General features: G+C 31.5%; 10 protein-coding genes and 2 long non-coding RNA genes across 21 annotated transcripts; 4 read left to right on the top strand and 8 right to left on the bottom strand.

Annotated features, from left to right (window-relative positions):
• Positions 1-793: 793 nt before the first annotated feature.
• On the bottom strand, positions 794-7,604 carry CPR22 (cuticular protein 22). The gene is made up of 2 exons (XM_003701778.3): positions 7,448-7,604; positions 794-2,690 (listed from the first exon to the last, which is right to left on the bottom strand). The coding sequence occupies exons 1-2, from the start codon at positions 7,580-7,582 to the stop codon at positions 2,310-2,312; spliced, it is 516 nt and encodes a 171-aa protein (XP_003701826.3). The 5' UTR covers positions 7,583-7,604; the 3' UTR covers positions 794-2,309.
• Positions 7,605-28,199: 20,595 nt separating this feature from the next.
• CPR21 (cuticular protein 21) lies at positions 28,200-30,256 on the bottom strand. The gene is made up of 2 exons (XM_003701799.3): positions 29,928-30,256; positions 28,200-29,240 (listed from the first exon to the last, which is right to left on the bottom strand). The coding sequence occupies exons 1-2, from the start codon at positions 30,036-30,038 to the stop codon at positions 28,854-28,856; spliced, it is 498 nt and encodes a 165-aa protein (XP_003701847.2). The 5' UTR covers positions 30,039-30,256; the 3' UTR covers positions 28,200-28,853.
• An 11,836-nt stretch (positions 30,257-42,092) lies between these two features.
• On the top strand, positions 42,093-45,518 carry CPR18 (cuticular protein 18). Its single transcript, XM_012281898.2, has 2 exons — positions 42,093-42,620; positions 44,372-45,518. Exons 1-2 carry the CDS (start codon positions 42,609-42,611, stop codon positions 44,753-44,755), a joined length of 396 nt encoding a protein of 131 aa, XP_012137288.1. The 5' UTR covers positions 42,093-42,608; the 3' UTR covers positions 44,756-45,518.
• Positions 45,519-46,487: 969 nt separating this feature from the next.
• CPR17 (cuticular protein 17) lies at positions 46,488-53,597 on the bottom strand. The gene is made up of 2 exons (XM_012281902.2): positions 53,372-53,597; positions 46,488-48,789 (listed from the first exon to the last, which is right to left on the bottom strand). Exons 1-2 carry the CDS (start codon positions 53,381-53,383, stop codon positions 48,325-48,327), a joined length of 477 nt encoding a protein of 158 aa, XP_012137292.1. The 5' UTR covers positions 53,384-53,597; the 3' UTR covers positions 46,488-48,324.
• A 5,637-nt stretch (positions 53,598-59,234) lies between these two features.
• ine (solute carrier family 6 member inebriated) lies at positions 59,235-91,952 on the top strand. Of its 3 annotated transcripts, none has more exons than XM_012281900.2 (12): positions 59,235-59,508; positions 62,043-62,763; positions 72,413-72,603; positions 79,605-79,739; positions 80,933-81,158; positions 83,719-83,986; positions 85,514-85,742; positions 86,807-86,919; positions 87,600-87,740; positions 88,239-88,439; positions 89,104-89,280; positions 90,819-91,952. In XM_012281900.2, the coding sequence occupies exons 2-12, from the start codon at positions 62,054-62,056 to the stop codon at positions 90,987-90,989; spliced, it is 2,562 nt and encodes an 853-aa protein (XP_012137290.2). In that variant the 5' UTR covers positions 59,235-59,508; positions 62,043-62,053; the 3' UTR covers positions 90,990-91,952. The 3 variants fall into 3 exon arrangements, with proteins under 3 accessions (XP_012137290.2, XP_003701849.3, XP_076387568.1); XM_003701801.3 differs by lacking the exon at positions 59,235-59,508 and adding an exon at positions 59,722-60,099; XM_076531453.1 differs by lacking the exons at positions 59,235-59,508; positions 62,043-62,763 and adding an exon at positions 64,460-65,307.
• A 983-nt stretch (positions 91,953-92,935) lies between these two features.
• LOC100878701 (1-phosphatidylinositol 4,5-bisphosphate phosphodiesterase) lies at positions 92,936-109,089 on the top strand. Of its 2 annotated transcripts, XM_003701802.3 has the most exons (20): positions 92,937-93,191; positions 93,669-93,728; positions 93,798-93,938; positions 94,027-94,106; positions 95,219-95,354; positions 96,010-96,110; positions 96,401-96,567; positions 98,335-98,545; positions 100,056-100,314; positions 101,076-101,267; positions 102,550-102,712; positions 103,208-103,365; positions 103,741-103,944; positions 104,341-104,539; positions 105,070-105,240; positions 105,329-105,469; positions 106,242-106,416; positions 107,090-107,293; positions 108,050-108,296; positions 108,760-109,089. In XM_003701802.3, the coding sequence occupies exons 1-20, from the start codon at positions 93,021-93,023 to the stop codon at positions 108,826-108,828; spliced, it is 3,249 nt and encodes a 1,082-aa protein (XP_003701850.1). In that variant the 5' UTR covers positions 92,937-93,020; the 3' UTR covers positions 108,829-109,089. The 2 variants fall into 2 exon arrangements, with proteins under 2 accessions (XP_076387478.1, XP_003701850.1); XM_076531363.1 differs by having other exon boundaries at positions 92,936-93,191; positions 108,050-109,089.
• A 152-nt stretch (positions 109,090-109,241) lies between these two features.
• On the bottom strand, positions 109,242-114,288 carry AQP (aquaporin). Of its 2 annotated transcripts, XR_013038118.1 has the most exons (6): positions 113,447-114,288; positions 112,453-112,677; positions 111,396-111,670; positions 110,791-110,929; positions 110,320-110,711; positions 109,242-110,245 (listed from the first exon to the last, which is right to left on the bottom strand). XR_013038118.1 is itself a non-coding variant. In XM_076531367.1 (5 exons), exons 2-5 carry the CDS (start codon positions 112,631-112,633, stop codon positions 110,515-110,517), a joined length of 792 nt encoding a protein of 263 aa, XP_076387482.1. In that variant the 5' UTR covers positions 112,634-112,677; positions 113,447-114,288; the 3' UTR covers positions 109,242-110,514. The 2 variants fall into 2 exon arrangements, 1 of the variants encoding a protein (XP_076387482.1); XM_076531367.1 differs by having other exon boundaries at positions 109,242-110,711.
• A 147-nt stretch (positions 114,289-114,435) lies between these two features.
• LOC100878812 (uncharacterized) lies at positions 114,436-124,814 on the bottom strand. Its single transcript, XM_012281907.2, has 20 exons — positions 124,621-124,814; positions 122,175-122,561; positions 120,735-120,856; positions 120,495-120,661; positions 119,519-120,418; positions 119,275-119,435; positions 119,149-119,188; positions 118,530-118,697; positions 118,183-118,318; positions 117,280-117,486; positions 117,053-117,187; positions 116,800-116,976; positions 116,571-116,722; positions 116,452-116,495; positions 116,057-116,389; positions 115,714-115,981; positions 115,569-115,651; positions 115,263-115,482; positions 114,764-115,191; positions 114,436-114,692 (listed from the first exon to the last, which is right to left on the bottom strand). The coding sequence occupies exons 2-20, from the start codon at positions 122,414-122,416 to the stop codon at positions 114,563-114,565; spliced, it is 4,113 nt and encodes a 1,370-aa protein (XP_012137297.1). The 5' UTR covers positions 122,417-122,561; positions 124,621-124,814; the 3' UTR covers positions 114,436-114,562.
• Positions 124,815-125,325: 511 nt separating this feature from the next.
• Positions 125,326-128,445, bottom strand: Tif-IA (RNA polymerase I-specific transcription initiation factor RRN3 homolog Tif-IA). 3 transcript variants are annotated; one of them, XM_003701780.3, is made up of 8 exons: positions 128,335-128,445; positions 127,822-128,025; positions 127,140-127,359; positions 126,959-127,067; positions 126,733-126,885; positions 126,179-126,661; positions 125,921-126,099; positions 125,326-125,856 (listed from the first exon to the last, which is right to left on the bottom strand). In XM_003701780.3, exons 2-8 carry the CDS (start codon positions 128,023-128,025, stop codon positions 125,510-125,512), a joined length of 1,695 nt encoding a protein of 564 aa, XP_003701828.2. In that variant the 5' UTR covers positions 128,335-128,445; the 3' UTR covers positions 125,326-125,509. The 3 variants fall into 3 exon arrangements, with proteins under 3 accessions (XP_003701828.2, XP_012137298.2, XP_012137299.2); XM_012281908.2 differs by having other exon boundaries at positions 128,364-128,436; XM_012281909.2 differs by having other exon boundaries at positions 128,227-128,404.
• Positions 128,446-128,857: 412 nt separating this feature from the next.
• LOC100878920 (diacylglycerol lipase-beta) lies at positions 128,858-156,715 on the bottom strand. Of its 4 annotated transcripts, XM_003701803.3 has the most exons (14): positions 156,241-156,712; positions 147,802-147,900; positions 138,943-139,155; positions 135,983-136,299; positions 134,713-134,856; positions 133,039-133,207; positions 132,514-132,634; positions 131,726-131,869; positions 131,502-131,613; positions 130,781-130,873; positions 130,547-130,701; positions 129,751-129,900; positions 129,471-129,589; positions 128,858-129,364 (listed from the first exon to the last, which is right to left on the bottom strand). In XM_003701803.3, the coding sequence occupies exons 2-14, from the start codon at positions 147,894-147,896 to the stop codon at positions 129,193-129,195; spliced, it is 2,004 nt and encodes a 667-aa protein (XP_003701851.1). In that variant the 5' UTR covers positions 147,897-147,900; positions 156,241-156,712; the 3' UTR covers positions 128,858-129,192. The 4 variants fall into 4 exon arrangements, 3 of the variants coding, with proteins under 3 accessions (XP_003701851.1, XP_076387479.1, XP_012137301.1); XM_076531364.1 differs by lacking the exon at positions 147,802-147,900; XM_012281911.2 differs by lacking the exons at positions 147,802-147,900; positions 156,241-156,712 and adding an exon at positions 136,409-136,449 and having other exon boundaries at positions 138,943-139,079.
• On the top strand, positions 147,633-179,535 carry LOC143264396 (uncharacterized). The gene is made up of 3 exons (XR_013038119.1): positions 147,633-147,688; positions 162,930-163,134; positions 178,997-179,535. It is a non-coding gene; the product is annotated as an uncharacterized LOC143264396 (long non-coding RNA).
• Positions 179,536-230,789: 51,254 nt separating this feature from the next.
• Positions 230,790-232,232, bottom strand: LOC143264359 (uncharacterized). Its single transcript, XR_013038077.1, has 2 exons — positions 231,717-232,232; positions 230,790-231,021 (listed from the first exon to the last, which is right to left on the bottom strand). It is a non-coding gene; the product is annotated as an uncharacterized LOC143264359 (long non-coding RNA).
• Between the last annotated feature and the right edge of the window lie 12,093 nt (positions 232,233-244,325).

Raw genomic sequence — 244,325 nt, 5'->3', positions numbered from 1 at the left:
CAACTTTTACCTTACACAAACATTAAATATGACTATGGTTTATATGTTTTTCCATATCAGTGTTAATAATAAACATTTTGTTGTGCAACCTACATAATTATAATGTTAAAGTATCATATAAACAGCCGATAATAATGGATGAACATAATATTTTAAAAATAATGAACAGCATTATGTTAAACTTTACCCGGAAAAATTGACTTTAAAAAATGTTCAACTTTGGAGGCTCATATCTTCGAAATGGTAGTAATAAAATCATTAAAACTGTGAAAACAGTATGCACAGATTCCTTATAAACTAATTCCATTAAACGGATTTCAAGAATTGCGATTTTCATTTTTTGACTTTTGTCCACGTTTTCGCCGTTTTTCGTCACTGTGCGACAGTTCGATTAGTTTGTTTTCACGATTCAGCAGCAACCTGTCGATCAAACTAAAATTATTCTGCTTGTAATACTGTGAAATTCTGCTCGTAAATTAAAGCAAATAGAATTATGCAAGAATGACTCATTTATTAAAAATAAATTAGGTACCAAGGTGTATTTAAAAATAAAAGATGTTAAGTTATGTTTAAAAATAAATTAGGTATCGAGGTGTGTTCAAAAATAAAATAGTTACTAAGCATTTCAACATGTAACATGTATTATGAATAAAAAATGTGGCACCCCCATTTCGATTTTTAGGGTTAGTTTTTGATTGAGTTCCTAAAATTAAATTGTAAAATCGTTAATAATTATCAATAAAGAATAAAAGGACTCGTGAATGAGTTTTGTTAGAAAAATAAAATCAATCGGTCTCCTGGATTGCAACATTTATTCACCGTAACATATACACGGTAACGATTACTTACACAGTATAAAATATTTATATATTTATATATATATAATACGATATATCGATACAAACGTATACATATACAAATACACACCACCAATCAGAAGTATGCAATCACTATGTTCAAAGTTATATTTTATAATACAAATATTAAAGGGTGATTTTTATGAATACCGATTTAGCAGATTCATCTGCTCGTATAAAAAAAATTCCAAGATAACATATGGAAAATTCATAAAAAATCACTTCCGATATTCTAGTAATATTTTTCAAAATACAACGTATAGTTTCACGCTTTTGGCCGGTAGTGTACACTGCCGAGCACGCTAGTCTTCCCTAGGGAAAAATGCGATGTATCAAAAGGTCTTACAACTTGTCTCAATACTCGACAGTAATTGGATACTATGTCTGGATTAGGTCTGGGCTAAATTATTGAGTATTGAATTCAGTTAATATTCATAAAATTCCCTAGGTAAATGTGATATGAGAGATGGAAGACTCAATTCGCCTCAGTACTAAAAAATTACTAGGTATACCTAGCTTAGATCTAGATTAGGTTACAAGTAATGAGTATTTGATAATATAATCTTCCCTAGGGAAAATGTAATATGGGAGATGGTTTTGTCTGAAGACTCAGAAGTTACTAGGCATTACACCTGCAGGTCTGTGTTAAGTTAAGTATTCAATATCACTAGTAATTGTCCCTAGGGAAAAAACAATCTGAGAAGGGCCTCTTTTTTCAATTTTCAAATATTCCCAGATAATTACATTTGTGTTTGATTTAGTTTAGATTGCATGAGACAAATGTTAATAAATTCCCAATGAGAAAGGCAGTGTAAAAGATTGTCTCAATTCTACGAATTCAAAAATACTTGGATGTCGGAGAAAGTTACTATCTCTAAATTAGATTACCAAAATGTCTCGATTAAATGAGAGACCTTGTACTAATTCATTGCAAGTTTCATAACTGTTATCAGCCATTATTATAAATTACTATGTTCTTGAAACCCAGTAACAACTGTCTCACGGAACTAAATCTACATAATTATAATTCGTAATTAACTAGTAATTCCAAAAAAAATCAAGCAATTTTAATATTGGATTTGAGTATTGAAATTAATGTTATTAATAATAGGGCACCAAGTTAACCTAAATCCTCAAACTACAATGTGATCACTTCAATTTGCAAATTAGCTAATAGACATTAACGACAAGTCCCATCAAAATTTTCACCCAAATCCATCATAACCTGTCAAACCTAGAGTATCAGCGAGAAGGAGTATTTTTCCCCAGGGAATACCAGCGTGCCCGACACCGCACTATCCATGGAAGTATGCAATAAATATTTACAACAGATTGAACCAGAGCAGTTACACGTATCGTTGAAGTTGTAGAAGGGAGAGACGACGACACATCTTGATAGAACAAGGTTTCAAAGAGGCTCGCTGAGATCACTGACGACGGACGTCCTAACCTTTAGACCTGATTTTGGTCGTCTTTACTAGGATGCGCCGCTATCCACTCCAACGCTTTCTGGATGAGAGGCGGGATCTCGGGTGTGGTCGGTAAATGAGCACCCTGGGGTTGGAAACCGTCAGCGTTCGCCACGTACGTCAACGAGATCTGTTGACCATCGTCGCTGGGATAACTGAACGCACCCTGGGCGTTCATGGCTTCGTTCTCCGAGCCAGCGTTCTCCAAGTGTCCCTCTTCCTGGGCCTTGATCCCGTTTCCTGATTCGTAGCTCCATTTGTACGAACCGTCTGGGTTGGGTCCTTCTTGGCTTTGACTGACGATTGGGATCACGTCGTCTGCGGGCGCTGCTGATACGCAGCTCGCTAATGCGATCACGGCTACCTGTGGATTAAATGCAATGGATTATTGGACTCGAATGGGATAGTGGACTCGAATGGGATAATGGCTCAAGATTTTGAGACATTTAGTGGTGGATATTGGGACATTTAATATTGTAGTCATAATGGGTCAGTGGTTATATAGTAGTTTAACACTGTTAATGGTTTAGCATTGTGGACAATGGACAATATGTGCATTAGACAGTTGTGCAATAGTTCAATATTGTGGTTATACAACAGGCTGTTTTGTAATGGTATAGTATTGTGGGCATATAATGGATCAGTATGGTAGTTATATAATAGTTTAGTAGTGTGGTCAAACGTGGGTTATTATTGCAATCAAGATGCAGTCAATGGTACTGTATTGTCATATAATGGATCAGTAATAGTAGGTCAGTAGTGTGGTCGTACACTGGATAACTATTGCAGTTAAGTAATGGTTCAGTGCTATAGTCATATAGTAGATCAGTATGGTGGTTATAATAGTTCAGTAGTGTGGTCGCACATTGGATCACTATTGCAGTCAATTAATGGTTCAGTGTTATAGTCATATAGTACATCAGTATGGTGGTTATAATAGTTCAGTAGTGTGGTCGCACATTGGATCACTATTGCAGTCAATTAATGGTTCAGTGTTATAGTCATATAGTACATCAGTATGGTGGTTATAATAGTTCAGTAGTGTGGTCGTACACTAGATCACTATTGCAGTCAAGTAATGGTTCAGTGTTATAGTCATATAGTAGATCAGTATGGTGGTTATTATAGTTCAGTAGTGTGGTCGTACACTGGATAACTATTGCAGTTAAGTAATGGTTCAGTGCTATAGTCATATAGTAGATCAGTATGGTGGTTATGTAATAGGTCACTAATGTGGTCATACACTGGGTCACTACAGCAGTCAAACAATAGTTCAGTATTGTGGTCATATAGTGGATCAGTATGGTGGTTATACAATAGGTCAATAGTGTAGTCATACACTGTATCACTATAGCAGTCAAACAATAGTTCAGTATTGTGGTTATATAGTGGATCAGTATGGTGGTTATATAATAGGTCAATAGTGTAGTCATACACTGTGTTACTATTGCAGTCAAACAATAGTTCAGTATTGTGGTCATATAGTGGATCAGTATGGTGGTTATATAATAGGTCAATAGTGTAGTCATACCCTGGGTCACTATAGCAGTCAAACAATAGTTCAGTATTGTGGTCATATAGCGGATCAGTATGGTGGTTATATAATAGGTCAATAGTGTAGTCATACACTGTGTCACTATAGCAGTCAAACAAAAGTTCAGTATTGTGGTCATATAATGGATCAGTATGGTGGTTGTATAATAGGTCAATAGTGTAGTCATACACTGGGTCACTATAGCAGTCAAACAATAGTTCAGTATTGTGGTCATATAGTGGATCAGTATAGTGGTTATATAATAGGTCAATAGTGTAGTCATACCCTGGGTCACTATTGCAGTCAAACAATAGTTCAGTATTGTGGTCATATAGTGGATCAGTATGGTGGTTATATAATAGTTCAATAGTGTGGTCGTATACTGAGTCACTATTGTAATAATAGTTCAGATTTTGGGTCATATAATGTATTAGTCTTGTGATCATATAATTTTAAAAGATTTTGTAGTATTGTTAATGTTGCAGTCATATAATGGTTTAGAATTTTGCATTATATAACGAGTTGGTATTATAGTCAAGCAATGGGTCAGTACTATAGTGGTGTAACAGTTTAGTATTATGATTGTATGATAGTTCAGTATTGTGACCATATAATGATTCAATATTATGGTTGTAAATAGTTTAATATTGTAGTCATATAATGAGTCAATATCATGGTTACAAATAGTTCAGTCTTGTGGCCATATAAGAGGTTAGTATTGTAGTTATGTAATAAATTAAAATTATAATCACATAATATTGTATTAATAATATTGGCATATAATATTGTATCAATAACATGTTCACATAATATTGTGTCAATATTATAGTCATACATAATATTGTATAATAGCTCAAGATTTTGTGCCATATAACGGTCAAAGACTTCAGCTATATAATGCTTAATTGTGGTTATATGTACAATGTTTTAATGAGTTCTGAATACATGATTTCTTTTTTTAAGAACACAAAATGAAGTATCCTAAAAAGTCATTCTTTCTTCAAAAACACAAAATGGCGTCCACTAAACCATAAACAGTTCCTTCGCCACACTTTCCAGCAGGGTGAATGCGGTTTCTATTGTTTTGAAACGACATTTTTTGCTTAAATTTAATTAAATTCCCCCATAAATGTTCGATACATTTTAAAGTAATTCGCGGTTTACTTCTAAACAGAAGAAACGACTGAATGTTACATAAACGTTTAATCGATCACGAATATCCGATGCAAGTGGTTTCACTTGTTTGCTTAAATCTTTATGTCTCGTTATGTCTGAGCAGTAAACCAAACACACCGTACAATTTCCTGGTAAAAACATCAAGATGAATGTACCGTCGTTGACTCGTTCTCGCCTGTGTTTACTTCCTCGTTCGATATTTACGTTGTTGCGTTTAAACGTTTGTAAATTACCTCGAGTAATTACGTGACTGTGGGATAAGATTTAAATGCAGTGTCGGATTAATTGCTACTGAAATCGATTTTGTGATTCCACTATGGTGTAGTTTGAAAAGGAGCAGCGGTTACGAGGTCGCAGTAGTGTTACCGTTTTGGGTCAGACACGAATGGTGGAGTGACAGTTACTCGTATTTGATCAGACAAAATATTGCGATATCATATTTTGTATAATAAGTGGAAGTCTATAATTTTGTGACTGATTTGATACTTTTTGAATGTAATAGCATAATGTGGTACTTTCGTAATTAAGGTTCGTTTTTGGTTAAAAACGATTTTGTGTTTGGGAAAATGGAAATTGAAAAGTAATTGAAAGTATTGATAATTTTGAATGTACTGTAGTGGTGAATGTTAACAATGGTAATAATTGAAGTAGTGGAAGTTTAGTATAGTAATAATAGCTATTGAAATAGTAATAATTTAGTACAGTCGTCATTGAAATAGTAATGATTTAGAATAGTAATACAACAAATTTTTCAATAAGTTGAATCTTTTTTCTGTATATCAGCGTTCAAATATAGTTCAATGAGAATAGAAAACTATTAACAGTATCGGTAATTTTTAATGCAGTAGTATAGCAATGTAATAATGTAGTAATAATTAAAAAGTAGTATAGCAATGCAATAACATAGTAATAATTCTTCGAATAGCTGAATTTCATTTTTGGTTAAAACAATTTTGTGTCATTTGTGACTTATTAAATGAAAATCAAAAATTAACTATAAGCAATGATTTTTACTATATTTGATAATTTTGATTTGATCAATTAGATATTAGAATGATAAATATTGATAATACTGTAATTTTTAACACAGTCCTTATTATTATTTTATAAAGTTTTCAAGATATGGATGATAAATTCAAGATAAGAATGATAAACAATGATAATACAGTAATTTTTAACACAGTCCTTATTGTTATTTTTAAAGTTTTCAAGATACTACAATTTTATTAATATATTTACTGAGCAAATAACAACATTCGAATAATATTAATATTTATCGTTTAATTCAACCTATATTAATATTATTTATTTTAATTTAAATAATATTTTTTTAAATGATCTTTGAATTTAATAGAGTTATTGGTGATTAACATTTTTATATCATTCAGATTATATAACGTATGGAAAATTTAGATTATTCAAATGCAAAATTTATTTGTTATCTATTAGATATTTTCATAAAGAAAATTTTTAAACTATTCACAAATAAAGTGTTATTAATTATAAACTCAGAATTTCTTATTTTTTTACCTATCTTAATAGAAAGAACAATTGTGGGACTACCTGTGTTTAATTTTCAAAGAAATAAGACTCAATTTATTTAAATATCATTTTTCCTGCTCAAATAACAGTATGATCGAAACTTATTAACATGCAATATAGCAAAACACTTGAATCTTTTGTAGTAGTAATGTCATAACCCAAAGAGGGCTTAAACTAAACTTGTTATCAATTTCAAAAGTATAAAATAATATTCGAAAGTATAAGACGTTCAAAATAATATATAAAATTATAAGAATATAAAATATTATAATAGAACAAAAGTATGTTGGACAATAAGCAAATAATATAATCACCACTCTTGTTCTTTTAGCTCTACTTGCAAAAAATACTACAGGTTTCAACGAATTTATATTACAGCAGTCAATCAACAGTTAATGTCAAAAAATTCCCAAATCAAAATTATTAGTACAGAATAAAAATACGTTGGACATTAAATAATAATACCACTCGTGTCCCTTTTACCCTAACTATACTAACCCTAAAAATACTACAAATTTCAGCAAATTTATATTACAGCAATTAACCAGATAATGTCAAAAAATGTCCAAATCTGTAAAATCAACCAAACGAAACTAACCAAAATCAGCTCCAAAATCTGTCCGCATTCACCCTACTCACCTGATGGTTGCACCGATTCCAAACGGAGCCGTAATAAATTTCCGAACCCCGTGAAAGCCGAAAAGAAGAAAGAAGAATCACAATGAACGTATCACACTAATCCCCGGCCGTGAATCCACGCACAAGAAATCGCAAGTATACACTCGACGGATGATCCGTTCTAGCCGAAAATCGATCGTTGTTTACCCTCGTTTACTTCCTTTCGTGTTCTTTTTTTTAATTGTTCTTACCAGTGACGTGTACATGGTGCAACAGTAATCGCTGATGGGCAAGTGTTTATCAAGCCTCGGAGCGCTCGTCGTATATATACTCCCTGAAGGCAACGCGAACAGCCTCCGTCGTGTGTTCCTGAAGAGGACGCACATGGGACACGACACAACGAGCGACGAAGAGAATACAACACGACGAAAGAGGACACAGAGACACGGAGACCTTAAGAGGGGTTACATGGATCCTCGTTTAACGGCTACCGAGGCACGTGTGTGCGCGTACGTGTACGGAGAAACGTATGGGGACAACAACAACACGTTGTACATCACCCGGAGAGAGACTACCTTCTCGGGGATCAGCATGTCACATTACGTTAAATGTCATCGGGTCCCCGTTAAAGGATTCTTACTCAATTGTCATAATTTCTTTAACGAACTCGCAGTTCCGTTGTTATTTAGGGAACGATGACGAAGGTAGCGGAGGGTTGGTGTGATGAGGTTAATTGTGGAGCCGAATCTTGATTACGTGTTTCGTGATTTGGGACGGAGGAGTGAAGAATGTGTTTCTATTGTGAGTTGCAAACATTGGAAATTGGAATTCTGGAATTTTTAGGGTGGGAATTTTAGGGGAGGAATTTTTGGAAGTGATGAAGTGGGAATTTGGAAGTTTGGAATTTAGTAGTGTTGGGATTTAGGAATGTGTAGATTCTGGGATGGTAGAATTGATATTTTGGGACTTTGGAACTTTGGGGTTTAGGGAGTTTGGGGATTTGGGGATTTGGAGATTTGGGAATTTGGGAATTTGGGGATTTGGGAATTTGGGGATTTGGGGATTTGGAGATTTGGGAATTTGGGGATTTGGGAAATTGGGAATTTGGGAATTTGGGAATTTGAGAATTTGGACATTTGTGAATTTGGGAAATTGGGAATTTGGGAACTGGGGAATTTGGGAATTTGGGAAATTGGGAATTTGGGAATTCGGGAATTTGGGAATTTGGGAATTTGGAAATTTGGAAATTTGGGAATTTGGGGATTTGAGAATTTGGACATTCGGGAATTTAGGAAATTGGGAATATGAGAATTTGAGATTTTGGGAATTTGGGAATTTGGGAAATTGGGAAATTGGGAAATTGGGAAATTGGGAATATGGGAATTTGGGAAATTGGGAATATGGGAAATTGGGAAATTGGGAAATTGGGAAATTGGGAAATTGAGAAATTGGGAAATTGGGAATATGGGAATTTGGGAAATTGGGAAATTGGGAATTTGGGAAATTGGGAATATGGGAAATTGGGAATATGGGAAATTGGGAATATGGGAAATTGGGAATATGGGAAATTGGGAATATGGGAAATTGGGAATATGGAAATTTGGGAATTTAGGAATATGGGAATCTGAGATTTTTGGGAATTTGGGGATTTAGGAAATTGGGAATATGAGAATTTGAGATTTTGAGAATTTGGAAATTTTTTGGCTATAACAATAAGATTTACAAATTTCAGAATTTTTAACTTTTGGCAAAATATTACTATTTTCCAAAGTACAAGTTTGGACTTGTTTAAATTTGAAAAGTTTAACTGTAACACTTAAATCATTAATTTTTATTCGTTTTTCGTAAGATCATATATTAATCTTGTCATTGTTGTTTAAGGATTAATAATTTGTCGTTTATTATTACAGTTCTATAATTTTCATGATTGATAGTTTATATTATTAATTGCATTGATCATACACAAATATCATGTAATTATGCTTTGATAGATTGCATTTGTAGGTTACAGTTATTACCGAAATTATTGTTGAATTATTAATTCTTTTACGTTAAATGTTATATATTCATAATTTTGATGATCGATAACCTATACTATTTTATAGAAATATTACCACCTAACTGTGCATTAATAGGTTAAGTTAGGTTAGGTTAAAGAAGGCTAGATTTGAAATTGTCGTCGCCATTGCTGTCTGAGGATTAATACTTTTATATCAAGTGTCACATGTACATAATTTTGACAATCAATATTTTATATTATTTTTACTTATTATATATAAACGTTTTCAACTAATTATGCATTCATATGTTAAGTTAAGTTAGGTTAATCTAGGTTAGATTTAAAATTGACGTAGCCATTACTGTCTGAAGATTAATATTTCTATATCAAGTGTCACATGTACATAATTTTGACGATTATTATTTTATATTGTTTTAAACTAGGTTAAAATTAAAATGCACGTTCTTATTGGCATCTGAGAATTAATACCTTTATGTCAGGTGTTACTTACCCATAATATTGATGATTAATATTTTATACTATTTTTATTCATTGTGTTCAAACGTTTCCAACTAACTGTGCATTGATAGGTCAAGTTAGGTTAGGTTAAACTAGGTTAAAATTGAAATATTCGTTGCCATTGCTATCCAAGGATTATTATTTTTACGTCAAGTGTTACATGTACATAATTTTGACGATAAATATTTTATATTATTTTTATTCATTATATTGAAACGTTACCAACTAATTATGCATTGATATGTTAAGTTAGGTTAGGTTAATCTAGGTTAGATTTAAAATTGTCGTAGCCATTGCTGTCTCAGAATTAATATTTCTATATCAAGTGTCACATGTACATAATTTTTACGATTATTATTTTATATTATTTTAAACTAGGCTAAAATTAAAATGGACGTAGCCATTGCAGTCTGAAAATGCTCCTAAGTCAAGCGTTACATCCTCATAATTTTGACAATCAATATTTTATTATTTTTATTCATTACATTCAAACGTCATCACGTAATTGAGCGTCAATTAGTTTCGTAAATTTGTATCAAAATCGACACAGCCCCCGCCATCGAAAATTAATACTTCCATATCAAGCGTCACGCATCAATAACATTTATGCTCAATATTTTGTGCTATTGTTTTCATTCGTCCTATCAAAACATGATCGTTTAATTGCGCATTGCGAATGTTTACAACCAATTGATTCCTCAGAATTTATCGTTATTCGTCAAGAGATGAGGTAATCCACTAATTAACAAACATTTAAATTTTCCTCGCATCCGGTTAGTCTTATGAAGATGTTGGGACAACGATAAATATCGAAGAATCTCGAATTCCATGAATATTCTGAATAATTTCCCAAGGAGTTTTCTCGATCTATCAAGAGTAAACTTCTGTTTATAAACGTTTAGCTGCACGATAACTAACAGATTCTGTCAATTTACTTTGTAGTTAATTCTCCTTATAAGAATATCGTGCTGGGTGTAAGATACAATAATTGCGATAGGATTTTACATCAAACGATAGCAATTGTGTAAGTTGTTACTTAACGAGCTGTGTAGGTTCTCTTCTTACATTATTTGAACAGCGTTTTCAATAGTAACTGCCGAATACGTTCGTTATTTCGCTATTCTCGTTTTGGCGTTATTGCATGACTCACACTTATGCGATTTCTTCTGTTTTATTTCTGTATTGTTTCTGTGTTATTTCATTCCACTTTGCTCTCCTTATTTTTAGTTTCATTTTTATTTTCTCTTGCTTTATATTTTTCTCTTCTATATTTCATATTATTTTTATATTTTGCTTTGCTGTTCTTATTTTTCCTTATTTTCAATTGTCTTCTTTCAAGTTTCTATTATTTGTCCTACGTTCATGTTCTCTTATATTTTTTGTTACTTGCTTCATGTTCTTCATTTTGAGATTTCTTTAATAGTTTTTTAATTTTCCTGAAATTTTCCTGAAATTTTTTTTTAATTTTCCTGAAAAAATTTTTTAATTTACCTTAAATTTTCTTTTAATTTTCTTGAAATTTTCTCTTAATTTTCCTGAAATTTTCTCTTAATTTTCCTGAAATTTTCTTTTAATTTACCTGAAATTTTCTTCTAATTTTCCTGAAATTTTTCCACATTTTCTTTAATTAGTCTTACTTTCCCTTTAATTTTCTTACATTTCCCTTGTTTTTCTCTCCATTTTCCCTAACTTTTCCCCATTTTCTTTTGCATTTCTTTATTTTCCATTTCCTCATTCTACTTACAAAATCTCACATTCCTTACTTTTACTCGCAACAGAAAATAAATATTCCTTAAGTGCAATATTTTCAATTTTAATTTCCCATATTTTCCTCTTAATTTTCCATTATCTTATCCTGATTTCTTCTATTATTCCTATGTAATACTTTTCTTAATTTCATTCTTTCCAATCGAATATTATTTCCCAATTTTCTTGCCTCTTATTTTACTTTCAACATAAATGTATCTTAATTACAATATTTAAAGTACATCTCTTAATTTAATTTTCCCTTGTTCCTCCTTTTTCTCTATTTTCTCTTTTTCCCTTTTCCCCTACTGTTTTCTGTAATTCCTCCCCTTCGTCTAAAATTTCTTAATTTCGCTTTCCATATTTTACCTTCAACTTAAAGTAACGGTTGCAACATTTTTCAGTGTATCTAATCAGTGTTAAACACACTCGAAGCGTTTTACCTTGGGCTAACTATGGCCACGCATCTATTTAATCAATAAAATCCTATTGGAATGTTAAGGATTGTTTATCATTAACCACTTAATCGATTGCATATCAATTATAATATTTCTCTCCACGCTTAAAGAAATTTCTATTCGATTCCATCATATCCATTTGCAATTTATACTCGACATAACACGTCAACGATGAAAAATTATAATCCTGTTAAATATGTATTTTTCCACTCACTATATGACCGATACGCGATCTTCATCCTCGATTATGAAACAAAAAACGTCTTCGTACATGAATATGAAGTTAAATAATTTTTCTACTCGCTATATAGCCGTTACGTAATCTGTATCTTCGAATATGGAACAGAAAGCGTCTTCGTCCTTGAATGTGAAGTTAAATGATTTTTCCACTCACTATATGACCGATACGCGATCTTCATCCTCGATTATGAAACAAAAAACGTCTTTGTACATGAATATGAAGTTAAATAATTTTTCTACTCGCTATATAGCCGTTACGTAATCTGTATCTTCGAATATGGAACAGAAAGCGTCTTCGCCCTTGAATGTAAAGTTAAATCATTTTTCCTCTCGCTATATGACCGAAACATAATTTTCATCCTCGAATACAAAGTAGAAAACGTCTTCGTCTTTGAATGTGAAGTTAAATCATTTTTCCTCTCGCTATATGACCGAAACATAATCGTCATCCTCGAATACAAAGCATAAAACGTCTTCGTCCTTGAATGTGAAGTTAAATAATTTTTCCACTCGCTATATGACCGAAACACAATCGTCATCCTCGAATACAAAGCATAAAACGTCTTCGTCCTTGAATGTGAAGTTAAATCATTTTTCCACTCGCTATATAGCCGTTACGTAATCTTCATCGTCAAATATGAAATAGAAAACGCCTTCCTCCTTGAATGTGAAGTTAAATAATTTTTCCACTCGCTATATGACCGAAACACAATCGTCATCCTCGAATACAAAGCATAAAACGTCTTCGTCCGTGAATGTGAAGTTAAATCATTTTTCCACTCGCTATATAGCCGTTACGTAATCTTCATCGTCAAATACGAAATAGAAAACGCCTTCCTCCTTGAATGTGAAGTTAAATCATTTTTCCTCTCGCTATACGAAACACGATCTTCATCCTCGAATACAAAGCAGAAAACGTCTTCATCCTTGAATATGAAAAATGCGAAATTTTAATCCGTCAAATTTGAACCCCTGATCGCGTGATATGAAATGTGTGCGTTATCGTTTGACATAACTGGACGTGAGTAATTTTACTGTCGCAATCAGTATATTAATCATATTGCCACTTAAGAATAGAAAAAAGACCTTTCATTTTTCCTTATAGAACCTACTGGACTCGAACAACACGAACGATAAATCATTCGATCGGTTCACCCAAACAACGATGAGTTATACACCAGAAGAAGATACTCCTCTTCGTTTATGGAAAATCCGTGGAATAGGACAGGCTGCAATAAATTCTCTTTTCCTTAAGAATGTCAAGTTCTCTGTTTGAGGCGACAGTTGCGATTCTGCATGATTCACTAACGCACGTCATCGATATCTATGAACAATCTTCTTCATCCTAAGCTTCTGTGCAGATACACTTTTGAATCGCATTAACCTGTCACGTATGAATTTTTCATTTACCGGTTGTAAATGCGTTTGGTTTGTGTTGGTTGTTTGGTAACATGTAATGTGATTGATCATGGTAATAAATTGAATCAATTTTTTTGTTTGAGTATTTCTGATTGTTTATTTGCTTGATGGTACTTGTACCGATTTATTTATACATCAATTTAGATTTCTTGATGGTCATTTGTTATCTCGTACACATATTGATTTGTATGAGATCATAATCGTGCAAATATTTATAAATGTATATTTACTTCGAGACTTTTGTATTTAAAAAATACTTCATTTGTGTAATTTTGTTTGTTTTTATTTATTTGATATTATTTGTAATATGTGGGGCATTATTATGTTAATTCAGGAAAGTTAAACATTTAGGAATTTAGGAATTTAGGAATTTAGAAATTCAGGAATTCAGGAATTCAGGAATTCGGGAACTCGCGAATTCAAGAATTCAAGAATTCAAGAATTCAAGGATTCAGGTATTCAGGAATTCGGGAATTCGGGAATTCAGGAATTCAGGAATTCAGGAATTCAGGAATTCAGGAATTCAGGAATTCGGGAAATTAGGAATTCAGGTATTCAAGAATTCAGGAACTCAGGAACTCAGGGATTCAGGGATTCAGGGATTCAGGGATTCAGGGATTCAGGAATTCAGGAATCCATAAATCCATGAATCCATGAATCCAGAAATCCAGAAATCCAGAAATACAGAAATCCAGAAATCCAGAATCTTAGAAATCCAGAAATCCAGAAATCCAGAAATCCAGAAATCCAGAAATCCAGAAATCCAGAAATCCAGAAATCCAGAAATCCAGAAATCCAGAAATCCAGAATCTTAGAAATCCAGAAATCTAGAAATCCAGAAATCTAGAAATCCAGAAATCTAGAAATCCAGAAATCCAGAAATCTAGAAATCCAGAAATCTAGAAATCTAGAAATCTAGAAATCTAGAAATTTAGAAATCTAGAAATCCAGAAATTTAGAAATCCAAAAATGTAGAAACCCAGAAACTTAGAAATTCAGAAATCTAGAAATCCAAAAATCTGAAAATCCAGAAACTTAGAAATCCCGAAAATTTTTAATTTTGGAAACTTGAAAGTTTAGGATACTGAAATATAAGTTTCTCTCGTAATATTCAAATCTCAATATAGAAATCCGACAAACAATATTACTCTAAATATTAATACTAAAATACCCACACACAGACCATTAAATTGCTATAAGGTACAGATATTCTAAACGTATAAATCATAATAATTATACATCAAACATTAACAGCGCAATATTCAAATGAATAAATCACACAGTCCTCTAAAAATACGCAGAATGACATGCAATCATTGTCACAACTGGGTTTAATTTCACGCACGAAGACTAGAGAAGCAAATAATAAATACCGTAAATCATTGAATGGCCACGATTCCCTAATTGGCCCGTTAACATGCAAAACAAATAGTCACCGAGTTCACCAGATGTCGGATAACGGTGTGTCAAATATAGGGGAAAGTCTGTGACGATATGTTTGGATATTTAATTAGCTGGTTACATAATATGAGCAATGCATACAAAAAGCCCGGCTAATAAATATCACTCGTGAAAGTAAAGTACTAGGTAACATCTTTTCAATGCGTCCTGTTTTATCGAGCATTCTTCATGGGGGTAAACCGAACCGCCATTGTATATTCTTCTACGGTTTTATGTCTTGTTCCTTCGTACGAAGTTAATTGAAACTTTCTAACAAGCGGTTCGATCCAATAAATTTGATCGTTGCACTGTGTTGCAAATATATTACATAAAATAATTCGATGCGAAATTATTCTATCTCCTTGAAATGCAAATTGAATTGCAAGTTTTATTATAATTGGTTGGAGCTGATATGTGCAATTAAATTGTAATTAATTTATGTTGATATTTGTCATTAAATTACAATTAAGTTCAGTTGATATGTAATTCAGTTTTCATTAATTTCAGTCAGATTAGGTTAGGTTGGGATGTGAAATTCCTATATCTTGTTCAAACACATAATTTGCAAGTTTAATCATAATTTATTAGAATTGATATGTACAATTAAATTGTAATTAATTTATGTTGACATTTGTCATTAAATTACAATTAAGTTCAGTTGATATGTAATTCAGTTTTCGTTAATTTCAGTCAGATTAGGTTAGGTTGGAATGTGAAATTCTTATATCTTGTTCAAGCACATAATTTGCAAGTTTAATTATAATTTATTGAAGTTGATATGTACAATTGAATTGTAATTAATTTATATTGATATTTGTCATTGAATTACAATTAAGTTCAGTTGATATGTAATTCAGTTTTCATTAATTTCAGTCAGATTAGGTTAGGTTGGGATGTGAAATTCCTATACCTTGTTCATACACATAATTTGCAAGTTTAATCATAATTTATTGAAGTTGATATATACAATTGAATTGTAATTAATTTATATTGATATTTGTCATTAAATTACAATTAAGTTCAGTTGATATGTAATTCAGTTTTCATTAATTTCAGTCAGATTAGGTTAGGTTGGGATGTGAAATTCCTATACCTTGTTCAAGCATATAATTTTCAAGTTTAATCATAATTTATTAGAGTTGGTATGTACAATTAAATTATAATTTATTTAAGTTGATATTTACCATTAAATTCGAACTAATTTAAGTTAATAACTTCAATGAAATAATAATTAAATTAATAAGTACAATTGAAGGAATTATCAAATACATTTGTAATTTGTAATAATTTTTTCATCGCATCTAAATTAGTAACTAAACTTTTAATATACAATGTATTGATAATAGTTAATTAATCACATAAATTGTACTCCAAAACATTTGTTCTGATATTTGCACAAAATTTGTGTTATAATAGACAATTACTTTTTTAACATATTAATTACTACTTTATTAATATTCTTGATATTCAGAAAATATATTTAACATCCAAGAAATATAAAAAATATTTGCTATCCAAGAGACTGTAACATTAATTTAATTTTCAACGAATGCTGTAATTTTTACAAAAATATGAAATGTTTTCACTAAAGAGTTCCAATTAAATCGGTACATAAACAGAACCATCGATGCAAACTTCGGGAATTTTAGTCGTCCTAACGAAGCACAGATTCTTTTTTAATTGGTGATTAAACATATCCGGTGTCTCCCGTTATTTCACCGTGACAAATGCTGTTCCACTGTCAAAGTCATCGTTTTAAACGAACAGCCTTCCCGTGATCATTCGCTTTTTATTAAGTCCACGACGTAATAATAAATTCAATATTTCTTAACCGGCGTTGAACAGCATCATTTTCCATTAGTTACTGGCATATATTACACCGACGAACATTTTAGTCACATCTTTTTATGTGCCACACGCACCAACGAAATTACGCAAATATTTACTAAATGCAACGTTCAAATTTAAGAGACGAGGATACACCGAAAGGTTATACGTACATGCATGTAAACGTATAATACTTCACTGATGCAATAGTTCGAGCATTACTTGTCTTCAGAGGGAACAGCTAACACGTATAAAGTGATCAAATATAACTTGCGTCACTTTAACCACTCAAATTCACCGTTTTCTTTGTCACATTGAACATCGTTGATATCTTGCCTTTACAATTTCCTCGTGCAATGACGGAAGCCATTTTGTGACGGGTGACATCTTCGTTACGGGAGTTTTATGGAGTTTTATAGACTGGGACATTTTGAATCTATTTTTGTTACGATGTATTGAAATATAACTTGCGTCACTTTAATCACTCAAATTTAACGTTTTCTTTGTTACTTTGTACATCGTGGATGTCTTGCCTTTATAACTTCCTCGTGCAATGACGGAAGCCATTTTGTGGCGGGTGACATCTTCGTTACGGGAGTTTTATGAAGTTTTATAGACTGAGACATTTTAAATCTATTTTTGTTGCGGTGTATCGAAATCGTAATTACGAGATAGCTTGTAGAGGTCGTGTATGATTTCATTGCTCTATTGTGATTGTAACGTGACTCAGCAATACATTCTAAATATAACCTGTCCTGGGTCATGACAATAAAGGATGTTCGAAAATAACACTGTGTATAGCGGGATTCAAAATGGAATTACGTAAATGCGCCAAGTTTGGATGTTTCAGATTCGGATGTTTGATGATGGGATCTCATAATAGATTTATTTGGATTACAGTATTTCAACGTGGACATTTACAGATTCAAATAATCTAGTTTAGAATATTGTGAAGTGGACTCTTTATTAATTAGAATGTTTCGAAATGGAATTTTTGTAAACCAGCATATATCAAAATGGAACTATTGCAAATTAGAATATCTTAAAATGGAATTATTGCAAATTAGAATATTTTAAAATGAAATTATCCAATTTTAAATCTTGCAAATTGAAATATTACAGTAGTTTCAAGTAGAATTTTTCAAATTTAAATTTTGCAAATTGAAATATTACAAATTACAGTAGTTTCAAGTCGAATTTTTCAAATTTAAATTGTGCTAACTGAAATATTACAAATTACAGTAGTTTCAAGTAGAATTTTTCAAATTTAAATTTAGCAAATTGAAATATTACAAATTACAGTAGTTTCAAGTCGAATTTTTCAAATTTAAATTTTGCTAACTGAAATATTACAAATTACAGTAGTTTCAAGTAGAATTTCTCAAATTTAAATTTAGCAAATTGAAATATTACAAATTAGAATATTTTTGAATAAAATTTTCTTAAATTAAAACAATGAAAATTACATTATCTAAAAAAGAACCTACAATAGTCCAAATTAGAGTATTTTTGCAATATAATTTTCCCAAATTAAAATAAACTAAGTTACAATATTTGAAAATGTAAATTTTCTCAACATATTCAAAATTGGAATAATTTTGTTAAATTTTCTTTGAATTTTTTAAACTTTTCTCCATTATATTTTAAAATTTAATTTTACCGAATTAAAATATTTCAAAACAAGATTTTCCTAATTGAAATAATTAAAGATGGAAAATTAGCAAATTAAAATATTTCAAATTTGAACATTCCACTTTAAAAAATTGCAACACAAAATATTTCACAAAAAAATATTCCAAAGTAAAATATTTTCCAAAACTGAAATTAAGATATTACAGAAATAATATTTTACAACGAAAATGAATTAAATGCAAGAATTACCGTCGGGTTTTCGAAAGGAAGAGCATCGTGGAAATTTGAAATATCAGATGGCAAGGTGATGCGTTTCCAACGGCCTTATAAGTACGATACGCGACACGGTTGTTGCAATAGAGGTTTTATATTTACAGAAAGGTTACATCCTGAAGAATGCGTGCTTGAATGAAAGCCCCACGAATGCAGACCGATAGAATCGAACAAGGAGTGGGTAAGAAGACGAGTAAAGGAGGCAAGATGAATTAGAATGTGTGTGTGTGTTGGAGAATGTGTGAATCAGAGGGAGAACAAGAATAAAATGGCCGATTAAACAAGATATATCGAAAAATAAGAGAATTACAGTAAAAAAGAAGGAGATACATACTACGTCCATAAAATGAATTTTATTGCTAAATTTGAAAGAAAATAATTCGCTTTTTTTTAAACTCGCTGATCAAATATAGAATTCCTGTGTTTGCTGTTAACACTTTGATGATTGCACAGTTTATTTTTAATTCTTTTAACTGCAACAAAAAGAGGAAAAATCGTACAGTTGATTGAGTGATGTTTATTTTTCTGCTATTAGCTTTATTTTCCATTTTATTTCTTTGTTTGTATAAAAATGAAAGCATTTTATATTGTTTTAAAAATATTGTTTTATTTCAAGGAAACTTGTCTTGTTTGATTTATTTTATTTATAAATAAGGATATTTTTTTTATTTTATTATACTTTAAACTATGCTATTATTTATCTATTTCAAATTATTTATTAAATTTTATATAAGTTCAAGAAAAATTGAGATTTTGAATAATTACAGAGGTGAATGTTTAATTTTAATTTTTTTTATATTTGAAATTTTTTTTTCTTGCGTGTTTAAGGTCACATCAACCTTGTGGGTTATTAGTGACCACTATTGGGTTGTTATTCCTAATTTGCATTATAATTCTTAGTTTAAAATTTTGAGTTAAATCCCAAATATTAAAATTCTCTTATTAAATCGTTACAAATGTTTTAAATATTATCAAGCTTCCTTATAAAAAAATAATTTAATTCTAATTATTAAAATACTATTAGAAATATTATTGGAATTCTATTATACAAAATAACTTTGTAAAAATATTATTTAAAATATTATAAAGTTTATTAGAACTCTGTTATTAAAAAATATAATATTATCAAAATATTATCATTATTAAAATTTTGTCACAAAAAATATCATGCAAGCATTATGAAATTATCATTATCACATTTTTGTTACATTAATTTTGTTATTAAAATTTTTAATAAAAATTTATTATTAAAATTCTATTTTACAAAAATAATATTACTAATGTTATTAAAAACATCATTATCAAAATTCTGTTGTTAAAAAACAGCATTATCAAATTTTTATTATTAAAAAGCAATATCCTCGAACCATTATTAAAGTCGTGTCATGATAAATGATGTCTCATTAAACGCTGTTGAGAAAAAGTCTAAGAAAAACGAAAAAGATTTTCATGCAGCTATAAATATCCAATAATAATGAAATCCATCAAAATGTAACTAGTTTTTTTCTGAATTTCAAGCACCGTTAACCATCGAATAATCGTGCGTCCCTTCGACGATGATTACAACTATAATTCCAAGAGGCTCGCACGCGAGAGTAAATAATAATCGTTGGTGCTCTTTCCCAACGATACTTTTTTTTATAGAGTCTCATCTTCGAGTGCCGTGGATGAAAGTAAAATTGAATTTGGCGTGCATATTACGTCTTCTCTAGCCTGCGGGTAGGCGGTCTCTAAGAATGCCTGTGGTATACGCTTATATGTCAAGGTCGTCTTCTTACCCATAATTTCTTTGCCGGTTTACGATTTATTTGCAGTATGCTCGTTACCATCTTCGTCTCTATTCCTGTACGCAAAAATAACTCGACACGCAAATCCTACGGATCATAATCATAATTGCTATCAATCGACATATTAAAAGTTTTTCACGCATTAATATTGGATGACTATTCATTTTTTCTCTGTGTTGCGGTACCTTTTGACTTTCTATAAACAACCATTAGACCCTTATTAATAGTCTTTGAAGTATACAGTCACAAAAGCTGACCGCAAGAAACGTTTCCTTTTTAATGACTTTTGAAAAGATTCTTAAGTCGTTGCTAAATGAGGCATTTCGAAACGTCTAACGCAATTTCATGACATAAAAGTGTCGTAAAATTTTACTTATGGCGTATCAATTTAAAGCTTAAATTCTGCGTGGAACGTCTGTATAAATCAACCATTTATATTCGTCGCGCAAAATGAATGGTTGTCAGTTGCAGAAATCAATGTTTTTGTACGATATCAAATATTCGATTTTGGATGGTAAACAGTCTAACTGAATTTCATGAGATAAAAATGTCGTAAAATGGTGCTTATGCTACATCAAACTAAAGTATAAACTTCAAGAAAAATAGCTACTGACCACCGTTAATATTCTTCGTAGAAAATAAATAATTGTTAATTATAGAAGACAATGATTTTGTGTTATATCAAATATTCCATTTTTGAATGTAAAGGTTTAAAATAAAATTCATGACATAAAAGTATCACAAAATGGCGTTTATGTAACATCAATTTAAAGTGTAAACTACTAGAAAAATAGCTACTTGTGTCCACCGTTGATATTCTTCATAGAAAATAAATAATTGTTAATTATAGAAGACAATGATTTTGTGTTATATCAAATATTCCATTTTTGAATGTAAAAAGTTCAAGATAAAATTCATGACATAGAAGTATCACAAAATGGCGTTTATGTAACATCAATTTAAAGTGTAAACTACTAGAAAAATAGCTACTTGTGTCCACCGTTGATACTCTTCATAGAAAATAAATAATTGTTAATTATAGAAGACAATGATTTTGTGTTATATCAAATATTTCATTTTTGAATGTAAAGGTTTAAAATAAAATTCATGACATAAAAGTATCACAAAATGGCGCTTATGTTATATGGATTTAAAGTATAAACCTCAAGATAAATAGCTACTTGTGTCCACCCTTAATATACTTTGCAAAAAATAAATAATTGTTAATTACTGAATACAATGATTTCGTGTTATGTCAAATATTTCATTTTTGAACATAAACGTTTAAGATAAAATTCATGACATAAAAGTATCACAAAATGGCGCTTATGTTACATCAAATTAAAGTATAAACTTCAAGAAAAAAAGCTACTTGTGTCCACCATTAATATTCTTCGTACAAAATAAATAAATGTTAATTATAGAAGACAATGATTTTGTGTAATATCAAATATTCCATTTTTGAATACAAAAGGTTCAAACGAATTTTCATGACATAAAAGTATCACAAAATGGTACTTATGTCACATCAATTTAAAGCTTAAACCTTGACAAAAACAACCACATAAAAATTTCATAAGTATTCTCAACAAAGAATAAATAATTACCAGTTCCAATACGACTATATTAATAATAATTGTAAAAAATTTTTAAATTACAAATTTCATGACATAAAAGTACAAGAAAATTGCATTCACATTACGTCAATACAAAGCTTAAAGTACCACAAGAACGCCTGCATAAACGTTTCATCAATATTTTCAACGTGAAATTTTTAATTCATCAAAACTTCAGTGAAGTGTAAATGAAGTAATGTTTGAAGGATTAAAATGAGCGTGTACCGGTTAGTATGAGAAGATTAAACTAAAATTGACGGAACATTATCCGGTTTCAAGGCGCTGCAAGTAGCAAGTGTTTATTCAAAAGGCGTCTTGCTTTCAGATCTTCGCATTATTTGCTTTATTGCATAACATTACAATAGTTTTCTACACACCTTCGATTACGCAAGAGCGCGGTTGACGAGCACCACGTTACGACATAATATTTCAAACACGCGTGGACAAACAGAAGAGGAGAAAATGTCTTCCCCTTTTTTCCTCTCTATTTTTGTTTCCCGCCACTTTCATCGAAGCGTAATGACTTCGTAGAGAATCTCGTAAAATCCGTCGAGCTTCGTTTCATACATCTCGTCAAACTAGTAGACCTTTACAATTTACAACTCTATATCGCCAGGAGGAATTAAAGACGGTTAGAGGATACCCGTTGAATAAATCTTCGCGTGTTGCGATTAGCTACATTTGATAATCGCGGCAAAGATTTTTCCCGCGCGGCGAATGCTTAATCTCCGGGTACTTGATTAAATTATTTAATTAATGATGGATCTGACGCAAGCTGAAATAAATTGCATAGAGGCAATTTTAATATAGATAGCAATTTGAAACCCTTCGATCAAAATTGTTCGAAAGAATGCGATATTTGAAATAATTACGTAATTTTCTACAAGACAGGATTATCACCAAATTGTTAGATGCATCGAATAAGGAAGACGTTTGCATAAAGATACAGCAGAATCTCGCAACAGAAGTATCAAGAATTTACTTAGGATTCCGTCCGCGATCGACGATAATTCACCGTTCGATTTCGCCGATCGTCAGCCAGCATCGATCAAAGACAAGATATTCAGCTTGCCGTGGCTCGAAGTTCGCAGAAGTTATGATACCGAACGAGTATCACAGTGCAGATCTCGAGGAGCAAGTTAAACGCGAAGCAGTCTGGAGACCGGGAATATCCAATCTGCACGACGATCATCCCGGCATCTTCGTGGCTAGGGAATCCCCTCCGTAGTCAGGGGTCGCATCATTGCACAGACAGGATAATCCCAAAGGTCGAGCAACAACTTGGATAGTCGGATTGCGAAAGCCACAACTAGACCGGCAGATCTAATTGCTCGTATCGAGCAACTGGTTTCGATCCTGGTAACAACATAGTCACGGAGAAAGTCTCATCTTTCTCCGTTTGGTTGTTTGTATCCTTGCGATCTGACCGATGATTCGCTTCCTTGTCACGATACGCGCGAATTCCATTGACAAACAGAGGTTACAGCACCGATGATTTAAGACAACCGTGATTTAACAGGAGGATTTGCATCGGGGATCTGAACGGAGTGACGTAGGGGACTTGAGCTTTGAACTCGAGGACTTAAGTTCTTTTGTTGTTATCATTTTGTATATGTAATGTTGAAAACTGGGTATCTTATTTTTGTATAAGTGTGTGCTTATATTGGGTGTCGAAATAAAAATACTTCTTTTAGGAGAAATGCTGAAACTTGTATATCTCGTATATTTTTATAAATTTGTACTTGTGTTGAATGTGGAAATAAATATACTTCTCTTGAGAGAAATGTTGAAACTTGTCTTATGGGAGAAATTTTGAAAATTTTGTACCTTTTCTTTTTTATAAATAGGTGCTTATATTGGGTGTAAATAAATATACTTTTAAAGAAATGTAAATTGTGGATCTATTATTTTTTTATAAATAGGTACTTGTATTGGATGTCGAAATAAATATACTTCTTTTAGGAGAAATGTTGAAACTTGTGTATCTCTTATATTTTTATAAATTTGTACTTGTGTTGAATGTTGAAATAAATATACTTCTTTTGAGAGAAATGTTGAAAATTGTATCTTTACTTTTTTATAAATAGGTGCTTGTACAGGATGAAATGTACTTCTTATGGAAGAATTGTTGACAATTATATAATGTAGAAAAATATTAAAAATTGCATATTATAGGAAAATAATGAAAAATTGAAAGATTTTGAAGAATTTAAAAATTTGAGAAAATTGGAAATGAAAAAATAAAGAAAAATTGAATTATGGCACATTATTTGATAAATTATTATAAAAATTATTATATAAAAATAGGTACAGATAGAATATTGACAGAATAGATAAAAATAGATAAAAATATTGTTAGTTTTATTAATAATAGAAATACTAACAACATTATTAATATTCATATTTAATTAATATTAATTAAGTATACATATTGTTTGAATATTAATACAAATGATCGCTGAGGGTAGAAGCATACAATATTCCAAAAGAAAGTATTTTAAAATAAAATGTTTTATACCATATTTCAAAACAAAATATTTGAACGATATTAAAATACAGGGCATCCCAATAAAATGTATACATACATGCATATTAATATCAAAAATAAAAACGACAACAAAAATATCGAATTCCACTGATGTTGGTGATGTTCATTTTAAACATTTTTATTTTTAAGATAACCAACGTGATACGAATTTCATATTTGTTCATTTTACTTATTAATCTATGTAACAATAAACTATGGGTATATTCTTTTGAGACAGGAAATATTTAACGTCAATAGAATAACATAAAAATTGAATGTTTCAAATTAGGATAATGTGAAATTACAAAAATACAAAATTAAGTATTTAATGTTAATAACGTGACTAAACTAATTAACGTGAAATTACAACATCTTAACATTGAATTTTTCAAATTAGAATAATGTGAGATTATAATATTTCAAATTAGATTAATGTGAAATTACAGTAATCCAAAATTCAATGTCTTAAATTAGAATAATGAGAAATTACAGTAATCCAAAATTCAATGTCTTAAATTAGAATAATGAGAACTTACAATGTCCCAAAATTGAATATTTTCAAAATTACAATAATCCAAAATTAAATATTTCAATTTACAATAACATAAAATTACTACATCTTAAAATTGAATATTTCGAATTAGAACAAAGTGGAACCACAATATCCCAAAATTTAATATTCTAAATTATTCTACCCCAAAATTAAAAGTGTCAAATTAGAATAACGTGAAATTACAACATCCCAAAATTAAGTATTTTAAACTAGAACATGATTAAATTACAACATTCCATAATCGAATATTTCAAATTAGAGTAACGTGAAATTACAATAATCCCAAAGTGAATATTTTAAATTAGAATAATGAGAGCTTACAATGTCCCAAAATTGAATATTTTCAAAATTACAATAATCCAAAATTAAATATTTCAATTTACAATAACATAAAATTACTACATCCTAAAATTGAATATTTCGAATTAGAACAAAGTGAAACTACAATATCCCAAAATTGTATATTCTAAATTATTCTACCCCAAAATTAAATATGTCAAACTAGAACAACATGGAACTAAAATAATCCGAAATTAAGTATTTTAATTTAGAACACCATAAAATCACAGTATCCCAAAATAAAATATTTTAAAAAAGAAAAAAGTGAAATTACTTCATCCTAAAATCGAATATTCCAAATTACAATAACGTGAAATTACAATATCTCAAAATAGAATATTTCCAGCTCAATTATAGAATGGTCGGTACATTGAAATGTTCACAGATTAATACCATCAAAAATCAAATTCTATAAATGTATAAAATTTCATTATTCAATTTTTAATATACATTTCTACATTCGCCGCAGATTATCAGTGAAATGTTCGTAGAAAGTCTGGATTTTCGCTTCGTGAAAAGCATCTCTTGGGAAATCGCATTTAAATGCTCCGTCACAGTACGTTGAATTGTCTGCACATCTTTGTAACGAGTCCCTTTTATTGCCAATTTTATTTTAGGGGGAAAAAGAAAATCTGATGAGTTCTGTGGATTATAATTGCTACATCTTCTTTTGACTATAAATTATGGGGCGATCGGCAAAAGTGCGAGTACGAAAGAGAACCATAACCTCAATTTATAAAACTCGAATTCGTTTCATAAATGATGGTTCAGTAAAATACATTGACTCGTTTTGTCAACATTTCAAGGAAAAGTATTAAAAATTAAAGTATCAAAAATATGTATATTTGGGATAATACTAAACAAAATATTTTAAAGTAGAATCGTATGAAATAAAATATTTTGAAACATAATATTTCAAAACAAAATATTATAAAATAAATTGAAATTGAATATAATAAATTACCTTATTTTAAATTGCAGTAATTGCAAAATATGTTAGATTGTATTCGAAAATAAAATAGAATAATACTAAGTAAATTATCGTAAACATTTGAAATTACGATATTTTCAAGGATAGTCAAAAATGAAATATTTTTGCAAATTAAAGTAATTCAGAATAGAATATATAAAATTAAAGTATTACGATAAAAAGTATTGCGAATGAAGTATTCCTTTATTTAAAATTTAGAATAAAATTTGAATAATTTTAGAATGAAACATTGATAACTCAAGTATGTCAAATAAAAATATTTCAAAATAAAATATTTCAAATTAGAGAATTAATAGAAATGTATAGAGTTTCAAAAATCTGTTATGAAGTAGTTGTAACACCAAGTCTATTTGAAATAAGGTTTCGATGCTCCCGTCTTTCGTAAAGAGTAACAGTATGCAGATCAGAGTGCACTTAATTACCATCTTAATGAGTAACACGCGACTTTTGTGGAACTCGTCTTTTTTCACCGACGGGTTATGCATCACTGTCCATAATGTGTTACAACTCTGAAGTGATGTCGGTCAATGGTTAATGACGTCATAAGTCTCGTACGCCGAACACGTTCGTATGTGATGTAGTCATACATCTCACTCTCGAATCCTCCGTTTCCTTCATTTTTTTCCGACGATGGTTTAGGATACCAAGTCCGATGTACAGTCTTACTGAAAATTTGCGATATCTACAGTTTCAGAAAAAGGTACGATTCATTCGGTAAATTATGTTTAAAAGCAACGAGTCACCTGTATTTAAGTGTGTTGAACAATAAATTAAGTAACTTTCGAAATTCAAGAAAAATGTAGACACTTCATACATTTGTATATTTAAGCTGTTATGAATTTGCATTTAAAGAATGTACATGTACAATTTTATATGAAAATGTAATGATCATCTATTTTTAAGTTTGGTGAACTTTTGTTAAAGCAACATTTGACGTTTAAGAACAAAATATATATTTAATACTTTGTAATTTATTCAATTAATATTTGAAGAATATATAGCAATTTTATATGAAAATATAGCCATCACTTAATGAAGAAATGAGTTAAATTAAATGAACAAATTTTGAAAATTAAAATAAAAAATAAAGTGAATTTGTATATTTAAAATTTTGTACTTTACTGAACTAATATTTGAAGAATATATAGCAATTTTATATAGGACTATAGTGACTCTGTTCAAAGTTAGAACAATTTTACCGGGACGCTATAAAAATGGCTGCCATAAAATGAGTTTCATAACTAAAGCAGTAAACGCAGAATTTCCTTAGAAAAAATCTGGAAACGTTTTTAAATTATATTGACGTGGTTATAGTTTACCAAAATAAATAAAAAATGTATGAAGTAAGAATAGTAATATTCTGAAAAATGTGTACAATTTGTTGCGAAAACAGTGACAGACAAATTGTAAATAATTTTGTGCTTACAAATAGTTCAAATGGTTATCAAATAGTTCTGTTTCTAAAATTTAATTTTAATTCTAACATTTTAATTTTACCATTAAAACAAACTAGAAATTACGATACTCAAGAATAAAATATTTCAAGAAAGAATATTAACAAATGTTATGAATTTAAAAATTACAAAGTAGAGTATTTCAACGTGAGAGGGTGCTTAAAAAGACAGACAAGCCTAATATTTATTTTGCAATTAAAATTATTTATTATAATACAAATATACTTGTGTTACCAGTTTCATCCCGTCATCACGGTTCAACTGTTACACAATTTTCCTTAATAATCGCTGCAATTCAAGCTTTAACTACTACTATGAGGTCGAGGGATACTCCACAGGGTATACAGATTTCCATAATTCCATTCACAAATACCAGGTGATGCTGAGTCTCTAATCTTCAATTATTCAAATCTTCGTATGTAGTGAACTTGTTAACTATTACGATGTCTTTTTATACGTCGAGTTTCAGAACTTCACTATACAATATTAATATTATTTCATCAAGGTTTACTAAAAAATTTTTCCAACAGAAAGATCTAAACATACACGAAATTCATTTCGAATTTTAAAATTTATTTTAAACTTATTTACTTATTTTCAAAATAAACTTATACCTAGTGAATCCGTTAAGAACTTTGGATTAAATCGATTAAAAACTAGTTAGGTTATCCATCGAATCATAGATATCAGTTAAATCTCAAACTTGATAGTTTGTCTTTTGAAATTGTAGCCAAATTAAATGATCAGAAAGGAAGAAGCGAGTCCATAAAGAAAGTGTCGCGATGGTTTGCAGCCATCGTCGCGTCAAAGTCTTATTTCTATAACACAATCGAACGATCAACGAACTTTGTCTTGTTCAGGATGCGCAGCGATGTATTCCAAGGCTTTTAAAATTCCTTCAGGGATCGGATGCGGGGTCGGAAGATGTTCACCCTTTGGCTGGAAGCCATTTTCGTCGGCCACGTAACTCAAGACGACCGGGTTTCCGTCAGCAACAGAGTAACTGTAGGATCCTTCAACAACCACTACGGAGTTCGTATCGTTCAGCTGCTTTAGTTGACCGTGTTCCGATGCCTTGATGCCGTTTGCAGTCTCGTAGCTGAAGGCGTAGGACCCGTCTGGATTTGGTCCATCGGCGGTGTATGCGACGATGGGTATCGGTGTGGTGTTCTCCAGAGGAGCACACAGAGAGGACGCCACCATGGAGGCGAACAAAACACAAGCCTACAAATTTATTTACTTTATCAACAATACTGGACCTTATATTTTTATATTACTAAATATTTTTAATGTTGCTCTCTGTAATATTTAAAATTTGGAATCTTGTAATAACTCTCCCTCTTGTATTACTCTTTGTAACATTTAAAAATACAGGACGATGTCTTGAATATTGACTGTGAAGAGCTTAACTATGGAAATTGTTAAGAAGTTCTTTTAAAACGTAACTTCACTTTTTGTACGTATGAGTTATATCAATGTCACTGAAAATTTTAAGCGCACAAATGACACAAATTAACGTACTATTATATTGTTTCGTTATAAACCATATTATCAATATTTTTAAATATGAATCTACAACTGGGAAAATATCGTCAAAAATAAATTTTCAGTGTGAAAAATGTTTTTGTACATAAACCTCCAGTTTGAAAAATATTTTTGTATATAAATCTTCAGTTTAGAAAATATTTTTGTATATAAATCTTCAGCTTGAAAAATATTTCCAGATACGAATCTGTAGCTTGAAAAAAATTGTTGTATATGAACCTTCAATGTAGTATTAACTCTCTCATAAATTCTATTATTATATTTATTTTAAATGTATTGCACAAATTCCCACCCTTCGAGAAGTCAGCGTATTATCCACGAAATAAAGTATAATTCACAAAAAGTGCTTCCACTCGCGAAACTTACCAAAGTGTTCATGTTGATCAGAGTAGTTTTCAGATTGTAAAGACGAAGTCTAACGGACCCGTTTATATATCTTTGCCGAAACCTTGCCAGGTGCGAGGACCTCTCTCTCATTGATAGATTTCTGGCCCAAGCTTAGACACTGGCAAACATTACGAAATTCTTTTTTTTTAGAGGGGGTCTAATAGAGGGGCGACGTGGACCCCGGCTACGGTACACAGAATAGCCACATCTCGTCGACGTACAACATCGTGTCCCTGTATGAAACGTTCATGAAGATTCTGGGAAAAAGACGCATTTGCATTATCTTGAAAATCTGCGCTCGAAGAAAGTATCTCTGACCACCTTATTACGTGAGTATAATTCAAACGATCCGATTAAAAGATTGGCCTAATATGGAGACACTGCATGTGACCCTCGTTAACGAACAAAGCAGTCAAGATGAAGAATAGCTACAAATTATGGAAGTTGGCTTCATTTGTTCAGTCCATTTTCGTCGAGAGAATCACACTTTTGTTACTTTTTGTTTCTTTATTTAAAAATTGTGATCTCTTTGTTTGGTGGTAGATGGGTGGTGAAGAATTTGTTTTATGGAATATTTGAATTATTGTAATTAATTAGTAATTGGGTTGATATTTTTACTAGATCTTCATTTGTATGGTGCTCTTTTCTAACACTGCTATGTTAATTTATTTTTATAGAATTCTTCAAAGTTCAAGACTTTAGTTAGATTTATAAGTTTATTTAAAATTTGAAGGTTGATAAGCTTAAATGAGTTTAAAATTTGTAAGTAATGGTTGTTCAGATGTTAGTTAAATAGATTAGGATTGAGGTTAGGTTCCATATTATGGTTATGTTCAGTAGAAAATCGTATTTCTTCTAGAAACTGATTTTATTGTTTAGGGATCGTGGTTTTTGAAATATCTTATTTGATAAGATATTAACAAGTTTTTGGTGTAAGTACACGATTACGGTACCAACACCCCGAATATAATTTTATAAAAAAACCTCTTGGTTCTCATTTTCAAAATTTTAATTTATTTATCCCATAAATAAAAATCTCCCTGAATATTATATTATGAAGAAGTTATATAATTAAATATTTACTAATTTATATTATGGTAATCCAAAATGAAATAATTTAAAAATTGACTGATAAAAATTTTCCTTTGATACCGTAATTAGCTATCTCGCAATTATTGAATATCACTGTAATGGAGAACGTGCTTCGTCACATAGATCAATTTAATATGAATTAAAAGTTAATTAAAAGACAATTTAATTTGATTTAAAAGCCAATGGAAGACTAATTTAATTTAAAATTGCCAATTGATTAAAAATGTATGAAATATTTCGATAATTCTGCACGTTCGTGTATAGAATAATTTTCTCAAACGATTAATAATCTTAATTATTCGAATACCAAGCGTTAATCATATTATGAGATGCACTCTCGCGCGTAAAACGAATCTACGAAAGGCTCACCAAATATGGAATTCATTTTCAATGCTTCCATTGACCCGGTGATCCCTTTGGGCGAATTTTCGTGTTTCACGTGTGTTATAAATTCAGCCGTGTAACAAATCTGTTGAGCCTTGGCTACAGCACGCGAACCGAATAAATAAGTTCATCTATCTCCACCGGAGCTGCACTGCCAAAAAAATTCTTTTTTTTTGCAGGAAGTATGCATCAACCGTTCTGCAATCTTTATGTTACCCTCAAGTACAGTTGAATTGAGGAAAAAATTGCATTTTGCTTTATAACAGTGATTTTGAAAATTAATTTCATGAATCAAACTTAGTTTGATAGTTTTATTGTTTTAATGGTAGAATTGTTGGGAGGGTTGAAATCTTTTCTTTTAAATACTTTTTCTAGGACTATTTTTAAATCGTACAAAAAATTTATAATTTTTGTGTTAAATTTTTGTATACTCGATATTCAATTTCGTAATGTAAAAAGTGTAATATAAGTTTGTGACATAAAAGTGTCTTGAATGATCTATTGTAGTATAAAAAGTTGAAGCTTAAGCTTTTTTTAAATTACTGTGTAAGTGTATTTGTGATATTTTTAATGTTAACAGCAAGTATGTAGAAAACAAAATTAGGTTAGGTATATCGTATATAAAATCTCTAACGCAATTTCATGACATAAAAGTGTGGTAAAATGTCACTTATGAAATAGCAGTTTCAAGCTTAAAATGTTCTAAAAATGAATCTAAAAAGATTTAATCAATATTATTATCGTGTAGAAAAATATAACATTAGAATTGCAATTTTGTTTACGTTGCAAATTGGTTGATTCATACTGTATTCTAGCAAGGAATCTGCCATCTTATTTTGAGAATATTAACAAAACGTTTAAGCCATCATTTTCAGTAAGTCTTAAGCTTCATTTTGATTTATGACAAGTGCCATTTTATGGTACTGTTATATCATCAAATTATTTCAGACTGTATTAGTTGTGAAATCAGTGATAGCTTAATATAATTGAGAAGCAACCATTTTATGATAGAAATATTACTGATTTATATCGTTATTTTTTGTATTTAAGCTTCAAATCGACGTGCTACAAAGGTTATTTTGAGTGTTTTATGTTATCAAACCATATGAGTCTTCCAATATTATAAAATTAGTAATTGTTTCCTATAATTGACAAACAGCCATTTTGTCTTAAAAATACAAATGAAGTTATGTCGCCATTTACAGTAATTCAGCTTTAAATTGATGTGCCATAAACGCCATTTTGTGTCATTTTTATGTCATAAAATAATGTTGGTTTTTATATATTGTAAAAGTAGTAATTGTTTGTTGTAAGTGACAGTCAGCCATTTTGTACTAATTGTAAGAATGCTAACAAAATATTCTTGAGATTAATTATACTAAATCTAGAACTTCGACTTGATATGTTATAAATGTTATTTTACAGTACGTTTCTGTCATGAAATCATGTTATAATTCTAAGACTACATTTATACACAAAATAAGTTATTTAATATGTAAATATAAAATGTAAAATCAGACATAACTATATAAACAAAACCAGATGTATACAAGATGTATACCAGAAGTATAAATATAAAATCAGATCAAAAATGTAGAAACAAAATTAGATATAAATAAATGTAAAATATAGAATCAAATATAATTATAAAAACAAAATCAGTAATAAATAAATATGAAATGTAGAAACAGACACAGCATATAAATTCGACACAATTAAAATAAAAACCACAGGTATAAAAATTCATAAAAATGGTAAACGTTTCCTTCCCACATAAACAAGAATAACGACATATCTTGGAAGATATTTACTCTCGAAATTTGAATGTCGAAATTTCATTTCGCAATTACACCTACGTATTTTGTAGAAATGCACGCCGTAATCCCACAATTTGCCAATACATAAATCTATTCATCCGGGAAAGAAAGAAGCGTGATGTCCTTATGACCCGCGGCCATAGGATTTCTTCTTTTTTTCCTTAAGGTTACGCTAAAACGAAAGTCTGGAAACCCGTAAACACGATATTTGAACGCATCAAATTTACCAACGGGTCATCTTGTACTCGACATTTAAGATCCCTCGTAACCTCTTGATTGATGAAATTATAAGTGCAAGATATAATTTTGTAAGCCTTTAGTTCATGTTTCGATTTTTTTTACGGGCTCTCGTTTAATTTGCACTGTTTCTTTTTTTTGAGGACAGTACTTTGAGCGGTGAGTGTTTCTTGAGAAATATCCCTTTGAGTCATCTACCAGCTCTCGTGCATGATTATTCGTCGATCATCGTTTTTTCTGTCGGTAAGATAGAGTGTTGAAGATGGTTGCAAATTATAAGGGGACTTGGGTGAGAAGAAATTGTGCTTTCGTTTTATGTTGTAACGAAGATTTCGATGTTTTTAACATTCTTTAATTGCACGTTGAGCAAGTGGAGGTTAATTGATTGGTTAGATAGATACATAATTTCTGGTACTTTCGTAAATACCAATTGTGTCGTTCAAAGTATTATGAATTATAGAAAATTCTGAAAATGAAAATAGTTGAAGAATAGGATTATTATGTCAGTAAATCGCGTATGTGATTAGTCTAATAATTCTGAACTTAATCTACAATTAGATTTCTATTATGTGTATTAGATCTGTATTCTCACATTAGAAGACACATTGTTGTGACACAAATTTTTAAGATATCTTCTAATATTCTTAAATTTAAAAAGTTTTTAAAATATAACAAGTGAAGGCAATTTACTATATCTTGAACTAGGTTTGGGTTAAGTAAATTTATCTTTTGTTAGACATGAAGCAAGTTTCTGTTAGACATTTCAGTTGAAACTAATTTTAACGTCAGTTAGATTTTATCTATATCAAGAGCTAACCTTGTTCAGAACTAACTTTAAGAAAAATTATTTTAAGCCAGTTAAGCAAATCTGTCTAGACAGAATTCATTTTAATGAGATCTAATCTTACGTGGATCAAATGTTAGTTAGTCCAGAACAAATTTTATTGAGATTTAGCTACTGCTATCCTTAGAGCTAATTTGGACAGGACCTAACGTTAAGTGTAACTAACCTTAATTAGTATAAGCCGGTAATACATTTGTCTAGATTAGACTAAAGTGTTAAGTTTAACTAGAATTAAGGTTAGCTAGGTTTAGTTTTACGTATTACTAATTTGAGATAAAACTAATTATAAATAGTATTGATCTTGGACTCAAGCTTAACTTGTACTGACCTCAACAAAATTTTGAAGTTAGTAGAAATTTAGAACTAATTTTAATTTCTACAATCTTAACTGAAATTTTAATTAGTACTTAACTATAACAGTACTTGTAATTTTAATTAAGACTGTTGCTAGATTTTAATACAAATTTTAACTAGTACTAGCCTTAGTAATCTTATCTAAGGTACTCTTAACTATTACTAACTTTAATCTAAACTTCACTGGAACGTAACTAGAATTTTAACTAGAACTTCAACTATAACTTTAACTAAAACTTTAACTAAAATTTAACTAAAAAGCTAGTACTAATCTTGATGACAACTAGTCTTATCCAAAATAACCTTAGTTGTTAATAACTTTAATTTGAATATGCTTCAAGCAGACTTAACCTAATCTTACCTTAACTGCCACAAATCTCAGTTAAACCCAACCTTAACTATTAATAACCATAAATAGGATCTCAAGTGGAATTAACCTGAACCAGACTTAACCTTAATTATAGCTAACCTTAATAAAACCTAACATATATAAGATCTATCTACTTTTGATAGTACTGAAAGATAAATACTCTTCAGACCTAACCTAATCTTAAATGCTAGAAATCTCAGTTAAACCCAACCTTAACTATTATTAACCATAAATAGGATCTCAAGCAGAATTAACCTGTACCAGACTTAGCCTTAATTATAGCTAACCTTAATAAAACCTAACATATATAAGATCTATCTACTTTTGATAGTACTGAAAGATAAATACTCTTCAGACCTAACCTAATCTTAAATGCCAGAAATCTCAGTTAAACCCAACCTTAACTACTATTAACCATAAATAGGACCTCAAGTAGAATTAACCTGAACCAGACTTAACCTTAATTGTAACTAACATTAATAAAACCTAATGTATATAAGATCTACTTTTGATAGTACTGTAAGATAAATACTCTTCAAGATTTTTAATTGAGATATATCTTCCACTCTCGTTTATATTCCGACTTTGATTAATGTGGATTAAATATATTTGATTTATAAGTATCACCCGCAGAGAAAAAAACAGGGTAATGTAGCGATTTTTGAGTATTAATGTGGTGACGATAATAAACGCCATAAATTACTCTGGTAAGAGAAAGAAGTAACCTGAACCTAACATTTAAGGAAAAAGTGAATGGTTCCAATTCATATTGCTGTCAGCGTGTAATAAATCACATAACAAGATTCATGCATAATAATTTCACCCACGTTTCCGACTTTCTTTACCAAACTACATTCCTTGTATACTTACATTTTAATAATACAAAATTGTTGTTATTTCAAGTTAATACATAAAATATGTTGTAAGACTATAATTATAAGATATTTTGTTCTAATATAAACGATACTGTTAATCAATTTTAATTTTAATACAATTTTAATCCAATAAGGAGTTTTTTAAACAAAATTACCAGTTAATTATGTTAATTAGTAATTGTAAAAATAATTATTTATGGGAAATATTAATATGTAATGTATTTCAAATTTAAGTACTAAATAAAAGTGTTATGTACATATGATATTGGAAAATTGTAGGTTTGTTTAAAACAATTTTTAAATTTAAAATGCTGACATTTCTAATTTGTTTAAATTCTGAAGGAACTGAAACTTTTATGAGATTCTTCTTTTTTATATTTACGAAAAAATATAAAAATTGTAATTTAATAAAGGAAGAAATTTAATAAATTATAAAGTATTGTGCTCGAAAAGCAGGATATGTTACTTTCACATTTTATAATAAAATATAACAATTCAAATGCAAAAGTTAAAATTCATTGAAAGAGGGAATTTACTAAATTACAAAGTGAGTTGTTAGAAAGTAGTAACAGGTTAGGTTACTATTACATTTTACGATGAAATGTCACACAGATGCAAACACAAAAGAAAGCTGCATCAAATTAAATAAATAAGAAATAATACATAAACGTTTCAGTTTATTTATCAAACAATCCAAATAAAATCAGTTCACTTTCCTCGAAAAAAAAGAAATGTTACATTAACAGTCAACGTTGTATAATTCTGCCAAAATGTCCCTTCGATTATATCATACGACTTTTCAAAATGAAATGTGCCAGTGAAAACTGATAAGAGAATCAATATGGGATGCGATTTCTCATGGTCGTTAAGCCTCGATAAAGGTTGGAATCTCGAACGGAGGTGCAAGTGATAAATTATTATAACCCGTTGTAAGAGTCCCCTTAATCGTTGGCTACGTAACTTTCGTTGAACCAGCTAAAGGGAATCCGACTCATCCACCTTGTGAAAGTAAAAATATTATGGGGCAGGGTTTCCCATACTGTATTTTAAGCCATATCGTTGCTTCTCAGAAAATACCGAAATAAGCATTCTATGAAATACATTACTGCATATTCATGACCTTTTAACGTACAACACATCCTCATAATAAACTTACCTTTCATTTTTGACAAAAATTTTGTTCGAACTTATATCTTTCATTTCTTTATTTTTGTTCAAAATTAAATCTACCATTCCTTTTAAAATCTGGTGGATTTGTTGTGCTTTATTTTTTAAAAAGCATTCGGATCTTTCATTTAAAGAAAGAATTCTACTTGGACATATTTTTAAGAAACAGTTATTTGATAGTTTTGGAAATTTTGTCAACGTGTAGTAATCTAATGTGTAGTAATGCAGCGTGTAGTAATCTAACACGTAATAGTCTAATGCGTGAAAATTTAACGCACAATAAGCTAACGCGTAATAATCTAACAAGTGTTAATCGAACGTGCAGTAAACTGACGCGTAGTAATTGAATGCGTTGTTGTATGACATGTGGTAATCTAACACATAATTCAATGCGTAGTAACTGAATGCGTGGTAATCTAGCGCGTAATAATCTAACGTGTCATAATTTAACATGTGGTAATCTAACACGTTGTAATTCAGTGCGTAGCAACTGAATGCGTGGTAATCTAGCAAGCAATAATCTAACATGTCATAATTTAACATATGGTAATCTAACACGTTGTAATTCAGTGCGTAGCAACTTAATGCGTGGTAACCTAGCGATTAATAATCTAACGTGTCATAATTTAACGTGTGGTAATCTAACACGTTGTAATTCAGTGCGTAACAATTTAATGCGTTGTAATCTAGCAAGTAATAATCTAACATGTCATAATTTAACATGTGGTAATCTAACACGTTGTAATTCAGTGCGTAACAATTTAATGCGTGGTAACCTAGCGATTAATGATCTAACATGTCATAATTTAACGTGTGGTAATCTAACACGTTGTAATTCAATGCGTAGCAACTTAATGCGTTGTAATCTAGCAAGTAATAATCTAACATGTCATAATTTAACATATGGTAATTTAACACGTTGTAATTCAGTGCGTAGCAACTTAATGCGTTGTAATCTAACGCGTAATAATGTAACATGTGATAATTTAACATATGATAATTTAACGCGTGATAAGCTAACAGGTTATAATTTAACACGTGAAAATCTGGCGCGTGATAATTTAACACAAACTAATCTAACATGTGGTTGTACATTATTATACAATATTTGGTGGTGGTTATATAATATTTGGTAATCTAACGGGTGGTTATACAATATTTGGTAGTCCAACACATGGTTATGCAATATTTGGTAATCTAACGTGTAGTAACTTAGCAGGTAGCAATTTAACGCGTAGTAATAGGTAAACATGTAACAATAATCTAATGGGTAATAATCTAATAATTTAACGTGTAAAAACCTAACCCATGATAAACCAACGCATAACAATTTAACACGTAATTAACACGTAGTGATACAATGTAGCAACAACAGTTAACCTAACACGTAATAATTCAATATATATCAATATAACTCGCGGTAAACTAACGTGTAGTACTTTAATTCCGTTATCTAACATATGACAATGTAGCATAACTTCAGCTTTTAACGAAAGATTTCCGATCACTTTCGATAATCTCCTTGCATCTTTGTGCATCCGTAGATCTTCGTGCATCTCCGAGCGTCTTCGTACATCCTCGTTCGCTATAATGGCGCCTTACTATTACGCGCGAAAATCCTTCTAAAAATGATTCCATAGCAAACTACGTCATCAATAACATCGAAACTTGATTGTAACTTAATTAGAAACCTGTACACGATATAAATTAACATGGTGGTACTCTTGAAACGAAATTACACGTTACATCAATTAATCCGTCAAAATGCTAGACAACAGGGCGGCCAATTACAGTGTCGTCTGTCCTTCGAACATTAGAAAACATCTTTCACTCGAATCAACGTTAGACGTCGAAAGTATAAATCATCGATTGTACCTTTCACTGTGCGTCCTCAAAGGTTACAAATGCTTGGCATTAATTAAAAACGTACGCGACGAACCTCTGAGTAGAGGAGACGAATGCGTGTGTACTTGAACCTCTGGTCTCCATTAATTTAACGTATTAGATACACGTTCGTTTATCTTGTTCGATTTCATTACGAAATATCCACACGATTATCTGCATTTTATGAAGTAGTCGAATCAAACGTTTCGTAGATATGCAGATTTTGTCCTTCTGGTTCCCTGCTCGTGTCAAAATACTTTTTCAAACGATAGTTAAGACGGTCATAAACTCCTATCGTGCTAATCTTTAATTATGGGGTAATAAATAGTTTTTTTCCTCGTGGTGTGATGTTTTTGAGAATTGCACGGTGATTTCGGTCTCTCTCGCAAATGTCATTACGCATCTTGATGATGCGAGCCATTAGCCTTGGAAAGAAGGTTATTGGCCTACGAATGCTGCCTTTTAATTAACTCTTTATTTCCCTAATTATATCTATATTGCTACATTCCCTTGTAAGTTACAACACGGTTATCTAATTTAAAACGTTGGGTGCTTGGTGATTTGAAACGTTATTCGGATTTGGTAATTTAATTAGGATTGGTTATAATGACCGTTTTATTTATAAATAGAAGTTTGATGGCATTAGTACTGTGGAGTGAACAGTTTATCAACAGTTTTTCTATATGTTGCGCTATTTTTATATTGTGCTTATATTATTACAAATTGTAAAGTTAGGTTTCATTGTTACGTAGATGATTTGAGATATACTGTTTAGATTAGGTTATTCTCGTAAATTGTAGTAGAGGAAGTAGATATTAATTAAAATTAATATTAATTCAGATAACTAATTTTCCATACCTCTTTATATTTAGATATTTAGATATCGTAGTATTTTTCTAAAATATTTAGATATTACTTTTTTGATATATAGATGTTAGATATTATTATCTTTGCATATTAAATATTTTTATCTTTGGATGTTCAGATATTTTATCTTTGATTATTTGGATATTATTTTCTTTAGACATCTATATAAATTTAGCTGCAGATATTTAATTGTTCTTATGTTTGTATATTTAGATATTTTTATTCTTATATAAATATTATTTCTTTTGGATATTTACATACTGTTATCTCTAGATTATTAGATGTTTTTATGTTTGGATATTTAAATATTATTTTCCCTAAATGTTTACATATGTATTTGCATATTATCTTTGAATATCTACAAATTTTTATATTTGTACATTTAGATATTATTTTTCTTAAGTATATAAAAGTTATCTTCAGATATTAAGATATTTTTGTATTTCAACACTTAGATATTACTTTTTGTAGAGATCTAGTGTCATTCATTTATTTAAATATTCAGATATTAATTGTTTCTCTAGAAACATAAATATAACATGCTTGAATATTACGTTTTTATATATCTCTTCAACTATTTGAAATATAAAACATTTCACATAATTTCAGTTAATACAATGTTGCTTAAATTCCTAACTGTAGCATCAGATTTTCCACCGCCATTGGTCGAACATTTTATAACCATAAAATGCGGAGACATTTTGACGTAACCTAAAGAGTCTTTAAAAGCAGGAAGCTATGAAAAGCAATTCTGATTCAGACTTTATAGCTCGCAAGTATTAAGTATATTTTGAGTTTTATTTACCAGGGCCCACGTCGAAATTAAAAGTCAAATAAGTTGGGAATCCTTAAGGTCCTGCAGTCTTAAAATATTGAACTGCATATCTGTTATATAACGTTACGCAAGTGCCCAAATGTTCCTGCACCTGTAGGATCACATTCGCTTGTAAATAAAGATGCGTTGCATCCCTGACAAATTTATAGCAACATGCTTTACTTTTGCTAATTACTCATATTATTTAATTCGGGTTACACCCTGAAGCAAATTTCTCTTTTGGAGGTTAGGTAAGAACTGAAATTGAAAATCTTCGATTCTTCAAAGATATATTTAGTTCGTCTCTCGTCTGTTCCATCGCGCAATGATTCATTTCGAACACGGACTTTCACCGTGTAATTAGTCACTTTAATTAGTAATATGTTACTGGTGTCATATTCTCCTATAAATCATACATGTCGAACGTTACAATTGTAATTGTCATAGAAGAAATTGTAATCATTACCTTGTTAATTGAAATTGTTATATAATGTACATTTATTGTATAATTCATGTTGTGTATTATATAATATAAAGTAATTATGGGGAAGTGCTTTATACGATTTATATGTGCATTAATCAATCTCAATGTTTAGGGAGAATTAACGAAGTCGTTTATATAGTGAAACAAAAAAATACTGAGATCCATAATATAGTATTTGTTATATATTTTCTGCAAAATTCGTATGTATTATTATAACAACATAGTCGTATGATTTTTGGAATTAGCACAACTGTAAACAATCTGTATATAAATTAACAAAAAATTATCCTAATATAAGAATAAGTCACTACAAAATTTTAATTCATAACTCCTAAAAAAATTGACAGTACTTGAAAGACTAAAATCTAACTAAAAAAAAATTATACTAACAGATAATTCATTAACTTATAATTTTAATGAATAAAATTAAAGAAATGCAGTTATTGTAATAATTGGAAAATTATTATTAATATAATATAAATTATTAATATAAATTAGCCACTCTACAATTTTCATAAAAAATTTACAATTTGAAAGACACAGTATTTTTAACAACTGATAATATCTTAAGGAGCATAAATTTAATTACAAGCACTATTATTCTGATGAAACAGAAAAATTTTTGGACCTTGAGAAAAATATGATAATTCTAAAAAATGATAATGCTTTGAGGGACACACATCTTATAAAAACAGTTTTAACACAGACCTAAAAAAATACATACAAAAAATCATAATGTCTTAAATAATAAAAATTTAACTAAAAATAGTACTATCCTAATAAAGATACCCATCCCACAATTTTAATTAACAAAATTTAAAAGATGCAATAACCATAAAAATTGATGATGCTATTAGTGCAAAAAACTCTGACTATCTTAACAAAAAGAAGAATTAATTATCTTTTTAATCGTCAAAACTTAAAAAACGCAGTAAACAAAAATTCATAATATCCACCATAATAAAAACCTAATTAATACGTATTACTAGTAAAAAATCGCGTTACTAATAAAAGTACCATCATGCAACTAAAAAAATCTTCGAACAATTTCGATTAATACTCACAAAATTTAACCACGAAAAATTAACGATAAGAAGCATAAATTTAATTAAAAACAAAGCTTCTATAATATTAAAAGAATAGGTAACAAAAAGTTATGAAAAAATACCGAAATATAAAAAATAGAGATGCAAGTAACGGTTTCGGCTTTCCGATCCTCCCACGACATTGTCAAGCTGGAAGAGCATGATTGTTCGCAAAATTTGAAGGTGTCCTCCTTCGCAAAGTGGGAGAGAAAGGGGATAGAGGGGGAATAAATAAGGCAGTGTGTACCTTGCCAGAAATTCGCCGAATGTTCACCTGATGGATATATAAAGGGATCCTGTCCATGGTATTACGAGTCAGTGCAACGTGAAACTCGTGTGGAGGAACCACAAAAAAAGACTGTACTTAAAATCGAAAGAGATTCAGGATGTACAGACTGGTGAGTTCAAGTACAATATCCGGTTATTCATGGGTGGTCGATGTTGTGTCACACCTCGATCTTGCATAATTTTGCGATCTAAGACGAGTCGAAGTGATGGTACGTTTCGAAAATTTCTGAGAACCGGTAAACACATAAAATGTTTAGTTTTTTCCTTTAACAGTTTTTACGGATCAAGCGTTTTTGGAGAATTAATTATTCAAACTTTTTTATTTGATTAGCGAGATTTTATCAGTGTTATGCAATAGCAGTTTATACTTGGAGAGAATGTTAGGAACTTCTTTTAGTATAGGAAAATTTTGTAATTGCTTTTTCTATTTTGACATTTAGAAAGTTTGACAACTGTTGATATTTATGTATGAGCACAACAATGTAACTATATTACTGATATTTAATATTTAATTTTGAAAATGTTATGAATAAGACAGTTATGGTTAACAGTAATTGTGTCTTCGTGTTTCTACGTATATTGATGTTGAGCTTTGGTGAAATTATAATTGGAAGATGCAAAAATAAAAAATAGAAAATTATAGAATAATTGTAACAATGATGACTATTTTTAGTAGGAATTTTGTAAATATTTGTAGAACAAAATTAATAAAAATAACAGAAAGCAAGTTTGCAAAGTATAGAATATTTATTGTACTATTGTATAAATAGAGAATTATACTCTTAAGTTTTTATTTATTCATCATTTCATTTGTATAAAATTTTAGTTCTTTAAATTTTAATATCAATATATTTTCCTCTTTCCAATGTTAAAAACATGTTATTTATACATTTTTATAGTAATAGTCATATTTAACATTAATAATAATATTATTATTTGTAACAACATTTGTGTCAGATATATTAAATATCTATGTATTGAATAATCACTTAAATAGTTATTTAATTTATATTAAACAGTATATATATTCATAAATAATAATTAAAATAAAAATATGTAATTTATCATTGCAAAAAATAGTTTCTACTTAATTTTATTCATCCATCATCAAAATTCTCAGAAATTGAAAGAATATCAAAAGTATTTGAACGGTTAAAGATTATGTCATAAATATTTATATTTAAATTATCACACTCGTATATAGTTTAAAAATTCAGACGAAATTTGACCGTGATGATAATAAATCGCATATTAATAGGTTTTTAGTTTCCTGGGGAAATTACCAAGCATCATTCATGTATTATTCATTGCACGATTCAGATTCCGAAAAGCTGAAATCATGATACCTATGCATATCATTTGTATAACAATCTTAGTGTGTCATAAAAAGTGATAGATATTTTAAATACCTTTAAAATTTCAATCAGACAATTTTATTATTAACATTTCCTATTTTAAATTCAACCCGATTATAATTACGTTATTAACTGCGACTTATTCATTTCTCATCAAAAGAACCTTGTAATACATTTAAGCTTTCAAGAATTAAAAAAAAATTGAAAGTTGAAAATATAAGTAGAAATATAAACAAAAATATGAATAAATTTGCAAGTAAAAATATGAACTAAAATTTAAACACAAATATAAACTGAATACAAAAAAATATGGGAGAGAAAAAATAAGGCAAATACTCAGTAAAGTATGAACGAAGTATAAAAAATATGTGTAAACAAAATGTGAACAAAATATACAAAATCTAAAAACGCAAACAGAACACAAATAAAAACATACTGAAAAAAAAGTACATATAAAAATATAAACTAAGTATAAAAAGAGAATGTTACAAAAAAAATGATTTCAGGCAATCATATTGGGCTTGATAGCCGTATCATCGGGTGCGTCGTTGACCCAGTCATACACCACGCCGATTCCAATCCTGAGGCAAACGGCGGACGGTCCCAATCCAGACGGAAGTTACAGTTACAGTTACGAGACGGGAAATGGCATCCAGGCACAAGAGGTCGGCTACCTTAACTACATAGGCACCCAGGCGGAGGCTCGCGAAGCCCAGGGAAGCTACAGCTACACCGCGCCAAACGGTGAAATTGTTCAAGTGACCTACGTGGCTAACGAGAATGGATTCCAACCCCAGGGTAGTCACATCCCGCCCATTCCACCCCAGATTCTCAAGGCTCTCGAATACATTGCCGCTCATCCTGAAGAGAACAATATCGGGGCTCAATGAGACGAGACGCGTCGACCTACAAGCGAGACAGCATCAGTCTTCAGGTTTCTCGACCATGAAGTAACCAAACTGCTCCTTTGATAGATATGATTCTCGACCGATCTGAGATCATTTCGTTTCCGATTATTCACGAGCAGAAATTTCTTGCGATCGATTCTAATCAATTTTATCGTCGTGTTAATATGAACAAGTTTAGCATTCATTTAGTATTCACAAATAGGATTCGAAACTGTGGTACTTAATTAGTATTCGAGCTCTGATGAGTAATATATTAAGTATCCAAGGTTGCATTAATAATATATGCATGTCTGAGTTTTGATAAATGTATCAAGTATTTGAGTCTTAATGAAAAATATCTCAATATCCAAATTCTGATAAATATATCAAATATTCGAGTTTTGATAAATATGTCAAGTAGCTTTGGTAAATAATGTATCAAGTTATATGTTTGATAAGATAATATAGTTCGATAATTCGCTGCCATATAATTTACTGAGAGTAGTAGGAACGCCCACTTGTCACGTGTGTTACGCATGCGCAATTAGTTTAGACTTCATATTGAATACATGTACCATTGTACGAAATTATATTTTTTTATTTTATTTGCTTGAAAACAAGTGGAAATGAAACTCTGCCATATTAAGTTTATGTCTGGGATATGATATATGTGAACTGCCTAAAATTTTATTAATTTATTTTGTATCATTGTATTTTGTATAAAACTAAGTGTATCGTTGTATAAATAAAATATTTATCTAAAATATTTAAGATACTTTTTATTGTCTCCTGTGACTGCATTAATGTATTTTTTTGTAATTGAATGATTGTGAAACTTTTTTAATATCATTATGGAATTAACGTAATATAAAAAAAATTTGTTAAATTTAATAAATACAAAAAATTCAGGGAGGTTTGAAATATTTTTTTCGATAAATTTGTAAGAACAATAAAATTAAAATGTATAATTTTGATTTTGTATAAATACAAGATGCTATACAGATATCTAGCGAGATTTAAAATATTTTTTACATGACCTAAAAATAATAAAATGAAATTGTATAAGAATATAAAATACTCTACGAAAATTTAGGAAGCTTTAAAATATATTTTATATAACGTCGTTGAAAAAAATAAAATTGTACAAAAATATAAAATATTATTAAAAAAATTTGAGGAGATTTGAAATAATTTCTACACCATCTTGCAAAATTAGTAAAATTAATCTATACAATTTTAGTTAGACAAAAATATAAAATACCTTCAAAAAATTCAAACAAACTTTAAATAACTTTTGTATAATTTGTTATGAAAAAGTAATAATGCACTTAAATTTCGCAATGTTAACTAAACAGCATCAAGTACAGTAAAACCATGATGAGAAATCGTAAAATTCATAAAACAACTCTATATAAAATGATCAGACTTATTTTATTTCCATGGATTTTTAACCGAACCACAGGCGACACTAAATAAAAAACCAGCTGCTCTATTGAATGTCAACCAAGTAATAAAGATTTCATATAAATTTCCTGTATATTTCACATAACTATCAGTTCTCGTGTGATGTACACAAATTATGTACCATTTAATTTCCTCCGCGTTTTACGATCGTAGAAAAGGATTCCAGGAATATACTCGCAGAATTTATGCACGAATCAAATATTCACACTTCTAATCACAAAGTTACACAATCGAAAGGTATAACGGAATTGAAAAAAAAGAAATCACAATGTTTGTGGTAATAATTTCCTATGTTTATTTATGAGATCACAATACGTCGATTACGAACCAATCAACGATCTACAATAATTGGATAATCGAATTTACAAAAATAATCTTTTATTACATCGTTATCTAGGTGAACTTACTGAACCTTAATGAACCCTTTCCACCAAATTTTTCTGTAAATTATTTTGTTGACATCTATTATAAATAATAAAATTTATAATAATTTGATAAAATTTCTGATATTCTCACAATTTTATAATGTGAAAGTACTGCTTAAAAATCTTGCAGAAAAATAATACAGATTGAAATAATAATTATACAATTTTTTTATATTTCATTATAAATAGTAAAAAATTTGTTTATTTATATTTTTCTTATAAGTCATATTCTTAGTTTACATTTCTGTTTTCAAGCTTTGTTTCTTTATAACTTTCTGAAAGGCTTCAAAACGGGGTCAAGTTTGACCCAGATCTCCAAATAACGTGTTCAGTCTACAATTTCCAAGAAATTTAACAAGATAAGAAAGAGGAAGAATTTAAAGTTTTAAAATTACACGTTGATTCTGTCGTTTCAAGATTAAATTATCCCTTAAACCGGGTCACATTGACCCAGACATACAAGTTGGACACTCAAATTTCTATACAAAAGAATTTATCTACAATAATTACTTCAAGTTACATTTTTAATTAGATGCTCAAGTTTAATAGACAAAAGACTTTAATAATTGAAACTTTACCTTACGGGATTAATGTAACATTAATAATACTTAGAATTCGTCTTTTTCTCTTATCAACACGTTCACAATTAATACAATAAATAAACCACAAGCAAATTTCAGATCATGCAAAATATTCAGGAATGTGTATTCACTCTGGGAGATATAGCACGGTCGTAAATTCTTCAGATATACAAAAACACGAAATTCAGGGTTCTCTTTAGTATAAGTATACTAAATATGTTCAGTGAATAACTAATACAAGTACCAATATTTATAATTATTTGCAAATTTATTTAACCTGAACTTAACTTTCAAACGTCACAAGATTTACAAAAATACAAAAAACAATACAATCAATGCAACAAGTATTTGTACACCCTTTCGAAGTCTTTTAAAATTATATTAAACAGTGTGAACCTTTCAAAGGGCAAACAAAAAGATTACAAAAATAAACAAATTTACAATGAGTTACAATTTTTATGAAATGCAAGTACTTCGTTTGATAAACTTTTAAAAAATATTCAGGTCATTTAATTCAATTCAAAATGAAATTACTTCGTTCCAAAGTGTTTTGGTACTAGAAAATATTTCTAAAAACACTTTCCACAAGTTTCTATTAGCTATGCAAATTTATGATTATATAACATACTAAACAAACTGTTTCCAAAGACCCATTCGAATACGTACTAAATTCACAAGTTATAAAATCTATTCAGTACCAAAGTGTCGAATATCACAAAAAAATTTCTGACGAACACGTCCCTATAAATCCCTAAACACCTCCCTATCCTTACTTTCATTCTTTGACCTCACAATACCGCTTTCACGCATAACCCTTGTAATACAAATCTCATTTTTTTTACCACAAGCATTTTAATCCCACCCGGTCTATGATCGCCTATTCAAAAACACCCCTAACATTCGGCGTAACATTACAACAATAATTGAGTCCTTCCGAAAACTTAATTTAATTTACGACCACGCTATATCTTCCAATACTGTTACAGTACATGTCCTTCAAACGAAGCTCCAAACATGTCAAATTTGTGGCATGGACCCCCAACAGTATTCGAGAAAACGAAGAAAGGTCCTGAACTGCGATGTCGATCGTTCGAAGATTTGATCAGTTTCGTTGATTAGGTCGCAACGGTTTGAACTGTCGATTATTGTTAACGGGCACGGCGTTTTGTTGGCTGGGCGCATCTTTGGCAGCTTCTTCCGGGTCCGGAGTCGAGGGCTGTTTGGCGAGCCAGTCGAGTGCCCTTTGGATGGCTGGGGGTATCGGTGGCGGTGTCGGAATGTGAGTGCCTGCCACTTGAGTACCGAACTCATCGGCTGTCCAACTGATCGCTATCGGTGTACCATCTGGAGCATTGTACTGAACGGATCCTTGGATCAACTGCGTTTCCGACGGTGTACCCGCGTATTTGCGACTTCCGGTCTCCGATTGAACGATTCCGCCCTCTGTTTCGTAGGTGAACGAGTAATGGCCGCGGTTGTCGCCCAAGTCCCGATTCTCCGCGACGATCTTCTCCGGCTGACGGAAGTACTCTTGGCAGGACACTGATGCCACCAGCGCGAATAGAACCTGCAAATTGATGGCACTGTTAGATTTATGGCGTTCGAGAGTTTGTGCGAACACATTTTCTTCTGTATGATATGGAAGTATGAACTGAATAGAGTTAAAAGTTTAGGAAAGACGTAACTAATTACAGCGAGATTTCAGGACAATGTTGATGTCGATAATTTTAATATAAAATTAGGTTAGGTTAGGTTGCAATGGACGAGTTAGAAGTTTGGGAAGGGATATTTGTGACATATGAAATTAGATCGAGGTCTCAGGACAATGTTGATGCTGACAATTTTACTATAAAACGGGTAAGTTAGGTTAGGTTAAAATGGACGAGTTAAAAGTCTGGGAAGGGATATTTGTGGCGTAACAAATTAGAGTGAGGTTTCAGGACAATGTTGATGCTGACAATTTTAATATGAAACAAGTAGGTTAGGTTAGGTTAAAATGGACGGGTTGAAAGTCTGGGAAGGTATACTTTTAGCGTATAAAATTTGATCGAGGTTTCAGGACAATGCTGATGCTGATAATTTTATTATAAAATTGGTTAGATTAGGTTAGGTTGAAATGGACGAGTTAAAAGTTTGGGAAGGAATATTTGTGACATATGAAATTAGATCGAGGTCTCAGGACAATGTTGATGCTGACAATTTTAATATAAAACGAGGAGGTTAGGTTAGGTTAAAATGGACGAGTTAAAAGTCTGGGAAAGGATATTTGTGGCGTAACAAATTAGAGTGAGGTTTCAGGACAATGTTGATGCTAACAATTTTATTATAAAATTGGTTAGATTAGGTTAGGTTGAAATGGACGAGTTAAAAGTTTGAGAAGGGATATATATGACATATGAAATTAGATCGAGGTTTCAGATCAATGCTTATGCTGCTAATTCCAGTATAAAATTCGTAATCGATAATAGATAGAAGTAAAATTTTCCTTACGAGCTTGTAAAATTTTTAATTTTGTAGGTTTCAGACGATAAAGTCTGACGTGGTTTGAGTTAAGGGCGTAGTAAAGTGACGCTTAGGCTACATCAAATTAAAGTTTGAGGTACTATAAAATTAAAATGAAAACATTTCAGTAATACTTTTAATACAAAGTGGCTATAAATTAATAATAGAAAACAATGATTTTAAATGAAGTTTATTTACAATTCTGAATTTGTCAAGTAATGAACAGTTAGTTTAAGGTCTGAAGTAATTTGATGACGTAAAAGCGTGGTGAAATTACACTTAAGGTACATGGAATTGAAGCTTGAGATTTCATGAAAATAATAGTATAAATCATTGGTTCATTATTCTAATACGAAATGGCTGTCATTAAATAATACCAAACACTACATCAAAATGAAATTTACTTATAATTTTATAATGTTTCAGATAAAGTCTGAAATGGTCTGACTACAAAAGTGTAATAAAATAGCACTTATGACATATCAAGCTTGAATTATTATAGAAATATTGATACAAACATTTTATTAATATTCTTAACGCAAAATGGCTGCTGTACCATAATAACCGAATTTTGCACATAATGTTAACTCATTTCAATAACAAAATTTTATGATAGAGCTGGCTATTAATGATTTGTAGCACCAATTGATTAGTGGTACTAATCACTAATATAACTAATACAAAGTTATAAATTAGTTAAATTACTGTAACTAACAAAATTCACGAAAACTACAGTAAAAGTACAAGAATTATTAAAAGTAACAGCAATGTACATTAGTACATCCAATGTAAAAAAGTGAAATAGAGACATCAGAGACGGATGTTGCAGAAATATCAAGCGAAAGATCTGTTGAATATATTCCAACTAAATCGCCGATTTCATTTGCGACGACCTATTAGAGTCCATACATAAATGAATTATCTGCCGATCTAGGTTGAATAAATTTTGATGAATGACGTGTAAATACGTTAGAGGCGAGTTTCGTCCCTTTTACTTCTCACAATCGTAACGAGTATTGTGACCTACCTAACCACAAATACATTCATCTTGCCCTGACCTTTCACGGGGAAAGGTAGGAAAGATTTACAGGACAAACATGACGAAGATTAAAGGATAGATGCACGGTCTTGTATCCCCCCGAGCTCTGGGTACACCTTAATCGGAACACAGAAACACGTTCTGATAAATTCTACCTTCTCTAAACGCGGGTTGCTCTACGTTCGAATAGAGACAAACCATGGGAAACGAGATGAATGATACCCTATGAAAAGATAGAGAAATTGAATCTGCATAGTTATCTGCAGAGTTACAGGATGAAAAGACTAGGAATTGTGACGCGTTAAGTTTAGACTTGTAAAGTGTTTAAGGAGCTTATATAGAAGTATGGAATTGAGAGATTGTTGAGTTGGAAAGGTGTGAAATTATAGACTTAGAGATAGTACACTTGAGGTATTATGGGAATTATGGATACGAGTTGAGGAATTATGGGAATTATAGGGTAGTGATAGGGGAATTATTGAATTATAGAACAAGTGAGTTATAGAATTGTACAGTTGTGTATTTAAAGAATTATAGGATTACATAGTGCTGTAATTCAAGAATTGTACAATTACAGTTACAGGACTGTGAAGGTGTGGAACTGTGAAATAGTAAAATTATAAACTTGTAGACTGGTGGAATTGGGAATCTGTAGAGAAATCATAGAGTTGCTTATTTAAGAAATTATAGGATTACATAGTCGTGTGATTGAAAAATTGTAGAATTACAGTTACAGGACTGTGAAGGTGTGGAACTGTGAAATAGTAAAATTATAAACTTGTAGACTCGTGGAATTGGGAATCTGTAGAGAAATAGTAAAGTTGTGTATTTAAGGAATGGTAGAATTATAGTTACAGAAGGTGTGGAACTGTGAAATAGTAAAATTATAAACTCATAGACTTGTGAAATTGGGGATCTGTCAAATTTACGAAATAGAACCATGAAATGATGGGATTGCATAAATATACTATTGAAGGATTATAGAGTGATCGAATCGTAGAATTATCGGGCTACATAATTCGATTTTAGAATTAGAAAATTATACATAGATTTATCTAGTTATGTAAACACAGGGTTGTAGGAATGCAGACTTGCTGAATTATGAAACTCGAATTATGTAATAAAATAGTAGAATTGTAGAAGTGTGGAATCGTAGAATTATAGAGGTGGAATTGTAAAATTATAGATTTATGGAATTGATTTTTTTTTCAATATCTAGATGTAGAATCATAAATTTACGAAATTATAGAATTGTAGGATTGTAGAATTATGAAATGGCGTAACTGTCGACTTACAGATTTGTAGAATTACGGAAAATTTTGGAACTTTAGAATTTTAGAACTGAGAAATTATAGAATTGTAAAATTGTTGATTTATAGAATTGTAGAATTAAAGGATTACAAAATTTTTGATCCGTGAACTCGTGAATTGTGTAGTTGCAGAATTGTAGAGTTATAAAATTGTAGAATTGGAGAACTATAGGATTATAATTTTGGATGTATGCAATTTTAAAGTTAAGATGTTATAGAATTTCAAAATAAAAAATTCTACAATTTTAAAAATTGTAGAATTGTAGAATTTTGTAGAATTAATTAATTATAAAATTATTGATTTGTACAGTTGTAGAATTATGGAATTTTGTTATTATCAAATTATAGAATTATGAAATGATTTTAACTATAGAATTACCGTTTTATAAAGACATGAAATTGTAGAACTATAGAGTAATGGCATTATAGAATTATTGAATTAAAGAATTACAAAATAGTAGAATTGTAGAACTATAGAATTGTGTGATTATAGAATTACGGCATTCGAGAATTGTGTGATTATAGAATTACGACATTCCAAAATTGTGTAATTGTAAAATTATAGGGTTGTAGAATTGCGTAATTGTAGAATTATAGCATTATGAAATTGTGGAATTACAGAAATATAACACTGAACGTGGAATTATAGAATTATAGCGCTATGGATTCATAGAACTGTAAAGTAGTGTTATGAAATTGTAAAATGATGACATCATGAAACTAAGAAATTACAGAATTATAGAATTACGATAGTACAAAATTACAAAACTACGATGTTGAGAAATTGCAAAGTTATAGAATCACAAGAGTACAAAAATGACAAAACTACGAAATTAAGAAATCACGAGGTTATAGAGTCACAAGAGTACAAAAATTACAAAACAACATAATTAAGAAATTACAAGGTTATAAAATCACAAAATTACAAAATTGCAAAATTACAAAATTACAAAATTACAAGATTACATTATCGCAAGAGTTCAAAATAACAAAATCACGAGATTAAATTACAATGTTACAGAATTATAATACTCCAAAATTACAAAATTACTAAGCGAAAAAGTGACAGGGATGGAACTACAAGAGCATGAAATTACTAAATTATGAACACGAATTACGAATTAATCAAATTATAAAACTCTAGTCCTTCAAATCAACCGAAAAACATTGCCCTCGTAAAAATAATTTTCACAGAACCAATTTCCAATACTTCTCAGCTCATTCGATGAATCAACAGTTTTGCCGAAGAAAGTGGAACGCGTATGCAAGAGAGTCGCGAGGCAAAAGAAGACACTCACCAGGGTACGCATGTTGCCGAAACGATGGTACACGTGTCCCCTTGCAACGGCACGACGCTCTCCTCGTGAAAGTGTGATGCTGTGTGCGAGAGAAACGTTAAAGAAGATTATTCTGCGTCAGATAAAACGGCACGGTCACATGTAGAGCGTGTAGCTGTTCTCCGGATGGTTGCCGGCGTGAAGTTCGTGAGCAACTCTTCGACTGTTGGGGGCACAGCCGACCTTTATACCGACGACTCTACGAGCCAGTTGCCGGTCTTTACATAACCCGAGAAAGTTTATTTCGGGATAGCTCACTTCTCCCTCTAGACCATTTCTAACCACGAACTTGTACAACCCCTTAAAATTGATAAAAAAAACACGGAGATCACCGATACCGCACGATAGCCTTCGATCCCGACTTTATAACGGTAATTTCAAAATACCCACGGGGCACCATGGAGTTTCTCATCTCTTTCAACTCTCCTTGCGTAATCTTCGCTTGCGCAATTCTTCCGACTATCCTGACGTCCTTTTTCCTCTGAATGCGCGACAATGAGAGTAATGATAAAAGGAGATGATACCACGTAACTAGAATTCTGCGGTTACATCTGTAATAATTTTACTTTCTTTGAAAATGGTCTTCGACATATTTATTTGTAATAATTTATAATGGTTTATTTAGTTGTTGGTAAACAGCCATTTTTGAATTAAGTATTCAGGAAACGTACGTAATATAAATTTAATATGAATGTAATATTATAAATGTAACACAAATGTAATGTCGATATGATAGAAATATAATACAAATAAAATATGAACATAATACAGATGCAACATAAATATAATACATAAATGTACCAAAGATGTGATATAATTATAATACAGATATAATATAAATCTAATGTAAATACAATATAACTAAAAAAATTTCAGAATAATCCTATGTATCTCAATCAAATCATTAACACAATAAATTAATCAAAAAATTAAAAATTACAAACACCATCTATTTAGAGTTTGTTTAGTTCCAATATGTTTTTTGTATATATTTCAAAACAAGATTTTAATCAAAACAGATTAAAGATTTTCAATAATTTTTCTGGTAAGGGAAGGAGTCACTCTAATCTCTGACTTATGTTAATCAATGTTACTAGTTTCTGGTGAAACAATTTTACTTTCGTAAATCAGGAAGTTTTATGCAATGTCTGGATGTATTTAATATTGATGAATGGCTGTCTGCTGTTTTGTGATTCAAAGTAGATTATTTTATCATTGACCCTCTTTTTTAAGAGAAGGTTATTTATTATTGTTTTTGCTACATTAATTTGATTAGAAGGATACATTCTTGCATATATTTATGCGAATTTAAGTAGAAACTTGTATTTTCAGTTTGTGTTATTAAATGTGCATTACAATTATGTGTATGTTATAAGCATTAATTGTATATTATAATTATAAAAATACTCTTACTTTATTAACTTGATTTCATTATACAATTTTAAATATCACAGTACTAATATATTCATTACATTTTGTTAGTAATGCTTTGTTTGTAAAATTATAAAATAAATAAGTTTATTACATTAATGAGTATATATTACAAAAAATAATATGTTTATTTAATTTAATTATTAATTCTTTAATTATATAGATAATTTATTGTGTGCTTAAAATAAAAATTGACTCTAAAAATTTAACTCAAAAGGAATTTGGAAAGCAGATATTTTTTTATATTAGTCACTATAATTAATATAAACTAAATATAGAGATTATTAATTCAAATTTGTCTGCATGGTTGATACATAAAAATGAATGATTTACATTAACAAATGATTTATAAAAACAAATGAAAAATAAATTTAGCATTAACCTGATTAATTTTATTTATTTAAAATTGAAGTTTAATTCAAATGCTAATGTAAAAATATTTATATTACGATGTCCAGTGTACTCGTAAGACGTTCAAGATTTCTAACAAAAATCGAGTACACTCAAAAACCTTCACGAATGCTTACGTGGGCGTTAATGTCAAATGCAAACGAACCTTCAAGCTCTACCATGAGAACACCTTACATACATCTTCGTGTAATTATGGTTATGGTTGAACGTACATAGACGTTTACCATAAATGAAGCAATAGATAACATTTCTCTATATTAAAATACAAAACTTGATAACCTATAAAGTTCCACTTCAGTTAAATTATCGAACTCCTTGAAAACTCTGTGATTTAATTAAAATTTTCTGCGGAATATGAATAAAATATGAGTGAAATACGAAATGTCAAAGAATTAAATATGAATGAAATTAGAAAGTAATAAAACACGAATAAAATAAAAAATAAGAAAAACTAGTATTTGTAATAAGAAACATCGAAAAATTACACAGCTTTCTAATACAAATTTTACATATACAAAATATACAATTTTCATTGTATAATATTAAGTAAACTTTCTGAACGTGACCTTCATTGAAAGAATTATAACAAAATTAATTTAACTGTTTAAAATCACTGAATTTGTACAATATTTATAATCTCAGAATTTTGTAGGAAAAATGCTTAAAAATCTTGAAGAAGAAAAATATCGTAATTTGTTATTAAACGCCTTAAGCACAGAACCGAGAAAATAATGGAAAATTTGAAAGATTTGTAGCGAACGTGAGAAGTGAAAAATGTGTACCGAAAAATACCGGAAAAGTTTGATTAAAGCTTCTGAAGATGGAAGCCGCGGACATTCAATTTCTTCTTGCGAAACAGATAACCGCAGTTTGTTTTATCGTTGTCGGAAACTCGAATCTCGACGGAACGAAATCGCTTAGTCGGCCGAGGAACAAGCTGAGCACACTTTACCGAGTTGCAAGTAAGCAAGAAAGGTTATGCTCAAACGTACCTGTTATTTATCAGAGGATAATGACATCGACGACTTGAACGCCCGTTACCGACACTTCTGTGGGAATTCCACTCTACAGACAGACTAGTCCTTGGCCTAGTGATCCTAACGGCGTGCTACACACAACTTATGTTCGCGTCGATGAGAAATAACATTAAATTAACTAAGCTATTTCCCTACAAATTTATTATTTTCTTTTACAAAATACCCTTGATAGTTATCCAAGAAAAGTAAGTTAGCTATATTAAACATTAGTTTATATTTGTGTACTATTTTCTGGCGAAAGTGAATTTGAAAATTTTCTGAGAGGAAACGTTTATAGCGAAAGTCATGACAGTTTCAATAATTTATGGTTGTAGTAAATTAATAAATATGTTCTTTAATATAACTAACTTGTATCGTAAATCAATATCTCCCAGAATAAAGCTGAAATATTAGTCTGGAAATAGATAGTTCTGTTCCGTGTACTTACTTACATTTTTCATAGTGCTTCTTTGCTCTCCCTAGCTCCCCCTATAATTTTTTTAGAATCTCCCTAGGACCTACCTAAATTTGCCTGAAATTGAAAGGAAATAACGTGTTGTACACTCTTTTATGATTACTTACACTCTCTCTAACCGCACTTGGCTCTCCCAGGCTCTCCCTAGATTTTTTCTGTTCTTAGTAGGATTTCCCTAGAAACTCTTCAGGATTTCTTAGTTTGCCGAAGATTGAAAGTAAATGGTAGGTGGTATTTTTTCCTAGCTTTACTTATACTCTCCCCAGACCTCCATGGCTCTCCCTGGCTCTCCCCGGTTTTACTCGGCTCTCCCTAGGAATTTCCTGAAATCTCCACATAATTTATATACTTGCCTTAGATTAGTAATAAACGATAAATAGTTTTATTCTCTATTCTTACTCATACACTTTGTAACCCTCCTAGTTCTTTTTATCGTGCCCTCGTTTTTTTCAAAATTGAATATAAATGACAGGAACCTTCTGTCCACCTTGTTAATGAGTATTAAACGTATTTCAAATGTAATATTCACATAACTTTGGTTGATAATACATGTATTGTTACTAGATAGCAATAAATGAACATCAAAATCAGGTGAATAGTAAACATACGATAACATTGACCTTATTATATTTTGTTAAATGCTGTTGCGTCAACAAGAGGCAGTAAAACTAACCGGTTGTAGACACTTTTCTGAATTTAACGATCCAACTGACCTTACCTCATTTAATCAAACATTACAACGACACGAAACTGGCTTTTAGATCTGCCAATGTTTTTACGAGCCACCGATATTAGGAATTGAATAAGGAAATGTACATACAACAAGCGGGAACTTAGAAAGTTTCAATTGAAAGGATGAAAAATAAATTTGCAACTATTATGTGTCACGTACCACAGAAACACGATCGTTCGTAATATTTACGAGAAAATATTTCAAATTTCTTAAATTGTTTACTTCGATTCATTACAAAATTTATAGAAGGACAGTTGTATAATAAATAAGTCTAACTGCTTCCCTATTCTTCATTTTTAAATTATTCAAATTTCTAGGAAAATGATTATACAATTAATAATATATATTATATGTCTCCGCATTTACAGGTGTATTAGTTGAATTTACAGAATGAGGATTGCATGATAATTAAATTTATATAACAACTTTCCAATATTTCTAATTTTTAAATTTGTTCAGTTGGATTTGTTACTTCCGACGATATTATTGACAATCGCATAATATTCTTCAGAAAAATTTACGACTCTCAAAATTATTCAGTTAGAGTTATCATTTACATTTCGTGTACAAGGACTACCTGAAGTCAGGCAACCCATTCTACTTCAGCGTCTTCACGACAGTAGAGTCAATCAAGTAGTCAGACAAACTGCGTGAGTCATAAATTGACTGCTCGGTGCAATTAACCATAGAAATTATTATCCATGTAATTGTTGTTCGCGTAATTACAAAAATTATATTTTATTAAAAGAGAATTACAGTAGAATGCAGCTTAATTACGACTACATTGCATAATAACTATTTACCTACATTCAGAAACGTTTGTTTTAGAAATGTTAATCGTCTAACTATGCAAATTATGCTATTATTCATTTTTATAAGCTAAAGGTAACGTTTTTCAATCTTCATTCTCTTAAATATTAATATAATATAATGCACATTTTTTAATAAAAGTTTCAAAATAAATTTTCGTTTATAAAAAAGTTCGCTATCAAATAATTTTGTACCTATAATATTTAAAATTAATAACTTTTCCTGAAAGTTTATGATAAATGTAATATTTCGCTATTTTGAATTGTTAATGATTTTAATTGATCATTTAATAATTTTTTTATTCAGGTGTTTAATATTATTTAATATCGTATTATAAAAGTTAATAAAAATTGTCAAATTAAATTACTGTTAATGATCTATTTTAATTTCATACTAATTTTAAACATTAGCCACTTGTTAATGAAATAAATTATTTTTGATCGCTAGTGTCATAATAATTTTAATAACACATATAATTTTGATTATTCAAGCAACTATTAGATAAGCTATAATTATATTTCAACTCGTGCAAACAAAATTTAATACAAAATACAGTTACATAATCAACCTCTAAAAATGTTCAAATTCATCAAAATTATGAAATGAATTAAATATTTACAGTATCATTGTATAAACGAAAGGTAAATTTAAAACTGAGCAAGCAAAAATATATTGCAAAATGCTTGTTATTCTGATTACTCTTAAAATAAATAGACGAAAGGGTCTGTTTGATCCCACCGACGAAAAAAGATCACACGGAATGTCGATCGATTTCGCAAATAGAAAATCGTGGAGTTCGATCAAGCGGTGGGGACTATTGCCACGGAAACGGCCGAAGTGTTCCGACAGTGTGGCGTCAGGTCCCAATCACTAGTGTGCGCGCCAACCGCGAGAGGTCGGTGAAAACACATTATCCACACACGTGTGTATGTGTGCGATTTGACACGGTGCTGACGCACAATCGGCGTACACAACGCCGTCGTGACGCGACGTCGACGTATCTCAATCGCGTGCATCCGCGACGACGATCGTTTCGAATTTTACGATCGTTCCTGAGACACAAATAATTTTGAACGCAACCGGAAGATCCTGTATCGAATCGGGACCAACTTCCACGTGAACGACTGCCTGCCCGATGATATCAGTTCCCCGTGCACCGATGGGTCGCAGTGACTTCATTGGAATGCAATCGATCCGGTCGAGGCCCTCTTCGATCTGACAGGTACATTCATTCAGAAACACATGATCACTTTCTGTTTCGTAAGAGCGACTTTTTTTAATTGAACGCCCTGTTTCTAGCGACTGATTGTTGATGACACAGTTGTTCCTGGAATGTTGATTATCGTTTACTATAATCGTGCGCGGTTTACCGCGTCCAGTCGCTTTTGAATGAATCGCACAGTCGGTTCGGTGCGGAACCGATGTTTTCATTCAGCTCGTACGTTTACGAAAAGACGCGATCGAATCGTCAGTCAACGCGTTTCATCGGAGAATCTCAGCGCAACGTGTTATCTATTGTGCATCGTTTTGTGTTATTAAATGGACCATCCACGAAGATAAGAATTATTTCGCGGTTGTACGCCGGGTTTACGAAAGTTCATCACCGGTAATGAGTTATTACTCGGCCTGATAATTCATTCAACATTTATGTGCAGATAATCCGGGCTGAAACTGGTATATAAGAGCCGAAAGTTTCACTTTGACCCAGAAACTTTGACGAGCTTTTAAACTGGCTACTCGCTATTTAGCAAATTTAATTTCGATTATCGGTACATGAAATTTGAGGGATTAATACTCGAACGACGGTGGACAGGTCAGTTACGATTCAAAATGGAATTAGTCGCTTACATTTGCAAACGAAAGTTTGTACTTTCAGGTTTCCGGGAAATTTATTTATTAAATAATTATTATTTATTAATTTATTTATTAATTATAATTTATGATCAACATTTTTTAATTTCATTAAATTAATTCAGTCAAAATGTGTTTTAATTTTGTTAAATTAATTATATTAAAATAAACCTTATTTTAAGCTACAATAATTATATTGAAATGAAGATTAAATTAAAAAAATTAATTATATTAAAATAAACTTTAATTTCATAAAGTATAATTTGTTACAAATAAATGTTATAAAATTATAATATATTTTAATATAAGTAGTTTTTCAAATTAAAATATATTTTCATTTAATTAATTCAATGATATAAAAATTTATATTCAATTATTGTGAAATAATATTTAAATTTTGTTTAAGTCTAAACATTAAATAATTATTTGAACATGAAATAATTATGGGGGTAGATCAAGCTTCATTTTGTCAAGAATTATTATTTCGGATACAATATTATATTATTTAATAATATAACATCATTATATTATTAACTTATAAAATTATTTTGGAATTTATTCAACTAAACTTGAATATTTATATATAAAATAAAATTCTTGAGATTGTAGTTTAGAAAAATAGAATTCATCATTAGAAACATCTTGGAAGTTATGGCATTTTATATAACAAAATTCTTGTTAAAGTGTTAGAGCCTTGGATCGGATGAGATAACGCGCTATGTGAAACAGTGAAAATGCTAGTATTGTTCCAAATTTATCTTCTCTAATAGTTCAGATGTATAAAATTTGGGATATTACTCACGGTAATTGGTCCAAAAGTTCCATAATTTTGAAGTATTCAAAAATGCTAAAAATTCCACAATTTTACGATTCAAAAATTCCAAACACTCATAGTATTAAAGTTAAACAACTCAGAAATTTAAAGATTCAAAAATACACAAGTTCACAAGTTCAAAGATTCAAAGATTCAAAGATTCAAAGATTTAGAGATTCAAAGATTTAAAGATTCAAAGATTCAAAGATTCAAAGTTTCAAAGATTCAAAGATTCAAAGATTCAAAGATTCAAAGGTTCAAAGATTCAGAGATTCAAAGATTTAAAGATTCAAAGATTCAAAGATTCAAAGATTCAAAGATTCAAAGATTCAAAGATTCAAAGATTCAAAGATTCAAAGATTCAAAGATTCAAAAATTCAAAAATTTCCTAAATTCCAAAGTATTAGAGTTTAAATTCTCAGAGGTAAGAAGTACAAAGTATTATAGATTGAAATTATCAAAATTGTAAAGTCTCAAAATACCAAAACTCCACAGTCACTATATAACAAATTTGCAAAATTTCGAGGTTTCAAAGTTTTGCAATTCAGAAATTTCAATGGATCATAATCAGTTCAATGTCCCAAAATACCAAAATTCTAAATTGTTTTAATTTTAGAATTACTAATTTCCCAAGTTCCAAAGTTTCAAGATTCCAAAATTCCAAATACCTGATAAGCGCTGAGACCCAGTCCAAAAATTCCAAAATTCCTAAGTCGCTAACTTCCAAAATTTCAAAAACCCTAAATTACAAAGCTGCAAATTACCAGACTTCCCAAATTCCCAAATCCGCAATTCCAAAATGTCACATTCCAGAAATTCCAAAATCTCAAAACTAACTCCCTAACTTCCAAATACCCAAAATTCGAAGTCCCAAAGTACCGAGGTACCAAAATAGCCGAGCGCGCAACGTACAAAGGAACGTCCGCACCCACTTTGCAAATCCCAGCGTCAACCGTATCCCCGAATATTTCCTTCGAAGCCGGAAGTTCGTGCAAGAATTGTCCATAAATACTTCTCTCTCGCACTCACGGTCACACCGGCTCCCTTCTCCAGATCGCGTTCTCTATTTCTCCGTCTCTTTCTGTCGTTAGATCGCCATGCCATGATGAATGCCACGGGCAGCAACAGCGGCGTCAACGGCAACGACAGCAACAAGAGCGTCGGTCGTCTTCAGAGCGTGGTCAGCAAGCAGAGCAGCTGCGTGCGCAAGATGAGCACGATGCCGGAGGAGGAGGACACATCGGACGACATGGATCCTGACGTGATAAGGATAGGACCCCAGCACTATCAGCAGCAGCACCACCATGAGGCTGACTCGGACTCCCTGTCCGAGGACAGGGGTCGTCTGTTGAGCACCGTCGATCCACCTCGAAGGATCACCATCACCCCGAGCAACTCTGGCCACCTGCATTGCAACGGTCTGAAGAAAGACAACGGCATCAAAGAGAAGTCCAGGCTTCACCAACAACTGAAATCGTTGGACCAGGGTCAGTTTGACGCCAGGTTGCACCGTGACATTTCTCAAGGTGTACTTAGATCTGGACGGCATCATCGTTGCTCGAGTGTCCGATCGGTCAAATCGAACCCGACGATGGACGAGCACCAACATCACTATCATCATCCGGCGACCAGCTGGGCGTCCATTGTGTTCGCCGATGGGAACGGGCAACATCATGTGAGGCCGTTTCCAGAATCCGTTTCCATACGCTCTCTAGCATCGATCGGCATGGGTTCCTCCGACGGCCGGAAGCTCACGATACGTAGAGTTCCCACATCACCGTCGGAGCTGCTTAACATGGTACATCCGCCGCCGTAAGTGAGCCACATTACCTAACGTTGCACGCGTCTTGAGAGGCGCCGGAAGTAGCGAGACTACGAATCATGTTCAGCGGTTGTTCCTTGGCTGCATGCGGTTTTCCGTTGATCCGTTTCAGCTACGGGAAGCTCCGTTTCACGGTGCAGTAGTCTGACCGGGATAGGTTAGACGGTGATAGATAAGATAAGCGGTGTCTGGAACGTTAGTCTTGTCTATGCTTGAAATATTACTGGATGATAATTGATAATTGACGGAGCTAGTTGGAGATGATTGATTGTTATTGTTTGTTTTCGCGAGATGACCTGGATGCTTGAGATGAGGGGCTTGAATTATGATGGTAGTTCGCTTTCCTTCAGGATTTCGTTCATTGCAGATTATTGAATGATGTTTCTGACCTTGCATACAAACTTTACCAAATTTAGTTGGGAATTTTACTTGCAGTCATTGTCGGGATCACATTGTCTGAACGATCAGCTAATGGAGGTTCTTAATTCTTAAGTATCTGGTCGATAGATACGCAAATATAGCTATTTTATGGGACTCTGCAATTTCGTATCAAATAGGAGGTCATGACGACTATTTACATATTTCTTATTATACAGAGTCATTACTTTGAGCCTAATTTTATGTGGGACCATAATTTCGTAGGATTATTTTGGAGGTCATTTAGTTCGTGGTATCAATGTTCTACAAATTATTTGTGGGACTTGACGGTCCTTTATTTCGTAGAGCTATCTTCTTGTGGGACCAGTGTTTTGTCAAACTATTTCGTAGAGCCATTATTTCATAGAGCTTGTTTAATAACATCACTACTCCGCAATTATTTCGTGGCGCCATTCGTTAGAGCCATTTTGTAGTAGAGACCCACTTTGTGATAGGACCATTTTGAAAGACTATCATTCAACGGGAGCATTATTTTGTGACATTTGGTCAAACCATAATTTTGTAAGACTATTATTTTGTGGTGTTGCTATTTGACGGGACCATTATGTTTTGAGGTTATTATTTCATAAGACTATTATTTTTTGTTCTTATAGAGTCAGTATTTTAATAGGACCATTACTTTGTAAAGTTTTTACTTCGTGGCGCCATTTGGTGCGGCCATTTTGCAGTACGGTCATAATTGATGGAGCTATTTTGTAGTATAATTATTATTTAGTGATACCATTACTTTACGAAACTATTATTTAGTGGAGTTACTATTTGGTGCGGAGATGGTAGGATTAACATTTAGCAGAGTCATTATTTCTTAGGGTCATTATTCAAACCATTTCAGACTACCATTTTACCAAGATTTATAAAATTTAAAAACTCCATAAAGTAAATTTGCGAATAATGATACACTGTTTAAATATTTGGATCACATGATCTGAAAAAGTACTATCTCTTCTATGAACCACCACTTAAATTAGGTTAAAAATATTTTAAAAAGATTGTTAACAAATCTTTCGACAGTTTAAAATTATTTAAGACTGTTTTGTACTGAAACAAAAGAAGTGATGATAAAATACTTGCCAATGATTCATCAGGTATTGTCCGCGATTAAAAATAAATCACAATCATGGACTTTAAATTTCACGATAAAAATACTGATGTGCTTCAGAGATAGTAGGCATAAGCTTTTGGTAATCAAACTCGATGAGTGTAGTAGGATCACTCGTGCGTGTCATATGATTCGCAACTGTCAGCTAACGATTTATTCAAACAAGAAACGCTGTTTTCCTTTTCTTTTGTTGATCGTATTGCATAAAGCCGAGATTCGCAGTACAGTTTCTTCAGTTTGTTTCGAAATTTGCGACGAATCTATGCTAGTGGTGTCTCTAGTGTTTGTTGAATTCTACTATTCTCCATATTGAAAATCAAACACGTAATTCGGTGCTAGAGTGGGTCATCCTTCAAAGTGTGCTTTTGACTCATTTTCTATAACAAAGTATTAATCAACTTTTAGATGTTTAAACGTTATCGTTAATGCTAGAGAGTCTTATTCTCAGAAAAATCCTAGGTAGGAGTTCTAGGTTATGTTTATTCTGGAGGAAAGGTTCTAAAATAGTTTTTTGAGAGTTCAAGTGAAGACAATTTTTATTTTTAAACAACGTGTATTACAACCATATACAATTGTCACTGGTTTTAACGATTAAACTTACAAAGTTATTTTATATGAAAAATTAAGGGATTAGATCACATTCTCTGAAAGATTTAACAATTCACACTAAACTGATAAAGTAATAATTCTTTGCATTCTATGATTTATCAAGATAAAGCACATTTTAACAAATTTTGTTCGAGCCATTTTGTATTCTCTTTTGAGTCACATAACCTATATCGTTTTATGAGTATCTCTGGTAAATTAGTGACAATAAGTGATCCACTCTGTAGAAGAAGATAAATAATAGGCAAATGTTAATGAAAAATCTGAGGACAGTTGTATAGTTATTGTAAATCAGAATTTCGGTGACAGAGATGTCCTATACGTCCGAACGGCTTGTGAAGCGTGGTTTCGTCGTTCAGGGACTGCAATTTCAGCGTATTGTCCCAGAGAAGTAAGTGGATAATAGGTGTACAATGTAAGACCATACTTTTGTTATAAGTAGGTGTTCATGCGGTACATTGTTGTAGTTGCCCTGCTTCTTCCATTGAAATCGGAGTGGATCGTTTAAAAGGGACGTAATTGTTGTTCCACATTCAACATTTTTATGGTATCGAGTTACAAATTCCCTATGAAATAGATCACTCGATTCTATCAGAGTTCATCTGAATATTTATTCATCATTTCATTTCATTCCTTCTGACATAAAATTCTAAAAAATTTTATTTTATTTCATAAAATTCTATTTTATTTTATTCTATAAGATTTTAACAAAATCTTGATTTATTTATTTTTTTTAATTTTTTAAAACTGACACATCAGATTGTCAACGTTGTTCACATATCTAACCTTGCTATATTTCATTTTACATTTTTTGTTATTTTTTTATTATGTTAGTTTAAAAAGTTAATCTTGTATTTTCATTAGTTTAATTTTTAACTAGTCTAATATTTTTAACAGTTTAATCTTCAGACCTCAATTTTCATTTTTGTCTCTCTATGAAATTATAAAATAAACAAATAACAATTCCCTATTTAATATTTTATATGAATATCGTTGATGGCAAGCTTAACACTAGATTACTAAATTTGCATCAACTAATATTTACGTTGATTAATTTATGATACCTTGCGTTAATTAATATGTGATAAAAGTGTGCCATATAGTAAACATATCTAGTCAGATAAAAATACTAATTATTAACAGTATTAGTTAATTTTCAAGTTTGAGTTTCTAATCCACTGCTTCTTATTCAAAGTTTGCTCATACAATATTTGAGTGGATTACTACTGACCTTCTCCACAAATTTATGCAAAAACCATATTTTTGTTATGTTTGCATTCTCTTGTACAAATCTCATTATATAACACAAATATACAAGATAAGTACAATGGATATAATTGTTATCCATTTAAGAATACAGTAGACTCTTCTTATATTGCCATTGACTGCAGAAACAGAAAATTTGTCATATTGGAAATATTGGAGATTTACTTACATATTTAAATAGTGTTTAAGGTTCTGTGAGATAAAATAAAATTTTCAAAGAACTAGAAACTTCCTTCTATTTTTAAATCTAAACATTTAAATTAAAATTCTTCAATTTAAGCTCTGAAATAAAGATTTAAGTTCAAATTTTTAAGCGTATGCTAGAAAAAAATTGTGGAGATGTGTGACAACAATTATGTCTGCACCCACACGCGTTTCACTGTTCAACGCAAAATTTACGATCGCGTTCGGTAATCTTCGTGCATCTCCGTGTAGTACGATGGTGGTAGCGTTCCTAGCGCTCGTGAAAGTCCGTGCTTCATAAAACTCTCTCATATGGCAATATAACGAGAGTCTACTGTACCTTAGGTATTAAGTATCATATTATTACACGTGACCTCTGCTTTATATGACGCGATTTACCAAAAGTACATGAATTATCATCAAAAGTGAAGCTGATATTTTGTTCCTCTTGTTTGCGAGATTTCCGCAGCTTCGAGAGGCACGATATCAAATTGATTCAACAATCTAAGCGATAAGTGTCGATCCGCGAATAGCCATGAATTAAATTTTACGATTTTAAGAACGAAATTACCTTATATAATTGAGATAACAGATAATCGGAGTTAAATGCACGAAGTTTTAAAAAATTTATGATCGAGAAGTTCCGGAGAGCGTAATGGAGCTACTGTGCAAGCAAATTCAGATGAATGTGTTAAAGAAATTTCAAATATATTTGCGTAGCGTATCCCAATATAATTAAGTGTGTGTACATAAGGATTTCAAGTGACATAACCTAAATTGAAATCAATCGATTTATGGTATGTAAATATTCTTATCGTGAGACTGCTTAAATCTAGATCTTATGTGATATTTACTTTGATAATAAATATTTCTATCTCAACCCATTTTCTTTTGGGACATTTTCAATCTTCCTGCCATCTATTTTTGGTACTTCTTTGTATAAATATTTGTATGCATTTTGAAGGCATTTAACTTCTGAATTTTAATCAGCTTTTGTGGTAGATAAAAATAAAGTACATATTTGGGATAAATTAGGGTGTATCATCGGTAGATTAGATTCTATTAACTTAATTAAAAATAGGTTAGGCTATATTAAAATTATACACGGGTTAGGTTTAATTACATTAATTCTTGGTGAAGTTAAATGAGGTTAGTTACAAATGGGTTAGATTAGATTTACTGTTAGTAGGTTAGATCAAATTAAATTACTCACAAATGGGTTAGGTTGAATTAGATCCACTATTAGTAGGTTAGGTCAAATTAAATTATTCACAAATGGGTTAGGTTGAATTAGATCCACTATTAATAGGTTAGGTCAAATTAAATTATTCACAAATGGGTTAGGTTGAATTAGATCCACTATTAATAGGTTAGGTCAAATTCAATTACTCACAAATGGGTTAGGTTGAATTAGATCCACTATTAGTAGGTTAGGTCAAATTAAATTACTCACAAATGGGTTAAGTTAAATTAGAACCTGTATTAGTAGGTTAGGTCAAATTAAATTACTCACAAATGGGTTAGGTTAAATTAGAATCTGTATTAGTAGGTTAGGCCAAATTCAATTACTCACAAATGGGTTAGGTTAAATTAGAACCTGTATTAATAGGTTAGGTCAAATTCAATTACTCACAAATGGGTTAGGTTGAATTAGATTCACTATTAGTAGGTTAGATCAAATTAAATTACTCACAAATGGGTTAGGTTAAATTAGAACTTGTATTAGTAGGTTAGGTCAAATTCAATTACTCACAAATGGGTTAGGTTGAATTAGATCCACTATTAGTAGGTTAGGTCAAATTGAATTACTCACAAATGGGTTAGGTTAAATTAGAACCTATATTAGTAGATTAGGTCAAATTCAATTACTCACAAATGGGTTAGGTTAAATTAGGTCTATTATTAGTAGGTTAGATCAAATTAAATTACTCACAAATGGGTTAGGTTGAATTAGATTAACTGTTAGTAGGTTAGATCAAATTAAATTACTCACAAATGGGTCAGGTTAAATTAGATCCACTAATAGTTGGTTTGGTGAAGTTCAATTACAAATGAGTTAGAGTAAATTAGTTTAGCTGCTGATGCATTAGATCAAATTAAATTGATTCTGAATGAGTCAGATTAAATTAGATTAGTTAGTAGTAAATTAGATTACATTGAGTTAGTTGCGAATGTGTTAGGTTAAATTGAATTAGCTATTGGTACATCAAGTTATATTAAATTAGTAATAAATATGTTAGGTTAAATTGCTTTAACTATTAGTATGTCAGATTACAATAACTTGGATGCAAATAAATTAGATTATATTTAATTAGCAAATTTCGAGAAAATTTATTTATATTTAACTAAACGCAAGTAAGTCAGATTAAATTGCATTAACTTCTAATAGATTAGGTTATACTGAGTTACAAATGTATTACATTAAATTAGATTAACTATTGGAAGGCTAGTTTACATTAGGTTAATAAATTTCAAATAGGTTATGTTGCACTACCATAAGTAAGTCAAGTTTTATTAAATTAGTTGCAAGTTACGTTCTACAATATTGCTTAAGATAGATACACATTCGAGTTAAATTTAAATTACGTTTAGATCAGGTAGTTCATAAATACATATAAATGTATATATGAAATGTATATTTAACAAATATACACACTCATATATTTATTTAAGCCAGTTCACATATACAATTCCTAAACCAATTTCTTGAAGAGATCACAAATATTCTGTTCGTATATTTCTAACGAAATCCGTAGGGACCGCGAGTTAAGTTGGCTTTAGTTTAATTATCGTTTCTCCCGATGGTCAAGGATCCCTAATCAACGGGAGCTTATACCAATGATTTATCGCGCACCCATTCTGATAAACGTTAGCCAAAGAGTAAAAAGAGAATCGTAGCAGTAAAGGGGTCCTTATTATGATTAACGATCGTGCGAAACAGGGGTATAGCTACGAAGGACCTTGCGATGCTTTATTGCGTAAGCAGGAAAAATGAAGAAGAATTTTTACCGGTTTATCGTGCTCACCGTCTGCTAACACCTTGGTCGTTGAAACGATGTCACGTTACGGCGGTGAGAGTTATGGAAATCGACAAGGTTGCATAATTAACGCGAGACATCCGTGTCGATTCTGGGACAATGAAAAAACGGGACAATAAGGGCGCGTTTTCATGTGACGCCGCATGTCGTGACACCGTGACATTTCTCTTGGGAAATCCGTTGTTTCGTACCCTCAACTAACCTCAATTTTAAACCTTTGGAATGAGATCAATTTTGATCAATACCATAACACAGTCATTCTGACACAACAGTGTCACCGTGATGCACAATTATTGTACAAAATTTAAACATCAGACATATTCTTACAATTATAAATTTTTAAGTGCGCGTGTATACATATAGAATAATATAATGACACTGCAATATGCAAATATAGATTCAAGTCTCGTGAAAATTAAATACAGAGGTGACATGTCTCCTCGTTTGGCATATCACTCATTTTTATTCAGTTTTTTTATTAAATTCCACCCACGGTTGCAGTTAATAATTGTAAACACTGTGCACAGACATTTGTTTAAACACTTGTGTTTCCTTTAATAGATGGATACGCATTTTTACGGGTGACATGTTTGATAGAAGACATGTCACTTCGTGTAGACAGGTGAAACGTGTGTCGTGTGCTTGATAAATATGCAATGACTTGCATAATGTTGTTCATTGTATATTTTATGCTAATTGCACGTTGCTTAAACATAAGGTTTATGCCGAACGTATTTGAAACAGTTCAAGTAGCACTTTACGGTTATGGTGGTGAAACATGTCTTTCTTATTACCAATGTTTAAATTTTTAAGAGAGACAGCTATAATAGACAAATCATAGAGACTGCTGACCCATCTTTTGGAATGTTCAAATAATTATTATTGATAAAATGTTAGAGGTTTACTTTTAAAATTTGTGATTTTTATTTGTCGTAAACTCTTTAGTCTCACAGTTATATTTAAAAAAAATAATTATTCACAATTTTTCATTTTTGTTCAGTGGACTTTCAAATGGAAATTTAATACAAGTACGGTTAGATTAGATTTTTAGATTTTTATTAGGTTAGGTTATGACTATTGACACAATGAAAATGAACTATAGTCAGATATAAAATAATCATAATTAGGATTAAAGTTAGGTCAGTTTAGGTTATGTTAATTTAGTTTAACTTGTGTTAAGTTAGGTTAGGATTGTTATTACGTAGGTTAACATAGAAATGGTCGTTCATAATCAGATATTAAATAATAAAGTCAAATTTACTTTGGTCAGTTTGGATTGTGTTAATTTAGTTTAAATTATGTTAGGTTAGGACTGAATATTTGTTATCACTGAAATTAGTATCTATAGTCAGACATTAAATAATCACAATCACGTTAAATCAATTTGGATTAAGTTAACATAGTTTAAATTAGGTTGGATCAGATTAGGTTTATTAGTACGTTGATTATCTCAACAAAAATGGACGTTTAGGGTCAGACATTACAAAATATCAGATTGTCAGGAATATAGTAATAAAACATAGTAATATCAGTAATATAGTAGTAATATTAACTCAACTTAGTTGAATCAGGTTATGTTTATTAATATATTCTTTAACACGACAGACATTAAATAATTGTCAACTAAGTTAAAATAATATACATTATTTTAGATTAAATTAAACTAAGTAGCCTAAATTATGTTAGGATTATTCATACGTTCACTATCATAACAGAAACTGAAGTCTGTTAGACACATAATAAGCAGTTAGGTCATTCTAAATTTACCTAAATTAAGCTCACGTGTCGCATTTTTGAAATTTAAGTTACATAGGTTCATTAATACGTTTTTAGTCGTCACCAGTGAAACACTTAATAGTAACGATTAGATAAAGTCTGACTAAGTTCATTAATATTAATGCATTAATCAGGACAGTGACAAATGAACATTCAACAATAATCAAATTAACTTAGGCTCATTAATATTAACTTGTAGCATTCATTAACACAATAAAAACTGAATATGTAAGACACACAATAATATTGATTAGATTATGTTAGGTTAGATTTATTATTACTAATTTATAGTCGACATACTGACAAGTGGAATCATGTTAATAACAATTTATTAATAATGATGATTAAATTAGGTTAGGTTAAATTTATTAATATTAATTTACAATGTCGATTGATATAGTAAAAGATGGACATCTGTAGTCAGACACTTAATGATACGATCAGGCCAGGTTAGATTAATTAATACTAATTTGTAGCGCTGATTAACACAGTAAACATGTACGTTCATAGTCAAACACTTTATCATGACAATTTAAATTTTCCACTCAAGCTTCCAGTGTTTTATTGTAAACGAAATGGAAATATTCCCTTTTTCTATGTGGAAATATTATTTTTGCGTAAGTCGACTTTTAGAAGCATTTCGTATAAATTGCAGGTCATGAAATATTGTAACATTTGGTATAAAATATCTTGATATTCAATTCAAAATATTTTAAAGTCTCGTATAAAATATATCAGTGTTTAAAAATATTTTAAACCTTGTTATAAAATATTTGAATGTTCGATTCAAAGTATGACAAAGTTTGATACCAAATATCTCAACATTTAAATCATAATATTTCAAAGCTTGGCACAAAATATTTCAACATTTAAATCATAATATTTCAAAGCTTAGTACAAGATATCTCAACATTTAAATCATAATATTTCAAAGTTTAGTACAAAATATCTCAACGTTCAAATCACAGTATTTCAAACTTTGACAAAATATTTCTATGTTGCATTCAAAATATGTTTGAAAACACCTCAATCTTCAAAACACTTTACGACCTATTTTCAATATTTCACAAAACCAAAATGAACAATAAAATCTAAAAAAATATAATCCTAACCTTAAGCCTCGTAATCCAATTTTGCTCCAAAGTACAATAATTTGCATTTACAAAATATTTTTCATTAAAAATATGCAATTTGTCACGCAACTACAGATAATCCGAAACAACTTGATTTCAGGTCATTCGAAGATGATTTGTCCGTGTGCAGCAGCTTCGACGATGCGGACGCCGAAGACCCAGGGGACTACAGGCAACCGAGGCGACCACATTGGGCCAACAAAGTGCAATTTGTCCTTGCTTGTATCGGTTACTCTGTTGGCCTGGGCAATGTTTGGAGGTTCCCTTATCTGTGTTACAAAAGTGGCGGTGGTAAGTAACTCAATTCTCAATAACGCAAATTACCTAAAAATAATAACTGTTATTTTCAAACGATAAGATAAATCTGTAACGAGAAACGTAACGAGCAGCAGTAAAAACAATATCGGATGTTGTCTTCAAAGAACCACGCAAATTGGACGTACCTCGATTTACCTGACGTTTCGAAGATACGTTTAAAATAAATTTGTACGTGCTAGATCGTTGTTTGTGACATACATACGTTACGATTAGTGAGCCAGTGATAAGAGTCCATGTTTATACTTTGCTGGCTGGTGTGAAACGCGTCGTTTCAACGCAGCTGAGACTAATTACACTTTTCGAGACATGTCAGGAAACACGCGAAATGTAACGTCGAAATCGTTTTGTAACCTGGTCGAAGCTTCGATGTTTGTAATATTTTTAGCGGAAGGTCGACGGTTGATGTATCGTAGAGGCGTAGCTGAAATCAGAGCATACCACCCGCTCTGGTTTTCCGGCCGGTCAATTTAACGAACGAAATGATACTCGACCGATTATTTCCACCGGTGTCATTGAAATCATTTACGATGCTAGCTGGTCTAGCTGCGTTCTGGCAAGGTCATGTATCAAGTTCCGCAAGCGGATTGCGCCATGTCCGGACTCCAGTCGGGAAGCTCTTAGACTTTGAAAATTACCGGCAACACGATACGCGATTATGATACGACTCGACGGCCAGAGATAATCGTGTGCCCTTGCTCCGTATGCCCTAGGATGTTTCCTAAACAATAGGGGATGTGGAAAAAATGTGACCTGGAAACACCGTAACCAACGACATTGACGAGTGCGAGCACGTAGTTGCAAGACGCGGTGATCTTTCTTGAGTACCTGCATGTGACGTGTACAGGCGGGAGCAAATCTGATTTCTCTGGGGTTAATATGATGTGTGATGGAAGGAGATTCGCTTATTGAATTTTCGGGTTTTTGAATTTCGAGGAGGTTGGGACTTGGGAATTTGGAAATTTTGGGATTTTGGACTTTGGAAATTGGGACTTTGGGATTTGATGATTTGGAGATTTTGGGATTTGGGGGATTTGGGGATTTGGGAAATTTGGGGATTTGGTGATTTGGTGATTTGGGAATATTAGGATTTGAGGGACTTGGGGATTTGTAGGTTTGGGAATTTGGGGATTTGGGAATTTTCGAACTTTGGAATTTTGGGATTTGGGAATATTAGAATTTTAGAATTTTGGGATTAGGGAATATTGGGATTTGTGAATATTGGAATTTGAGAATATTGGAATTTGAGAATACTGGAATTTGAGAATATTGGGATATGAGAATTTTGGGATTTGGGAATATTGGCATTTGGAAATATTGGGATTTGTGAATATTGGGATTTGAGAATATTGGAATTTGAGAATACTGGAATTTGAGAATATTGGAATTTGAGAATATGGGGATTTGAGAATTTTGGGATTTGGGAATATTGGCATTTGAAAATATTGGGATTTGTGAATATTGGGATTTGTGAATATTGAGATTTGGGAATATTGGGATTAGGGAATATTGGGATTTGTGAATATTGGGATTTGAGAATATTGGAATTTGAGAATACTGGAATTTGAGAATTTTGGAATTTGAAAATATTGGGATATGAGAATTTTGGGATTTGGGAATATTGGCATTTGGAAATATTGGGATTTGTGAATATTGGGATTTGAGAATATTGGAATTTGAGAATACTGGAATTTGAGCATATTGGAATTTGAGAATATGGGGATTTGAGAATTTTGGGATTTGGGAATATTGGCATTTGAAAATATTGGGATTTGTGAATATTGAGATTTGGGAATATTGGGATTTGGGAATGTTGGGATTTGGGAATTTGAAAATTTGAGAATTGGGGAATTTGTGATTTGGGGATTTTTGGAATTTGGAATTTGGGGTGTTTGGGATTTGGAGATTTTGAGATTTTAAGACTTCGGGTTTGAAGACATTGGGATTTGGGCACTTAGGGACTTCAGGACATTTAAATTTGACGACTTTGAGATTTGAGGTCTAATTTGGAACTTAATGAAGCAAGAATTTAGGAATGTAGAAATTTGGACATTTAGGAATTTGGGGTCCCTAAAATTTTACAATCTAGAAATTTAGGAATTTCAAGATATGAATTTGGGAATTTGAGAAATTTAAGAAATTGTACATATTGAAATTTGATGATAAATATTATAAATAATACGTAATTAAGATATGAATTTAGTAATTTATAAGCTAAACAATTCAACAATTTGGTAACTTAGAAAGGAAATTCAGCTGTTTAGTAATTTATAAATTTAAAAATTGTGTAAGTTACTAATTTAGAAATCTGAAAATACGGCAAATTGCTAGTTTAAAATCTTAAAAATTCAGCAACTTGGTTCAGTTTGTGATTGTCAGCAATTTCCTAAATTAAACGTTTGAAAATTCAGCAATTCAGTAATTTAGAATTTCGAACACTCACCAATTTGCTAAATTAAACATTTGAAAGTTCAGCAATTCAATAATTTAGAGATTTGAACATTCACCAACTTGCTAGTTTAGAATTTCGAACATTCACCAATTTGCAAAATTAAACATTTGAGAATCCAGCAATTCAGTAGTTTAGAAATTTGAACATTCACCAACTTGCTAGTTTAGAATTTCGAACATTCACCAATTTGCTAAATTAAACATTTGAAAATCCAGCAATTCAATAATTTAGTAATTTGAAAATTCACCAATTTGCTAGTTTAGAATTTCGAACATTCACCAATTTGCAAAATTAAACATTTGAAAATCTATCAATTCAATAATTTAGAAATTCGAGAATTCACCAATTCACTAATATAGAGCCTTAAAAATTCAGCAATTTAATTTAAAAATTAAAAAATTCATCAACATCTGCTTTCAATGTCCCCAAAAGCTGCTTAATGATTCAGAAATCTATAATACCGATAATACCTATAATTCCCTTGCGCCTGATAATGAATGTACAAAGGGCGGTAAAGTCCTTTGATACTCCGTCGATGATGAACATTGTAAAATACTGCGAGACCTCGCTCTCTCATAGCATTCGAATTAGGTCAGCATATTTTAAATGATTCCATTGATAATTAAGCTATACTGTGAATCATATTGTTAAATCAAGGAATGCTGTCTGATTTGTTCGACTAGCACGATACTCCATTCGTGGAATTAATTTACATGTGCGTGAGTTGCACCGACGCGGCACGAATTATTTTCAATGGCACAACCGGAAACAATAATCGCCGTGATATCTATGAAACGTGTTCAAATTTTCGTAATGATTTCAGCGTGAATTTGTTTCGCTAAATACGGCATTTCGAAACTTGTACCGCGTTTAATAATTTAATCGATATTCCAATGCAGTTGTCTCTGATGAAAATGATTGCTGGACGTATTACACCGTTATAAATTACACTTTACAGGATTTTTAACGACGTTATAATTTGTTAATGAAGTTTTTCTAGGTTAAATGCGACTAGTTGCAAAATATTTAAAACATTTTATATTCCACATTTGAAATTTCATATTTTGAATTCCGTGGTTGAATAAATAGAATTGTGAAACTACTAAAATGTTGCAAATTTATTATATAATACAGGACTTTTAGTGATATTAAGATTTTGAAATAAATTTTTTCTAGATTCAATATAACTGATTATAAAATATTTAAAAAATTTCATATTCTATGTGGTGAAATAAATAAAATTGTAAAATTAGTAAAATGTTACAAGTCCATTGCACGATACAGAATTTTTAGTAATATTAATCCTTTGCAATAATTTGAAATAAGCATTATTTAACTAATTCTGTAATAGTACTCTTGCGATATATAAGCACAGTGAAACAGACAATAAGGGAAATTATTAGTTTAGAAATAATAACCTCAAAAGAACTCATTTAACATTTTAATTAATAAGTTTCAAGGTTGCTGTTTGCAAACAATAAAATTATCTTCGAATGCAATGTGTTAAAGTTTTGAAATGAAATTTTTCTAGTTTCAGTATAACTAGTTATAAAATATTTAAAAAATTTCATATTCTACGTGGTGAAATAAATAAAATTGTAAAATAGTTATGGAATTTGTGTAGCAAACACTTGATTCGATTTATCACAGTTTATTATCGTTTCAATGTTTTTTTCGATATAAACTTTAGTTTTAGATAAGAAAGATAAGATATGTACTTTTAACAGTTTTTTATTAGTGGCTTAGGAATTGTTTAAAGTGATATCATTGCAATTATAAATACTGTTCTTAAAGATTAGCTTTAACAATTTCTGAACTGTTCTTAAAGTTAATCTTTAAAGTTAATCTCTAAAGTTAATCTTTAAGAACAGTTTACTTCGCATATTTCATTTAATTTTTATAGAAACTAATCTCGAATAAAAACATTATAGAAACTTTGTAGAATATAAATATAGAAGAAAATATAAAAATAGGAACTGAGTTGCCTGATTATTAAAAATTTCTTTCGAATAAAATTCAGCAAATTAGTAATTTAGAAATTTGAAAATTGTGCAACTTGCTAATTTAGAAACTTTAAAGTATAGCAATTTGTTAGTTTAAAAACTTGAGAATTAAATAACTTAATTGTTTAGAAACTTGTGAATTTAATACTTTGGTAATTTAGAAACTTTAAAGTTTAGCAATTTTCTAGTTTAAAAATTTTTCAATTCCACAACTTTTTAGGTTATAAATATGGACATTTAGATATTTGCTAAATTCGATATTTGTCAATTTAGCAGCTTAGAAATTTGAAAATTTCGCAATGCACTAGTTTAGAAACTTGAAAATTCAATAACTAGGTTGTTTAGAAATATATGAATTCAATATTTTAGTAATTTAAGAATGAGAGAGTTCAGTAAATTGCTGGGTTAGAAAAATTGAAATCCAGTAATTTTCTAGGTTAGAAATTTCAGCACTCAGCAATTTGCTAAATTAGACGTTAGAAAATTCAGCAAATTAAATATTTGAAAATATAGCAGTTTACTAGTTTAGACACTTGAAAATTCAATAACTAGGTTGTCTAGAAATATGAGGATCCAATATTTTAGTAATTTAAGAATGCGAGAATTCAGTAGATTGCTCTGTTAGAAACTTTGAAATTCAGCAATTTTCTAGGTTAGAAATTTGAGCACTCAGCAATTTGCTAAATTACACATTTGAAAATTCAGCAATTTAAAAATTACGATATTCACCAACTTTCTAACTTAGAATCTTCAAAATTCAGTAACTTATTAGTTTAGAAATTTGAATATCCAATTTGTTATTTTAGAAGTTTACAATAATAAATTTCATCCAAACAAAAAAGTAGTATCTGAAGAACATAAAAACCAAACCAAAAAATACGAAAACAAGAATGGAGTTGCTTAGTTACCAAAAATAGACGTTTAAACATTTTTAAAAGGAAGTAATTTGCAATAAATGTGTTGAACGTGATAAATCACGCAATGGTACACGTGTTATCAATTGCGAGTGTAATTTAACGAGTCCTGAATCACAGCGGTAGAAATGTAGATCCTTGTTTTCGATAAATTGTGAGAAAACATTAATTTGAACGGGTTAAATGCGGTTGTTCCTAAAGTCGTAATCCACGGGTCTGTGATCATCGTTTATTACGAATAAAGAGTTACATCCAGTGACCTTGTTACTGCCCACAGAATGACGATTAACGACGAGTACTATTACGTACGAGTCGTGTTTAATGCAACCTTTAATAAATCCATATTATAGGCAGATTTAGTAGCCACGTTTTTATTCATCGCGCGGAAGAAGGAATTTTAAACAGGGTATTTTTACGTTCGGGAATAATGGTAATTTAACGGTTTTTCACGTAAACCAAGCATTAACAGTTTGTAACAGTTTCTTTCGAGATCAATTATGGCTATTTATTCTGAGATTAAGTAACTTTTTCGTCGTTGTTCTTGATAATTTTAACAAGTAGGGATTTTCATAATTTTTTAGAATAAATTTTTATGTTGTAAACTAATAATTTTCTTGGAGTTTCTTTTACTAAATTTGAATAATGTAAGTAGTTATAATTATTTGATAGTTTAAAGCATTTTTGAGTTTACATTAAAAATAATAATTTTCTTAGAGTTTCTTTTTCTAAGTTTGAATAAGTATTTGATAACTTAATTCTTTTGTGAGAAGAAACGTTTAAATTAGGAAGTAATAGTAATTTTCTTTGAATTTTCTTATTACTAGTTAAGTAAACAATATTTCTTGAAATTTAATGAAATTTTTCTTTCACTCGCTTGATAACTATTTAAAAATAATAGGAAAATAGTGCAGAATATAAAATAATAATTTAATGACTTTGAAGGACAATGAAATTAAGATATTATTGTTAGAACAATTTTCTGTGAACCTAAGTGTAATTTTTTATATAAAATTAAAGTAATACCTGCTATGTTTGCATAACTTAAATAATTATGGTTACTTAAGAACTTAGTATGTTAATTTAAATATTTTAAGAGTTGAATGTTTTTGTACTTTTTCAATTGTTAAGTCAAGCCTAATATTAACGATTTAATTATTAATCACAATTTTTCTTGCTTTGCTGGACCGGGATACGTTTTGGATTGAATAATGGTAATTCAATAACTTCTGACATAATTAATGCATTAATATAATTATTGTTAATTTCCTTTTACTTAATTATAATTATTAATTTGTAAGGAAAACTCAATATTCAAATTTTGAAAATTAATTATTCGAAAGTATCTGCAAACAAATATTGTTTATATTAAATTTTAGATAGTAACTGTTTAAAAATACTTGTAAGAAAATACTGTCAATCTTATTAATGATATTGTTAATTGCTGAAAAGATGTTTCCCAATATTTAAATTTTGAATCATAATTATTTATAAGTGCCTGTAAAACGATATTGTGGATATCTGACATACATTATTGACACTGTTAATAGTTGAACAGATGTCTATATTTGATGTGCAATCAAAAGTTGACTTTACTGATTAAATTTTCAGGTGTGTTCTTGATTCCCTACTTCTTGATACTTATAGTATGTGGAGTACCATTATTGTACATGGAACTTAGTATTGGACAATTCACACGACGAGGACCGATCGGTGCTATCGGTCAAATTTGTCCTCTATTTAAAGGTATACCAATTTCTCAATGTTTTATGCATAATTGTACCATTCAAATAATTACAGTATTATTACATCGCACAATAACAATTCAAAACGTTCAAGTATTTCATAAAATTTCCACTTAAATCAACTACTAAAAACTATTAACATTAGGTGACACGACACAAATATAACACGAGACGTGTTATTTTGACACATTTCGAATTTTTTTAGGAAAATTACAAAAACCGTTCGCATTTTTATTTTGTCTCTTGTACTGACTTTTATCCATTGAACGATGTAAATATTGAAGTCTATTTTCTTCAAAAGCATTGAAATATTGAAATTTGCTATGTTATACCTATCTCTACGTGCGTCAATTTGACGCGATCGTAGTGTAAATAAAATTTTTAGTAAATTAGTTTTACCCATGCAAAAATTACAACAATAATAAATATGAATGCACCGACAATACCTTATAAACGACGGACTTTGCTAGTCCGGAGTCGCACGCGATCGACTCAGCCGGTATGCCGAGTTCGGACCCGGCGTCGCAGTACAAATTGCAGTACGCAGGGTAGAGGGTGGTAAAAATATGAATGTAGAATATTGAAGTAATGTACTAAAATATTATTGAATAATAAAAACTTCCTATAAATATATATCTCCTATTTTCATTTCTTGTAGTGTTTAATTACATTGCTTTCTAAGTGGTTGTTTTTCTTTAAACATATGTATTCGTTCAAATTGACGCGTGCTCTTAGAGATAGGTATATAAGAAATGTCCGTAAACTTAGTGTTAAAGTAAATTTAAAAAATTTCTAATCTACACATACAAAATAAATAATTTTAATTATCTAGTATAAATCAAATTTCAATCTCTCTAAAAATATTACTCTAATATTTATATTATTTATTTATATTTTTTAATATAATAGTATTTCTGTAATCTAGTCCAGTAACATCTTTTAAATATTATACAATAATATTTTATATTGTTCAATGTTTTCTAAATATTTTTGAAATATTCAATAATATTAACAAGCATTATAATAACACAAATATTAAAAAATTATTAATATTTGAAAATACATACAGACATTTCCAAAATTAACTTGAAATACATCATAGTCTGTAAAAAGGTTCATCGATCAATTAAAAAGTTCAGCTTCCTCTAACGAACGTAAAATCGATAATAGAAAGCAAAATATTTGTTCAAACAGGAGCAGGTCTATCTTCAGTAGTAATATCGTTTCTGATGTCGACCTACCATAATGTGATAATAGCCTACGCCATATATTATTTCTTCGCGGCGTTCCGAGCGAAACAACCATGGTCGGACTGCGATAATTCATGGAACACATTGGCATGTTGGTTACCGGCTTACAGCATCTTAGATAACCGTACAAGACCCAACGCTTCCAGAACACCGTCCGAAGAGTTTTTCGAGTAATTTCTTTAATTACAAAATCGATTATCAATATTGCTTTACTAGGTTAATATATAGTGTATCTCTAAAGTTGCACCTCACCTTTATATTTTGCAAACGGCTTCAATATGAATTCAAGACTTTAAATACAGAAAAATATTTTAAACAAAACTAGTAAGATATCAAGGAGGACAATAAGATGGTGGTAACATTTTGATCTTGGATGATAGTTTTCACCTTCATCTTCAGTGAACGTCATCTTCAGTTTCTTGGATAGAATTCCCCATTTTTTATTTCATATTCTTATAGTCCTCGTCAGAACGTTTTCAAAACACTATTTATGTTTTGTGCAAGTCATTCGTAAAATATGAAGCTTCAAACTTGACATACGTCGGCATTCGCATTACCCAGGAAAGTAGGATCAGATGTGTGGCGTCCTCCTACGCTCATCGCCACTAGACCGCGCATGAGACCGAGACGACTTTCTCGTTAGTGCTCGACGTTCTCTCCCTCTCCTTCATTTTTCCTAACCCTTCCACTCACTAGCGAAACCGCCAAAGATGTGTGCTACTTATGTGTCGACTTTGAAGCTTCACATCTGAAGAATGGCTTACACAAAAACAAACATAGTGTTTTAAAAACGTCCAAGGGTTACAAGAATGTGCAATAAAAATGAGTTCTATTTAAAAAACTGAAGATGTTCACGCGATTCTCAGACGACCATCCAAGGTCAAATTATTACGACCATCTTATGTACACCTTGATGTCACATAATTTTTGTCTGACACATTTTTCCATAATTAAAAGCATTTTCAAAATGTAAGGATGGATTTGGATTTTAGAGATATTCTGTATATCAATTTGATGGTTTAAAGTCAGACAGTGTCACCCCTTACTTTGACTGCTGTGTCACCGATATATGATGTTTAAATTTCCATATGAATCTATCATTTATAATCTATATTATCAAGAATTTGTTCAGTTACCTATTTGGAACTCCAGTTATTAACTTCTTGGAACTATGAATAATAAATATAGGAAAAATTGTGAATTCGGTATGATTTGTTAAAAATAAAAAAATTACTCGGTTAAGTTTGCAACTTCAGTCTAGCAGTCAATGTGTTAACCTATGATTTTTTTAACAATTACATCAATTAGAGGTAAATTTATCGCTGCAGTGTTGAGAAAAAGAAAAGTCGAAATGTTAAGTATATTTTGGGTTTAGCAGTTTTTAATTTTGCAAATTATGATTAGTATTAAACTTCAGAATCAATTAAGGTGCAAATACGATTTAGGGTTGTATCTCAACTGTAATATGCGTTACGAGAGTGGCACGATATTATAAGCTCAGGGGTTAAATCCAGAAACAATAAACTGAAAGTAGACAACGCTGTGTCTGATTAGTGTTCTTTGACTATCAATAAATTCCACAAAATAAAACTTTTAAATTATTCATTTTTTTATAATTTTATAGCCGAAACTTATGACTTTTCTGGTCGTAAATCTGTCGATACAAACAGCGAATTTTAGAAATGAACGTCTGATTCTAAACCCTCGAATTTTAGGAGAATTGTTATCAAGTAAGCTATTAATAGTGATATAAATCTGATAGTCTTCGTAAGAAATCTTGAAAAGGATTTAAATAGAAGTTGACGGGTTTTGCTGAAATAAAGAAATGTATAGATTTTTTGCTTAATTTTTTAACATTGTGAAAAACAGCGGTTCTCAAACTTTTTATGAATGTCTTCAAAATAAAAATTTAAATACTTGATGTTATGTATGAATTGTATAATGGTTTGGTAAGATTAATTTTTTAATTTAGAGGTTTGGTAACTTGGAAATTTAGAAATTTGACACTTTACAGATTTAGGAATTTAGTTATTTGGAGATTTTGTGATTTCAGACTTTGGATTTTTGCACTTTTGTAATTTAAAAGTTTAGAAGTTTAGAAATTTGGAAATTTGGAGATTTGGATATTAGAAAATTTAGAAGTCTAGGAATTTAAAATTTTTTAAATTTGAAATTTTGAGAGTTTGGAAATTAAGGTAATTCAAAATGTAGGTGTTTGATAAGTTGAAACTTCAGAATGTGGAAATTTTAAGATTTAGTACCTTTACAATTTGGGGATTTGCTAATTTGAAAATTTTTTAAAATTGAAATTTGGAAATTTAGAGCTCTAATAATTTGAGAAATTAAAAATTTAAAGATATAATCATTTGGAAAATAAGAAATTTAGATATAATAATTTGAAAATTAAAAAATTTAGAGATTTAATCATTTGGCAAATTAGAAATTTAAAGATATAATTTGAGAAGTTGAAAATTAGTAACTTTTAAAATATCAAGTATTTGATATACTAATACCATATTGGAAAGAGGATTTCTAGAGACCCTAATCCCTATCTAATTCCACAATAGCCATTCACACCATTTATTGAAAACCGCTGACATAAAATACATAAACAATCCTATAGAATACAAAAAATTCTACAATTTATTTCATCTTTTCCACAAAACAATTATCAAAATAATCTGCTAAGAATTATATTAACCTGCAACGTTATATTGTATGAAACTACAGCAACAAGGTACTCCAGATCAGCAACGGTATCGAGGAATCTGGAGCACTTAGGTGGGAACTAGTTGCTTGTTTAATTACTGCCTGGATTATGGTGTATTTCTCTGTTTGGAAATCCATTAAATCATCAGCACAAGTGAGGTACCTTACAGCAACTCTGCCGTTCGTTTTGATCGTCGTCTTTCTCACACGGTCCCTCACCCTTGAAGGTGCTGACAAGGGCCTGCAATTTTTCTTCCACCCTCGCTGGGAACTTCTCTCCGACGCAAAGGTATATTAATAAAATAACAAGATACTTTATTTTCTTATTTTGATGCGTCTCGAATTTACTAATATGTACAGGGTGTACTATAAGGGGAGGTTCAATTCTAAGACTGGTCAAATTTTTCAAAATCTAAGTGTTTGATTGTTGAAACTTCAGAATGTACAAATTTTAAGATTTAATCTAAATGTCAAATTAGGATCAACGTGAACTCTCAACGGATCTCATATGAAATTTTACAAATTAAGATCACTCTAAATTTTCAATAGATTCCATCACTGATCTCCCGAATTAGAATCATCCTGAACTCTCATGGATCTCATCTAGGATCTCCCAAATTAGAATCACCCTGAATTCTAAGTAGATCACATCTAAAATCTCCCAAATTAGGATCATCCAGAACTCTCAATGGATCTCACCTAGGATCTCTCAAATTAGGATCACCCTGAATTCTGAACAGATCCCATCTAAAATCTCCCAAATTAGGATCATCTTGAGCTCTCAATGGATCTCATCTAGGATCTCCCAAATTAGAATCATCCTGAACTCTCATGGATCTCATCTAGGATCTCCCAAATTAGAAGAACCCTGAATTCTAAGTAGATCACATCTAAAATCTCCCAAATTAGGATCATCCAGAACTCTCAATGGATCTCACCTAGGATCTCTCAAATTAGGATCACCCTGAATTCTGAACAGATCCCATCTAAAATCTCCCAAATTAGGATCATCTTGAGCTCTCAATGGATCTCATCTAGGATCTCCCAAATTAGGATCATCCTGAACTCTCAATGGATCTCACCTAGGACCTCCCAAATTAGGATCACCCTAAACTCTGAATAGATCCCATCTAAGATCTCCCAAATTAGGATCATCTTGAACTCTCAATGGATCTAATCCAGGATCTCCCAAATTAGGATCATTCTGAACTCTCAATGGATCTCATAGGATCTCCCAAATTAGAATCACCCTGTACTCTGAATAGATCCCATCTAAGATCTCCCAAATTAGGATCATCCCAAGTTCATAAATCCTATCTTACGCTTCTCAAATTAAAGTAACTCTGAATTTGCCTTGAGTTTCTCTAGAATCCCCCTAAATTACGTTCTTACTATACTCTCATTAAGCTCTTCCTGACCTCCCCAACTTAGGTCACTTCCAATCACCAAACTATTATTTGTGCATACACAATACATCAAAGTTATACCCATGTATTATGGTACACTCTGTGCAATTAGAAGCCGTTTATAATTTTACGAATTCAAAATGAAATTACTAATTAAATACTTCAAATTACAATTGAATTCATCATACTAGTATTATGAATTATAAAAAATAATTGAATGATAATTACAGTACGTGATAATAAATAAGATATAATAAGTGTACAATATAATATACTGTTGAATTTTTAAATCTTTTTCTCGAAAATGTAAACAAGAAACATACATTAATTACACCTAATAAATTAACCATTCTTATGGCACCTAAAGAGATAATTTTTGCTAATGTTCTGTTGGAACAATAATTTTTCAGGTGTGGATCAACGCTGCAGCACAGATTTTCAACTCCGTCGGCATAGCGTTCGGTTCGATGATATGTTTCGCTAGCTATAATAAATTTCACAACACAATTTTAGTTGATAGCGTAGCTGTCTCGCTTATTAACGCGTTTAGTAGTTTGCTAGTTGGAATATTTTCATTCGCGACCATCGGCAACATCGCTGTCGAACAAAATATGTCTGTTGAAGCTGTCCTAACAGATGGTGAGTGTAATCCTCTGCTACCTCATTTGCAATTATAATTTCATTCTTCAATAATTTGTACAATAGCAATCTTGATAACATACGTTCTGCTACGAGTATAAATATGGAGTTTACAAACTCATATTCATTCTTTCATAAGTTGAAATATTCAATTTTCTGCTTTCTCCTTTTTATTATTCTTATTTTACATTTCCTGACAGGATATCTCACGATATAATAAATGTTATAAATTGTGACACGATGTTATAAATTGTGAGATTATATGTAATTACAATCGTATATTGTTATATAATAATATTATTGGTATAATTATATATTATTATATACTAATATGATGTTTGTAATTAAATATTATTACATACTCATGTGGTTGCTATTACATTATAGTTGTTTACTTATAATTATGATTGTAATTACAATATGCAATATGATATGAAAGTTCACATATTCCAGCTGAAAAATTTCTAATTAACATTAACTACATAGGTGTGAAAAATATCTATTAACAATAAAAAGCAGCATTTACGATTGAACACATAAATTATGAAAATAGAAATATCTTCATAGACATTTAATCATACAATTAGAAACCACGAGAACTGTCAAAGTTGTAAAATAAATATAATAAAAAATAAAAAGTAATATATATTTATTTTAATATAGAGTGATACATTTTTATTTAAATAAAAAATGATACATTCTTATTTTTTCAATAACCAAAAAGAAGGAAGAACAACTTCGCGAAATATCAATTAAATAACAAAACATTAAAATTCATAGAAAATAATCAATTAACATCGTCAGTGCAGATTTTATGTATATTCACTTAATGTCACACGGATTTCTCAGCCGAATTATTTATTTAAATATAATATATATGTTAATAAATATGTTGCAAGTTTACGAAGCACATTTCAGCATGATTGATGTACATATGTGAGCGACATCAAAATTTGTGAAACTGTTATATAAAACATTTAACATATTCCTGTCTGAGTGGTGTCAGTCAATGTCAGATTAACTTCTCCTGCAATTTTATAGACAAATCATAATTTCCGTTCAAGGACCTGGTCTTGTATTCGTCGTTTACCCGCAAGCGCTAGCCAAGATGCCAGCATCTCAAGTGTGGGCCGTGTTATTTTTCTTTATGCTAGTCTGCCTTTCTTTGAATAGTCAGGTATGTCACGATTTTATACAGATTGATTGATTAATTAAAATACGAATTCTGTAAAATTAAAATGCGAATACATTAAAATTGTCTTGAATCAAAGTACAGTAGACTCGTTGTATGTCTTGGGTTGTTTTCGTTTATCTTCGGTTGTCTTCGTGAATCATCGTTACAATGGAGGGAAAATACCATTAATGCGAAGTTTGCGTAATGGCAATATATTAAGAGTCTATAATAAAAATGAGTTTATAAACGAATGTAATTCTTTGAAATATATAAACATATAATTATAAATGAAATAAGTGAAATAATTATGTACAGTAAATGAAAATAATTATGATAGGAACTATGATAGAATAATAATAATTATGATAGAATGGATACATAATCGAAATGAAAGAAACAAAAATAGGCAATTGAAATATGACAAAATAGGAAAATAATTGAAATAATAATAAATATATTACTAAAATTATTATTTGTTGTATACTGTATTTATTATATATTAGACAATGAAAATAGCAGGAACAATAAAAAATAGGTGATCGAAGTAATTGAAAACAGCAACAAACATAATCGAACTAAAAATAAATAAATTCTCACATTACTAGAATTATTTATAAATAATTAAAACAATTTAGTAATCGTTATTTTGTATTAAAACATTTTAATACTTCACTTCATTTCAGTTTGCAATAATGGAGGTGGTCGTAACATCGATACAAGATGGCTTTCCAAAGTGGGTAAAGCGTCATCTCGTGTGCCACGAGACGTTAGTACTTTTAATATGTGTCATATCCTTTTTATTTGGACTACCTAACATTACTCAGGTAAAACTACAAATCTTTACACTAAATCGCTTTTGTAAATCACCAAACTTTCTTCTGATTAAAATGTAAATGACGCAATTTATATTTATTGATGCGTTCTTGTGAGCAAAATTGAAAAGTTGAAGTCTTTCTTATTAACAGAATATAAGATTTAAATTTTTCTTATGAATAAAATATAGAACTTAAATGTTTCTTGCGAACAAAATATAGAATTCAAATCTTTCTTCTGAGCAAAATATGAAATCTAAATCTTTCTTATGAACAAAATATAAAATCTAAATCTTTCTTATGAACAAACTATGAAACCTAAACGTTTCTGGTGAACAAAATATGAAATCCAAATCTTTTTTATGAACAATATATGAAACCTAAATGTTTCTTGTGAACAAAATACGAAACCTAAATCTCTCTTATGAACAAACCCTTCTTTTAAACAAAATATAAATCACAAATTTTCCCCACGAGAAAAATGCAAAGAAATGTTTTCGTTACTTTCAGGGTGGCATCTACTTCTTTCAATTAATAGACCACTACGCAGCCTCGATATCGATCATGTTCCTCGCTTTCTTCGAGGTGATCGCAATATCATGGTGTTACGGTGTTCGACGATTGAGTAATAACGTAAAAGAGATGACTGGACGTGTGCCCTCCTCTTATTTTCGATTTTGTTGGCGTATCGCTGCACCTCTTCTTATCATGGTAAGTGCCCGTTTGTCAATACAGATAATTGATAAACGCGAACAAAAATCGCGACATTTATTACAGCATTATCTTCCTCCCTATCGGCATTTAAAAATGGTTGTTACATGATTTTTTGGGACGTTCATTTGTGCTGATAATCTGTAAACAAAGTCGTAAAACGATTGAATTATTTGCTGTAATATTTGCATCATACTTTTTAAAGATATTTGATAATCAAAGTCGTAAAAATCTACAAAAAACGTGCTACATTTCTTTACAATAAACATATAAAATATACTTTTTACTTAGAAATTTGATAATGAAAGTCGTAAAACGTCCACGAAATCTGCGCCAAACGTCCTACATTATTTTTTTTCGGTAAATATCGAAATCGTTTTCACATAAAGATATTTGATAGCAAAAGTCGTAAAACGTATTTACCAGACGATTTAACGACATTTTTTTTAATAATAAATATCTACATCGTACTTTTCGTACAAACATTGGTAAACAAAGTCGTAAAATGTACGTGCGTCAAATAACATACATGTATTACAGCGAATGTCCAACTATTTGCATAAAAATATGTGATAAATGAATTGAATTCGCCGCATAATCTTCTATGATTATAAACTTTATTTTTGAAAGCAACTGGATTTCTGTAAATCACTCTCTGTTTCAGGCTGTGTGGGTATTCAGCTTAATTGATTATGAACCACCGACCTACCACAATGGAGAGTACAAGTACCCATGGTGGGCTGAGGCTATTGGTTGGGGAATAGCTTCTCTTTCACTCATTTGCATTCCAGCTTTCGCTATTTACGAGTTCGCCAAAGCCAATGGCAACACATGCATTGAGGTATAATGAAGAATTTATGTGTACACTTGAGAACAACGTAGGATTCCTATAATTACATAGCTAACAAAACAATGTGGAAAATATGAAGGTTCTTTCTTCTCTGAGTTATTAGAAACTAGGTTGTACTTGTTTCTTTTTTTAATTCTATCAGATTAGGTTGTATTTGGATTCTTTCTGAAATTTTGAAAATTAGTTTGTATTATATTTGGTGTCTTTCTAAATTCTACCAAATTAGGTTGCATTTGGACATTGCTCTAGTTCTCAGTTTGATCTACTAAATTAGGTTCATTCTAGATTTTCCTAGATCCACTATATTTTTTCAAATTAGATTATATTTAAATTTTTTCTAAATTCTTTCAAATTAGGTTGCATTTGAAATTTTCCTAAATTCTCCCAACTTAGGATATATTTGCATTCTTCCTCAATTTTACCAAATTGCACTCTTTCTGTATTTTATTTTGGGTTGTAAAATAAGACTGTAAGTTCTCCTAAATTAGGTTATATTTGTTTTTTTTTTCTAAATTCTCCCAAATCACACTCTTCCTGGACTCTACTAGGATTCTATTTAGAATCTTTTGACTTAGGCTCCCTCTGAATTCCCCTACGTCCACTATGAGTTCTCCCAAATTAGGTTATATTGGTTTTTCTTTCCAAATCTTTCCAAATGACACTCTTCCTGGACTCTACTAGTATTCTATTTAGAACCTACTGACTTACCTCCCTCTGAATTCCCCTAGATCCACTATAAGTTCTCCCAAATTAGGTTATATTCGGGTTCTCTCTAAACTCTTTCAAATGATACTCTTTGTGGACTCTAAACTCCAAGCTAAATCTACCAAATTAGGCTATTTCTAAATTCTCCATGTGTCCTAAAATCTATCATGTTAGTTTCTTTGAAAATTTCCCTAGATCCATTATAGATCCTCCCAAATTAGTTTCTTTTGAATTTCTCTTAAGTTCTGTTTGGGATCCCCCAATTAGGCCCTACCTATATTCTCCATTAATTTTTCCTAAATTTGACCAAATTAAATTTTTCCCAAATTCTTCATTAATCCTAATTAAGATCTATCAAGTTAGGATCTCTCTTAAATCCATTACTCTCAAGTTTCCCTTAAATCCATTATAAATCTTCCCAAAGTAGTTTCTTCTGGATTTCTCTTGAGTTCTATTTGAGATCTCCCAAATTAAGCTCTGCTTCTTCATTAATTCTCCTTAGACTTCTCAAATCAAATTTTTCCTAAATTCTGTTTATCCCTTCTGAAATCTCTCAAATTAGAATAATATAAAATTATCCCAAATGACACTCTCCTCAAATTCTCACTAAATTTTTCCTACACACTCCCAAATTAGATTCTCCCTAAACTCTCCCTAGATTCTGCCTCAAATATCTTTGTACTTTTCCTAAATATTCTGAAAATGGACTACAAAAGTAATTATTGCTTCTGTTATAAGCATATGAATCCTACATTGTACTCAAATGTATATATACTATGTATAACACTATGTATCGACCTTTATAAATATTCTCTGAATTCCAGAAATTACGAAATTCCGTCAAGCCGCATTTCGAAGCCTGCAAAATCTGCGGTCAGGAATACTGCACAGATCCTATGCACAATTTCGATGAAGATTTGATCAAAGAACAACCGGACGCGAACATCCCGATACAACTGAATACCAATAGTCTGTTACCCAAATCGCAGACATGAAAATACTTCGAATTCACAAATATCTTCCAATGTACAAAGTGTTCTTGCTGAGATATTTATGGCACTTTTTAGAAAGATAGAGGTCACCGCAAAATTCGATATTCTTCTTTTTTTTTATTATGAGGCATGCCAGATTCCAAGGCCACATATTGTTACATGACGTGTAGAGTATAAATGATGTATAGGATTTAAAAAATTGCTATGAAACTCAAATTAGTTGTAAATCATCATGCGAACTCATTATACCAGCTTGAGGACATTCCATTGACATTCCATTAACATTCCATTCCATCACAACGATTTATTCGCGAGCATCGAAGCAGAATATTACTCTGTTGTTTTTCATTCTTGCGAGAAATAATATAGGACGTTTCAAAAATGACGGTACCAAAAGCGTATTAAATTATTCCTAAATTACGTTAAACAAAATTTAATTTCGAAACGAACTCGTCGAATGTATCTGGTTTTTATCCAGGTTTTTATCTTAATTTATAGCGCTTGTCGATTAATTAAAAAATTTGTAATTTATTGTTTTATCTTCCGTTTATTTGGGTGTAAAATGTGTAGCTTTCTGGTTGTACCGTCCTTTTTGCAATAGCTTGTAGGAACTTACATTGATCGTTTAATGCACTGCAATTAATAAATAATCGATGTATCATAAACGTAGGTAAAAAAGTATGAAATATCAACGAGTACAAATACGTGTAAATTTAATCGAGTAGCATCGACGAGACCGTATCTAATACAATAAAAAATGTGTGTTTGGATAAGCTTATTAACAACATGACTGTACACGTGATAAAAGAATGCAATAATCGTTGAAATGTGATACCGTCGTATATCGATTTTTAAGAAGTAAGATATTACTTGTCGTACAAAGTCAAAATTGTCAGTAACAGAAAACACACGATGAACACGGTAGTTTGTAATTACTCAGAACTGTAATAAATTATTACGTTCTTATATTCTTGTTTTTCTTCATACCTATATTATACTACTAAATTAACCATGATAAATTATAAAACTATACATAGAATTTGTAAAATTACAAAGTTAATACAAATTATACAAATTCATAATTATAAAATTATTCATATTCATATGTATTTTTCACTACTAAAATATTTTATTATTAAAATATATTAAAGTATGTTTAATAACATTGTATTAATTATTCAAGTATGATAATACTATTAGTTTAAGAATATAACCAAATCTTATTCACAACATTGTATTAAATAACTTAAATATGATAAATTATCCTCATTTCACATCTTACAATAGCATATTATTTAAACTTAATAAATTATACTGTCACTGTTTAAAAACGTGTTCCTTTTTATTTTGCAATAGTGTATTAAATTATATAAATATGATAAAACTCTCACCGTTTAAAAATATATTCATATCTTTTAAATAGTGCTATACTCAATTATTTAAGCACACTAAATCTTGCTATCATTCTGAGACTATGCTCACATCTATTTCACAATAAATATATCAAATTACACAAATATGTCAAATTGTACTACCATTGTTTAAAAATGTCTTCCAATTTTCACACTGTAGCAAATTATTTAAGTACAGTAAATTAAAATACTACTATTTTAATTAGCCTACCTATTTAACTTCAATTTTAATTTAACACATAGTAATTTAATTTTAACTTAACACAGAGCAATTTAATTACTGTGTTCACAATTTTATATACTGAATTTTTCAAATTACTTAACAAATTTAAAATCTCAGTTTCTCTTTATTACATGTCCGAAACGTTACTAAAAACGTGAAATAAAATTAATTTTCTGTGCACGTGTCTTTTTCACGTGTACCTTATACTTATATAATTTACATGAAAACCTTTGCTACTCCGAGTGAATCCCCATACGTTAAATTGGATTGAACTAATCGAGTTATGCGCCTCTAAAAGAAAAACTTTCGCGACCGAATCGAGTCATTCGAGTGTAGTACAACCTCGAGTTCGTTTCAAACTACTATTTCGTTTGTTGACTAAACAACGAAGTCAACAACATGACAAAGAAGTTCGAGTTCAATTGGCAAATCGAAGTGCCGGCGTTGTTGAAGAACGGTTCGACGTTCGATCGATGGTTTGAAGACAAAGAAACAACCGAATATGAACCTAATTGTTTATTTAAAGTCGATGAATACGGGTTCTTTATTTATTGGAAGAGCGAGGGCAAGGTAAAACAAATTTTTAATACCATCACTTTTATTATTAACAAATGAGCAGGTGAAAATTTTTAAATATTTGCAAATGAATTTAGAACTTACAACTTAGAGAAACAAAGGTCGTTCTTTTTAAATATTTATGAGAGCTAAGTATTTTTTTTTAACTACTTGTATTTAAATTTAATTTAAATTGAAAACTCTATTTAAAATTTTATCCTTATGTATTTAATTTATATATATTTGAATTATTAATAAGTATTGAGAAATAATTATGCATAGGATTGAGAAATAAATATGTACAATGTTTACATAAATTGTTTAAAATTCATTCAAGAATAAAATATTTTTCTTATAGAAAGCAGCCCTTAAGTTACAACCCTTATTTAAATATTTGATACATCAAAGTTTATAATTGAAAATAAATAAAAGTAATCATTAGATAAATATAAAGTCAGACAAATGTATAATTAACAAGAATTTGTTATGTAGGATGGGGATGTGATAGAGTTAGCTCAAGTGAGCGATATTCGTTACGGCGGTACGCCAAAGGTAATTATAATAATTATTTACTTTTAATTATTACAAGTTCACTAATTCAATTTTACAATTTAACCTTAGGATCCCAAATTGTGTAATAAGATAGGCAAACATGGGTCGATGGATGATATAGATCAAAAAAGTTTAACTATATGTTCGGGTATCGATTATACCAACATTCATTATCAACACGTTATATGTGCGGACGCACAAACAGCAAAGGTAATAAATAAAATAGTTAAAATATGTTAAACATTGACTATTCATAGGAATGGTTGAACTGAAAGTTTTTTATTGAATATTTGATTAGGATTGGCAAGCTGGTTTGCGATTAATTACGCACAATACGAAAGCTTCAAACGTTTGCCCTACGACTCAACTGATGAAACAGTACGTATTTATTATTTGATATAATAAATATTTTGTTACTTAGTGCATTACTAAATAAGTGAAATTTTTTAAATTATGATAGAAGGGGGGTTTTGAAAGTCTACTATAAAATCATGACAGTATTGTTAAAGAAATATGTAAAAGAATTTTTTAATAACATAGTCGTTTATTAATTATGATAGAACAGGGATTTTAAAAAATATTATCGTAAAATTATACAGTGTTTTTCATGTAAATATTTTTGAATAACTGTTACACAGACATAAAATTATCTCTCAAGTTGAAACAAATTGAATGTTCTTTTTTAATATTTATTGCGGAAATATGGCACCCACCATCGATAAATATACAAATTGGCATTTTTAAATTACGCGTTATAGAAATATTGAAATTTCGTTGTTTTCAAATGCGTGTATATTGTAAAACATGAAACCACCCTTTAGTAAACACATGAATTCGGACATTTTAAAATATCCTTCGGAAAAATATGGAACCGCCTGAGCAAATATGCAAATTGAACTTTTTTAAATGTATATGTTCCAAAGTATAAAATCACTCAACAATAAACGCGCATTTTGAATTATTTAAATATTTATTGTAAAAATGCAGAACTACCCCTCGCTGAATACGTAAATTGGAGATTTGAAATAACTGTTATAAAAATATAGAATACACACTTGGTTAAATAAGTAAATTTAACTTTTGTAGAAAAATATATATATTTCATGATATGAAAACCGCAATAAAAGTAAACGATTAATTGAATATTTATTAAAAATATAGAAATGCGACATACAAAAATTATTAGACTCGTAAATCAACAAATAAAGGAATTTTTAAAATAGCCACCCCTGAATAAATACGCAAAATTTAGTTTTCTTTAAATATTTATCTCACATATTGAAAAATATTTACTTGATATTCTTTTTGTTCATCTAATGGTATGTTTGAAATATCTAATAAAGCTTAAAGTAATTATTTTATTTTGAAACAGCACACAACAGGTAAATCAAATGAAAATTATTGAATATTTAACTAAGCGTTAATGATTTCAATAGTCTCGAAATTTTCGCGTTATCTCTTCCGCGTTAATTTATATGTTTATTAATCAGTTGGATGAGATTGAGCTTTCAAGTGGATCCTAAAGGAAAAGTGCCGGTGAAAGTTATATCGAAAACCTTCGCCTCTGGGAAAACTGAGAAACTCGTTTATCAAGGGTTAGCTGACTTGGGTTTGCCTAGTGGAAAAGTAAGCTTCTCTTTCAATTTAATTTCCTTCTCACATAAATCAATTTCTTTTAAACAATATTCACAATAATTTCCATTATCCATTGAACGATCAGAGCAGGAGAAAACAATGTTATAAAGCACGTGATTTGCGAAACTTAAATTTAGTTTCTGTTCAAAAGTAAATGGTATTCCATTAAGTTTTCTAATGAAATCATATAATATTATTATTGAATTATTATTAGAAGTTTTATATAGTTTTAGCAGTTGTATATATTATTATATACACAAGTTTTCTGAACATTTTTTTAATTTTCAGGAGTTGAATTCAAATTATTAGTAATATTAGATAATAACAAAATTAAGATTTTAAACTTGAATCTTCGATAATTTTCATACACTATTATTATATAATTATGTATATAATTCTGTTGCATGTTTAATGTGAAAAATTTGTTTATGAATGTTTGAGAACATTCTTTAAATGTATTTGTATAATTTTGTTAAACATTAATTGATACTAAAACTTGTTAATTTTATCAACATTAAAAGAGGATATTGACATAATGCAATACTATGAATCTAACACTAAATTATTAATATAATTTTGCAAATGTAGTCCAATGAGATAGTAAAAAATTAAAGAAAAATAGCTACATGTATTTATTTATTTTCAGAGCGATAAAATAGAACCGAAAGATTTTACGTTCGATAAATTCAAAACTTTATACTTCAAAATTTGTCCAAGGAACGATATAGAAGAATTATTTCAGTCGATGTAAGTATTTAATGTAAATATTATGTAATATTATTAAAACACTTTACAATGTTGCTGTATACACAAAGGATATTATAATACATAATGTATAATTATAATATACAAAGTAACAATTGATATGCAAAGCATAATGTACATAAAATACATATAATATCAAATATTATATATAATATGCATAATACGTAAATTATTATATTAATTGTTTCCAAAATCAGTGATTAATAACAACGATAATGACGTGGTTTTATTACTTATACATATAATACATTATGCAATAATAACGATTTTAGAACAAAAGGACAATCAGACACGATCAACTTGGGCCAATTAGTGCAATTTATGAACGAGAAACAGAGAGACCCCAGGCTTAATGAAATTTTATACCCCCTTTATGATGAGAAACGATGCACGGAAATAATTAATGATTATGAACAGGATGAGAAAGCAAAGAGTTCAAGTAAGTTTATTTCTACGAAATAATAGTTATGGAATTCGATTCGTAGCTTTTATCGACGTACATTTTGAAAACTGCGATATTAACTTAACACAAATAAATAAATATCCCTTGAAATATTAATTAAAAAAAATCTTTTGACTTATTCTAAAAATCTGATATTTGTTTCACAAGGAAGTCGAAAAAATTATCTTTTGCTTTCACACAAATAATTGCTTAAATTATATTAATGTTTAGTGTGCGTTTTAAACAAATTAGATTAACATATGTTATATATAGTGTCTCATTTTTTAATAATTTAATAAGTCAGATTAACATATGTTATGTACGATATTTAATTTTTAAATGATTTAAAAATAATGATATTAATGACAAGTTTTATGCAATTTTAAAAAACCATATTAATACGTATAATATATAATATTTAATTTTCAAATAATTTACAAAAAATATTAACAATATTTTGCATGTAATTTTAAAAAATCACATTAACATATATTATACATATTTAATTTTTAAACAATTGAAGAATGTGACATTAACATGTATTGTACATAATATTTACTTTTTAAACGATTGAAAAACAATTATATTAATGGCACGTTGTATACAATTTTAGAAAGTTAGGTCAGCATACACTATCCGCAAAGTTAAATAAATCCTGAGAATAATACTTCTGTGCTGAAAACATAAAACATAAAATTCTATAAAATAAAGGGGACAGTGAAATAAATTTCTGAAAATTCCTGACTGCCCGTGGATCTCCTTCTGATTTATGTTAACGATATTTATAATAACGCGTGTAAACGCATAATGTGTAGTTACCACGTGTGACATTCCAGTTTAAACGAAAAAATATTTAATTCATTCTTTGTTTAATCTCTCAGAAAGAATTTTGAATAATGTAAATAGTAATGATAAATACTGGCGATATTAACAAAAAGTGTTCAGAAAATATTGAACATAGATGAAGTAATAAAGTTTTAATGAATATTGAAGACAGATAAAATAAAAGAGTTTTCAATAAATACTAAATGTAGATAAAATAATAAAGCTTTCAATAAATATTAAATATAAATAAAATAATGAAGCTTTCAATATATATTAAATGTAGATGAAGTAATGAAAGATATAGGTAAAATGAAGGTTTTGATGAATATTAAATATGGACGAAATAGTGAAGTCTTCAATACATTGTAAATATAAATAGAATAATGAAGGTTTACAATAAATTTTAAATACAAATGAAATATTCAAATGTTCAATAAATATTAAATTTAGACAACATAATGAAGTCTTTAATAGTTTCTAAATGTAGACGAAATAGTGAAGTCTTCAATACATTATAAATATAAATAGAATAATGAAGGTTTACGATAAATTTTAAATACAAATGAAATAATAAAATTTTCAATAAATATTAAATTTAGACAACATAATGAAGTCTTTAATAGTTATTAAATGTAAACGAAATAGTGAAGTCTTCAATAAATTATAAATGTAAATAGAATAATGAAGGTTTGCAATAAATTTTAAATATAGATAAAATAAAGTTTTCAAAATATGTTCAATGTAGATGAAATAATAAAGTGTTCAATAATTAGTGAATATTAACAATAAGACTTTTTTATAAAATATGTACTAATTTTTATAAAATAATTACAATATTTTCGTAATTATCTCGAAATTAATTTGTAAAATAATTACAGAAATTATTTGATAAAAATAGAATGCATGTATCTAATTATACTTATTTTATGACACGAACAGAGTGTTTGACCAAAGATGGGTTCATTCGTTATTTAATGTCCGACGAAAACGCACCCGTATTTCTCGACAAATTAGAAGAATGGATGGACATGGATCAACCCTTGGCCCATTACTATATTAATTCGAGCCATAACACGTATTTGAGTGGCAGACAAATCGGTGGTAAAAGCACCGTCGAGATGTACAGACAAGTATTATTAGCTGGTTGTAGGTAATTATTTATCTTTTCATTTGTTACATTTTCTTAATACATATTACTGGAAATTCAGAATTCAAAGATTACAATTGACATTTTATATGTTTTTTATATTCTTAATACATACTACTAGAAATTCATAATTCAAAGATTATAATCGACATTTTGTGTCTTTTCTATCTTCTGCTTGAATTTTATATAAATCCGTTGCTTCTCTCGTTGCTAAGCGCAAGAATAAAATGGCAGCTCATTGTTACAAAATGAAAACCGTGAATTCAGGACAATATTTTTATAAATATTACTACATTTTTAAAAATCAGTATTAAAATTAATAACGAGAGCATTTTTGTAGAGAATAAGCAAGAAACTGATGTATTAAGGAAATCAGTTTGTAATAAAATATTTTAAAATGGAGGATAATCAACAATTAGATTAAGAGCATTAACAGGTCAAATTAGCACAGGGTAGATAACACAAAATTTACTATCGTTAGGTGACTAATACCAAATGCAAAATACGAATTTATTTTGTATACGAATACTGGTCATGAAATGTCCGAGTCCCAAACTTTAAACATTTCAGTTTTTAAGTCTCAAACTTCTGAAATTCTAAATTTTCGAAGTCTGAAAGTTCTAGGGTCACAAAATTAAAAAATTTCAGTCTTTTAAAACTTAAAATCGCAGAGTTTCAAAATTTCAGAGTCCTTAAAAATCAGAATTCTAAAGTTCCGAAATTCCAAACTGCTTAAAACTGAAAATTCTGAGGTCCTTAAGACCCAAAATCCTGAAAGCTCAAAAATCGTAAAGTCCCGAAAGTTGAACGTTTTTAAAACCCAAAATTCTCAAGTTTCAAAGCTTCAAACTCCTTCAAACCCAAAATCCTAAAGTTTCAAAATTTCCAAAACTATCAAAATCCAAAATTCCAATGTTACAAAAGTCTAAAATCCTTAAAACCCAAAATTCCAAAATCCCGAAAGTCGAACGTCTTTAAAACCCATAATTCTCAAGTTTCAAAGCTTCAAACTCCTTCAAACCCAAAACTCTAAACTTTCAAAAATTCTAAAGCCGTCAAAATCCAAAATTCCAATGTTCCAAAAGTCCAAAGTCCTTAAAATCCAAAATCCCAAAGTTCCAAAAATCTAGAGTTCTCAAAATCCAAAATTCCAAACAGCTTAAAACCCAAAATCTCGAAGTCCCAAAGTTCCAAAAATCTAGAGTTCTCAAAATTCCAAAATCCCAAATCCCAAAACTCCAAGATCACATCTTTTCCCTAAAAATAAAATTTCTTTCAACAATTCATATTTTGAATTACACATTCAACGGACTATTACTTTTATCTGTCTCGGTATGCCTGCGGCTACAAATAATGCAGCTATTAACAAATTATAATTATAACGAATATCAAAAGAATATAATTGAAAATCAGAGATAATCAATATGAAAATGAGAAGCACAACAAATAATTAATAAGCTTTTGCGGTAATTTATAACGTTGTCGATAGAAGTTAATTAAAATAATGTATCAGATGCGTGGAGCTCGATTGTTGGGACGGAAAAGGAGAAGATGAGGAGCCAATTATAACCCACGGCAAAGCCATGTGTACCGATATCCTTTTTAAGGATGTTATATACGCTCTGAGGGATACAGCATTTGTTACATCAGAGTATCCAATAATTTTGAGTTTCGAGAACCATTGTTGCCTGAAACAACAATACAAATTAGCCAAATATTGTGATGAAATTTTGGGTGACCTGTTGCTAAAGGAACCCATCAAGGATTATCCCGTACGTATTTTTCTTTTACTCGAATATAATCTGGACTTATTTTTTATTTATTTACGTCACGTTACTTTATATATTACTTCGTTATTATTTCATATATTTGCAAGTGTTTATACAGTTACGAATATTGAATTTTATTTTTAATAAAAAGAACACGTACCTTTCTTAAACTTGTTTTCGATGAATTTTTGTGGATCTTTAAATTTCCGATTCGTGTAATTTTCTGCTAATTTCAAATGAGAGACTAAAATAAATTTCATGAAAAGAATCTTTCGAAAACATTCGTCCACGATTATATAATATTTAAAGAATTTATTTGACGTTCACTGAATCCATAAATGACTGAAATAAATTTTGAACGAATTTTACTTAATTTTTTAACGTAACTTCAATTGCGAGACTAAAATAAATTTCATGAAAGAAAACCCTTCGAAAACTTTTGTCCACGAGTGTTTAAATAATTTATGGCATTCTCCACAAACTTTAAATTTCCAAAGAATTTTTTGTAAGAAATAAAAGTAATTGAACGAGGTATCGCTTAAAATATCAATTTTCAAACGAGAGAATATAACTCCCTAATTTATATTAATTCTCGGGGGAAGTAAAAGGAATGTTATAAATTTTAAATGTATCCGTTGAAAAATGCGAGTCTCCTCGATCCAACGTGAACGGACAGAATGAAAAAATGAGAATGGTGTTTATCACGTGCACGAATGTCCCGCGAGATATACGTCCATTTTGTAATCGTAAATAAAATGACGCAGCTTGAACCTGGACATCCGCTTCCACCGCCGAGCGCACTGAAACGAAAGATATTAATCAAGAATAAAAGATTGAAGCCAGAGGTAGAGAAAGTTGAGCTCGAGTTATTCCGTTCTGGACAATTTGAGGCTAAGGACGAAGTTGTTGAAGATCCAAATGCACCACCTGCTCCTCCGCCACCGGAACCGGCAAAGGTTAATATTGAAATTAAGTATTCATATTAAAGTCGCTTCATTCTTATTAAGTATTTCTTCGAATATTTATCATTTGATGCATGCTTGAGGAGTGCTTCTTTAAGTAATACTGTGATAAATATTTTTTGGAATATTAAACCTTTGTATTTGATCATTTTTGGGAAAAATAACCCTTAAACTTGATGAGTACATGAGGAATATAATTTTCTTCTAATAGGAACTCTTGTGACTGATAAATATTTCTTAGAAAATTAAATCTTTAATTTAGATAAATATTTTTTGGGAAAATTTACCTTTAAACTTGATAAGTATTTGAGGAATATAATTTTCTTTTTATAAGAACTCTTATGACTGAAAAACAGTTCTCAGAATATGAAACCTTTGAATTTGAGAAATATTTTTTGGGAAAATTAACCCTTAAACTTGATGAGTATCTGAGGAATATAAGTTTCTTTTTATAGAAACTCTCATGACTGATAAATATTTCTTAGAATATTAAACCTTTGAATTTGATAAATATTTTTTGGGAAAATTAACCCTTAAACTTGATGAGTACCTGAGGAATATAAGTTTCTTTTTATAGAAACTCTCATGACTGATAAATATTCTTAGAATATTAAACCTTTAATTTAGATAAATATTTTTTGGGAAAATTAACCCTTAAACTTGATAAGTATTTGAGGTATATAATTTTCTTTTTATAGAAACTCTCATGACTGAGAAATATTTCTCAGAATATTAAACCTTTGAATTTGATAAATATTTTTTGGGAAAATTAACCCTTAATCTTGATGAGTACCTGAGGAATACATTTTCTTTTTATAGGAACTCTTATGGCTGATAAATATTTCTTCAAAGATTAACTGAGAAATTTGATAAATATTTTTTTTTAAGTTTCCGCCCAAAAATCAAAGACTACCCAGAAATTAAAAAAGAATTAAAAATAATTATTAAAAGTTGTAAATAAATATTTTAAACGTATCAATACAGTAAATTGATAAATTTGCATCGAATAAACATTCTCTAATTTTGCGTCTACCTAATTTTCATTAACAACTCTCTATTCTTTAATTTTCATTAACAACAGAAAGTTTAAACAATATTTTCAAACTAAAATTGCAGGAATAAAAGTCTGTAAAATGCATCAACCTGCCGCGATCAACCGTGCAGCTTCACGTTCTCGTAAAACACTCGTTAAAAGCTGTTAAAAAATTCATTTCTAAATTTTCCGTGTTTTAGACATTCTTTTGTTCTTGAAACGGGAATGTTGGTAATATTTTAGGAAGAAGCGCCAGCGGAAGGAGCTCCACCAGGTGAACCAGGTGCCGAAGGTGAAGCACCTCCGATACAGTACACCGGCAGCACTATGGCGTGTCACCCATGGCTTTCCTCCATGATTAATTATGCACAACCTGTAAAATTTCAAAGCTTTGAAACTGCGGAAAGTACGTAGACCCTTTTCGTTTTTTACTCATATTTATGTGCTTCTCGCGAAGCAGCATCGTCATTATGCTCCACGTAGAAACCTCTTTCAGTGCTTACAGTAATCTTCAATTTTCTATTTACGTACACAGATTCTTCGAATTATACTTAAAACAAATTATTGTTACTTAGAGTACATTTAAACAATGAAAAGTGAGATATTTGAAAACAAGAAAAATTTCAAAGATTTCTCGCAGTTTTAGGCATCGATAAGTTTAGAGATTTCTGTTCTTGAGCTTTGATTAATGGTCCGAAATATTCACCGATCAAAAATTGTTTACCAAGGTAAAAAAGAGTAGTTCGAAATAGGTTGAGAACCGTTGACATAGATGGATAACTTATATTTCATGCACTGCATGGTTCAAAAATAACATTTTATACTCATGGTAGAGACAGGGAATTTTTCACAACGGTGTAACATTTATCACGGGAAAACACGAGCGCCATTATTATTGCAGAAAAGAATATACATCACAATATGTCCTCGTTTTCGGAGACTGCTGCACTTAACTACCTAAAAACTAATGCAGTGGAGTTTGTTAATTATAACAAACGTCAGATGAGCCGAATTTACCCGAAAGGTACCAGGGCTGACTCGTCTAATTATATGCCGCAGGTAAATGACCGCGTCCTGAATTATTCGTTTAAGTAGATTTTGCAAATCTCGTTACGCACTTATTACTGGAGTAATGAAAAGGAATTGTGTAGTTGATTAGTTAAAATACTCTTTCTTTCATTTATTTATAATCGCATTAACCGCTCATGGGTTATTAGAGACTCAGAATATGTTTACAGTTTGTACAGTTCAGATGTTTTGAAATACTGCAGTTTTGAGTCGATTTGTCTTCCTTCAAAGATATATTTTGTATTTGTTAGAAAATTCTCATGACACAAATAATTATTCTTATAAAAATTTGAAAGTTTGAAACAAACTACTATTTCTAAATCTAACTATCGTAAATCTATTTAATAAACATTTCTAATTGTCTAGGTTTTCTGGAACGCTGGTTGTCAGATGGTAGCGTTGAATTTTCAAACACCCGATTTACCGATGCAACTGAATCAAGGAAAATTCGAGTATAATGCGACGACAGGATATTTATTAAAACCAGATTTCATGAGAAGACCAGACAGAAGTTTCGATCCATTTTCTGAGGATGTGGATGGTGTAATTACTGCACAGTGTTCCGTCCAAGTAAGCTTTGGCTATGAAACTAATTTATTTTATTAAACTCGTTATAGAGAATGTTAATTAATATTAGTATATTTACTGTTCAACTATAATTTACATAAAATAATTTCTAATTTTTCATACATTTTTGTTCCAACGTTTTGAATCAGTTTTTGGGTCTTTTATTATAAACAAAGTTTGAACATGCTTCATAAAATAATTACAAAATTGATATTTATAATATTATAAGATGTAGAATAATTAAACGTTTACGAAGTTTATTGTTTAAATATTATTTATAATTGTTTTGTTGTGTTCTATTATGAAACTTATGAATTTTATTTATTTATTTATGATCAATTTATTTATAACCGTAGTGAATATAAATTAATATTAAAGTAATGATAAATTGTTTTTTAGGTAATAGCAGGACAATTCTTGTCTGACAAGAAAGTAGGCACTTACGTTGAAGTAGATATGTACGGTTTACCAGCAGACACTATTAAGAAAGAATTTCGAACACGAATGGTCCCCGGAAACGGATTGAATCCAGTTTACAACGAGGAACCATTCCTCTTTCGAAAAGTTGTGCTTCCGGATTTGGCTGTTCTTAGATTTGGTAATTTTAATTTAATAATTTAGTATGAATTTTTAGTTACGTAATACATTGCTTACAGACATTTTTATAAGTCAAAAACATACTTTTACAATTATTTTTAATATTTTATATGTTTAATATATACTTAATTACGTATGGTTAAATTATTATTAATTTTGAATATTCAAGTTATTTGAGATGTTTTGAATTTTGAAATTAAATTTCAAAGGTTCTAAAATTTTTTAACTTTAATGTTCTAAAATCTTGATATTTGAATATTCCAAAATTCTAATACTCAAAACTTTTAGGATTCTCAAAATTCAAAAAGTTCTAAAGTCTCGAAATTCAGGAATTTAACAATTTTCAAAGTCTGACGTTTTTTAACTCTAAATTTTCTAATCTTTTCAAATTCCAAATTATCAGTCACCTATTTGTTATTTATGACTATCATGATTATCAGTCATGTATTTATTATTTATGACTATTATGATTATCAGTCATCAATGATTATAATTGACAATCTATTGATGATCCATTCGTTGCATTCACAGGCGTGTACGAAGAAAGCGGGAAATTATTAGGTCAACGTATCCTGCCCCTGGACGGTCTTCAAGCTGGATACCGACACATTTCATTGAAGACAGAAGCGAATTTCCCTATGGCCTTACCCATGTTATTCTGTAACATAGAACTGAAGATTTACGTGCCCGATGGATTCGAAGGTAAATGCCTCGAGTTAGCGGTACAAAAATAGAAATCTATGCTCACGATGAAGTGTGATTCCCGAACACGAGCTTTTTCGTTTCCTAGACTTCATGGCTGCCCTGTCTGACCCGGGTGCATTCAGCAAGGGAGCGGAAAAACAAGCAGAGACCATGAAAGGACTTGGAATCGAGCAAACCGATGCGAAAGCCGAGGCGAAGAAGAAGAAGGAAGAAGAAGCTAAAAAGGGTCGGTATAACTTCTATTCCTTTTCTTAGTCTCTCTCTCTTTTTTTTTTAGTTTATAAGTAAATTTCATTTGCTACGATCAAAGAGAGAAACGGATGCTTAAGACTGTAGCGGATAAAGTTTTTAATTACTTCCGGATGAATTGTTTGTGGAAAATTGCGTTCCTTCGGATTCTCCTTTGAAATGCTTCTTGTGGTAATAACTTCGAGATTACACGCTGTGGAGATTCGGACGAATGTTGCTTGCAGATTCTGTTTTCGATTTATTATTTATTAAGGTGAAGGTTTGTTCGGGGTTTTGACTGGCTTGTTTTTGTAACTTATGATGGAGTTTCTAAGTTGGAAATTGTAGTTTGCGAAGGGTGGTCTCTTCTTTGAGGTGAAGCGTGAGACGAGAATGTATGAACGCAGAATTTTGAAATTAGAGAATTTGATTTAGTCGTTTTAAATATGTGTGAAAATTGGCGAGCTTACAAATTTATGGATTTAAAAGTTAGTGAAATTTGAGAAATTTAAAAATTTGTGAAGTTGAAAATTTAAGGATTTAGAAAATCTGGAAATTTGAATTTGTATTTGAAAATATGGAAATTTGACGATTTGAATTAGTACAGCTGAAAATGTGGAAATCTAAAAATTTGAAAATGTCTTAAATTAAAATTTAATTCAATAAGTCAAATTAAAAATTAACGTACAATTTCGAATTAAAAAACGACTCAACAACCACACTCCTATTTTTAAAAAAAACTTAAATTATTCAATTATTGCAATTTTCAGAGGAATATAAACCAGAGCCAATTACCGTGGACTCATTGCGCAAAGAAAAAGCCTACAAGCAAGGAAAGAAGCAACAGAAGGAGCTCGAAACAATGAGGAAAAAGCACTTAAAAGAACGGCAAACAATGCAGAAAAATCACTGTGCTGCCATTGATAAACTGGTGAAAGGAAAAGAGTACGTACCCAAAACATTTAGAACTTCTAAAAATAACTGGCAAGAATACTACACGACACTTGAAACACCGTCTTCATTCAAACTTTGTACAATTATAGAGGACACTAAAAGTGACTATTTTATAAAACCACGCAATGCAACTTTCTAAAATAAGACAGAATTTATGTTTAAAGTTCTTGTAATTTGTATTCAACTGTCTGAGAATGAAACTAAAATACCATGCTATTCTAGCATGATAAGAAAGCAGAAAGTTTATTAAACAATGGTAAGAACTCGAGACTCTTGTGTAAATTTTATTTTTTCTTCATTTTATCATCTTTACGTTTTTTCGTTTAACTTACTCTGTTTGAATATTTGTTTATCGTCTTCCGATATATTTTATCAGATATTTTGAATTCTCCTTTTCTGTTCAAATTTGAGAGTTTAACTATACATAACTATATGTATATACATAGAATACATTACCAATTTTATGTTATTTTCAAACAATTCAGTACCTAATACGGGAACTATAAATATAAATTTTGGAGAACTGCGTGGATTTTACAAAATTACTACTCTCGAAGTCTTCAATAATTGCACAAAGTTCGAACGAAATCGCTGTTTCAAAGATCGTGAAGTTTCCGTAGAAATGCAATTAATATATTTGCATCCAATCAACGAATCTTTCCAGTAAAAATGCCTTGCTCCAAGATGCAAACGTGAAGAAAGTTATAAGCGAACAAACCGCACAATGGTCAGCCATGGTAGAAAGACACAGGAAGGAAGAATGGGAGATGCTGAAGAACCACACAGAAAGTGGTCGAGAGGAGTTCAAGAAGCTAATTGAAGTCGTGCAGGCTTCGCAAGTTAAACAGTTACAGGCAAAACACGACAAGTACGTGAATTCTGAGTTTTTGCAATGTTTAACACGTTCGTGCCCAATGAGGTACATTTACGCCAGACAGTTTTGTCCTGAGATACTCTAACCATATCAAGATTCAACTTGGGGCAGCTTTATGTGTATACAGATTTCCTCTTTTGACTAAATTTTCACGCTGGAAGTTCTGAAAACTCAGTAGTGCAAAAGCTTGTAAGCTGTGTAGGTTCAAAGTTTTGAAATTCAGTGGTTTGAGAGATTTCGAGGTGGATAATTTGGAACTTGAAAGCTTGAGAGTTTGGAACCTTAGTTTTAACCTTGAGGGTTTGAAACCTTTCAAAGTTCTAATGTTCTGAAATGTGGCAATTGTGGTAGTTGGGAATTTTGAAAGTTGGAGACTTGGGAACTTTGTAATTTTGGAGTTTTAGAAATTGAGAACTTTGGACCTTGGATGCTTTAACAAATTTTGAAAGCTTGGAAATTTTAAAAGCTTTGAAACGTAGAAGAAATTAAGAACTTGAAAGCTGAAATTTTGGAAGTTTGCAATTTAAACTCACAACAATTTAAGGAGTTAAATCCTTTGAAGCTTACATCTTTGAGAACTTTAAAGATACAAAGTTGTGAAACTTGCTCAGGAATTTCTTACCTGTTAAATTTAGAAGTTTGAAAAAGAATTCTATCTTATTTTTCTTATTTTTGTACATAAAATCTTGCATAATTGTATGTACTGTACTGCTACATTCTTTTATTATAAATATTAATGCTTTATTCCAGAGACATTAAAGAAATGAACACTAATCAAGCAAAAGTGTCGGTGGAAACGGCAAAAGAGGTAATGAACGATAAAGCGTTGAAAACAAAAGGAGATAAAGATCGTCGTCTCCGCGAAAAGAAAGAACAAAATACGAAAAAATTCTTACAAGAAAGGAAAAACGTACAGATCAAACAAGGACGTGAAAAGGAAAAACTGAAAGTTACTCACGAGAAACAAGTTGCTGAATTGGATGGCGAAATTGACGCGGTAAAAATTAATAATTTCATTTTAAAAATGAACTATTTCTTTACTTTCAAGCTTATTTGGAAAATGGTTGGTAAGAAACGCATTCTTAAATTAAATATTAATATTTTGTTCTGCAATTATTTGTTATTTAGTATCATTATTTAATATTATTAAATGTTTATTTATTACATATTATTTTATCATTTCATTAAATTTTACTTGATCTATATTTTTAATTTGGAATAGTTGATCACACAGTTTTGTCTATTTCATTTTATATTTTATTGTTTATATCATTTTTATTATCTCATTGCTTTATTTTCATTACTTACATAAACCTGCATTTGACAATTAAACATTATTTGTAGTTATTATACATTGATCATATATCCTTCATTGCACTCAATTTTCAAAACTGAAAAATTTACAATACTGAGGAATTTGTTAGTGTAGAACACAGTAATAACGCACATTTCTGTTACAGGCTATTGAAATGTACAAGAATGAAGCTATTCAATACGACTTGTCATCTAAAACAGAATTTTTTGTGTAAATTACACATCTTTTCTACAAAAAAGGAATGATTGATGGTTAATTTAAAATGATATATTTTCTTTTATATCTTGTTACTGTATTTAGAGTCTGTTTAATTGTTTTTCATTTTTTTGATACACTACCTCTTGTTAAGATATCTTTAAATATTATGTATTTATACAGATGTTTATATTTCACATAACTTGTTTGATACTCCTTTATAAACTTTAACAATATATTCCAGTATGTGTGTGTATGGAATGAATCTATGTATGTGTCAGATGTATATTACTGTTTAAACTAGTCAAAGATTTTAACAAAAAAATTTTTTAACTGTTCTCTGATTTTGTGAATATTTATTCTTCAAATATTATGTATGTTGTTGATAAAATTATATACAAATTTTTGCGAATTTATATTCTAATAAATTCTTCAAACATTTAATTAAATTTTCCGTTTTTGATACCTTTCCAATTTAGAACAGTGTTGTATAACAGATAATGTGAACTCTGCAAGTTATGTAAGTTAAGGTAAATGTAGGCTTTCAATTAACATGAAAAAAATATTCCAGAAATACTTTATTTGCATATATTCATGATATTAAGATTTGATTGGATATCATTTTCTTATTTCTATGTATATGAATTTATTCTTCAACTTTTCAATCCAATATATACATATTTTACATTATATACATTACCAATAAAGCATAAAATACAGCAATTTATACAGTTTCAAGATAATGAATCCATTCAAACACATTGTCAAAAATAATCTAGAAATTTACACAAACTTTTTGAACTCATTTTTGTACTGCAAATTTTTTGAATATACAACAAAATCTATGATTGCATAAAAGTTCACTTGTGCGTAAACATATGTATACAATGAATCACAAAAGTGTTTGTACATTTAAAAACAATATATTACAATGAATCTATTAGTTACCAACAAGAAGAAACTAATTTGATGGAATCCTAAGAGAATTTAGGGTCATTCTACTTTGAGAGAGTTCAAGTAAACCTTGAGTGAATCCAAGGAACATCTAATTTAAGAGGAACTCCAAAACAATTCAGAGAGAATCCAGAAATGTCTTATTTGGGGAAGCCCCAAAGAATTCAAAGAGAATGCAACAAGAATATAATTTGGAGGAACTCCAAAAGAACTCAAAAAGAATTCAAGAACAGTATAATTTGAGGAAACCCCAAAAAATTCAGAAAGAATGCACAAGAAGCCAAATCTAAATGACTCCAGAGGGAATTGAAAATGAATTCCAGAGAAATCTACGAAAATCTTGGAGTTCACTTGAAAGTTTTCTAATTTGAGAGAAACTAGAGAAAACCTAAGAAGATCCTAGAAACAACTAAAAGAAATAAAATGTCCTAGAGGCCTTGCAGAATCCAAAAGGACCCAGTGAGAACCACAGAAATCCTAACCTAAAAGAATAATAAATAATTAATAAGAAATTACAAGAATATATTTAATATAAATCTTAGTCAATATAACATACCTGAATACTTTGTTCAAATAAAAAAATTGCTAAGTTCTTTTGTGATTCGTTGTGTACAGTTTCGATAACAATCTAAATGGATCGTTAAAACGATGTTAGATAAACGTATCGGCTACCCTGGTACAATGTTACACGGCCAGCAAGTTAAATAAACAAGAGAAAAGTGAACACAAAATCTATGTATACATTCCTGGCTCAAAGAGTTTTCTCCTTATGTTGTTCCACGTAGTTTTGAATAAACGGATGTTTATAAACTCGTAAAGAGGCAATGGAACCGGCACATGCACCAACCCAATAAACTATCACGTGCTCCATAAAGGTCGTTCCCAAACATCCGTATTTCAAGGAGGTCGCCAGCGCGGGATTAAAGTAGCCGCCAGAATAGTCGAAGGCTGAAATTGGTATGAAAATAAACGGGACGTCAACAGGAACAATTCACGGAATTATGGAAATTATGAATATTCGTCAAACCTGCAATCACCAAGCTCGTTCCGATAAACGAGTCGATAATGATGCTAAACCTGCTATTTATTTCGCTTAAGCCACGCGAGACTACTCTGTACACGCAAGTTGCTACGCATTCGACAAATGCTCCAAATATTACGGGCACCTTTAAAAGAGAACGAAACGTTTCTTTATTACATTGTTTTATGGCGTTGCGAATTTTTTATCGGAAAAAGTGTTTGAAACTAAAGCGATTGTTTAAGGTACAGTCTCTGTCAGAATATAGCGGAATGATGAAACTCTTCAGAAGTTACTGTACATGTAAGAAGATGCCTGAAAGTGCGGTCATTAATAGTCAAAATCTCCCAATTGAAACTCGGAAACTTAATAAAACTAGAGGACTGAACGATGGAGTATCCTTGTTTTATTTAATTTCTTCTTATAAGAGAAATTATAGTTTGAGAAAAATTAACTATTTCAATTTACGACCGCGCTATGTCGCGATGAAAAATATAGTTTGTCGTAACAAATAGGTTAATACTTATAATCTGCGGAAGCCATAGTTCTTAATCAAATTCTCCTTCATTTCTGAAGTCTCTATGACGTTTAGGAAAATCAATGGTTGTACTTGCTTGTAGATCAGTGGTGCAATCTTCGAATGCTTTGTTCTTGTGCGTAGAAACAATTTCCAATGCCCAGAGCAGTTGTATGTATCTAAAAACGACGAGGCCGCCGACTAATTCAGCCCAAATTAAAAGGAAAGCGTCGCGGACCGATTTTTGTCCTTCAACGACGTCCTCGATGTGCGTGTAAGGGCAGGCAGTGGCATCACCCCAATTCAGGGACCACCAGATTGTCAGGATGAATAAATATAGGCCGTATATGGAGACACCCCAATTGTCTGCAACTACAATTTAATATTAATGGTATTAAAAAATGGACTCTGATAAATAAATTCTTTAATTACATTAAATTCGAGATGCTCGAGATATCAAAGCATTAAGAACTTCACGATATTCATGGCTTCAAGACTTCCAAATATTTTAAGCGCTTTAAAGCTTCAAAATTTCACGGCTTCAAAACTTCGATATTTCTAAGCTTCAAGATTTTACGATTTTCAAGACTCATCATGGCATCAAGACATAAAGACATCAAAGCTTGAAAGGTGTAATACTTCCATACTTCAAAACGTGAACACATCAAGGCATTAAGATATCAAAATGTTGAAAGGTGAAGGCATCAAAGATGCAATGTTTTCATACTTCAAAATATTGAAAAATGAAGTATGAAAGGCGTAAAGCTTTTAAAACTTCAAAGGTGTAAAGCTTTTAAAACTTCAAGATATCAGGACTCGAAAGGTTTGAAGACTCAATGTTTTCAAAATTTTAAGGCTTTAAAATCTTCAATGCTATAAGATCTTGTAAATTTCAAGGTATTATGAACTTAAATACGAAGTTGAAAAACTGTCGAATTTGAAAATTATTAATTGAAATCATAGAGGCTTTAAAACATTCGGAAGTTTCAAAATAATATGTTTTGTGAGGCCGTAATAAAATTTTAAACAATCAATGCTCTCTTCGTGTATTCAAACTATATGTGATTTTATAAGGTTTATAAACTATCGCCAGCGATATGAAGAATCCGTGAAATTTATTTGTTAAGAAATATATCGTTCAGCGATAAACTTACTTATTATGAGTTCGAAACAAGCTCCACATAATTCACCGGTGGCAATCCCTTCTAAAAATAGGGACCTTACGAACGGGTCCCGTATGTAATAGGCCGTATATCTCCTCATCCAATAAGCTATGAGGCTTGTAAGTACGATGTACAACGTCGAAACTGCTAAGGCAATTAATGTTGCTGCCATGATGTTGGGTAGATATAAACAAACTCAATATTACAAAATGAAAACTGAAAAGGTAACAAGAGCACATAATTCACATGCTTGTAATACAGTAATTTTTGACGCGGCCTCAAACAATTAATATTATTGAATACGCGAGGTAACAAAAATATTTTTGAAGTATTTTGATGGATATTAAAATATTTTAATATTAATAGCACTAGCTTTCTTTTTATTGTCAAATATTAAATATACGAGGGAACGTACTGACATATACTTATTGGAAACATTGTGCCGGCAGTTTGAGGCACGTGAAAATATTTTCAATACCATCTATAATTATAACAATAACTATTGTGATAAGTCAGTAACAAATCTTAGCAAATATTAAATGTGTGAGGCGTTAAATGTTGATAAAGGGTACCTTTATAACTTTTAAGTAAAAAATTGATAGTGAATGATTAAAAACATAAATTACAGTAGTATAATAAAGTACATAATTATTATTAAATTATTACATAGCAATTAATGTTACAATAAGCATTGATTGCATGGGACATTGCATATTAATCACCTCATGATCCCTATGCCATTATTAAATAAAACTATCATAAGTAATTAAAAGAATTACACAATGATTAAAACAAATTATAAAATGAAATTATAATGTAATAAAATACATGACTATTTGTTAATTATTATACAGAAATTAGTAGTGTAAGAAGTTACAATTGCATGGTATGCAGACAGTTGAAAGCAGGATGTTATGCAACGGTACACAATCATTCAGTAGGTTTCAAACGAATCTAGTGGGAGAGTATGTCGACGTGAACTTACGTGTCAAATCATCGAATTTTATTCGTTCTTTTCATTTCTTTTCTAAGCAAATACAAGACGAACACTTATTTCTTGAACTTTTGCTTTCTTTGGCGAGCACCAGAATTTTACTTAGCAGTTATTTAAAACTGGCGACTGTAATTGAATATATCTGTGTGGATATGTCGCCGTCACTTTAAATAGCTGCTCGCCCAAATTATACTTGCTTGGGCATTGACATCGCATCGAATATCGCCTATTATTTAATATAAATCAGATGGTAATGAGAAACATTATTTAATTATCATGATAGAAATATGTATACAGTCTTGGACATTTATTTGAATAGTATCTTATCTTATTTGGCTAGATGTTATTTAAAATAATTTTTCATTTTATATTTCAAAAAATGCAAACAATTTCTTAAACACTTTTGCAATCCTTTCATGCTAACAGTGTCAATTGTACTAGTAACGCAAATTTCCTTACAGCATATCATGCATATAAACATAGACACGTGTTACTCTCAAGGATAAATATGTAAATACTGCGTATATATGTACATATAAGTATTTGTGGTCAATTAGAAGTATATTAAATTCAAATGAAATAACAGATAATCATATCTCTTATACTAGAACACTTGTTATTTAATTTGAATACAAATTAAACTTGATTAAGTCACATAAAAAATTACTTGAATTTTACATAATACAAAATTGCTGTTTCTATGTTACAACTGAAATGAAAATAAATTAGTTAAAATGATTATTTTAAATTGATATTTTTTATTATATTCCAAATAAAATGGGTCCAAATTAAGTATAAATTACGTATACAATTTCACAGGTTATTTGAGACCTACTTTACAATTACCGTTTATATTTTATTTTGTCTTTAACTTATAAACTAAAAAAGAAACATGAATATTTAAAAATTATTCCTAATTTCTATTGACAAAGAAACCCCCAACAACTGTAATACATATTAAAAATTAAAATGCAAACGTATATAGTTATGATTGAATGTTTTTATTCGTCTTATGAAGTGTTAACTACATTTATTACATAGGTAAATGATTCCATGTTTGTTTATGAATGTGGGCTAACTTTGTCATTATAAAAAAGAAAGTAACATTTATTTACAAGAATCAAAAGACTCTCCTTTGTGCTTTTTGGGCGCCTGAAGGTCGTCTTGATTCTCTGTTCTTAACATTAACCTGGGAATCCGTTTCGACTTTAAATAAGACATCGTGTCGCTTGGCGATCTAAAATTGAAAATTAATTTTATACTAAAATTACATTAAAATTTTGTTCGTGTTCAAAGGCTATAATTTACCTCTGATGAGGTGTTTTAGCTTGATTAAACATCTCTGTTGAATTGCTTTCAGTCGAAGTGGAACTTGTACATGGAGAATAAGGAATGATCTGATACGTAGTTTTATTAATTATTTCGGTAGTTGGTTCAGTATTCTCCGTTTGATTTGGCATATTATTACTAACACGATTCTCCCCATCTACTGTAGGCTTTTTCTTATCATCTACTTCCGTTTTTATGGATTTCATATCAACTTCAGGCTTAGCTTTTAATTTACCATCTTGCGTAGGAAAGTTTACAGCAGGTATATTAATATTTTTATCTCCTTTGGTTGAATTCATTAACTTAATCAATAGTTTTGATAGCTCTTCACGTTTTCTTGTTACAACTATCTCTTCGAACCAATTTTTTAGTGTTTTTATTGGCAAAGTATAATCTTTAATTGGATTCTGCAGCAAAATTTAACATTATAATTTTCATTACTCAATTAACAATTTAAATAAATAAAATATCAACTTACTTTAAAGAAACTTTCCACATATTGCAATACATATAATCCGCAATCAGTGAAATTTGATTGCTGAGGAACTTTTAACGATGCTCCTTTAATGGTATCTTTCGAAAATACTTTCTCGCTTCCCATTTTCGCAACATACTCGCAACTTAAGTAATCTCTTAATGTAGCCACTACACGTGATCTACTTGCTCCCGCCAGAGAATCAAATATTAATATGCATGGTCTAAAACAAAAACACCAGAAAAATGTCAAACAAATTTATCTACCCACACTCTTATTTCCCCTACCTGTGTACGCGTAAATACTTACACTTTAACAGTATCTTTTTCTTGCGGTACATGTTGCTCAGCTTTTGGAGGTGCACTTTTATTCTCCGTCGATTCAGATTCCTCCTGCATTTCAAAATTTGATTGTTAATAACTTATACACATGTGACAATATACGATAAACTTACATCATCCTCGCTATCCATTTCCATTTCTTCATCATCGCCTTCAGCTTCATCTCTTTCTGAACCATCATCGGGTTGGTCTATGGTTATAGTAGTTGTCACCGGGGTTAGAGTTGTACTACCAATTGTAACAGTCTGTAGTTTCACTTCCTTTAACCTTTTACTTTTCTGTACGGTCTTGCGAACGTCATTTTCTTGGGGTCGTACGCTTTGTTGGATCACTTCACCCACCAAGCCGGGGAAACAAATAATGGCCAAAAACCAATGAGCACTGCAATGATATTAGAACATTGATTGAGAGTTCTAGAAGATCAGTTGTAACATTAGAATTTTTAAATGTACTTACTGTTCATTAATAGGAATAATAATAAAATCCTTTTCAAATATATTGACATTTTTTGTCCACTTTTGTACCCTCGCATGCCTTTTGGCAGCTGGGGAAAGGGGTACATTACTTTCAACCGCCTGAGTGTGAGGACTTGTCAAGCGCTTATAAAAATATGAACTAAATACATGCGTTCTGTGTTGGTCAGATTCTGATAAGACTTCCAAAGTTAAATATTTTAAATAGAAGTCTATAATTACGTCATTTAAAAATTGATCTTCTCCAAGACATAAATAATCTTCGGTATTGATAGCAATACCACCTTTTGCCGGCGGCGGGGGATACACAGTTATCCTATAAACAGTTTTGTTATTTTAACAATGTACATATATTAAAGAAATTAATGTATCACTTACGTCTGTATTCCATTTGAATTGTTTTGATCTTTCTTTCCTAAAGTCTGTAAATTAAATAAATTTATCACAATTATCTACCATTAATCTTTATAAATAATTAGATATGTTATATTACGTACATCTTTTGGCGATGCTCGAACAAGGATATCATTCGCCTCTTTTGTGTTCAGTTCAGCCAACAACCGTCTTTGTGAAAACAAATTTTTTAATACAATTTTTGAGTCTTCGGACAATTTTTCTGGCAGTAAAGTTATTCTTTTATGTGTATGGTCTGTGTAAAAGTAAACACAAAAATTGTATTTTTATTCTACTTACAATACGAATTACAATGTATCTTAAAATTAATACCTTTTCCAGCAGGATCGTAATATGGTCCTTTTGGATCCTGCATCCCTAACAATTCACGAATCATAGCTCCAGTATTGGTAGACGTATAAAAGAAAAGTACTGGCATTGATTTTCCAAAATGAATTAATACTCTTACTATATCTTGTAATTTAATTTCTAATGTTACAAAGTTTTTATCTGCAATGTAAATATATTTGTATGATTATATTATTGCGTATTAATGTTATTATAATGGCCATTAAAATAAATTTACCATCTTCTAATAAAGGTACACCAAATCTTACTCCACTTTGTGAGATAACTACTCTTTCTCGAGGAACATATTTGTAAGAACCTATCCGTACTGTTCGACACAATATTGAAGTATGTGGAGATTGAACACTATTATCTGAAAGATGTTTATATTCATTCTCTATTTCTTAATATATAATGAAGTTATATTTGTAATATAGCATGCTACATTTTAGTCAGTAAAAGTACCTCTAACTATATTGTCAGTCTCCATAGCGTAATCAGAACATGTACTAGAAACTGAATTGTTCGTAATTACTGGTTCCTTTTCGAGGATAGTGTCCATCTCTTCATTAAAATTATTACTTGCATCTTGTGAACATGTACTATTATTAGAGCTTTCCATTTTCTTATTTTTGCCCTCCTCTTCTTCATCAGACGATATTGTTAAACATTCTGAACAAGAAATATTATGTCTGAGGTGTCTGTACATTGCATGAAACATTTAAAACAGTACACTTGGAAATCTTTGCTCTGTATAAATGTTCCAAATAATAACAAAAATCATTCGTTTTAAAAAGCCAAATAATAACAGGCGGAAGAATTTTTCTCAAGGTCAGAATTTTCAGGTTTTTTTGGGGGGAAATATGACTACTTTTGTTTGCATTTGCAATATATAAATACATATAAGTAATACATTACGAGATATTTAATATAAAAGATTTCGAAAAATGAACTCCTATATTACTGTAAAAAACTATAGTTAATGTTGGAAAAACTGTAACATATTACTAAGAATTGCTTCTTTTTCAACAACTATTTTCATGTACCTTTAACATTAAACATCTCGTAACATTTAAACGAATAGGATATAAATACATACCGTCATTTCTTTCTTTAGTTCAAGTGTTAAACAAAACGTGTTCCGTTTAAAAAAATATTGATGACCTTGAGAAAAATAATCCTTCCACTACCAGATATCCTTTCGTAAAATTGAGATGTTTCATTATTGTTACTTGTTTTTGGTGTGTTCAATTATAATGAAGATATTCATGTATACTGTCTTAAATGTTCTACCCTGTATATCTATCGTGTAAACTTAGACAAAATAACATTACATTTTTTTAACAAAAACATGAATTATTTCTCTACCTGGCTCTTTATGAATAGGCCTAGTTCTTGTAACACCTTTCCCTCTCCCTCTTCCACGTTTATAAACTGATCCATCCCGTTCTAATTTTTCTAATTTTGCAGATGAATTTCGTTCACTGTTTTTCTTATAAAAACTCTGAAAATATTAACGTAATGATATATGTTTGACACTAACAAACTTAAAGCTCTTTCATGTAATATTAATTAAAAGTGTTTTTAAGTTAACTTAAAATTTGACATATTTTCTAATTAATGTAATTGTTTGTTATGAAACATCTTCAGATTATTATATTAACAAGCGTGATAAATTATATTCGTTTAATATATAATATAAATTATAATCTTACATCAACTGAAATCATTGTTTCTTTCTTTTCCTGTATACCCATTGTCATTGGAATGGATTTTACATCCTTTGGTAATTTTCTTTTACATCTTAGACACCGATTAAAATCGAGAGAACTGAAACCACAGTGCGAACAAACAGCTAACATTCCGTCGATGTATATAGGCTCCTATAACATATATTAATATAGAACATATTAAATATATTATAAAATGTAGACATATTGATAAAATATTGATCAAGTATTTTAAGCCAAATAATAGACATAATAGAAATTCAACTTAGAAGTCAAAGTGATAAGAAATTTGATAATTTCGTTCTTATAAAAACGTTACATACTTCATCTTCATTAATTTTTTTTTACGCTAATTTTATGAAATTATAAAATACTTGATCACTTATGTAAACAATCAAATAAAAAACAAGTTCGGCAAAATTTTATACAATATTTTATATACTATTTTACTAATATTAAGCAAATTAAATTACAGTGAATTAACAATGATCGTTCAGTAACAACATGAAGCAAAAACAGTAAATTAAGGCACATTCATGCAATGATCATTCAGCAGCTGCATAAAGCAAAATTTTAAAACAGGTGAAATTAACTTTAAACCTACCTCATTTTGTTGCACAGGATTGCTATTCTCATCTGGTGACCTGAAATATGTTAGCATTGCAGCAATTAAATATTATTTTTATCGACATATGAATCTCGATAGAAAGCAAGTTATTAAAAACTTTACCTAGGAGAATCTATATTATTTAGGTTTTCATGGGAATTGTCATTTTCGGATGTTTCGTGCGATGTTACTGTATTAGAGCCAGCTTCTACAATATAATTTATACCCAAAGTAGGATCAGAAACTAAAGAAACATTTGTTGTTCCACAAAATGTAATATTTGCCTGAAAGTATAAACAATTCTATAGCCATAGTTTCCATAAAATTAACTGTAAACAATTACAGCAATTAATGCTTGTTAAAATACCTGTTCCAATAAATCTTGAACAGTACAATCTTCATTTGGTATATCAAATGTGATTAATCTTTGTTCACCATTGGAGAACATAACTAACATTTTTGCAGTATTTCCTTTTATCTGATGTTGAACTATCGTATCTGTTGGATTGCGAATAACTTTTTGAAGAAAGGCAATACTTTCAGATGAACTGTTTTCCGAATCAGTTTGTGATGTGAAATTTTGATTTCCCCCACTTTTATCTGGATGTGGTGGAGATTCCGGAGATTCAACTTCCATAGAGTTATTCATGTTCTGTGATGATGACAGTGAGGGTGTTACTTCATATTGAGATTTTTGTGTAGAAATTGATTTTTGAAACTGTAATGGGGTTGAAGATAACATTTGTCTTTGTTGTGTTGCATTTGTAACAGTATGCTGCCGTTGTGCAGGACTATTTAATGAACCCTGTGCTAGTGGTGAAGTAACATTTGATAATCGTTGCATGTTACCCCCTTGCAATCTCTGATCATTTTGCACTTGTCTCTGATTTGGCATTTGTTTCAATCTTGTTTGTTCCATTTTAGGCTGTAGCAGCTTTAAGGAATTTTTTGACATTAAAGTGCGAGCTTGAGGTCTAGTATGAACTGTGCCCAAAGGAGAATGTATCTGTGTAGGAATTTGTGTCACATTCTGTCCAATGGGACTAACTGGCTTATTAGAAAGTGAAGGTGTAGTTGTCTTAATACTAGACACATTAATGCTTTGTATTTGAGTTCCTACAGTACTTGTAACATGCGTCCTATCAGGCGTAGATGATGTTCCCGTTTGCAAACTATTTGTTGAACATCGATTTCTATTTGGGTATGACCTAAGTGGTTTCCTTTTTAAAACTCCATTATCAACTTCAATGAAATTATGCAGCACAGTCTAAAAACATATATACATAATTGTTATTTTATATAATTTTATTTTAAAACTGTGTATAAAAAATACTCATACTTACTTGTGAAGAACTATTATTTTGATTTTCATTCACATTGGCAGTCTGAGTTTTTTCTGATATGAGCACACCTTGTTTTGAAACCGTATTTACATTAATACTATTTTCTTGCATTTTTATCCATCGTAATTGTTGTACATCATTGTTGCAATCTACAAATGCTTTAGAACCTAAACAGTAGAACATTTATCTTTATTGTTTCTATTGTAAACTCTATCTTTCATAATGAATTTTTAAATTTACCTTTATTATCCACGCTTACAATATTTCTACCTATAGTATTAGTATTTACTGTCGCAGACTTTAATGTACCTTGAGACGAATCTAACTCGTTTGTATTTGTTTTAATTATAAAAACGCTTTGTCTGAAAAAACATTTGTCACATTAAACATTTAAATGCATGTTACATCTATTAGTATTCATAGTAATATAAATAAACACAATATTACCCAAAAAATAATGTAACTTATGTCTTGCATTTTTTGTTAAATTATTGTATAATTTTATAAAATTATTTAAAATAATAAAATCATTCATATATAACTTAAATTGTTTCAAACAGGTATTATTTTTGTTAGTAGAAAGAATGAGGAAGAAAGGGTGCATTGGTACATTTTTAAGCTTACTTTATAAAATATAAGATTGATTACAAATTCAATATTTATATAAGTGAAACTGGAATTATTTAACAAATAGGTATTTCGATTTCAAAAAAATATTTGCATCCATATGTTATAAATGACAATATACAATTTGTTAAAGGAGAATAAATTAAATATTTTATTATATAACACTAAAATAATATAAATTATTGCCATTAAGATTATATGTAAATATCTAATATAATATTATTTTGTATTATGCAGATGTTCCTTTACTATAAGTATTCAAACTACTGCTAATTCAATATTACTATAATTTGTAAAACCATGATATAAGTAAAGTATTAAATTTCAATAAAAAACATTACATTTACATGTATGTATGTTTACTTATTTTATTAAATAAACCGTGTAACTTACATGATATGTGCACATTAGACATGCTTACATGTGTTTGCTATAAATGTTTAGATTATTGAATAAATGTTATAAATGTTTAGATTATATTAGTAAAAAATTATATTATTTATAGGGTGTTTCTTTGAGGCACACGTGTACAATATGCTATGGTAATATATCTCTTTGTATTTTATAAACATATTGTGTACAAACATTAAAATGTCTTTAATATGTTATACTTTGTTGTAATCAGAAGACTATCTTAAGAAGTGTTCACAGTGGGGTTTTATATTTCTATACCATATGCTGAAATAGACACAATCTCCTTTTAATGATTGGGTAATTTAAATGTTGATAAAATTGTGTGTAATTAAATATTTAAAGTTCATACTAAATACTCATGAAATTAAAATGTATATTTTGATTAAATTAAACAGATATGAAAAAAATATTCTTTCATGATTCATAACATGCTTAATAATGGATATTTAACTTTCATAACCAGCACCACATACCAATACCCCCTTTTCTTTTTCCTCAAATATCTGATATCATTTATATTTCTGCATATGTATGTATCAATTGTATATATATGTACATATATATACAAAATTGAAAGCAAGAAGATACCACACTGCTACTTGATTACTCGGGATATTGAAAAGCATGCGCAAAAATTACCCTTGCTCCAATTGCGATGTAGCAATTTGACTTCCTAAGTTAATTTGCTGAGAAAATATCGCTTGCTCGCTGTTTTGTGGTGCAGTAGTATAAGTCAAAAATTGCTGACACCCATTACCATCATTATTTATGTCTTCAACAACTAATTGTACACTTTGTCCCTCTGCAGAGCAAATTGTCTGTACTTCTTCAAGTGTTAACGTACCACTGGCATTAGTCACAAAATTATAATACTGTGCCATATTATTCAAGACTTAAATGCTTGCAAATATGATCTTTTGTTAATCAATGTAGAGTAAAATGATCGATATCACAACTATACCGGATTACACCAGTCCATCAATATCATATCTGTAGAACGACGAATAAGTATCTGCACGATAAAACCTATTAAAAATAATTTAAAATTACTTATGATTTCTGATATGCATTTATAAAGATCAGACTCTATTATTTGTTAGAAAAAAAAAAAAACAGAATAAAAATAAATAAGTACATCTTAAAAACTAAAAAGAACTGACTTAACAAAAGTGATCCAGTAACATTTTAGCAACTATTCTTTTCTTAATTCATTACATAGATGTACCACATAATTATGTTAAGTAAATACAAAAATTACATATTTGCAAAAACAGATTATTTCTATTATATTTTTATGTTCAGAAGTTATGCTTTCTATATTTGATATAAGTATTTAAAATAAATATGTTTTGAAAATTACAGTAAAGTTTTATTAAATACAAAATACAACTTCAATAAATATAAAAAGCATACTAAAAATATTTAATTTTTTTACACATGGATGTGAAATAAAACATTTAACTTCTTAAGTAGTCTCCCATAAATAATTTCTTAAATATTTGATAAGATCCTAACTTACTTCACAATTAAAAATGAAATCTAAACATAAGTATAGGATGCATAAAAGAATTTTATTTTTAATTAAAATATTTACAAATTTGTGTACAACATGTGCTTCAAAGATTTGCAATTTTGACAAAAACTATCTAATTTTATCAATAAAATTATTTTTTTGAATTACTTATATGTAGCAAAATTTTAAATAAGAAAACCATTATTATAGTCCAAAATAGTAAGAGTCTAATATGGAAAAATTTATACAAATAAAAAACATGGAATTTATTATTGAAGTATAAGTTTAGAACATCCAGTAATATTTGTATACATTGTTTCAATTAATATTCTGAGATACGTCCCATCATCAAATACATGATACGTATTCTCGTATATAAGAACAATTTAAGATTAAATATAATACTGTTATGAAAACCATCAAATACAATAAATACAAATTCTAGTTTTAAAACCTGATATACTCATTATGTTTCAATGATACCAAAATAACAGTTGTGATTTAATAATACATTTATTCTTAAAAGTCTTACTTGTATCATATAAAATACTTATACCATAGGGTATTATCTGCTTAATATTATTTATAATTATAACTTTGCATTAATATAAAAGCAACTTTCTAAATATTAATACAACAAATGTTTGTTTCAATTATATTAACTAGATTATCTCATAATCTGAAATTTAAGTAAATGTAAACTTTGCAGGGGAAAATGTGCATATAAAGCTGCATAAACATTGTTAAACTGCAAATCATAAAACATAAAAAAATGAAAACTTTAATTGCATGGAAATTAAAAATGATTCTAACAAAACTTTATCCTAAAAATATGTTTTTTCTTTATTTTTAAGCGTTTACTTATATGATAATCACTGCCTAATAAATTAATGGCAAATATATAAAGCATCAGTACCATAGCTCTGGCAAACAATACGTTTACATAATAGTTGCATACAGCTGATGAGGTATGAAAAAACTGAAAAGTTGTGAGAAGTTTCTGATACAGCATGTGATGCAAATTCTAGGACATGTTGAATCTAAGTAGGTAATAATAATGAATATGTAAGTTAATTCTATTATTTTCACTAATGTTGTTATTATTGTAGCATTTGTCAATGTATATCAAAACTTGAAAATAACAATACGAATGCGAGAAATATTTAAATTTCTAACAACCATAACCTCGAAAAATGAAGCGAGAAATCGATTTTATCCTTTCGTATCTGTTTGAAATAGAAATTATTGAACAAAAGTAACAACAAGTATATGAAAGCTGAAAAAATGATCGTGAAATATAAAGTATTCGTAATTCAATGTTCAAACATGCAGGATAAGTGATAAAATTGTTTGAGAATATTCTTATAACCTTGTTTGAAAAATGCAATTATCTTACGTAAATATTGTAATAAAGTAACAGTGAGAACATTTGTATTTTACTATATTGCAAAGCGGCTTAATTTGTTAATTTCGTATGAAAAACATGCGGAAATACCGACTTGAATATGAACCGATGTCTAGTGCACACATTACAAATTTTTTATTTAACTGACAACCGTAATACTTACAAACCTTTGTGTAAGAAGTAAATACACAGTCCTCAATTCTAGGATAACAAATATTTCTTTAATTGTATTACAGTTATTTCGTTATACTCCGTAGAAGTAAATAACAACTCCAATTCGCCATTTTACGTTACCGTTTATGTGAAAGAATCGCAAAGCAACCGACAGACCGCAAAAGATTACGCCACTGCGTCACTGAAGTAGAGTTTCCGGCTCCGGTTTTCTAAGATGTTAGTGGCGCGAAATTCGGTATAGAACATTTATTATTTTATTAAATATTATAAATATGACATAAATTCGCTTTGTATATGTTAATTCAAATGAAATTAATTTTATTGTTGAAATTTTTCTTAAATCACACATGAAAAAAACCATATAACTCTTTATATGCAATTTTAAGGTGAGTTTAAATTAAATTAAACGAACAAATGTTCAAACAACGCAACATCAGCCGGTCACACAAACAAAATATAAAAGAGTTCGTCGAGTAAATTTGAATCATGTCGAATTTAAATCATAGATCTAGGAACTTACGTCTTTAATTAAAATGCATCAAACTGAAATCAAATTGAATCTCATTAATTTGAATTAAATGGAATTAGAACGCGTCTAGTTAAATCGTATCGGAATGGAATATGTGAAATTAACTCTGAAATATTCGGTTGCCTAATTTAAACGCGTGCTTAGACACCAAATTAAATCAAACGCACAGTTCCGTATTAAATATGCAGACTCATTGTATTTATTAGTTCCAAATCATATACAAATTACAAAATACTTAAAGATTTGCTACACATAAGCAAATAATTAAACATTTCATAGACATTTAATCCAATGGATAGATGATTACAAATTCGTTACAATGCACATGATTTACATTTGAAAAATAAAACTAACTAGTCAGTCATGTATTCAACATCTTCTCTATACTCGGTGAAAGATTTGTATCTTTTCCTAGTAATATTTTCACGACATAAAGGAATTATTCTATGTCCACTACGCTTTAACGTGTATATACTAAATGGGAAAAAGTTTTCTACTGTAGTCGTTACTATTTTGTCATCGTTGTATATTGGAAGTTGATTTCGTGTATTATTTTCAATTATCGTATAACAATATGCTAACTGATACATTCGGGTGAACTCTGCGAAATTATGCACGATTTCAGAATGGCAGGATTTTAAGGGATTTAATTTACACGTTATAATTTTTGCTAGATCCAATTCTTGTAAATACAACATATCTAAAATAAACAAATTTAATTATTTACTAATACTCTTACAAGTAAACGAAACATTTTTACTTACATTTCTTCGAATCTTGATAGTCATTATGCCTTTTGGTAATTATTAGAAATAATGCTTGGCAAACGGCATAAAATACAGTGTGATCCTTTCTTGTATGGTCTGCATATTGCAAATGATCCTGCATATTAATGTAATCGTGTATCCATTTAGACATTTTGAATTGCACTGCTTTCACTAGCCTGATACAAATGGAATAATTAACAATCGTATATACATACACTGTTTAATACATTTAATATAATGAGATTGAAGCATTACCCTGCACTAACAAACTTTGCAGTAGCCACCAAACTAGCAATGTATGAAACGGATGATTGCCGTATAATGGATGGTACATTAGGATCTGTTCCTTTACGCCATAACCAATCTATAAAACTCTCCACAACAGCTGTTTTAAAACTACAAATATAGAACATAATATACTGCACGTACTGACTTGCATGAGTAGGTAATATTACTGTTTCAAATATATTTAATAAGTCAAAATAAAGGCTTCTTAAAGATTCTATTCGTAAAACTCCTTCAGTGAAACAGGAGTCATACATATATTTTAGAATCAGTTCTATGCACACATCCAATTTATGAGCTATTGGATGCATTTCATCTGTTTCTGTCCTACTCTTTCCTTCAACAATGTTATTTTCATTACCAAGTGTGCTATCAGATTCATTATCGTCTATCATATCCTCATCCTCATCATCTACCTCTGAATGGGGTATATTTACATCTAGCACTACTAATCTGTAAAAAAATAGTGTTTATTTTCGTTTTCGAACCCTTAAAATCATCTTGTATATATAACTGCATGTTACCTGTTAATAATTAAAGACAAAATATCAGAACGCATTTGAGGTGCATATTCTAATATTTGAATTAATGCGTACACATAAACTTCATGTGTATGAGTTCCATGAGCCATATATGGAAACCTTCCTCTGAGCGACTGCAATAGCAGTTTGCTTGACCTAAAAAAAGGTTTATAATTTGTAGAAACCATTTTTATTAAACTGTAGATTAAAAACACACTAAAATACTTACATTGGTAAAATTATTAAAGTTTTACGAAAAACATCGTGTATGTGATTTAACCTTTGAAGAGTCTCTTCTTTACATTCTCCAGTTTCCCATTTCGCATCATCATTTTCATCTATATAAAATCAAAATTTTAACAAAAAACTTTGTAGACATGTGTACATACAATTAGAATGTTTCAAAATACCTGGTTTAAATAATTCAACTAAATTATCTATTACAGTTTTAGCATAATAAGTTTGTATACAAATTAAATTTTCTAGAAAAGCTTTATAAGCGTTTATTACTTCCACAGAACGATTCGTCCATTTTATTTGCAAAATAGTATCTAAAAGTGTTTTGTGAGCCGGACCAAGTAATGATGTACACTGTTTTACATTAGCCAAAAATTCAACTAAATCTGAATCCTAGAATTGAAAATGATAAAAATTTAGTTTAGAAAACGAATCAATAATAATTATACTCGATGAGGAATGCTATTCCTGTGATAAACAATTTCTTTTCTTGCTTTATTTATAGTTCTTTTTTTTTGAACAGGAAATCTCTGATCATGGAATAGATTTAAACTGATAAATGAATATATTAGTCCATAATTTCACTTTAAACTATATTTAACTACCCACAGAAATAACATTTTCTCTGAAACCTTCATGTATTACTGGTCTAGCCAAAGTAAAGTATAAAATTGATAACTTGATCGATATAGCTATATTTATGGTCATGCATGCCTGAAATTACAAATGCTTGCAATTCAAGTAATTGGATACGTGTATGTCGAGCACAGCTATGTCGATGGAAGTATCAGTTTTGAACTCTAACTTATAATTGCACAATATTATGTCATTATTCAATTTTCAAACTGAACATACCTTTATACATGAGTCACGTAAGACGCATATTAAATCATCATAATCCTTAGTTCCATTGCCACTTTCATAATTGTAAATAATAGTCCTAAAATCTTTTGGGAGCTTAAAATATACTTTGTTAGATCTACGGATCAGCTGTGATCTAACTCCTGAAGATTTTAAGATCGATGATACGCTGCTTACTCTGGATGACACAACTGACATCTGTTCAGGAGACATAAGATAAAACGTATATAATATTCAAATAATTTTGTGATAAAAAGCTTCGTTGATCGAACCGATACAAGAGTCACTCAAGAAATGCAAATGTCATATACGGAATTTCTCGAAACTGTCATGCACATGTGCAAAAAAAAGTATAAAGAGGTTATGATACAAAATATCCGGAAGTCAGTCATTACTCACTGTTGAATTTATATTTGCAGTTCTCTAATCGTACAGAACGGTTTAATAATTTCGAGTCATATATCTTTTTACATTTTGAAAGTGTATTTTATAGCAAGAATACCGTACTCTAAATTAATATTTCCACACGTGCACACCTTTCCACATGGAATCCGAGAGCCGCTTCCGATTACGTGCATTCTTGCATCGATATGCTATCGATAGCGCTTTCGATTCATCAAACAATCGATGTTTATTTAAAAAGTCAGAACGTGTTTTGCAAAGTATTAATTACAGTATAATTATGCGATTATATGGAACAAAATTTATTTATGAAAGATATTAAACGGTTCTTGATTTAATACATTAATGTAGGGCTTCTGTGTATTAAAACTTTAACGCAAAATTTAACTAAAAATAAAATAACCGTTACTACCGATTGCTAAGTACTGATTAAAGAGTTTAATTTATTTGTACTACTTTTTTAAATAATATACAGTGTATTGGTTTTTAGAAAATTATAGCCAAATTTTATCGTTAGTAAATGAAAAATTAGTTTCATTTTCTTTCTGAATTGTTTTATTTTGTTTAAACCGATTGGTACAGAAGGTTTTACATTATTTGGTACAGAAGTCACAGATACACCAAAATATCGATTTTTCATATTAATTTATTGAAATCAATAATTTAGTGACAGATGAAGTTTATTATAGTGCAAAACTTAAAGTACATTCGAAAATATTTTACATCTATCCGCAGTTGCATCGTTTTAAAAGAAACCATTAAATGGATTCTTCATTTTTTGGCATATTGAATTTGATAATGAATCGCAATAAAACACAATCGTCTTATATCACAAAAATATAAAAACATTTGTACTGTTCCGCATCGGAAGCAACAATTTAGTCCCTGATAAATTATCGATTAGAAACTATAATTTTTATATTTTTTTTCCTTTTCTTCTACTTCTTTTTAACTATGTTAATATTATAGATGAACTGTTTGACTACTTTGCTGTTTCGCCGTTGCTTTAAGGACACATTGTACATATTTTGGCAAATGATCTAACCCCATTCGTGGCGTTACAAGCAGTTCCGAAAATTCTTCCGGTTGACACCATCGCATTTCATATTTTTGCTTCTTTGCTTTTTTCTTTTTCCTAAAAAGAACATAAATTTTAACATTAATATCTTCGAATAATATTAAGAGTTCATAAACAATTTTTTGATCAATTTATCGAAGGAAGTTGCAACATGGTAACTTACCCTCTTTTATCTTTTTGCTCAGCTTTACAACTTATTATATGAAGTATTCTGCCTGCTACGTATAATTTCGCTTTTGATAACCTCCTTTTTGTTATATCATCCTCGTATATCTGTTGTTCCTGCAACAGAATATAATTACTTTAATTCAATATTTTTAATGTCTTCCACAGCAATATAAAATATCGGCGATTTGGATTCAGTAATGTAATAAGTTTATTTTGTATTATTAATAAGTCTATTTTTCAACCGTATATGTTGAAATTCTATATTAAAAATGTACCTCTGTTTTCGGAACATATTTTATGTTTAGTAAGGGCGATTGTCCTGCTGAGGTGTTGATTACCCCGCTATCAGTCCACGCTCTATTGAGATCTTTTTCTGGTATTTGACCAAGCAGCATATAACTTAAACCATTTAATATCACTCTGTACTAAAAGAAAACAAATATTTAGTATGTTACACACACAGTTTCTTTCTTTCGTTTACGTATATAATTTTAGTCACATGAAGGGTGATCGCGATACGTGGACGAATTTCTCTTGAAAGAACCTTAAAAAAGTTGTACTATTTTTCAGTAACAACAAGGTGATCGATATTCAATTTTTAGATTTACATTATTTTCCGAGAAATGACCTGTAAGGTCATGAAAAGGCATTATCGCAAACGCATATGTATTTTTGCAAGTACATGTACCACACGTGTTATGTATATTTCAGAAATATATGCAGTTACTCGCATTAATATTCGGACTAGAACTGTTTGTTATCTTGCGTAAGAGGATGACATAAGAAATGACTAAATGACATAGTTTGTTTAAAATGTATTGCATATTGAAAAATAATTGAAATGGAACTTCGTATATTTTCAATTTGCAATCTGTGAAATAAGTAGTATGATTAACAATTCCTGCTTATATACAATAACAAATACAATGTCCGAATATTAATGTAACTGTACGTAAACTAACGCATAAATCGACACCTGATTTTTGAATATTTAACATAAACAAGCTAGTTAGAAAGTGGTTCGTATCAAAATATTAGGTGATTATAAAGATTTTGAATTAATTAATGTACCTTGGGTAATCGACAAGACTGAAGGCACATGATTAATGATACTCTGAGATCCTCTATACTGTTCATACTTAGCCTCATTACTAAATCATCGCCAACTCCAATCGTTAGAGCGAATTCTTCCGACGCTTTGGCAGCTTGGCGAGATAAAAGACCGGCTAATTAAAGGATTTCTCATTAGTCAATAAATTAATATGTCGGAATTGTTACGTAGACGAACGTTTGGTAAATAATCACCTGGTGTGGAAAACGCGTAGACCTTTACATTCGGGTATCGTGGTCGCAAGTAAAAAGCTAAAAGAATACCGATACCAGCACCCAGACTGTGACCTGTATTCGAAATTAATTTTTACGAATGATTTGTTACAAAATATCAATATATTCAATTTCTTTAACTTCCAGTATTTTTAACGCATTTTTGGTTAAGAAATTATTACGAAAATTTTAAAATGTAGAAAAATGATTTTGAATCTTGGCGCCATTATTTTGAAAATGGAGACGCAGGAATGTGGATTTCTCAATTTAATTTCGCGTAAAGAATTTTTAGACAATTTGTGTATTAATAAATAGAGAGATATGAAAATTAAAGAAATTGATCGATTAGTGATTACTAAATACTAAATATAATTTATTATTTTCCTTTACACTCGAAAATTTTTGCTTTTTGCAGCATCCTTAAAACTAGTTTCCTTAAATTTACTAGTTGAAAAGTTTGCTAAATTTTTTTGAAGTTATCATTTTTCTGTTATAATTTTTATTATCTGTTTCGCTATGATTATAAAGTGTAAGACATAGTTAAAAAATACTTCCAAGTTATCGAATTAAATCGAATTAAATCGCTCGTGTCATATTAATTCTGTATTAATATATTAATACGTATAATAAGCATCTTCAAATTTATTAAACTATATAAACTTTTAATTCATTAAGATAATGCATATTGAAAAATTTAGTTTACCTGTGATCATTAAATTAAATTCAGAATACGTAATGAACGCTCGTTCCAAGACTTTATTTTCATCCAATTGGTTTAAAATGAACTTGGCTGCTGCAATCATACAGGTGTGTCCCTGTATAAACGAGCATGAACGAATTCGTTCAGTCAAAGTTTAATTTTCTGTTTCGTGAATAATTTTAATAAAGAATATGTAAAGGTCATATCATTTGTTGGTAATGATTTACCTGCGAGCCAGGTGGCACACCTTCCCATTCGAAAACGTCGGAATCGGCAGCGAAGTCCGTGAATATATCACGTATCGACAGAGAACCTCGTATTACAATGACGATTTTTTTCATTTTATGGTCGACGTACACGCAGTACGGTATCTGTAAAGTGTTTACAAGCTTAAATTGCAGTGTTCTGTCAGAAAGATAGTAGACTCTCATTATTTCTGTCTGCGACATGGAAACTCCTTGAAATTGACGATATTGAAGGTGCGGAATTTAACATTGTTTACCGAAGTTTCCATATTCAAGTTTTGAAGTAAAAACTTTCCAATACAATTTCAAAATTTCAGTATTGAAACTTAAACTTTCAAATTAAATTTTCAAATTTAAGCTTACAAATTGAATCTTCAAAATTTTAATTTTTAAATTTAAGTTTTCAAATTAAATTTTCAAATTTAAGCTTTCAAATTAAATTTTCGAAATTTTAATTTTCAAATTTAAACTTACAAATTGAATCTACAAAACTTTAATGAAGTATAAGATTACAAATTGAATCTTCAAAACTTTAATCAAATTTAAGCTTTGATCAAACTTCAATCAAACCTCAGCTTTCAAATTAAATCTTACAAATTTTATTTTCCAAATCTCAGGTTTCAAATCGAATTCTCTAAATTTTAATTTTCAACTGTAAATTTTTCAGTTGCAATTTTCAAATCTAAGTGTTGAAACTAACCGTACGTGTAAGTCAGTATGGAGATTGCAATATAATTACAGTTTATAAAAGCGGGTTGTTCGGTACAAACCTCGCATATGCGATCTCGAAACGATGCAAACAGTATGTCGTCCGCAGATATACCTGATAAATCTTTGAAACCTCCTAAATAACAATAGCAACAATTGTCACCGTTGATTGCGGTATGTTTCCTGCAATTTAATTATGACTAATTAGTTGCGACATTAGATGATCATCTGTGCTTAGAAACAGTCAAGATTTCATTTGTTCATAATTTAAGAATGCATGAAATGAAATTGAAAAATATAGTTGAATATAAAAATAAGTAATCGTACTTTTAAAATAAATATAATCTAAATTGAGTTACTCTAATACTATATTATTTTCACACTGTTTCATTAAAAAATATACTATCATTATAATAATAGTTTTGAACACGACCCCAAAATATGCAAGATTTTTTCAAATTAGAAAGTTTTTATACTTTTATCGAAATCATTTTTATTTTTGTCGATATTTACCGATATTAATGATTTGTCGATACATTTAACATGGATTTCAATTGATTGTTCATTTTTAATAAACAAGAATTTACCGGAAACATCCGCAACACGTCAAATTTGCGATAACTCGAAAACACCCCGTGTAGCAGTGTTTATACATAACAAATATCCATCCATAAACGGCTAGACAAATTTTCATGTAGTGAAGTGCATCGTCCAAGGACATCCAGCTTGGTGCGTCATGAAATATTGCAGATACATCTGGAAGGAGAAATCGTACTCGTTAATCGATAGGAAAAAATAAATTAATATGTTATCATCACGCAACTTTGAAATTTTCCTATGTTTATTATAATATTTATTCTCGTCGCGTTATGTGGGATAATCAAATATAAACGAGCCTTCTTTCAAAATTATTTACGAGTGTACAAATTGTTTGTCGAGTCTCCTTCTGTGATGCGTTTTTTCCAACGTCTGGGCAGATTCTTTATTCCACGTTTTTTACTTGATCGTTGTGGATGTGGATTTGCAACACGACCTTGCTTGAAATCGTTGCACCTTCACTCTTGGCCATGAAAAGGTATCTACCCCAAACTAGTCTCCGATTTTCGGCTGGTTTCACGCCTTCGCGAGATACGAACTTTATTATACGGTGCTCAATGGAAACGCATAGTTTTCTCAAAAGTTTTCTTAGAACTTCTTAGTGTGAACTGCTCAGAACTTCTGAACGAACGGGATGAGCCGACTTCTTTTCTTTTCTTACTCTAAGAATGCCTGCCTAGAGACTTCAATTGTTTAATCACGCACAAATTATTTCCAAATACACAGCGAGAAAGGCTCATTCATATTTCATTGCCCTATATACATTTACAAAAAAAAAAGATGGCAAAATCCCATTTTCGTATTTATTTTTATGTAAGATTGTAAAAAACTTTTATGGACTACTTTTGTGTTATTTATAGACACATGAAACTTTCTTTGAGAAATTTTAAAGAATCATTCTGAATTTTATTCGAATCAAATGAATTATGAAAGTACACTTTGTACAAACTCAAAAGCCTCGATCTTAAAGTTTCAAAAGTTTTGAAATTCTTCAAATTATTTTGTACAGAATAAAAATATTAGAAGACTGAAACTCTGAAAATTTTGAACGAATTAAATGTTTTGAAATTCTTAAAGTTTTTAAAATTTTCAGAATTATTAAATGTATTAAAAGTTTTGGAATTCTTAGAGTTCTTGAAATTTAAAAATTTTAAAAGTCTTGAAATCCTCAAGATACTTTTCGAAGTTTTTGAAAATTTTGCACATTCTAAAAATATTAAAAAGCTGAAACTCTGAAAATGTTGAACATATGAAATGTTTTGAAATCCTTAAAGATTTTCATATTTTAAGAATTATTAAATGTATTAAAAGTTTTGGAATTCTTAGAGTTCTTGAAATTTAAAAATTTTAAAAGTCTTGAAATCCTCAAGATATTTTTCGAAAGTTTTGAAAATTTTTAAGTAACAAAAATTTTAATATCCTTCTCCTTCTCCTAGTTTCGTAAGTTTTTAATGTCTTCCAAATTTTTTAAGTTCTGAAAACGCTACTAATCTTTAAATTTTTAAAGGTACTAAGAATCTCGAAATTTTTAAAGTTACTTCTGAAATTCCTATAAAATTTTTATGACACAAGTTTCTAAGGTGTCGAAAGCGTGGAAAGTCTGAAATGTCTTTCTAATTACAAAACACCGCGAATTATAGAGAAGTATAGCACAGAATACATACCGGAAGTGTAGACTGGAGCAGGAAGCATGTTTAGACGTCGTAATTCGTGGGTTTCGTATTTTTGTCGAATTCTGAGCAGAATTATTCCTGCCAAGCAGTCAGAAGGTACTAAATCCGTTCCACGAAACAGACAGGTAAGTCCGGCTGTAAAATGTTGTTTAATAATCAGTATAATTATAAACTACTCTAAATGTCTTTTGTTGTGGGCCAAAAGTCACGTCATTTTTGTCAGCAGATTTAATTTATGTCATTTTCACAAAGAACCAAAATAGTACATGCAAGAAATGAATTCATATAAATTCACGTTCAAAATAAAAAAGCTTTTAATAGTCATTGCACCGAGTCCTATACGATTATGTTACACACTGACGCTATTTGTATATGTGTGTTATATGTAAACTATTATATGTAACAGTTTATATGCGAGCTGTTATTTTCGGTATTTATGTACCATACTCCTAGGACTCTGATTTGATTGTCATTTAATACATAATTCAGTATTGCAGCTTTAAATTAATTTTTTGTCATACATGTTTTATTTACACATCGATAGTTTATGACTTTTAATAGTCAAAATTACTGCTACATACTCTAAACTTCTTTGTTAATAAAAAACTTTTTAACACTTTAATGGCCGTTTCATATGTGTGTGTGTCACATGTGTCATTGGCCGGCACCCTTTGTGTGATGATTGCTTTAATAACTATCACACAAACGTAAAATGCTAAATTTGTTATTGTTTTCGTTTGTTTTATGTGTATGTACACACGTCGAATTATTTCGTGAATTTATATAAATTTTCTTTAAATTAATTCTTTAAAAATATTGCCGACCCCTTGCGACGTTTGACTGCGTGCGGCCATTAAAGTGATAACACTTTACTTTTTAACAAAGCAACGGTTAAAACCTCCTGAAAGAGTAACTGACAGAATCAAGTCAAGGTCATGGGCAGCCTCCCCTAAACGTAATTTTTACCCCATTTTAACACGTTGACTGCCACACAGAAAATTATATTAGATAGTATTTTTGTTTCTAATAAATCTTACCAAATATTCTCACAATATTTCGTTATATTATTCATAGTTTCAAATAGTTAATACGAATATTTCCAATTAGTTTAGTAGACAAATTCTTAATATAGATGGTAGATTCGTATGGAAGTGTCATCTATATGTGGCTAATGTGGCAGTCAAAATGTCGATCGAACGAATGCGTCAAATGTAAAATCGTCGGCAGGACTTTTACCAGACCAGCCGTACCTATTTCTCACCAGCGAAATGATCGAAGGCCAGGTTAGCATTTTCATCTTTCTTCATCCAGCAGAAACATCTGAACCTGCGTCTCCAGTTGTTGGCCAATTTGTCGTGTAGAGTAAAAGAGTCGTATTGTTTCTTTTCTAATGATCCCATAGGATCGAATATCACCACTAATCCAACAATCATCAGACCTATGAGAACCCAGTCGAAAACTACTAGCGTCTTCACTACGCTGACGGTATAGTGCTCGTAACTGCACTCAATTTCTGATCCGAACATCCACAAACTTCCTAAAGCATTCCATGCTATCTCGGGTAGGAGTAATAATATCCTATAAACGGTTTTATATAAATTTTATACAAATACGTTAAATAAAGATCAAGTATGAACAAGGAGTACTTGTACTATTGTTGTAAAAATTTAGTTTTTGTGAAAAATACCTTGGTGAGGTGTTAGAGTTGGAAGATGTCATAGTACACTTCTGTTATATTGCCAAAATGTAGATTATTACGTTTTCTTATTTAGAGGTTCAGGATTTTAGAGATGTAGAAGTTTGGAATTTTAGGAATTTAGAAGTTTAGGTGTTTAGGGACTTGCGAAATTAATAATTGAGAGAATAAGAAATTATAGAATTATAGATTTAAGAATGTTAGGAACTTATGAGTGTAAGAATTTGGAAAGATGGGAATTTTAAAATATAGAGATTTTGAGATTAAAAAGTTTGGAATTTCGCCTTTTTTAAATTGGAATTTAATAAACATGAAAATTCTAGAGATTGGGGAATTAGCAATATAGATATTTAGAAATTTAGTAATTTAGAAATTTAGTAATTCGGAAATTTAGAAGTTCGGAAATTTAGGAATTCGGAAATTGAGGAATTTGGAAATTTAGAAGTTCGGAAATTTAGGAATTCGGAAATTGAGGAATTTGGAAATTTAGAAATTTGGAAATTTGGAAATTTGGAAATTTGGGAATTCAGAAATGTAGAAATTTGGAAATTTGGAAATTCGGAAATTCCGGGAATTCGGGAATTCGGAAATGTAGAAATTTGAAAATTTGGAAATTCGGAAATTTTGGGAATTCGCAAATGTAGAAATTTGGAAATTTAGAAATTGAGAAAAAATATAGCCGGATAAGGTAGTCAAATGTGCCCCCGAGTCAAATGAAAAATCCAATACGTCAGTCGGCAGCATATCCAAAAAAAGCAAACGTACGAAAATTCCGAAAAAATTCTAAAACATTGAAGTCCTCGTAGCGCAAATTATAGAATTTTTTTAGATTTCTTGATCGCAAATTGTAGTTGTAAAAAATCCGAAAAAATGCGATTTTTTAATGAAGATGTCGGAGCACTACTTTTATATTAATGTAGTAGTTACTGTCACGCGATTTTATGAGGAAATCCCGGTCATGCAAAAAAATAAAATCCATTAAAATTTTATGAAAAGTAATAATGAAATACATTAATGATACAATCTTGCAATAAATAAAAATGAAGTAAATTTTAAATGAAACTTAGGCAATTACTTAGAACAATGTAACTTTTAGTTTTATATATTTTACACTGTCAGTCTGTGACTGACGTAGCAGTCCACGCATTCAATTGTTAAAAAAAGCAAAATACGTGCTGAAGAAAAGCTAGTTAAGTCATTCAGTGAGAAAATAACGCTGCGCGTAAGTACGTGCATATTTTTTTAGAACAATAATATTTACAGTTCATCGTGATTATGCGTTAAATAACTATGTTTATGCAAACCTTTGCAGAACTTTGTAGAAATTTGCACAAGATTTCTATTGCTGTCTGTACATTATTATTAATGATTTATCGATGTTTTTCAGCAATTCAACTGAATTGAAATTCATATTATTACAGAAATGTCAATAGAAGAAAAAGGTGGTTTAATTACGTCGGAGCAAAAAGTCATGTGCGTCAGTGAATGTTATTGAGCATTTATGCAATTGGAATGGTCTAATTGTGATGTTCATAAAGTATAAGCGAAATATATTAAAAGGTCAACTGATAAAACTTCTATTGTGAGTAATCAGATACATTGTTGCAGTTTATGTAATTTTCTATCTTTAAATTTTTTGCCGTAATGAATATTCATAGACTTTCAATTTTAATGTTATAATTAGGTGTTAGAATATTTTTGAATATGCGAACTCGTATAACTTGGAATTTCCACGTTTAAATATTTGTGCTGTTGAAGTTTTTGAGGTCGAAATTTTAGAAATTCAAATTTTCCAATTCTTTAATTTCTATAATTGTAGAACTCTTATCTAAATTTCTAGATTTTTGAATTTCTGAATTTCTGAATTTCTGAATTTCTGAATTTCTGAATTTCTGAATTCCTAAGTTCCCAAGTTCCCAAGTTCTCAAGTTCTCAAATTTCCAATTTTCCAAATTTCCAAATTCCCAAATTCCCAAATTCCCCAATTCCCAAATTCCCAAATTCCCAAATTCCCAAGCTCCCAAGTTCCCAAATATACAAATCCTCAAATTCCCAAATTCCCAAATTCCCAAATTCCCAAATTCCCAAATTCCCAAATTTCCAAGTTCCATAACTCTAAAATTCTAAAATTTTTTAATTTTCAAATTAAAAATTTCCTAAATCCCAAAATTCCAAAATACTAAAATTGCACGATTTTAAAATTTCAAAGTTCGAAAATCGCAAAATTTCAAAATATCCAGAATTTTAGAAGATTCTAAGAAGATCAGAAAGGACTAGAGTATTAGCAGGATCTGAAAAGAATAGTATATCCAGAAGTTCGTAAAAGTATAAAATATCCAGAAGTTCATAAAATAATAGAATATCCAAAAGAATATTCGGAAGATCAGAAAAGAATAAAGTATTCAGAAGATTAAAATAGTCTTCAGACATGTAACCGATAACCTCTGTCAGTATTTTATAACGTACATCGTACGTTTATCTAATGATATGCAAGTCATAATACAACATGAAAAATATTCACTCACTTAGCTGTGACGAGAGGTTCGACATATTTGCGAGCACGTGTGTCCATTATAGCTCCTTTTGCGCTATGTCTTACGATGACCAACATGAAAATTATAGATATGAGTAAAAATACCGCTTCTCCGAGGAGATATACTCGAACAAGTTCTCCTCCTAATCGACAACTCCATGTGTATTCGTAGTATTTGTAACAGGCACCACCAATAAGCATTAACCTGTGAACAATGTAGAGTCACCATTAATTATTTACATCGATATCATTTTTTTATTTATTACATAAATGGCCCCGCACCAATTTTGATATTTATTCATTCTAAATATTCCTTTATATCCAAAAATCAATTACAGAAAGTTTCAAATGCCTACCCCGTCGTATAAGGGAGATATAGGGATAACAACCCTCAGAGTTAACGCCGATTTTCTCGAAAACGAGTTGTGATATCTGCACACATTCAAATGGAAAAGACAGATATTTATTAACTTTATAACATATATTTTTTTCAGAATTTTAGTTTAATCACAAGGGGTGGAAAAAAATTATTTTATTATTTGGGGGTGGTTTTTGAGAACAACCCTGTGAGTGACAATCTCCAAAACAATTAGGAATGATGTATTGCTATCGAATTATTATGTATAAAATCCTCAAGAGTGTCGGAGGGGTGGAACATGGTTAAATAAACTAAAGAATATAATGATAGCGCGATTATTTCGATAACCGGTAGCACACAGGTTGCAATGATTGCCTCTAACATATTCTGATTTTGCAATAATAAGCAAGGGAATACCCATTTTTAAAAATATATTTTACACCATTTACAAAATGCACTGTTTTGTAATACCGACCGCAGAGCAGGTATTCGTTCTCTCCTCGGCGACCGAGCGAGTAACTTATAAGACGCTTGTTTTCCTTATACCTCAAAATAAAATTAGTTACATTATCACAATGTTTGTATTAATTATTTACGCCTCAAAAATCCTGCACATGCACCAATATAAAAAGTGTGCAAGGGTATTGGGAGAATTGAAAAGAAATTCTACTGTTATGAAGGAAATTAATGGAAGGAAACTGTTATGAGACCCTTTGTACTTTATTTAACACTTCATTTAGGTGCAAGTAAGGACTCTATAGCACGGTTTGCATTATAAGTCATCACCAAGGTTATTAATTATCTAGAAAATAATTTGGGACGTCGAAGTCCCAGCAAGACTTTATGGAAGCACTATTTTTGTATAGTAATATTATATTATTTGGTAATATTTGAAATTGTACTTGCAGCTTGAAAAACACGAAAAGTTGAACAATGATTTTATCAAATAATTAAGAACATGATATAAAGAAATAAACATATTAATTATAATATGGATATAGAGAATATAATTAAAAATATAAATATAGAAAAATATTTAAATTTAAATGCAGAGAAAAAAGTAGTCAATAAAATTTATATACTTATTTATAACACTATCTTGTACATAAAAAACAGATCACTTCTGTCGCTGCTGTTTTTTTCGGTATTCAAAACAAAATTTTCCTCATTTATACATCTGTAATTGTTATATTTTGAAGACTTTGAACGTCTTGACTCAACTTTCGCAGAACATTTCACATCTTGCGATGTAACAAATATTGACAAGATGACACTCATTATTCTGGAAACGAATGTGTTTTGGCACAAATGCAAATATCCTTCTTGGAGCCTTTCAAAATGCGAAACAAAGAAGTATTTTGTAGAAAGTATCTCTAAACTCTGACACCGTCCTTATATTTCGCAAGCAGGTTTAACACTAGGTTTACGGAACGCATTTTGACGCATTTCGAATGTTTTTAGGAAAATTACAAAAACCGTTCGCATTTTATTTTATTTCTTGTACTGACTTTTATCCATTGAACGATGTAAATATATATTGAAGTCTATTTTCTTCAAAAGCTTTGAAATATTGAAATTTGCTATGTTATACCTATCTCTACGTGCGTCAATTTAACGCGATCGTAAAGTAAATAAAATTTTTAGTAAATTAGTTTTACCGATGCAAAAATTACAACAATAATAAATGTGAATGCACCGACAATACCTTATAAACGACGGACTTCGCTATTACGGAGCCGCACGCGGTCGGCTCAGCCGGTATGCCGGGTTCGGATCCGGCGTCGCAGTACAAATCGCAGTTCGCAGGGTAGAGGGCGGTAAAAATATGAATATAGAATATTGAAGTAATGTACTAAAATATTATTGAATAATAAAAACTTCCTATAAATATATATCTCCTATTTTCATTTCTTGTAGTGTTTAATTACATTGCTTTCTAAGTGGTTGTTTTTCTTTAAATATATGTATTCGTTCAAATTGACGCATATTCGTAGAGATAGGTATATAAGAAATGTCCGTAAACCTAGTATTAAATGTGAAACAATGTTTCAGACGAAAGTTGTAGATATCAAGATGGTGGCAACAATTTGATCTTGAATCGAAGGTCACGTAAACGCCTTCAGTTTTTTAGATAGAACTTCCCATTTTTATTGCAAATTCTTGTAATTCTCATAGAGATGTTTTCAAACCATTTCTTGTGTTTGTTTTCTATGCAAGTCATTTGCAAGATATAAATCTTGAAAGTTTACATGTCGTCGGCATTCACATTGAAGGTTGCAAGATTTTTTTGTTTATTAACCCTGAAGCTTCATATCGTGGGAATAATTGGTATAAAAAACGAACATACGTCATGTTTAAAAAACATCTCGATAAGGGCTATAAGCATATGCAATAAAAATGGGGAGTTCTATTACAGAAACTGAAGATGACGTTCAAGTGATCTTGAAATGATCATCTAAGGTCAAAGTGTTGCCAATTGTTGCCAGCTTATGCCTCCATTGACATTCTATAACTTTTTCCATTTCTAAATGAAACATTTTCCCATATTTAAACCTGTTTCTGATAAGGGTGAAGACGGATTTTAACACGTTAGCTGCCACAGCAGTCACCGATGACTGACAATGTAAAATATATAAAAATACTTGCAATTATCAAGTATATGGGATTTCGATGACATTTCATGAAACTAGTTCGCAGGTTATATTTTGCAGATTGTAAAACGGGATTAGAAATCGGATTTCAATGACATTTCATGAAACTAGTTCATTGGTTATATTTTGCAGATTGTAAAACGGGATTAGAAATAGGATTTCAATGACATTTCATGAAACTAGTTCGCTGGTTATATTTTGCAGATTGTAAAGCAACGAATATAATAAAGCCTTTTATGTTGAGAGGATTTTATCACTTGAAGATTGTATTTGTCTTAATATTTTTGTTGTTTTCACATTCTTGAATTCCTGAGTTATCTTCATAATTGCAAATTGTGAAATCTACGTATGTAAACACTTCGACATTCTTAAATATTCAAATTACCAAGTTCAGAATTCTTAACTTATAAAATTCGCAAACGTTTGTATCCTTCAATTCATAAATTTTGATCTCATTGAACTTTCAAATATACAAGTTCCGAAATTTTTAACTTCTCAAGTTTCCAAACTCTCAAATTCTCAAATTCTCAAATTCTCAAATTCCCAATATCCCAAATTCTCAATGTCCCAAATTCCCAATATCCCAAATTCCCAATATCCCAAATTTCCAATACCCCAAATTCCCAATATCCCAAATTCCCAATATCCCAAATTCCCAATATCCCAAATTCCCAATATCCCAAATTCCCAATATCCCAAATTCCCAATATCCCAAATTCCCAATATCCCAAATTCCCAATATCCCAAATTCCCAATATCCCAAATTCCCAATATCCCAAATTCCCAATATCCCAAATTCCCAATATCCCAAATTCCCAATATCCCAAATTCCCAATATCCCAAATTCCCAATATCCCAAATTCCCAATATCCCAAATTCCCAATATCCCAAATTCCCAATATCCCAAATTCCCAATATCCCAAATTCCCAATATCCCAAATTCCCAATATCCCAAATTCCCAATATCCCAAATTCCCAATATCCCAAATTCCCAATATCCCAAATTCCCAATATCCCAAATTCCCAATATCCCAAATTCCCAATATCCCAAATTCCCAATATCCCAAATTCCCAATATCCCAAATTCCCAATATCCCAAATTCCCAATATCCCAAATTTGCAAATACTCATATTCTTAAATTCGCAAAATTCCCAAATTTCTCCAAAACTACAACCCTAGCAATACGACAATTCCAAAATCCTAAATCTATAATTTCATAAACATAAAAATCGATAAGATACCAACAATCATTATATTCCTCTTTCATTACATAGACATTCTTCCTATGCAATCTCACCATATCATCATACCGATACAGCAAAGACGTGTTAAAATATTCTCCACCATCTACTTGAAATTTATTCGAAAAAACATTCATAAAAAGGTGGTACAATGCTCACACTTCTTGCGTTAAAAAACGTACGAGAATTTGAAGACAAATTATTCAGAATTTTTGTCGGCCATTTATTCTCGTCTGCATACATCACGTGCGTATTTGCTTACGTATCTATGCAAAAACGGACGTGGTGAGAAATCACTTCCTTCTCGTCATATCTCCTGACAGTACAAATACATATAGACAGTAAATTATGCGATACAGTAATGATTCGGTATAAGCGAATCTCTTGTACCAGTGAATATAGCATAAATATATAAATATTATAAATAAACGAATCTCGTCTGAACTTTTCTTTGTATCATATAGGTCCTACATAACTTAACCCATTCGAGACCGATTTTATTAGGGATACTGAAAAGTATTTAAAATTTTTGGATGACTTCAAAGTTTTTCAATGAAAAATCGAAAGACTTTTTTTAAGAATGGAATTGAACTATTGCTTTTACGTTGGCAAAATGTATTAGAAAATGATGGAAATTATTTTGTTGATTAACATTTAGGATTTATTTAATAAATAAATGTTTTTCGCTAGAAAACAAAATTTTGATTACTTTTCGGTCCCCCAATACATCGTGTGCGCAATTCATTTTTGAGGTTGCACACCAAGTGTGCAATAGTAGTAATGAGTAATTATCAGTTATTCTGAGTAAAGTAGTCGAGATAAGACCTGTTTGTATTAATCGTATGGGTAAAGTGCAGAAAAACAAAATTTGGTATTGGTTTTTTTTATTATACTTTATACTACAAACACGGTGCTCAATCCGGTCCTCGCGATAAAAATATTCTGAGGAGCGAGGAGCACACACTGTGCGCAATCATTTTGGTTATGCGAATTCACTTATGAATTCGGCGATTTCCATAGTAAACAAGTTTTTTTATTAAAAATGAACAATATAAAGAGAAAAAATGTCGCTTCTGTGGACTCTGTTCGAATAAAGTTACAGTCTCGAATGGGTTAACGCTCCAAGTGTGTCTTCCAGGTACCACCGATGTATGGCGATACATTACTCAATTGTAATCAATATTCAGGGTGGCTCACCACATTTTGCCATCTAGATTTGCGTCATTATTATTACTCATAGCAAACAATGTTTCAAATGAATTTTTGAGAGGGGCATATGCTGGTGGTATATTTTTTTTGTAAGTAGACGTGTAAAGGACATACGAAGGTCATTAATGTTTTTTAAATGGAATCATATATTTTTTATTACATCAGCTGATACCCCTGCATATTCTTTACAAAAAAGTATTAATCTATTTATGTGAAAAAATCATTAGTTTAGGAGATATTTTAATTTTAATGTCTATTTACCGAAAAGGTTTAATGTGGCGACCGTTTGCATCAGAACACTTTCTGAATCGAGAAATTAATGATTTACTAACATTCCGTAGTGTATAATCTTTCTACATGTATAGCACTTTTTCCAGCTTCAGAATAAACTGATAACATATCTATCTTTTCTTCTTTAGAATAATTCATTATGAAGTGATAATTCACCGTATCGTCGTATTCACCGTATTAGAGACGTAACAGAGACTAAATTTCACTGTTACTCCGTAACAAAAAAAAACAAAAACTCGCAATTTGTTTGGTGACACGTGACCTCTCAAAGTATGTAGAAAAACATTTGCTGTTCAGTTAGGGCAATTAATAATATTGACCAGAAAGTCACGATTTCCTAACAACTTAGAACTAAAATATCTCCTAAACTAATGATTTTTTCACATAAATAGATTAATACTTTTTTGTGAAGAATATGAAGGAGTATCAGCTGATATAATAAAAAATATATGATTCCATTAAAAAAAAAACATTAATGACTTATATGTCCTTTTCACGTTCACCTACAAAAAAAATATACCACCAGCATATGCCTCTCTCAAAACCATTAAACTTCATCTGAAACATTGTTTGCTACGAGTAATAATAATGACGCAAATCTAGATGGCAAAATGTGGTGAGCCACCCTGTATATTGTAATCAAAATTATACTACTTCTGGGAAGAGCAAAGTCTGTTTGACTTTAATATTACTATTTACATGTCATTGTAGCATTTAAAATCTGACGCTTAAAAACTTGTAAGTGATGATCAGAATAAGTTTTCGATTTTCACAATTAAAAATCAGAGCATTAAGAGTTAATTGATGTTTTGCCGAACGGAGAAAGGGTCGGTGAACGAAAGAGACATCTAAATGATCCAACGTAAACAAACAGTAATATATCAGTGGGACAATACGAATAGAGTAAAAAAAGAGCTTATGAAGCTTTTATCAACATAATTGTGACTTTTTGCTGATTAAAATGAGACAAAACACGGCATAATTCAAGACTTTTTTACTTGTGATAATTTATTAGAGCATGTTTCATATAAGATGAATATTGGGAATTACAAATAAATGTGGCTTGAAGGACATTATGTTTGGTGTCAGTTTATTCAGGAAAACATCAGAAATATATTGGTAGAAGTTGTATAAAAAAAGAATTGAGAGATAATTAGAAATTTTAGAAATAAAGAAGATTGGAAATAAAGCATTAGGAATAATGGTGAGACTGTTGATCTTCGTTGTCTGCCACAATGGCGTCTCTCCTTTGTTGGCTATCCTTCTCTACTTTAGAAACCTTTACAAATCTACAAATTGTCAAATTCCCAAATTCGCAATTTCTCAATTTCCCAATTTCTAAAATACTCAAATGGCACAATTCCCAAATTCTTAATTTTTCGAAATCATAATTTCCCAAATTCTCAAATTCTCAAGTTCTTAAATTTTCAAATTCTCGAATTTCCAGCTTTCAAATTCCTAAATTCCCAACTCTCCAAATTTCCCAATTTCAATTTCTCAAATACTCAAATATTCAAATTCTCAAATTCTCAAATTCTCAAATTTTCAAATTTTCAAATTCTCAAATTCTCAAATTCTCAAATTCTCAAATTCTCAAATTCTCAAATTCTCAAATTCTCAAATTCCCAAATCTTTAATTTCCAAACTCTCAATTTCCCAAATTCTCAAATTCGCAAAATTGTCAAATTGTCCAATTCCCAAATTCCCAAATTCCTAAATCCCCAAATCCCCAAATCCCCAAATCCCCAAATTTCCAAATTTCCAATTTCTCAATTTCCCAATTCTGTAAATAGTCAAATACTCAAATTCCTAAATTCCCAAATCTTCAATTCAAATTTCCAAATTTCCAATTTCTCAATTTCCCAATTTCGTAAATAGTCAAATACTCAAATTCCTAAATTCCCAAATCTTCAATTTCTCAAATTCTCAAATTGCCAAATTTCCAAATTTCCAAATTTCCAAATTTCCAAATTTCCAATTTCCCAATTTCGTAAATAGTCAAATACTCAAATTCCTAAATTCCCAAATCTTCAATTTCTCAAATTCTCAAATCGCCAAATTTCCAAATTTCCAAATTTCCAATTTCTCAATTTCCCAATTTCGTAAATAGTCAAATACTCAAATTCCTAAATTCCCAAATCTTCAATTTCTCAAATTCTCAAATTGCCAAATTGCCAAATTTCCAAATTTCCAAATTTTCAAATTTCCAAATTTCCAAATTTCCAAATTTCCAAATTTCCAATTTCCCAATTTCGTAAATAGTCAAATACTCAAATTCCTAAATTCCCAAATCTTCAATTTCTTAAATTCTCAAAGCGCCAAATTTCCAAATTTCCAATTTCTCAATTTCCCAATTTCGTAAATAGTCCAATACTCAAATTCCTAAATTCCCAAATCTTCAATTTCTCAAATTCTCTAGTACTCAATTACCAAATTCTTAATTTCTCAATTTCTCAAGTACTCAAATTACCAAATTCTCAAATTCTCAATTTCTCAATTTCTCAATTTTTCAATTTCTCAATTTCTCAATTTCTTAATTTCTCAATTTCTCAATTTCTCAATTTCTCAATTTCTCAATTTCTCAATTTCTCAATTTCTCAATTTCTCAATTTCTCAATTTCTCAATTTCTCAAATACTCAAATTCTCAAATTTCCAATTTCCCAAAATTTCTAATTTTCTCCAACACAGCAACCGTAACAACACCAGAATTCCACAACTCCTAAATCTCATAAATCAAATATTTCATTAACATAAAAATCTTGAAATGAAATTTTTCGTCATTCATTAAATCAGTAAATGCAGTCGAAATCATATCCTATTTAATCTCATTTTAATCACAAATATGTCAGTAAACGTGTCATACAAAAAAAATAAACAATAAAAAAGTTTTATATCTGCATTGACATTGTCTCGCGAATATACATAAATCAGTTTCACATTACATTTTTCGGCATCGACCATATCGATCGTCTGAACATCACTACAGGTATTCTCCAGCAGTTTTTACCTTTTATATTGTCATTTTCGTTTACGCCGAATCACTACCATAACAATTTTTTATCATAAATAAGCGAGAGAAATTTGAATAACAATACTTACCAAACGGTTCGAAAGAAAATCTCGAACAGACCTGGATAGACAAGATCATCTGTCGCGGCTAGCCATTTTCTTCCGAAGAGTTTGATCGCAGGCATTTCCCTGTGAATTATATCAGAATACATTTCTCAACAATGCTGACTAAGACCTCGCAGTCCAGAACGTGCTTCGAAATAGAATTTAGTGAGCGTTTTGCAAATTAATATCCCCGGAAGTATTGGATCGATGCACAACTCGGTGTCTACTCTTTCTTCCTTTTTTTTAAACGAGTCATGTATTTTTCAGCACAGCACACTGTTTTTTAGTTAATATTCAAGCAATTTGGAAATTTTATGTTTTATTTCGTCGTTTTGCCATGAGGAAGTTGTTAAAATAATCTTGAAGGCTACCGGTTGGTAGAATTCCATGAAAAATGCGCGGAATAAAATAGTGGTTTCTTGTATCGTTAAGTCGAATAAATAATAAAAGGTTCTAATACAAAAAAGTGTGAGATAAAAAGTTGTGGATAATTATGTAATATGGCAGACTCTTGTTAGATGGCCACAGGCGAAGTTATAGCCAGTGGAAAATTTCTGTAGTTGGCCAGTCAGTATGAGTTTCTTTTTAAGCTTTCACATTTTAAGGATCAAAGATCTGGATATTTTTAGGTAAAGTCCAAATATAATTAATTTTTAGAAGCTGTATTCAATTTCTAAATTGTTAATTTATCGGATTTGTGAATTGACACGTTTCTGAATTCATCGAATCCTAAATTGATAGGTTTCTGAATGATAGAAATAGTAAATTATGAAATTTTTAAATATCGGAATACGGAAATTATTGAATTTTCAATTTTCTGAATTTTAAGATTTTTAGAAAATATTCTAAATTAATTGAGCTTCAATTTAATTTTTGAAGTTTCAAGTTCATTAATTCTAAAATGCAAAAGACTTTAAACTTGAATACAGCTAAACTCCTAAATTAAACATTCTTCAATTCTTAAATTTCTGAATTTCTAAAATTCTAAATTCCTAAATTCTCAAATTACTAAATTCCCACATTCCCAAATTCCCAACTTTCCAAATTTCTAAATTCTCAAATTCTCTCCAAATTATCAAATTCCTAAATTTCCAAATTCCCAAATTCCCAAATTCCCAAATCCCCAAATTCCCAAATTCCCAAATTCCCAAATCCCCAAATTCCTAAATTTCCAAATTCTTAAATCCCCAAATTCCCAAATTCCCAAATTTCCAAATTCTTAAATCCCCAAATTCCCAAATTCCCAAATTCCCAAATTCCCAAATTTCCAAATTCCCACATTCCCAAATTCCCAACTTTCCAAATTTCTAAATTCTCAAATTCTCTCTAAATGATCAAATTCCTAAATTTCCAAATTCCCAAATTCCCAAATTCCCAAATTCCCAAATTCCCAAATCCCCAAATTCCTAAATTTCCAAATTCTTAAATCCCCAAATTCCCAAATTCCCAAATTTCCAAATTCTTAAATCCCCAAATTCCCAAATTCCCAAATTCCCAAATTTCCAAATTCCCACATTCCCAAATTCCCAACTTTCCAAATTTCTAAATTCTCAAATTCTCTCTAAATGATCAAATTCCTAAATTTCCAAATTCCCAAATTCCCAAATTCCCAAATTCCCAAATTCCCAAATCCCCAAATTCCTAAATTTCCAAATTCTTAAATCCCCAAATTCCCAAATCTCCTAAATTCTAAAACTTCCAAATCCCCAAATCCCAAAATTCTCAAATTCCAGAATCCCTTCATCCTAAAATACTTAAAATCCCAAATTCCCAGCTTCCTAAATGCCTAAACTTCAAAGTCTAAAAGTTCAAATCATCTGAATATCCGGTATTCCAAACTTTCAGAGTTTCTGACGTCGAAAGGTCACAATTAACATAATAAACATAGTAATTATCATAATAACACGAAACGCATATTGCCAATATGCGTGAAAGTTCCTACAAATCTGTTTCTGTTGCAATATAACAAAAGTCTATTCTAATACCTAACCTACAAGGTAATGAATAAACAAAAGCAGCTCGGGTTTATTCATCATCTTACAATAATATTGCATCTAATTTGTATGGTGTAGTTGATATTATATTATTTGTATCTACGTACTACTACAGCATTAATGTCTCTTTGATAAAGTGATTTTGTAATACTATTGTACAGTAGTTTCATATTAATCAGTAGAGACATTCAACTCATTAATTACGGTTAATTTAACTATATTTCCACAGCAAACTAAACTATGAGGCATAGTTGTGAGACATGAATGTTTAAAATTCGAAGGCTCTTCGAAGAACCTTGATTACCATTACAAAATGGCGTCGATGCCCCTACGTTCACGCTTGTGAATCACATCTTCAGAAAGTACCACTTTTTCAATCACGGTTTAAAGTGTTTAATTTAAACTTTAATTTATATTATTTACTGCTGTTTATTAATACAGATTTCATATGTGACAAAATATTAAGAAGTAATCTTAATGTTAAATCACTTTAATAATGTAATCTTAATAGAAAAATTAAATCACGTTCTTTTAAACGCAAAGTAGAACTCGCTAAAATGGAACTCCTAATTCTTAAAGTAACGAGTGAATTGCAGTAGTTTGCAAATTGTTACAGTAGTTTATTAGTAATTAAATTATTATAACTTTCTGAAACTATGTCTTCCATAGATTTATAGAACGATTATGTACCTACAGTATACAAACAATCAGTGTTCAAACCTTTCGAATTGTACATTAAAATGACAAGAACGGTTTAAACTTTAACTTAAAGAGTTTAAAACTTTGTACTCAGTTTCTTATTATCTACCAACAGAATTTACAAAATAGATTAAGAGAGGCTGAATTAAATGTAGTGAAACAGTGCGCATGTGACAATTATATTTTATATTTAATACAAGTAGTAATTCAATAAAGATATATATTCAACTAATATATTTATTTGAATTATTTATAAGATCCAAGGGAAATTTGACGTCGAGACTCGACATAGGAGTGTAAAGGGTTAAACTTTAACTCAAATTATGAAAAACTATATCTAAAGAGTATTTAAATTATTATCAAAGTGCCCAAAATTATTTTACGAAAAGTAAAAAGAATTTCACAAAAAGTTCATTAGAACGCTTAATACAATGTTTTCGTAGTTTTTTGACATTCTGTTTGTAAAAGAATTAGTATGTTACCCGTCGAGTCCATTTTCTACATGCTTTCAAAGTTTCTTTTGTCGCTGTAACGTTGCGCATTATCCATTCGTTTCGTGGCTAGAAATTGTTAATTCAAAGTCAAACGAGAATGTTCGGCCGGCGATATAACAGGGATTATCAACGGCACAGTGAACGCAAAGTAGTATGTTTTGAACTTTTTCCACGGTAATTAATTTTGATGGTAGTTGGACGCTTGACAGTGTTGCAATGAATTTCTTTGGTCGTGAACTAGAGACCCAAGGGAAAGCGTTGAGAGAAAGTCTTTGTCTATCCTACATTTGAGAGTATTGACATAACTTTGCTCTTTAACTGGACCCTGACCCTGCTGAAGATTCAATTTTGTTCGAAATTCTGAGATTACTTTCACGCACCTTCATCTTTCGGTGATGCTTTCTTTTTTTTTGTCGGATTCCGTCAGCGACTTTTGCCAAGTAAGCGTTATTCTGATAAAATTGTTGCAATTAAAAATATTCTGGAGTTAAACCTACTTTCAGAATTATTCATTTATGTTGTTAATAAGATTTGATATTTAAAATTTGATGATTTAACTCAGCTTTTCCTCGCGAATTTGAATGCACAATGAAAAATACAATTTCAGTATCTTTTAAAATAATTTGTAAAAATTTTAACATTAGGATGAAACTTTACTTTGATTAACTTTAACATTGTTAGGAAATATGTAAATCATTGCCTGAATGATAGCATTTATTTAATTATAAAGTCACGTATTCTGGTAGATTGCTGAACGAATCTTGGAAGTATAAGTTCTGATACAAATTCGTGACATAAAAATATCACAAAATAACACGTATGTTACGTCAATTTAAAGCTTAAACATTATTTTCGAGGATTGTATAAAATTCCCCTTGATACTTTTAACGTACAATGATTAATCTACTGTACTGAATAATGATTTCATGTTAACCTGTCAGTCTTGTAATTTCGAAACGTGAACAATGATAACTTCATGACTTAAAAGCATCACAAAATGGCACTTATGCTACACTGATTTAAAGCTTGAGACTTCCTGAAAATGTCAGTATATAGATTTTGTTAAAATTTGTATCAGTGATTGATTACGAATTGTATTAAACAATGTTTTTATATTACGCGTCAATTTTTGAATTTCAAAACACTCTAAGGTAATATCATGACATAAAAGCATTAGATAATGGTACTTATGTTACATGGATTTGTAGCTTAAAGTCTCCCAAAAATGTCCACATAAAATTTGTGTTATTATATTTAGTACAATATAAATAATTATCAATTGTAGTGAACAATGATTTGATATATATCAAATTTTTTACTCCATCACGCAAAAGGTTTGAAATTATTTCATGACATAAAAGTGTCATGAAATGTCACTTATGCTACATGGATTGGAAGCTAAAAAAGTACGTATAGTATCTTTAATATTTCTAACATACGATATCAATTATAGTAAACAATGTTTCAGTGTCACATATCAAGTGACATAAACATATTGCAGTTTAAAAAAACTGATGTATTGTCAATTTTAAATGACATAAGCGTATTGCAAGGTAGCAAAAACATTATGTAAAATTGAAGCTTAAAGCAAAACTGATCACGTAAATGTTTCATCGGTATTCTTAACGTAAAATGGCTGATTTATCATTGAAACAATGAATCAACAGTTTACTCATCATTTTCCATCAGCAAATACTTCTAACTTGAAATGACTTATGTTATAGAAAACTTACACTTTTCGAAATAATCCCCTTCTTCAAACATAAAAGATTAGAAATATTCGCTGATAGGCACTACCGAATTAACACTGTTTCCAACAAAAAATCAATTCACATTAAAACTATTGATGAAAGGCTCATGCAGTCATATTCGCAGATCTTTAAGCTTTAAACTGGTGTACCATTCATTATGCAATACTTTTCAGTCATGAAATTCCACCAGACGTTTCACCTTTTGAAATCGATGTATGCAAAACTCCAATAATTCTCTTTTTCTGTTTTACGCTATTCATATTTAGAATATCGATGAAACGTTTATATAATCATTTTCGTGAATCCTTAAGCTTTAAATTGATGTAGGATGTTTTTATATCACAAAGTTTCATCAGACTCTTTCCGTTTCGAAACACTTTATTTCATATGCAGGAACGCAATTTTTGTCCTTACTCTGTTTACATCAATTATATGTTGATAAGCACTTTACGCAATTATTTTCATGAAATTGTAAACTTCAAATTGGTGTAATGCACTTGGTATTTCGCCATACTTTCACAAAATCGAACACTGTCCAAAATTTACAATTTTCTGTTGAGAATTAATTAATCTCCTTCGTTTTTAAATCTTTTCGTGTTAAATGTATGCATAAAAGGTGTAGACATTTTTATGAAAAATTTGATGTGCAACAAATATTGAATCGAAGTAAAACGATGAATTTGTTTTTACAATGGCGTTAAAATTCTGCATCTGAAAGTTAAATTAAACTGCATCTAAAGGTAGACATAATAAGCTATAAGAAGCTGGATTATTTATAAACCAAAATATCAACAAATCATATTTTTCTATGTGGACAAGATACGATATGTTAATTTTTAATTATTCTTCCCGAAAAGTTTTATCGATTATAAATTAGTGATGATTAATATTATCAATCAGTTTATTAGAGTAAGTTCTAGATACTCAATAATTATCATCGCTCATTCTCAACCTTTCCTGCTAATGTAAGCTAAAATTATCTACTTCCTAAACGTCACGAGACTGTATAAAAGCATTTTATTTTCTCGAAACCTTGAACTCCATTGTTAATGGAGACATGTAAGTAACTTCGATCGCGTGTAATATTGTACTATTTTATGTGTAATTTCCTTGACAGCTTTACCGTTGCACTGTTTCATAGAAATGGCGATAATTGAAATTATGTCATCGTAACTCTCGAGATTTCATAATCACTTTTATTTTTATTCTTCCAGAAATTGTGTTTCCATTGGAATTTCTCGTTGAATAAAATATTTATTTTTGTGTAATAATTTTTTGACACAAGTATAGTTTGAAATATAATTTATTTTGAAAAAATATTTTTGCAAATAAATATACAAATCACGATAATTGAAATTAGTCACCATTTTTCCTGAGATTTTTCGATCACTTTTATTTTTATTCTTTTAGAAATTCTGTCTTCTTTAGAAATTCCTTTTGAACGAAATCCTTCATTTTTTAATGAAAATAATTTTTTGATGCCGAAAGAATTTAATAATTTGTAATTAAAACTTTTTAACAGATATTTAAAATAAATATTTTCATTTGCAAATAAATAATTCTGTAATGACATTTTAAATTTGATAATTTGCAATTTTTATCGTTTGTAAACAAAAATGATTTTTTGTCGATTAAAAAAGTTTGAAATCTAATATATTTTTAGGATTAGTAATTTCTAATTCAATTGTTTAATTATTTTATTTTTAATAAATAATTATCTAAGGACAAAATGTTTGAAATGTAATAATTAGAAACTCTCCTTTAAAATTAAATAAAATTTATCAAATTTTATAAATGGAATTTGTTATTACTCTTAAAGGAAAACAATTTAATAGAATTTTAATTTAATTTATAAAATAAGATTTAATCTTTCCGTGAAAGTAAAAGACTGACAAGTTTACATTGACATATTCCTTACTATAACCTTCGAATGTTCTTAGTATTCAGAATTTATATCAATGAGAGAATGAAAAGTAATTGGGAAGCAAAGTGCATTTTATTTACAATTGAAATTTCACGGAATATTTTATCAAACTTGAGAATGTTGCAATTCTGAAGGAAAAACGTTAATGTGTTGCGAAAAATTGAATACCGATTAATTTTTCCCAAAGCGATTTATAACGTAATAAAATTACTCAACTCCTCAATCTCATATAATTGACACTAAATTTATGGACGTTTCATGACCATTCATTTCGTAATTAAAACTAAAATAAAAAAATAAGCTAATCAGATATGATATGAAAATTTATACAATGATTCTTCATCTAAAAGTTAACATATATTTTGACAAAAGCATTTTAGCATTTTCTATAGTTTAAACCGAAAATGTTCGTAAATATAACATTATCTAATTAAAAGTTGTATGAAATTTACTAGAAATTGTAAATAAAAGACTTAAGTTAAATTATTTTAATATTATCGTAAAATAAAATGTATATTTTAATAAATAGTACATATTAAATATACAAGATAAACTAGTATTCAAAGGAAATCTTATTCGAACAAAGAAACAAGCTTCTTTAGAATACAAGTTTCTTTGTTTCTTTGTTTGGAAATTTAGTGTAATCATTTTACAATGCGAGTATTAAATTTTTTGCGCGATGGCGCTTCAAACGTACTGGAAAGTGGCGGGAAGGATTTGAATTCAAAATAGTAATTTGAACTACAATAGTTAATTTTTAATCCAAAACTATTCTTTAATACTAACGTAGCAAATATAATGCAATACAATATGTTTTGTACTGAATATATTATTTGAAGTAGTAATTTTTAATCTGCGTAACGTTATTTAAAATATTAACGTAAGAAATAAGCAAACTTATAATTACTTTATGTAAACTAGTAAGTATTTATTTTTTTAACTGTTACTTGTTCAAAATTATAATTATTAATGCAATCTAATAATTCTTACATAGTATTATTTAAAATGGTAGTTATTTTTGCCTAAAATAGTACAGTAAATATTTTGTTTAATTCACTGCATTGCTGAAATAGCAATTATTAATTCTTGCAATTTATATTTTACAATTTATTCCTTGAATGTGTTACTCAAAATAGTAACTATTAAGCTTTAAAATTTTTATCTGAGCCAGTAATATAGTAAACATAAGTCAATGCTATATTCTATATTACTTGATATTATTTAAAATTGCAATTTCCAACCTCCCAAATTTCGACCAACATAAAAATACAACAAATAAAACGTAAGGCATACAACAATAAAGTCAAGCAATGAAACTAAAACATGTCTCCAAAAAAATAGAAATAAATTACATCAACTTACAAATCAAAAATGAAATCTATAGTACGAGTAATTTATTCCACATAAAAGCATGCGTGCACAAATGAAATTGCACCAAATAGAATTAGCACGGTGAATCAACACTGTTGTACATTAACCCGCAACAAACTACATAACGACTTTATCAATGAATAAACGAGAATTAATTTCCGGGAAAAAAGTTGATCCAAAGGTACATTTACCTGTCCGGCAGTCACGATGATCTCGTGGCTTTGAATCATTCACAAGACATCAGTTAATACGAACACTCACAGTCCACAAATGTAGTCACCGGATAGGATGCTGTCCGGTATTTATCGTTGAACGTACTCGTGTGACGAGTTCCCGATTAATTCTTTCTTTTTTAACAACCGGCAAGGTCTGAGAGCCGCGTACCGAGTCCCATACTCGCGAAAAACGTGAGCAAAAATTTCGCTGAGTGCCGCGTTTCGTCGTCCACGAAAGACGAAGAAGACGACGCCGGTCGTCGTTCAGAACTGAAAATTGTATCGGCGAGCAACAAGCAAAGTGCAGTTCGCACAATGCCGCTTGCAAACCTGTTCACCTTGTTTCGCGGCACCCCACGTTGTTTCTGACGTGCTGGTTGGCGGCGACTGTCCAACATTGCCACGAACTTTCATTTCGTTCCTCTCCATCACACGTTCCTTGCCTCAAGAGAGATGAAAAAGAAGCAACGAGCTACGATCGTTTGTATCTCGCGGGGATACAAAGTAAATGGTAGGAACACCTGCCCCCCTTTGGACCCACATCTTGCGACATACCTGCATTTTACACCGAAATTGTGAAACCAGACTGTATGACCGCTAATTATGCCGATGTTGATCAACTTCGAAGTTTAGGTTAATTTAATTGTGTTTCTTTAGTAATACAGCGTTTGCAAATGGTCGCTTTGTAGAGGAATTATTTAGGGTGGTTAGGGATGCATATTTAGGTGTTAATCAGAAAATGTGGTTGTGACGTTTAGAATTAAATGTAGTTTTCATGTTTAGAATTAAATGTAGTTTTCATGTTTAGAATTGAATGTAGTTTTCATGTTTTCATATTTAGAAATTATTGAACTGTATTGAAAGATTTGCTGTGGTTGTTGGTTTCATGATTGAGTTTTTTGGGATCACCGAAAGTGCATTTTGATGCCTGGATTTGTATTTCGACAAAATACTTTCTTAATGTGACTAAAGTTTCAATATTAATAAAACTACAAATTATGTATTATTGAAATGTTGGTTTCAGTATTTAGTTTTTCATGAATATGTAATTTTTCATAAATATCGAATTTATTGTAGTTTTTCATTAATATTGAAGAATTATTAAATTATATTGAGAGGTTTGCTGCGGTTGCTGGTTTTATGATCGAGTTTTTTGGGATGATTAAAAATGCATTTTCATATCTGGACTTATTTTTCGACAAAATACTTTCGTATTGTGACTAAAGTTTCAATATTAATAAAACTACAAATTATGTATTATTGAAATGTTGGTTTCAGTATTTAGTTTTTCATGAATATGTAATTTTTCATAAATATCTAATTTATTGTAGTTTTTCATTTATATTGAAGAATTATTAAATTATATTGAGAGGTTTGTTGCGGTTGCTGGTTTTATGATCGAGTTTTTTGGGATGATTAAAAATGCGTTATCATGTCTGGACTTATTTTTCGACAAAATACTTTCGTATTGTGACTAAAGTTTCAATACTTATAAAACTACAAATTATTTATTATTGAAATTTTTGTTTCAGTACTTAGTTTTTAATAAATATGTATAATTTTTTATTAAATAACTTAACTTTTCATTGAACAATTATTAAGTTATATTGAAAGATTTGTACGATTTTGATTTGTGATTTTGTAAAATTATAAAAAAAGTTATAAATATTTATAAGAATGTATAATTTTAACGAAGCCCTATCTCTTCTGTAGGGATTGTTCGGACAAACTATGTTAATTCATATTAATGTATTAATACTGTTTTTCTATTTGTACAATCACGTGTATTTCCTGTAATCGCGTCACATGAGTGTCCGCATTTATAATGTGATACGTTTAATAATTATTTCTATGCACATGCAGATGAGTTGCAAGTCCAAGTGGATATAAAGTAGAAATGAAAATAAATGCGATCGATTTCAGTATTAACGTTTATATCACATTTGCACTCTCTCAGAAATTATATTACAATTATTTAACCGTATAATAAGTCAAAATTTCAATTGTTAATGGAACGTTTAAATCAAGATTACAAGCAGCAAACATTTTTATGTTTCTTTTTCATATTTATCAACTTCAATCCAATTTTCATATCTTGCAGAACTAATTACAAATAAAAAGTTAATTTCGAAAATTTATTCTTAGATTTTCTTAAGAAGAGATTATTTTTTGTAGATTTCAAGGAGATACGAATGTAGGATACAGGTTAAGGATACGGGTTAAGAGGATAGTAGCGGTTTTAGTCGAATTACGAAAAAAACTTTCTAGTCTTCTAATTATTTTCTCTGAGTATTCGTTGGTAGACGAAGTCGGGTCCAGCGTTATCTTGATGGAAAATTATTCCGTCTTTATTCAACGGCGATGCCCTCTTAAGATGTACTGTTCTGGTTAATTTGCCTAATTGTTGCGCCGCAGTGTTCTCCATTAATTGCTTCGCTAAATTTTAATAGTTCATTATACATTATTCCATCGACAATGCATTGTATTCCGACATCACCCTCAAAATTAGCATTTTACGGTCGATTAATCAATTTATCCATACATCTTGAAATTTTCAAGTTCCTAATAAATAGTAACTCACTACTGTAAATACAGTACATAAAATAATCGTATCATGTTTGAAGAGATTATAGATTACTGCTTTATTTTTTTATTGTCGTTATAGAATTTTTGTTTAAATGAATCTGTCAAGTAGGAGCAGTTAGCTATTATTATTTACCACAGTTCATAAATGTCTGAACTTGAAATCACATACTAATGATCAATTAAATTCCTCACGTGATTGTAGAACGTTTTAAAATATCGATGTTAGAATTTCAAATTTGCTAACTGGTTTCTTGTACAGTAAAGATTAAGACCTATGATTTCAGGAATTAAAGGAGGTTGAAGGTGTTAATGTAGTAAGCACCGGAAATTAGCATTGTAAATTAAGTTAGAAAAATTTAGAAGCCTCAGGACTTGATCATGTAACAATTTGGGAATTTGGAAAGAGGAGAATTTGAAGTATTTTCAAGGTTGGAAATTAACAAGCATAAAAACTTGGAAGTATTACAATTTTATAAAATACAACTAAGAAGTAGTTTTAAATGGTGGAAATATTTTGGAGAACTCATTCTTAAGTGTACATATTTTGAATTATGTATTTTCGCGCGTCCAATGTACCATCTTGTGGTTAAGAATGAATTAGGTTTTTTTTCATAAAACAAGGAATTTTTACGTTTTCTTGATGCTTAGAAATTAATTCACATGCAGAAAAATGGTATTAGGATGGAATCAGAGCTTTGTGCTCGAAAATTTTTTAAATTGCAATATTTTTTTATTTGCAACCCTCGAGAGCATTTGGGATCCATAGAAGAGGGATGGTATCATATTTTACACAGCTAATCATATTTTACACAGTCTTTGAACAGAAATATGACCCATCTTAATAAAATCAGCCTTTGTTAAATAATTTTAATGTTTTACCTACTACTCGAGTACAAAATATAAAAATATTTAGATATATTTCGAGAGAATTTCATCGTAACGTGTTAAAGACGTTGAAAGAAAATAAAAAATAACGCATTTTGTAAACCAGTGGCATGTACTTTAATTAACAATTTTTATTTACATTTCTTGCCTTCCAACAAACTTAATTAAATAAATTAACTTTCATACCATTTAAAAATAAAATTCTGAATTACGAATTAGTGGATTAACTGATTAATTAGTTTGAAAATATTTTTTATAAGTCGACTTGTTTTTACAGAAAAAGTAAGGAGAATTTTAAACATGAAGTTATGTAATTAATTGCATAGAAATAGAAATTAATTATATTTATAGATTAAAGTATGGCGAAACAGGTATTGATGTTGTCTATATGTTGGTAACAGTTTCTGAACGAACCTAACAAATATTAATTTTTTTTATTCAAAAGGTGGAAGACAGCATTAATTAAGTATTGCTTAAAAAATGTTAACAAGTCTGGATAGCTAATGAATGCATAAAATTGATTTGCTATTTAAATCGATTTTATTTCAGCCTTTTTACTGGTGAATGAAAAAACTTTTCGAAGTCCATAAAATGAAATATTCTTAATTTCCTTTCGAGCATTTTTCGCGTATTACGATAGCACTTTTTTAGCTCTGAAGTTGAAATACATGTAACGCTCGTTTCCGAAAAGTGAAAAATTTACTAATTTAGTAAGAGAGTTCATCTTTCTATTTTGAAAGTTTTGTTAATTACTGTCCGATGGCGCCAACTGTACCTTCTTTGAACGAATACTATTAATATTAACTTTTTCTAGTTAATTAATAATAATATAAGACAAATTGCATTGAGAGACAGTATTAGCTGTCTTTAGAACATTTGGTTTTTCTTCGGAAAACTGTCATGCTCTAAATCGCGATGGTTAGGTTAGGTTTAATAAGTTTTCAGAACAGAAGCCAAATTGATAATGTTTTGATAAAGTCAAGACATTCCGAAGTTAATTAGTCTTGCACTCCGACGTAATTTGACGCATATTATAATAAATTACGCCAAAAAAACAATTCTAATTAAATTTTTTCTAAAAATTAATAAGTTGCGCCATCTTTCCGGCGGACAGGGTGAACTACAAGGTTTTGAATCTATAGTTTCATTAGTTCCTCCACTCTGCCGCAACATGGCGCTACGCGTACCGTTCCCGGTTGAATTCAATGAATATACTTGATTTTATAAGCTTAACTGACTATAATATTAATTAAAATACATTCATTGTGTATATTTAAATACATACAACAATGAATTTCGAATTCTTTTGACTTTACTAAACTATTATCAATTTTTAACCATTCTTAGGTTAATCGTAATCAGTCAAATTCTGTCTCATGTGTCACCATTTAGTGGCGGAAGATGCGAACTAATTAAACTACAGTTTCAAAAGTGTGTACTTCACCCTGTTTGCCGGACAGATGGCGCCACAAGTTCCATTTTCGTAAAAATTTAATTAATATTGATTTTATTGATTAATATGCTACATATTTACTACATATTTATTAATAATGATTTTATGCTGTTTATGATATGTTCTGTGGGTCCAAAAATGCGGATTATGTGTTCAGAATAATTTGCACAAAATTGCATCTTGTCGATGATGTAGGAAGTGACATAAGAATGGTAAAAAATTTTCTTTCGAGTCGTCAAAAATCATTCTTATAAATATATTTTTTTGCAAAGAAGAGCTTATTTGCAAACTTTGATCGACATCGGAAAATGACGATTTTCAGAAATTTCGTCTCATTCTCTGACTCTGTTCCATCAGTCGATAACATCAACTATATTTTCAAATATTTGAAAGAAATTTTTTATTCTGTTTTCTACTATTCTTTATTATTACTAATGTATATTATTGTATGAATGTTTACTTAAAGTAAAATGTACATTTATTAACATTTGTTTGGCAATATCCTATTTTACAATTATTTATTTTAATAAGAATAATTATACTTGCATGAATTTATCGTCTATAGTATATTACTAATAAAAGTAGAAACAATAATATACTTAATGTTTATTAGTTTTCATTGCATAAGGGCTTTACAGATGGCGCTTCAAGCACATAGAACATAAACAAATTATTTATAATTAACAAATATTTTCGCTCTTCTGATGAATACAAAAATTTGAAAATATTGTTTATAAACCAAATAGATGTAATGAATATTTGTCTGCAACAACAAGAAATTCTTTTCTTCGAATTTATGAGGTGTTTAAACTAAAAATTCTTTTTTAGTATAATGTAAAATAATAAGTTAAATAATGCAGAATCTCACTATATTTCATTATTCAATTTGGTTATAAATTGTACAACCAACACTTTTACCTGCTACATTATTTTTATTTTCAGATTACAAAGTTATTAATTATGCAAATCTTAATTATATTTACATTTTAAAAAAATGGACAGAGAAGAAGTAATACGATACACCATCCATCAATTTATTTAATAAAATATGTATTGTAAAAACTCATATATGTACGTCTTTGTTAACAGTACTCTCTAGAGTTAATTAATTCACACCTCGAGTATTACAATTAGAATTCATTATATTATCATATATATTATCATTTATCAGTAAAACAATGATGCTACTACTTCGAAAGTACCCTAGTTAACATATAACACTATAAAATAAAAGAAAATTATTAATTGTGTCTCAAAAAGTCGCATTAGAATTATTTAATTATTCAATTTGATGTAACCTGACCAATATTTTAATTTAATTTCAGTTAAAACTTTGATTTATCGAATTATAATTCAATAAGTTGTACATATGTTGAATTCAAAAGTTCATAACAAATTTACAATGAACTTTGCACTTTCACTAATTCTTGAATTCCATATTGAGACCCTTGGTAAAAGGTTACATTTTCAATTTAATATCTCACACTATCAATCCAAGAAAATTATTGTGTCAGTTAATTATATTAAATGTATCCCTCAAAAGAGTCATGGTTAACATACCTACCCTTAAAAGATACTTTTACAGTTGGCAGCTGACTTCAAAATTTTTTACATAGAAAATTTAATATAATCTTTTGCAAGTAATTTTTTATTATTAATTGCGATTATTATTCTATTATTAATTGCTCGTTTCATTATGTTTTCTATATGCATAGATGTAGTTAAAAAGTATTTATTTCAGGTCGTATTAAACCGAGTGGTGAGTCACCTTTCAAAGGGTTAATGGTGTTTAACGTCGTTGACCATGACGAAAGTCTAGCGTTCCTCATCGGTCGTGGGTCGAAGGTCACGAGTTGGCCAGGTCTGGAGGAAGGGACCTCGAAGTAGTTCGAACCTGTAGCTAATCAGACCAAGAACATAGGACACTGCTTCAAACGCGTTACCAGGTTAGCCTAATAACATAGATAATCTACCTCGTCAAAAACAAACTCGCCTTACTCCTAACAAAAAACTAAACATAACAAACAATTACTAAATAACATTCCACATAATTGTAGCACACAATTATCAAACAATCGCGAAGAATAATCAGAACAAGACTAACTCGCGACAGGGAAGCAACGGTTCGTGTATTCTTCCAATTTCCGAGCCTCCAATTCTTATCGAGAACCTGTCTGCTTCCCAATCATACTTCTTCATCATGATCCTTGCATATTAAAATCTCCAGCCGCTTTCATAATTTCTCCCTACTTCGAATAATCCTCCTACCACGGCATTCGTCTTCACCTTCGAGGGAATGATCATCGATCGAAATTGATCAGATATCGGCTACACCTGCTGGGACCGTCTCGCACCTGAATGTTGTGCGCGAGCGTTTAGACAATAGAGAGGGAGAGGGAGGAATTAAAAGGACATACAAGTAATACGAGGGGGTGAGAGCAGAAGGGGGGTGAGTTGCGTGTTATTAAGCATGGAGGGGAGAGGAAAGGACCGGTCGGTCTGCAAGAAGATTCTTCCAACCGGGGGTAGTAAAGGTTCGTAGCAAGGGTAGGTGGGTGGTTGGGTAGTCGAAGGAGAGCCACAGGAGGACTCCGGTAGGTGAAGAAGGGGTGGATGGAGGCGAAGGTGGAGTAGATGGATGAGAAAGAGAAAGAGGAAGAGAGAGAAGGGTGGTTTTAGACGGTGGTGGGAGTGGGCCGAGCTAAGACGCGTAATGACGCCCTGAATCAATATGTGAGGCACTGAGATATGCATACGAACTAACAAGGGAAGGACCTCCACTGTCCGACCACGGTTTTAAACGGTTTTTGGCAAATTATCCTGCACGGGCTCTGACACGCGATGACACCCTAAATATTTACCTGTTAATTAATTTTTGCAATTTACATTTCTCGCGTTTCTATTATTGATTTTTCGTTGTTTCTTTTTTAATTTGAGGGGAATAACGATTGAGCCTTTCGTTAAAAGGTGTCAATTATTATTGCAAAATAATTTTTATTAAAATTTGCGTATATGAATAATATTATATGTCGAATGAGAAACTGACATTGTTTGAGAATTTAAGGGAGTCATAAAATGGTACCTATGATATGTCAGCTTGAAATTCAAAGTTTTGAGAAGATTGATACAAGAGTTTGTTAACGTTCGTTATTATTGGGAAATTATACTTGTAATACATAATGGCGAATATGGAAGTATAAAGAGATATGGTTGCGATAGCGTGAAAGTGTGATCAAGCTGTTTATAGCGTATCGATCTGAAGTTTGAAACTTAACGGAAATGACTACATGTGTTTCCTCAAAACTTTCACTGTAAAATGGATTGCTTTCAACATGCAATTTATAGTCGATTACTGTAATTAGATAAATTAATGCTTAAAGAAACGAACGAATTTGATGTGATTTCACAATATGAAAAATTTGCAAAAAGCAAGAGTTTTATGAAAATAGAGAATTTTTTCGTGAGGGAAAAGTCATTTTGTATCATTAAACTTAAACTTTGAAATCATATACTACAAGCGTCATTTCGTAGTACTTTTATGTGATCAAATTTTGTTAACCTCTTATATGTTTCGGAAATGTGTAAAATTCGACAATCATGTAATACAGGTGATATGCTACCAGCATGTCACATGCGATAATCTTGTGATATACAAGAATTATTAATGACACGTGGTAATTAATAATGTGATGTGCAGTATTAATATACATACATACCAGTTATCTTGTATGTAATAGTTTATCAACAAGTATGTGATATGCATTAACATGCAAGAACCATATAAAATCATCGAGAGGAACTATGTTATATGTAATATCAACAACCATTGACCAAATTGTATATAGTAACATGACATGCAACATGCATGTGAATTATGTATTTGAGGTGCATTGTATGATATGTAACAAGTTATGTGATATAACAGCCTTCAACAATCATGTGCTCTCTAACGATCATCATCAATCATCAGTGCAGATGTGATACGCAGTAACCATATGATAAGCAATCATGTAATATATGGAGCGTTATCAAGTACGTGATATGCAATTATCGATAATTACGTGATGAGCAATCATCAATAATGTCATATATAATCATTAATAATAACCAACGATTATTTGATATGCAAAAATTATGTGATTTACAATTACCAATTGACATGTGATAATTGTAATATATGCAAGAGTTATGTGACATGCTGCAACCATGTGACACACAGCAACCAACTAGCATGTAAATATCAAGATGTATGCAACAATCACATGATATACAACTATCTGATACACAACAACCAGTGTAATTGTGTTACACACAATGGTCATGTGATATGCAATTTTTTGTGCGGTACACAACAATCAAGAGATATGTTACGATCGTACTATTTGCAAAAATTGTATAATATGCTACCACGATATATCATATAGCAACTATATGTAATACAACAAGCAAATGGTATACACGTAACAGTTGTTATATGTATATGCAATATTTGTGTTGTATATAATAATTACGTGATATGTTACACCCACGTGACACGCAAGAACCAAGTGACATGTAATTGTGTGGTATGCAAAAATTACGTGATATCCTGCAACCAAGTAATATGTAACAGTTGTGCTATATGTAATAATCACGTGACATGCGACAATCATGATATACAACCAGATAATATGTAACAATTGTCTTATATATAACAATCGTATAATATCCTGTAACCATGTGGGATAAAGCAACCCGGTGATAACTATCATGCGACATGCAGTATCGTCAGCAATCCTCGTTCCTTACATGATCCATAATTAACACGAAGCACATAATTTTCAGCAAATGTTATTTTAAATTGGCATGCCCACACGTGATCAAGTACGATCCCCCTTTTCAAAACGAACGTACTGATAATTACTAGCGTGAAAAAAACGACATGAAAGAAATATATCGAGCATATCACTGACAGTATGCAACGAGAAAACAAAGGATCGTTTAAAATCGAAGTCCAACCCTCGTAAGACAACCGCACACGAAAGCGTGGGGGCCACGTCTTCTCTGCTCGGCGTCGCGGCGTCCGCGCCGTGGCGCAAAAGGTGGGGAGAAATTAAAGACGAAGCAAGCAGGCACAAAAATAACGACCCACCTCGTCTCTCCTTCTCCTTTCTTCCCTTCTTCCGTTTCCTTTCCCCTCTTTCTTCGCTCGTTGCCACTCCCGTCCACTCTATCCTCTCCTTGTAGTGTCTGTACCCCTCTCTCCCTCGCTCTTCTTTTCTCCTTCCTTTTTAAAGCTTTCGCCGCTGCTGGATCCTCGTCTTTCGCCCGTGATTTCTATCCTCGTCTCTCTTCGCGTTGTGCTCTCTTGAAGACGTGACTGCACGGCTGAGATGAGACCATAGGCACAGAAGGGATACCACCGGGGTGGTTGTCGGTATCCGACCAAGAAGAACAAAGAAAACCATGAAGAAGCGAGCCAGAGGGGGCAGAGAGAAGAAGAACGAAGAGGAGAGGGTTGACGAGCAGAGGAGGAGACGATCGGTTAGTGGATCGTTTCGATCGGGACAATGGGTCCTGGACTCTCGAGTGGATCCTTGAAACGATCTTATCCGTACAGTCTTAATCCACGTTCCTGCTATTATTCGCTTTTGCCCGGCACAAAGAAATACAAATGCCGTATCCCGTAATAGACCGCCAATGCATGCTGTGTACACACGCAAACCGGACGCTTTTACCGAACGGAAGTTCACCGGCGCGGCGCTGCGATTAGACAACAATGTAGTAGATGTCGTTGGGACAGATTTTAATACGATAAATGGATTGACTCCGATAACCGTGCCCTTTTTACTTTCTACAAAGCTTCTCGCGGGATCATTTCAAATGAGGTAGATCGTTAGAGATTCGTCTTCCTTTTGATTATGTGTACGACTAAACTCTTCTTTTTGCCGTTGCTGGTTACGTTTGAATTATTTTATAGATACGTTCGGTTCCTTTGCTCGATCTTTATCGGTTATCGGTTAAATATCGAGATTTAAATGTTTCGGGTAATTGAGGGGAATTTTTATTTCGTTCTCGTGGAGAATCTGGGGATATCTTGAAAAGGAGATCTAGGGAAATTTGAGGAAATTTAGGGAGAGTATTTGAAGTAATTCAAGAGTAGTCTAGGAAGATTTGGAGGAATGTAGAGAGCTTACGGAGAGTTCGATGTGGGTGAACCGAGGGAGAGATTTGGCGGGAAAATTTAAAATGGTGTTCAGCGAAGTCTGTTTATGCACCCGAATCGTCTACCGAAGTATCTGTTGTCCTCAACAGTTTTTATAATTAGGGTGATCTTTTATGTCTAATATTGTTCTACATTTAATTAGAAAAGTGTAAAATTAGTGGAGGATTGGATACGAACTTCTCAAACCTTTATATTTAAAAATTTGTTAAAATTGTGACTGTATAACTCTCTTTTAATTTTAAGTTTAATAACGTTTTATGTACTGCTATTTACGTTTTAAAAATATTGTAACACTTTACAGTATAGTATTTTCTAGTTTAGACACTGACCCAAGGTATGATGAAACAATCATATAACTACTAATTAATAATAATCATACCAGCAGAATTAATTAAAGAGAATTAGTAAATTCTGCTAACAATAACTAATAATAATTATCATTTCTATAATTTTCTACTGTGATCTTGAAATTTGTCACCCAAACTTAATCATGTATTTTCTAATCTATATTTAATGTAAATTGAGAGCAAAAAAAATGAAATGTGTAACGGGATGATATTGAACTTGTGACACCGTCGTCAATGACCTTCGCGACAGCGAACATCTTAATTTAACAAAGATGACGACCACCAGGGTAGCCAACGTGACAATCATTAAACACGAATTGTATAGACAGCAAAATATTTCTCTCGCGTCCGCCATTATATATCATTCGTTTAAATTTGTATTAAGTTGTAGTTGTTACTGCGTCATCGATCACGTTCGTGGAGCGAAAATCCGATCGTATAGTTAGATTCCGAGGCAGGGAAAAACGTCAGTTATTTATTGGTATGTTATACAATGAACCGTTAGGCTATTGATCAATTGCCAACGGAGAAAACAGTCGTAAATATGTCCTAGATATATTGTACTATGCAAGTAGGTGGACAGAGAAAGATATTCTTCGTGACTGCTTACATCTGTAAGATCTACGTCGATGTTATAGAAATGAATATTCCGTTCATTTGCATGCCTTTCATACTCGTTCAAGACAAACGTGCATAATTATCTGTATTCGAAAAAATTTCTCCGCTAAATCGATCAATTATAATTAACCCGTGCTACAAGTTATTTACAATGCTTCTGGCCACGACAAATTGCGTAATAAATGATCTAGCGACATGTGGTGAACCGACGCTGACCGGAAATGATTAATGCCACATTCGTCTGTAATTTCGGATGGTGTGCCTGCGAACAATTCGAAAAGAGCAAAGAAAGGGAAAGAAAAGATTTATGAGTTTCATTTACATGTGACCTAATTCGTCCGAATGTAATCAATGGCCAGGACATACAAATCAGATTGAAACTCTGATTTGGTTAACTACACACGAAACGGTAATAACCTCAGCCAGAGGAAATTTAATGTACAAGGGACAGTATTGATCATGAAAGGCAAAAGTCGACGATCGCGTTTCTTTCGAATACAACACGTGAAATTCGATAACGGCACGGTTATTACGGCTTAATTCAATTTTTAAATTCGATTCGATGTCGTGAGACTGTGACATTTTTTGGATCTCGCGCGATGTGCCCCTACATGATCGATTGTCGTGACATTTTTCTTGACATTCGTTTTAACAACGGGGATATGTAATTGGACATCGTAATGATGATGTACCGTGTGATGATACATGCTGACAGTAAATCTGACATAATCGTGGAATTTAATGCAGTCATTACAGTTTAGATATTACATTTGTATGTGACAGCAGTGTTTTTCATTTTTATGAATTGATAGCAGATATGATATTCAGTGTCATGGTATTATAAATTGCGAGTTATTATTACTTGAAAGTAGGCCTCAAATATCACAATATTTGATGCATTGACATAGAATTCATAGGATATATAAAGTGCACATAAGATGGTAACAATGGCCACATTATGATTTATTCTCACCTGAAGGATTTAAAATATGAAGTTTGCAACAGCATGAAATTAATATAACACTGATTCGTATTTTTTGTAAAGGACAGTACCACAACACTAAACATGTGGATGCAGGTTGACCTGAAAACGTACCCTAACCTTCATTGTTACAGAGTCCAGTTCATCTTCAACATATAATCAATATCGAAATTGCAACACAATATTTAGTACACCGTAAATATTTTTCTTAAACTCATGAACAAAATAGTGACATTCAGTGTGACAACGTGAAAGTGATTTATTGTCTGAGAACGGATTAAAAATATTATTAAATTTGGAACAACACGAAGTTCGATATTATAACGCGATTTTTTCAGGGACGATATTTCGTGAAGGGATAACAGAGTGGCCGCACTAAACGTGCGGATCCAGGGTGACGTGAAAACGTACCCTAACCTTCATTGTTACCAAGTCGAGGCAACGTTCATCTTTAGCGTGTAATCAATATTAAAAGTCTAAAATGTCTCGCGTGTGTGGCAGGGCCGGCCGTGTGTAGGGGTCGTAGCTCGACGTCGGGTGAACCCCAACCAGGGTCCTGGTTGAAACGAGAGGTTGGTAAAGGGTGGCCAGGCAGCTGAGGGGGTAAGACGTAGGTAAGAGTGGCGAGCAACGATGGTGGAGGAGGCAATGGTGGTGGTGGTGGTGGTGGTGCTGGTGGTGGTGGTACGAAGAGGTGGAGGTTCTCATTAAGCAGCCCGGGCACCGCGGCGCTGGGGGTTTAAATAAGAAGAAGAAGCGTTTGCTAGAAGAAGAAGGAAGAAAAGGAGAAGAAACCAGTAAGACTAAGGCACCAAGGGTGAGCAGGCAAACGAACGCGAGATAAAGAGAGAAAAGAAGATGCAAGAAAGGGAGATAGAAAGTGGAGGGAATTATCAGGGCTCGCGTACCTCGCGAAGGGTTGGGGGTTACCGGCAGGCAATATGGCCGCTACTGATGAGCGATGCTCGTAACCCTTACTGCCATCCATCCCTGACAGATACGTCAGTCAGTCGAATCTCTTAACGCACTTCGGAATTATGCTCGCCCGACCCTTCTTTATCTACGTTGCTACCATTGTTCTACAAGACCTAGCTCGGTCAACTTCCGTGTATCGGTTATATGTTCTTTTATTTTTACTTCACTCAATCAGGACAAAATTTGTTGACTCGTTGAACATTTACTCTACTGTTCCCAAACTTAAGCTACTTCGTTAAGGGTCATGGATACTTTCAACTGGGAGGTCTTTGCGGTCGTAATATTTTAATTACTTACCATTTAAATAAGTATTTTTTAACTAAATCTACTGTATTATACGTGTGACATTTAATAGAGAAATGGTAATTGATAGGAAAATAACTTCCAATTTTTCGGCTAGGAAGCTTCAGAATTGCTATTTACAGCTAAAATATCTTCAGTGCAAAGGGTTAATATGCAGGAGTTTTGCGGGGAATGTCCCGCAGGGAGTTAATCAAGTTCAATATATACACTTGCAGATGGCACATATGTGGATGTTGCTGTTACAGATTTAGGACGAAAATTATTTCATTTCTTTTTCTAACTTTAAATATTCTTGAAGAGCTTAAACATCAAGCTTGGACAGGTATTTTAATCATTCAACTATTCAAACTTCCACTGCAGGTAAATATTTTGAAACGTATGTTAATCTCTGCCAAATGTAAGATAATTAGACTTAAATGACTCATATCATTATTGTTCAAACAATCAAGTTTTCGATCGGGCTACATAAATATTTTGTATTATATCTTCATCTATTTCAAACACAAGTGAATGAGGTACAAATGTACCCATAATTATTTTATTGCTCAAACTGCAGTCAAGCCTTGGATCCCTGTACCTAAATATTCTAAAACGTTAGTGTCGAAGCTAACTCCTCGAGCTAGAATTAAGTTCAACAAAATTGATGTCAGTACTCATAAATTTCTATGAATTTCAGTTACGTGATGAGTTCTTCTACAAGTTGAAACCATTTGTCAGGATAGTCTCAAATAAGTATAAAGAGAAATAAGATTTGTCAGATGTAATAATGTAGTATCAACGTATGCTTGAGACATGTAGAATCAGTGGAATGGGTCAAAGTATGTGTCAAGTTAGATTATGGCCAGAACAGATGTGTCTCACAAGGTTACGTTAGAACAATCAAATGGTAGTTACACTATATATTCTAAAGAAAATTTAGGGTTCATTTAGAACATTAGTTAGTGGACCCCTATTATGTAAACCCACTTGTCCCCTGATCCTACTATATCTAAGTGCTATCCTATTATACCCTAACCCTGCCTTACGATATCGAGTCAAATGTGACAAATGTGGATCACATTTCTTGATACAGTCAAACTTTACATTTGGTAACAATTATATTTTAATTTGCAATTATATTATAATTTATATCACAATATATTACTAAATTTACAGTTACAATTGGTCTGTATTAAAAACATTCCTTGGTTTATTTCATTGGTTATGACCTTTTGAATACTTCCAATACGAAGGAAAAGAAAGTCTTCATTATTGCATTGCAATTTAATTTATATTGTTATCTGATAGAGCAACCTAAGCTATCTACATGTAGATGAAATTCGACAAATACAACATAACCTCACTTTTCTTTCTAATTGAATGAATGGAGCAACTAATAATCTAACTTCAATTTTTTTATAATACAATCGTTACAACATATCTTGAAGATAATCTAAAACAGAAGAGAACAGACACGAAGCACTAAAGAGAAAAAAATTCATGAAAAAATGTGAAAATATGGAAACGAATTGTTTATTATGAAGTGTTACACGGGCACAATTGATCGGAAGCAACAGCCAGATCGATGACTCGAAGAACCGTGACAAGTTTCGTCACGATAATCTAGATTACCCGCTTCCAATTTATGCAAACATAAATCTCAACTCCGTACCAAGAACTGCGGCGTCAAATCGCTATAGGACAGCTCGCCACGAAACTTTTGCTGCTAAACTTGCCAGTTATACATTCATAATACAGACAACTTACGCTGTGAAAAAAAAAGAAACAAACTAATGTTGTAAATTTAAACGAGTTTCGTGGCTTGCAACCATACAAACGCGCCTATAAACTGCACTGCGTACAATTCGCCGTCAAATTACATTTATATCATCCTACGCCATCAAATATTATCGGCACAATGTTCGTTTCCCACTGACTAATCACTCTCGTATCCCGAGGGTGTAGTACCGTCCTGCTAAAAATATCCACGCATCAAGGGTGAATTTGTACGAGGTGTCTCAAAAATATTGCGTGTCGATTTATCTACTCAAACCAAATCGAAAACTCCTTTACCGTTTCGCGATCCAACGCTCCGTTCTCGAGATACGACCGATTCAAAATCGGGCACTTCCGGGCTGCCTCACAGGTAGCGGTCACTTACCGGACGTATACGAACGCTCAATTTTTAATCGCGCGTAACTCGCGAACGAGTCGACAGATTATAAAATGGTAGAGGACTTTTCGATTCGTTTCGTCGTAAAGAATTCGTAATCGTCACGGTGGGCGGTTTTTTCTTTGAAACACCCTGTACAGGTCGTCCTAGCACCTTTAACGATCAAGATCCAAAACGTATAGGTATACAAGCGAGCCCGACGAAAGGTATTAAGAAGATACAGGCAGCCCTAACCTAACTGCAGCAGCCCTGGACCGATCCTCATCCTCCTTGTCCCATACTCCGTGGACGTCTTACTCCCTGGGCCGAAGTTAAGGGTGGTCTCTTTGTCTCGTCCCCTTAACCCTCCTAGCCCCTTGTTCCCATCGTATGCGTGGCACACGGACGAAAGACACGCGTGTGCGTGAAACCTCGCAAGACGGACAACGGGGTTGTTGGGTGGATGGCTCGGAGGTGTAGGATGAGAAGAAGGCGGTGGTGGTTGAAACGAAGGACAGAGACGGGGCGATATAGAGAGAGACCGGTGGACGAGGTGGAGGGCGAGGGGGAGGGTGGTAAGGAGTCGGTGCGCGAGCGAGAGGGCCAGAGAAGGGGCGAGGAGTGCAAACGGAGGGGAATGCAAATTAGAAACGCTTGGGCAGAAAGCAAGAGGAAGAGGGCCAGGGTAGCGTGGAAGGATAAGAGAGGGTGGCACTGGCTGGTAGAGGGGTATATAAGAGGTGGTGACTGAGGGTGGTGGCCAAGAAACTTCACTTATGTAAACCGTGTAACGGTGTGCGCGCTCGCCTTCTGCGTATGTTCACACTGGCATCTGATTTCTCTCAGTGTGTGTGTACGCGTGTCCTCCGTGCGTGTGTGTATATATCGATTGCCGGCCAACCTGCCCCGCGGGGTACCCTCCTTACTACCTATAGTAATTATTGTGCTTCTCACATGTGTGTATTTGTCGTGAGATTTCGCGGTGCCTGGTGTGCGTGCGGGTCCACACATACACACACACATATACAAATCTCGAAGGACCCTGTACGTGTAGATCTGAGTTCCTTACATACCTTGTCCGATAGTTCCTATAGTAAGCTACGGCATTTAACGGGTGTCATCCTGTAAAGTGAACTTCCATTCGTTTCGAACATATGCCACCATCTTGCGAGACTAACGAGGAAATACCTACAATCAGATATTCGGAAAGTTACGGAGCTTTGTGTACTTGCACAGTTGTGGATAAAAAAACTGTTGAATGAAAACTTCTTCGCTTAGATTGAACTTTTTCTTTAGACTGAAAATGGGCAGATGGAGGAATAATCTATGAGATTATGTATTCCAGTTACACTTTTGAATCGAAACATTTTCCCGCCAAATTACGATCTTGAATTGATACACGCGAATGAGATCACCAGCCATTCTTAAAAATCGAAGACTCTGATATTTAAAAAATTATGCTATCGTTAATTTTTCGTGTATCGTTGACTTTATTGAAATGTACAATTGATCCATTTTAAAATACGAGACAAAGGCTTCATGTAGTCATTTACAGAAAAAATTGATCATCAGCGATCAATCACCAAAATAGCCCTGTACAGTCAACATAACCTGAAAACGTATAATGCTGTATCATGCCCCAATTAGTCCATAGTAATCCCACGTACAGAAGCGGAAAGGATTTGTAAAGAAATAAACAAAATCACGAAACTGATGTATAAGCCAATTTAAAAATAATAAACAAGTACTCCAATCGAAAGTTCGACGTTAATTACTCGTTCAATTCTGGCGCGTAAAATAAAAAATTCAGCCAGGTCATAACAACGAAATTTAACAATTCGTTTCAACTCGAAACGCACAGTACCCACTCGTTGAATCCTTGCTCTCGCGTACTTCAACGTTTTAGAACCTGCTCGACCGTCAAGTGGTGAGCTTTAAAGTTCCCATTTGCATGAGTCCACACGCAATGGTTTAACAAGCCTCATTTGATCGAAACAAATTTCTCGAACGTTTATTCTGATACCAACAGAGTCAACATTGGCATAGATGAATCCTAACATTCTCATATCAAATAAACGATAAGACAATGTATACCTTGGCTGCCATAACCTAGACCTCTGGCCCCGGGCAACATAGTTAGACACATAAGTTAACATGGCGTCCATTGTGGAACTTGGCGTGCGTCCTGTACAACATTCTCGTGTACATTTGTCGAAATACATGTTGTCTTGAAGTTGTATCTGTTGTAATCTATTTTACCTCCTCAAAAAACTAGCATATTGTCAATATAGCAATTACTGTGTACTTAATTATTTTATGTAGGCTGGTAGAAGAAGCGGTATTATGGATTTAAAAGTTATCCTATTGTACTTGAAAGTTCTAGCTTAATCTAAAGGTTCATTAACATACAACTATAACGTCATTGTAATATTCTATTCTAAAATTCCTTTGTATGGATTGAAAATCTCGACATAAAACTCCTTTGTTATATAACAATAGCAATGTAGCATCATCCTCTTTGTGTTCATTCGCTCGACACAATAAAAACGTGCTCGATGTCATACGCAGACCATAAGTTATATAAGAGAATAGTTATTCTATGAGTGAGAGAAATGGTATGTTGACAATACGATTGTATGCGAATGTGGTACGCATCTTAATATACGAACATTTAAATCGAGGGTAAAACTACTAATTTAAATTGTTAATAAATTGACAGCTCTCGAAACGTTTCGGCTCGAATACCTCTGAAATACATCCCCAAATTGCGGCGTTTGGGGTCGTTGTTTCAACACCATCGAAGTCGAATCCACGTGCACATGTGCAGACGTATGTTCACTCACACAAACCACGTGCGGGTTCACACACAATTTCACCGCCACGATACTGCACACAACTCTAACTGCCCGAAGTGCAAGAACATCCCGCTAGTCCTGGTGAGCCACCCTCGATCACCTCGTCCATCCTAGGGCAGTCTTGGAAAGGACCTTAAAGGCAAGAGGATAGGAGAGAAGTGGTTAGGAACGGACGACACGACGAGAAACGAACGGACCAACGGACGTAAGGACGAAAGTACACTATCGTCCAGAAGTATTGTATTGTATTTCGACGTTTTCGTGTTATCTTCAAATATTAAATATATTTATACATCCATATATTTATTTTTATATTTGTATATGCATTTTTATATTTGTATATTTATTTGTACATTTGAATATATAGTTGTATATTTAATACGTATTTATGCATTTAAATATATATTTATATATATGTGTATATTTCAATATTTACACAGTAGTACATTTGAATAATTTGTATATTTGCGTGGCAATCCAACGCATGGTGATACGATATGTAGACATTAATGTATGTTGAATATATCGCGGCGATATAACGTGTAGTCATATAAACGGTGCTGAGTGCAATGCATAGGGAGTATAACGTATATCGATATGTAGTAGTAAATACAGTACTAGTGCAGCGAATATTGCGTATGGCGATATAACACGTAGTAAATAGAACGTGTAGTGATATTACGCTTAGTAATGCAACGTGCAGCAAATATAACGCGCAGTGGATGCAACGTACAATGATATGCGTAGAAATACAATACATGTCAAATACGATGCGTGTTGAATACAACGGAGACACCATATGTAGTAATACAACACATGTGAATTACAACTTGTAGCGAATATAATGCGTGGCGATATCACGTGTAGTAATACAACAATATGGCAAATACAACGCGTGCCGAATACAATATTTATCGAACACAACACGTGTCAAATACAATGTATAGTAATACACTACGTGTTAAATACAATGCGTAATAGTACAACACGTGTCGAATACAATACGCGACGAATACAACACGTTTCGAATATAATACATGTCGAATACAACGCATAATAAATGCAGCGGTAAATAATACAATACATAGCGAATACAATAAATACAGCACGTAGCAATATAGCAACTGCAACGCGCAGTGGAAACAATGCGCAGCTAATATAACGTAAAGCGATGTAACGCGAGGCAATATAACGTAAATCTGTGCAGACGCACCGACGTATCGCATAGTAATAAAATGCAAAACTCGTGAATACAGTTTGTGACAATTTAACACAAACAATTTAACCCATGCAAATGACATGCATGGTAATACGTGATCATATAACAAGTGGTGATATAATAATCGAGAGTACAAGATATCAATTAAAAAATTTGTATATGTGTATCTACTCTTTGGACTAAATTATCTTCTAATAATTAAAAAAATGGTTTTTTTTATTATAGTAAAAAAAAGTGGATTAACAAATGACTTATGCATCGAGTGAATACTTATGGCGTGTAGTGTATATAGGGAGGCTATCTTGCGACACACAACCACAAGTCATCCCTCTACCCCTTCTGGTTCACGTACTTTGGCCGCATTCTCAACCCTATGGTTCACCCTTCACCTATATCCATCTCGTTCTCGTTCACCTTGCGTTACTATCTTTCTCTTTCTTCGCTGGTTATCTCTCTCTCTTCAGCTACGTGCTTCTTCTCCTCATCTCTCTACCCTCTTCTTCCGGACGCTTCATCGTGAAACCTCGGAGGCAATCAATCCTCCAGTCTTACAACGTACTGACCACCTTCCGAGAAACTTCCACCGGCACTCGAGGCCAGATGGATTTGAGGAAAAAGTCGTGAATGGTTAATCGTCGGTTCTGCGGACAGCGTGCGCTGTATTTTGCTTTATTTGCCCTGTTGCCCTAACTATACACTGATGAAACGTTTCAGAATTGGAACGAAAAAAATTGATTGTACCATTTTTTTTTCTTCAATTGTCGATCGTTCGTGCTACACGCAGATTTATAATTTCATTTATCAAATCGCGCACGTATGCCAGGGAATTCTATTTACGTTTTTCTTCAGGAAGGCTCTTTTTCTACTCCATCTTTATCCCATTCTAGTTTCTTCGTATGGTAAGCGTTCGGGACAATCAATCTTCTTTTTTTGACCTGAACTGACCATGTTTCGAAAAACGTTTACTATTTGGCATGTCGGACAGAAAAGGATCGAGATTCATGATTCTAACAAATTTGTATTTTGCATTTTGTTTATGGTATCGATGTAATATATTCTTTTTAATATAATTGTAGACATTTATCTCAATCGTTTAATTATAATAAATACATAATAAATTTCAGCTACTACTATTTTAGCTGTGTTATTTTTGTCATTAATTAATTAAACATGAAAACATAAATAACTTTGTAGGTTAGTACATGTAGTGGTGCCCTCTAGGTTCAGTTTTGTATAGGATTGCATTTTGGATTTACATTTAGGCGATTATAATCTGACATGAATGTTCAGACCCACGTGTGATGTTCCATCATAGGGACCAATGCATCAGTCACCTTGAAATTTCATGCATGAACATAATTTTCTATCGAATGACTGTCGCGTGCGTTTATTGCAAACCGAAGATGCAGTAAAAATGACACGTATCGATTGAATTATGGAAATATACAAGGGGGCAAGAAAATCCGAAAGACTTTGACCGCGCACAAAGGTGCACCTATCCCGCCAAAGGTATGAAAAGAAAGAATCAAAGAATGGATATCGAAAAATCCTTTTCCTTAGCTTTCATCGTAAAGCCACTCCTTTAATCACGACTCGGGGCAAATTATGGACAGTTAATTCGCTTGGCTTCTCCTCCCTTTTACGGTTATTCTGTGCGGTCATTTCCATCTCTCCGACTGTTGTAGCCAAAGGCGTTCCGCAGTCAAATCGAGAACCAATCAATACCGATAATTAATTAGAAAAAATCTGAAAGAAAAAACTCTGCGAAACTCAAGAGTTCGAACGGAGGCCGGTAGAAAAACTGCCTGAGGCTTTCGTTTGACTCCCAAAGTCCCTTCACCCTTCGTTCATCGACTGCAACCCCCTTAAAACCACCCTTTTCACCCTGCCCCCTCCTTCTACCCCTCCTCGTGTTCGACCCTACCGAAAGTCCTTGCCCAGTCAGCCTTCATCTCGATGGAGGTTCTTTCTCTCTCTCCCTCTCTCTCTCTGTTCTTTCTTCGTTCTCAAGCTCATCTCTTAGACTGCAGTACTCTCATGTCTTCATGCCTCTTCTCTTTTTTTTTGCCATTGAATAAATTAACGTTTTTAGTTTGCCGATATTCTGTCCGAGCCGAGGTTCTATATCTCTTTCGTCTATTGGAACGAATGAATGAACTTCTTTTTCTTTCAGACACCGCACCCGGGCTGCTTCGTGAACGAGCGTGCTCTTTTTCGCCAGTCAACGTCCTCCCCCCTGCCGGCCTCTATTCAATCGCGAAAATTCTGTTGGAATTTTAATAACTTGGATTCGTACCTGATTAAAACGGAAGTCGCATCCTTCGCTCTGACAGGGATGCGGTTACTTCTTGCTGATGGGTAAGTTTTATATTTTTGCTTGGATATATTTATCGTGAACGGTTCTTAATCGACGTCGGCTTCTTTGGGGTGGTGCGAGGATTAATAGCTGTGGTATGAGGATTGGGTATACATTTGTGAGTGGTACTTTTTGTTGTGGCTCATGTAGTTAATGAAATCAAATATGAAAGGGTGCATGTTAGTTTTCACTTCTATTTTAACCCTCTTATATCATCTGCGTGACGCACGAAGTGCGACAGATCTCATGACCTTGATTGAAGTTTGATTTTAATTCCAACACACCAATGATCGCCATATTTAAAATATTCAGAATATTTGAATATTCTTTTTCTGACTTATACAACAATAATTCAATCGCTGTCACTTGTTGAATAAATCATAAGTTAAGGGGTTGAACTGTTGGTACTGAGAATACAGTTATTTTTGTAATAACTAGTACAATTATTAATATTATTTTTGAAGTATAATTTTTACTTCTTCAGTGTTAGTAATGCTATGATTTGTAGTATTCTGACTATTATTATAATACAACTGAAATTTCGAAATCTCTTCTACACAAAATACCTGCTATTATCCAGCATCACTATATTTAAATTAATATTGAAGGAATGTTTGATTTTTAATCGCAGAACACCTTGTGCAAGTATAAGCAGTATGCACGAATGATACCTAATAATTGCAGAACGTTTTTCAAATGGCATTGTAAGATGATTTACCCATAAAGGCTACGTTTGTTCAAAGACACTTTATGTAAATAAGCTGAATAAGGTCAGAAACTTGGGCTCGAATTTACCATCCACTTTCTCTCTCTCCTTGGTCCCATTCACCCTCTTTCCGCCTGACTATAAACTTCAGCTTTCGTCGCTTCTACGCGTAACGCATCTTACGACATAATTTTACGACCTTCCGAGAACGATTAATGGGTCTCGACGTTACAGAAACCTTTAACGCGATACCTTCGATCTATTGATTTAAAAACAGTTATCAATTTACATATTTATCTTTCCACGTATTACACTAACTGCGATATAAAATGTTCAGAGGTAAAACTTATTAATTTTACATTTTTTTTTTTTTTTCAAATTTCAGTGTCGAAAAAATTCTTCTCTTTTTATATTTGAAATAAATTTTTTTATGCTGGGCTTACTATCACAGGATTATTGAAATTGGTTGTGAAACAATAAATAATGTGAAGATGTAAATGTGATGAATTATATAATAAATTTGATGTAAATTGTTCTAAATGGACACTGTTTTTTATGCTGCACCTGCAATGATTGCTTTTATACTTTAAAAGGTAATTTAAATAATAATTTTTAGAATTTCTTATATGAGAAATTACCATGCGTTATATTGCCACGTAAGGAATTAATAAGCATAGAATTGTCGAGCACTATATCGTTGCGAATTATATTATAACAAGTGCGATTGGTATACTTGGAATTACTTCGCATTATATAGCCACAGTTACCTCGAACTATATCACCACTTGTATCGCCACACGTGCAATTGATCTATATGGAATTATTATTCCTAATGTCATTACGAATTGCATTGTCACGTGTTATATCGCCATGCGTGGACTTGTCACATATTATATTGCCACGTACTATATTGCCGCATTGGAAATTAATACGCATAGAATTACAATGTGCTATATCCTTAGGAAAAATACTGTAGTGCGTGGAATTTCTACGTTTCGAATTACCTCGCACTATATCGCCGTAAGCGAAATTATAATACATGAATAACCACGCGTTGTATCGCCATACGTGCAATTGATTTATGTGAAATTATCACGTTATTATTACGTCACTACGAATTGTATTGCAATCTATTATATTGCCACGTGTGGAATTATCACATACTATATTACCACGCATTATATTGCCACACAAAATATTAATATGGACGGAATTGCAATGCACAATATTACTAAGAAAAGCATTGAAACGCGTGGAATTGTTTCGTTTGGAATTGCAACACATTATATCGCCACGCGTAGAATAACTGTACTTTGAATTGCCATGCGTTATTTCACCACACGTGGAACTGCAATGCATTATGTCATCATGTGTCGAATTACAATGCGATACATTACCATATGTGGAATTGCAATATTTGTTATATTACCGCGTGCAGAATTGTAATTTGTTATATCACCATGTGTGGAGTTGCAATGTGTTATATTACTACGCGTGGAACTGTAATTTGTTTTATCACCACGCATGAAATTGTGATGTGTAAAAGCACTGAGTGTGGAATTGTTATTTGTTATATCATTAGACGTGGAATTGCAATTCGTTATATCACCACGTGTGGAATTGGAATGTGCTATACTATCAAGCGTGAAATTGCAATTTGACATATCGTTTCGCGACGTATTGCAATTTGTTATATCACCACGTGCGCAATTGCGATATATGATATAACCACACGTGCAATTGCATTATGTTACATCATCGCTCGTGGAATTGCAATGCGTTATATCACTCAGCATGGAATGGCACTATGTTATATTTCCACACATGGAATTGAAATTTGTTATATCGCCACGCATAAAATTGCAATATATTACACCACAACGCGTGGAATTGCAATACGTTATATCACTAAGCATGGAATTGCACTATGTTATATTTCCACACATGGAATTGCAATTTGTTATATCGCCACGCATAAAATTGCATTATATCACATCGCAACGCATGAAATTTTAATGCATTATATCACCACACATGGAATTGCCATACATGAAATTATCGCATATTATATCGTCACTCATATAATTTCTACACATTACCGCATAGAGCTACTACGGAATTTCCACGCGTTATATCGCCACGCATAAAATCCGCCCGCCTCACATAACTAAATCATTTGAAAAGAATTTATTTCCGCGCTCAACACCTTGCAGAGAAATCCAGTTTTCCGCAATGCGAGCGAATCGAATAACAGGCTTTTCCTCCGGCAGTGCAGCGAATCGAAAAGTAAACGGATTGATCGCGAGCCATGGTCCTACATCTTGAACTGACCACCGTTAAAATTGTGCTGGTCATGGTTGTTTCGACTTCACCTTGCTCCCCTTCACACTCTCGCTCCCTCTCTCTGTTGTTTGCTATCGTACCCTTTTTCTCTTGCTTCACGTCGCCCTTTCTTTCCTCCTTGTCTCTCCGCTGCACTGACTCGAACTCGTCTCCCCCCTTTCGTCCCCGCGTTTCGCCGCTGAACGGACCGTAGATCGAAAAAAGAAGGAAAGAAAGACAGACACAGAGGAGGAGGGAGATGGTGGACGAGCCGAGAAAAGAGGGAAAACGAGAACGAGGTCCGAGAGGGAAAGTTGCGAGGGTGGGTGATAAATTGATAGTGGACGTGCGCCACGCGCCCTTCTTCCAGGCCAACAGACCGACAGACCAGCAGACCGAATGACACCCTCACCCCGAACAACTGCCCCCGGACTGTTGATACTCTTCCTCAACTGGAATTAAATGATCACCGTGGTCGTTCAGTCACGTTAAATCTACACCCTTTGTCCTTGAGCTGTGATATTTCATAAAACGGGGACACTCTTTCCGGCTGGACCCTTCATGTCTTGATTATTGCAGATTTAGGGGAATCTCTGTTGTCATTTAATTGGTCATCGTCGTTATTATTTAGGATTATCTTTGCATGATTTTTCGAGGGTAGTTTCAAGATATGTGGATACTTATTGATACGTGGCGAAAGTTTGAGGATCACGGTGAATGATCGTCGCTGTGTACGACCAAAAATATTGTTTTAGAAATACTAATTTTATTTTATGACTTTATTTAGTTCTTTTTTAGGTACAATGTCATACAACTACATGGCATTCTTTGTCATAACAAACAGCTTTGTTTTTAATTTTTTGGTTTTAACAGACCATTTGTGAATATTATAATTTCTTTTGTATATTATAAATTCTTTTAGGTTATGGTATATTTAATTCATTTATGTGATTGTTAGGGAATAGCAGGGATATAGTTGATTACATGAAATTAATTTTTTTTTTTGGTATGAAAATCATACTTGAAGAGGTTCAACATTGGATTTATAGAACTTAATAATGGATCATTAAAATGGTGGACCCTAAAGTCTTTGTTTTATTAAGAAATTTTTATCAAAACTCATAAGCTAGTTTACTTATTATCCATTATTTTTTTATTTTTATAGCTTAGTTTGAATTTAAATATAAATCCTTGAATCTAGAGTTAAACCTAGTTAAACGTAGCTGTACAGTTAAACTATTTTACAAGGTTCCGAAGGAAGTGTACTATTTATTAGCTCAGAGCTTGTAAGACCTTGATGAATATGTAAAAATTAAAGTGACGAAATAATGCCATACATTAAAAGCTAATATCAAATATATTATGTATACTTTTGAATGGTGGTTGAGTATTAACTCCTTACATGTAACAGTAAACTATTAAACCTTTCACTAACTTCACTAAATTATTCACAGCAATTAATATTCGTAGAGGAGTAAAATTATCAACATGGTATATTGCACGATTAAAATTTTCTGAAATTTCATTTCTGGTAGCAGACACCAGTGACCCCGATAGCAGTAAACGTGTTAGGAATCTCGATGTTTCGTGCCTTGACCTTTGTCCTGAAAATGCTTTCTTTCGGTCAGTTTCGTGCGGGTCAGTTGATTCTGAACACACCGACACATAAACACGTGCACGACGGGATATAACCCGAAGAAACTTTTCTACCGGCGGTACATTGAACGAAAGGGAAAGGAAGAAAAAGAAACGATGGACTCCGACGACTCGAAAAGGAAGGAAAGCAGAATGTCGGGGGTGGGTTAGAGTGGATCAAGGGAAAGGGAGAGGGCAATAAAATCAAGCGCCAGGGTTTCAACCCTTCCGTCGGAGTTCAGTCGTAATCTTGCTTACCGTTCGAGGGTCGAGACCTACCTGATCTTGTTTTCTCTTCTTTTTTTTTCGTTGGTGTAATTAATTAGCATTACGCTGCTAAATCACGCGACACGTACGTCGCGTGTTTAACTTTCGACCAGCATGAATGGCGAAAATTTGAGGATCACGGTAAACGATCGTCGCTGTGTACGACCAAAAATATTGTTTTAGAAATACTAATTTTATTTTATGACTTCATTTAGTTTTGTTTGGGTACAATGCATACAACTACATCGCATTCTTGAACACAACAAACAACTTTGTTTTTAATTTCTTACTTTCTTTCAACATATTTCAGCGAATCGATTTAAAATGGACACACCGTATAGGCTTCACTGATTTACTATTCATTTTGATATTCCATCGGCCATTTTGTATAAAGAATATTGATTAATAGTTTGTATTCCAATTTTTATTAAACCTTAACTTCAAATTGGTATTACTATCATTTCCACTTTGTTGTACTATCTTTGTCATTGTGTTACTTGATAATACAACTTAACCTATAATATTAAATATAACCTATTTCATCGAAATATTATAAATATTACAATTGTATGAAGTATTCAATATGTTACAAAATTTATACAGTTCAAATGATGAAGTTATCTGATTAATTCAAATAATCTAATTATTTAAAGCTTTATAGTTCTGTCACCTTATACATATTTTGTATAAAAATGATCAATTATTAGTTATCTTTTTTATTAAACTTTCAAATTACTGCTATTTTATTGTTACTTCTATGAAATCGTTCAAGAATATCCAGAATGTAGCTTAAATTATCAAAGTCTTCCAATTTGAATATTAGAAAAGTAACAAAATATTGAATATAACCTAAGATTTTTAAAAATTTAATCACTTCAATCACTCGAAGTTTTACGATCCAATTTTGCAAAATAATCAACTTAAAATGAAATTTCTACCAGACATTAAGAATCTCCTGGATGGAGAACGGATCCACCCGTTATATAATCCGCTATATTCAGAGAAGACGCAGAATTACGAACGTTTCCGTGGTTTATACATGAATCGCTTCTCGACAAGTATCAAAAGTTATACCGATTCCTCGTTCGGTGCAAATGAACTTTAATTTCTGTGATTCAATAAGCCGGAAGAGCGCTCTCGACTTCGTATCTCCGATAACCAACCCCCTTCTGCCTTTCGATACGAGTTTTAAAGAACATCCAAGATCGCCACTTATTTCTAACTAAATTCAGATCTCCTTTCTGATTTGTTTTCTCCGTCTTTTCAACTTTTAGAGCCAGCTCAGATCGCAAAGAAGCACTAGGATCTGAAAGTAGCTTAGGAGAGGTTCTCTAGGGAGAACCTAGGTAGATTTCAGGACGTTAGGAGGATTTACTATTCACGAAGATTTCAAGGCTTTTATATTGATATCTTGAAGGATTCTAGATCCTAGGGATATTCTAGAGGACTATAATTAATTTGGGTTATATTAAGAGCTAGGGTGATAGTGGAGTTTAGGAAGAGTTTGGGATATAGGATGAACCTACTATCTAGAATGATTCTAGGTCCAAAATTCTTGAAACTTACGAGTCTAAAATCGTAATAGGTAGATGCAGGGACGAAATAAGGTTTAGAGAAAATTAAAAAAGTTGAGAGAATCTATTCCAGGAAAATTTCAGATTACAAACCCAAATCACAGGGAAGATAAGTGAGACCTTAAGATGTCATAGATGTCACTGTTTTAGAGATATAGGGAAGAATGCATAGGGAATGATCTACTAGAAATCCTAGATTATAGGGAAATATTGTGGTCTAAGAAGATTCGAAATCCTAGATAGGTTCTACTAGAAGCTGAGGTCCTGTTGTGATTTTAGAGTGTAGAGAGGTTACATGGAGAATTTAGAATTTATAGAGAATTTGGAACATTGGGAGAACGTACTCTTTATGGGAATTCAAGAATGTAGAAAGGTCTGAGAAGATTTTAGAGTTCTAGGAAGAGTCCAGGAAGAGTCCTCGGAGAAGCCTAGATGTGGACACTTAGGACTCAGAAAGCAACCTGTGCTTAAAAAGGATTTCAACGTATAGAAGAATTTAATACACAAGAAAATCATATTGTCCCCAAGAATACTAGTTTACAAGGACATCTTAAACATTTTAAGTCCTAAATCTTGCAGTCCAAAAAAGAATCCTAGCAGCATCTCTAAATAAACCCGTCTCCAAGGCACTATTACCTCATTTACACTTTCAATATTTCATTACCACTCGAAATTTTAAAACCGCGAACGTTCTACCAGAAATTACCAAGTTTTTGATCATTAACTCTGGAAAAATAAACAAAAAGAATGTTCCACCGTCGCAGCGTCGATGCATTTTTAATAGCGCATTTCCCCTTTAAAAAATTTAAAAATACTTCCGAGCCCGTGTAATTGCAGGACCTGTTGGAAGTAAAATGCACGTGAATGCGGAGAAATTCGTCTGGAACCAACCGCTGACGGAGTTTCGCGAAACCGAAAGGGGGTTGGCGGAAGAGGAGGCGGTGGAGGGCGGACGGGGGGTTGGGGGTTCAGAAAGCAGCGTGCCGGGGCTGGTTGCTCCAAGAAAATTAAGTACTGCCTGGTAATTTGAGGTATTGATTTTTATAGCCTCTCTCGGTAGGCATACATTAAAACTCCCTCTTTGTCTCCCTCCCCCGTTCGGTTTCCACCCCTTCTTCTTAGTCACCCTTCCCTGCAGGGGTGACACGAACACGGCGGTGCCTGGCGATCCAGCATAAATCTATCTTTTCCCATCCCTTTCTTTCGTACGAACACCGTGGCATACGTGTCTTTGGAACGGGTCTTCTTCGTCCGACCGACTTGAGCTGGGGTTGATACTTTCTTTCGCTTTTGTTCTTTTTTTTTACGTAATAGGATCGATACTACCCTATCGAGACAATTAAAACAGATTTCCGGGGGTTGAATGTTGATGCCGTGACAACGGGATAGATTGTTATCAATTTTTTAACGATGTTCTTAATTTTTGTGTGTTGATTACTGTTGAGATATTTGGATTTTAATGTAGTAGAATGTTTTTGGTTGAGGAAATTGAAATTTTGAATAAGCAATTAGAGGTAATTAAATAAATGTTAGGATGAGATGTATTTAGTTATTATTGAAGTTAGGTTTTATTTATGTGCAAATAATAATTGGAACTTAGACTTTATATAACGAATTTTTATTCTTCGTAATAATTTAGTAACAATATTTTATTCCTTGTAAGGAATTTATAAATTATATAATTTGAGATATTAATTAAATAACTAGAGAAAATGACATGTGTGCTATTATGAGTAACACACTATTCACATACGACACTGAAATTAAAGGTTAAAAGTAACCTTATTTTAACATAACATAACCTTAAATTTAATTTAAACATAACCTTAACCATATTATAATGATTTGTTTACAACTAGTTATAAGTAGTGGAAATATTTTTTGAGACTAGTAGTCACGATTTAGGGTGCATGAAAATACTGTACATATAAATTTGATAAAATTTTCAGAAATTTCAGAATTAACATAACTCACTATATCACTCATGTTGCAAGAAAATTTATTTCAGTAATCAAAATCAGTTGTATTACGTATTTAGGAATTGCAAATACAAAAATAAATATTATAAGAATAACAGACATAAATATTTGATAAGACTTTTTGTAATTTTTAACGTAACTCAAACTTCATGTACCTAAGAATTTTTTAATTTTATATTAAGAAATTTTTTTACTGCATTTATTAGGAGTGCTTCTCTTTAAATGTTTACAATTATAGATAATTAAAATAATTTCTTAAATATTGCGAAAGTGATAAGTGTTATCTGAAACAATGACTTCAAACTGAAACTAAATTTAACCTAACCAAGGATCTTCTAAATACGAAATTCTCTTGCTACCCAGCTTTAATTAAAAATAACTATACTAAATGTTCTATAAAATTATAAAATTAAAGAAAGCAATATCTTGTGAAATTTTGAGTTGCTTGAAACCTAACTCATACTTTACTTAATAAAATATTTTTCAATTATACCATAACACTTTCAATTTAACTAATTAAAAATAATTCTATTAAGCATTTGAAAATATAAATAATAAAAGAAACTAAACATTTCGGAAATTAACAAAGTATCACATAAAACTTTCAATTACTGTAATTTAATTTAATATCAATTATGTTACAAAGCATTTTCTAAAATAAACAAAAATAATTGTTGAATTAAATTGACGACACGCCTTCCTATCGATTTGTATATTTCCGTGATAATTAATCATATTGGTGCAAGGGAAAGCAATTTGTTTAGCGTAACCCCAGAAGGGTGTCACGAGTGCTATGGCGTGTAGTGATCAGATAAAATTTCACCCCTTGAATTTTTCACCTCGTGACGTGCGACGAAACGTTCCCCATCTTTGTTGCGCGTAATTACAAATCTCTTGTACGTTTCTAATTACGATCAATTTATCGTGTGCTCTTAATTAAGAACACTTTAACAAACTTTGACGCAAGTTCGATATATTAAATATACATGCATTGGAAGCAAATAACGAGTTTTATGTATAATGTCATTTATTACAGAAAAAGAAAATATATTAGGGGTACCGAAAAGTATTCAAAATTTCTTCGATGGTTTCAAAGTTTTTCTATCAAAAATCGAAGGACTTTTTTTGAAAAGGAAACAATTGCCTTTACGCTGGCAAAAAGCGTTAGAAAGTGATGGAAATTATTTTGTTGACTTAAGATTTCTTTAATAAATAAATATTTTTCGTCAGCAAACAAAATTCTGATTATTTTTTGGTACCCCTAATAAAATATGAAATATGTAAATTAATGAATGAAAATATTACCTGGTGCAATGGTATGAATTATGAAATATTAGATTGGTAATTGAATTCATAACTTTTTTTACGGATATTTTTATCAACATTACTAAAATTCAAACAAAAAATAATCATAGGAACTGTATTAAAAATTTACTTATTCTTATACAATTGGAAAATTATAAATTCTTTTTAAATTGGATAATACATAATTTGATTAAATATAATACTAAAAGTTTAATTTTACTTTGAAATTTTATACCTTCAAACTTTACTGTATTTCATAAAATTCTTACTATTTAATTTCGATAAAATTTGAAAATACAAAAATATAGAAATGAGCGAAGATATAAAAACGAATCTTTAAATATAAAATTTAAATGATATAAAAATTAATGTAAGAATATAAAAACTAATTTATGAATATAAAATTAGAAGTCCAAAAATAAATTTCATCAATATTGTTAAGTAATAATAAAAATAATTTCATGAAAATTGAAAACTAATTGATATATTTACAAAATAATTCTACATGTTGCAATTAATTTTACAAGTTTATTTTTAACATAATTTTAGACAAACGATGCTACTTTTCACTTCGCAATATCTGCTAATAATTGCAAATGAAATACGTAAAAAAAAAACAATTACGACGATTAAACGAAGGAATCTATAAAATGGCCGATGCAGTGTAATAAATAAAATGTATGCGTTTCGTGAGTCACAGAATGTTTAAGCGGTAATTGAAAATCTACTGGGAGATGGTGAAAAGGCGTGGAAAAGATCGTGGAAAGCTGGTGGTAAACGTGCTGTTGCACGTTCGTTCTTCTTTCGTTTCTACGTCGAGATAAAGAAACAAAAAAGAGAAGAGCAGAACTCTCTCGTTCCCAGTTCATATGTGAGCGTCGATTTCGCGGTCCGCTGCACCGCGTGAGTGGTTTGCTTGCCTCTTAAAAGATCCAAGGCATGGCCATAGCGATGGCTCAAAACGATACACTTTATACAAACAATCAATATTTTAAACAATTTTGAAGAAAAAACAACCTTCACGACCGATGGTTTACTTCAAATTTTAAATTCTAATTAAAATAATATTTCTCGTATATTTCTTTAAAATATTTCTCTTTAGTATACAATAGACTATTAATTGATTCATTAACTAATTATTACAAATTATAGTTTCATATATGCTTCAAAATTTCACTGCGAATAAAATTAGAGATATATATATTTAGATTAAAATTAGATAATTTAATTAAAATTTAAATTAAACTAAAATATACAATTTTTGTATTTAAATTATGAACTTATAGAATACTAAGAGCTTTGTTAAATATAAAAATGTAACGCAATTTGGGGATTGTGAGGTTAATAAACATTGGAGGGTATGTATACATTTAATATAGAAAATTGTTGAATTTTTTAATGATTGGAAATGAGGTTATGTTCCTTCATTTTGTAGTACTGATCAGACAAGTAGTATGTACTCGCGCCTACCATATTTAATAGTACAAATGCAATTTAAAATACTATTACTTTTATTAAGTCTTGTATTTTATTATACTATGTTAATTTCATTAATTTTTAATATTAATATTTACTAGGTTTGGTTTAAATAACACCAAAACGAATGTATTTCAGAAAATTAATATTTTACTTGAAATTTTATACAATTTACACGAAACGTAATTATAAAATGTAGCTCAGAATGTAATTCTGAATTATTTCAATAGAAATAGAAATTTTTGATTATTGCAATAAAAATGTAAACTTTTGTTTAGTCTTATTTTATTATTTGCCACTTACCTTAAATTATGTTGAGTTTTTCTCTCAAATTTTTCTTAGATAAAATTACATTTATCTTGTCTTAAATTAAATTATTTCTACGACAGCTGACTATTAACATTAATATTAGAGTAAATGAGGAAAATTAAAATATTCTTAATTATTTCTGAAAAAGAAATATTGTGATAAAAGTACCCAAAAAATAAATATTTATCACCCATAAATTTTTAACCCTTCGCACTCAAAAAGTTTCTCACAAACATACTAAAGTAGTAGTTTAAACATAGTAAATCATACAACAGCAGCAAACGACAATAAACTACAATATCAAAAAAATTGATCAAACTTTTCAAACAGAAGTTGCTTGCCAAATAAAATGCGTTCAAACAGTTAAATCGTACGACAAATATAATGACGAAAGAATAAAATATTAAAACTGCCAACGTGCTAGAAGAATTTGAAACGGATGTCGCGAGTGATTCCGTAATACGCACCTCCGTATAATGCCAGAAAATTCCATGCTTTAAGGATACAGTCGTTATAAATAGAATTATTGTACGGGACACCGTATACAAGAAGCACGATAGATACACGAGGCACACAAGCGAGAAGCAAGGTGAATAAAAGATTTCTTAAAATGATTTGCCTCGACAACATACGTATTACCCTGAGCTTCTGAGGGCAACGACGCAAAGGCTGTAGCGTCACACCTGTTGCTTCAAGTTCTTAGCACCAAATCGAAGGCCTCGGCTCCGAGGAGATACCATAAAATGGAATTTCATAAAGTGTATTTGGAAGCTGCTGGTATATATCTACTTCACGTAGATACGTATATAGGTACATACTCCTGTTACATCGATTTCGGTGTATTCTCATCCTGTACGTACTATCCCGTATATACTCGCACAGATGGTGTATATTAGGATACATGTACTATCTTTTCGAGCGTAACTAAATCGATCTAAACTTTGATTTTAATGCTGTCGAGTTTTCATACCGCATTAATAATAAGCTACTGCCTTTTCACGCCGGTTGTTGTACTTTATATTCGAGTTAAAAATTAATTAATGAATTGTGAAAATAATCTTATATCTTACGTGTTTTCTATTTTGCAAATTAATTTATTGTTGGACTCTAACAAGCGATAGTAACAAACTCACAAGTAGTATTATTTTATATTTATACGTAAAGTCGAGTTAAAAATTAATCAATGAATTGTGCGAACAATATCAGGTCTATGTTACATGCTTTTAAGTTTGCAAAGTAATTTATTGTTAAATTCTAACAAGCGATAGTAACAAAATCACAAGTAGTATTATTTTATATTTATACGTAAAGTCAACTTAAAAATTAATCAATGAATTGTGCGAACAATATCAGGTCTATGTTACATGCTTTTAAGTTTGCAAAGTAATTTATTGTTAAATTCTAACAAGTAAAAGTAACAAACTCAAAAGTAGTATTATTTTATACTTATATGTAAAGTCAAATTAAAAATTAATTAATGAATTGTGGAAATAATACAAGTACATGTTGCATGCTTTAACACCTTCAAACTCAACTGCGTAACTCTTGACTATGTTAAAATGCTTTTATACATCAATTTTTATCCACACAAGAAATGATTAAATATTCCAATACATTTCTCATATTATATTACCTTATTTTTCAATTTATTTTAAGTTTTATCTTCATACATATGAATTGTTTGTACAAAATGAACGTCCGTTCGAAGCCATCATTACCAGAGAACCGTACAGCATAGCTATTCTCCTGGTCGAGGTAAAAATGTTGATGCCAGGCCAGCGTGGGGTCCGGATTTATGCACGCTTCAGGAACCCGGACACTTTGTATTTTAACCGGCCATTTGCACGAATAAACAATCACACCATGCCGGTGGATTTATTAATTAACCTCGTTAAAGTGACTTCATTCACGGGGGGCTTCTTATCGTCTTATTAATCGGGCTGGTAATTAACGTTTCACGTGCTAATTGGACATATGGACTGTCACGGTTAATAATACTGATCAATGAATCCTACCGGGTGATGTATGTTATTTTAATGATACTTGATGATACTTGAATTACTCAAATTACACGCTTGGCACGTAATAACTGGTGGACAAGTCGTGATACGATCGGAACATGAAATTTAATCACGGACTGCTTTTTGGTCTGTACCTCATCATTTTCCTAATGAATCGCTGCCAAACTGTGCTGATGGTTCAGGTAATTAGGAACACACTTTCGGTAATTGAAGGGTACGATTGGGTGCAACGCAGAATTAGGTGAACGAGTCATCGCTCACTTTCGATTTTCACAAAATTCAGAAACAGTCTAGGGAGAATCTAGAATCTAGGGAGGAATCACGAATTCGAGAGAATATGGATAGAATTTAGGATATAAAGAAGCATAGAACCTTGGAAAATTTAGAATCTATGGGTAGTTTCGCCTCTAGGGAAGATAAAGTCCTAGAACCTAGGACTAGTTTAGAATATAGGGAAGTTTGGGTAATAGAGGAAGATAGAAACTGAGGAAGTTGAAGACATAGGAGTAGTTCAGATTTAGAGAAGATTTGTTCATAGGGAAGTTCCCTAGAAATAATTTAGATGGGAAGTTCAGAGCTTAGACTAGCTTCGGACCTAGGGAAGTTTAGGGGAAGCTAGAAACTAGGGAAGTTCAAGACATAGGAGTTGCTTAGAATCTAGAGAAGATTTGGACCTAGGAAAGGTTAGAACCCAGAGAAGTTCAAATCTAGGTAAGTTTAGGACCTAGGAGTAGTTTATGACCTAGAAGTATTTAATACTTACAATTTAGGACCTAGGAGAAGCTTGCGTTCTAACAGAGTTCAGGACCTAGGGAAATTTAGAACCTAGAAGCAGCTAAGTACCTAGAATAACCTAAATGTAGTATAGAACATCGGCAAATTTAGAACTTACAATTTAACACCTACAAAAGTTTAGAGTCTATCCTATGTAGGCTAAGAGGTTAAAATCAAATTCAACATTAACGCGTACTAGAAATCGCCGCAAGTATCCTCTTTTTCTGGATGCATTCAGTGACTTACGAACTGGTGGTGTCCAAGTGAAAAGGGTTAAGAAGCTCGCATGCACTCATCTCGAGGTGTTAAGTTACCCCTTCGCACGCTATCGCAGATAAAAGCTCCGTTTTATCGTAGCTGCCGCGGTGAACCTTGACGCGTAAACGCGCGTAACGGCACGATGAGATACGTCGGGCCGTGGAACGCGTACACGATATCCAAATAAAATCAGAGAGGAACCTATGCGAAATAAATATTAGGTAAACGATCCAGCGGGATAAGAGAGGCACGAAGGAGAGGCGGGACCGGGTGGGAGAGGGCTCCAGGTCGTGGCCGCGGGAGATACAAATGATATCAGCTCGAAAAATACCTGCTCGGAGCCACCTTGCCTCCTGGATAAGATGTACACGATTCTTGCCTGCTGCTTTCTGCTTATAGACCTACATATTACTTCTGTTTTTCAGAATTTGATACTCATTTCTTTCATATACATTAATACTAGTAATCATTATTAACATGTAATAATAGTATTAATTCTATATCGACTAAGACTATTTACATACACTTACACTACCGTCCATAAGAATCCGAACATCAGCGAAATATGTATTCGCGTTGCATGAAAGTTATTCAAGTATCTGCAGCAGTAACTAAAATCGATTTTTTTTCTGCGAAGGTCAGAATACTGGAACGTTTTTCCATTGATAATTCTCGTTTGGAACTCATATCTCGATGGAAAAGAAGCTACAGACGAACTAAACCGAAACTGTCGAGTGCGTAGCGTTACCTCCATTCTTATCTCCATAGAGGGAACCTAAACATCTATCAACAGTTTACAAACACTTGAAACATATCGAAGAACCCTCTGAATAAGTTCTGCACCATAGAAATGAAACGCAGTAGAAATAAAAATCTTTTTTAGAATCGAAAGAGTTTCATTAGATTCACAAATTTGGACTTTGTACTTCTGGACATGAATTTTACTTTCACACTTTCATTGTATAATTTGTACTTAAAAATTAATTCTATTACGTTATGACACCTCAAAAAAGATAATAATAATTATTACAAATGATATGATAACCCTAAATACCTTTCGTACAAAGTTCAACTACGTTTTATGTAACGAAACCAAGTGTCCGGATACTTATGGATGGTAGTGTATATACCTACGTGTTACTTTTGTTTTTGAAGAATTTAATCTTATTTTCTTCGTAGATGTTAATATTCAAGCTATTATTGAAAATTAGTATTAATAGTCATAGTACTGACATAGTACTGATCAGTGGTAGCCGCTGAAGTGCTAATCGGTATTTTGGACATACACAGCTTTATATAGCAGCAGTAATAGTACCAATACCATTAATCATCACCACATAATTATTAAATACTGTTACTATTATATTTAATTTATTATAATACTAACAGCAGATATTCCTACTACTATTACCCAGATCACGTATTTTTGTATTATTCTCACCTAATACAGCATGAATTTTGCGAACATTTTAAAATACCAATGGAAAATTTTTACTCTCTCTTACCCAGATGATTTATATGCAGCCTACAGTATTTTACAGAAATGAATTCAGAGATGTTGTGTGGGTACATCACACGTGTAAATAATGAGTAGTAGCTCCAGGAGCATTCATCACGGCAAACAGCAGCAACACCAAAACGGTTTATCGTAGATAAACGGACTCCGGCACGTGTAACATAACACCTTGAACTCATATATGTTCGTATAAATGATCTGCGTCTGGATTATACCCGCGTATTATACGTACAATGAGCTACACAATTTACCAGTTTCACGTTACTGTTTACTTTAAACGATAAATGATATTTACTTGTTTTATCTATCTATGTTATAAAATTAGTTGATCATTTGATTTGTACAACGGGGATATTTTGTACTTATATTTATTTGTACAAGGATGAACCACTATGCAAACCCAAAATTATTGTTAGAGAGCAATAAGTTCCAATTATTTTAACATAACCTAACTTTTTGATAGATTTCTGCTATTAAGATTATAGTTTTTATTTCTTCAAGTAAAATAATAAGAATTTTCTCTTTGTTAATATGTTTTATTTTGGAAGAAGAGTTAGAAAATGAGGTTATATTTATTTTCAAATATAGTGGCTAGTGACTTTGCATATCAGATTATCACTACTTCTGTATCTGCTAATTTTTTACCGTCAGTTTCATGTTTTTATGTTTCTAGAATTCTAGAAATTTAGAAATTTTGATACTTAGAAATTAGGGAATGTAGGAATTTGGAAGTGGAAAAATTTAAGAATATGTGACAATTTAAAAATGACAAAAATTGCAAAAATTGTAAAAATTGTGCAAATTGTAAAAATTGTACAAATTGTAACAATTGATAAAACTGTAAAAATTGACAAAATTGCAAAAATTGTACAAATTGTAAAAATTGTAAAAATTGTAAAAATTGTAAAAATTGTAAAAATTGTAAAAATTGTAAAAATTGTAAAAATTGCAAAAATTGCAAAAATTGTAAAAATTGTAAAAATTATAAAAGTTGTAAGAATTGTAAAAATTGTGAAAAATGTAGATATTTTAAATATTCTACAATTCAACAAATACTACAAATTCTTTAAATGTTTCAAATTCCATAAATTCTGCAAATTTTCAAATTCCTATAAATTAAGAAATTGTAGACATGTTAAAAATTCTAAAATTACAAAAACTACAAAATTATAAAAATAACGCAATTGTCAAAACTGCGCAACTTCAATCTTCAAAAAAGTAGAAAATGTCATACTAAAGAAAACTTTGAAAACAGGGATTCTAATCCTCCAAAATCCAAAAACCCAGAAATCCGAAGATGAACAAATCAACCACAAAAATTTTCAAACTAAATTGTCCGATTTCTTCAAAATTTTCAAAGACCTTCCTCGGATCAAAGTCTTCCCCGCGAGTGTACACCGGGCCATAAGTGGCAGCAGGATCGGAAAGTTTTTCATCCGCAATAAAGGTTATCAGGGGTCCAGTCACGTGTAACTTAACACCTGAAACTATTCTTTTAAACGCGTGCACATTACACGGTCGAACGTGCGGATGCAACTGGTCGCAAAGTCTGACCAATCCTCGCGGTTGCATTCGAAGGTCCATAGGAGTAAAAGAGAGGACGAGAGCCAGAACGAAAGATGAGGCCGTGTCTGCGATCGTGACTGTCCGTGACATACAAGCTCACGTTATGCATATATCTCTCCGTCGGTGCTGGCACGGACTTTCCACGCGGCGTTCGGTTACCCTGATGATCACACTACCAACGATCATCATCCTCGTCGGCTAACAAATTCACCCGACTCCCCTGGTGACGATAAAAATCATTATCGGGGCCTGATCGTCGTCTTTGACTCTTGTTCAACAAGTGTACATGATCCTGTGCCGTGTACACGGCTGACGATCACTAGTATCGCGTTTTTCATCGGATGGTACCTACATGGTCAATGGAAGCATTATACTGTTTCTAGAAGAGTTACAACCTTGCAGATATACGAAGCTAAATAATTAGGTACATGCTCAAATTGAAATTGTTTGAGACTCTTTTGTATGGCGATAATTATTTTATAAGGTCGGGGTAATGAAGCTTTTTATGGGGACATTGAGATATACATATCATATGTGGGTCACTACATGTAACTAATGTTACACATGAGGTTGGGTCTTATTAGACTCAGGATATTGTTGGAATATGTATTGTTTAAGATGGTTCTTTCTTGTGGCGATAACTATTTGTGATGAGGCCTTTTCAGCATACGTAGACATTGAGATATACATGTCATATGTGGGTCACTACATGTAACTAATGTTACACATGAGGTTGGGTCTTATTAGACTCAGGATATTGTTGGAATATGTATTGTTTAAGATGGTTCTTTCTTGGGGCAATAATTATTTGCGATGAGGCCTTTTAGGCATATGTAGACATTGAGATATACATGTCATATGTGGGTCACTACATGTAACTAATGTTATACATGAGGTTGGGTTTTATTAGACTTAGGATATTGTTGGAATATACATTGCTTAAGATGGTTCTTTTATGTGGCGATAATTATTGTACAGGTAAGGTCATTTGAATGATGTAGCCTTTTAGAGATGTGGAGCATTAGGATGTATATGTTATATATGTCAAATGTGGGACACCAAATTTTTACCAAAATCATCAGTATATAAAATTTAATTTGTTACGTCGAATACTTGGAAATAAAATAATTTCAAAGGTGCAACAGAATGCAACCGAAATAATAAATTAATAAGTATCGAAATCGCGATTCGACCATGACAATGGCTCCCCGTGTAAGGCTTGATGGGATCGCGTTCTTGATGGTACAGCTGATACGAAACCACGTGTCACGTATTACCTCCGATGCGTTTTCTCACGCGGCCAAGAGAATGAACCGAGCCAAAGGATTGGGAAGGTTGTAGATAATAGGCGGGATGGGTATGGTAGCAATTGTAGGAAGGGGTAACAGAAGATCTTCATCTGTAACATCGCAAATTGAACGAGGATTTGCTGCGACCACGAGCTTCCACCGCAAGTGAATGCATATCTCTCCGGTGCACATCTGCGCGGGTATCGATGGTAATACACGTATCCTCTGATTTAAATTACTCGGAACTGCCAGGCTTCCTGCAATTTACAAGTCGCACCCCCTCCAATGCATCGTGTTGTATGTCTATGTAAATGGTTGTGTAAGCGCCAGTTGAATCTCTGCAAACAGCCGTCCGGAAAATGTTTGACAAATGTTACCCGCAACATTTCGTTCGAATGAAAGTCCTTTGATTTGATGAGTGTATCTGATATTCTGTTTCTAATTAGCATTCTTTCGTTACGAATTTATATGTAACGGGCTAGAATCATTTCTTATGATATTTTGATGAATATTGGTCGCAAATGGTAAAACGGTAGCTTAGAATTGATGATCTGAAATTAGATTTGATGTAAAAGATCGCTGGACATTTTATTAAAATTAATGATCGATGTATGTTAGAAGTTTGAACTATGGTTTGTTGGGCATTGTTATGAATATTAGTTGCAAATGGCAAGTTCACTTTTTATTAGGAATTTGAGGACCAATGTCTGTAAGTTTGAACTGTATGGGGTGTACACAAATGATAAATTAGATTAAAACTAAAAAAGTTTCTAATATTTCATTAGAATTTTAACGATGTCTGTAGTGAGTTCAAACTACATTATTAAAAATTAATAATTAACACGATTAGCAATTTATTTTAATTATTAATTATCGTCAAGAGACTGAACTTTAAAAGAAAACGTTCTTGCTCTAAAGTTTTACAAACTTCTTTTGATTAATTTATGAAAATATATATTGATTAAGTTATTATAATGAAAACATACGTGAATTAATTTTTTCAAAACTAAACTTGTACCATTTTACAAAAGATATTTAAGGCATAATATGGTGTTAATATGTTTGATAGTATTGAAATGATAATTTTGCCCTAGGGAAGTCCACAGTCTACGAAGTGCACAATATGGTTGTTTCAATATAGAGTCGTATGAAGGATGTACAACGCATATCGATGGAAAATACACACGGTAGTAGGTAGAAGAATCGAGGTGGCTACGTCACGTACGTCTGCTACCTTGAAGCGTGTAAGATCCTTGAAATGGAACGTAGTCCGATCTGTCGAGGGCGTGATTCTATTTCAATATCAGTGCGACTGTGGTTCTACGTAGACACCAATCTCCGTAACACAGAATTCATCGAACATGAACCGTATCTCTCTATTGTGTTTTCGCAAACAGAATAAATTATATCTAACAAACTCAATCTCATTCTTCTCCCATTTTTCAAAACAATTTACCTACCCATTAACTCCATTTTAAAGACCAAAAATTAAATAACAAAAAGAACATAACCTCACTCTTTTATAATTACAAAGATACGCAAGAAGAGTTGTGTCTTGGTCTAATAAATTGTAAGGCAAAATAATAGACTTTGAATTCTTTTCGTCATCTCACTGAACGCAGTACTCATCCTAAGTCCTAAATAAATACACTCAAATTTTAACACCTGGTTTCAGAACAAAATATATGAATAAAAAGACCTTAAAAAGTATTGGACGAGGTTAAATTCAATCAACGGATACATGACAGTCATCATGAGAAACAATTTACCTTTATCTAGATTCCGGCAAGAGATTGAATGCTTAAGAGTTTAGAGCAGCTGCAAAATCTCCGCGAATGGTTGCTCATCAAAATGGCGTCCGAGGTATTTAGCAGGTGTATGTCTCGGTTCGTAAAGCAAAAGGGGGTTCGGCCACGTTCACATGCAGAATACACCTGAAACTTGTCTCCATTGTTTTTTCTTTCTTTCTCTCCGGTTTCTTCGGTACCAACCCACTTACCTCGCTATCAGTCTACACCTTCGCATTCTTCCTGTGTCACATGCGTACAATACAATAGGTGCACCGTTCAAAACGTAACACCGTTAATTGGAGCCGGGTTAAACATTTGTAGTAGCGAAACAAGTAGACAGAAGGCGCAGTGCCTTAATTGTCGCCTTCCTCTTCGAGATCGTAGCAGGGCATACCAAGCATGAAGCAATGCTTGCTCGTATGAAATCTTAAAGCATGTGAAATGCTCGCCTACTGGAAAACTGTGCAATTAGTACTTTTGCTTCTTGTTGCAATCAAGAAGATACCCTAAAACGTCTTATATCAGAATATTTTGAGTGCGTATATCTATTGTAATTTGGATCGCATATAATTCAGTCGTATTTTCGAAATTTTAAAGAAAAGAGATTCTTAAATATTTCTAGGGTTGAAGTTTCTAGGCTCTAAATGTTTAGACTCTGTTTAGGCTCTAGGCTCTCTGTTTGGGTTCTTTACAAATTTTTTTAAGATCATAGGCTTCCTCTAGCTTCTTGACTCTTCCTAGATCATAGTCTCCCTTTAATTTCTAATTTCTACCTAGATTCCCCCTAAATTCTAGGCTTTTACTAGGTTCTAAATTTTCCATATAAGTTACTTTAGGCCTTTTCCAAATTCTTCCTAAACTCTTCTTAAATTGTAGTCTCTCCCTAGGTTTAAAATCTAAAGGTAGTTTCTACTACGTTTTTCATAAACCTAAGATTTGTTTTAGGTTTCGTCAAGTTATTTTTAGACGTAAGAATTTCTTTAGGTCCTATCAGATTCCTTGTAGGCCTAAAAATTTGCCTAGATCCTATTAGGTTCTCTTTAGAGCTGATATTTATTTTGGGACCTACTAGGTTCTTCTTAGATTGACGATTTTTCTTAGGTTTTTCTTAGACCTAAGATTTTCCCTAAGCTTTCCCTAGATCTAAAATTCTTCTCAAGCTTTAAATTCTTCCTATTAAGTTCTCCTTAGTTCTCAAAGTTGAAATTAGTGCATTTATTATGATTTACTTAATAAACACTTGAATCCTTTACTATTAAACAGTATGTGTCTCTTACTCATAAAAAATAATAGTAACATACTCTAATTGAAACTAATGTTATGTAGCAGTTTATGTTGACTTTTCTTTAATCAAAATTCAAACTTGAATTAGAAACATTTAATATAATTTGAATTTACAGAAGATATAAGTACTTTTTAACGAGTTAATAAAACAAATTCAAAGAAACTTTAAAATTATCTATTTGAGGTTATGATTTAACAAAAACCAAATAATTCTTAAATTATTCTCATTAATTAATGATTTATCAGGATATTATTGTGGCAACCGCCAGTGTTATAATTTGAAAGGGAAACTTCGATGGGTTAGTGAACTTCGATTTTTCTAAAATGGCCGTGACATAGAACTTGCGTGTTAGTCGAAGGCATGGTCGTTCTCCTTTCAGAGGGCAAAGGCGCGGCTTCTGTCAGGTATCCTTAAAGACAGTTTAAAGACTGAAATTGCACCATTCATGGTGCATAGGGAACCTAACCTCTAGACTTTTCTTCCCATGGAGAAAACGTGAATGGAATATGCTTACCAATTGATTCTATGTATACTCAGGTAGATCTATTCAGTATAAAAATATTTTATTATTATATACCTTTTTTTAGAAAAATTGTTACAAATACTGATTATTCATTAAACTACAATGCATTAACGTTAAAAATGGCGACGTTAAAAATTCAAAAAAGTAAATCAATTTTATGTTTAACTTCATATTTTTCAAGATCATTTGTTATAATTTAAATTTATTTGCACAATCCTTAAAAAATTTTGTATTTAAATTTGAAAACTTCGTTTGTTGTTATAATAGTTTTATGTTATTGATAATACTTTAAGTCTGGCATACTTTACTAGTACTATATGTCAACTAAAATTTGATTTTCGCGAATATTTAAAATTAAGGAGAAGAGGTTATGTGTACAGAATGACTCAAAATATTTCTCCTGACACTACACTTCAAGCTCATTAAAATCAAATGCTCATCTCTGTGCAATTACCCGCCTCTATTGATAATGTTTTAAGGTTTGAAAGGTATAAAATCGCAGTATATTAACCCTTTATTTGTCAGATGCGTCAGTCAGAACTGAATAATTACAGCTACAATATTAAAACAGACAAAAAATTTGAAAAGTTACGTTATTATACGTTGACTATGCAAATTACAATTGGACTTGATTTCCAAATTGAAGCGTATTAAAAATTCGAGTAAAATTGATCACGGCCGAAGTACAAGTGCGTCACGAGCCAAACTTGTCAAAATAGTGCAAAGGGTTAAAAGTCGAAATAGCGATTTACGACCGCTCTATATCTTCGATTCGAAACCCGGTAGATCACAGAAGAAATCAAGCACGGGTGGCACGAGGAGATCAGAAGTAAGAGGAGAACCGCCACCGTCGTCACCGTAGCGCGTTAAGCCACTAGGCAGAGCCTAAGTCACCGGCAACAACGAACGTTCAGAGTGCTCAGTGATTACGAGGCTGATTGGCCGCCGCGAAATGAGACGGCGGCGTCCGTTCTGTCGACCGCAGGCTCGTGACGGAACAAGCGTGCACAGGGCTTTTCTTATTTATTCGTGCTCGTGGCTGCACCATGGCCTCTGCGACTGCAACCGGAATACGACTGCAACCAAATGCGGACGCAGGGAGCGAACGGGACAAAGAGGAATATACCCTTTAGCCAACGTATATAATTTCATATCGCGGCGACCCGCTGCACCGCGTAGGGATACGCGCCACGCCCACCTGTGTGTCCCTTGAGTTGGCGCCTTTTCATGCTCGAAATATAGAGAAATAGGGAACAAATTTTACTTGGACGCTTAGTACCGTTTTAGACAAAAAATTGCGGTGAGCGATGAGTCACTATAGGTTTGGTCTTGCAGGTGCAAAAGTGTGACACATAGTTTTTACGAACTGTATAGCTAACTTTGATAGTGGTATTCTGTATCTTTTGAGCTTGAGTATTTTGAAGTTTCAGTAATTTTGTGACCAGACAAGGATTGCGTATTATTAGTGAGTGTCCTGCGTCACAGGTGACTCCATACAGTTCTTGATTAACATTACATAATCTCTAAACTGTTTGGCCAAATTAAAATATTTATGCTCTCCAATATAGCGTAGAGATTACTATTATTAGTATATTAGTTACTATTACATATTAAACCAGGGGTGGCCAAGCTCCTTCATAGTTCAAGCCATTTTTCAAAATTTGAAATGTTTCGCGAGCCGCAATTTTCGATGGCGCAGTTTTCGATGAGTCATATCATTCTTAACTTGGACGGAAATGAAATTTGTTACAACGTTGCACTTAGTCTTTCATATTTGTCGTCAGTAATTTCAAAGACATTTTGAAACACATACGGAACGATAATAATTTTTTAAAATATAATAGAACAAAAATGAAAGGGGAACTTGGGTACATTTATCGAGAGCCACAAATAATCCTTCAAAGAGCCGCAGGTTGGTCCCCCCTGTATTAGACATTTATTACCTAATTCGATGCTAACGCCACCTAGGTTGAGTACCGTCCACATTTATACAAATCTACCTCCTGACCGATTAATTTGCATTTAACACAAATTATTTATACAGAGAAATGGAAATAATTTCCAAAGATTTCTGCCCCTAAATATCTACAAATAACCTCAAAGTTATAACCTCAAAATTGTTTTACTTTTCTTATATTTCTATTGATTTTTGTCGTTCTCTTCTTTCGCCCTAACAATAGTCTTTTTGTTAGTCTTTCTGTAGTATTTTTTCAGCAGTGATAATCTCCTTAATTCTTTGCATTGTCAACGAAATTCCATCATGAGCTGAAGCTTGAACCCGCTCAATTTCCGCGACAGTGGCGGCGAATCTGCAAAACCGCAACGCGTGACGACCTAACTGCTTGCTTTTCGTTTGAGGCTTCAAAGTTAGCCGCTTTCTGTCTTCGTTACCTGGTGGTTGCGTTTCACGTGTTCCGTTTGATTACGATGATTCTTGAATTATTTGAAACTTTGTTTCTCTCTGAAGTCAATACATTACCGAGGAAAAAGTTTGAAGCAAATTTTGATCAGAGAACGCTCATTCGTTACTGTTCTTTGCTTAGAGTAATTGTATATGTCAATTTCTGTTTTATGATTTTTTTATCTGAATCTTTTAGCAGAGGGATTTATAATGGATATTAAAAATGTAATATCATTTTATGTTGTATTTTGAATATTAATGCTTATCTTTAAAATTCAGGTTTCATTTGCTAGGTAAAATAAGCTTTCATTTGCTCGTTTAAGGAATGTTATTTAAAATCATATTTATATTTATTAATCTGATATGATTGTATAATAGATACATAATTTCTGTGACTTTCAGTATACAAAATAATGTCTATAATTTTTATTATATGAAACCAATATAATATGCGTAATGTTTATTGTATAAGAGAAATATTTATTTATTGTGTAAAATATCGTTCATAATTTTTATTATACAATATGATATATATAAAAAATTTCATCACATGATTCTTATGTAAATCATCAAAAGTTAGATACGATTTAGTGACATAAAAGCACTATAAATGGCAATTATATCACAGCAGTTTGAAGCTTGAACTTCATTGAAAATGACCATATATACAAATGAGAAGAATATTACAAAAAATAATGCTCTCGTCACATTTTAATTGAAACATAAAAGTGAAAAAGTGAAAACTGTCAAGCTTGCACAGCGAATGTACTGTACTGTTAAATATTACCGCCCCTTTCTCCCCACCCTGCCTAAGCAACCAACAAACGTGCAGTATTACCCCTCCCACAGAAAACTCCGCCTCCAGAGCTCCAAAAGTAAGGAATTATCGAACGACTGCTGCAAAATGCTTTCTTGGTACCACTTCCTATAAAGCAATTCGTTGTAAGAAAACGCGAATGAATAGCAGAAAATATAACATGTAATAAAGAAAAATAAAAGTAAATAACAGTCAAGAAATCTTTACAACGTACTATTCATTGAAGTTGTAATGCACCTTGTATTAGTATGACGGTAGAATAATTAAGAGTCTTGATGCACAAACGGGTATTTTAAAATTATTTCATTCGAAAAATGCTGTTTGTAGTTCAACAAGAATGTAAGTTGAAGAACAAGGAGAATTTTTAACGTGGAAACAGCTGTGCTGCTTATTACAATAAAAGGGTGCTCGTTGTAAGGAAAAGCCAGCAAGAAACGGATTGTATTCTTTCCATTCGATTCAATTAAGCATACAGACACGCTTATCCTTTTCGTTTCTTAAGAATTCTTGTACATATAATTGGACTGCACTGTACGTTGTTAAGAAACTGAGATTTCATTTTTAATTGCACTTTTGATATTTGCGAAAGGAAATACTTAAGTACTTTTAGAGATACTTGTACTTTTATATTTATAAATTATGACGACTAATTGAATCACAATATCTGTTTTATTTTGCAATAGTTTTATAACGTATTCTTTATTTTATTATATAATTGTTTTGTTATTCAGTCATTTCATGTATTACAATAAAAACTAAGTCAATCATAATTAAATTCATTTAATTTGTGTTTTGTTTATAATTATAAATATAATTGTATAATATTAACTTAAATTAAGAAATTAAAAATACAGTAAATAAATAACAAATACTGTTATGTTAATCAATTTCTAATCACTCAACTTCTAATAATACAAGCAACAAACCAATATTTAAATAAAAACTTACCTTCATGTTTTCGCAATATATATTTCCCTGGAGTATCCATTTAATGCAGAAAGGGAAAGTGAAAGACACTTCAGTTTATAATTATCCCGTAAAATATGAAACGACCAAAATACACAAAATCAGGGCGAAAACAGTGAAACAAGAAAAGTACGAAAGCGAATTAACACATTGATATGATGTTGGACGGAATTGTGCCACTCGTCTTACCACTGATTGCGTCCTCACGTACTGTTCGAATTGCCGAACAAAATTGGCCGCGTGAGCAAAAAAATCCGGACAAGGCTGTAAAACAAGAAGAACGAGAATGCAAAGAAATGGGAGCGAATGGAAAGGATGAAAAGGGGGCGAGTCTTATGGCCGCAATGTCGATTGAAGGAGATTTGCAAAAGTTCAGACCGCAACATGCGTGAAGTTATTTACGTTGCACGTGTTGACACATATTGTGGCTACATTTTCCACCATTATTTCTTCTCGAAAACCCTTATTTATTCTCGGACCGTGCATAAAGTATCGATCGTTTCAACACCTTAATTTTTTGCGGAGGAATTATTTTGTGGCGACGTTTAAAAATAAATTACTGACTTTTGGTAATATGTGTTGTTAGTAATTTTGATTTAAGTTTAATTTTACCATAATCTGTCTAATTCTAAACGTAATATTAAGGAAAATGACTTAATCTAATGTAATGTAGTTTAGTCTAATTTAATTTAACCTAACATAACCTAAAATATACAATACGTCATGTGACCTCTATGACAGTTAGCATAGACAGTTATAATCATTTTTGCCATTCAAATTATAACTACTATTGCAGTTACAACTATAACCTAACTTAATCTAATATAACCTAATATAGTCTTATCTTATCTAATTTAACTTGACATGACCTAACTTATTAAATATACAATGTCAGATGACTTCCAACTACAACTGTAATTAATACTGTAACTATAACAATAATGATAGTATAACTATAATTATAATTACAACTACAATTACAATTATGTCTGTAAGTAGATCTATGACCATATTTATAACTAAAAGTATAACTATATCTATAACTGTACCTAGTAAGTATAATAATAAAAACTATAAATATAAGTACAATGATAATAATAGCTATATAACAGTAAATCTATTAAATTCATAATATCTCAGGTAGTCCCTCGTCATGCAGCCCGTTAACAACAAGCTAACATACCCGAGGAACATAGTTGTGCATAAAGCACAAAAGGACAAGCATAGAGGCACAGCACCGATCATGGGACTCCGGTGATGGGAGGTGCACCATAAAAAAAGGAGGGTATGGAGTTGTCCGCGGTAGAGATACCAGAGCACACACGACGAGGAAGATTATTGTGTAGCCCGAGAGGGTAGGGCATGACCCTGGCCAGCCACGAAGATCGGTACCATAGCAGCCTCCAAGCTCGTACGTTCACACACGTGCAACGCACACGTACACCATGGAACAACATAAGCACAGGGAACACACTTGGCCCCGTGAGAGCGAGGAAACACAATGCACCGTCACGTCACGGCCTTCTTAATCGCTCTCGATCTATACTCGTTTCCTAACACGAGGAAGGGTTATGCGCTATCATCAATAACCATTAAAGCACACGCCGTATTGGTACCCATATCCTTGCTGTCACACGTGTTCTAAAATTGAAACAAGTGTTTCACCTGAATTTTGAAAAATGTCCATTTGCATGAACATCCGCAGTCTTAGTACTCCTTGCATTACAATACAATCATCGGAGTGACGAAACATCTTTTGGTATCCGCAGGGTTGTATTAGGTACGGACATTGACAACGCGGACTCCCTCCTCCCTTCGGCCATAACCGATCGAATAATCGTGTATCTTGCCCGGAGTCAAGGGCAAAAATAAAAAGGACCGTGAATGTATATAAATCGAGCAGCGCAAACACAGGCGTCATGAGAGCGAGCAAACACAATGCCCGTCACGGATTTCTTAATCATTCTCGATCTATCTGTACCATAATATCAGCACAGGTACACGTGCGCGCACACGTGTGGGTCCATATACATACATACGTGTCGGTGTTATATATCCTGCATGAGTTCTTGCCGTACCCCCACAGCTTACCCCCTCGTTCCACGGGTCAATGGCTCTCGAGTGCCTCGACTTTGCTCTGATCTGCTTCGCTCCGCTCTGCTTCGTACCACCTCCTCGTGCCTCCCCCGCCGGAAGAGGCATCGGTCTCCTTCCCCACATACGATGCCTTCACCGAACTTTGTTCGCTCGTTCGTGTTACTCTTGCAGCACCCTGCCGTTTCGGAGACTTCAATGCGCGACAGCTCCTCTTCTCTCGGATCTCCTCCTCTATCCTCACTGGCACTCTCCCCGAGAATCCCCACCCGAATACCTCTTTGCTCGCCTCGTTCCATCCTCTTTTTCACCGCAACGTATTTTCTCGACCAACAGGTAGGATTTCTGGACTGTGTCATCGATTGCCAATCAGGGACGCGTATGGTCCGATTCGGAGCGAAGCGCTTTTGGTTGTGGAACGTTGGAAAATTGTGATATTTGAGTTTACATATCTTTTCACGTATGGAAAAGATATGTGATATATCTAGGTATTAAACTCTCCATATGCTGTAGGTCCTTACATTCTGAGTCGACTCTAGACTTTCTCTATATTTTCCTCATAGGCTATCTGTAGATGCTAAGTTCCCCAATGACTCGACTTCTTGAGGACCTAAGATTTCTACAGATCCTGGATTTCCTTAGGACCTCGACAATTTCAGCTCTTAAGATCCCATAAGATCTAAGCTCTTGCTAAGCTCTCTTGAAGTCCTAAACTCCGCATAGGTCATTGGCTTCATTGCAATCCTGGTCTGCCCTTAAACTTATATTCATCTAGGAATTTCCTACGTCCAATCCGTAGATTCGAATCTTCCTTTAAGTTCTAGGGTCTTTGTAGACTTACGTCCCAGGCTTCTCCTAGGTCCTAGGTTCCTAGGTTCTAGACTCCTCCTAAGTTCAAAGCTTCACAGGTTCCAGATCCTGCTAAACTCTTGACTTTCCGAGAACTTCTAGGTTTTTCAAAAGCTTAACGTTCTTCTAATTGTGAATACATCTTAGGTCGTGATCTTCCTATAAGTCCTAGGTTTAGTATAGTCTTTAGACTTTCGTTAGGTCCTATGCTCCACGTTAGGTCACATGCTACCCCATAAACTTAATCTACTTCTATATCTTATGTATCTTCTAGATTTTCTTTAGGTTTCCGGCTCTTCTAGATCCTATATTTCTTTATTTGCTCTAATCTCCTAAATCCTATCTGTAGACCTTCTAGACTCCTCAATCCTTACATCCTCTTTAATTTCTGGACTGTCCCAATTATTTTTCTCCTCAGCTTTTCCTAATATTTCTCTGATTTACTTCTCAAACTTTTCACTTCTCCTCTCACTTCTCTTTCCAAACGGTTCGGAAATCAAATGCATTCGTGCACGTTGTCTAAGCGATCCTATACGAACTTCATTAGTACCTCATGAACAAAGTATGACATAGCTAGTCGCAAGGTTAATAATGCAATTCAATGGCAAATTCAGTAAAAATTTTTGTGTAGAAAGGATTGAATATACAGGAAGAGACATAAATCCCGATCAGAAATAAACAGCACGTTAGAGAAGAATCAAGAACGAAGAACGATGATTGCAAAGAACAAACATCAACCGATACTTTGTACTTACACGAGTTTATGAGCAATCAGCTGGTGCTGGCCAGCGCAAATTGTTTGTTCCTCAAACCCATTTAGCTCCATTCCGTGAAATTCTACTCGAATAATCACAGCTTCACTGCCTACCAATTACGTTTTTGCGAGTCACGCTGTATACGCGTTTGTTATCCGTTTCAAAGAAGCCTACACTCCGGATGTGGGTACAATATTGTTCGTGCTCCAGTTCGTCTAATATTCTTGGACCTTTTGTTTCCGACGATTTAATATTTATTTCATTCGATCACATCTATTTACGTTTACAGTTAGCGTTAATGTCACGGGATGAGGAGCTGGAGAAAATGATTATGGAGTGCGGTTTGACGGAATGTCTGGGGAAATAGTTCGAGAGTTACTATTTCTTATCTTCTGAAAATAAAATATTTTTTTTAATTTACATTGTGCTCATTTTTCTATTCAATACATATCGAAAATTAAAAAGATTTATTTAAAAATATAAAAAATTATACAAATTTATTACTTATCGATACTTAAGGAATATTGCAATTTCTGATATCGTCATTTGGTTATATTTTTATAATAACTTAAAAGAATTAATTTATACAATCCTTCAATTTTTTATTTAAGTTAACTATAACATTATTTTGATACCAAACGTAACACAACTTCTCTATCATTAAATAATATTTCAAATAATAAATTAAGGTTGCTTTTCAAATTGCTATAAAGACAATATAACTAATTTAATGCAAGATATACAATTAGTTTAAATAGATTTTGTTACATCGCTCAAGTGAATTTTCTTATGGTTGTTATTAGAGTATGACTATTAATAAATAATATATAATTCAATTATATTTTTGATATATCAGGAAGTATCGTTATTTTTCTTGGTACTTGACCATTCGAGGAAAAAGAATCGTTCATACTAAATGCTTCAACGTAGTGGGAGAGCCACAAAGTACCTCCAATTAGATATTACCTGAGCTATAAAAAGCATCGTTTATTCGACGGAAATAATTGAGACATCAACAAACTGTATCTCAGCAATTTGTTCCTAACAGTTCGTCCTCGGTAATCGTTAAATTTGTTACAATTTTAGTACATATACTTCCATTAAATACTACGCAATTCCTATATCGTGCAATCATGATTTTATTTTTAGCTGCACTTAATATCAAACAGATGAAAAATATTGATTAAAACTGACCTCACTATTATCGATTATTATACATTAATTATAATATGAATTCTACCAATTTATTCAATGCATGTGGCAATATAGCACATGGTAATACAAATAACACAGTAATATAGTTGTGCTGTAACTTTCGCAATTTATAATTGATTTTCTTTTAATTTTGTATAATTGAAGCTGATGTGCAAGTAAACGTTTAGCTAGCTGAAAAAGAAAAGATGTGTTGACCCACGTGTAACGTGTTTGATCATTGACATTCCACTTAGTTCGTGCCAACCTTCTTCGAAAGGAGAAAATAAGGAAGCCAAAGGAAAAATTCACTCCACTTATACTGATCGTGCATAAATATGCTGAACTTTAGCTACGACTAGAATGTTGAAGATTGTGACACGAACTTCCAGCTTGGTATATCACAGTGTATCTGGTGAATCTTCTTTACTAAAAATTTTATAAAATTACGGGTTCCAGTTGAACAGAAATCAAAAATACATTTCTAATGTAACTTTGTATGTTTGAATAATTACTTGTTCCTACGTATGCGTTATATTAGTGCGTGTTTTATTACCAAGAATTGTATTGCCATATGTGGCATTTTTTATGTATTTTACTATACACGTTATATTATATTGCTATATACATTATATTGTTATATGGAAAATTTTCCATATGTTATATGACCACGCGTTATACTGCCACATGTAGAATTGTCCACGTGTTGCATTCTGGGTTATAATGTCACGTATAGGATTTTTTACGTGTTACATAACCACACGTTATATTGCCACGTGTTATATTACCACGTGTGGAATTTTCTACGCATTATATTACCACATGTGGAATTTTCTACGCATTATATTACCACGTGTTATATTGCCACGTTTTATATTACCACATGTGAAATTTTCTACGCATTATATTACCACGTGTTATATTATCACATGTGGAATTTTCTACGCATTATATTACCAGGTGTTATATTACCACATGTGGAATTTTCTACGCATTATATTACCACATGTTATATTACCACGTGTTATATTATCACATGTGGAATTTTCTACGCATTATATTACCAGGTGTTATATTACCACACGTGGAATTTTCTACGCATTATATTACCACGTGTTATATTGCCACGTGTTATACTATCACATGTGGAATTTTCTACGCATTATATTACCACGTGTTATATTACCACACGTGGAATTTTCTACGCATTATATTACCACGTGTTATATTGCCACGTGTTATATTACCACATGTGGAATTTTCTACGCATTATATTACCACGTGTTATATTACCACGTGTGGAATTTTCTACGCATTATATTACCACGTGTTATATTGCCACGTTTTGTATTACCACATGTGAAATTTTCTACGCATTATATTACCACGTGTTATATTACCACATGTGGAATTTTCTACGCATTATATTACCACGTGTTATATTACCACGTGTTATATTACCACATGTGGAATATTCTACGCATTATATTACCACGTGTTATATTACCACGTGTGGAATTTTCTACGCATTATATTACCACGTGTTATATTGCCACGTTTTGTATTACCACATGTGAAATTTTCTACGCATTATATTACCACGTGTTATATTATCACATGTGGAATTTTCTACGCATTATATTACCACGTGTTATGTCACCACATTTTTTACACGTTACAATGTCACGTGTTATCTTACCACATGTTGCATCTTATATGCGTTATAATTTCACATGCCATCACCTCGTGTTATATTGCCATATACAAGATTTTCCACGTATTGTGTTTCGTACGTATATTCTCATACGTGCCACACATTTTACACGTATTTTTTGTGCTGCAGTGTGACATTACGACGCATCTACTTTCCTCTCGTTATATTGCTATACGTGTTTCTGTTAATTCTATATCACGTCACGTTATGTCAATAATTATTATATTGTTATGTATTGTATCAATAAAAATATTGTTACGAGTTGTATTACGACAGAACGATGAAATATAGTTTTCAAAGAATTTCGTTTTCTACCACTTTCGCGGCGATATAACGAGACTCTACTGTACTTACATTGCTGTTTATCAACGCGCAATTCGCTATACGAAATGGAATGTAGAAAATGTTATTTGCATGAGCAGAGGATCGCATGATGACGGTTCTGTATGAAATGAATGAAAGAGGGCGCATTCCGATCGATTATTAGTTTCATAATTCGTCCTATGAATAAGAAGAAGATATGGTTAAGTCGTTTCTATCGAACTGTACAAGCGAATATTTTAAAGGAATTTAATATTTCGATTGTTCGTCGATCTGTTCTCGATGTAAATATCGACTGAATCGGAATAAAAGGCATCTTCTTTTACTTTGTTTCTGGACCAATCAAGGACGAGTACGTTCAATACATGTTTGTATCAAAAGATAGAGTAGCGCCTTTGTGGTCACTTCAATATTCTTCCGATACTGGTTACACGTAATAAACAAAAAATAAACATGAAAAGTATCTTTTCAAGTCAAGTTACCTTTGATGAGAAATTCAAGCGTCAATTATACCGGGTAACGTGCTGCTATTGACAGGATGAACAAGGATAATTGTCTTCTTTGATCAATTCCAGGAGATCATGGATCTTATGTTATTAATTAGTAGCACACTTCAATTTAAACGATTATGTACTATATACATATTATACATATATTATATGCATATTATACACATATGATACGGATATTATACACATGCCACGCATATGTATACCATACACATGTAATAAAAATAAAAATTATAAACATACTATACACGTATCATACACATAACATACACATAACATACACATAATATACACATAACATACACATAATATACACATAACATACACATAATATACACATAACATACACATAACATACACATAAAATACACATAACATACATATAACATAACATAATATATACATAATATACACATACCATACACATAACATACAAATAACATGTACATACCATATACATAACATACACGTATTATACACACATACACATGTCATACACACATCAAACACATGACATACACATATTATATACACATTATACAGACATTATACACACATTAGACAAACACATCATACACATATCATACACGTATCATTCACATAACATACACATATTACACACACATGATGTACATGTTACATTTTAATGTAAAAATAAAAGAGGCTACAAATGCAATATGGTAAAAAATTCTTTTCTGTTCAAATTTAATTTTAGTACATACATTGTTCATCAATCATCATTTAGTTCCAATAAAAAAAGCTGACAAATAAGGTTGTTGGCAATAATAAATTTTACAAAAATAAATAATAAATAATTTTTTGTGAATAGAGAGGACTTCAAACAAATTTAACAAAAAAAATACTATATTCCACTAGCAACGATAATCTATATTAATTTTTTTTATTTCTTCAGAAATGAAGATAATTATTTCTAATGCAATGTTACGTATTCAGTGTCATATGTGGACATATGTCGATACAAATTTAAGACCATGTTTGAATTTTCTGTTATCGTACATAGGGTGGCGAAATGATAATGTTGATATTTTGAAACTATATCCAGTATATTAGTTTAGAATATAACATGTAAATGTATGTTAGTCCAAAATGTAACATTAGTTTAGAATATACATACATGCATACTGGTATGAATATATGTACATGTACTTTGAATGAACATAGTAGAACTAAATGTGATATGTTAGTTCAGAATATGAGGTAGTTTTTCGACAACCAAAGATGTTAAAAGCGTAGAAACGGTCCATGGTATCAGAGGTGTCCATGGGTGTCCATGGACCTCCTCGTTCCCATCTCCCGCTCTTGCTCAGCTTGGAAACAAGAAACAAACTGTAGCATCGTATCGGTGAAGGCTCCCACTTGTGGGAACCATCGTGCACCATACCGTGCTCTCTGGACCACGAAGTGAAAGGTCTGACTCGGAGTTAACTGACTGACTTGCACTGTGTTTGAAGTGTGCTGCCTGTGTGGTGCGAGCTGATGTATCTCCTCTGATTCTCTCCGAAGAGAACCACATAGAAGTACGCACTCCAACGTATGTGGTTATGTTTCACCATGTTACAGGTACACATTGGGTTGCAACGTAAATTCGTTCGGTTAAACTTAATACGTGTTTTTGATGCTAACTGTGGTGAATAGGTTTAAAGCTAAAGATAACTGCTAGGTTTAAAGTAAATTCTTATGACTTCATTATTGGGTTGACAGTTTAGAGGCAACGTCGACTCCAAAAATAAGTTAATGTCTAGTTCTTTAACTGTCAATTTTCATAAAATCATAATGAATGCAAACTTACTTTGAAGTTAAAAATGAAGTTGAAAAATAAATAATCAGATGATGATACATAAATAAATATATTAATCATCTTGATGAGAATCAACAAATATTTCAAGAAATCGTGACAAATTTTTCAACTCGAAATAAGAAAGTTGTAAAACGATCATTCGACCGGTTTGGTAGTTTGAGTGTTACACGAACACACAGACTTTGGTTTTTAGCAAAATAAATATTGTAAAAGTGTAGTTTCTTTTATGACACACGGTGTATGTACTGTACAGTAGTACATGTGTACGTACAGGACGTTACGACCTCCATGGTAATCGGCTATAAACCGCGAAACTATTCTTACATACGCGTAAAAGTGCTTCCACCCTATCCTGCACCTGCAGTCAATCTTCTTTGTTTATTGGAATCGTTGTATTTCCTTGGATACCCGGAGAACGATGGAATGCTGGAGAAAGGAGCTGCGCTTCTTCCAGAACAAAGCGTTTCATTGTCCTTTGGTTAAACATGTACACATGTGTTCATATAGGATTTTTGAACTGAGACATTTATTTCGATTATTTATTAATAAGGACAATTTATGAATAGCAGTTAGAAATAAGAAACAGAAATGAGTACAGAAGTAAGGAAATACAATTTACGAAGAGGTATAGAAATGAGAATAAAAGTAATGAAGTACAATTTTTAAGTAACTTTGAATAAGAACAGAAATAAGTAAATACAATTTATAAATAACATTTTTAAATAAGTGCAAAATTAGTACAATAAATAAATACGAAACATCTATAAATAAATACAAAACAGGTACAGAAATGGGTAAGTAGAATAAGCAAATATGAAATATTTATTAGAAGGTATAAAATAGGTACAGAAATTAGTAAGTACAATAAGTAAATATAAACATTTATAAGTAAGTACAAAATAGATACAGAAATAAGTATAATAAGTAACTACAAAACATTTTCAAGTATGTATAATTTTACCCACTTTTGGCAGAAATGGGGTTTCACTTAAAAGACTTGTAAATTTATGATGTGCACTTGCAATGTGAAACTTGTAATATCTAAGAAATATAAAGTTTCATGAGAAATAATTTCTCTTGTATTTGTGGTAAATAATTTAATATTTATGTAGAATAATAAATGTATAGGTTATGTTCCATATTCACGTACATATAATAAGTGTGTAGTAGCATATGAAGTTTTATAAGAAGAAATACGTAATTCAGTTAGTCATACATTATTGTATTTTGCAACTTGATGAATATACAACATTTTTATTATCTCTATTAATGTTATTTTTTATGAGCTAATGTAGTTTTAGGAAACGATTGTTTACTAATACAAAAGTAAAATTGAAATTGGTTTTATATTATTATTGCTGTGTGAACTTCGCTCATTGTTAGTTTCATAGCAATAATAAAATTAACACCTGAATCAATTTATATTAACCTCATTTAATTTTTTGTAAGTATTCATTTCATTAACCTTGTTCTAATGATAATCTCCATTTCGCGTGTAAAATACAACACAAAAACATAATTTTAAAATTACTCATTCAGTAACAAAATAATTGTAGATAATTTTATTTACTTATTTTCGTAAATAACTTGTAAAAACTAGGTACCTCAAAATCAATAAAAAAGAACGAAATAGAAGTACAATTAAGAACCACTGGAATCGTGCAAATCAATGATAGAAAAGTCTTAAAAATTCATTGCAGTAATTTAAAAATTACAAATTTAAAGTAGTATCTCGCAAATAAATAGTATCTTACGGATAAAATACTGCAAAGATAATACAAATGTTCATACAAAGCGTCAAATACAAATCGTAATTACGTGTAAAGACGCATATCTAGTTTGGCAAAGACGGTACGGTCAGAAACGAAGAGCACGAAATCGAGCAACGGTTCTTCGGCAACGTCTCTCTGGGCGGCCTTCATTTAATCCTGAAACTACCCTCGCGCGTATTTCGCAACGAGCCGAGTGCAAAATACGCGAAAGACCAAAGACAACGCCCTTAGGTACTTATATACGATGTTGGCGGTAAAGATGAGACGTAAGAAGCGACGGGGGTTGGGAGTGCTCGAAGGTGAAGGAGGATGGAGATGAGTATAGGGGGTTGAGGAAGGGAGGACAGGGCTGGCTAGGTATGTATAAGCAGAAGAAAGCGTGGGTCGATTAAAAGTAGCGAGGGTGTTTCTCCTCTCGTTACCGAGCGAACAGCACACCGCGATGGAAAGGGATGAAGGATGGACAAGGACGAAAAAGGACCAAGTTCCGTTGGATGTTGAAGGAAGACGGCGCGCGGCAGCTAGAGGTTAGCTTGAAAAGAGACGGAGAAATCGGACGTTGGAAGAAGGTGGCCAGCGATGAAAGAGAAAGAAAGAAAAGGGCTATAAAGCAAACGGGATGAACAAAGATGGTGATGCGGTTCTGATCCAGAGGGGTTCCTGGAACACCGCCTACGTTCGCCCAAGAGGGGTAGTCCATGGTGGAGAGGAGAGGAGGCTCAAGAATCTCAACCTTTATTTGGATTTAAGTAAGGAAAAGGGTTGTAAGATGTGTCGGATCTGCTGGATTCGGGACGAAGGGGTGGCAAGGAGATTTCATGATGGCGCGGCGCATACGGAAGAAGCTCGAGGTACGTGAATGTAAATTTTATGATCAAAGTAGAGGATTAATACGGAAGCAATGCTCCCTCTGTGGTTACCGGCAGAGATCTATGTTTGTGGTTGTATCGTCCTGCTGGTTTTAATACTTGGATTTAACGTCGCTCTTGTATCGCGTTTTCGAGGACGTTTCCGGTCACGAGGACCATCTTACTCAAAACTATATATTTTCTATTATATGTTACGAAAAATAATTCTTATCGATGTATGTTGTGTAGCTTTCAAAATGTAGTTTGAAATTAACTTTAGTTTAAATTTTAGTATAGCGTGTCAACAGCTATTTTGAATTTCAAGATTTTCCCGCCTTTTTGTGGATTTGAAATGCTACTTGTTTAGAACTAACTATAGCAACAATGATTATTATTATAAATTCTTAAATATAGAAAGCAATAAATATATATTAACATAAAGAACACATGGTGTATCTAACATATTTCATCACATGGTGTATCCAACATATTTCATCACATGTTAACATCCAACATTACATGCCATAAAAAATAATTTTTATCGATATAATATGTTACGTGTAGGCTTAAAAATATAATTTTAACAAATCAATTCAATTTTCTATAACTGTAATATCACATTTTCTTAATTGATATTTTAAATTCCAATATTTTTCCGCCATTTATAAATTACAGATTGAGTAGACTAATAAATATACTACTTTATATACAAGTTTAAATATCATGAATTTTATGTCTATAAATTAATTGAATACCTTCAGCATCATATCTTTCTAATTTCTGTTTTAAATTTTAAGATTTTCCCGCCATTTTATAGATTTGAAATGTCACTATCAAGTTTAGAATTAGCAATAGCAGAAATGATTACTTCAGTAATCAACTATTTATTTATTTACTGACAAGAAACTCGTTAAAATTTGTAAAATGCTTAAAATACAATAATCTCTCTTTTTCCACGATTTTTAGATACACAGAAGGTGAAATAAATTACGAAATTGGTGTCAGAATGTTGCGCAGTAACAATGCGGCTTTCTACTTTTATTATTCACAATTTCAACATTGTAGATGCACCTAGTTCCTAAATAACGATTACAAAATAAGAGGTTATGTTTCGATAGCTTGATATTACGATATCCATTACATTGAATCACCTTCGGCGGGAAAATTCAAACATAAAAATGCGATTTCAACTTTAAACGAATATCCGAAGAGAGGAAATTGAAATTTCGAGCAAATTGGCACGAAAAGTGAAATCTAGTTGGTAATAGATAAACCTAGAAGAGCACCGCTTGGAACAGAAACGATTTGTTCGATGTCCAAGCGGTTATAAAGATAGTATAGGAGGGGCAACAATTTCCAAACAATAATTCGAAAAGTTCCTTCGTTTGGAACAATAATTAAAATAAACGTCGGGACGTTGGAGCGGTTCCGCTAGAAGGGAGTGAAGAAAAATGAATGAAGTTAAACATGAAATACTTTCTTGCATCTGCCGCTGTTGCTGCTGCTTCATTAAGCGGGTCGTTCGAAAACCGTGTGCAAGGATGAAGAAAGAGGGAATCACGGATTTCATTTCTAACCCATCGGCAGCTCAGCCATCAGCTGCTTCGAACTTAAACTTTAATTTAACGTATCAGAAACAGCCGTCCTCTTCCACCATTCATTGTCGTTATTATATTACTCTCGGAAATTTCTCATCGAATTTGATGACATTAAAGCTCCACTAAATGGCACTTATTATACATTAATTTAAAGATTAAAATATGATCCAAAAGACTGCAGAAAGGTTTTATTTTTCAAAGGTAAAATAGCCGATTTATTGTTAAAGCAAACATTGAATTTGAGGTTTGTTAATTTCTTTTTTAGAGGATTTGATGAAATTGAAGTTATAAATCATGACAGAAAAGTATCATCAAATGGTACTTGCTATGTGTCAAATTAAAGCTTGAAGTTTAACAAAAATGTCTGCATAAAGATTTCGCTAATAATTTTAATACAAAACGGTCGATCAACAATTAAAACAAGTGATAAACAAGAATGAAATTTATTATATATTCTTCAGGGTGACATAGTTTAATGAAATTAAAGTTACGAATCATGACAGAAAAGTATCATCAAATGGTACTTGCTATATGTCAAATTAAAGCTTGAAGTTTAACAAAAATGTCTGCATAAAGATTTCGCTAATAATTTTAATACAAAACGGTCGATCAACAATTAAAACAAGTGGTAAACAAGAATGAAATTTGTTATATATTTTTCAGGGTTACATAGTTTAATGAAATTAAGGTTACGAATCATGACAGAAAAGTATTATTAAATGGTGTTTGTAGTATGTCAATTTAAATGTCAAGGTTTAACGACAATTACTATATAAAGATTATATGTATCTTTTCATTACAATACGGTTGATAAAGCAACGACTAAGAATGAAATTTTATTATTGTTCCTGAAAGAATGGCATGACTTAGTGGCATAAAAGTTATAAATCATGATATAAAAGTAATGCAGAATGGTACTTATATTATACGAAATTAATGCTTAATGATTGAGGAAAACACCTGCATGAATATTTTATCAAGTTTATTGATATAAAATAGAAAATTGTCTACTGAAGCAAAAAATGGATCAAAATAAAACTTGTATACCCTTTATCCTGATTAAAAAAAAAAGTTAACCATGTCATATTTTTATTAATTACGAATAACGAAAACATTTCAAAGGGACAAAATTATTGTCATACCCTACACACTATTTAAAAGAAATTAATGAAATTTTCACTAAAAGCAACAAATCTTTGAAACATCCCTATAAATAACTTGATCCAAACAAACCGATAATCTTGATCATTTTATTCGAAAAAATATAAATCAAAGAAGGAATTGACCTCGAGAGAAAGAAAATCATGAACCATAATATTCAAAATTCCGACTTTACCCTGACACATAAGAATAACGAAGATAAAGGACTCAAGATAAATGAAGCACTTAGCATAATTGACGAAACGCTAATTGTTTTTCATCGAAGAAAAGGATATTCTTCGTTCCAAATATCTTCACCTTTTTTTAAAATGATACTCTGTCGAACTAGTCGATAATTAAATTTACATGCGACGACGATGACGCGTCGTTGAAATCCATCCTCCAGGCTCGTATAAAATCGATTCGGTCAACGTGGCCTGTAGTTCGCCGATTTTTATTTGACTCACCGGATTTAATTTGCTCTCTGGCCATCGGATCGCGAACGGAAGTTGCCGTGGTTCGAAGAGAAACTTCCCTCGGATTTTCCACCCCTTCCGAAAATAAATATTCAGCCGTCCGGGGCTGATTTATTCCTTTTACAGGATGCGTGCCGACTTCCAACGAAAGCAGGTCGACGGTAACCTACTTCGACGAGTTTTCTAGCCACCTATCTTTTCTAAATAAAAGACAATTCGTTACTGTTCGATTCTGCATGTCCTTTCGAATGAATTTTAAGAACGAGTCTTTCGTTGCGCATAACAACGTAAATATAATTATAAAACGACGAAACGTAGTATGACTTCAGAATAATGTAACGTAACACAAATTAAACGTAATGTAACTTGACTTAAAAATAACGTAATATAAACTAACAATAACATAATGCAACATGATGTAATATTAACGTAACGTACCAAAACTTAAAGTAACTTAACATAATCTAAAAATAACATAACGTGAGATAAACTAAAATAGATATAACGTAACATAACCTAAAAATAATATAACATACCATAACCTAAAAACAACGTAACGTAGCACAATATAAAATTAATTTAACGTACCATAAACTAACGATAACATAATGTAACATAACGCAAAAATAACGTAACGTAATATTAATTAAAAAGAATGTTACACACTATAACCTAAAAATAACGTTACACACCAAACACATCAATAACAAAATGTAATATAATGTCAAAATAATGCAATGTAACACAACGTAACTTAATCTACAAATAACGTAACGAAACATAAACTAACAGTGACATAACGTAACATAATGTAAAAATAACATAACCTACACGAACCTAAAAGTAATGTAACGTAATATAATTTAAAAATAGCATAACGTGTCATAAAGTAAAATAGACATAACGTAACATAACCTAAAAGTAATGTAACATGTCATAATCTAAAAACAACGTAACGTAGCACAATATAAAATTAATTTCACGTACCATAAACTAACGATAACATGCTGTAACATAACGCAAAAATGACGTAATGTAACATAACGTAACTTAATCTACTAATAACGTAACGAAACATAAACTAACAGTAAGACAACGTAACATAACCTAAAAATAATGTAACATAGCATAACCTAAAAATAACGTAACATAGCCTAAAAATAACGTAACGTAATATAGCTAAAAGCAACATAGAAATATAGTATTGTAAAGAAAGAACGATTGACAGAAATTAATAAGAGGAGATAGAAGAAAGGGGAATGATTCGGTGGATAATCGTTAAACAGACATATCAAACATCCGTGTAACTGTTCCATTGGTCGGTGCATCATCGTGATAAATAAATTCGGTGGGTCGCCCTCGTGTACAAAGGCGCTACGCTAATTGAACACGCTTATCGGGCTTCATCGATCATCCGGCCCGAAAAATGTATTTAACCGCGTCACGAACCGCTCGTGAGACGTACAATTATAGTCACACGAGTGTGAGTACTCGTACGAACGTGAACAGGTAAGCACATTCACTCGGGTGCCATGACTTAGGGGGTCATTCACGGCTCGCCTGTGTGGTTCTTTTTAAACGAATTACAACCACATACAACGTCACAATAGCTTATTCTATGTGTTGTTAGTATTCATAGTGGGAAATCTTACGCTATACTATTAATAAAATATTCTGGGTGTGGGAAGTGTATTTAGTAAATTTGGTACGAGTGTACTTTGAAATCTATATGTCGATTTAAGATCTGGAACTAAGCAATTTAGTCCATAACTATAAGTTACACCTACCTGCAATTATCAAAACTAGCCAACTTATAGAGTCAAAGGTGACCAAGGACATTCAAGACGACTCAACATTCTCACGATATAATGTTAACAATTACTTGGGGTCTAAGTACCGAAGGAAGTTAATCTACCGGTGTAAAATAAACAGTTCTTGGTTCAGTCTTTCCCGCTGATCTCTTTCCATCCCATCTGCCCATCTTCTACCTTCATTGCTCCATTTACACATCATTTCGATTCAAAATCTTGCACTAAACAATTGAATCTCATATTCCATACGTAACCTACAATTAAATTATCAGTACTAGCTCACTTAGAGTACAGAGTCAAAGATGAGCAACGACGCTCATACAAGATGACTCAACATTCTCGATACAATGTTAACAATTACTCGGAGTGGAAAGTACCGAAGGAAGTTAATCTACCGGTGTAAAATAAACGGTTCTTGGTTCAGTCTTTCTTGCTGATCTCTTTCCATCCCATCTGTCCTTCTTCTATCTTCGTTGCTTCTCTTCCATCCATTCATCGGCCAACCCCCTACAACCTGGGGAGCATTCTCCGTCCCTACCTCTCACTTCTCTCGGATCTGATTCGATTTGTCGTACAATGCTGTTCACGATGTGATTACATGCCAGAGGTTCCCTTAGATGGCTTAGCGATGGCACAGCTTAGTCAACGTGTAAGTTTACACGGTATGCGCAACATCCTTCGCGACCTAACCTCAAAAATCTTCGTTCTGTTTCTTCCGTGCTTTTATTTTCTCGCTTACTGTTGATCGGAACGGCTAGAACCGGGGTGGAAAAAAGTCCGGGCAACTTTCGAGGAGCGTAATATAGGGTAAATCGCGGAAAAACCAAAGCCATTTAACGAAGTAAGACGAAACTTTCGGTAATTAACGGAATTGCGGTTGAATTAAACGGCGGATTCAGTTCGATGCTAAATTACCGAAGCATGCTTCGTTAGGTACCACCCTGTTGTACTTTTGTTTTGAATATTGCGCTGTTGTATCGACGAGCTATAGCTACGCAATATCGTTTCATATAATAAGACCGTTTACGCTGTTCTTGACGTTCTACGTCGCTGCGAACGAAAATTGTGGGTTGGGTGATAGGTTTATTTTCGAAATACTTTGTAACGATTCTACCAACAATTATTGTTTTTGAAGTTGTCGCTAAGGGTACAGAATATACAATGGAGAACAAAAGTATCCGCACACTTAATTATTGCTACAATTATATTATATCTTTATATAGAGGTCTTTATATTCTCATGACTCGATATCTCCAAACTCCTTTATTTCTATATTCACCCAAGATTTCTGTGTTCTTCTTACAACCTATGTTTGTTATTCTAACAAAAGTTTCAATAGACTATAGTTTAAATACGTGTATAAGACAATCACAGTGGAGTAACAAGCGAACAAAACAGAAAATGGCCTGAACTGATAACAGGAACAGTATCGGAAGGATGGTCGACACGCGATTTCACCGAACCGATCGAACGATCGCAAAAAAATGAAACCACAAAAGTGCGAAACTCATAGTCGACGATCATCCGACAGAGGATTCACCGACATAGCGCACGTCGTGAGGAAGAAACGAAAGGAGAGGCTAACAGTTAAATTGTTATGACATAATTAGAGGCGATCCGTTGTCGGACAGTGTTGCGGACGAGGAAAGGAAGAAGAAGAGGAAGAAGAAGAGGACGATGGAAGTCGGAATCGACTGTTGGTACAACCATTCATTCTTCGGCCCGTAGTGCCATTTGACCGGTTCATTCAGGGATTTAAGACTTTTCCTAGAGCTCGACCCCCTGGCTTTGTTTCGTTCCTCGTTTCTTTTTCATCCGCCACCCTTGTTCCCGTCTCGTTCTCTCGTTCGACACGCTTTGTTCACGGTGCGGTGTTACGCTATCCGCCATCACGTGAACGCAATTTTCTACGCCGATGACGGGTCGTGCAGATCGGGCTAAGAACATTTCGAACTTCTCCGCGTCGCGTTTTACCGGGACTTCTCGGAACGTGTACACTCGACTGCAACGTGCCTTTCCTTCGGCACTTTACGGAATCCGTCAAAACGACGGATTATAGACCTCTTATTTATAATTACGATAATTATTAACTGACCTACCGGCAATGCACGCAAAACTAATTCTTTATTTCTAAAAAGATCAGATGAAAGTATGTTTCAATGAAAGTTTGTGGATAAATCTTGTAATTTGAAGAAGACTTGTAAACTGGTCAAATTGGGTTCATAGTTTTAATTTTAAGCTTTAGTCAAAATACCTATGCAAAGCTAAAGAACCGTATAAGCTTGTCCAGTATTTATTTTTGTAACTTTGTAAGTAGTCATTGAACTGGAGTCAGCTAACTTGGCTTATGACATCGAGACGCACTCGTGACGCACGGTTCAAATATAACAAAAATAAATCGTATTTGCTCTATAACTAAGTTTTGAGTGCAATATGAATAATTTGTGCAATTAAAGAACTAAATTCAAAATATGTTTTAAATTTTTTCGTTTATTTTAATACTATAACAGCTAGTAGTTAGCTCTGATGCAACTATCAACAAAATTAGAGGTTAAGAGTTTAAGTATCCATTTAGGAGGATGGACAGGGATTTGCTACCTTGAGCTTTTGGGAAGAATTATGACGAACTGGATATAGGGATATATTGATGTTTAATAAAAAAGAAGGTACATAGGAGAACTAAAATATTAATCTCTTCAAATATAGTTTTTTTTTCCACACAAAATATGTAAAGAAAATAATTTTAACAGAAATGAAAATATATAATTATATCAAAAAATATTACATTGCATTATATTAGTTTTTGTGGACAGAAATATTACTAATAATATGAAAGTAAATAATATTAGAGTACTACATTAAATTTTGAAAAATAATATTTAATATAATATAATTTAATGTAATGTAAAATTTAATATAATTATATAGTATAGTGTAGAATTTAATGTAATTATGCTTTTTTAACAAGCGTACATTAATAAACATGTTAACATACATTATAATAATTGTATGCATTGAAAGAAACATGCAATAAGGTAAAAAATTGCACGTTTAGTCCTCTGTTTTAAATAAGACAACTTCTGATCGATGAATTATCGTGTCTACAGGTACCACGTACCATTTGTATGGAACAATTGGCAAAGAGAAACCGATCGGTCAACCGTGAAAAAAGTTGCCGACATAAAATCAGCGAGTGGCTAAGGTGTCACTTGGTCGGTCAAAAAATTTTAGGACTTACCACGCAAATGCAATTCAAACTCAATCGAACAGAACGTTGGAAGATTTTTAAAAACTAAAGTAATCAACCAGAAGGAAATTGCTATACCTTTCATTGCTCTTTTACCTAGTTCAAGTTAAGACATCTCAAAAATAATTAGTTCGTTCATTAATAAGTAGATCGTTGTTCAATCTTTGTAGGCTTTCATTTTGAAATTAACTTTCATTACAGTGTATTATACATATGCCACATAACAAAATGAAATACATAATTATATTTTAGAAGCCATAAATTCATTTGCTTATGGATGAAGTTGTTAAAATCATTTCTTGTTCTTGATAATTACAGTCTAGGGTTTAAGTACGATTTTTAATTAAATACAATGACAATAATTAACAATCTTGAGCTTAGTTACGACTTTTAATTAAACACAATGACGATAATTAATAATAGTAATTAACAATGACAAGTATTGATAACAAAAATAATTAATAGCATGGAGATGATAATATTATATGATTTTCCTAAAATAAATTCTGTAGTAGAAAGAAAAATTTACTCATAATTAGATCAATAATCACAAATTTCTATATAATATAAATTCACCTGGTTCGTAGTCAAAATATAAAATTTGTATATTTAATTCTTTTATATAAAAATTATTAACAGCATATTTTGTCTTTCGTAATCACAATTTCATTATATACTTTCAAGCTACGTTAAAAATTAGCTTTACCCAATTTTTAAAATAAATTTGTATTTAAAATAAAATAAAATCTACTTCATCTAACTGTTTCCTTTTCTTATTAATGACTTAAATGTCTTTTTCTTAAAAAACATTCGCAATGAAGGTTTAACGAGCATCCATTTTGAAACACATCAGCGCCATTTGGCGGGAAATTCAAAAGCAGTCCACGATATCCCATAAAAAATATAAGTGGAACAAATATCCGATAGATATGGTCAGTGGTGGTTTAAAATGACCCAATCATCGATGTTAGATAATTACAGCCCAGGACGGGCAGGTGTGTGCCCGCTGAGTCGTGGACAGATTCATCGAAACGAAAGACAAGAAATGGCTCGTAGATCGTGTCAGTTTTTTTCATTCTACATTCTCACGGATTAAAAGGCAGCGACGGCGAACCGAATCCGTAAATTTTATCCGTCACGATTACGTGGATTCCGTGCAGGACACGCATAAACGCGCACACCCGCGCCTCAGCTGTGAAATCGCGGCTGGAAAAAGGAAGAGCGCGACGAAAGTGAGTAATTTCACACCTGTAGATATGTGAATTTCCACCGAATACCTTTCCGTCGAGACGAAACGGTCTTGTCGATGGAGAAACTTTATCTCTCGCCTCCTGCGAACTCTTTTTCAGCCGCTCAGATACATGGCCACCTTTTCTACTCCCAATGCGATTCTTTTCTTTGCGCGTTTTTTGCGTTTGTGTTATGTACACAGTAGTTGTGAGGGGCTCGATAATTTCACGTTGGGATTTGTGTGCGAAGATTAGGTCGGTGGTAGGCTTACTTTAGATTGCGTTAGCATGGTGGTAGGTCTGGGCGGACCTGTGGACGTGATGTGTGCATGGGGTGCGAGATATAGGAAGGCTACTTACACTTCAAATTTTTAAATTTAGAAATTTTTGAATTTGGTGCCTTGGTGATTTGGAAACTTGAGAAATGGTCATTTGGAAATTTGTAAACTGAAATTTTAATATTTAGAAATTTGGTAATTTATAAGTTCAGAACTATTGTAGCTTGAAATTCTGATGTGGAAATTTTTAGATTTAGAACTTTATAGATTTATAGATTTAGTAAGTTAGAAATGTATGTATTCAGTTATATAAGAATTTATAGAGTTGAGGTATTTAAAAACTTCTAAAAGTAATTTGGAAATTTATAAGTTCATGAAGATACAAATAAGTTATGAAGTCAGAAATTCAAATATGGAAAGTTATGAATTTAGAACTCTGCAAATTTATAACTTTAGTAATTTTGAAATTTATAAATTAGTGACTCAGAAATTTCTAAGTTTAATAACTTGAAAACTAGTAAATTTAGGTGTCTAGAAATATGATAATCTACAAGATGATATGTATAAAATAGTAATTTGAAAATTTAGGAACTTGGGAATTTGAAAATTTATAAATTTAGAACAGTGATAATTTGAAAATTGTCAAACAATTTAAAAAATTAAAAAATTTAAGAATGTAAGGGCGTAGAAATTAAAAAATTCAGAATCTCTAAAATATTTAAGTTTACAAGAAATAAAGAACAAGTGTAAGAATTTAATAACTCGTAAATATAATAATTTAAAAAATTAAACAGAAATTTAGAAATATCAAACTCATTTAAAAATACAGAAATGCTGAAACAAAAAGACGTACAAAAATTTCAAATTTGAAAAGTAAAAAAAACAATCAGCCATAAATGTCCGCCATTTGCAAATGCGTCATCCATTATTGTATTCACCTAACCTAACTTTTATTACACGATGTAATATATTACTTAACATTGTAATAATATTTATAAAATTATAATATATTGTAATATTACTTAACAATGTTATAATATATATAAAATCGTAATATTATATAATAATGTTATAATATTGATAATATCCTACTACTACATAAAATAATATATTATAATATCACATAATATAACCAGTGACTTGTATAGTATACTCGAATAACCATATTCCTAATTCAATTATTAATACACAATTTTATTCAACACCCTATGTACAGACATCACAGAGGCAATGTAAATTTAATTATACTTAAAATAGATAAACCACGAGCGAACGAAGCAGCTTTTCCGCAGATTTCCTTAACTCTGTTTTTTTCTACCTCGTATATCACGATGAGATCTCTTTCATGGATTGGATCCAGGATCGAACGCATCGGTCTTCAGAGGTTATCGATACAAAATATTTGATCCGTAGGTTAGCTAAGTGGCTGGCTGAAGATCAAAGAAATAAGGAAACTAGAGTTTTCCACGTTACGGAGTTAAAGGCTCAAAAAATCAGACCTCTCGAAAAGGATCTTGCGGTTTCAAGCTTGCGTCACTGTCATTTCAAGATTAATGGGTGGAAAGTTGCTGAAATTGAAATGGAGTTTACGAAAAAATTATTTATTTATTATACATGGATTAATTTTGCCTATTTATATAATTGTGACAAAAATATTTCATTCAGAAACTAATATTATTAATAGGTTAACGAAAATAAAAATAACGTAACTTTGCTTATTTAACATAACCTCATTTACATTTAAATTAACTTAATCTAAATAAACGTGCTTAATTATTTATGTGTATCATTCGTTTAATTGTTCGCGTTTTAAAAGAGACTAATACTTCTGGATTGATCAGCTTAATAAAACTTAACTTAACCGCGTTCAGCCATAACCTAAAAGTAAATCAAACTTCAACTAACTTTAGAAACTATTTTAAACGAATAATTCGTTTTTATACTAGAGAGTAGTCTAACCTAATTTAATTTAACTTAAATTTTAGTCAAGTATGTCAAACATAACTTAAGTTTGATGAACATAACTCAAATTTAGGTTAATCTAACCTAACCTAACTTAAATTTAGACTAATGTAATCTAACTTAACTTAATCTTCAGTTAGCTAAATATAACTTAGATACTAATAAATTAACTATAACCTACAATTAAGGAGATATAAGTTAATTACTCTACCTCAGTCTAATTTAAAATTAGGTTAATCTAAATTAACATAACTTAAAAGCTAGCCAAATCTAGCTTAACTTAATCTTAAGTTACTTAAATCTAACTTAGACAAGAATAGACTAATTATAACTTGCATTTAATTAGATGTAAGTTAATCCACTTCAGCTCAGTCAAATTTAAAGTTAGGTTAATTTAAAAAGATATAACTTAAATTTAGCCTAATGTACTCTAACTTAACTTAATCTTAAGTCAGTTAAATCTCACTTAAATATGAATAAATTAACTATAACTTACATTTAAGCGGATATAAGTTAACCAAATCTACCTCAGTTTAAATTAAAATTAGGTTAATTTTACCTAACCCAATTTAAAAGTTAGCCAAATCCAATTTAGATGTAAATAAACTTATCTTAACTTACGCTTAAGTAAGCCTAACCTAACCTAACTTAGGTATAAGTAAATTTACCCTAACTTAGAGTAATTTAGGTTTACATTAATTTGACCTAACTTAATTTATAAGGTAACTCTAAGCTAATCGAATTTAAATTTAGCTTAAAGTAACTTAACTTAAACATAAGTTAGCCAAACCTACCTTAAGTTTACTCTAACTCAGTTCAATATAACTTCAGCTTAATCTGACCTAACTAAACTCGTACTCTAACCCACTCTAATTTAAATTTCCTTCAACATCAAATGATATCAATGGCAGCATTATCCAGCAAAAGGAAACCTTTCGTCACAACTCATGACTATAAATCTGAAAGAGATAAATTTGCAAAGAGACAACACTGAACGAATATTAATTAATCATCAGAGTTTCCGATACTTGTGCTCGCAACGAACAACAGCAACGGTATACTTCGCTATCAGAGCAAAAATTTGCACAAAGCATCGATGGCTAAGAGAAAACAAACAGAAGAAAAAGTTCGGATCAGAAGCGGCATTCATTCAGTAGAAGAAGAGTAACTACCACCACGTTCAGGCAAAGAACAGGAAGGCAACGAAGAAGAAGAAGAAGAAGAAGAAGAACAAGAAGGAAGCCGATCGATTCTTGTAATACACTACCTGGCATGAGGTTAGGTCCTTCGTCCTTCTCTTCTTCCATCTGTTGGACACGCATCAGTCTCGCATCTCGAGGCTGGACCGAGGTACGAATGAAGTTAATGTGGGGTCGTGCGAGCCCAGTGTGGGAAGCAAAGTGGACGGAATGCCACCACGTGAGCTCCTGTTCGATCTCCGTAAATCAAGCTAAAGGAAAAAATCGTGTGCCGGGTGAAAAACTTGTGATAGTCATCCCGATGTTCCTGTTCAACTTCTGTCTTATTGTGAAACCGATCCGCGTCGTATAAAGGAAATAATTTCACGTTTATCGCTTATTGAACAAACACGCCTTTGTCTTTGCTTTAAAACATTGGGAGCCATTTTAAGAGGTTCTGTACTTTTTCAGAATTCATCAGAACGTTTGATATAATAAGGAAATGGAGATAAACTGATATTTGGAAGTGGGTTAAAATATAGTTCACTTAGGATTAGGGTCAGATTAGATTAGGCTAAAGGTTCGTTGATTTAAGTTAATTTAGACTGTGTTATCGTTCATTTAAATTCGATTAGGAAACACTAGATTAAATTCGGTGGAGTTAGGATTTGATGTAGGTTAGGTTATGTTAGCATTACATAAGTTAAGTTAAATTAAGTTAATCGTCGAAGTTCGGGTAAATTAGGAAATTGTTATATTAGACTAGTTAGATTCGCTGATTTAGGTTAAGTTATCTTACATTAGGTGAGGATATCGTTAACTTAAGTTATATTAGTAAATATCTTTGTATCAGTAAATTGCTACTTTTTAGATTAGGTGAAGATTAAGTTACGGAGGATTAGATTAGGTTACATTAGAATGTTGTCAATGAAGGTTACATTAGTTAAAGACGTCATCAATAAGATACCTTGAATTGTGAACTTCCAGACTGCAGTTTCATTAGCATTGCTAACATTTGTTGAAAAAAAATGTCGTCCTATAAATTGAATAAGTACTGACAAAAAACTACATAACTTTTTGACCATCGGAATACTTATGGATGACAGTGTACTTTCTTGTCACCTCCAATAGACTGACTCGTAGCTCGAGTCATTGACTCTGCTTCCGGTTCGTCTCTCCGTCATTCTCATTGTTATCTCCCAACTATCCTTCTCCTTCGTTCCTCCATTTTCCTTCCACTTTACCCACGCTTCCATCTTCCTCCAGAGCACGGACTTCCTTCTCTTTCACTCTGATCTGCTCATTTTTCCGTTCACCCTTTCTCTGTCTTTTCCCGCTTTTTTTCCGCGTTTCGCTGCGATCTCTTTTCAACCGTGTAGTTATGGTGAACCGTCTCTTTTCCCTGGATCTGTTTCCAGAATCCCCCATGGTTGGCTAGATAGAATAGAATTCGTGGAAGAAGCCTCAGTTTCTCTTCTATATGCCAGCTACATATACCCAGGTACAGGGTGTCTCAGTTTTTTATCGTTCAACTTTGTTAACATATTCTATTCGTGAAAACAAGATTTAGGGCACTTTCAAAAAATTAGAATGAAAATACTAAATGACAGGCTTTTTCGATGTATAGTGTTGCAGTTTTATATGACTTTGCAGTTAGCAAAATTAATAAACAATATAATTAACTTACAGAACATTAGCATATTCTGTAAACAATGATTAGAAAAAATAGTCTCTTGAGTACATTTTTAAAAGTTACTAGAAAAAATATGAAAAGCAATAATCTGTATATTGAATCCTTGAATAAAATCCTCCATTATCATTTAGTATTTTCCTCTTCCGATAAAACATTTAAAACCCCACAAACATCTTCCATCAGTTTTATTTACAAAAAAAAGTTCCATTTTCGAAACTGAAACACCCTGTACATCAAAAGCGCAATTCAAAATTATTTTATACTTGTGCTTGAACTTATTAATGAAGTCATAACTTAACTATCATAAATACAAACATCTTCCATCAGTTCTGTTTAAAGAAGATACAGAGTTCCATATTCAAAATTGAAGCACCCTGTACATCAAAAACGCAGTTCAAAATTATTTTATACTTGCGCTTGAACTTATTAATGAAGTCATAACATAACTATCATAAACACAAACATCTTCCATCAGTTTTGTTTAAAGAAGATACAGAGTTCCATATTCAAAATTGAAACACCCTGTACATCAAAAACGCAGTTCAAAATTATTTTATACTTGTGCTTGAACTTATTAATGAAGTCATAACATAACTATCATAAATACAAACATCTTCCATCTGTTTTGTTTAAAGAAGATACTAACAAAGTCTCACGTTCAAAACTGAAACACCTTGTACATCAAAAGCCCAGTTCAAAATTATTTTATACTTTTCGTATAACTTTTTAATGAAGTTACAACATAATTACGATAACTACTATAATTTTTGCTTGTATAATATATTAAAAAAAGTTTGATCACTGTATATACCCAGGAAAATTACGTGAAATGATAAAATCTACGTTTCGAACACCCAGTATATTGTTCAAATGTAACAATGAGAAGTTTTAGGTTATTATTTGTATACGTATTAACAGAAAACAATAAAATGTATTTTGCCTTAATTATGGCATTAATAGTTTTACTGGTTCACCCTATATACCTGGTGTACGTCGATGAATGGATGTTCAGGGGTTGGTGAATTAGTAACGCGATACCTGGAACCGCGATTTTCTCGCGCCTGCATCCTCCCTTCCTCTTTTCCCACCCTCATCCGTTTATCCGTCCTCCTCTCGCCAACTGGGGATCATTTTATTCGAGATAGGCCGAATTCAACGTGGCAGAACATCGTACGTTTTCGACGTTAAGGGATCTCCTTTTGTTTTTGCAAAACGGTGCATAATTTTTTCCCAAGATTCTGTAATTTCACGTTGAACAGAGTTTTGCTCAGCCTAGCAAATATCCACCATTTTCTATTTTTATAAATACGGGCCCGTGCTGTATTTATGTAGTAATCGGTTTTAGGGTAGTTGGTATAAGTTGAATAAATTTTGGGGATTATGAGTGACAATTTTTTCGTTTATATATAAATGTAATTGATAATTTTGTATTTGAGGAATTTTCAATTTTTCTTATTGTAAAATTTTCAGACTATAAATTCTTGGACTACATAATTTCTAAACTTAAAATTTTCAAGTTGCAAAATTTCTAAACTTAAGATACTCAAATTACAAAATTTCCAAACTTGAAATACTTAAACTGCAAAATTTCTAAATTACTAATTTTTAAATTGCAACATTTCCAAACTTTAAATTGTCACATTGCAAAATTTTCAAACCTGAAATATTCAAATTGCAAAATTTCTAAATCACAAATTTCCAAACTTTCAAATTTTCATATTGAACAATTTCTAAACTTAAGATACTCAAATTGAAAAATTTTGTAATTTCAAATACTCAAATTGCAAGGTTTTCAAACTAAATTCAGGAATTGCAAAATTTCCAAATTTTTTCATTTTCAACTTTATAAATTCGACAATTCTCAAGCATCCAAATTCCCAAATTTTCAAGCTATCAAACTGAAAAATTTCCAAATTTTTTTTTCCTAAATCACCACATACTCAAGTTGCTTTTGCATCTTTCAACATTTCTAAATTTTCAAATTTCCATATTTTGAAATCTTCAAATCCCTTAATTACTAAATCATCAAATTCTTCATTTTCAAGACGTTCTGGATATAATTTCAGTATCTAAATACTCAAATTTCAAGTTACCAGATCTCTTAGTTCTTAAATTTACAAAACCCCAAATTTCTATATCTGCAAATTTTCAAACTCAAAAATTGTGAAATTCTGAAATACTCAATCATAAAATCTTTGAACCCCTAAATTACCCAATTTCTGAATTCTCAATTTTTCCAATTTGTACACTAATATATACCTAAATTTCTAAATATTGAAATTTTCAAATATTTAATTTTTCAAATTTCCACATTTTTAGATTTTTAAATTTTAACATTTCTTTTCACACTTCTGTATTTTTATACCTTTAAACACTGAATTATCAACTTGTTAATAAACTCTAAATTTCAAAATTTTCCTATTACTGAATTTCCAAATTCTGAAATTTTCAAATCATTGAATTTTCAAATTCTAAGGTTATCAATCTTTAGTCAAAGTTTCTCAACTAAAAATTTCTGAGTATCTAAATTTCTAAAATTCAAATTCCTAAAAAATAACACTCTGTACTGCATCAGTTAGGAAAAACAAGAATAGTAGATACTCGATTTCCAAAAATGTGCAAAATGCGATTTGTCCTTGTCATGCTCCTGAAGCCAAGAAGCAATATTTCATGACTTCTTTTACAAAATATTCCTTGTGCACTAATCTAGGTCGGCACGGAGCCCGATTTTGCAATTTACCCTTAAAACTTCACGAGAAGGAAGCAAGTTTTCATAGGAGAAATTTTTCACATACATTTATCCAAAATCGGGCTCCGTACTGAACTAGATACATAAGAATTTAGAGTACAAAAGAATATTTGGCAAAAGAAATCATGGGGAAATATTCATTCTTGTCTTCAAGATCCTAGCAAAACTCGCATTTCACACATTTTTGTAAATCGAATATCTACTACCCTTATCTCATAAAATAAACGCCATAAGATGAACAAAATTCGTCCGAGCTTATCAATTTGTCCTAGAGACTCTGAGAGTCCCCATAAATTATACTCGGAGTATCCCAGATTTGATGCTTAATGGGGGCAATACCTTTAGAATTTTAAAAAATTCCAAATTTCTTTTTCTATAAAATGTTAGTGTAACATCTTATAAATATTGTCTCAAAATTTTAAAATGAAATACGAAGTCCTTTTGAAGTTATGGCCCATTAGCGCCGCGGACATACACGCGTTCAGTGCGGAGGACTGAAACTTTAAACGCGTTTTTCTCAAAACTACATTTTTACAATTGGTGTGGCTGATAACTCAAAAACTAGTTTATCAATCGCGCTCAAATTTTTTGCACATATCCATGACAGTAGTATCTAACATATGAACCTAAATGTATGAAATAAATTGAACATTAAAGTCCTTTTTATTGCAAAACATTGCAAAAGTTTTCAATAAAATTCAAAGTTTTTCTTTAACACTAGAACTACCGACATTAAATGCTCGTTTATTGAAGAATGAAAAATAAAATGAAAAGATTAATAAATAAATACTAAAGCATCAAGTAACATATAGAACTAGTTTTTCCCTCAATAAAATATGGCAGACATTTCCATAAAATCGCGATAATAAAATTTTGTAATATAAAATGAGAAATCTGAAACCAATCATTTTGACTGGTTGGTAGTTCTAGTGTTAAAAGCGCGCCATTTCTTTAATTTTACACATTTTGCACATTTCTGAGGTTCATATACTAACTGTGAATGTTAGTTTTCGAAACATTGTCTGCAAACTTGCTTCAGACCTATATATCTAAAGCTAGAACCCACGCCGATTCACGAGACGCCCCAAAACACTTCCAGAAAGGATTGTCATAATTCCGGCATTTTTAAATATTTTGCAAAACAGAAAATATTCTGTAATAGGCAATAGTTATAATAAATTATATCTGAAATTTCGAAAATGCAAAAAAAAGGTGTTCTATACAAAAAAAATTCACAAGTATCAGCTTATTTTCATCTGTCTAAAGGTATTGCCCCCCTTAAGAAGAACAAAATGGCGGAACCGTACACAGTTGCATCAATGTAACAAAAATTGAAGAGATCGACACGGTTTCAGCGGGTCTAATAAGAGGCGTGTGTAGAAACCGAGAAAGTCAGAATATTGGGATAGCTCGGAGTTTCTGCGCGAAGCCTCGAGGAGAGGCTAAGGGGTCCATTACGCGGCCATAAAACCGAAGGCTAGGCCTCATGCACTGTTATACGCATCCCGTGCAACGTTCGCAAAAAAATACCACATTGTTCTACCCACGACACTCTCGTACCTGGAACGCGAAGCAACTGGCTATTCGGCAAAGGGATATTAAGTAGAAAAAAAGGAGGGAAAAAAACTATTCCCGGTAAGCATCCACGGTAACGCGTAGAATTCTGAAAATCGTGAATCGCTTTGTGCTCGTTCGCAAAGAATTATTGCAGATTCGGGATAAAGAAGTGTAGGCACTCGACGAACGAGAAATCCCCGAATATTGCTTCCCGAAGTATTTGTAAGCGAAACGATATGGAAAGAAATGTCGAGGTTTTTTTTTTAAAGTTGAAGAGAGACTTGTCGCGATTGTTTTGGTCCGCGGTGTTTTTTTTTTTCGGTGTTTTAATGGCGGACGGTCGAGAATCCTGGCTTCCGCCACGTGTCATCGAGGAGTGAAAGAAGCAAAAGGGGAAGACTATGTGTGCGGCGAGCATGAAACGCGAGTTGAACACAATGCAACGTTTTGTATACGATGAAGAGTATGTACGTGACCTTTGATACGCGATACGATGCACAGGGGGATAAAAGTTTCTTATGCTTGTGTATATGGCGGAAGAAACCTGAACGGAAAATAGAGTAAACTTGTGAAATGTCGGAGGGAAAGGTTGAGCCGATGAAAAATTTCATGCAGTCGAAAAGGCATGTGTGGAATTGGGGGAATTTGGGAGGGATGCGTACGAGGTGTTGTTTATGTCTCATTATTTTGGTTTGTTTTGTGTTTTCAAATTTGTTTTATTAATGAAGTATGTTACGGGAAGTAATAGGTTTTAAGAGGATACACTTGTCAAATCTTTATTTTATATATTACTTTTATTTAGACTTTCATTAAAAGTAACGAAAGTTATGTATTTTAATATTTTTGTTCGCAGTTCCGATATTTTTGCATTTTTTCAATTTTTCAGATTTTTCGGATTTCTCCAATTTCTTAAATTTCTCAAATTTCTCAATTTCTCCAATTTCTGAAGTTCTGAAATTCTGAAATTTCTCAAATTTCTCAAATTCTCAAATTCTCAAATTCCCAAATTCTCAAATTCTCAAATTCCCAAATTCTCAAATTCTCAAATTCTCAAATTCTCAAATTCTCAAATTCTCAAATTCTCAAATTCTCAAATTCTCAAATTCTCAAATTCTCAAATTCTCAAATTCTCAAATTCTCAAATTCTCAAATTCTCAAATTCTCAAATTCTCAAATTCTCAAATTCTCAAATTCTCAAATTCTCAAATTCTCAAATTCCCAAATTTTCAAATTCCAAATTTCTCAGTCAAATTCTCAAATTCTCAAATTCTCAAATTCCAAAATTCTCAGAGTCGAATTCTCAAATTCTCAAATTTTCAAAATCTCAAAATCTCAAATTCCCAAATTCCCAAATTCTCAAATTCTCAAATTCTCAAATTCTCAAATTCCAAAATTCTCAAAGTCTCAAACACTCTAATTTCTAATTCTTCAAATTTTTAGTTTTCCAAATCCTTAGATCCACAAATTCCGATTTCTTCAAGTTCCAAAATTTTCAGGTTACTAAATTTCTATATTCCCTATTTCTTAAATTTCCCAAATTTTTAAATTCTGAAATTCTGAAATTCATAATTTCTAAAATTGTAAAATTGTAAAGTTCCTAAATTTCTTAAAATTCAATCTTCCATATTTCATCATCTCCACAACTCTAATCTCATCATGTCCAAGTTTCTAGCCACCTGAATCCCTAAATTCCCATGTGACTAAACCTCTAAATGCTAAAATCTCCAAATCCTAAAATTTATAAATCACTAAATCCCATCTCCAAATGCCTACATCTCAAAATAGCTGCGTTTCCAAATTTCTATATCCACAAATTTCTGGACGCTGAAATATCGAGATTCCCAAATTTATGTATCCCGAAATACCTAGATCTATAAATTTCTGTCACTAAATCTCTGGGTCCCAAAATACCTAGACCCATAAATTTCTGTCACCACATCTCTAGGTCCCAAAACACCTAGATCCATAAATCCGTCTGTTTTTAAATTTCTGGGCCTCGAAGTACCCAGATCTATTTCTATATTCCCAAATTTTTAGCTCTGGAAATGTAACTATTAAATTTAGCACCATAAAGAACTAAAGACAGCCAAATTCTTAAATTCTCATATTCCTAGATTTCTAGAAAATAAGTTCGTCCCTAAATCCCAAAATTCTCCAAATTCCTACGTCTTCAAATGTTTAACACATCTACAAATATTTATATCGTCAAGAATTCCTAAAAATCGAATCTTGAGGAAACCTTTTCTCCCTTGGTTGTCATATTTTCCCTAGGAAAGTCACGTTTGTTCTTGACTGTACTTGCAAATAAGCGTATAGGTATTATATACTACGTCGAGAAAGCGTTAGATCCCAGAAACGTTTCTCCGAATAATAATCTCAAGAACTCGAAACATTCCACGGTAATGACAACAGCAGTAGGTTCGAAAGTTCGATCTTATTACACAGTTTCGGCGAAAGAACGAACGTACGATCGTTTCGCGCGAATCAATTGGTTCGACTTCCGGTTAGGTTAGGTGTCTTGAGTGCTTTAGTTACAGAGAATCGCCTAATGTTGTTCTACTTGGAGTACCACTTTTCTGATGCAATCATTTATTGTGTTTTATGATGCAACAATGTAGTGCTATTTACTGCTTTTATTGTGATATTATTTAGAATTATTATTTACAATAACGGAGTACGTTATATTGTGATGATTTAGTTGAAAAATCTTTTGTGACAAATAATACTGTAAATGGAAAATTATAATTGGTAAAGACGAGGAATATTTTCGAATAGTTTTATTGAATATAATTAATATTCTTTGCAATTATTATTTATAATAATGAAGTGCATTTTATGTAGAAAAGATCTGGTTGGAAGGTACTTTTGTAACAATAAATATCATGAATGTAAAATTGTATAACAATTAGAAAAAGTGAGGAATATTTTCGAATAGTTTTATTGAATATAATTAATATTGTTTGCAATTTTTATTTATAATAATGAAGTACAGTTTATGTAGAAAAGATCTGGTTGAGAGGTCCTTTTGTAACAATAAATATCATGAATGTAACATTGTACAATAATTAGTAAAGGCAAGGAATATTTTCGATAGGTTGTTTGATTATAAAAATTGTAACCCATTTATGTTTAATAAAATGCAATAATTCTATAGTACATTATTTTACCTTTTGTAGTATGTTTGCAACAAAATACAATAAATTATTAATTTATGTAGATGACTTTGATAATGTGACTACGTACTATGATTAATCAAATCAATCAAATACTTTGACTTGCGATAGGCATTGTATACTAAATATGTTGAAATTTATCATTGGATGTATATAAAAGTGTATATGTTTGATATTACAGATGATTATCTATAAACATTGTACATTAAATATACTGAGGTCTAACGTATTGAAATTTGAGAAAATAAAATAGTAGTTTAGTAATAATTATTTCAATTTATTAAGTGTTAATAATGATTTTGAATTAATTAATTAGTAATTAATTAATAACTAATAAAGTATTATTTAATAATTAATAAAGTATAATTATTTTGTATCTCGCTTAATTAAATTAAGTTTCAATAATTTGAAATATCTCGAAAATAAAGTAACTGAAATCTCATGATTCTTCGTGCGAAAACATTATTTACATGAATTAAAAGATTAAATGTTAATAAATTTTATTGATACCTCCTTTCTTTTTTAAATAAATTTAATTATTGCATACAAAAGTGCATACAAGTGTAAACATATAGTTTGATTATCGATTAACATTTTAGAATAAATATTTTGAAAGTTATTACTGTACATAAAAGTGCATATTTCAGCTGTGTATAGAAAATAATTGTTGAAGAATAGTGAAAGATAGTCGAACCTGATAGTGGATTAACTGGACGAGATCGAAAGTTTAAACGAGATCATTTCTCAGCTTAAACCTTCCTAAATCCTCGATTTAAATTCGTTAATTGAAAAGCAGTCGAAACAACGTGGATTATTACTTCATCCTGATAATTTCATGAGAATAACCTAAGAGTCATTCTACTGGTTTTGCACAATTGTCTCGATGAAATATTTTCCTTTACTTCCATTCCATTCCAGTCATTACTTCCATTTTTGTTTACAAAATTACCAAATTTATCTTTAAATAAGTATATAAAGCCTTAGTAGTAATTAAACGATCAGAAAGGAAACCATTTTATATGAAAAAAATTATCCAAAAATTTCGAATAAAATTTTACCATACATGGATTCAATTTTGTAGAAAAATTTAACATAAAGGTTCTTTAAAATATTTGTCAAAAATTGTTACGACATAAAACATTTTTTGGTAGTTTAAAAGTTGTTGTAAATTAATAAACGTAATTACTAATACCACTAGACTACGTTATTTGTCATTTTTTATGATATTGTTAATATATCAATGTGTATCGTGGTGAGTTTATTCGAAAGCATGAATAATACATTTCCACAAACATATTATTAAAAAAATTAATTAATAATAATTCAACGATATTCGTATTTATTAATTTGTAACTAATTGTTATAAATTTATTAATTTACAATTAACTGTTCAAGTAATACAAAAATTGTTAAAATTCTTTCTTTTTATAAACAGATGCTCTTATAAATCTCTTCAAAAATCTCAAACTTGAATTTTTCTCGGAAATGAAGTTGAATGTAAATACTTAAATGTTATTTTATATTTTGTATTGAATTTTGCAGGTGGAATTCCTTTCTTATTTGTATCATCAATATGAAGTTACCTTGTATATTATAGTTTACAAATAGTAACATTCTCATTTGTCGAAAGTAAAAGATTGTCGTTTACATGACGTATGTAGTTAATAATAAAAGTATTAGTATTATTTAGGATAAAATTATTATTAATTCTAAATAATAATAATAATAATTAATAAAATTATTATTAATTCTAAATAATAGTAATAATAATAATTAATAAAATTATATATTATTATATATTGTTATTATATATTAATTATATATTATTAATTCTAACGTGAATTAATGTTGACATAAAATATTCATATTATGACGCTTCGCAAAATAAGAGTCTTCAAACGTATATCGAGCACTGAAGAGATTTATGTTCTCATTGTTTATACTTAAAGAAACGCTGGTATTCTATTATGTAAATCATGTATGAAGTACTCCTTACATTCATCGATATGAACGCTTATCTTCTATAATTCCATTAATATAAATACATACAGCAATTGAGAATATATGAATATAATCTTCAAGTAGGATACGTACAGAGATCTTGAAAATAAATTATCCTTGAATGGTAAGGACATACTTAATACACTCATTCAATAGCAAGTGTATTGTGGATCTATTACCACGTTTTCTTTATCTATGGTTTGATCAATCACTTGGCTGTATTTCCTAATTTATTTATTTCATTATTACCTTATTATATTTTATTGTTATCTTATTTATTTTCTTTTGTTTTTATGTTAATTTTATTTTAGTTTCCTTTCTCATTCTTCTTCGTTTAGTTTCATTTTTTCGGGAGGCATATTTAAATTAAATAGAGAAACGAAATATTTCGAAATTTAAACTTTTCTTCACGGATAACGTTTTTGAGGTTAGAAAGAGAAATAATTTAATTTTTATGGAATTATATCTTAGCTATTTTTAACGGATAACAATTAAGTGAAACAATTAGGAAAAGTTATAAAGAAATCAGGAAATATATTAAAAATTTCAAAAATAACTTTTTTGAGGTTAGAAAAAGAAACAATCTAATTTTTATTTTTTTATTAAACAAAAATTAAGTAAAGTGATTATAAAACATAATGTCTATATGGGGTGTAGTCACTTGTTGCTAAATTAAACATCCACATCTGTTAGTATCCTTACTTTCAAATAAAATACATCCACAACCATAATAAGATTATGAAATCAAACCGGTAAATCTAAGCTAAATCAAAGCTAAAAATCTAATTCTTATAACATTAGCTATCATTTCATTATCCTAAGTAATGTCAGTAAAAGTTGAAATATACTTTGAAGCGCACAGAACTTCAATCTACTGCCATCTTTTCGACAGTATGCCATTGTTACCCTAAAATAGCAAACAAAACTACCAAATGGCACCGTTATAGCTGTAAAACAAAAGAAATTCATCTTTCAGACAACTACAATAATCCATTCAACACATAACTATCCTTTCATTCCACCTTTCTCCTAATCCAGCGCAAAAAGCACGAAACGAACGAGCGTTGCCAATTGTCCATTTATCAGAATTAAACTCGATTGTCCACTTACAAAAATGAATTGAAATTACTCATTCATCGGAATAAAATTATTCCGAAAATTAAAAATAATAGTACACGCATATGGAACTACTTACAAGTAGTCAACTTGCAACCACGAAAAATCAATTAATTAAATTAGTAGCAGTCGAGAATAGCGAACGCTTGAACGGGAGAACAATGAATATAATAAACGTATCCATCGAAATTGTAGTGTATTCGTTGTCTACTACAAGTTTCATTGTCTGAGTTTGAATGTGTCCCGATTAAACGAGCGACCATCGGTCGATCGTTCGTTCGATCTGCTTGTCCAGTCCAGATCCGAAGCAACCGGAACGCTTAGTCATGCTCGACGTTCCCAGGCGTGGAACGCTTCAAGCAGTCTTCTATATACACAGACACATTGTGTATAAATACATAGTCGTAAACCTTTGTAGCCACGGGAACACCTTAAGCCTTAAGGGAATTTATTACTTCAAATTTTCATGAAGTACTTGGTATTCGTTATTTAATTCGTCATTTTTATTATTCGCTACTTTCAACCTGTCTTCACGATTAAAATTGGACTGTACTATGCTGATATTTCGTTATTTATCATTCAGTTATTTCTATCATCTGCTATTTTTTGACGATCATTTTTAGTTATATTCAGAGTGGGACATTTGGAACCTATGAACACTCTGGTGACATTTTGATGATCATCTTTTGAGTGGTTACTATGTCGTTCCTTAGCATGTAATTCGTTATTTTCACCATTTGGTATTTTTTCTAATCAAGCAAGTTTTACTTGTATTAAGGATGGGACTTTTGGGACCTATGAACACTCTGGTGACATTTTGATGATCATCTTTTGAGTGGTTACTATGTCGTTCCTTAGCATGTAATTCATTATTTCTACCATTTGATATTTTTTCTAATTAAGCAATTTTTATTTGCATTCAGGATGGGACTTTTGGAACCTATAAGAACTCTGGTGACATTTTGATGATCATCTTTTAAGTGGTTACTATGTCGTTCCTTAGCATGTAATTCGTTATTTTTACTATTTGATATTTTTTATAATCAAGCAATTTTTACTAATAAAAAAGATGGGACTTTTGGGACGTATAAGCACTATGGTGACATTTTGCTGTTCATCTGCTGACTGGAGAATGTGACATCCCTTATTATGTAGTTCGTTATTTTTACCATTTCATATTCTCCCTAATCAAGCAATTTTCACTTGGATTAAAAGTTGAACATTTGGGACCTATAAGTTCTATAACATTCTGCTACTTATCTTGTGTAAGTGAGTCATTCATCATTA

Source organism: Megachile rotundata, chromosome 4 (genome assembly GCF_050947335.1).
Source record: "Megachile rotundata isolate GNS110a chromosome 4, iyMegRotu1, whole genome shotgun sequence".
NCBI lineage: Eukaryota > Metazoa > Arthropoda > Insecta > Hymenoptera > Megachilidae > Megachile > Megachile rotundata.
This window is presented reverse-complemented; position numbering and strand designations above follow the sequence as displayed.

Excerpts from the sequence above, each read along its gene's own strand:
- CPR22 (XM_003701778.3), bottom strand. The coding sequence starts at position 7,582 with ATGTGCGTCCTCTTCAGGAACACACGACGGAGGCTGTTCGCGTTGCCT. Across the intron at positions 2,691-7,447 it reads GCACCATGTACACGTCACTG|GTAGCCGTGATCGCATTAGC; the intron begins GTAAGAACAATT and ends TTTAATCCACAG.
- CPR21 (XM_003701799.3), bottom strand. The coding sequence starts at position 30,038 with ATGAGAGAGAGGTCCTCGCACCTGGCAAGGTTTCGGCAAAGATATATA. Across the intron at positions 29,241-29,927 it reads TGATCAACATGAACACTTTG|GCTTGTGTTTTGTTCGCCTC; the intron begins GTAAGTTTCGCG and ends ATAAATTTGTAG.
- LOC100878812 (XM_012281907.2), bottom strand. The coding sequence starts at position 122,416 with ATGGCACAGTATTATAATTTTGTGACTAATGCCAGTGGTACGTTAACA. Across the intron at positions 116,723-116,799 it reads TTACGATCCTGCTGGAAAAG|ACCATACACATAAAAGAATA; the intron begins GTATTAATTTTA and ends ACTTTTACACAG. Across the intron at positions 115,483-115,568 it reads GAAAAAGATACTGTTAAAGT|ACCATGCATATTAATATTTG; the intron begins GTAAGTATTTAC and ends TTTTTGTTTTAG.
- ine (XM_003701801.3), top strand. The coding sequence starts at position 60,060 with ATGAAATTTGAGGGATTAATACTCGAACGACGGTGGACAG. Across the intron at positions 83,987-85,513 it reads AACTTCTCTCCGACGCAAAG|GTGTGGATCAACGCTGCAGC; the intron begins GTATATTAATAA and ends ATAATTTTTCAG. Across the intron at positions 85,743-86,806 it reads TGAAGCTGTCCTAACAGATG|GACCTGGTCTTGTATTCGTC; the intron begins GTGAGTGTAATC and ends TTTCCGTTCAAG.
- Tif-IA (XM_012281908.2), bottom strand. The coding sequence starts at position 128,405 with ATGCACGTAATCGGAAGCGGCTCTCGGATTCCATGTGGAAAG. Across the intron at positions 127,068-127,139 it reads AGTTGAATTATTTAAACCAG|ATGAAAATGATGATGCGAAA; the intron begins GTATTTTGAAAC and ends GATTTTATATAG. Across the intron at positions 126,886-126,958 it reads ACTTTAATAATTTTACCAAT|GTCAAGCAAACTGCTATTGC; the intron begins GTAAGTATTTTA and ends ACCTTTTTTTAG.
- LOC100878701 (XM_076531363.1), top strand. The coding sequence starts at position 93,021 with ATGACAAAGAAGTTCGAGTTCAATTGGCAAATCGAAGTGCCGGCGTTG. Across the intron at positions 105,241-105,328 it reads CGTGCCCGATGGATTCGAAG|ACTTCATGGCTGCCCTGTCT; the intron begins GTAAATGCCTCG and ends TTCGTTTCCTAG. Across the intron at positions 105,470-106,241 it reads GGAAGAAGAAGCTAAAAAGG|AGGAATATAAACCAGAGCCA; the intron begins GTCGGTATAACT and ends TGCAATTTTCAG.
- LOC100878920 (XM_003701803.3), bottom strand. The coding sequence starts at position 147,896 with ATGCCTGCGATCAAACTCTTCGGAAGAAAATGGCTAGCCGCGACAGAT. Across the intron at positions 136,300-138,942 it reads GAACCTCTCGTCACAGCTAA|GATATTATTACTCCTACCCG; the intron begins GTGAGTGAATAT and ends AACCGTTTATAG. Across the intron at positions 129,590-129,750 it reads AATATGTTCCGAAAACAGAG|GAACAACAGATATACGAGGA; the intron begins GTACATTTTTAA and ends ATTCTGTTGCAG.
- AQP (XM_076531367.1), bottom strand. The coding sequence starts at position 112,633 with ATGGCAGCAACATTAATTGCCTTAGCAGTTTCGACGTTGTACATCGTA. Across the intron at positions 111,671-112,452 it reads TTGTTTCGAACTCATAATAA|TTGCAGACAATTGGGGTGTC; the intron begins GTAAGTTTATCG and ends ATTAAATTGTAG. Across the intron at positions 110,930-111,395 it reads ATTGCACCACTGATCTACAA|GTGCCCGTAATATTTGGAGC; the intron begins GCAAGTACAACC and ends TCTCTTTTAAAG.